The sequence below is a fragment of the Natator depressus genome, chromosome 13, assembly GCF_965152275.1.
Source record: "Natator depressus isolate rNatDep1 chromosome 13, rNatDep2.hap1, whole genome shotgun sequence".
NCBI lineage: Eukaryota > Metazoa > Chordata > Testudines > Cheloniidae > Natator > Natator depressus.
In genome coordinates, this window is record NC_134246.1 from 19236100 (window position 1) to 19517342 (window position 281243).

General features: G+C 46.2%; 6 protein-coding genes and 1 pseudogene across 11 annotated transcripts; 4 read left to right on the plus strand and 3 right to left on the minus strand.

The window, feature by feature from the left end:
• The first annotated feature begins 239 nt into the window (after positions 1-239).
• Positions 240-28029, plus strand: LOC141997658 (thyrotropin-releasing hormone receptor-like). The gene is made up of 2 exons (XM_074970088.1): positions 240-1136; positions 22608-28029. The coding sequence occupies exons 1-2, from the start codon at positions 330-332 to the stop codon at positions 22986-22988; spliced, it is 1188 nt and encodes a 395-aa protein (XP_074826189.1). The 5' UTR covers positions 240-329; the 3' UTR covers positions 22989-28029.
• Positions 28030-71272: 43243 nt separating this feature from the next.
• On the minus strand, positions 71273-134506 carry JPH2 (junctophilin 2). Of its 2 annotated transcripts, none has more exons than XM_074970096.1 (6): positions 133626-134506; positions 119469-120252; positions 92133-92251; positions 77696-78618; positions 74864-74961; positions 71273-73688 (listed from the first exon to the last, which is right to left on the minus strand). In XM_074970096.1, the coding sequence occupies exons 1-5, from the start codon at positions 134002-134004 to the stop codon at positions 74881-74883; spliced, it is 2286 nt and encodes a 761-aa protein (XP_074826197.1). In that variant the 5' UTR covers positions 134005-134506; the 3' UTR covers positions 71273-73688; positions 74864-74880. The 2 variants fall into 2 exon arrangements, with proteins under 2 accessions (XP_074826197.1, XP_074826196.1); XM_074970095.1 differs by having other exon boundaries at positions 71274-73683.
• A 1210-nt stretch (positions 134507-135716) lies between these two features.
• Positions 135717-152540, minus strand: OSER1 (oxidative stress responsive serine rich 1). Of its 5 annotated transcripts, none has more exons than XM_074970100.1 (4): positions 152420-152540; positions 148898-149003; positions 142843-142956; positions 135717-141285 (listed from the first exon to the last, which is right to left on the minus strand). In XM_074970100.1, exons 2-4 carry the CDS (start codon positions 148972-148974, stop codon positions 140592-140594), a joined length of 885 nt encoding a protein of 294 aa, XP_074826201.1. In that variant the 5' UTR covers positions 148975-149003; positions 152420-152540; the 3' UTR covers positions 135717-140591. The 5 variants fall into 5 exon arrangements, with proteins under 5 accessions (XP_074826201.1, XP_074826202.1, XP_074826205.1 ...); XM_074970101.1 differs by lacking the exon at positions 152420-152540 and adding an exon at positions 151640-151746; XM_074970104.1 differs by lacking the exon at positions 152420-152540 and adding an exon at positions 151690-151708.
• A 63-nt stretch (positions 152541-152603) lies between these two features.
• Positions 152604-161474, plus strand: LOC141997666 (oxidative stress-responsive serine-rich protein 1-like; annotated as a pseudogene).
• A 6537-nt stretch (positions 161475-168011) lies between these two features.
• Positions 168012-202258, plus strand: GDAP1L1 (ganglioside induced differentiation associated protein 1 like 1). The gene is made up of 6 exons (XM_074970099.1): positions 168012-168250; positions 175975-176167; positions 181569-181742; positions 191523-191620; positions 192451-192565; positions 199759-202258. Exons 1-6 carry the CDS (start codon positions 168071-168073, stop codon positions 200100-200102), a joined length of 1104 nt encoding a protein of 367 aa, XP_074826200.1. The 5' UTR covers positions 168012-168070; the 3' UTR covers positions 200103-202258.
• A 9034-nt stretch (positions 202259-211292) lies between these two features.
• On the minus strand, positions 211293-218179 carry FITM2 (fat storage inducing transmembrane protein 2). Its single transcript, XM_074970098.1, has 2 exons — positions 217894-218179; positions 211293-215567 (listed from the first exon to the last, which is right to left on the minus strand). The coding sequence occupies exons 1-2, from the start codon at positions 218064-218066 to the stop codon at positions 214952-214954; spliced, it is 789 nt and encodes a 262-aa protein (XP_074826199.1). The 5' UTR covers positions 218067-218179; the 3' UTR covers positions 211293-214951.
• Positions 218180-254745: 36566 nt separating this feature from the next.
• Positions 254746-267216, plus strand: R3HDML (R3H domain containing like). Its single transcript, XM_074970105.1, has 5 exons — positions 254746-255006; positions 261462-261580; positions 262861-262993; positions 265025-265140; positions 266475-267216. The coding sequence occupies exons 1-5, from the start codon at positions 254746-254748 to the stop codon at positions 266605-266607; spliced, it is 762 nt and encodes a 253-aa protein (XP_074826206.1). The 3' UTR covers positions 266608-267216.
• The last annotated feature ends 14027 nt before the right edge of the window (positions 267217-281243 follow it).

The following is a 281243-nucleotide window of genomic DNA, read 5'->3' on the forward strand; positions in this document are numbered from 1 at the left end:
CAGGGTGTGTGTGTGAGGGGAGTGCTGGGGGGGGTGCATGTGTGTGTGCTGGGGCTTGGAGGACCTTTACATGTAAAACAAACCCCTTCCTAACTCTTGAGCAGTGCAATCAAAGGGCCCCTGGTGTTTTGGGGGAAGACGCCGGAAGGAACTGGGAGGAGGGGTGATTGCCTGATGGGGAGTGCAAGGGAGAGATCAGGGCGGTTCCTTTGAACCAACCGACTTTCCCTGTCTCTCCTTGCTCAGGACTCCTGAAGTGCAGCCAGGGAGCTGGTGAGAGCATCTGGGGAGCCCGGGGGACCAGCTGGAGATCTCCCAAGCAAGGCCACATGGAGAATGAGACCTTGGCCTTTGGACCCCCTCTGGGCAACAGCAGGGTCAACCAGACCCTAGGGAAGATGCCCCAGCACCCTCTGGAGCTGCAGGTGGTGACCATCCTGCTGGTGCTGCTGATCTGTGGGGTGGGCATCGCGGGGAACATCATGGTGGTACTGGTGGTGCTGCGCACCAAGCACATGGTGACCCCCACCAACTGCTACCTGGTGAGCCTGGCCGTGGCAGACCTGATTGTGCTGCTGGCGGCAGGGCTGCCCAACATATCGGAGGTGGTGGCCTCTTGGGTGTACGGCTACGCCGGCTGCCTGTGCATCACCTACCTGCAGTACCTGGGCATCAACATCTCAGCATGCTCCATCACCGCCTTCACGGTGGAGCGCTACATCGCCATCTGCCACTCCATCAAAGCACAGCTGCTCTGCACCGTGGCCCGGGCCAAGCGCATCATTGCTTGTGTCTGGCTCTTCACCTCCCTCTACTGCATGATGTGGTTCTTCCTGGTGGACACTGCCCAGGCGACCTTCTCAGACGGGGTGCAGGTCAGCTGTGGCTACAGGGTCTCCAGGAACCTATACCTGCCCATCTATTTCCTGGACTTCACTGTCTTCTATGTCATCCCACTGGGGCTGGCCACTGTCCTGTATGGCCTCATTGCCCGCATCCTCTTCATGAGCCCCCTGCCTGCCAGCCCCCAGGACTCCGGCAGGCTCAGCTTCATGCACCAGGGCAAGCCGCCCAGCTCCAGCTCAATGAAGCTCTCCTGCCAGGGCAACAACAGGGCTCTGAGCTCCAGGAAACAGGTACATCCTGAAAGCCGGTGTGCTGCCCCCCTCCTGCTGCACCTGAGAGAGGGTGGCATTGGGAGGATGGGGGGGCATGAGACAGGTGGGGTGGGGCAGGGACTGGAGGTATGAGAGAGGTGGTGTTCCTGTGTTCCTAAAGAAGTCTTCACTCTTTGTCTCTCACGTGTTATAAAGACTCTGGGAACTGGTCTGAATGGCATTTTTTTCTCGGTGTTTCCAGGTGACAACCTGGAAAGGGTGTAGGCGACTTAGTGCATTACCCCCGTTATGGTCAGGATGCATTAAAGGAACCCGTTTGGTGGCTGCTTAGAAAGTCATCATCTCTCTAAACAGACAAGCCTGCGGAGTTGCCTTACTTTGAGGGTTGGCAGCAAAGGCCTTCTCTGTGGGGCAAAATCTTTTAGAACTGTGACTCTGATCCCTGACTTGGCAGGGGCCCTGGAACGCCATCTAATCAATTACACCTGATGGGTGCTTAGGGATCCTTTTCTCCTGGAACACCCCCCAAAGCTGGCAGGTTTCCCAACAGAGCCCAGAGCTTCTTGGATTTAAAAGAGTGATCGCCCCACTCACAGAAGACAGCGAGGTTGTGTGGGGGGAATGGGGCTGAGCAGAGGAATAATGCTATTGCCTTTATTGCTATTTCCGGGTTTTCTTTCCCTTCCCTGTGTAATGAAATCGTCAGGGGTAAGAGGAGAAAAGGAGTGAAAGCTGATAAAAGGCTGAATTCTTTTAAAAGGCCCCTGACTACACAGGGCATTGGTTCCCCACAGTCCCTGTCTCAGCAGAGAAGGCAGAGAAACGACTGCCTTGTGCTACACACACCACAAGAAAGGGAAGCATTCTGCAGGAATGGAGCAGTCCTGGCTAGAGGCGGATATTGTTGCAGGCTAGCTATTAATTCGCTCCATGATTAGTAAGGTGTTCGATTACCATAATGTAACCTGAGCTTCACTCCCAAACTGGAATCATGATTAATTAACCCTTCCAGTTTAAAATCGCCAAGGAAGAGGAGATCTGATGAGACACACCTCAGACAGGAGCACCATTACCCAAACTCCCATCCCTTCCCTCTGAACTCCTTTCTGAGCCAATAGCATATGAATTAATTCTAGGGAGCAAACTCGCCTTGGGTAAAAAGAGGAGCTGTCCTCCAGCAGGGGGAGACGTTTCCCTTTTCTTTGCTGGTTAGTCCGTGTTTGGCTGGTTCGTTCCTGTTAGCGTTCATCATTCTGTCTGGATGTGATTTCATCCTTTGCCTAACCCACACTTTAGCTGGACAATAACTATCTGAAACCTTATTATCCTCCTTTCCTTAGCAGACAATCACAGTGTCCAGATGTGGGACCTCTATTTTTACATCTGCACTTTTACTTTATTGTGTATTAGTCAACTTTTCCATTGGTGCAGGGAGGCAGGAGAGGTGCCATTTCTAGAGCTGCTTGGCGAATTCAAGCAAGGAGCGAGTCATTACATCTCAGTGAGGAGAAAATTTTGAAATACCAGGTGCAATAGAATAGAGCTCTGTTCTTGGATCTCTTAAGCTGTCCGTGTGTGTGTGTGTTTCTAGTCTTTCTCCTTTAACTCTTGGTCTCTTCTCTTCCCATGGAAAGGTTTAGATCACATACTGAATCCTTGTAAAATAACTGGGTGAAATGTTAGCATTTGAAATAAAGGAACTGGAGTGGTTTAGACGTGTAAATAATAGGCAAATGAGGCCCTTTGGGATTATGCTTGATAATTTACAGCAGAAATGGACAGGCAGAGGATTTAGATGTGGATTTGGAGACTGCAGTTTGCAAGGCCAGTTCTAGCCTGGTGTAAGTGGGTGCAACTCCCTTGACTTTAAGGGCTTAAACCTGGGCTGACTTTGGCCCTTAGTGTCTACAAATTGTAAGGATCATATACTCTTGAGGCATGGATGCACTGATACTGATAAGTGCTGTGTAAAGGCTGGTTGGGAAATGGGACTCTCTTTTCGTGTCCCCTTTTTTCCATCAGAAAATTTCAAAATTTGAACTTTTTCAACCAGTTCTAGTGCTGTGTGTGTAGGGAGGGAAGGTATACGACTTGGCATGCTGCAGACAGCCTATTGTATCTTCAAAGCCCTGGGCTGACATTAACTAGTTCTCCCATCACCCTTGTAAGAAAGAGGAATATGATCAACATTTCACGCCAGCTCAGCATTTAAGGGTTTTTAGAACTGTGTATGTGCACACAGTTTACACACCCAGGCTAAAACTCTTATTGGCTTCACTGGAGCCAAGATTTCACCCCTCATTTCCTGACTGCAATCACAGAAACTCCCCCGTCACTCATAGCCTGTTCTAATGGGCACTTAGACATCTAACCATCATCCACACACACTTACCACAATCACACACTCAGGGTACATCCACAAATACACACACCTCATTTTGAAAATCCCAGGCTAAGTGACTTACCTACAGCCAGTCAGTGGTAGATGTAGGATTGTAACACAGGCATTCCTGGCTTGCAGCCCCGTGCTTTTTCCTCTATACTACGCTGCCTTTGATAGTTTAGGATATGGCTCTTGGTCTGTAAGGCATCCAGCCACATTGGAACTGTATTCTGGTGGTTGGAGAGTCCAGAAAATGTTTTTCAAAGAACAATTGCTACACAAGTTGCCCCTTTATGGGGTGCCTCCCCTGACTGATGGCCATCATTGCCTGAAGTAGGCTGTCTGCTCTTCAGCACAATTGCCTTGTCTTTTGTGGAGCATTGCATAGCACCATATAACACTTTCAACTCTCCTTAGCAACAATTGTCGACTTTGTAGGCCCAGCAGAGGCCTGTTGATTCTGCTCTTGCAGACAAGCAGATGCAGGATACTTACCATAGGAACACACTGTCTCCTTTTGGTCACACCAGAATGTGTTGTTTGTAAGAAGGCACAACCCATAGCATTCTGGGACTTCTCAGCATGCAGTGGCTCTCTGGTTTGCCTCAGGTTTCTTATGGCCTTTCTGATCTGCTGCTGCCTGAGAGTCCCTGGATGAGGCTGAGAGATGAACAATAATATAATAATATAATTAATATAATATTTCCACCTGTAGCTCTTAAAGCATTTTAAAAAGGTGGCTCAGTATCATTATCCCCCAACACAAATGAGGAAACAGAGGCACAGAGAGATGAAGAGTAGGGCCCAAGGTCACATGGCAAGTCAGTGACAGAAGCAGGAAAAGAACATGCATCTCCTGGTTCCCAGCCCTGTCTGGGTTGTACTGCCTCTCTCGGGATCCATCTGAATTATGAAGCTGCATGAACTATCAAGTGAGTCAACTTGGTGAGACCCAGGGACCCCAGAAACATTATGGTGGGAAATAAACTTTGGAAATATTGGTCTCTCTGTCTCCAGAGAGAGATGGGCTCCTGGGAGACAGTGAGCAGGAAGGTACCTTCCAAATAGTCACAGGGCAGTGAAGCCTGAGCTGTGACAGCCAGAATGTCCTGTTCAGGTTTACTGCATGGTCCAAAGATCACTTTAAAGGTCTTTCCTCATTCTTTGCCTCCCTAGAAGAAACCACTGTCAGCAGAGCCAGGGCAAGCTTTGGAGGCAGTAGGATAACTGCAGCTACAGGGGAAACCCCACAAAATGCAATTTGGAAGGACCAAGTGGGAGAATACGTGAGATCTGCAGCCATATTAGGGGGACATCAGCAAGAGGATAATAAGATGTGGGAAGGAGATAATAAGATGTGGTGTGTGTCCCTCTCACACACACACAGCTCCAGTGCATGCATCTTTTTGCAGTTCATTAGCTGCTGCAGCTGAAAATGTCTCTCTTCCTTTGCTGACTCTAGTTCCATTTTCAGAAAATTGTAAATGTGAAAGAATTTGAAAACCTGCTTTTTTCTTCTTCTAACTTTTCTGTCATCATCTTGTTAAATTTTACAGGGGCCATTGTCATATGTTAAAATCCAGGCTGCTGTGAAGGCTGGAGAGAACTATAGGGTCTCGCTTCTCCTCTCACTTCTAGTGTTGTAAATTGGGAGCAGCTACACAGAAGTCAAGCAGAATGAGAAGTGAATCAGGCCCATAGGGTAACATGGTTTATCAGCTACCAGGAGACGGGCTGGCCCATCTCAAATGGAATATCCAAGTCATTTATGTCAATGCCAAACTTTGCCTTAAATGTAGTCATGCTTCTTGCTCCCACTACTTTCCCCTCATTAGATTCTTCCATTATTCAATGAGTCTCTGTAGTAGAAAGCCTTCCCGTTAATATTTAGCTGAGAGCCATCCAGTTTTTAACAGCAAATTGCCTAGAGCTTAATACATTTATTACAGTTCACAGAGAGCAGCGGAGAGGAAACAGAGACAGATGAGTTTATCAGGCCAGAGTCAGCAAGCTAAATATTGTTTCATGGTATTATCCTCCAGCTTTTCTTTTCTTTTTTTTTTTGGATACATTTGAGAGTCTCCAATGGGTGTGAATCATTTACCTGGCAGACAGTAAATCTGTTTAATGCACACATACTATTGTGAGCCTCTCAACAAGGATGACAGGATTATTAGCATGTCTGATTGCATCCAGCATAATATTTGGAACCGTTACAGCTTCCCATTCAATGGGCTTTGGAGGATTTCAGAAGACAATGGGCTAACATGCATATTATTATTAACATTTATATTGCAGTAGCATCTAGAGGCCCGAATCATGTTAGAATCCCACTGTGCTAGGTGCTGTACAAATATCATAAATGACAGCCCTTTCCCTAAAGAGCTTACCAGCTATTATAAAGGTTACTGCCAAGTGGATGGGGAGAAACTGAAGACATGATATGCCTTGTTTTCAGTAAGGCTTTTGACGCAGTCCTGCATGACATTCTCAAAAGCAAACTGGGGAAATGTGGTGTAGATTGTATTACGATAAGGTGGGTGTACAACTGGCTGAAAGAGCATTCTCAAAGAGAAGTTATTAATGGTTCACAGTCGAGTCACATGACTTGGATGTGACTCAGTCCAGTCACATGACTTGGATAATGGAGCAGAGAGTATGCTTTTAAAATTTGCAAGGAGACCAAGCTGGGAAGGGTTGCAAGCATTTTGGAGGACAGGATTAGAGTTCAAAACAACCTTGACAAATTAGAGAATTGTCTGAAATCAACAAGATGAAATTCAAAAAAGACAAATGCAAAGTACGACACTTAGGAAGGAAAAAAATTGAATGCACAGCTATAAAATGGGGAACGATTGGCTAGATGGTAGTACTGCTGAAAAGGATATGTGAGTTATAGTGGATGACAAATTGAGTATGAGTCCACAGTGTGATGCAGTGCAAAAAAGGCTAATGTAATTCTGGGGTGTATTAACAGGAATGTCATATATAAGACACAGGAGGTAATTGTTCCACTCTGCTCAATACTGGTGAGGCCTCAGCTGGAGTACGGTGTTCAATTCTGGGTGCCACACTTTAGGAAAGATGGGGCATGCTGGATATAGTTCAGAGGAGAGCAACAAAAATGATAAAAGGTTTAGAAAACTTGATCTTTGAGGAAAGGTTAAAAAAACAGGGCATGTTTAGTCTTGAGAAAAGAAGACCGAGTGGGGACGTGATAACAGTCTTCAAATATGTTAAGGGCTGTTATAAAGAGGACTGGGATCAATTCTTCTCCATCATGTCCACTGAAGGTAGGGCAAGAAGTAATGGGCTTAATCTGCAGCAAGGAAGATTTGGTAAATTATTAGGAAAAACTTCCTATCTATAAGGGTAGTGAAGCTCTGGAATAGGCTTCTAAGGAAGGTTGTGGAATCCCCATCATTGGAAGCTTTTAAGAACAGGCTGGACAAACACCTGCCAGGGATGGTCTAAGTTTCCTTGGTCCTGCCTCAGTGCAGAGGGCTGAACTAGATGACCTCTTAAAGTCCCTTCCAGCCCAACATTTCTATGATGCTATAAATACCAACTTAAATACCTTAGAGGAAAAATACTGACTGGAAAGACATACCAGAAACCCCCATTTCAAGGTTCTGTATGTGAACTGTGTTCAATATATCGGAACCCCAAATACTTATGTTCTCTATATCACATTGACTAGGAGTTCCTGCCATCACACCACCTAGGTTGTGATCTTACAATTAAGTAGAGTCAGTACAAGGATGAGAGATTTCCGTGGCTGACTCCAGTCCCTAGGAAAAGTGAGGTTTGTAAGTAAACAGTAAAGCTAATACTGTACAGGTGCCCCAGTGGCAAAGCCTTCCTTATGGAAGGGACTACTGAGAAGATGGGCTATATAGCCCTGTAAGGGTGAAAAACATTTGGTGGGGAGGCAGTGGAAATGCCTCTTCTGTATCTGAAAGTTTGGTACAGGCAAGAATATATAACATAGCTGGCCTCTGATTGTTCTGCTAATCTCTCTCTGTCCTGCATTGCATAAGGGCACATCTCAGGAGTGAGAAAGGATGCAGGTTTTGTGATAATTTATTTCCAGATGCTCATTTGTGTAAAGGACACAATCAACCTCAGAATGTTTTCTGTGCCATTTTCTCACAGATGATTCTGTTTTTCATAGAAAAGGAGAGAGGACAGATATATGCAGGAGGCTCTTTATCTGGAAATATTTTCTTATGCCATGGCTTGCCGAACATTGTATTTCATGTGGATTCCTGATGCACTTTGTTAGATGTGTCCTGCTGAGTCCAGACAAACAGCATTTGAAAGGGATCTGTTTAATGAGACACTGATGGAGAGGAAGCAGGCTAGCTACACTATTAGCTCAGTTATCAAACAACTGTCTGACAAGCCTTCTAGTTAGGCACTCCAGGCTCATTAATGCCTGCTTCAGAAATTTATTAGTAACCACAGTCTTAAGGGTGAGACATAAAGCCAAAGCTTATGGTCATTAAACATCCCCTTTCATCAGAATAAGGGTGCTAATCTGAATGTCATGGCTGAGTTTCCACTCTCTTCATTGCCCAGGCAATTTCAGCTGGATCCAGAATTCTTCTTAATTTCCTGATCCAAACACTTGTATTGTTGTGCACCGTTAACCAGTTGCTATGTTCCACCCCAAAGGTGGTTGCACTTCAGTAGTAGGGTAAGTAAGCCCAATTTCTCCGAAAAAACCTTCACTGATTTTTAGGACTAAACTCAGATGGAACCATTAAGGTTTTGAGGTGATACTTTTGTGTTTTCTGCTTCCCAGATAGGGTCAGAATTATCAAAGGCAAGGCTATTCTCACAGTAGTTTCATGTGTGGACAGAAGTGCCCTCAAATCTCATGCAAAATCTTGCTCACCCAAGCTTGCCAACCCAGGTCTGCAGACCCACATGGTACAGAGAGTACTGAGAAGTGCACACATTTCTGGAGACTTATCTGCACCAGACTTGAACTTAACAATTTTTGAGGTCCATTCAGCACTCAGAAAATGAGTCTAGCATAAATACTCATCAACATTCTGAGTTCAATCAGTAGGACAAGAAATTATGCCTCTAGGCTTAATTGATATGCAACTTCCCACTTCATAGGAATATACATAGGAAATGCCATACTGGATTAGAGCAGTGGTCCACCTAGTCCAGTATCATGATTTTAACAGTTGTTGGCACGCAAGCTTAAGAGGAAAGTGCAAGAAACCCTACTCTAGGCAGTCATGGAATAACTTCCTCCCAGAGGAAGTGTCGTCTTAACCTCCACTAGTTAGCTTTGCTTATGCCCTGAAGCATGTGTGTTTATGTCCCTAATTCACTTAGGTCCTGATCCTGCACCACTGAAATGAATGGGAGTTTCATCATTAGCTTCAATGGAAAGAGGATCAGGTCCCTATATCAGAAACAAAGTAACCGTCTCCTGTCTGGAAAGCAATGATCTTTATGGGGTTCCAGGGAACAGGCTGCCATGTAATTTGAATGTAAGTGCTGCTTAGTATGTGTTTCACATTGTACTTGGTGGTATTGAGACAAGTGATATGAGGTGAAACTAAATGGGCAGTCAGCTTTTCCTTGAATTGCAGCATATGTTTTCAAGTACCGGTTTTTCTTCTATAACAATGAAGGAATCAAAATGCCACTGCCTTTTTCCTATCTATTTTTATACTCCTCATCCAAAGATCTCAAAGTGCTCTAACTACTTGAAATAAGTGTCACAAACCCACGTGATGTATGAAAGGATCATCACACCCATTTTATGTATGGCTGATTTGAGTCACAGAGAAGCTTAAATGGCTTGCCCAGTTTCACATACCGAGTGAAAAAAAAGAGCCAAGAACAGAACCCAAGAGTTCAACTCCCTGTCCTTTACTCTACCCAGTAGAGTCATTGTGAAGCTATTTAACTGTGTGCTGTTATCCTTAACAGTAAATTATCTGTGCACCAAAATCACGCCAGATAAATCACATAGCTATTTTGATGCAGCTGCGGAAGGAATAAACAGAAAGAGTGCTCTGAGTATCATAAATCTTGGCTTTAGTAGAGCATCTAACAATGCCATCTGAAAGCTAACTGGATAAATTTGATCTAGATGGAAATTCTGTGAACTGGATTGAAGAACAGCTAATAGATCATTCATAAACTGTGGTGATTCATGATGCTCCATCCACTTGTGAGGTGTCATAAACATACAGCTAAGGGTAGCATAAAATCCCTCCTTTACCTGTAAAGGGTTAATCAGTTCCATTAACCTAGTTGGCACCTGACCAGAAGGACCAATGGGGAAAGAAGATACTTTCAAATTGGTGGGGGGGGTGGGAGGGGGAAGGTTTTTGTTTGTGCTTTTGTTGTTCTCTCTGGAGACAAAGAGAGAGACCAAGCAAGTAATCCAGCTCCTACTGAATGATACATCTAAAATTACAGAAATAGTAAATAATAGCAAGGACATGCGTTCGAGTATCTTTTGTTTTAGCTTGTGAATTTTCCCTATGCTAAGAGGAAGGTTTATTCCTGTTTTTTTGTAACTTTAAAGTTTTGCCTAGAGGGGAATCCTCTGTGTTTTAAATCTTATTACCCCTGTAAAATTATCTTCCATCATGATTTTACATAGGTGTTTCTTTTACTTTCTTTTTCTTTATAATAAAAGTTCTGTTTTTAAGAATCTGATCGGGGTTTTTAGTGTCCTAAAAACCCAAGGGTCTGGTCTGTGCTACCTTTTTTACTCTCAAGCCTCCCCAGGAAAGGTGGTGAAGGGGCTTGGGGGGATATTTTGGGGAAACAGGAACTCCAAGTGGTCCTTTTCCTAAATCTTTGTCTAACTCACTTGGTGGTGGCGGCGATAGTGTTCCAGGGACAAGGAAGAATTTGTGCCTTGGGGAAGTTTTTAACCTAAGAAATGGGGGCATGAAACGGTATAAAAGAAAATGCAAGCTAGACTGCAGGAACAGGTAGTTGCATTGGTCTGTGGGAAACTCTCCCAAGGAACATCAGAGAAGCTCCCACTACTGGAGTTCTTCAAACTGAGGCTGGATTTGCCCCTTTGGGTAGTGCAGTAAAGGCTGATCTTGCCCAGGGCAGTACTGGAATACTCCACCCAACAGGTCTGTTCCATCCCTAATAATTGTGCTACCATCAAGTAGTGACTGCACTAGCATGACAGCCTTGGCTTTGCCTCAAGAACCCAGTCTCCAGGCCCCCTTTCTGTGGAATAAGTTGAATCACTAGCACTGAGAGATGTCAGGTGACATTCCATCTCTTTCCAACCACAAGACAACCCAGATGGCTTTAGGAGCATTCATCTCTTGAATAGCACCATAGAATGCTGCTTCACAAGTGATACTGGTTCAAAACCTGTGACAGGCTCATTTGCTTATGAATCATTTGTTGTTGGTATGGATTATTTGCCTTCTGCCATTCATGCTTTCCATAGGCTGGCCAGAAGCACTGGCAGCTTTTTGAAAATGTCACAGAAAATATTCCTGGTGGCCTTCAGAAAGCTACCTTGTCATTTGTGTCAGAAACTTTGAATAGCACCAGAAGCTGTATTATAATTAAAAAATCATAGAATCATAGAATATCAGGGTTGGAAGGGACCTCAGGAGGTCATCTAGTCCAACCCCCTGCTCAAAGCAGGACCAATCCCCAACTAAATCATCCCAGCCAGGGCTTTGTCAAGCCTGACCTTAAAAATATCTAAGGAAGAAGATTCCACCACCTCCCTAGGTAACGCATTCCAGTGTTTCTCCACCCTCCTAGTGAAAAAGTTTTTCCTAATATCCAACCTAAACCTCCCCCACTGCAACTTGAGACCGTTTCTCCTTGTTCTGTCATCAGCTACCACTGAGAACAGTCTAGATCCATCCTCTTTGGAACCCCCTTTCAGGTAGTTGAAAGCAGCTATCAAATCCCCACTCATTCTTCTCTTCCGCAGACTAAACAATCCCAGTTCCCTCAGCCTCTCCTCATAAGTCATATGTTCCAGTCCCCTAATCATTTTTGTTGCCCTCCGCTGGACGTTTTTCAATTTTTCCACATCCTTCTTATAGTGTGGGGCCCAAAACTGGACACAGTACTCCAGATGAGGCCTCACCAATGTTGAATAGAGGGGAATGATCACAACCCTCGATCTGCTGGCAATGCCCCTACGTATACATCCCAAAATGCCATTGGCCTTCTTGGCAACAAGGCCACACTGTTGACTCATATCCAGCTTCTCATCCACTGTAACCCCTAGGTCCTTTTCTGCAGAACTGCTGCCGAGCCATTCGGTCCCTAGTCTGTAGCGGTGCATGGGATTCTTCCATCCTAAGTGCAGGACTCTGCACTTGTCCTTGTTGAACCTCATCAGATTTCTTTTGGCCCAATCCTCTAATTTGTCTAGGTCCCTCTGTATCCTATCCCTACCCTCCAGCGTATCTACCTCTCCTCCCAGTTTAGTGTCATCTGCAAACTTGCTGAGGGTGCAATCCACACCATCCTCCAGATCATTTATGAAGATATTGAACAAAACCGGCCCGAGGACCAACCCTTGGGGCACTCTGCTTGATACTGGCTGCCAACTAGACATGGAGCCATTGATCACTACCTGTTGAGCCTGACAATCTAGCCAACTTTCTATCCACCTTATAGTCCATTCATCCAGCCCATACTTCTTTAACTTGCTGGCAAGAATACTGTGGGAGACCGTGTCAAAAGCTTTGCTAAAGTCAAGGAACAACACATCCACCGCTTTCGCCTCATCCACAGAGCCAGTTATCTCGTCATATGGGGAGAGGTGTCTTATCTGGAATGGTAAATACTAGGATAACCTCCCCCCCCCCGCCCCCTCCGTAGACATGCTAATAATGAGACTTCTCTGCGTCAATACAGGAGCTTGTTTAAAAGCACAATTGCCAAGTAGGTACAAACACAAGGGAGGCACCTAGAAATCAGCAGATTTTCTAATACAAATGTGCTTCTGCAGGTGCTAACATAGCAATAAATATTATTATATTTGTTATCTCCTACTGTTCGCAGGTATGCTGGGCATCTCACAGGAAACAAATAGAAGGCAGATCCCTGCTCTGAGGAGCTTACACATTCTAAGACCTGGATCCTGCAAACACTCATGGATGTTTGAATTAAAGAACATAGGAATGGCCATACTGGGTCAGACCAAAGGTCCATCTAGTCCAGTATCCTGTCTTCTGATGGCAGCCAATGCGAGGTGCCCCAGAGGGAATGAACAGAATAGGCAATCACCAAGTGATCCATTCCCTGCACCCACTCCCAGCCTCTGGCAAACAGAGGCTAGGGACACCATTCCTGCCCTTCTTGGCTAATAGTCATTGATGGACCTATCCTCCATGAATTTATCTATTTAGTCTATGGGCCTACTCATGTGTGTAAGCATTTTCAGGATTAGGGCCTATGTGACTAACATGACAGACAGGAGCGGATACAACATGCCCCAGCTATTTGATCTTGCAGCGGTCCAGTGGATGGAAACTGAAGTGAGACAGATTCAGACCAGAAATAAGGTACACCTTTGCATCAGAGATCTGGCAGTAAATATAAAATCACTGCTGATAAAACTTTCAGATGACACATGGATATGCACAGTAGTAAACGATGAGGACAAGGCAATCACACAGAGCAATCTGTACAGTAACCTGGGCCCATTCAAACAAAATGTGTTTTAATACAGCCAAATGCAGTTATACCTGTAGGAACAAGGAATGCAGACCATACCTACAGAATGGGGACTGTATGCTAGAAAGTAGTGACTCTGAGAAGGGCTTAGGGGTGATAGTGCACAAGCAACTTAGCATGAGCTGCCAGTGTGATGCTGTGGCCAAGGGTGCTCATGCGATCCTTGGAAGCACAAACAGCGGGGTAATGAACAAAAGTAGGGAGATGATTTTACCTCTATGTATGGCTCTGGTGAGACTGATCCTGGAATACTGCATCCAGTTTTGGCGTCCATATTTTAAAAAGGATGTTGAAAAAGTGGGGAGTGTGCAGAAAAGAGCCACAAAAATGATTTGAGGGCTGGAGAAAATGCCTGACAGTGAGAGACTTAAAGAGCTCAATTTGTTTAGCTTTTCAAAAAGAAGATTAATCAGTGACTTGATTATAGTCTATAAGTATCTTCACAGGGAGAAAATACCAGGTACTAAAGATAAAGCCAGACAAAATCAAATTAGAAATTAGGCACAAGTTTTTAACAGTGAGAGTGATTAACCATTGGAACAAACTACCAAAAGAAGTGGTGGGTTCTCCATCTCATAATGTCTTCAAGTCAGGACTGGGTGCTTTTCTGGAAGATATGCTTCAGCAAAACACAAGTAATGTGTTAGTCAAACAAGTTATTGGGCTCCATACAGCAGTTATGGCCAATTTAATGGCCTGTGATGTACAGGAGGTCATACTAGATGATCTAATGGTCTTGTCTGCCCTTAAACGCTATGAATCTATGAATTATTAATAAGTTAAAAAACCATTTGGAGCATACTTAGGGAAACTTGAAATCTTTAAATCAAGACTTGATATCTTTCTGAAAGAGATGTCGCTCATACAGAAATTTTGGACTTGATGCAGAAATTATGGGGTGAGATCCCCAGGCCACCTTTAAACAGGAGCGCAGATAAAATTATCATAATGGTCCCTTCTGGCTTTAAAATCTATGAATCTATGAAACCTGGGAGGGGAGGGGCAAGAGAGGATATGTGTTACAGCCAGTTTCTCCAGCCAGTTTAGGCTGCACATATCTGAGTAGTTCAAGCGGTGCAATTGGTTAGTTTTTCAAATGTAATGTGTGAACAAGCTCATTTACCTAAGATGATCTGTGTGAATTCCACAGACACAGAGCAGGGATTAGTGTGACTTTCATAAGGGAGGCTATTTTGCAAGGTTTATGTTGGAAACAATGTGCTTAGGGATAATTGCCTGATAAATAAAAATGTTACATGATTTTATCTGATAATAAATAACCACCAGTGGGCAGCAGAGATGTTCTTTAAACCACTGTGGCCAGGACTAAGAGGCTACAGGGATGGCCACATGAAGTGGGGCTGAAGGTGTGTTGGAATGGTAGGACAAAAATAAGGCAGGGGAGAAGGTGTGCAAGGGGAAGGGAGAGGGTGTGGAAACTGGAGAACAGCAGCAGGGACTCAAAAGCAGCTGCCTAAAGTGAGACTGTAGCAGATGGAAGGGGTGATAGAAAGCATACAGCCTAAGGAACTCACTAAGGCCAGATGTAAGAAGCAGGGATGGAGATACTGAGTGGGACTGCAAAACAGCAGCCCTCTCCTAAATGACTAAAATGAGCTGGGAGGACTGTAACTCCAGTAAGCTCTGTACAGTGGGAGCGGTGAACTCAGACACAGTGGAAATGCATTCACAGTGATGGAGGATGAAAGCCCCCCAAAAATGTATTGCAACACAAGGTGCCACTCTCATCACGAGGTCTTGGCTTAGAGTGAAGTTGTTCTGTGGATTAAAACTGACTTCACTCCCATAGCTTTTGAGTGTAACTCATTCCGTCCCCCTTCCCACGGCACAGTGTTCAAAGAGATGCTTGTGGAGGTGATTGTGCTCATTACAGCAAACAGCTCTCATTGCTCCAAAAAGTTAGAGTTAGCAGTTATGGCTGGTGTGTTTAACTGCTTTGAAAGACTTCCCTTTGCTGAGTTTGTGCTTTAGTGAGAGACTTGTGGGTTGGTTCCATTTTGTGACTTTTCCGTGTGGAGCTGTGTGGAATGAAACGAGCGCGTCACACGGAGAAAAACCTTGTTAGGGGAATAGGATGAAGACAGAGTTGCAGAAGGCATTTGTTGAGAGAGATTTTTGAGAAGAAAGCTGCTTCCCACACACATGCAGTCACACGCCCTGGCATAATCATTAGCAGCCAGCAGGGATTTACTAAGAACAAATCATGCAAACCAACTAGATTTCCTTCTTTGATAGGGTAATGGATTTGGTGGATAAGGGGAATGCAGTGGACATTACCCTGAACTTCAGCAAGACTTTTGACACAGTCCCACATGGCATTCTGTTAAGTAAGCTGGAGAAATGTGGGCTTGGCAGAGCTACAATTAAATGGATACATAATTGGTTAAACAACTGCAAACAAAGAGTAACTATTAATGGAATAATGTCAGATTGGAGGGAGGTCTCAAGTGGGGTTCCACAGGCATTCTGGGTCTGGCGTTTTTTAACATCTTTATTAATGGCCTGGATGTCAGAACAGAGATCATGCTGATCAGATTTGCAGATGAGATAAAGCTAGGGGGGATTAGCATAGAGCTAAAATTCAGAGGGATCTTGATAAACTGGAGAACTGGGCTATAGACAACAAAATGAGATTCAGCAATACAAATGTAAGGTGCTACACTTAGGGAAGAAAAACCAAATCCACAAATACAGAATGGGGGACAACTGGCTTGGCAGCAGTACTGCTGAGAAGATTCTGGGAGTTGCGGTGGATCACAACCTCAACATGAGTCAGCAATGTGATGCTGTTGGAAAAAAAGCAAATGCAATTGTAGGTTGTATTAACAGAGGTATAGCATGCAAGTCACAGGAGGTGATAGTACCACTCTACTCAACACTGGCTAGGCTTCAGCTGGAGTACTGTGCCCAATTTTGGTCACCAGTGTATAGAAAGGATGTAGAAAAACTGGAAAGGATCCAGAGGCAATTGACAAAGATGATCAAAGGGATGGAATGCAAGCCATATGAGCAAAGGCTGGAGGAACTGAGTATGTTTAGTTTGGAAAAGAGATTAAGGGGAGACATTATAGTGGTCTTCAAATACTTGAAAGGCTGCCATAAAAAAAGATGGAGAAAAGTTGTTCTCTCTTGCCACAGAGGGCAGGACAAGAGGCAATGGGTTCAAACTACAGCATAGCAGATTTAGATTAAATCTCAGGAAAAACTTCCTAACTATAAGAAAATTAGGACAATGGGACAGACCCCTAGGGACGTTGTGGTAGCTCCTTCACTGGAGGTTTTCAAAAGGAGACTGGATAGCCATCTGTCTTGGATGGTTAGACACAACAAATCCTGCAACCTGGCAGGGGGCTAGACTAGAAGATGAAGCTTGCGGTCCCTTCTAGCCCTATGATTCTATGATCAGGCTCAGTAAGTTGAGCGCTTGGAGACAACTATAAGTATTTGTTCCCATTTCTGAGGCCCTTTACATTTCTCCTCAACACTTTTAAATGGCTTTGCATGCTCAATTATTTCGCTAATGCAAAGTGTATGAAACCTGTAAGCAGCTGTAAGATAAATCACAGAGTGTGCCAGGGAGGTGACTATACTGGAATTAGACACCTGTGGCTGGCTGGCTCATGCCAGCTGACTCGGGCTCGCGGGGCTCAGGCAAAGGGGCTGTTTAACTGTGGTGTAGGCATTCAGGCTTGGGTTGGAGCATGAGCTCTGAGGCCCCAGGGTCCTAGAGTCCAGGCTCCAGCCCAGGACAAGGAGCTGATACTGTAACTGAGATTCTTCCCCTCGGGGGCAGGGAGATGACTTTCATCTGAATTTCTTCTTTTGAGCAGTTATAACTTACGCTACGAGCTATCATTATGAATGAGCAGGTGGGATCAGAAGGATGACATGCAAACAAACCCTGAACTGTTCATTTCTCTCTCTCTCAGCTCTAGCTTTTAATCGCCCAGCATCTTTTATTCTTGAAATAATAAAACAAAAACCAAGATGCCAGCGAATGCCTAAGATCTGTGAGGGAAAGGTGCTTGGACAGAAATCTTTATCCACAAAGCTTAGTGCCTTTGGCTTTAGCCGGATGTTTAGTGGAGTGTCTGGAAGCCATGGATTATTTCAGCCAAGCTGGTTGAATAAAAAAGGCCCTAACTCATCAGACGTTTTATTTGATCTCTCCCTCCTTGTCTGTCCCTGACTCACTCTTTCCACTTTATCTGAGATCTGACACAATAATCGTTTTGCAAGACTTTTGAAGCTGCTGCTAGCCCAGGTCCCTAGAAACCCCTGCTGATCTCGCTGCTTGCATTGCTATGGCTCCCCAGCCTTCACCTTCCAGGGCAGGGGGAAAGCACCTTTGCTGGGGAGAGGCTGTAACAAGGAACAGCTTTTATACCGAGATTCCTCAGTGTCCTTCAGAACGCTCTCTCTTTAGCCGATACCAACAGCTGTCTCCCCAGGGGGATAATGTCCCCATAAATGTTTTAGTTTCTCGCTTTTAAGTTGCGTGTGTTTTAAATATCGTGTAGGGCCCTCAAGTGGGGATGAATTTTTACAAACATGCCCCCAGGACCACATATACACACCCACCCCACATAGCTCCTTGGGCTAGTTTTTCATTGAAATACAGTGAGGAGCCTTTAGAAGGCTAGAAAGCCTTCGGGGGTGCTGATGTCACTTCTCACTTTGCCATGTCTTCTTGTACTTGGCAGGGTAGCTCATTTACTACAGTCTTGTACTTTGTAGTCACTGTAGGAACAGATTCTCTCTTCCCCTGTTAGTCTGGAAAAGTGGGTAACTTTGACATCCTCTCTGATGTTTCCACTGGTGTCACCCCAGCCCCCCCCCCCTTTTTATTATTAAGCAGTGAACTAGTGATTCTTTGTAGTCTAGTTTTTCCTCAGGAGGATGGATGAGGGAGCAGCCTAAGTAAGTGCTTTGCTTCTTTGTGGATAGGCAGGAGACCAACATGGTTCTCTGTTACCCTGCACCTCTAGGTCACCTAAAGGCCGTGCAAAGCATTGCAAAATGCTATCAGATCAGAAGAGTAGCATCTGAGACCCGCTTTGCACTGGTGCAAATGACACAGGCAGTCAGTGAAGTGTGGAATCAGGCCCCACAGTACCAGGCAGAGCTGCACATCCACCAAAACAGACAGGTGTTGTAACCGGAATCTTCAAACAGCAAATGTCTGGTCCACAATGGAATAGAATTATTTTTAGCAACTGGAGATGGTTATAGCTGGGATGAAACATGCTCAAAGTCACTGAGGACATTTGTCACTAAAACCATTCAGATAACCCTTGCTACTCATGACATATTATTTATGATATACTTAACCTTCATAAATTCTCTCTTGCTTAACAATTCTACTTTGATGTCCTGTAAGTACTGCATGGTGGGTAAGGTGGTTAAATGGGGAATCTATTATTTAATTAAAGTCAGAAAGAAAGGATGATACCTCATGCTGACCTGGTGAAGAGTGACTACAGAACACAGTGAGTGAAATCATTGCCTTGTGAGACCTATAGTATCCAACAGAAGAGGACAGCAAAAGATTCCTGTCAGTCATGCACTGCTATGACGTAGGACCTTTTTACTCTCAGTGATGCTGGAATGGAAGTGGGCTTGAGAGAGACCTGGAATAAATGATATTGCAGTGAAAGGAGATATGTATTCCATTAGATGCAGCTTTGCTTAGGTCTCCATCTGTGAGATCGTGATCAGTACAGATTGACTAAGGACATTTACATCTTAGAGAGCGTATTTCAGAACTGCTGCCTGACAGAGATCAGTGTGCTCAGTGTATGGGAAAAGTCACACAAAAAGTGATTTAATAAAGGTAATACAATTCTTCTCAAGGTTAAATCAGTGCTGGCTTTATGTGATGGGAAAAAGGTAAAATTACAGAACTTGACCAAAAATTGAGGAAGGGTAGATTCAGGCTTGAGATCAGGAAGAGGCTTTTTGATCAGAGAGTTATTGTGACATGGAATCAGGTACTGGGGGAATGAGCTGAAGCTGTGAATGTTAAGTCAGGTAAAAATAGAGTGAATGAGTACTGAGGATTCCTAGCATTTCTATAAGCACCTGCTGAAAAAGGGGTGGGGGGTTGTTCTGGTAAAAAGACAACTGGACCAATGGTTCCTTCCATCCTAATTTCCTACGGCTTGAGAAACCATCGGTAACCAGATGTTAATTTCCCTCATATTGGGAACATTCCCTCTTTATTAGTGACTGGTACTGTTACTCTTGAATGAACAGGTCACCCTTCACAAACATGATAGTGCTTCAAACCAAAGAAGAAGAGAATGACAAATAAAGAAAAAAAGTCATCTTAGATGTTTAAATGAAACTCCGGTCCCCCAGCGGGAAGTAAAGTCCACCAGAGAGCACAGCTAAACATGCCAAAGTTTGTATTCAGAGTATGTACATGAAAGGGATTATTGTATGCCATTCGGAATCTGATAACTCTCATCACTTTAGGAAGGAATGTCTGTGCTCAATGCCCAGTCTGCCTAGGCTGTCTAGCGAAGGTTTCTAGGTCACACTTTCAGACGGCTATCTTGCATAGGCCCAATCCAAAGCCCACTAAGCCAATGGAAAGTGTCCCATTAATTTCAGCAGTTTTTGGACTAAGCCCCAAATCTCTAATACTGAATTTTCGGCTTATCCCAGAGGATAGCCAGGGCCTTAATGGAGTTCGTGTTCAGACAGGACAAGGATGCTTGCAGCCTGTGTAAACCAAATGAATATACAGCCAAGTCTGCGTCAACCACCCAGGAGACCAAGCTAAATAAATTGTTTAGTAGAGGTGAACTAAAGGTTGAATGAATTTGTACTCAGGGTCACTTAAGACAGGCACTTGGTTTCAATTGATTGTTACAGCTTTGTCCAAGGTGAACACATTCCAAGTTCTCTTACAGAATCAAACCTCAGCAGTATGAGGTAAATGTGCAGTGACTCAGGGGGAAGTGTTTGGACCTTACAGATGTACAGAGAGACGATTGCTAGACATTCCAGGTCAGATCCTTGGCATAGCTCCATTTACTTGGAGCAACACCACTTTACACCAGCTGAGGATCTGGCCCTCTCTCTTCCTAAAAGGATACAAGTGTCTCCTTGTGAGCTCTCCCTCTCGACTGAGTCTCTCTAATGACTTTGTTCTGTGCACAAAACTGGCTGATATCTGTGCTGACCACTACTTTTCCAGGTGGTGTGTTGGCCTCCATCATGTTGAGCAGTTTTTCTCAGTTAATTGCTATAACAATATTTCTTATGTTCATATATAATTTTTTTTTGTATCCATTACAAATCTTTAGAATCAGGTTGATCGCCTTCATTGTCATTATCAATAGCAACATCCCAGTTGGCACCTGCAAAGCTTAACCATCAAGGTTACCATCTTCATCCTTTGGAACAGTGTAAAACCCATCCTCATCTTCAAGTCCTCATACATCTTCCGTCTCCAGCCGTGGTAAATAGAAAAATATTTTGGACAACTGTCTTTCAATTTTATTGACCTTAATAGATTAGTTGAATGTTATATTACTAACATATAACAGCTGTATATAGTCACGCTGATGTACTGCATTGTAAGTACCACATGTGGGGGGTTGGTAAGGAAATCTATCCTTTACTGTGCTGGTTTGACAAAAAATCCTACCAACCCAGATCACTGACAGCACAGATTGCAGCAATGTGGGACTCCATCATAATGCCCCGTGAATGTGCCTCAGCACTGACATGAATACACACCCTTTATTGAGCAGAAGATAGTTCAGTCTCCGTGGTCACTCCTAATCCTTTTAACTGAGACAGTGGTACCAGTTATGACAGTTGGTTATACCTGGAACTGGACGGAACCCAGTGGATTTCATGTGGAGCACCAAGCCAACCGTCATACTATAATGACTGCTGGTCACTACCAATCTATTTCTGAGTATTTCTAAAAATTACCCATAAGCATGGGATTTGGTGCTAGATGGGATAGATTGGAACCAGAAATCTATATATGACTCTACTATCCCCTGAGCCATCCCGTTCCTTGTAAGTAACGATTTCCATGGTAGAACTGTCAGATATTGTTAACGTCACACCTACTGCAATCCTTCATGTGTATTTCCCAGAAGGAGTAAGACACAATAATTGGTCCATTGGGTTCTTAGCTGTGACACAGTAACTCATAGCATCATCCCACTATCTCATGCTGGGATGTTCCCTGTGTCACCACTGTACTGTACTCTGGCTTCCAGGCTTGGTAGTAATCCCTTTCTTGTTTCAGGCATTACATTGCGACATGTCACCATTCTCAGCTCCCGCAGAGAGCATTCTACAGGGTATGGCACCCTGTAACCAACTGAAAACCATACTTCAAGAGAACCAGGGTGTCAGATCTTGACAAAAATATCTATCTTCCTGCAGAAAAGCATAATTACTGAACTACCCCCTTTTGGGCATTTAGGGGTGCCTATCCCCTTAATATGCATGTCGTACTCTCACTAACATATACAGAGCATTCTGAAGAGCATGTGTATTCAATAAATATGTGCTGACAGGAATATAATCACTCATAGAAATGGCTGTTTGCAACTGCCTGATTCAGATTATTGTAGAAAATCAATATAAGAGAAATGCATTTTTTAAAAAATTCTGGAGTACAGCAGAGAGGAACCGCAGCTCATTTCTGAATTCTCATCACGTCCTTTTTCCTAATGTGCCAATACAGAACTTTGCAGATGCTTCGGATTTTAAAAATATTCTCTAGCTACTCTGCAAAAAAAAATTGCTCTGGGAACAGATCTGGAATTCATGCTGGAGTCTGGTGCTCTAATACCAGTAACTGGCAGAATCACTTGGATCTGAAATGTTTAAATTGAGTGGAAAGTCAACAGAGTCCAAAAGAATCAGTTAAATATCTGAGAAGTAATTTGAATGCTTCCTGCATCAAGTGCTGTTTGGGATTCTGCCCTAGCATACAGGATAGTTCCCCCCTTCATTTTTGTTGTTGTCACAAGCAATTTTCAAAATTGCATCCAGTCAGAAATTCTGACCTCTTCAGTCCTTTCTATCCAGCTCATCTCACAGCCAATGAATGATTGTTTCCAATGGGGTTTTAAGTGTCTTCAATGATGACGGGAGACCTGTTATGTAAGTGTGTTGTTTATATAAAATGTACTCACAGGAGTGAAATTGGCCCCTCCAGAGGGGTTGCCCAAGATCTATGCCCCACTTAGCCTAATTTTGAAGACTTAAATGGGAGTTAAGTGATGCACAGACCCTGAGCTGGCCCTCTGCAGTTTCAAAAGTGGGAAGGTCCTGTTGGAAGAAGTGTAACATCAGCTATTTATTTTTTGTCCCTCCCAATTCAACAGGTGATCAAGATGTTGGCTGTGGTAGTGATCCTCTTTGCCCTGCTGTGGATGCCATATCGCACATTGGTGGTAGTGAACTCCTTCCTGGACCCTCCGTACCTCAACATCTGGTTCCTCCTCTTCTGTAGGATGTGCATTTACCTGAATAGTGCCATCAATCCCATCATTTACAACCTGATGTCTCAGAAATTTAGAGCAGCTTTCAAAAAGTTATGCAAATGTGAACAGAAAAGGACTGAGAACCCCACCCCGTACAATGTTCCGGTGTACTATAGCGTCATGAAGGACTATTCCCATGACAGCTCCGATCATGATGTCACAGAACAAGAAGATCTAAATGGTTTCTCCGCAACAGTGAAGAAAAGTAAACTTTACAGATAAACATGGTGACCATGAAACAACATAGACTTTGGGAAGTACGTGGTTGTATTTTACACTGTCTGGAATGTCCTATTGAAAATTGTTTCTGCCATATGCGGAGAGCACACAACAAGATTAATTTAAGAGCTGTCTAGGGCATTTAACAAAATAGATTCGTAGAGGGCAAATTAATTTTCTTTTCCTGAATGCTAATTTATTCACAATTAGATTGTGTGTTAGACATTTTGCATGGTATGTAGTTAATGTGGTGGTGCAATTACATTTCCTGTTATGCACAAATATTTTTATTTGTTGGGCCTAGTCAGGGTTTGCATAGGAAACCTAAGAAAATCCAGGTGCTGCAGGGGGTTGTACAGGGTCTTCAGTAGGATATCTTTTCTCTGAACCAATGCCTCCCAAACAGTAGTAAGGGGCACTGTATTGCTGAAGTGTCATCTTTCTGGTGGGACATAGAACCAAGACCCAGGCCACTTGAAGTCATTTAATGAAGATCTCATAGGGCTTTCAATAATAGGAGAGGTGTCAGCTCCATTGTCCTGGCCAAATTCCAATTTGGAAAAATTTATTCTTCCTACTTAAAGTCTCTCCAGCATCTACAATTGCATACAGTACTCTTCCTTTTCTGTTCTGCTGTAACTTATAGTGTGATGTTGCTGTGTACTGTTGAACAGCTGCCACACGCTATCCCAGAGGTGGCTGCATTTCAGTGGCAAGCAAAATGATTGTGTTAGATACCTTAAATAATTTGTAAAAGTTTGTAAAGTGTCATGGGGCCCTTTGTGATGAATGGTTCTATGTAAATGTGTAATATTATTGTTTCTAATTGTGGTTACACTCTAAGAAGAGAAATGGATATTCAGAATTGTACAGTTCAGTGAAACCATCCAGTGGAGCATGTCCCATACCTGCAAGTTATTATTTGGACTAGATCAAAAGCATAGAAGATTGCACATGATTAAAAGGAACATTCTGAATCCTGGGAATTCCTAGGGAAGATTTTGCTCCATAAAACAAATGGCAGCCATTGGTAATCCTGGTGAGCGACAGAGACTTTCTGTGAGACTCTCACCATGCATTGGAGATTCTTTCGTCACTGTGTGGCATCTTACAGCTCCATATCCTCAAATTAGAAAGGGACAGTACAGTATGTCTAGAGCACAAATGTGCAGCTATCCAGCTGTACATCTACAGAAGAGAACTGTTCTGAGAACCGAACCTGCACTTCATTCTGACCTATCTGAGGACTATACAGCATATATTTGGTTTTGGTGTGATATGTGGCTGTATGTGTGTGTATATATATTATACTGTCTTTTATTTAACTATCTGGTCCAAAATAATTTTAAGGCAAAGAAAATGTTTAAAAAATGCAAATTGTTGTTTCAGATGCATACTATAGGAATGTTCGGGAATTTATGAACAGATGTGCTTCATGTGCTAACAGCTGGCCTGTCATTAATGTATGTGAGTCTTTAGGAACCAACTATTGTGGTTATCACTGGGAGTTCTGCTCACTGATTTTAAATCACAGCTTCAATTGGATTCTACAAAGAGAACTGGATAGAATTACCAGGGCTACAGCATTGGAAAATTGTACCAAAGGAGCAAGTAAAAGACACAGCTTACAGGACACAATTTTTCTTTTATCTTAATATTTTGTGGCACTAAGTAGAGGTTACTAATAAGATTAACATGCAGCTCAGAGCAGAACAGATGCCACCACACAAAATCATCAAGTGTAAAGGTCTCAAAAACAGTGGTAGGCACACGCAAGGTATAATAGAAACTTGGAAAGCTGCTGTATACATCAAAATGTGCCATGATTAATGACCTCACATTAAAAGTAGCCCAAGTGCCACTCCAGAAATTCAAGACACAATAATTCCAGCTGGTTTCCTATTCTATAATGAGACAATCTGTCATGCAACTCTGCAGGTAAACAAGTTTCATTTGTATGTATGATCATGGTGAATAGGGAAGTATTGTGATTATGGCTATTTATTTGTATTACAGTAGCATCTAAGGCCCTTGATACAGATCAGGGCCCCTCTACATTCATACATGTAATGAACAGACCGTCACTGTCCCAAAGAGCTTACCGCGCCTAGCTATGTTGTACAGAGTATACTGAAGTGTGCACCAGGGATGATGGAGAGGGGGTCCCCAGGTACTCAGCGAATGGATACCTTAGACATTAATAAATACACTGAAGAACTGTGCATAATGAAAGACCAGTACAAGCCTTCACTGGCTGAGCTGGGGTTTGCTTGAAAATTTGTTTAGAATGTTTGCTATGTCAAATCCTGTATTTCTATACAGCAAAAGAGCACTATTGACCTGGATGGGACTTTTCAGCCTTTCCCCTACCCCAGCCACCTCTTTTAATTGATAAAAAGCAGATATAATCTAGAGATGAATTCAAACCAAACTCCTGAATCCAAACACTACTGAAATCTTAGCCCTGATCTGCACCCTAATCTTATGGCTGGTCCATATATCTATAACAAGCCAAACCAGACAGCAGAGCCACCTCTCATGGGATTCAGTGCCTGCTACTGAATTTTCAATTCTGTGTAACCTCGGGTCTTATTCTCCCATTTGTGGCTGATCCACAAACTAGAATGATCCTGGTGCCTGGCAGAATGGACATAGAGAACAATTGCAGTTTAGCAGGATAGGAGGTAGGTATATACAGTAGTTTCAATTTGTGAGAGCAATAAACCCAAATATTAATAGGCCTCCAGTCCTAATGAGCCAATAGGTTCCAATGGACATATTCAGCATCAAAATGATAGCAACTGCATCTACATTCAGTAACTAGTGGGCCATTCATCCACTGGTTTGTGATGTTATTTCTCCCCTGGCATGGGGTATAATACCCCCAGAAATACCCTCGTAACAAATTGCTCGGTGCCAGTGAGGCGGTGGATGGAGTTTGATGAACAAGAAGCAGTACACACATTATCAGAATAAGTTTGGGATTGTTGAACAGCTGTAGTTAGGCATTTTACCTGACATTGGTGGATATGATGAGTGAAATCTAGATCACAGTGACCCTTGTTAACAACCCACAGAGGCGATGCTTAAGGTATTAAGGTAGTGACTTTAAACAGGTTTATACCCCAAACTGGATCAGCTCTGCCAATTTCAATAATAAAGCAGAATTACCAGTAACTCCCTCTGCCTCCTCTCAAGACCTCAAAGAAGTGCTTGAACCCAATAGGTGGGCAGTGGGCATCGGATGTAGGTTAAACTCGACTTAGACAAAAATGGCTGATACACACCAAGAAATGAGCCTGAAAATTCAGATATCTAGCTAGCCTTTAGAAACACATTAGTTTCCTTTTGAGCTACTACAATCCATCGGTGATCTTCCTGAAAACACCATCCTAGCCACTATGAATGTAGAAGCCCTCTACACCAACATTCCACACAAAGATGGACTACAAGCCGTTAGGAACAGTATCCCCAATAAGGTCATGGCAAACCTGGTGGCTGAACTTTGTGACTTTATCCTCACCCATAACTATTTCACATTTGGGGACAATGTATACGTTCAAATCAGCGGCACTGCTATGGGTACCCGCATGGCCCCACAGTATGCCAACATTTTTATGGCGGACTTAGAACAACGCTTCCTCAGCTCTCGTCCCCTAATGCCCCTACTCTACTTGCACTACATTGATGACATCTTCATCATCTGGACCCATGGAAAAGAAGTCCTTGAGGAATTCCACCATGATTTCAACAATTTCCATCCCATCATCAACCGCAGCCTGGACCAGTCCACACAAGAGATCCACTTCCTGGACACTATGGTGCTAATAAGCAATGGTCACATAAACACCACCCTATACCAGAAACCTACTGACCACTATGCCTACCTACATGCCTCCAGCTTTCATCCAGACCACACCACACGATCCATTGTCTACAGCCAAGCTCTACGATACAACCGCATTTGCTCCAACCCCTCAGACAGAGACAAACACCTACAAGATCTCCATCAAGCGTTCTTACAACTATAGTACCCACCTGCTGAAGTGAAGAAACAGATTGACAGAGCCAGAAGTTACCTACTACAGGACAGGCCTAACAAAGAAAAAAACAGAACGCCACTAGCCATCACCTTCAGCCCCCAACTAAAACCTCTCCAACGCATCATCAAGGATCTACAACCTATCCTGAAGGATGACCCATCACTCTCACAGATCTTGGGAGACAGGCCAGTCCTTGCTTACAGACAGCCCCCCAATCTGAAGCAAATACTCACCAGCAACCACACACCACACAACAGAACCACTAACCCAGGAACCTATCCTTGCAACAAAGCCTGTTGCCAACTGTGTCCACATATCTATTCAGGGGACACCATCATAGGGCCTAATCACATCAGCCACACTATCAAAGGCTCGTTCACCTGCACATCTACCAATGTGATATATGCCATCATGTGCCAGCAATGCCCCTCTGCCATGTACATTGGCCAAACTGGACAGTCTCTACATAAAAGAATAAATGGACACAAATCAGATGTCAAGAATTATAACATTCAAAAACCAGTCGGAGAACACTTCAGTCTCTCTGGTCACTCGATTACAGACCTAAAAGTGGCAATTCTTCAACAAAAAAACTTCAAAAACAGACTCCAAGGAGAGACTGCTGAATTGGAATGAATTTGCAAACTGGATACAATTAACTTAGGCTTGAATAAAGACTGGGAATGGATGGGTCATTACACAAAGTAAAACTATTTCTCCATGTTTATTTCCCCCCCACCCCAACTGTTCCTCATACGTTCTTGTCAAGTGCTGGAAATGGCTCACCTTGATTATCACTACAAAAGGCTTTTTTTCTCTCCTGCTAGTAATAGCTCACCTTACCTAATCACTCTTGTTACAGTGTGCATGGTAACACCCATTGTTTCATGTTCTCTGTGTATATAAATCTCCCCACTGTATTTTCCACTGAATGCATCCGATGAAGTGAGCTGTAGTTCACGAAAGCTTATGCTCAAATAAATTCGTTAGTCTCTAAGGTGCCACAAGTCCTCCTTTTCTTTTTGCGGATACAGACTAACACGGCTGCTACTCTGAAACCTTTTGAGCTCAGACTCTGAGCCTTTCAGTTCTGTATGAATAAGTAATGGTAACTTCTAACAAGTCTCTGTGAATGTAACAATTTTGTTTCAGGTTTTATTTATTTACCATTTTCTTTTGATGATCAGAATGCTCGTCGGATACTAGAATCCCTGGGAAATGAGACTTGGTGGGCCAGCTTGTATCAATCAGCATAGCTCCAATTGAGATTGACAGAGCTATGCTGAGTTACACCAGCTAAAGATCTGGCCTTACATTGAATCATACCTCAGTAATTAGCAGAAAATAGTGATAAGGATCTAATACACACCATCTTAATCAGAGCAGGTGTTACACAGGAATCATAATTCCCAGGATGGGACTGAAGTATTAGAACTCTATACAAAGAATTTTGCCCCTTGGCCACTCATTTTAGAATAGCCAGTGCTCCTTCCTTGAACCCTCTTAAATTATAATGGCCTATGCATTTAGGTCACCAAAGTCTAGGGGCTATCTTGAACTTGAAACTGCATGGCTCACATAAATTCTTTACAAACATTGCTAGCCACAATCAATATCCTGCGTCTATTTAATCTTGTTTCCAGTCAATCTCATTTCAGCCAAGAATTTCTTTCAATTACTGCTCGGTTTATTTTATTTTAAACAATTCCTTATTCTGAATTGTTTAGAGGGAAATTGTTGATGAATTGAGAAGCACGGATTGCATCTGGTGTGTTACTGACTTAGCCAGTTCTCTTAGGACCTTTTACAAATGTCTATTCAATCGGATTACACTGAGTGCACTACTTCAAAGTACTGGGAGACTATATTGGAAGTAGCATAGTGTATCATGTACAGGTGTATGAAGAATGGAGAACAGAGCTTCTGCCAACATTTATTAGAATACCACTGTCTCTTCTCTGAATGAAGGAGAGCTTCTAGGGGCACAACTGGACTTATCTATCCCCTTAGGTGTTTCAGTGAACCAGGGATCCAGCTTTTACTAGACAAAATGATTCAACTTCCTTCTGTTTTCTGTAGCTTAATTCCCAGGCTGAGGTAGATTGCCACAGCTCAGACATCCCTCATAGGTGAGTGCTGTCTGTTCAAGGTCTCTCATTGGTCACCCAGCCAAGCTACAGCCCACAGCCCACAGTCTACAGTTAACAAACCAATGTGATTAGGAAGGGACATGCAGTTGAGGATGGAGGGAGGAAGAACTAAGGGAATCGCCCACTGTTGGAGAGAAGCTACTGAACTAGATGAACGAGGGGTCTGATCCAGTTTGGCAATGTCTCCTTTACAGTAAAATGAACACATGATAACTGCTGTGACCCAAGAACCCCTTACTGCCAACCGGCAAGGGGGTTACAGGAATATCTTGATTCTGGGATGTACATTCTGGTTCACCAAGGAACATTATGTGAAGTCTTAAATGAAAGCTGGGGTCACTCTGGTCACTCATATCATTGTGAAATGTATGTACCAATACTGTGTAAGGAATTATCTTTACCTCTGGGCAATATGGTTTTAAAGTCTATGTCAAGGCAGGGGTGACAATCAGGTTGTCCTCCAAAAAGGAGGTAAGAAAAGTGTAAAATATAAATTAAGCATAGTAAGCTCACACAATGGATGTCAGTTTACATACAAAGTCAGAAGTTAGCAAAGAGATGTGAAGTCAACAGCGAAGGAGCACCCAGGAAAAACAAACCACAGGTGGTTGTCCTGGTTGTGTGCAAAAATAATAAGGTTTGGGGATATATCTATGACGCAAAGAAGACACCCCATCATCCCACATCTGGGAAGTAAACAGGAAGTGCATTTACAGTCATGAAAACAGGATCTTAGCCAACCTGGACTGAAAAGCTGCAGAAGAAAGATAGTGAGTCTGTGAGAAAAAAACTTTAGACAGGAGGTTAAGTTTTGTCTCTAGAAAGTGTGTTATGATTTTGTTGCATGCGTAACCATTTGTTTCCAATATTCTTACTCATTATCAATTGAATCTTTGATAATAAACTTCTTATTGGTTTTCACTATAACGATATCTAAGTGCTGTGATATTAATCAAAGTGCTGATCCTGAGTTGAATCATACAACTTGGTGCGTACACTGCTCCTTTGGGGACAACAGACCTAGGATTTTTGTGAGTGTTCAGTGGATAAGGGGACTGGACTCTACATGGGAATGCTTCAAAGGGACTCAGGGACAGGGGTGCATCTATTGTTAACCTGCAAGGCAAAGTAAGGACTGGCTGGAATGCTTTGGGTGTCCCTAAACCGCTGATTGCCAGAAGCTGGAACTAGACAACAGGGGATGGATCACTCGATAATTGTCCTGTTCTGTTCATTTCCTCCAAAGCATCAGGCACTGCCCACTGTCAGAAGGCAGGATACTGAGCTAGTTGGACCATTGGTCTGGCCCAGTATGGCAGTTCTTATGTTCTGTTAAGAAAGAATGGACTGTTCATTATTTTAAGGTGCAACTGGCAAATAAATTGTTTTGGCAGCAAAAGACATCCACAGGGAGGCTGGTAAACTAGTCAGAAGATTAGATGGTCTGTAGTTGAGGTGTCCTCCTAAAATGAGACATTGTGTTATGCAAGACAGATCTGAAATATCAGAGTCCAGTGCAGGATCTGCTGCATCACATTTAAACCTCGGCTGGGCAAAACTCTGGAGAACATACTCACAGGAATAATTCAGCATTGGGTGATGGGATGGATGACATGGGACAAGATAGGTATTCATCATTTACTCCTATGATTCACCAACAGCAGAAAGCTAGTGAGTCCAAGTTTGGATATGGTACATTCCTGCAGTACCAGCTGCAAAATACAGTTCCACCAGCTGCCATGGGTTATTTTCCCTTAAGGCAAAGCTTGCAGGGCATTAACTCTGTATTTCGTGGTGGCATTTAGACAGTTTTAATTTGCGTGGGAAAGGAAGTTGGTGACCTTTAGCTCACAAAAGAGTATGTTGGTAAAGGGCACCTGTCTGTGGTCAAAATATAAATTATTAGCAGGATAGAATTAAAACAATTGCGATGCAGGAGGCTATTGATAGTGACTCACAAAGATTTCACTGGCAAATAGAATATCCCAAGCATCTCCAGCCAGAGTAAATGGATGTAATTTTACACCAGGCAGACAGGGCTGGAGACCTGTCACACTGGTTGACAATTTCACATAATCACCATCATGTCAACTATCAATGAAAATCTAAAAACAATTCAGCTTTGACTTGACATTGCATAAGTCAGTGGGAGGATTCTGAGTGGATTCTGTTGCTGGCTAAATTGAATACCACTCACAGCTGGCCCAAGCTGTCAATCTAGCATCCCCTTTCTTTGTTTTTAGGGGTTTGTTCTTTTCGATACAAGAAAGTATAAAATAAATGTGTAAAAAGAAATGTTTTAAGAATACTGATAATGAGCCAAGAAACATAGCAAAGGGAACCCCCTTTCTGGAAAGGCCCTGGCTTGGTAAAGGTGGCTGCTCTCCCTTGTCTCGCTACCATCTCTAAATGCCACATAATCTACAGTAGGCATTTAGAGTACCTGTAACCATACTTTCTGCTCCCTTCTCTCTTTCTTCATTGGTCCTTTCCCTTTTTTCCCTAGTGACCCTCATTATCCTTCCCCAGAATTTAAGCAAGAGCTATTCAAGAGAAACACAAAAGAGGGCCTGGTGGCTGGTGTTGAAAACACAAATCCTGCATGGCTAAGTGCTCGTAAATTCTAAAACCCACAGCCCACCTGTGTGTACATCCTGTCTTGGATTGCATTGCATTGCATTGGCTTCTCCCCTTAGGCTGTAAGCCCTGTGGGACAGGGGCACACTATCAGGTATGTCTGAGTTGCTATGGTACAGCAGCACACACACTTATAATTATCACTCTTTTGAAAGGCTATTGCTCCCAGCGATCAGATTATACCCATGTAGGTGAAAGGCAAAATGTCATCTGGTGGCTTCGTAAGAGGCAATTAGCTGGGATAACTGTACAAGACTGAAATTCCCAGCCACGTTCCTGAGCTCCATAGAGTTACTCCATTGCTGTTCAGCTTTTATTAAATCCAGCATGCTAGGCATTAAAGCACATGCTAAAAAGGGAGGTTTCTATCAGTCTGGGGCAGCAATTGCCTCATGCTGCCATCACGGCAAGGGGAAATGACAAGAAAGAGCTGAAATGCATTTGAAATGCTCTTCCTTTCTGTTTGCTAGTTACATTCGCCACCATCTGACTGTGCTACAGTTCTCTTCGCTGACACACCAGGAACATAGTGCCAGGAGAAGTCTTCCTATAGAGTCTGCCCCCTATCAATTAGCAGTGAACTTCACATCCCTCTTGATTTCCTTTATAAGGGCAGAGATCTGACATCAGCTCCTCCTATGACTGTCCTCGCCAACCCTTTGATTTCTTAACCCCAGGGCTGGCCCACAACATTTTGGCACCTGAGGCAGGAAGCTCAAATGATGCCCCCATGCCCCCTCGCTTGGGCCAAAACTTTGAAAGCTCTCAATTATGTCTTCTTCCAGTTCTACTCCTCTCATGGTACTGCTCTGCTACCTACCCCAATAAAGGAGAACTAACAACTTAAAATGCCTTGTTCAAAAATTTTAAGTAAAACTTAACTTTCAAACACCTGAACAGCAAATGTAACTTTTCTTGTCTGCATAGTAAACACTGGCATTTTTATCTGTTTGAATAATCAAAGTGGTGCTTTCTGTGCCTTCTTGGTTGCAAAGATTTGAACTGCTTCCTGAAAGTCCACAGTCTGGGCCAGCTCAAGCTCTATTGAGATGGTTGCAAGGTCAACCAGCCTCTCCTGTGTCATTGTGGAGCGTAGATGTGTTTTTATTAACTTCAGATTGGAGAAGCTGCATTCTTCACTGGCAACTGTTACAGGAAGTGTTAGAAGTATGCACAGAGCAACAAATGCATTTGCAAAGAGGGTGGTCATCTTATTTGTGCACATATATTCCAGAACAGCCTTTGGAGTTGATCCTGCTGAAATGTATCTTGAAAGTGCTTTCAGTTCATCACCTAAATCACTTGCATCAATATCGCGCATGTCATCATGTGTCAACACTGTTTCTAGTGCCCTGCATTGCTGCTGTAGGTCTTCTTCAGGTATAGTGAGGAGTTTTGGAATATCATACAACATCCCAAATATACTGCTGTGTTCCTTGAGCTGCATGAAACGTTCTTCAACTGACTGTATTGCACAATCTAGCACCTGGTTAAAGAATTCAACTTTGAATTGTTGTTTGGGGTCTCTTATGGGATTATCCCATGCCTCGTAATCAAAATGTCTTCTTCGGTGGCTCTTGTATACTTGAGTGGGTGGGAAAATAGCTTCAGTGTGAAGTTCCTCTGCCAACTTCTGTGCACTCTTCAGAACGTTTTGAAATCCCTCTTCTGACTGGTAAGACTGTAGGTATGATTTTGCTTTGTCCAGTTGTTCCATTGCTCCAGATATATCAAGGTCAACACCTTGGAATCTCTTGCGTACAACATTTATTTCAAACAGTATGTCATGCCACAACACTAAGCCACACAGAAATGTGAAGTTATGTATGTTTCTGGTGATTCCATTTCCCTCTGCCACTGTTCTCCCACGAACAGTTCCTGTCCTAGCATTATCCTCCATAATGGCAATTATGGCATCATCTATCGTCCCAGTCTGCTGTTTGATAGGCTTTATCACCTCCACTCGACTTTCCCATCATGTGGCACTCAGTGGTTTCAGTGTCAGAGAGGATGTTCCCAGATGTTGCTTCAAAATTTGCCATCGATGAGTTGATGCAGAGAAAAATACATAGATGCTTTGAATTGCATTAAAAAATTCAGCAGCCTCACTAGAAGCTGATGCTGCATCACTGACCACCAAGTTCAATGAACGAGAACTGCGTGGGACAAAAAAAGCTGAAGGGTTTAACTCTCAGATCCGTGTCTGCACTCCTCTGTTCTTTCCTCTCATGTTGGCACCATTATCGTAGCACTGATCTCTCGTGTCAGCTATCGCAATTCCCGTATCTTCCAGGTTTTTAAGAAGCACATTTGTCATACCAGCTTCTGCAGTATCATCAGTGTCAATAAATTCTAGAAAATGCTCTCTGACAGTCACCATTGCAGGGACATTTTCACTAGTTTCTGTTGTTGTTACAAAACACACCATTAAAGTCATTTGTTCCATATGGCTGATGTCAGGTGTGCAGTCCAGAATCACAGAGTAATATCTTGCTGACTTCAGATCTGCCACAATCTTCTGTTTGACTTTTGTTGCCAGTAACTGTCTGATCTCATTTTGAATGGTTTTTCCAAGGTAGTGGTGTTTCTACATTTCTTGGGTGGCGATTCTTAGATGCTCCTGGAGTACAGCATCAAACTCAGCCATCAGCTCCACAATTTTAAGGAAGTTTCCATTGTTTGGCACATACAGCTGATCTGAAGTGCCACGCAGTGCTAAGTTTTGGGTAGCAAGCATTCTCACAATGGCAAAGAGCCTTTTCAGAATATTTTGCCAGTAAAGAGACTCTGATACAATCTTCTCTTGATGCTGATCATCTATGGTGGCCTTTACCCTTAGTCTCATCTCAAGCTCTTTCCACCTATGGAATGCTCTCTGGTGATTTGCTGCCTTCTCATGGCATGCCAGATTTCTAACCAGATTTTTCCAGCCCTTTGTTCCTGTAGAACCCAATGTGGCTGGAACATTAGATTGGAAGAGTTTGCAACAAAAATAGTGTGCACATTCTGGATTTTTGAATACATAAGCCATAGCCTCTCCACTTTGTCACCACTGGGGATTTCACGCCAGTAATGTGTTGGATGGAAACTTCTATTTTCATTGTCTTTGGGGAACATGAAGTTTTTCACTTGCTGTGGCCCATGCAGTACAAGGAAGTCCCTCAGGCTACTGCTCAAGTGGGTCCACAGTCCTGGATCATCTTGACTTAAGGAACTAAACTCAGCAGCAGCTGTTTCTTGCGCCTCCACCACACTCTTCTCTGATCTACACTTTTCTTCAGGAATGTGCATGGTTACATCCATTTGAGATGGAGATATGGATGCTGCAGTAGCTGCCAGGTCACCTGCACTCCGACTAACTGGAAGATCAGGCATCTCCTCACCACTCACATCCTCACTGGGGCCGGAAGGCTCACCGTGAACATTTGTGACTATGTATCTCAGGAGAGCTCCATCCTGCTTAGATAGAAAAGCTTCCTTTGCTTTCTTTCTTTTTCTGAATGCTGCCCCAGAGGGGCCTTTTCTTCTTTCACTCATGACTGCTGTTTTGTGCCAGCTATAGTGGCTCTCAACACTCAGTTGAAGGGGACAAATAAGCAGGCTGGTAGCAGGGCCTGAGTGAGGGAAGATATCAGCATCTTAAGGGCCTAACTGGCTCCTACTACCTCAGTTGACTGCCTGTTCTCCTCAGGTGGGTTCAGGGAAGCAGCAGGAAACAGAAAGCTCTCTGAGAAGCTGGTGTTAATCAGTCCAGGCTCCTGGGGGTGCTAGAGAGGTACATAAGAGGCTCCTCCTCCTCTCTCTCTCTGCTTTCTGTTATTCCCTCTCACCTTTTCTCCTGTCTTCCTGTTATGTCTCTTGTGCCCTCCTTCCTCCAGCCCAGCACTCCACCATCTCTGTGCATCTAGAGCAGAGAGAATACATATGCACCAGCAGAAGACACAATTTTCTACACTCTAGGTCCTAGTGGCACCCCTCGCTGCCCCAGTCTGGCACCTGAGGCGGCCGCCTCAGTTCGCCTCATGGTAAGGCCAGCCCTGATGAGCAGCCCTGGTCTGGCTGCAGGTTTGCCTCACCGTTTCAATTTTCTAATCATACACTCCTGCACCATGTGTATGACTGTCTGCATTGCTACCACGCAGTCAACAGGGGTGAATGAGGTTACATCGATCCATGTCTACGAGCCTCCATCCAGCAATACAAATAATTAATAATAAATTAACAGCTGCAAGGAGCTGCATTAAATAATGAGAGGCTGTGAAGTAACCATCATCTTCTTAGGGTGTGGAAAGGTCCTGGGGACTGGCAGCACTTGTAATGTCCAGATACTTCCAGTGAGCCTCTCCCTGGGACACATTCCTCCCAAAGACTCATCAGCGAGACCAATGAAGGAAGCTAAGGAATGGCCTAATATAGGCACTTCACCAAGCAGGCAGAAGTGTCAGAATGGCAACAGTTGCAGAATAAAAGGAGACAAACCGACAGGACTCCATCATTACCAAGATTATCTGAACCGTGCCAAAGGCAGCGCATCGGGACTTCACAATATGCAACTGAACGCGTGAGGCCAGTGTGGGAATTCAGATATTAGACGTAAAGTGCTCCCAACTGGCACTGGAACTGGGAATCCTGTCTTTGATAGAAATGACTCAGGCAGCATTTAGTCACAACTCAGGCACGGCTACTGTGGAGATAGGAGCCATAGAAGTGGACAAATTGAATTACCTTGTGTTGACCCTAACACCCCTCCTTTTTAAAACAGCTGCTCCACTGGACACTGATCCTAAGTATTTCTGTATTTTATCAGCACTGAGCTCAGATTGATGTTCTGTGGTGCAGGGTCTGTTTTCTCTTTATCTGTACAGAGCACAGCTCACCTCTAATGCTCTAAAAATGAATAAAATAATCCTAGGGGTTCTCTTTTTCTTCTCTAGGGGAGAAACAGATATTTGCACCCTCTGATCCCTGTTCGCAAAGCAAATAGAAAAGCATCCAAAAGGCAAAGGTTGCAGGAGATGGAAAGGTCCACAGATTTAAGGCCAGAAAGGACCATGCCAATCACCTAGTCTGACCTTGTGCACAACACAGCCACTGAACCTCACCAGTCACTTCCGCATCAAACCCGTAAGTTCTCTCTGAGCTACAGCATGACTTTTAGAAAGATACCATGTCTTGCTCTAAAGAAAGATGAGACTAGGCCTTTTAGAAGTTTAGAAGTTGAGGGGAGGGATAGCTCAGTGGTTTGAGTATTGGCCTGCTAAACCCAGGGCTGTGAGTTCAATCCTTGAGGGGGCCATTTAGGGATTTGGGGCAAAAATTGGGGATTGGTTCTGTACTAGATGACCTCCTGAGGTCCCTTCCAACCCTGATATTCTACGATAAGTTGCATTTAGGAGAAGGCAGAATCTCTAGGAGACTAATACCAAAAGGCATGTACCAATATGCACAAGCAGGCTGGAGCAAAATCCTCTGTATGAAATTACATTGCAGAGAGCAGGAAAGCAACCTGTCTTGCTAAACCAGGGGTGCTTCGACCACAGACTGTTAGTGTTTTGTACCCAGAATCTGGAACTCGCTTTTACATAAACATGCATCCCCCCACCCTATAGTGGCTGTTTGGGAGAAAGGTGTTTCCTGGACAACCATTACACTCTAAAGTACTAATGTGCCCCAGGGTAGTCCTTACAGCAGTGTTTTCTTGCAGCAGCAGCTTTTGGGTCTAAATAGGCAGGCCTTGGAACAGGCCCAACAAAGGACCAGCAGCCTCGCCCACAGACTCAAGTTGGGTGGCTTGGTAATATTTGAGAACTCTTAATGCAGAACGTGGAGGGAAAAGGCTCTCTGCAGCCAACACCCAAACAAATGAGAGAGGAGCAAATTCCTTCTTCCTAATTCCAGCCACATTCCATCCACCAGGCTTGGGACATTCAGCACAAATGTTAGTTGAGTCATGTGACCAGGAGCAAAGTAACAGACAGAGGGAGAGAAATGAGATGCAAAGTTGATCAAGAGCAAACTACTAAGGGAGAGGAATATTCTAGTGTTAATACCCCAGATAATGGGTACCCCTGATGCCAGCCTAACTTTCAGGGAACTCCTCTATGCATCCGATGAAGTGAGCTGTAGCTCACGAAAGCTTATGCTCAAATAAATTGGTTAGTCTCTAAGGTGCCACAAGTACTCCTTTTCTTTTTCCTCTTCACCTGATACTCAGTACAAGTTTCCCTTTAATGACAGGAAAACACGTACTCTGGTATTTTCCCTCTTTAAATTCATAGGCTTAAGTGACAGGAGAAAGCTTTTTCTGTAGCTGCTTTTGTAAACCTCAAAAAAGAGGCTTGATGGGGGAGGGTGTTTGCAAAAGCTCAGCCTCCCCAATCTCATTGTCCCTGCAACCACACTCCACCACAGACAACACCCCCTACCTAACTCCAGTAGCTTCTAGTCACAGCCCCCAGCTCTGGTTTATATTTCCTCTTGGAGAAGATGGAGCTAATTCACACTCCTGTCTGGCCACCCTGCAGCTGAGCAATTAACATTGATTAGTAGTAGATTGCAGCAGCCAGGTGGCTTCATTCTCCTGCAATTCTGGAAGCTTTTTCAAGGCACTTGTTTGGAGAAGGGTTTTAACCCCAACCCTGCCGGAGCCTGCAGAGGGTCCATTCATTCTATTATAGCAAACTGGGGTTTGCGAAATGTTACAGGGGGTTCTCGGGAAAAAAGTCCTAATGGCGGACAGAGCTGTCCCTAGGACAGCTAGGAAGCCCCTGGACTTCCAAGAGCTAAGCAGATCAAAGCAAGCATATCTATCACACTGAGGTGATTTAAACTTCAAGACTCCTTATAAGAAATGGAAAGGGAGGTGGACATTTTTTTGCTGTTTTTAAAATTAAATAGGCAGCTAGTATTGTTTTTAAAATTATTATGAAGAACAAGTTTAAGCTTTGTTGTAACATGTGTTGTTCGCCTGGACTGCTCAAGACCTGAATGCTTGTGTTCACCTGCACATCTACCAACATGATATATGCCATCATGTGCCAGCAATGCCCCTCTGCCATTTACATTGGCCAAACCGGACAGTCTCTATGCAAAAGAATAAATGGACACAAATCTGACATCAGGAATTATAATATTCAAAAACCAGTTGGAGAACACTTCAACCTCTCTGGTCACTCAGTAACAGACTTAAAGGTGGCAATTTTGCTACAGAAAGGCTTCAAAAACAGACTCCAACAAGAAACTGCTGAACTGGAATTAATTTGCAAACTAGATACCATTAATTTGGGCTTGAATAGAGACTGGGAGTGTCTGGGTCGTTACACAAATTGAATCTATTTCCCCATGTTAAGTATCCTCACATCTTCTTGTCAACTGTCTGAAATGGGCCATCTTGATTATCACTACAAAAGTTTTTTTTTCTTCTGCTGGTAATAGCTCATCTTAATTAATTAGCCTCTTAGAGTTGGTATGGCAACTTCCTCATTCTCTGTATGTATATATCTATTTTCTTACTATTTGTTCCATTCTATGCATCTGATGAAGTGGGCTGTAGCTCACGAAAGCTTATGCTCAAATAAATTTGTTAGTCTCTAAGGTGCCACAAGTACTCCTGTTCTTTTTGTGTAGGAGGAACTCTTTGAGTTGGCTTCTTAAATACCTTCATGCTGTTTCACATCTGATACTCCTTGGTGAAACATAGGAGCCTTGTCTTCTAACAGGCTTAATCAAACTGATACAAGTTACGAAAGTGAGACCTTGGAAGAGTGTTGCCATTTTCATAATGTAATAAAAATACTGTAATGATTAATAATTCATAATAAATAGTGTGTAATAAGCATGTCATAAAAACAAATTGTATATTTCCAAGATCACTGCTTTTATGAATTATACTCAGGTAAAGGAGAAAATCCTGGGAAATTTTCATTTTTAGGAGGAGGTTCGCGGGACAACATTTTAGTTAAAGAGGTTCACTGATTGTTAAAGTTTGGAAACTATTGTACTATAGGGAGCTTTTCAAAATGGGGCTTTCATACTCTGGGGAGAAGTTCACTGCTGTGCACTACGGAGCTGTGGGGCATGCAGTGGATCTGGACATAGTCTATTCTCATTCAGGCATTAAAGAAAACTCTGAAGGCAGATCGGGGAGGAACATGTAATCCAAATCTATACATGTGGTTGAGAAGGGGATAAGAAGAAAAGAAACAGGGGCAGATAGTTACTTATCCAGTTATATCCAAGGGCCCTAGAGTAGTTAGGAGATGTGCAAATGGCAGGATCATGCCCAAAGATGCCATGTGAAATACTGTTAAAGTCAATTTGGCCATAACCTGGATGTGGAACCAATGCTTAGGGATTCCAATCCTTCAGCAGCAGGCTTCCCCTTTCATATTGCTCATTCCTGCAGTGGTTCTCATCAGTGGATCCTCTTTTGCACATTTCCCTTACACTTCCCTTTAAAAAAGATCTGCTTGTGTGTGCAAATACTAGCAATCTCCTCATTTACCAGGACAGGCTCTCAAATTTACATGACAAGAGGTAAGCCTAGCAGTGCTCACCGCAACTATCTAAAATAATAACAATATTGAGTTCTCATCAGTAGAGCTCAAAAAAAGTGCTTTACAAAGGAAAGCAAGCATCATTAACCCCATTTTACAGATAGGAAGACTGAGGTACATAGCGGTTAAGTGACTTAGCCAAGGTCACCCAGCAGGCCAGTGGCACAATCAAGAATAGAACATGGTACTCCTGCATCCCAGGCCAGTGCTCTATCTACTAGATAACACTGCCTCTTGCTTTACCTGCTGTATGACTTGGCTTGTAGATTTTGCAGGGGAAATTTGAATTGTCTCAGGACAAAACTTGACATTTGCATCAAGAGAAGTCCTGCTAACTCATCCGAGGAGTTGCCTGAATTTCTCTCTACCCAGGCAGGCTCCTCATTTAAGGTTTATTAGTTCTTTCTGAACCCTGCTTTGAAATAGTTACAGCCTCTCATCAAACTCTACGGTCTCTGATCGCTGCTGTAAAGTGGACCAGAGACGGTTCGACATCTGTTTTGCAGCACCTACCTGTGCATGTGTCAAATAGTGTCCACTGCCCTACACACTCCCCGTTACTGATCTAAGGCCTGGATCTACAGAGTTATGGAGGCACCTAAGTCCCATGTTTACTCGGGTAAAATTCTCACTGAAGTCAGTAAGCGTTCTGCCTGTGTAAGGTCTATGTGAAGACTGGAGTGTGTGGCCCCAAAGTAGCTTTGATGGGCACCAATTCCTTCTGAAAATAGCTACTGGTGGTACTTCTTACCATCAAGGTAATTACCTCCCCGGTGTCTCAGGCTGGCAGGCGAGGAGAATGTCCTCCGTTCTAAATATCTAGTTTAAAAATGTCCAGTACTTGGCTTTGCTAATGCATGAGCCAGCAATGTTATTGCTCTCTAGCTACAGAACAGCCAGCCAGCCAAGACAGTAAACGTTAAATAAGCAGCTGTAAGAAAAATACTGGTGAAGATGCAATTGAGATGAGAAACTGAGAAGGCAAGGATGGATCAGTGTTTGTCAAGTAGGTACAACTGAGCCAGTAGGGGGCGTGTTTTATTAAAGCATCGGGCGGGGCAGAGGTAGTTATCAGAAAACATGGAAGCTAAAATAAATTCATAAAACTATGCTTAAACTGTTGGCCGTTTCCCTTTCAGTGGGAGGGAGGAAGAGCTCTGGGGACTAACCATTCTCCCTGCAATAGGAACAGACCATCACAGCTCTTGTTTAACTCTACGGTGGAGGCATCTGCTTTGGGTGTTCAGGGCTCATCCTGGCAAACCTTTCCTCCCACAAGAAGCTCGTCGCCCTGGACCTTGCCCCACTGACCATACTGGGGCTGCTCGCTTGCGGCAACCTTGGCAGGACTGGGCAGTTAGTAACTTCAAGAGGAATCGATAACAGAATTGAGTCAGAGTTATTCAGGGTTCAAAGCTGGTGTGTTTTTTAACCTTCCCTCCAGCAGGTAAAGATCCCAAGATCAATCTGCCTAAGAAATGAAGCCGGTAATCATGATACATTTTAACTATTGGATTAACTTTTTGGTCCCCTCAGCTATTCCATGTTCACAGTACTTCTTGGAAATGGGTCAGGAACATTCCTTCTCTCTTGTGTAACAGATAGGACATTCCCTCACCATTTTTTGCTCTCCCCATAAAGCTCTGCCTTCATTCTCTGTTAATTGTTACACTCTACAACAATAATACATTTATCTTAGAGCTCGATCCTACAAATCCTTCTCCATGTGATTACTTGCCATTGTTTCATACACCTGCAGCCAAATCATCCCATCTTTATTCATGTCAAGCTGTCTAGTGAGTGAGAATTAAAGGCCTGATCCAATGCCCACTGATGTCAGTCAAAAGATTCCCATTGACCTCAGAGAGCATTGGATCACTCCCTGAGTTAGCTAGGATGAATTTGGCCACTGGTGCCTATAACCTTAATAGAGACTCCAAACCCCTGACATCCAGGATCTGCAGGCAGATAGCCGAGAGGCAAATACTGCTGAGATCCTCTTTGTGGGACTCAGACTGCAGATTTAAAAGCTCTCCTTGGTCCATTTGAAATCCCATTAAAATAGACGTCATTACCAGAGACATAGCCACAAATCAGGAACAAACACCCTCATAAAGAGGAGGGAGCACATTATTAAAAATAAGTAACAATACAGTTCAATTATAATGCTCAGGCTCCATAAGGCTGTGCTGGAGATCTGAATAACTGGACAGCCACTAAGTTTTGTAATGGGGGAAGAGTGGATGCACCTCAAGTTCAATAATAAAGTAAAATATGGCTCATTTGAAATTATCTGGTCCCAGATTGCTTCTCTGAGCTAATTAGTTTAGAGACACAATCTGGGAGCAAACCAAATAGCTGCAGTTTAAGGAGCAGCCATTAAGCTTGGGAGGCGTATACCTGGTGAGAGGAGATGGTCCCAGCCCTATTCATGTAATCAATCAAACATTATTTATTTAATTTGCAATCCCGGTTTTGAAAGGACTCCCGGAGAGCTTTCAATCAGCATATACACCTTGGCATCCTCGTCCTTTGATTTTGAGTGCTCAGCGGTAGCTCTTCAGCATATTTTTTAATCAAGGCATTCAATTTCACAAGTATATTTAAACATGCCGTGCGTCAAACCATGTGTATATATAGGAGCCCTTCTAATACAGAGTAATTTAATAAAGGAGCTGAATACTTTTTCTGAGCACTCCAGCTGCGTGAGCAACACTCCCCGACACTAAGCTCAAGAGGCACTTTTTACTCTGGTGCACTGGTAAGGTTCAGGCTGGCTGATCTGTCTGAGCAATGGCTGGTTACATAGACCCCCAATTGGAGAATCTAGGAGAACCTAGGAGTGCTGCCGAGGGAGGATGTCACAGCATCAGCCTCCCTTGCAGCTGTGTTGCTGTCTCACTGCACAAGCAAGTGGCTGCCCTGGGTCTCGAGCCCCCACCCCAGGGAGTGTGTGCATGTTGTACCCCCATCAGAGTAGGAAGCACACTCCCTCAGGACACCTGAGCATTGTGCCACCTTGATGTTACCTGGCCACACCTTCGCTGTGTCACTGAGATGGCAGGAGTGAGTATTTAGTAGCCACTGTTTGCTCTGGCAATACTCCCATGAAAATCTCGTTTCTATGGGTCTGAGCTGGAGCCCACTGATGTCAGTGTGTGTCTTTCCGTTAGCTTTAAAGGGCTTTGGACCAGCCATATATGGACTGGTCTGATGCAGCCTGTATACCATGCATTGCGGCAGAGCAGCTGAATTTCTGACTGCCTCTGGGGTTGACTTAGCTCCTGACTTTAAGACTGCATCATTGTTGTGCAGTTTGTTTCCTGGACAGGATTGTTTCCCTGGCAGCTTAAAGGCAGCTAGAGAAGCAGAATCCATGGCGCTTGTATTGCTCCCACCATCACAATATCTGAACGTCTCTTCCCACCTCCTTTCCAGAGGGAGGAAGCGCTTATCTCTAGCCACAGATATCAGCCAGGGCTCGGCTCCTGCTCACCGACATTTCCCTGAGTCGTGTGCACACATGGTGCCCTGTTCCTTGTGTTAGCTAGTTCGGAAATGGAAGCATGAGGTGACGCTTTAAAGAAATGAACCCCCACCTCATGGCAATCTCTCCCCTCTGCTCTTTTCTTTCTATCCCTTGGGCCACTGACTCCCTTTCCTTGCTGCCTTTGGGCCCGGTTCTCCCCCTTGTATGTTGAGTAGCACCTTACCTTGGGAGTAGTCCCATTCATTCATAACCCACACTCTTATGGAATCTGTAGGGTGACCTCCACAGTCAGGTGAGTACTACTCAGTGTAAATTACAGTGGCAGAATCAGGTCCTTTGAGTCTCAGTGGGGCTGAGCTGGACAGTTAGGAACATAGGAACTGCCAGACTGCCAAGGTCCATTCAACCTAGTGTCCTGCCTGCGACAGTGGCCAACACCACCTGTTTCAGAGGAAGGCGTGAGCAGGGCCGGCTCTAGGTTTTTTGCCGCCCCAAGCAAAAATATTTTTGGCCGGAATGCCACCCCTGGAAATGTGCCGCCCCTGGAAATAGGCGCCGACTCTGTGGGTGCTCCGGGGCTGGAGCACCCCCAAGGAAACATTGGTGGGTGCTCTGCACCCACCAGCAGCTCCCCACCCCACCCCCCTGCCCCAGCTCACCACCGCTCCACCTCCGCCTCCTCCCGCTGCTCCGCTTCTCCCCCCTCCCTCCCAGGCTTGCCACTCAAAACAGCTGTTTCGTGTGGCAAGCCTGGGAGGGAGGAGGGGAAATGTGGCGCGCCCGGAGGAGGAGTAGGGGCCAGGGGTCTGGGGAAGGGGTTGGAATGGGGGCGGGGAAGGGGAGGAGTTGGGGCCAGGGGCAGGTGGGGGGGGCACGAGCATCCACCGGCGCCGGGTAAAGTCGGCGCCTATGAATGTGCCACCCCTGGAAATGTGCCACCCCAAGCATGTGCTTGCTTTGCTGGTGCCTAGAGCCGGTCCTGGGTGTGAGAATCCCACAGTGCACAGATATGGACTAATTAAAGTTGACACTGGTAGAGGCCGAGGAGGGAGGATCTCCACCAGTCCAGGTCTGCACCCAAGTTTAGAGGGCTGAATCACATGAGGGGTTGTTATGGATACGAGCATCTCTTGTCAACACTGTTTGATATACAGGCAAGGATAGAAAAGCAGTTGTAGGATGCCCTGAATTGTCTTACATCAGCGGCATGTTCACAGGTGTTTTTATTGACCCTCTGGATGGAAACTCCACCTCAAAGTAGCAGCTCCCTGGTGCCTCTGGCCAGCGCACCATGTTAACAAGGCTTCCCTCTTATAGCTGTTTTTCTAAGTTCACAATTTCTTTTAATACCCACTCCACAAGTTGTGCACCGACTGTGCTGTTGCTATAGAGACAGGGGAAAGGACAAACACTTTACCGCATCTCATTATTTCTCTGAAAGGGAAGGGAAGTTGCCATTAGCAGTGAAGCACTTCAGACGGAGTAATAGGTTCTCCAAGCATCTCAAAGCAATACTTTGAAAGGAAGTTTTATGTTCCGTTTTGTAGTGGAATAAACGCTTACACCCTGACTTTCTATTGTACTCTTGCTATTAGCCCTGCTTCTACCCAGCAACAGTTCCCAATTTCTTGACAACAAACAGGATTTTCAAACGGTGAGCTGTGCATGAATACCCAGCAGCCTGAATAAATAGCTGTGTCAGAGCCTGAGTCTTTAAACTGCGTAGGAAGCTGTCAGTGTCTGGAAAAGTTGCTCCAGTAAAAGATATAACTTAACCCAGCTTGTCTCTGGAAAAAAGAATCCGTTCAGGAGATGTCTGTCCATCTGTCTGTCTTTGCAGACATGAGGCAGAGGCAGTTCCAAAGAAATAAAATAAGGGCAACTCCATCCACCTCTGCCAGGGACTCCAAACACCTCTAAAATCCTCATGGTCAATGGCATCAAAAGCTGCTGTCAGATGTAAAAGCATCAACATGGGCTGTCTCCATCCCCCATTAGCAAGAGATCAGCAACCAAAGCAGGCAGTGATGTCTCAGATCACTCAGTACCCAGGCCTGAAAACCTGATTGACTGAAGTCAAGGAACTTTAGCTGAGGTGCAGCCAGGCTCTCGGGAACGGTATCGCCACTGGGCATAGAGGAGGAGGGGGAAGGGGAAGAGAAGTGATTGGGATTCTAGGCCTAGACCAACCTCAGGGTTCAGTGGATGCGAGGATGTGGGACACCCAGCAAGGCAAACACTCGCCGACTGATACCATCCGTTATTTAAAATAAAAAGTGTTTATCTCAGACAGGCAGTGGCAGGGATTTGCTACACTTCTCAGACACAGAAATAGATCGAATTCAGACAGCTGCTCTCCGTGCCAAGCCTCTTCCGAATGCCTCATAAGTTCTAGCCTGCAGCTAGTCCTTAGTCTATCAAAGGAATTAATCTGTCAGCCCAGGGCATGTGTGAGGGGTTTTGCTCACGCTGGAATGCACATATTTGCACGTCACCCATGGCTGCTGTTTGTAGTGCAGAGATGAGATGGGGGCGGGAGCTGTCAAACTGAAGGAGGTTCGCTCTTTAACCAGCCATAGCAAGGCAGCAGGTATCACCACAAGGAGCACCGCCCTTCCCCCCACCACATGGGCCCCGGAGGATAAGCCTGAAAGAGCAAAGCAATCCATCCATTTCATATTTACTGTTATTCTTTGTGTTATGGTGGCATTGAAAGGTCCCAGCTGAGATGGAGGCCCCTCTGTGCTAAGCACTGTATATACACATGGTAAGAGACAGTCCCTGCTCCAGAGCTTACAAACCCACCAGGCCTGATGCTGCATTTCTCTGCAAGGGAAAGCTAACAAGGGAATAAACTGTACCTAGATTTGAATGTATGGTTCTGTGGAGCCTAGGTTTTCTGAAACTGATACATAGGCCACAAAGCTATCCCCTCTGCAACCTGGCTCTCCAGCTGGCTGCCTGATTCTAGCAGGCCTGACCGTATCACTGCACACTGGCCCTCTCTGATCTTGCTGCAGTCACACTCGTTCCCCTGCAGATGGACTGCTAGCATGCTGGCAGCCCTGCACTGGCGACTGGAGGGTTGGCACCTCCAGAGTAAGTTGATGTCAAGCCAGGACTCCCTTGGTGGCTGATTATTGTGTTGTAGCATCCATGGGATCATCTGTTCCCAACCCCAGTCTGCAGCAGAGGGTGTGAGAAGCAACGTTTGCTATTTCTCTCTTCTCCTTGTGGCTGCAATCCTCACCCCTCCCACCCCGTTGCATTTGCAGGAATTTGATGCATGCTCCAGTTGGCTCCTCTTGCTTCTCCCGCTCCCTACTCCCTCACACAGCAGCGGGAGTTCTGTTGTTCCAGCTAGTTGCTCTTGCTGTGGATCTCTGAGTGTATGCCTGACGCCAGGCAGTCAGCTCTGAAGGTCTCCAAGAGCTCCTTATAAAGTCATTATATGGGGCCAGAAATAGCTTATTCTGTTTATAAGTTAAATCCCGGAGAAGAAAACCCTTAGATAAACGTGCACTGAGTTGCCAAATGGAACAAGGACCATGATGGACTCTCAGGGCTGAATCGTGCTCTGTGCTGGGCAGGTGGGAGAGGTGGGAGCCCTCTTCCCTTTTCCCCCTCCACACTAGTGAAGCAGCAGGGCAGGTGCCATACCTCATCCACAAGAGAGTGCTAGGAAGGGAAGCTGGCTCTCTGGCCCCCTGAAGCACCATGGCCTTGTGAGGGAGTAGGGAGCGGGAGTGGCCTGTTGGCTAGATGGCATGGCCAGGCCCTTGGCTGGCCAATGCTCATATTGTAGCTGGCAGCACATTAGCAAGGGAGGCATCCTGCTCCTTTACAAAACAAGTGCAACATGCACTTCTCCTACTCCCTTGCCAGCCTGCCCTGGGCCAGCAGGCTGCATGGGCAGGGCCATTCAGTTATTTTGTGTCAGGCAATGCTGCCGGTCAGGGTAATAAGGCACAGCTAGCCTGCACTGTTCTCTCCTCCCCGTCTCTCATGGTAATCACCTCCCTGCACAAAAGTATGTCCCTGGGAACATTCAAAGACAAAGAAACAAAAACACGCTCCATCTCCTGCCTTATTTTCATTCCATCCCTCCACCCCCCTGGCCTGTCCGCATCCTCTTGCATGAGATTTCTCTGGACACAGTGAGCTGAGCTGTGTGCTGACTCCCTATCTCTGAGCAAGTGGTTCCCTGGCGCCTAGCAGAGATGGGTGAAATGCTTCAGTTTCCCTTACATGGATTTGTACAAATTATTCTCTGTGAGTTTGTTCCACCTGGGTTTGCAGCGGGATTCTCTTTTTCTCCCCCTATGGTCTCATCACCCATCCCTGGCTCATGTCCTCTGAAGTTTTACACTGTGTCACAGACCCAAAAAAATCAATCAAAACTGCCAAGATTCCCCAGGATTCATGTAGCAGCCAGAAATGGGTAGGATGAAGAATTCCACCAGGTTTGGTGGGGATGTGAAACTAGCAATCAGCCCCAAACACCAATCTTTGACAAACCCTGCCTGGTCTGTATTAAAATTTATAACAGGACAGGAAATTAGGTGGGGTTCACATAATTTTATTATAAACATTCCATAGAAACAAAGAGACAATCGGCCCAATAGGCCATCTAGTCGGTAACCTCTCTCTGACAGGGGCCATTGCCAGATGCTTCAGAGGAAGATACAAGAAGCCCCGATGGGGATGTTTATGGAATAACTTGCCCATGTGGGTGAACAGCTCCAGGGCTTAAGCTCAAGAGAAAGGACTGTACACCTGTGACTGAACGACGCTCAGTTCAGTTTGTTTGCAGAGGTCAGTGTTCCAAGAGCTGAGGTTCCATGGAGCACACTGAACAGCCATTGCCTGCATTGCTCAGTGTGTGGAAGGAGCCCTGGCTTCCATGTGCTGGCTGATCCCTAGGTTGCTGCTGTGATTGAAAATTCAGGGCAAGTCTGCACTACAAAATTAAACAGACCTAAGTTACATTGACGTCCAGCCACTGCAGTAATTACATCGCTTTTGCATGTCCACACTGCACTCCTTGTGTCAGCAGTGCACGGCCTCACCGGGAGCGCCTGCATGGATGCAACTGTCAGGGTGGCGCATGGTGGGATGGCCTCTGAAAGGCAGCGACAGTTGATGTAAGCAGCGCAGTGTCTGCACTGGCACTGCGTCGACCTAGCTACACCGACCTAAGCACTGCGCCTCTCGCTGAGGTGCAGTTAGTAAGTCGGTGTCGTGGGCGAGTAACATCGGTGGGAGCGACATTTTAGGGTTGACGCTTACCGAGTTAGGTTGACACAGGCTACCTTATATCGACCTAACTCTGTAGCATAGACCAGGCCTGAGAAATCAAGATGGCAAATCTCTCTCTCTCTCCACGGTCTATCTCCTTAGTAAGTATTTTAAACTTTTTAAACAGTGGAGCTCATCACTTGTGCCCAGTTATATAGCTCTGCCGCACTGAGCTGTCTGGCTGGCACAATCAACCCTATTTCCATGCCTACAGGCTCTGCAGCTGGCAGCTTCTTTACCTGCAGCATTTCAGGTGGAACTAGGCAAGGGTCACTTTACAGCTTCAGAGCCCTTCGTTATCTGTCAGGACTACTCACCATCACCTTGACTTTGCAAGCCAGAAGGCGTTTCAGAGGCTCTTGGGAACATCCTCACTGGAAGGGCAGGGCATCAGGATATCTCCTCTGTGCAGTGCAGCCTTAAAGCTTTGATTTTTAGCTGAAAGAAAATCAGTACAGTGGCTCAGCTAGTACCTACAGAGAATATGATAGCTGGGCCCAATCCTGCCCTACTCAGACAAAACAGCCCAGTGACTTCAATGAATCAGCGCAGTTTAGTGGAGAGAATTTGGCCTCTTGTAAATGGAGGTGTTTGTCCGCAAGGAGCAGCCCTTGCTGTTTTGCTGGCCAGGGCATAAAATGTTTCTGGCACCCCCCAGTTTCAAAAGTAGCCAAAAACCCCAAAACAAACAAACAAACAAAAAGACTGGGTGGTACAGTACCCCCTGCCCCTGGAAGTTTCTGTGTGGTACAGTGGCCCCTCTGTTCACCTGCCCCTAGGACTTGTTTGTATGCAAGGTTGCATGTGTTACTGTCGGGGGTAGTGGTGTTTGTGCTTGCATCTGTGTGTGCACCAAGAGCATTGCAGAATAGGGGATTGATTCTCCACTGTCTGGCGCCTTGGGTAAAAAAATCAGAAGCATCTAAGTGACTTAGGTGCCAAAGTCCAACGTTTAAAGGTCACTCAGGCACTGAGCAGAAGATTTTTAAAGGGATTTAGGCACCCAAAGAGGCAGATAGGTGGGGAGTGAGCTTTTCAAAAGCAACCTGAGCAAGTTATGCACCTAACATGTACCTCTCTCTAAGCAACCGCTGTGTGAGTTTTGTTGATACCAGGGCTGGGTAAGTACTGAACAAAGTGTTTCACCTGAAATATGTCAATACCCTTTTTTAGCTTTCTTTCTTTCCTGGGTGTTCTGTTGAGGTTGAGGTTGTTGACAGGCACATGCATGGAAGTAGCAACTCTTATGTGAATACCACAGAACATTCATAGAATACAAATTCCTACTTGCAAGTGCTCCAACTGGAAACCGGATTCTATGAATTATATTAATCAAGTCAGGGAGCAGAGACAGGTCATGTGACCTACTTGTCCAATCATAACATTAATCTGCCAGTGGTAAACAACTACTGGCTGTTAGTCTATTGGTGAATAAGTGAAGTACTAGAGCATGTCGAAAAATGGAATTTTTGTCCTGTGGGAAATTCCGAGATTTTAAAATTTGGTTTCATCCCAAATTGGGACAAATGTCAAAATCTGGAAATATTTTGCTAAACAAAATATTCTAAACTGTTTTGGTTCAACCTTATCAAAATGTTTCATTTTGACGTTATCATCTAGAATATTATACTATATTATATTATAGGTGTTTTGATAACTTCCTACCCAAAGTTTCAATGAAATCAATACATTCCCACTAAATGTTTCAATTTCATCAAATCAGCATTTTCCGACAGGGGGTTGATTTCGGCCAGCTCAATAAAGTACTCTACCTTGCTCTGATTTTCTATATTGTCTGCTGCCTATGGAGGGCACTAACTCCATGTTTATTCCCTCATTCCCTTTATTGTCCCCCCTGAGTAAAGAGCTCATTTGCAGAATAAGAATTGTTTGCATTTCAGGTAGACAGAAGAAGTTGGTTGATTTAGACATGCATGTTGGAGGAGAAGGCAATGGCCTGTGGCTGCTGAAGCTCAAATGCAGCTAGAAATTCCGCTAAAGAACTGATTCAATAAAACAAGTAGAGATGGAAACATGGCAGGGAAAAGGCCTTTTCTGTGAGCTTTAGGCATGTTCAGAATCTCTTGCCATGCAGCCCCAAGCCATACAAAGCTTAGAGCCAGAGGTGAGCATTGCCAAAGTTCCCTTGACTCTGCAGGAAGTTGCTGAAAGCCCTGCTTAATGAAGCCATCAGCACCAAATGACACCACCACCATTCCCAACACTGTCACCTCAAGTCTGGGTGGAACTGTGAGGCTGGGAAGTGACTTTTCCCCAGGAAGTTCCAGTCATGTGAGCAGAAGACAAATTCCCAGCCAATTACAGGATCACTAGCCTCGTCAGCTAGGGCAGCCACCAACCAGTTGATCAGACTTTTGGTCTCAAGCAGCTCAAGGTGAAAGGCAAAGTCCCAAGGATTGTGGCCCATCACTCAGTCCTGCAGGGTCACTGCTCAATGAAGGATAAGGCTGAGTAAAATCAAAGGTGGGGAGAGTTGCCCCTGAGATGGCTGGCAACTTAAACCACTTCCTGGCAGAGAGACCTTTCCAAACTGGGACGGGCGGGAGAGGAGGGGTGGGGGGGTGTAGCTGGTTTGGGATAGAGAATTAGTAGCATTTGGGATAAAAGGACTGAAGGCAAGCAAGAAAAAGAAAAAAAGAAAAACCTGCCAGAGGCAATATTGCCACAGGAAATAAGAAGCCCCACGGTAATGTGTACATGGGGTGTGTGCCTCTAGCCAGGGACTAAGTGCTGGATGGAATTGGGTGTGTGGAATAGAAGGTGGCTTCCTCTGGCTATACCTACACGTGGAGGCATGCCCGAGCTAGCTTTGCTCAAGGTAGTTCAGGTGCTGGAGTAGTGAAGCCATGGCAGTGCACGTTTCAGGCCTTGTCTACATTACAGGGAAAAGTCGATCTAAGCTACCCAATTTGAGTTATGTGAGTTATGTGAATAGCGTAACTCAAGCCAACGATGGTCACATAAACACCACCCTATACCGGAAACCTACTGACCACTATGCCTACCTACATGCTTCCAGCTTTCATCCAGACCTCACCACACGATCCATTGTCTACAGCCAAGCTCTACGATACAACCGCATTTGCTCCAACCCCTCAGACAGAGACAAACACCTACAAGATCTCTATCAAGCATTCTTACAACTACAACACCCACCTGCTGAAGTGAAGAAACAGATTGAAAGAGCCAGAAAAGTACCCAGAAGTCACCAACTACAGGACAGGCCCACCAAAGAAAATAACGGAACGCCACTAGCCGTCACCTTCAGCCCCCAACTAAAACCTCTCCAACGCATCATCAAGGATCTACAACCTATCCTGAAGGACGACCCATCATTCTCACAGATCTTGGGAGACAGGCCAGTCCTTGTTTACAGACAGCCCCCAAACCTGAAGCAAATACTCACCAGCAACCACACACCACACAACAGAACCACTAACCCAGGAACCTATACTTGCAACAAAGCCCGTTGCCAACTGTGTCCACATATCTATTCAGGGGACACCATCATAGGGCCTAATCACATCAGCTACACTATCAGAGGCTCGTTCACCTGCACATCTACCAATGTGATATATGCCATCATGTGCCAGCAATGCCCCTCTGCCATGTACATTGGCCAAACTGGACAGTCTCTACGTAAAAGAATAAATGGACACAAATCAGATGTCAAGAATTATAACATTCAAAAACCAGTCGGAGAACACTTCAATCTCTCTGGTCACTCGGTTACAGACCTAAAAGTGGCAATTCTTCAACAAAAAAACTTCAAAAACAGACTCCAAGGAGAGACTGCTGAATTGGAATGAATTTGCAAACTGGATACAATTAACTTAGGCTTGAATAAAGACTGGGAGTGGATGGGTCATTACGCAAAGTAAAACTATTACCCATGTTTATTCCCTCCCCCCCGGCCCCCACTGTTCCCCAGACCTTCTTGTCAACTGCTGAAATGGCTCACCTTGATTATCACTAAAAAAGGCTTTTTTTCTCTCCTGCTAGTAATAGCTCACCTTACCTAATCACTCTCATTACAGTGTGTATGGTAACACCCATTGTTTCATGTTCTCTGTGTATATAAATCTCCCCACTGTATTTTCCACTGAATGCATCCGATGAAGTGAGCTGTAGCTCACGAAAGCTTATGCTCAAATAAATTTGTTAGTCTCTAAGGTGCCACAGTACTTCTTTTCTTTTTATAATATACAAAGTTTATAAGTTTTCAAGTTTTTAAGCTAATTGTAGTGTAATTTTTGATAAGGGCTGCAGAGTGCTGGGCCCAGGCCAGGAGCAGAGCTCTGGGCTGGCTGCCAGTACCCCAAACTGGCAGGAGGGTTGAGCAGGGCTGGAGGCCCGGACCACAGCTGGCACGGGGCCGGGCGGCTGGAACCCCAGACCATCATCGAGGTGAGCGGGGACAGCGACTGGTATCCCAGGCCAGCAGCAGGCTGAGCGGGGCAGATGGCCGGGATCCCGGCTGGCAAGGGGCCGACGGCCGGAACCCCAGACTGTCGGCGGACTGAGCTGGGTGGCGGACAGAACCTGGGGGTTCCGCTGGCTCCTGTCAGCGAGGGTCCCGGCTGCCGGCTGGGGGTGCCATTCACTCAGGCCGGCAGCAGGCTGAGTGGGACCAATGGCCAAGATCCCGGCTGGCAAGGGGCCGGAACTCCAGACCGTCAGCGGGCTGAGCGGCTCAGCCCCCTGCTGGTCTGGGATTCCGTCTGCCAGCTCCTGCCAGCCGGGGTCCTGGCTGCCTGCCCCGCTCAGCCCGCTGCCGGCCCGGGGTTCTGTTCACCCAAGCAGGCAGCAGGCTGAGTGGGGCCGGTGGCCGGGACCCCGGCTGGCAGCAGTGTGCCAGTAAAAATCGGCTCACATGCCGCAGGTTGCCGACCCCTGAGAGAGGGCCTGAGCCAGCTCCCAGAGAAGTCAATGGGAGTATTTCCATTGGCTTCACTGGGAGCTGGGCCAGGCTCTTCGATAGCCATCTGGACCATATTATCCTGTTCTCCAGAGAACTGGCCTGCAGTTCACTGCAGCATGGAAGCCAAGGGGATTGATTTTTCCCTGCACTAATGCCCGTTTATGCCACTCTGGTGGCAGGCCCGTTCCTTGGAGAAATACCCTCTGCGTAAGGGACCTCTCCCCTGGCACCGAGCTGCCAGAGTAGCCCTACATCAGCCCAGCCCAAGCCCATGGTGTAAGAAGCATGTCGGGGAGGGAGGGGGCAGGTTTAATAAGATAAATAATAAATATTCATTGTTTCCCATGGCCTTTATGCCACAGCTCTACTGACGTGAAGGACCAAGTCTGCCCCAGCTCCATTCCTGTGCTTAGTGCAGGGAGTAAGAGACCGAGACTGAGGGACAAGGAGTGAATATTACTATGTAAGCCGCTCAGTGGATTGGGCCCAAGAGAGACCAGCTGACCTCCGTACGCAGTCATGACAGCTGAGGTCAGCTGTTGCATTCCCTAGGGTGGCTGCTCAGAGCAGGGCATTCTCAGAGGACAGCAGCTCTGACATTCACCCCACCTGGTCTGAGCCTGAGGCTGTTGACCTTCAGGGCTAATCTGTTTTTCCAGGCTCTCACTTGCTGAACTCCTTGCTCGCCTTCTCTCAGAGGTGGCACAGTGGCACAAAGCAGCATAGGTGAGCTTGCCCTGCAGCCCTCAGCTTCCAGGGCTAGAACCCAGCACTGTTTTCCAGCATGAAAGTCACAATTTTTATTTTTTAATTATGAGTAATTGCATAGCAATTTTTCACTGCTTTAGTAGCAAGCCCAGTCCCCGCTCCCCTCCCAACCCCATGCCCTGCCTTGATCATGGGGAACAGGAGCAGCTCCATTCACCAGCATGTGATTTATTAGGTGCAACCCAACTCATATTACTGAGCCCCGCCCCCCAACCCTTCTCACATGGTGTGGATGAATGAGAGATGCTCTGTTTCTTCAGGGCAAATGCTCCTGAGCAGGAGAGAGAACCGATAGTTTCGTGAAGTGTGAATGATTTCCTCTCCTCTCAATCTTAATTAGAACATCCATCCCCCCACCAGACCTCTCCCCCAGTCCCCCCAAGGCTGTCTGAAAGCTGCATGTGCACCTCCCTCCCTGCACGAGCTGAGCCTGTGTCCTTAAAATCACTCTGCATGGTTACTCTGTCTCGACTGGCTGGTATCCGTGTCGAACACTTCAGAAATAGAACATGAATCTGAGGTTCCAGCTACTCTGGATTCCTCCCCTGCTGTTAGCTGATCAGCCCCTGCTGGGCTCAGGAAGGCGGAGCTAAGCATTGCTCTCCTGTCCTCACCCATAAATCTTCCCGCCATCTTCATGTTGATGTCACTGTTGCCTGGAGGGTTAGCAAACAGTTCACAGCCCGGGGGTTGTTTGGCAGATTGGTGTAAAAACCATCTTCCCAAGAGGAACTGATATAGCGGCGGGTGTGGTGCACTGCATGGACTCCCAGATTCATCACTGATTTGGAGATGCCTAGTAAGAGCAACGGTGATATCCTGTTGATTATTAACAGTGCAGATTTGCCACTGGACTGAAGCCAAAACCCCAGGTCCAAATGCTCGGGACGAGGGTATGAATTCGAGTAGCTCTTCTTGCTGCAGCTCAGTTCCATCTCTGTTTGTGGAGAGAGCCATGTCGGTCCCCTGGGCTCACAGCACTGCACTCACTCACCCCACCTTTCCCTGCGATTTCACCCAGAGCTTCCTATGCTGCTCCTTGAATCTGTCTGTTCGGTGGCCCCTGGTGTATATGATCAATGTCTGCCTAGCAGGTTTGGGCTGTGTCTAACTGGACTAGGTGGAACACCTTGAGAAGTTGGCATGACCTGGACATACATCACTGAGTTGCATGCCACTGGCTGAGGGTGGAAAAGCAGAAAAAACACCTGGTTGCTAGGACCCAATGCAAGACTGGGCAGGGAAAGGGAAGAAGCAGCTTATCTGCTGCCCCTCCCAGTTGCTGGTAGAATCTAGGCACCGCTACTCAGTGATTAGAGCAGGGACTGGAAATCAGGGTTCCTGGGTTAAATTTCCAGCTTTTCCACTGATTTGGACACCTTACTCTCTCTGTGTCTCAGTTTCCCCATCTGTAAAAGGCCAGGATAAGGCTCAAGGGTGGGCATCTTGCACTCAATCAGACTCCTGTCCTGTGGCTGCTGGGGATGCTATGGCCCTAGGGCAGGTTGTCCTAAATTGAAGACTGTCCTAAATTGTGTCCTGGTTGTCACAGCCTCTGTGGGCCTTAGAGCAGCTGGGGAATTGGTGGGGCGTAGGAATCTCCTGATCAGGCCTCCTACAGCCCATAATCTGCCCCCAATTCTCCCTCACCCCCAAGCCAGTCCCTGCACAGACATATACCCTGGGACAGAGGTGTGATGCCAGCTCATGCCAAGTCCCCAGGCCTCACTGAACACTGACAAATGCATAGCTGGAACCAGTCTGGCTCACCTGTGGGTTAGTATAGTTACAATAGATATTAGTTTTATAAGAATGTGTTCAGACTTTATGAAATGCCTGTAGGTTGCTGCAGGTATTAAACCTACTTATAATATCTGTATCCCATGGTACAAGGTAATATTTAAATGTTTGCTCTGTAACTTTAAAAATGTTTGCTAAGACTGCAAATCCCCCACCGTCAGGGGAGAAGCATTTCCAAGCGTGAAATACTAATTTACCACAAGAGGTGTCATCTCCTCCCCAATAAGAGAAGGTCTACAGACATCAGACAAGCCATTGTGGACCTAAGACTTTGTTGATTGCTTCCCCCACATACCTGAAGAGGGTACATGCACAAACCCTCATCCCCTCACAGCCTGAACACTAGGGGGAGAGAATAAAAATACCTGTTAAGGAGAAATTGCTATTCTTATGCTGCTTGAACTCTCAGGGGTGAAGATTTCTAAGCATAAGCAAGGGGTCTCCACCTATTAAGCTTGGGTTAGCCCTGAAGGGCACATATAAAGCTTGCATATTATAGCAGCTACTATCATCTTTTGTTACTTAAGACTATATCTCATTTGAGTGTGTATGTTTACCTGATTTAATCTTGGAGATACCTTATTTCTTTTACCTAGTTAATACATCTTTAGTTAGTTTGTTACAGGACTGGCTACAAGTGTTGTCTTTGGTTTGAGATCCGCGTACAACTGACCTGGGGTAAGTGACTGGTCCCTTGAGACTAGGAGTAACCTGAATATTGTTGTGCTTTTTGGTGTAAGGGACCATCTATCACAGAGACAAGCTTGCCAGGGTGGCAAGATAGACCAAAGTGCCCAAGAACAGTGTCTGTGACTCCATGGTAAGGCTGTTAGCATGCTTTAGGAGTTCACACTTGATACTTGGTTGGTGAAATCTAATTATAGAACATAAAGCCAGTTTGGGTTTGTGCCCTGTTCCTGGACAGTCTGCCCTGAGGTTGGCACTAGTGCTCCTAAACCACTCCAGACAATGTGACAAGAGGGTGGAGAGGCAGTCTTACAGCTGCTTTGTGGCTCCTTTGTGCTCACATAGCCTTCACAAAGGTGCCACAGGTCACCAAGGACCCAAGCCGTAGCACTTACTGAGCACTTTACACTTTCTCACAGCACCATACCAATAATCACTAATTCATGCTCACAATCCCCCGGAGAGGTACCACAGTACGATTAATCCCGTTTTACAGATGGAAAAACTGATCCTAGAGAGGTGAAGTGACTTGCCCAGGATCACACAGAGAGTCTATGGCTGGGCCAAGAACAGAATCCAGACATTCCCACTACACCTACTGCCTCCCTCGCATATTTGCAAAGCACGGAGGGATGCTTGCACTACAGACACCCATGCAAAATGGTATTATACGTGTGTGTTTCTTGGGAAATTTGCTTCACAGCATGTACAGCTATGAACATGTACAGCATGTACAGCTAAATGTTCAGGTGGGAACATTTGCTTAATGACTAGAGTGCATGGTGTTTGGGTTGCTAATGCATCCTAAATCCTTGCCGCTAACTTGCTGTTGTTTGTAATTGCCATTGCAGTGGAGGTAATTAAAGCAGTGGGTTCAGATGCTAACGTTTACTCCAATACTTTTAGAATAAATTTGTTGTTTTCTCTCCGTCTCTCTCCTTTGTTCTTTTACATTTCAAAGTCTATCCCCTGCATTTGCTGCTCAGGTTCCCTCTTTCACAAGCTTCCCCAGTGCCCCGCTGTGTGACTACCTGTCTGGGAAAGAGAGAAAGCCAAGCAACCATGAGGAACCCAAACTGCCAGTTTTTTCTTAGTAACAGTTACATGAAACATTCCAACTCTTTCCTCTGCATTTCTGATCTCTTGGATGGTGCCGAGATACCAAGGAGATAGGTACCTTAATACTCTAGACAGAAAGGTTAGGCAGACCATAGATGCAAGTTAATTATCCATGAGAAAGAGGGTGGGTTGGTTTGTACCGGTGCCCTGATTTCCCCTCATTTGAACAATGTCTGTTAAAGCTGAATGAGGAAGAACTTTAGGTACATTTTTAACATAGTGAATAATATTCAAATAAAATGCTAACAGTATTTTGCCCTTCTACAGCACCTTGATTCAGAGGCTTGCAGACTTAATACTCCCAGCACACGCACTCATTAACTTGAGGCAATTAATGAATAAATTTCAGAGCTCCCCTGTGAAGTAGGCACGCTTTATACCCATTTTAAAGAGGGGGAAACTGAATCATGCGGCAGGTAAGGCTCCCATTTTCATAAGTGGCCACTGATTTTGGCACCTCCATTTCTGAGTGGCTAACTTGAGACACCTACAGCCTGATTCTCAGAGGTGCTAAGCACCCGCGGCTGGAATTGGCTTCAATACAAACAAAATCATTGCCTGAAATACCTTTAGTGACTAATTGGTGCCTGAAATCTGGCTTTGGTGTCTTTAAGGAAGCACAGCTCCCACCTACTGTGGGGGGCTAATTCCAGGACAGCTCATTAGTATGGGAGGGGGTGGGGCCTGTTGTGTGGTGGTAATGTTGACTACCTGAGGAACCAAAAGTAGGTGGCAGTTAAGGGTCGCTCTTGGCAAAATAACCTGTTTTCACTTGATGAATACATGCATGGTAAAAATGACCATTTCCCTCCTGGGGAAACTGCCTGCCACTTTCACCAAACCATTCAAAGTAAAGACAAGAAACATTTTGCTTTTATGCAAACGTTTGTCTCACCTAATCAATTCCCTGCCGTTGCAGGAGCACGGTGTTGTTGGCATCTCTGCCTGTGGCACACAACAACATTTTATTCTCCTCCTGAGGATTAGAAAGCTTTGGTTTAACTGAAGTAATTGGGCCCAACATGGTCTGTGCTCTACAGGTGGTCAGATTAGGTGCTCTAATTGTCCCTTCTGGGGCCTCAAACTCATGAAACTATGACTCCCCGGAACATTTGATAATAAATGATTATTTCTGTGCAGATCTAGCTAGGTGGGCTGGTTGCATGTAATGTGTAATGTACCATCTTACCCTTCAGCCTGGGTGAAAACTCAGAACCTACAGAAAGAACAGCATGAAGGGGAAAGATTATTCAAAAGAATGAGCCTAGAGGGAACCCAAAACACACACACACACAGAGCGTCTTGCATCCCACTAATTTACCACCTGCACACTTGAAAATCTTGCATACAAGAAAAGCAGCAACTAATTGCTGGTCTTAAGTTAGGAGTGTACGTGGTTACTCCTCTTGGTGCACAATGCCTAAGTGCATAACACGGCACATTCCACTGGCTCCGAACTGCTGTGAAAGCACCAGAGGAGGGGGTGAGAGCATTGGCTTTTTCAGCTGTGCTGGCTGAACACCCCATGCAGAGTGGCAAGAACAGGCCAACATGAACATGAGAGTTTCTGAACAACTGGGCATATCATCCCCCAAAGGTTTTTCCAACGGGGTGACTTCTTCATATTGAGCTTGTAAGTCCATCTGCTCATTCCATCGTGTCTGGTATTGATTAATGAAAAGCCCTGTGTCACTGCTGGGGTTCTGTCCTGATAAACGTGATTATAATAGGTTTCAGAGTGGTAGCCATGTTAGTCTGAATCAGCAAAAAGAACAAGGAGTACTTGTGGCACCTTAGAGACTAACAAATTTATTTGAGCATAAGTGGGCTAAAACCCACTTCATCAGATGTATGCAGTGGAAAATACAGTAGGAAGATCTATATATATATACAGAGAACACGAAAAAATGGGGGTTGCCATACCAACTCGAACGAGACTTTGTTGCAAGGATAGCTTCCTGGGTTAGTGTTTTTGTTGTGTGGTGTGTGGTTGTTGGTGAGTATTTGCTTCAGGTTGGGGGGCTGTCTGTAAGTAAGGACTGGCCTGTCTCTCAAGATCTCCTGTTGCCAACTTTGTCCACATATCTATTCAAGAGACACCATCATAGGACCTAATCACATCAGCCACACTATCAGGGGCTCGTTCACCTACACATCTACCAATGTAATATATGCCATCATGTGCCAGCAATGCCCCTCTGCCATGTACATTGGCCAAACCGGACAGTCTCTATGCAAAAGAATAAATGGACACAAATCAGACGTCAAGAATTATAACATTCAAAAACCAGTCGGAGAACACTTCAACCTCCCTGGACATTCAATTAGGGACCTAAACGTCGCAATTCTTCAACAAAAAAACTTCAAAAACAGACTCCAACTAGAAACTGCAGAACTGGAATTATTTTGCAAACTGGACACCATTAACTTAGGCTTGAATAAAGCCTGGGAGTGGATGGGTCATTACACAAAGTAAAAACTATTTCCCCGTGCTAATTTTTTTCTCCCTTACTGTTACTCACACCTTCTTGTCAACTGTTTGAAATGGGCCATCCTGATTATCACTACAAAAGTTTTTTTTCTCCTGCTGATAATAGCCCATCTTTATCGATTAGTCTCGTTTGAGTTGGTATGGCAACCCCCATTTTTTCATGTTCTCTGTATATATATATATCTTCCTACTGTATTTTCCACTGCATACATCTGATGAAGTGGGTTTTAGCCCATGAAAGCTTATGCTCAAATAAATTTGTCTCTAAGGTGCCACAAGTACTCCTCATTCTTTTTGATGATTATAATAGAGAGACAAGGTGGGTGAGGGAATATTTTTTATTGAACCAACTTCTGTTGGTGGAAGGCACAAGCTTTTGAGCTTTGCAGAGCTCTCCTTTAGCCCCCCAGACCAGAAGAAGAGCTCCGTGAAGTTTGAAATCTTGTCCCAGCCACCAGTAGAAATTGGTCCAGTAAAAGATATTACCTTGCCTACCTTGTTTCTCTAATAGCCTGGGACCAACATTGAGACAACACCACTGCAAACGGCATGATTATAATAGGTAGATCTGCTTCGATTATACTGGTAATTAATTGAGAAGAGTAATAAGCACACAACACTAAATACATCAAGGGCTGGTCTACACTGGGAACTTACACTGACATAGCTATGTCTCTCAGAGGTGTGAAAAATCCACACCCCTGAGAGATGCTATGCCGACATAACCCTCAGTGTAGACAGTATTAAGTCAATGGAATAATTCTTCCATCAACCTGGTTGCCACCCCTTGGGAAGGTGAATTAACTACAGCAATGGGAGAACCCTTCCCATTGCTGTAGTGAGTGTCTTCACTGAAGCTCTACAGTGGTACAGCTGCAGCTGTGCGGTTGTAGCTTTTTCAGTGCAGACATACCCTGAATTGAACACACCAGCCTTTTGTCTTGTAAAACAGATGACCATGGATTGCAACTCTAGGCCTAGTCAATCTAGCAGCTGAGCAGGGGTTTGCCATGAACTGGTCTATTCACCACTGGGAGTGCAGGTGTGGATTCCAATAAGCTCTTTCAGAAAAGCATCTAGATAGTTCATTTTTCTTCTCATTCATTCCCCAGTTGTTTTACCCAATGTTTAATCAGTTCCCTGAGTCATTAGTTTTAAGACAGGGCTATACACCATTTCCAGATGCAATTCAGCAAGGAAGTAGCAGAAAAAATGTTATTAACCCATTGACAGCTCTGGAGTCTCTTCAGTCTGTATATCACAGAGACTCCCTCCTCTTCCTTTGTAACCTAGGAAACAAAAGGATTCAGTGTATGAATACCCTTTGTGTTGCACACAAGGTCCAGTTTCCCTTTGGTGAACACTCACATTTCCACCAGTACTTTGCAGGTATATAACATATGCTTCTGTGCATTAACATCTGTTTGTGCACCGTAGTCTAATCTTGCAAATGTGCAAGTGTTAGAATTGAAGGGGATGGCTTTGCAGATGCAAGTGCTAATATTTCTGTGTTTGCAGATGCTGGGTTGTAGATGTTTAGCAACAAGTATGTCTGCATACAAAATTGGGCTGTGATATGGAGTACAGGTAGGGCCCTCACTGAAAATCGACCTCTCTGTCTGTCTTTCATATGAGATGCAAGACTGAGACGCTTTTCATGAAATGAGAGATGTGAGCAAGGCTAAATTCTAACCAGGTAATTACATTCTGCTCGCTTGCTTTCTGCCTGATTGAAACTATCAAGGAAATTATTTTCCATTTCCTCTTGTAGCAACAACTGTGTGGTGAATTCTTGCTATATTCCACTCCAGAGGATTGTGAATTTCAATGGTGAGTGAATAGTCCCTATCTATATTTTGTGTAAAGCACGTTGTGATCTTTAGAATGAAAGGTGCTATACAAGAAAATATATAAACTGCTATAATTTTAAATTGCAAGTACTGCAAGTGAAATGCAGCCAGAGCATGTGCTTTCACTAACAAGTCTTGAATTAAATTCTAAACTAATATCAAATCTCTGTTCCTTTCTGAGTTTGACCAGTACAGCTGCCTAGTTGGTTGTCAGTACTGTAGGGTATTGACTACATCACAAAGCCCTTAAATCAACCCACAAACTGGCTTTAAGGCAGTTGTTCAGAGAGAGAGAGAAAGAAAATTACTGTGCCGCTTTATCTTTTTTCTGTAAATCCAGAGAGATTATGGAGATGAAGGAGTAAGCTGAGAGCCAATGGTAAATTCCAGTGTAATAGAAACCAAAGCACAAAACTGTCTCAGGAAGCCAGGGAGCAAGATACTCAGGAAACTGGTTTATCAGCTTTGGGATTGTTCAGTCCCCGGCTCTGGGGTGCAAAAAGGGATTGCTGCTCTATTTAGGGCATTCTTCAGTCACTGTCCCAGAACTATACATACGTGCCTTTGGCCCACGTTTATTCCTCCCAATTCAGCAAAGCACTTAAGCATAAGTTTACATCCTATAAAAGCCACTGAGACTTAAGCACATGTATAAGTGGTTTGCTGAATGGAGTCTAGGAGCCCAGTAGCGGTGAATATGAGTACCAAGTTTAGATGTCAACTCCCACCCGTTCTGCCAATGGTACCAGCCTTCATTGCCCACTTAAAACATTTTTAAACTGGCTCTTTCATGCTTTCTTGCATGCTGCCCGTCACGTCTCCCTATGAACATGTGCAAAGCCACCTCATTGTGCTCATAAAACCCTCCTAAAAGCTCTCCCGTGCAGGGATACCTACAAAAACTTGGTAATGGTTAGACAGCTGGTGTGCGGAGACCACTGCCTTTCTCCTGACCAGTATTGTCTGTTTCCTTGTGCTCTCCTGTCTATATGCACCTGCTGTCTCTTACTTTATACTTAGACTGTAAGCTCTTTGGGGGCAGGAACCATCATTTTGTTGTGTTTGTACAGTGCCTAGCACAATGGCTCCTTGGTCCATGACTGAGAGTCCTAGGTGCTACCATAATACAAATCCTCTTCTTTCGTCTGTGTCGTAAGTCGCTATCTAGACTGATCCAGCAGTCAGATGGCTGAACATCGAGAGTGGCACGAGAGTGCAGTCCACCCTCTGTCAGGTTCTGCGTGTTCAGAATAGGTACCAACGGTTGAAACTGGATGTAGTATCAGGACCGGGCCAAGGGCTGTGCTGAAACTGAGGCCAGGGGACAGGCTGTGGGTCAGAACCAGGGTCACCATCGATAGACAAGCCAAATCAGGATCATAGTTTGGAGTCCAGATGGAGGCCAAAGGTCAAAACCAGGTTGGAGTCCGTCCAAGGGTGTCAGGGTCAAGAGGTGGGTGCCGGGCTGGAGGGGTTCAGGAGCAGGGCTGGAGCGAGTTGGAACAGGGCATGGATAAGGCTGAAGCAGGCTGGAACAAGAGTGAGGCAGGATCAGGGACAGGACTGAGGGCAGGCTGGAAACCTAGGAAGTTTGTAACACCACAAGGCAGCAGGAGGGTTCCTAGCTGAGTGGTGCTATTGCAGAGACTAACTCATGGCTCTGGTGGTGAGAATGAAATAAATGTGCCTGGGGGGGTCATCTGACCCAGGCCCTGCCCAGGGATAGGCTGCTTCCGCAGCATGTCTGAGGGATGAGCCACTGCAGGCTCTGATGGAGGAGGGGTGAGTCACTGAAGCTGAGTGAGCAGCCCTGGTCTGGCTGCAAGTTTGCCTCACACCTTCACTCTTCTAATCGTACACTTCTCCACCACATGTATGACTGTCTGCATTGCTACCATGCAGTCCACAGGGGTGAATGAACTTCCGTCGATCAATGTCTGCGCTGTGTCCAGCACTACAAATAATGAATAATAAATTAACAGCAGCAAGGAGCTGCATTAAATAATGAGAGGCTGTGAAGTAACCATCATCTTCTTAGGGTGTGGAAAGGTCCTGGGGACTGGCAGCACTTGTAATGTCCAGATACTTCCAGTGAGCCTCTCCCTGGGACACATTCCTCCCAAAGACTCATCAGCGAGACCAATGAAGGAAGCTAAGGAATGGCCTAATACAGGCACTTCACCAAGCAGGCAGAAGTGACAGAATGGCAACAGTTGCAGAATAAAAGGAGACAAACCGACAGGACTCCATCATTACCAAGATTATCTGAACCGTGCCAAAGGCAGCGCATCGGGACCTCACAATATGCAACTGAACGTGTGAGGCCAGTGTGGGAACCTTTTGTAGTGACAATCAAGGTGGGCCATTTCCAGCAGTTGACAAGAAGGTCTGAGGAACAGTGGGGGGTGGGGGAATAAACATGGAGAAATAGTTTTACTTTGTGTAATGACCCATCCACTCCCAGTCTTTATTCAAGCCTAAGTTAATTGTATCCAGTTTGCAAATTAATTCCAATTCTCTCGTTAGAGTCTGTTTTTGAAGTTTTTTTGTTGAAGAATTGCAACTTTTAGGTCTGTAATCGAGTGACCTAAGAGATTGAAGTGTTCTCCGACTGGTTTTTGAATGTTATAATTCTTGACATTTGATTTGTGTCCATTTATTCTTTTACGTAGAGACTGTCCAGTTTGACCAATGTATTGGGGCATTGCTGGCATGGCTGAAATATTCCTGTTATGATGGAGGAGGGGAAGTGAGAATGACATAGCTGAAGAGAAAGATGTATATGGTAAAGCTGATGAGAAAAACTTCAAAGGTGCCATCAAAACTAGAATGGTTCATGAAATTGTGTCAACTTAGCTGAAATTTTTTTTTTGGAAAAAAAATTGGGGAAAAAAAAGAGTTCTGAAGGATATTTCAATATTTCATTTTAAAATGACTTTTTGTTTCTTTTTTCATTTTGTACGATACTATATATTATTATAACATTTCAGTTGACCCAAAACAATGTAAAAATAAACCCCTTTTGCTTTGCAGAGAATTTTCAGGTTTTGTTCTGATTTGGAATGAAGCCAAATTTTGAAACGTCAGAATCCTTCATGAGATGGAATTACCATCCTCTGCACAGCTCTAGTACATCTGTATCCAGAATTACAGCAAATGAGTCTGAATGTGGGTGGTTGTGGCTATGCACACACAGCACGATATAATATTTCCACTCTGTGTATTATTGCTGTCAAATATATATATACACATGTACACAGATTTGTGAGTGTGACACCGCACCCCATATTCTTCACAGTGATATTATTATATGATATGATTATGGCATAATTCTGATGTATTTTAAGCAAGATAGGCCATGTGAGATATCATTGGAAAGGTTATGATTTATTGGACATGGATTTGTATGCATGTATCATTTTTGTATCTGAAGTTAGGAAGATTGACTATATAGCTGTATTACAAATGTGTTTACACCTGGGGAATGCCCACTAGGCAAAAGACTCTCTGGTCTTGTCTGCACTGCCACTTACAGCACTGAAACTTTCTTTGCTCAGGGTGTGAAAAACCACCCCCCTGAGCGATGCACATTTCAGCGCAGTAAAGTGGCAGTGTAGACAGTGCTACAGCGCTGGTAGCTATTCCCCTCGCGGAGGTGGTTTTATTATAGCCGTAGCAGTGCTTTAACGTCAGCTATGTAGACATACCCTCAATCTAGATGGCTGGCTGGGAAGGGCCCATTCAGGATAATGAGCCATTAGGAAAACAATAGGCCTTAGAAGAAGCTTATCTTTCTGAACCTGGGGAGTCTTCCTGAGGATGCTGCAAACAGCCTCCAACTCATGGCCGCTGTGACACTACCAGATCAACTGGTGCCGGACTCCATCTTGGGATACCAGTGTTTTTCCACTGACTGGCATGGGAACCAAGCTTTGAAACAAAGGGTTCTCGCCATATGCAAAAGCTGTATAGGCAGGGGAGTGACATCATCGAGGTTCTTCACTGACTCCCCACCCAAAAAGACTCTTGAAAACACCTAAGGAACAGAGAGACTGAACTGGGGGAAGTGCTGGACTCAGGCTAAAGGGATTTTTAGCCTGTGAATGGAACACCTGGGGATTTTAAGCTGTAAATTAGTGCAGCTTGCCCCTTAAGAATCAGGAGCCTGCTGGTATCATCACTTAGGGTGAGAATCTGCTATTCATATCCAATCTCTTTAGTATGTTAAACTTAGTTTGCGGGTTTTATTTGCTAGGTAATCTGCGTTGATCAGTTTGCTATCCCTTATAATCACTTAAAATCTATCTTTTGTAGTTAATAAACTTGTTTTTGCTTTGTCTAAAACCAGCGTGTGGGGAAATCATAACTCGGGGCAGAAAGCTGTTGTATATATCCTCTCCACATTGAGGGAGGGGGTGAATTTCATGAGCTCACGCTGTACAGTTCCCTGTGCAGTGTAAGATGGTATAATTTTGGGTTTACACTCTAGAGGGGGGTGCGTGCCTGAGTAGCTGGGAGGTTTCTTAGCTGAAGCTTCCCCATGCAGAGCTGATTACAGCATCTGTATGTAACTGCAGCTGGGTGTGTCCCTACTTGTATGTGTGCTGATAAAAGTGCAGGCTGGAGCCTGGGAGAGGACGTGGCAGGCTGGTCCCAGCAGTACAGTGTAAAGGGAGCCCAGGCTGGTGGGTCAGGGGGGCTAAGTGGTACCCCACTTACGTGTGCAGATCAGCCACATGGGCATGTGGTGGGTGATTAGACCTTTAAACTGTTTGCATTTGCATGTCGCCTATGAAAAAAGGCACATGGACCTTGGGTCTCATTTTACATTCATAGTGAAGGAGAGAGAAGGGAAAGAATGGAGGTAAGAGTTAGAATGAGCTTTACAGAAATGCACAGTGGACAAGTAATAAAGTCAATTAACTGTAACAGGGAATGGGATTAATGACCTAATTACAGGCCTGTTTCAGAGCAAAATACCCTGGGTCAAGGGAGAGCTGTAAGTTTACCCTGTCTTGAGGCTATGGTGAGCTCGTCCCAGGGAGGTGTTGCTAAGATTCTGATTCCACCTAGGCATTTGGGTTGGAGAATGTACATACACAGTCACAACTGCTGCTGAGAGCAAGCCACAGGGCAAACATGCTTACTCCGAAACATGAGGGGCTGCTGCCCAGACACCTGTAGGTTAGAATCAGCTGTAAGAAACCGAGGGTCTGTACATTGGAGAGTGCTGTCTGTGCACATCTTGGCAGCAAAACATCCTTTGTGCCACCCTGTGGCAAGGAAGAAGAAGAATCCAGCTTTCAGACCAACGATTTTAAAAGTCAAGCAGTGAGCACAGGGTTCGACCTGAAAGGCTGGAGCCGCCAGCAGCCAGTGTGTGTATGGGCCGAAGAGGGGTCACCTTTTCAGGGAGTTAAGGATGGAAGGTCAGCCTCAAAAGTCACCATCCAGTTGCACCTTTAACATTACCCTGTGGTGTCCTGTTTGTGGTTGTATGGGGTGATTTTTCAAAAGGCCTGAAGCCTGACCACCTCCCGTTATGGGGGTGCAATGAATTCACACTCATCTTCTTCTGCCTACAAAATGAATTGTGGGTGCCAATCAGACCACCTGCACTGTACAGTATTTATAGCCTCTTTCGATTTAATTTAAAAGCCTCTAGGCAAGCCCTGGGCATCAGGATAATGTGCAAAATTCCTAGGCCAGTTGGAATGATCACCCAGCAATATAGCAGCCGTCCCATCGAATAAAGCAAATTAATCTCACTGGAAATGATGTCGTGAAAGGAGCAAGTGCCCAGATTTGTTCCTTTAGGTACAAAAATGTGGGCCCCAATTACACCCACAAGAAGGGAGGCGGCGCATCAGCTCTTCTGAAACTTTGGTCCTACAAATAAGTATCAGAGAAGCTTCTATGTGTGTCTATGTGTGTATGTTAGATATTAGGAGAAACTCCAAGGACAGTTCTGCACTGGAATAGGTTACCCAAGGAGGCTGTGGGATCCATGCCCCTGGAGAATTTTAAGAACAAGTTAGACAAACACCTGTCAGTGATGGACTAGGTTTACTTTATTCTGCCTCAGCATGGCGGGCAGGACTAGAGGACTTCTTGAGATTCCCTTCTAGCCCTACATTTCTATGATTCTGTGCAGTGTGTGTGTGTGTGTGTGACATATTTGCACAATTGTGTGTCTGTACACCCATTGTCTGTATCTCTCAATGCAAAGGACAGGTTTGCATCTATGAGTGAATGTCTTGTGCTCACCACTGTAAAGTTGAACTTCATTGCATTTCCACACCGCAGTATATGACTGTTCTAATTATATTTACTGGCTCTATTCTTATTTAGTCACTACTGTATTTCCCATTCTAAATGTAGGAGAACACTGAGCTATAGCACATCTCACTGTGTGGCAGTTGTTGGTAAATGCTGACTTCTCAATGGTGACCACTTTATGTGTCACGACTGTCGAAACATATGCATATGTACGTGGGTGCGTCTCTATGTATGGATGCATAAGACTAGCAACTAGTGGCCAGGATTTGGAGAGCAGATAACTTGTTCTCCCATTGTGCACATTATGTGGATAGCCAGGACTTGTAAGGAATCCAGAAAAGGCAGCAGGAGGGGCTAGTGAAATCATCTGAGAGAGGCGAGGCACCAGAACCCAGGTATGGAGTCTACCAAGGTGCCAGCTCACAGCCTCCTCCCAGGGCTGCTGCACTATCATCTGTCACCTTGACTAGGCATAGAAGCTGATGGCCAGGTTTTCAAAAGTGTGCAGGTCCCCGTCCCCCATCTGAGAATGGTGGGAGCTGCTGCCTACTGAGCGCTGTTCAAAATCTGGCTGTAGGGTTTTAATCCCACTCACCCACTCTTTCCAGGATCAGTTCCCATTACCGGTGACCTCACCATTTCCATTAGAATTCTGTATAGCGAAACCACACCTAAAGCCATAGTCACACCCTGCTCTCGTCTCAGTGTACATCCATTGTCTGTGTGTGTTATCGCACTCGAGTCTGTAATGGCATCACTTTTCCAGCAGAGGGTTCTAGAGCCCCAAAAATAAGGGAATAGGGAAGACAACTGCTGCGCTTTCTGCCCGGGGGGCGTTATTTTACAGCCTCTCCATTCTATACTGCAGCTGGTATTTCTGGGCTGGAATCTCTGTGGGGTATTAGGTTTGGAATCTTTCCCTTGCAGTAACATGCATATCGTCTCACAGCTTTCAGATATGCCTTGATGAGGGTGAGAGTCCCCTTTATTTCTCCAAAACTGTCCCCCTCCCAAACCAACAACCCACGCTAGGCTGAACCAACCCTTCAACTGAGGAAGGCAGCAAGTGTTCTGCAGCCCGGGAATAACACTGCAGGGGAAACTGACGGGCTTGTGTGGGCCAAAGGGCAGAGTAGGCTGCCACTGTAGTGCTCCCACGCCATCCACCCCGTCCCCAGCCCTTCGAGTGACATTGCTGTTCTGGACTGTAGTCAAAGTTGCCCACTTTCTGAAAAGTTCTTCCTTGAAAGTAAAATCAGTTCAAGAAGTAGAATGACTTCGCCTCTACTGTACCTGTAGGTGTTCATAAATTGGTTTCTGTAGGTTGCTCATGAGCACAGATCTGCACACACTAGCTCGTTATTTATTGAAGGGTCTCTTCCCTGAGTGCTGAAATGTTGTACTCTGATTTGTTACAGTGTTGTGGAGTCACTCATGAACAATGGGCAGCATGCCCTGCTTAGTTATTGTAAGGTCTCCCCCGTAATGCTGAATTGCGTGCACTGATTTGTTACAGTGTTGTAGGATCACTCGTGAGCAGTGGGCAGCATGCATGGTTTTTTATTGTAGGGGTCTAAAAGGGAACTGGGCTGCTGGTATCAAAATTTTTAAAAACCAGAACTGACACGTGTTTTGAAAAAGCATTCCTTAAAAAAGCTATGAATTTTGCACACAGATGTAAGGGAACAAAGCTAGGTGTTATAAGTCAAATTCTGGGGCACACAATCCTAAGCATTCCTTTAAAAAATGAGGTAAGGATGCCATGTTACCATGTCCTAAATACACACCCCCCGGCCTTTGACTCTAAAAATACACAATAAATTTGTGAGCAGATAACTGTTTATTATTGCACGTAATCCAGCAGAACTGACTTAAAATTCTGGCCGGTATTACACCGATCATGGACAGTACACATCTTGCAAAACCTGTGAAGAAGGCAGTCCTTGTGAAGAATGAAATGTATCTCTGTCTTTGTAAGACCTGAAAAGTTTATCAAAATATCCTAGTCATTTTTGAAGGCATGCAGTTTGAGGTAAATCTGTTACTTTGCATCTAAAGAAACAAAAGCCCTAAGAGGTGATTGATATATATATATGCATGATATATATATATATATATATATATATATATATATATATATATATATATATATATATATATATGCATGCAGCCCCTTTAGGGCTTTTGTTTATAAAAGCAAATCTACCGACTTTTCTCAGAACATTACTGGGAACAAAGCACATTACTGAGTGTACATCACATGCATACAAACTGGGAGAGAAATCACCTTAGCATTTTTTAAAAGATCCGGTTTTGTGCTTAGAGATAAATAAAGATCTCTTCGATCTCTCAATCATATATGTGGTTAAAAAAAGCAACAGGCATATTGAAACTGTACAGCTGGCAACGAAGTGCCAGCAAATGGGTCATACAATTTCAAAGCAACTGAGCCTGGTGTTTACAATACATTTATATTTAGAAAAAGAAGACAGGTTCAAAAAAGATGAATTGCTAGTACCCTATGCTCTGTGAAAGTTCCTAAGAGATACTTCTCTGCTTTCTCAGGGCTGGAACAGCCACATGGTTTCCAGACAGGGATCAAATTAATTTCTCCTCCCACAATTAATACCATGTAAGTGCTACTGTGGCAACATTCCTGAGCTAAATATAGTCACAAAATAAACATGGTTGGGGGGGAAAAAAGAAAAGAACTATCACTCCTGTTTATCTGAATTTTATCTTCAACAACTGATAAATTATACCTAAACTGCACAGAGGATTTACCCCTGTGTTTCAAATCCCTGCACATTTGCCACATTGTATCTGAAATCCTTACAGATTGGCATTTGGAACTGTTTTGTTTTGTTTTTTCCTTTAACCATCAGTTTTCTGCCATTCTTTTCTCTCTCTCATTTTCTCCCAGCTGGTACTGTGCTGTGGGACTTCAGGGTACATGAGGTGCATGATCCACTGTAAATACATTTTAAAAATACCTTAGAAATTGATACAAAATACATATTGATTTTAAAAAGAAAGAACTGTCCAAGCACTCAGTCTCACACTAAACTGTAACTTCATCTGTGCCACCTTTATATGCTTGTATTGCTAAGAGTCAGAACATATCGTGAAGGAAGTATCTCATTACAAAAGCACAGCTGGACTGTCAGTTTGAAGTTCTTTGTAAGGATTATTGCATATCACTAAGGCCTTTATGTCTAGAACACCAGAACAATGCCTAGAATTATCCCCTCTTTATATTATTGCTGGTTAAAGCCTATGTGCTGTGTCTTTTTCAGCCGGAGGCCCAGGTACACTGGAGTCTGTGGAGTCTGTCTGGATCCCTTATTTTGTTTTCTCACCAAAAAAACCTGACCTGTTTCATTTTAATGATGCTGCATACGTATGTTTGAAAAATCCATTCCCTTTTGTTGGACCAACAAGGTCAGAAGGCCATGCCTGCAGCCCAAGGATGAAAGAGAGAAGACACTGGAGATGCGCAATAATGGCATCTCTGTATTTGGAAGTTAGTTGCCTAGTTTAATAGCAGCTTACATCAGGTTCTGATTGCAACATTTTAACTGTGTGTGTGTGTGTGTGTGTGTGTGTGTGTGTGTGTTTAAAAAAAAAGGAATTCTGGCCAAATATTTCTTTAAAAATCACAGCTGTGGAGTAATTTGCTGCAAAATGATCCTATCTAACTGCTGGTGACGTGGACAACTCTCAGCAACAAGACCCAGTGTGTCGGTGCTGCGTAATCCTTAAGCGGACATGGTCTCCATCTGCTAGTATTTGCCCATTCAAGTGAAACAGCCTCTGATTAGCCATTCTGTCAAGTATATACAACGCAATGCAACCTGCCTACTGGTTCTTCAGCAGCAGCATGTGTGATCCAGCTATCTGGTCTGAGGCTGCTTGCTTGCTTTACACTCTGCCCAATTTCAGTTGCCCCTTAGCAGGAAATTACTACGGGAGCCAGGAGAGGAAATGCTTTTGGTTTCTTCACCTTGGATGATATTAGATTCACTGAATTCCAAGTATGGGTTCCCTCAAGGCTATGCCTTGTTATAAATAATCTAACTCCATTTCAGTAGCAGCAGGGGAAGCAGCCTAAGGCTTTTGCTCACAGTGGATTGATAATACTCTTGGACTTAGTGGAGTGTTCCTGGCTAACGTGTGAATTGGATTATCTCATTGTGTTTATTGACATTCTCTGGGAAAATCACTGAAACAGAGTCAGTCAAGGGAGCCAAAGAACACAGGGCACTTAAGTGTACATGCTTCTACAACTACAGATAAATCCCTCTTCCCTGGCACAATCAGTGACTTTGGTGAGAACACTTTAAGGCAACGGCTAGTTCCTACAAAGGAAAGAACGAGGAAGGGTCACAAAAATCCAGGCTTCTTTTTGTTGGACTGGAGAGTCACCCACCGACTGGGAGCAGTGATGCTCATCAGATAATCAGAAAGCTTTATTTTAAGGTTCATGTTTGTTGTGCAACTTTAGGTTCTAACATCCTCCTCTTTGATGTTTCCATATGTCCAAGAGTTTAATCCCTGCCAAGGTCCATGGTCTACATCAATGGTAACACCTGTTCTGGGCAAAGATCAATGGAAGGGTTAGTGAAGAGCAATATGTACAACCATTCCTAGATATGTTGTAGGAGAGCATGAGGAGCTTCTGGTCAGAGGGAGTGTGCAAGGATGGCATCTCCCTTTCTGCCTGGATCCTTTATAATGGAGGAAGCTAGGCTCAGTCCTTGAGACCGAAACACACGCTTCACATTCTGCAAGTTGTCTGTGGGCAGATTTGGAATGAACTTGAATCGCCCACTTTCAAAGACATCTCTCTCCAGTAAACAAAAGGCTCGAGAGTCTTTTACCAAACCTGGCCGCTAAGAGCTGCTGTTTATCCTACTGCAAAAGGCAGTAAAGGCTATTAATGTATTTCCCCCCACAGGTTTCATTCACACCGTTGGAATAATGATGAATACATTAAGCTAAATAAAGCAGAGTTTAGCTGAGCTGTTTTAGCTACTGGTCATCCCAACAGAACAGGAGCATGAATCAGGCTTTGAATGGGCATGGGTCTGTGAGCATTTGGTTCAGGTTTGAGGCCAAGTCAGGACTAAGGTTAGGATGCAGATTCAATAGTTTTCTTGCACATTTTCAGCCCAAGACGATAGAAAGCTTCTGTGAACTTATGAGAGATTTACCGTTTGGGCCTGTAGCCTCACAGGGACTGTGTGCAAGATTTTAATGCAACCAAGCCTAAGCTAAACCTTCATCCCCATTCAGTGTCCAGACCAGTCTCTGAACCCCAGTTTAACCCTAATCTGAACCAGGCTAGCTCAACTACAGCTGGAAATCTTACTCTGTAAGTCATGCTCATCTAACTGGGGTGGGGGAGGGAGGTTAAAAGTATATCATGTGATTTACTCTTAATCAAAACAGTTCAGATTTGAATGTTGAAAAACGAAGTCCCACCCCCATGAAAAAACAACTGACCAAGAATTCTTCAACTAATACTTTTGATAATGAATACATTTGAGAATCCCTATCAGTTTGCAAACTAATTGCAAACACAAAAAGAGGCAACACTTACTGAATAAATTATTGGCTGTGAATTATTGGCCCAGCTGGCAAAGTTGGCCATTTAAAAAAGGAAGACGTTGGAGTCTTTCTTTAGGGAAATATTCAAAACAGGAGCAGGGAATTTTCTCCCACTGAACTCATTTCACTGTTTCATTTCCATGCATTTGTCAATCTTACCTTGACTGAGGGGCACATCATGTCAGAAAATGTACAAATAAGATGGCCAGACCAATATTCAATAAGATGACCATGCAGATCATGATTGTGTTAGGTCCCTAAGGGAAAAAAGCCAAAGCAAAGTATTAACCACCATGATTCAAATGCAGACATAGACACAGTTCTCTGAGCTACCACCCAATTCAAAAGACACTTTTAAACCAATTTCTTTCAAAAATGGGTGCCTAAATCTAGACACCTAAATAACTGGCCTGATTTTCAAAAAAGTGCTGAGTATCCAGCAGCTCTCACTCTTGTCCTTTGGTTAAATCTTCTTCGCTATCTGACCAGGCTGAAAAGACCACGGCAGCCTCTCTGGGCTTGTGCAAACAACTAGTACATTTCATTTCAAGTTGTTCTCAAAATTCCATTGCCTCTGCTGCAAATTGCCCATGTTTGCAATGTTGCTGTTTTTAAGAAGAAAAACTTACTTTATTTTTGTTAGGTTGTCTTAATTTGGGACTAGAAGAGAAAATAGCATGTTGAGAAAAGAAAAGCCATTTTCTTGTGATATTGATTTTCCGTCGTTGTTGTTTTATTGTATTATTTGATGTTCCAACACTGCCATGGGGCTGGGAGAAAACAATTTTAATTTCCTCAAAGGTGGAGAGATAGATGAAGCACGGGGTTATTTTACACACCAACATCTGATGTATGAAAACTATTCCAGGAAAAGAGAGCGACAAAGGGACATTTTAAATACAACGTTGGACAAAAATTTTCTGTATGACAATTTATTTTTCATCCAGAGGCAGGACTGGTTGAGAAAGTTACTTTAGGAATAAAAAAAAACAAACCCCTCTTACAAATGGCTATGGGATCCAAAAGGGAACTGGATGCATGTAAATGATTACATTGCACAAAAGCCAGAAGTTGTGGATCAATTTTGGTCCCTTTTGTGTCATGTGTGTGAATTGCATAGCTAGACTGCAGCAGCAGTTGGGGTTACAATGACCGGGGAAAGGAAGGCCATTACCTGAACTGGGGCAGGAGAAATGAGCTGCTAACAAAAGTCTTCAAACTGAATGCATATTACTTTCAGGCTGAAAAGTAACTGGATTCCTTCTCAGGGGGCCACTTTTATACAGTAACCTGAGGCTGTAACGATCAGTCACCTTCACATGCTTGTCATCAGGGCTGCCTCAGACTGGATCAGAATAACTTCTAAACAGAATTTTGCCTTCAAGCCATGAGCCCAAACCACAACCCCAGATTCAACTGCCCCCAGGACTTGGGATCCTGATCTGCTGGCCAGCCCCTTCCTCTCTAGTGGGCAAACTTAAACCTGGCATCAGAACACAACCAGGAGCTTCAGGGAACATTCAGATCCCAATTTCAGGGCAGGGGCCTGTCCCACTATCAGGGAGGAATGACAGTCCAGTGGTTAGAGTGGTAGCCTGGGGCACAGGAAACCTGCATTCAATTCCCCACTCTGCCACAGACTTCCTGTGTCACCGTGGCCAAGTCACTTAGGCCAAGATTTTCAAAAGCAACTAATGATGCTGAAAGAAAAGGAGTACTTGTGGCACCTTAGAGACTAACAAATTTATTTGAGCATAAGCTTTCGTGAGCTACAGCTCACTTCATCGGATGCTGAGTGTCTAAAATTTGGGGAGCCTAGCTTGAGATACCGGAAATAGGCCTGATTTTCAGAGGATGGGTGTTCAGCTCTTTCTGACAACGAGGGCCCTTTACAGTGTCTCAGGTTGCGGCACCCCAAATTGAAGCACGTGAAATCACCCGTTACTTCTGAAACTCACAGTTGGTCTCTCTGTGCCTCAGCTCCCCATCTGTAAAAACACAGAGACATTGTGGGGTTCAATATAGTAAAAAGGTTGTGAGGCGCTCAGGTACTATGGCAACGGGGGCCATAAAAGTACCTTAGATAGATTATGTGCACAGGGGCTTTGTGATGTGGGCATCCGTCCACTAGGCCACTATGCTGGCTTTAGACCACTGGTTCACTTGATACAGGCCACCATCCCTTCTGGTGGTAACAAGGGCTTTTAATTAGGAAGAGGTAAGCCAATGAGGATAAAATAAGAACCCACCTTATCAAACACCCAAACCTTGAGGCAGAAAGTCAAACCCAAACTTCATATGACAGTCAAAACAATTAATATTTGTAACAAAAGATTCCAAGCACCTCTTTCACCTGAGACTGGAAGCAGAACTATCTTTAAATAAGATGAGAAACACCATCTTTGTGGTATTACCGGTCCAGCTTAACCCAGCAGACACTGGGAAAGCCACTTCTTATGAGGATTCCAGCCTAATTTCTAGGCCATAAAGGTTTGAAGAAGCCTCTGAAATTCTAAGTATCTAAACCTTCAGACCCTTTTGAGGTTCACCTATTAATATTCACTGCCCAGCTGTTCCAGATACAAACCAGTGAACTTGAGGTGAAAGGTCAATTCCCAATCTCCTGAGCTATCCTGTCGCTAGCAGGAAACCCTGCACTAGGCATGGATAAAACTATCCCAGAGATCTTTCATAGTTTCATAGATTTTAAGGCCAGAAGAAACCTTGGAGCATCTGGTCTCACCTAAAGTTATATTAAGTTCAAATTACCTTCAATTAACCAAGATCCTGGCAAGATGTTTCACTAGAAGTTGAACTCTGAAACAAGCCTTCCAAAGTGCATGTGCAGATTTTGTACCCACACTTGCACATGCAAATTGGTGAGAGATGTGCAACCACCCCAAGTGAACGCACAATTTCAAAGGCTGCTTTGAAAATCTGGCCCCACACGCATACAATTCCTATTCTAATGAGGCTACCATGCAACATCACCTCTTCAAATTCATCCACTTCCTGTGTCACTTCTTCAGGCGAAGGCTCCTTCTTAGCTACCACTGTAGGTTCGGGTTTAACCAGAGCCTTGATCTCAGTCTTTTGCTCAGGCTTGGCTTCAGTTGCAGCTTCTGTTTTCACAGCAGCCTTGTGCTCGGCTGTATGGTGTTGCTTCAGCTCTTGTTTATGTTTGGGCTCTGGCGTGGGCTGCTCTGGTTTAGATTCTGCTTTGGGCACTGGTTTCTCTTCAAGTGCTGGTTCCTGCTGAGTGATGGGTGTACCTCCCCTCCTCTGAAGTTCTGCTTTGTGTTCAATAGCCCTCATGTCAGTTTTTGGCTCTGGGGAGACCGACTTGGCAGGTGATTTGGGGACAGGGAATGGTTCTTCCTCAAAGTCCAAGGGGGGAGTGATTGGGGAGGTCCTCACTGCGTAGCTGTGATAGCCTTGGTATAATTCAACATCAGGTTCTTGCACTATCCTCTGAAGGGGCTTGATCTCCATCTGGTCTGCTGAAGTCCTGGTATTGCTGAGCCGAATGGAGTTCTGTGAGGCAGGTCTGCTACTGGCTGCTGCCTTCTCCCCGTGTGCCAACAGTGGATTGGATGGTGTGCTGGGCCTACTTCCTGTGAGGCTCCCGTCTCTGCTGTGATCCCCGTTCCAGTTGCCAGGGCTGAGGAAGCCATCCCTCTGTGAACTCTGCTTTGCCCGCTTTGCCTCCGGCGGCGTTCCAGCGGGACTCGGAGATGGCATTCGGGCTGGATTTTCCTTGCAGGGGGCAGAGTCTTTCTCATGGAGCTGAGGGCTTTCGGGAGGGGTTGACGGTGGTGGTGCTTTGGTTGGCAGAGCTACTGCTTCCATGTTCCCCACATTCTCTACATTCTCAATGATCTCCTGGAGCAACTTCCTCTTCTGGTACTCAGGGCCTGGAGGAGAGGAAAGGAAGAGATGTTCAGCATCCTCTGTGAGTAGCTGGTCACCCTCTGCCTGCCTCTTAGTTCTCATGAGCTAAAGGGTCTGAGTGAACACATGCTCAAGGGCCCCTTACGATCCTTGTTACCATGTGAGAAGACAAGGAACCTACTTTTCTGGTGCCCCATGACCTGACAACTGGTTTTGAGGGTGCAAGTGTATGGCTGCAAAAAACTGCACCTACATTTTTGTGTCTGCACTTCACTGCAGGTGCAAATACTGCACATCAAATGACTTGATTTGTAGTTACAAGCAGGAAGTTAGACCCTCTCTAGTAATATGCATCCAATGGCGTATTATCGCCTAGGCCGACAAGGCCCTAGGCCTAGGGTGGCAAATTTGCAGGGGCGGCAAATTTATAATAGCAGCGCTTTTGTAATCGCGGCATTTTTGCAGAAGCCCAGTGCCTGTCGGACGCCTGTATCATCGTTTATTCCTACTGTAGCTGCGCACCAAACTGGAGCATCAGTGACGCCGCGATTCCACTAACCAGAGCACGTACTGAAACCACCAATGACGGCGCAATGCCATTTAGTAAACGTACTCACGACAATCCTAAACGTTAATAATCTGACCGGAAGGAAGAAATTAAGCGGTTCTCAGCTTTAAAAAAATGCTATACAAAAGAAAGAAAGGGGGTGGCAATTATTTCAGGGCCTAAGGGCGGCAAAATCATTAGTCTGCCACCGTATGCATCACAGACCCAACTTTGCACCTCCAGAACTAAATATCTGAAAATCAGGAACAAGGTGTTTTCAGAATCATAGACACTATAGATGGGAAAGATCCTGTAGCCTAGTTGGATTGGCCAGGATTGTTCCCTTCAGTTAGAAGCAGGACCTGCTCACAGACTGTAATGTCTACATTGTCACTTTGCCAAGATCCTAGCCTAGGATAAGGTAAATGAGAGGGACAAAGTGGGTGAGGTAATATCTTTTATTGGACCAACTGATGTTGGTGGAAGAGACAAGCTTTTGAACTACACAGAGCTCTTCTTCAGGTCAAGGTAACTCTCTCTGCGTGTGCTCGCCGGTTCCTGCTGGCCTCCTGCCTGAACTCGGCCATGCCAGCTCTGTGCTGTTTCTGACATGGACTCTATATAAAGCACCTGGTTCAAGTAACTAAGCCTTTACCTTAAAATATACTGAAGCCCACGTATGGGGACTGTCTAATTCCACGGGAGACTGTCTAGGTCAATAGCTTGGATGTGACCCAGCAGGAAGACTGTGTACCACCCATACTATATTTTAAGAACAAGCCCTGATTTTATGGGTTCATCCTGTGCTCTGCAAGGCCAGTCTGATACAGGCACCAGTCGGTGATTCAACACATTCCTATCTGAAACTGGACCCTGCAGGGTTCCACTGAAAAAACATATAATATGCAGAAAGAAAAGAAGGTTCTTCCCACTCCCCGTCACTCCCCACCTCTCTCACTCTCCAGCATTTGCTCAGCCTGTGCCTTGTCACCTGCCTCTGAGTGCATTCAAGTTCCTCCCAAACCGGCCTTTTGTTGCATTTCCCAGCAGCTAAACAGTCCTGCTGCATTTCTCCGAGTGACTTAACTAGCTGGGACTTTTGCTGAAGATAACACCCTGGTCCGGGTTAAAGGATACACTGAAAAACCCAAGAGAAGATTCTCTCCCTCTTCGTTAATAAACCTGTCAACTAAAGAAAAATCCTTGCTATTCTAGCAGGGAGCGGGAAATAAAAATTCTCCCATATATCTTTGTAGCTCCTTTCACCCAAGGAGCAGAATATGCTTTACAAACAACCAGTATCACAATCGCAGCTCAGTCGAAACACAGCGAGGTAGCTGCTGTTCTCTCCATTACGCAGATGGAGAAGCTGAGGCATAGAGACACAAGGTGGTGTTCCCAGGTCACCCAGTCAGTCATGTAAAGAGCTGCAATAGGATCTTGGAATCCTGACTGTGCGGAGTACATACCCACTGGTTTGTACTTGACACGGCTTAGCTGTGCCTTGACTGCCGTTACTAGCATGATGACAGCAAGTGCGAGTATGTGTTCTGGCGCAGGAAAATCAGTGTAGACATAGCCTCACTCTCACCTTCCTGTCTCTCTCCACATTCCTTCGCTCCCCTCCTTCTGACACAAATGTGAATGTCTCTCACTCTTATATTCTCTGTTCTAGTCACTTGCCCTAGAAATTTGCTCCATGCGTTGATTTCCCTTTGCCTGAAGAAAGGACTTTCTAAACATCTCATGTGAAAAGAGCCAAGTTGGATTTTCCGCAGTACATCTAAACTCTTAAAATCACAGTATGTTTTCAGAAGAGATTCACCACACATTGGAAATAGACGCTTATTTCTATCTCTGACACAGCCCTTCAAACAGGCAGCTAAGGGAAAACTGAGACAAGGAGCTATAGGTCAGAATAAAAAGTCACTCCTTGATTGGATTTCCCTGCACCTGTATGGGGAAAGCCAGATGAGTCATCCAGGCAAAAGGGCCTGTTGTGACAGCCAAGTGCGTAGATGAAGCCTGACTATAAGCAGCTCCACAGACCTGTGCAATGTCCAGCTAAGTGACCTCTGGCATGGAGATCCTGTTCAGAACAGCAGAGCAAAGACCCATTCCAATTCCACAAGGTGACTCCAGGATTTAGATTTCACTCTGATGTCTGACCTCATCTGACTTGCTGTGTCAACACAGCTTAGATCATTGTTTTCCTGTCAGTAAATCTTTGCTTCTGGGTAACCTTGCACAAAGACTGCATGGCAAATCCCCACCAAACAAACCTGCTTACATTTTGAAGTACAGTAGTACAATCTGGCCTCTTTAAAACAATCCACAAAACCCTACCAACCCAACATGCCCTGCACATGCTTCTCCCTGTGGGGAGATGATGAAAAAACAAACAACAAATAGATGTGTGGTCACATCGCTTAAAGTACTGCTGGAAGGAGCAATACCAGGGGGGCGAGTGCAGGAATCAGAACAGAATAGGATAGAGTCATTGGCCTATGCCGGTTGTCAAAGGGCAGTAGGCAAAGGTGAGGATGCAGGGATGGAACTTTGGCCCCTGGTCTACAGAAGGGTGGTTATTGTTATTGATATTACAGTGGTGCCTAGAGGCCACAACTGAGACCAGGGCCACATTGTGCTAGGTGCTGTACATACACATTGTAAGAGATAGCCACTGCCCAAAGCACTTACAGTCTAAATAGACAAGACAGACGAAGGGTGGGAAAGGTCACAGAGGCACAGAGAGAGGAAGTGATTTGCCCAAGGTCACATAGCATTTCAGTGGCAGAGCCCTAGTGCCCTATGTAGGAGACCATGTCATGTTCCCACTGGTTGCAGTACAGCTTCCTTCCACTCCACTTGGTCCCAATCCAACACCCCTGCTAAGAATCCTTCTGAGAGGTGGTGGAGAAGATGGAGTCTGTTTTGTCTAGTACAATTGCCAAAAAATCCTGCCTACACTAGAGCAAACAACCCGAATTTAAATTAGAGGTGGGTGCCTAAGAGAAACATGTCTGTGGCTATTCATTTGAGTAAAAGACTCTATTCAGTCTGAGTTCACGCCCCTTTTGTGGTCACTTTCTGCCAGTATTTCAGCAAACAAGTGTGCTGGCAGAGACAGTGAATTTTTAGAGACTATTCAAGCATATCATTCATGTAAAGCAAATATTACATTTGTAATCCTGACTATTCAGACCAGAAACCTGATTCCAAAAGCTCTGCTTAGCTGGTCAGGAAACAGAAATACACCAGGTGTCCAGTTTGTGTTTTGAACATTGAATGCAACGTGCTGTCTGTGACTGATCAGCAGAGCAAGAACCACTGGCAGGAGTTACTTGGCGAATCATTTTGAAAAATGAGTTTGTCCAGTGTTTGTCCAGCAACGAGCACAAGGGGGTCCTAGTCCACAACAGGAGCTCCGCAGGTGCTACAGTAATACAAATGATAAATAATAATTTGAGCCAATCTTAAAGTGCAGTCTGGGAACAGACCGAGGCATCACACATTAAACATTTGCTCTGAATTATGCTTTTGGCTCCTGTTCAAGCCATGCCACCTACAACTGTCTTTGGAAACAGCATCCCCTGTATGGTTCTGCTGAACCTGAGAGCTTCTGGGGAACACAGATGAATGTAGCCAAGTATGTGCTACAAAGGGAACAGGGCCTTTAAGTCTCCCTGCAGTGGACTATGTAGCCGTTCAATCTCTTTTTCTCCCCTCCCCCAAGTATTAACTGAGGTTTTGCACCTGGCCTGGAAGTTGGACTTTGATGATCTACTCCTGCTAAAAAATCAATGGTGTGAGCAGTATGCTGCTAACACTGGCCTGTATAGGGTAACTCCTACCAAAGGTGGGGGTAGGGGAGAGGTATAGGATTTATTTTAGCCACCCTGCCCTGCCTGCACACTCCTGTCAATCATAAAGAGACCCATTCAGGGCCATTTATTTCTGGCTGCAACTAGATTATTTGGAGGCCATTTCACCAGTTGTTCAGTCTCCTCAAAATAGCACCCAGCACCTCCCCACCCGCCTTGGGTTCCTTGCCTCTCAGCTGGTGCCGTCTTCTCCCTCTGAATAATTCACACAAGAAAAATCAATCTCACAAACATGCCGTCACTCCCCACCTCTCTCAGTCTCCGGCGTTTGTTCAGCCTGTGCCTTGTCGCCTGCCTCTAAGTGCAACATTTCAGTGAGGCCCTTTCTCTGCAGGATTTTTGCCCGTTTGTTACACTGTGATACTGGCTGGGACAGTGTGCAGAATGCTTACTAAAGGGCTGGTGTGATTTGCACTGGCAACGTAGGCACTATTTTTGCACCCGTCTAAATGAACTGCAGGTGCAAATATGAGCCCTTGGTATTTCTAACTACTTGAGTGGCAACCACAAAAGAGGGGCAGCCCTCTTGGGGTATGTCTTTACTGCACAGTTACCAAGGCCCCTATCTGGGTTTTAGCCCAACCCCCCCCCCGCCCCAACCGTCCACACAAATAAACCTCTGACCTGCATTTGGAGGTGCTTTAAGTCTGGGCTGGTTGGCCCAGCTGAGCGTGTGGGTTAGAACCTGGGTGCTTCACTCAAGCTGGAAACTGCTCACTTTGTAGCGAGGATGCAGGCAAAACCACTCAAGTAATGACAGTCCTCCAATGCCTTCCCACGATTCCACCCAGGGGGTAGACAAGTTCTCACACAATTGACACAATTAACTGGGAATGACTCCTAGAGCCTCTCAGCACAAAGGAAAAAAGGTTACCTGCCTTTCGTAACTGTTGTTCTTCGAGATGTGTTGCTCATGTCCATTCCATTCTAGGTGTGCGCACCCCCACACGCATGGGCATCAGAGACTTCTGCCTTAGCGGTACCCGTAAGGCCGGCTGTAGCGCCCTCTAGAGTGCCGCGCTCACGCCGCAGTATATCAGGTGCTGCCGGCCCTGTGCCCTCTCAGTTCCTTCTTGCCGAGAACTCCGACCAAGGGGCAGGAGGGCGGGTGATGGAATGGACATAAGCAACACATCTCAAAGAACAACAGTTACGAAAGGTAGGTAATCGGGTTTTTTTCTTCGAGTGCTTGCTTATGTCAATTCCATTCTAGGTGATTCACAAGCAGGATCAATGGAGGGGGGCTCGGAGTTCACCATTGTGCAGCTTGCAGTACAGCGCTGCCAAAGCCGGCGTCGTCTTGCGCCTGGCTGGGTCAGCGTGTAGTGCGATGCGAACGTATGGACTGACGACCAGGTGGCGGCCCGACAGATCTCTTGGATTGGCACCTGTGCCAGGAAGGCCACTGAAGACGCCTGTGCTCTAGTGGAATGAGCTGGCGGGGGCACTTTCGCCAGCTCGTAGCACTGGCAGATGCAGGCCGTGATCCAAGATGAAATTCTCTGGGCTGACACCAGGCAGCCCTTCATCCTGTCCGCGACAGCAACGAACAACTGCTTTGACTTGTGGAACGGCCGCACTCTATCGATGTAGAAGGCCAGCGCCCGTCTGACATCCAGCGTATGCAACCTGCACCCCTCATCCGATGCGTGAGGCTTTGGACAGAGGACCGGTAAGTAAATGTCCTGGCCTGTGTGGATCTGGGAAACAACCTTGGGCAGAAAAGCCAGATGTGGGTGCAGCTGGACCTTGTCCTTGTAGAAGACCGTATAAGGTGGCTCTGATGTGAGCGCCCTGATCTCGGACACCCACCATGCCGACGTTATAGTGACCAAGAAGGACACCTTCCAGGAAAGGAGCAGGAAGCTAGGGGTTAAAAAGGAGGGCCCATGAGCTTCAAGAGCACCAGATTCAGGTCCCAAGGGGAACCGGGTCTTGGACGTGCAGGTACAGGTGCTCTAGACCTTTCAGGAATTGCGCTGTCATGGGATGGCCGAAGACAGATCTGCCCTGAAGCAGAGGATGGAACGCAGAAATGGCTGTTAGGTGCACCCTGACTGAAGACAGCAACAAGCCCTGGAGCTTTAGATGCAGCAGACAGTCCAGGATGTCCTGCAACAGGGCCTCCTCAGGACAAACGCGCTTGTCCAAGGTCCAACATGCAAAGTGCTTCCACTTGGCCACATAGGCAGCCGTGGTAGAAGGCTTCCTGCTGCCCAGCAGGACCTGTTGGACTGCCACGGAGCACTCTTGTTCGTCCTTGCTTAGCCACAGAGCAGCCACGCCATCAGGTGCAGCCACGCCAGGTTCGGGTGCAGCAGATTGCCGTGGTTCTGGGATCGCAGATTGGACGGAGAGGTATCTGCAGCAGGTTGGCCACCGAAAGACTCAGCAGCATGCTGAACCAGTGCTGATGAGGCCACTCCGGGGCAATGAGAATGACGCACACTCTGTCTTGCTTCACCTTTAGCAGGACTCTGTGGCACGGGCAGAGAGGCATACATCCATGCTCCCCACCATGGGATCAGGAAGGTGTCCAACAGGGAACCCTTGTTCCCACCGTATAGGAAGCAGAACACATGGCACTTGCTGTTCTACCTGGACACAAACAGCTCCACCTGGGGAGTACCCCACCGTCGGAAGATCAGGCTGACCACCTCCGGATGGGGTGACCACTTGTGGTGAGAGGAGAAGGTCCTGTTGAGGTGATCTGCCAGGATGTTCCTGGTTCCAGATAAGTGAGCGGCCACCAGGTGGATGGCGTTCTGCACACAAAGGTCCCAGAGGCTGAGCTCCTCTTGACACAGGGCCGAGGACCTGGCTCCGCCCTGCCTGTTGATGTAATACATCGTGGACGTGTTGTCCGTGAGGACCTGCACCACCTTGCCTTTCAGGTGGGTCAAAAACACCTGAGAGGCCAGGCACACCGCCTTGACCTCCCTGACGTTGATATGAAGAGCTAAGTCATGCTGCATCCAGTGACCCTGGGTGCTGAGCTTGCCCAGGTGGGCTCCCCAGCCCAGATTTGACATGTCTGAGACCAGGATGAGCAACAGTGATGGGGACATAAAGGGAACACCTTCCCCCCCACCCTCCCCCGCAGCACTGACTTGGGGTCTAGCCACCAGTTCAAGAGCGAGAGGGCACAGTCCAGCACAGTGACAGCTCAGTCTAGGGGGTGCCTGCTAGGAACGTAGACCGTTGCTAGCCATGTTTGCAGGGGTCGCAGATGAAGCCAGGCGTGCCTGACCATGTACATGCACACTGCCATGTGGCCCACCAGACACAGGCAAGTGTGGGCCGTGGTGATCAGATGTCTCCTCACGTGGGCAATGATATCCACCATGGCCTGAAAGCATGTTTCCAGAAGGAAGGCCCTGGCTCGCGTGGAATCGAGAACCACTCTGATAAACTCTATGCGCTGGACCAGCGTTAACAAGGACTTTTCTGTTTTTATCAACAGGCCCAGGTTGCTGCAGGTGGAGCGCACCAGATCGAGGCTTCTCTACACCTGTCCCAGAGACCTGCCCTTAATGAGCCAGTCATCGGGGTACAGAAAGATCTGGTAAGAATGAGGTAACCTGCGACCAGGCCGAGTGGTAGGGAGAAAGGTGGTTGAGGAAAGGATGGGCAGGATCTGGCCAGCTGATTGTGGCGTTGCTCTCGAGCACACCCTCAAAACAATCGCTTTTGGCCCCCCGGGTGCTTAGCAGGTCCGGGCTGGGCTAGCGAGTGAAAGGAGGAAGGGCGGCGATGGCTAAACCCAGTGTCCCTTCTCCTTGCATGCCCAATGAGCGAAGGGTAGCCTTAGTGTCCTTCAACCCATGTAGCCTGGTGTCCATTTGATCAGAGAAGAGCCCAACTCCATCAAAGGGGAGGTCCTGAATTGATGCCTGCATCTCCTGGGAAAGGCCTGCCGTTTGGAACCAGGAGCTGCGTTGCATACCCACCACCAATGTGACAACCCTTGCTGCCAAGTCTGCCGCATCCCATGCCATATGCGGGGAGCATCTGGCTACAGCAATCCCTTCCTCTACCAGGCTACCAAACTCCTGAGCCTGACCCTGAGGAAGGGAGTCCTGGAACTTCTGGAAGCTGTCCCTAAGGTTAAAATTGTATCGGCCCGGCAGGCCCTGATGGTTCACCACTCGGAATTGTAAGCTGTCTGTTGAATAAATTTTTCTGCCAAATAAATCAAGTTTCTTTGCTTCTTTGTTCTTGGGGATAGAGGGGGTGGGGACCTGCTTGTCCTTCTTGTTGGCCACTGACACTATCAGTGAGCCCTGGGGAGGGTGGGTATACAACTACTCTAAATCTTTGGCTGGCACAAAGTACTTTTTCTCAGCCCGTTTCGAGGTGGGTGGGATAGAGGATGGGGTCTGCCACAGAGCCTTAGCAATCTTGAGGACCCGATCATGTACAGATAGGGCAATCCGGGCAGACATAGCGGCTGAGAAGACATTGAAAAGGGTGTCCTCCTGCTCCACCATCTCCTGCACTTCCAGCCCCAAGTTCTCAGCCACCACCTCAGAAGGGCTTGGTGTTCTTTAAAGTCATCTGGGGGCCTGGCCCTGGAAGGTCCCACGACCTCCTCGTCCGGAGAAGACAAGGAGGCCCTGGCCACCAGTGGAGGCGCTGAGGGCTCGGCAGCCACTGGAGAGGGAGGTTTGGGGGTGGGCACTGGATCCTCCACCTCCGGCCCCCACCTCCACCAGTGGGGCCGTCAATCTTTGCTCCACTGATGCGTGCTGTGAAGGGGGCATTGTCATCAACAGAACTCCCCATGCTCCCCAATACGGCCACTATGTTGGCCACTGGCCTTGCTGCCACTGCGGTGCCGGGGATGGCAGAACATTTTCTGGTGCCCAATCCCATCGTGGAGACCGAGGCAATGGGCTGAACTGGGCCTCTGCACCAGAGGAACCACTCTCCAGTGACCAGGGAGGAGCCGTCAACTCCTGGGTCTGCTTGCTGGTTGTGGCTACCGGTGAGCGCTGACCAGGCGTAAGTGACTGATGGCTATACTGGGGAGAACTGGCGTTGGGGAGAACGGTGCTGCGGACACAGGTAACACGAGGGGGAATGGTCCCATGGTGCCGGTGACCAAGACCAACGTCTAGACATGGATCGGCAAGAGGGTGAACGTGTCGGTCATAATATGGGGAGCCCTGGACTGTGGAAGAATGTCTCGGCACCCGGGGGGAGAGTTTGGGCGATTGGCGGTGCAGTTACGACCTGCCACGGGATTGCTTGTCCAGTGACCTACGGCGCGCTCCCCTGCCCCCGGAGGGGACTTAACAGCTGGCTTGCATTCTCGGGGAGCCTTAGCCTGGTCCTGTGGCACCGGAGATGCCATATGAGCAGGTGGAGACCTGTGCTCTCTCTGTGCCTGGGTTTGGGATGATGATGGTGCCGGCAGGATGGTGGGTCCCATACTGCTCACCAGAGGCAGAGGGCTAAGAGCCCCAGCCACGGAGGCACGCTTGTGCTGCTCCAGAGAAGGTTGGCAGACAGGCCTGGTCTCTCTACTGGATGACCTCTGGGCCTTCTTGCTTGGCACTGGCGGGCGCTTCCTTGCCTTCTTCTTCGGCACCGGCGACGGTGAACGGTGCTGAGAGGAGCTGGGCGCTGGTGGCGCACTGCACACAGAGGCCGAAGTACTCAGTGTAGCCTGTGCAGAGGGCTGAGAAGCTGGGCAGAGAGCGGACTCCATCAGATGAGCGAATGTCCCTCTCCTTCTGGGTGCGAGATGGAAAGTTCTTACAGATCCGGCAATGCTCCTTGATGTGTGATTCCCCCAAGCACTTAAGGCAGCTGTCGGGGGGGAGGGGAGTCACTCACAGGCATAGGCCTGCCACAGACCTGGGAGCTCAGGGCAGGCCCCGCTTGGGGCGAAGTCCCCGCTGGGACCTACTATGCACTTAACAACTACTTAACACTAACTACAATCGAACAAAGACCCGAAGGCATGAAGTCTAATCGGAGAAACCGCTAGCTCTTGACGAGCAAGAGAGGCGCTCCAGCTGACCTCCCTGGGTGGTAAGAAGGAACTGAGAGGGTGCAGGCAGGTAATGCCTGATAACCATGGCATGAGCGTGGCATTCTAGAGGGCACTACAGCCGGTCCTACAGGTACTGCTAAGGCAAAAATCTCCAAAGGCCACGAACATGGGCATGCACACACCTAGAATGGAATCGACATGAGCAAGCACCCAAAGAAGAACCACAGGATATGCCCCCAGGGATGCATGGTCAAGTGCAGAACCAGTGAGGACACAGTAACATAGGTGTAGCTTTGCTGTGGGGATACTAATAGCCAGGCTAGGCTAGTCTGGGTGCTAAGACTTGCGTTCCAGTCCCCCAGGCTAACTCTGCAGTGAAGACATACCCTTGGGAACTTAGCTGTGTAAGTACAGGACTCCTCTCACAAGAGCTGGGCAATTAATGGACTTTTCAGTTCACCGGCAGTTCCGAAAAATCAGGACAATTGTTTCAAGCCTAGCCAAAAATGAAATTTTTGGAGTTTTCAGTGAAGCAAAAAGTAAAAAAAAATCATTTTGGCTTGAAAGAAATATTTTGGTTGACCCAAAATGAAACATTTGGTTTCAAATCTGAGCAGTGTTTGTACCTTTTTGCATTTTTTAAAAAATAAGACAGAAATGTTGGAATAAAAACTCATTTTGACCCCAAAAAATCAAAACATATCATTTTGAAAAAGTTGACATAAAGTGTTTCGACTTTTTCAGATTTTTTTGCATCTGAACCAAACTGACAAAACTGATATGAATTTGTGAAACTTTTCCTGTTGCCAAAATGTTTCATCCAAAAAATTTTACCCAGCTCTACTTTGCACCCATAACAGAGGGAGAAGGACGCATCTGTGATGAGACATCACACTGCCAGATGTGTGCAACCAGTCGTGGCCTGAATCTGGAGGAGACAGCACTGTGAATAGAAAAGACTGATGTGTCACGTGATGAGAAATCACGGGAGTTACTGCCATGGGTTGAAACCACGCAAAAGAGAATAAATGACATTTATTTTCTCTTTTGTGTACCTGTGATTTCTGGGTCTTTATTTGATCCCCATAAACTCAAGTCTGCAGATAAACTGGAGGTTGTTGCGTTATTTAAAAATCACGTACTTAAAATAAAATTCAGTAAAAGAGAGAGGAACATCCTGACATAAGAAAGATTGACATGAAGGAATTCCATTTGTACAACACTTGGTTGGAATTTGATTGCTAGGGGGCCAGATTCTCAGTTAGGCTATGTTTACGGCCTTTTAAACTGGCAGAGTGGTATAAAGGGATTTGAGTGTACATGAAGATTCAGGCCATTATAGTTTTCTTTACAGATGCATGTTTTCCTGGTATTGTTGTATCATTTTGCTTTTCTGTCCTCCACTCTCTCAATAAAACATGGTTTGCATTAAAAAGAGAGTAAAAGAAGGAAAACAGGAATGCTAATAAAATAGTAGAAGATGGAAGAATCTGATGTGACTCTAAATTCAAAAGGCATTCAGATGATTCAAGCATTTGAGGCTTGAAACAGGAATGACAGGCTGTTTCAGCCTGGAGGGCCATTTTGCAAAGGCTGCACAAATTACATTATGGAACCACCACAGATGCAAAAAAAATCTAAATATATACTTTAAACCCCCCCCCACCCCGCCCCCCACTGGGAATTCCAATTTCCTCTTACATGCATGCTATAAATACCCTGGTGTGTGCTGGGTGAATTGTGGAACACAAGTGACAGCTGACAGTCCCATGCTGGGATCAAATGAGCTATTGTTAACTGAAGCGTCACATGTTGGCTCACACACATGCCAACATGTGATGGTGCTTCCCAGCTTAAAGCCAGCTCATGCTTTGGGTACCCAGGAAGTCCTCCCACAGAGTGATGTATCTCGGCTATTAGAGCCAGGGACAACAGAAGTCTGCAAGGAATTTGGCCAATATCTGCGGGGATTTTTCTCCTTCAACCTGCAGAATTTCTCTCTGGGTTGGAGAGGAGCAATTTTTCTTTCCTACTGTGTGTCCTGTTTTCATATGTTAATACCAGAGATCACTGTAATCCGTAACATATTCAAATCAAAAGAGAAGTAAACATCACAGCCTACTGTTTAATGAAGGGGATTGGGCGTCTGGACACTTGGGTTCTATTCCCACCTCTGCTACTGATTTCCTGTATTACTTTAGGCAAATCACCGAGCCTCTTTGTAAATTCAGGCACTGAGAGATGGAGTGACTTGCTTGAGGTAACAAAACAAGTCAGGAGAAAGATGTCAGAGTTAGGACTGCATGTTGTCTGCATTAGCCACTAGATCTGCCCCCCTGCTTGAGAAAGTCAGGTTTACAAAACTTAGAAGAATGCATTTCCAGTGGGCTGTAGTTAGGGAAAGTTTGTGGCATTTATGATCAGGTTCTAGTACTAAACATCACATCTATGAACTCCCTAATGCTGGATCTCAAGAAATAGCCTCCCAAGTATTTTCCTAATAATCAGCATCCATGGGAAGAAATTAAATAGTAACTAATAATAATATTTTGCAGTAGTAAATTTCTCACAGCATTTTACAGGCATTAATTAGCTAAACCTGACAACCCCCATGTCCAGTGTGGACACACATAAAACTATGTATTCCTCTGGCAAAGCTGGACCAACAAAAATCAAGGTAAAGCTCTTCAAAAGTGCAGGCCTGCACATAATGATCTGCTACAACCCCGATTCACAAGCAGGGGATTATGGGAACACAACTGGGGCCCAGGCAAATCTGCAGCTGGACCTATAGAAAGGGGGGAATAGAGGAGGGGGGGGTGCGAACGCCAATTTATTTAATTATTTATTTGCTTCTTTTCCTCCAAGTTGTTTCTAGCCCTTGCTGACCTGGGGAGCAAAAAGCTTTTGGGAAAGTGCCTTGGGTCAGTATCACTGAGCAAACTGGCCAACCCACATTGTACCAATGGGCTGCGTTCGACCCATTGGGAACTCGCAAAACACTCCTCTGCTCTTCTCACCCTCTGTTCCTCTTGCACCCTCCTGCTCCCTGCTGATTGGGGCACAGCAGCTGAGGATTAAGTAGAAGCTGCTCCCACATCTTACCTGGCTGATAGAAGTCTGGAGATAGTTCCCTGGCCATAGTCCTGGCTACGCTCGATTCATTGTTAGCTGCCTGAGCTGCTTGCTCAGCTCCATCTGCCTTGGCTTTGGCATGGGAGGTCCTGTGAAGAGAACACCATCATGACATTAAGTACCTTCCGAAGCTATGATCAGCATTGCCCAAGCACATGGCATTGGCTACACAGAGAACACTGAAGAATTAAAAATCTGGCACCTCATTTCCCAATAATCCCTTTGACAAGTGGGCTGAAGGAGCAGTGAAAAGTTTAGCCTATCCACCTGCCAACTAGTAATTTTCCTCGCATGTTTACTGCCACCCCTACTGCCATAGACCTGGGCACCATGACGTAGTTAAAAACAGACACGATTATTGCCATCGACAGGTGGCAAACTAGCACTACACTAAGCTAACCCCGCCAGCCAGCAAACAGAAGCCACCCAATGGAAATTAAAATCCACAGCCTATGGACAGCCAAGCAAAAAGGGACAGACTGGCAAATAAGTTAGGTGCACAACTGCTTGAGCATAGTGTGTGTTCACGTGCATAAGAATAGGATAACTGTGCTTGCAAATGTGCCTAATTAGCCAGTAATTATGCTAACAAATGGCACAGCTCTATTGCATGGCTTCCACACATTCAACCTTGGGGACTTGCAGCAGGAGTGCCCCAGCCAATCACACCTGCTGTAAGTGGGACATGGAGGGAAAGGCTCCCTCCAAGATGTGGCATCCTTGCATTTTGTAGGGCGGGATTCCATTTCCATAGCCAGGGAACATCCAGGAACACTCCTTTCCCCCACCTTTTGTCTGTTTGTATTTAAAATTGTAAAGGCAGGGACTGTGCCCTTATATGTGTCTTGCACAGTTTGGGCATTTATACAATGTACATGACAACAACATTATGGCCTAAGTGCAGCGTCAAAAGTCTCGAGTGTGCTACACAGCCAGCTTCATCTTTCCTGCATAGGAGCGCCTATGGAACTGCAGATCCCAGCATACAACAGTGGGCAAAGTTTGGCAAGTTCTGTCCTCAGTGCCTCTCAAGTGACCATAAAAGAAACAAGAGTCCAGTTTTCCAGGCAGATTCCCCTATCCATACCAACCTCCAGAGCTGCCCTTGTAATATGAAAACCACCAGCGGTGGCCTCCTCTTGCATACCTTGGCTTCTTGAGTCCTGTAGAGAAACGTCTCCTGCTTGCTTCATAAGGGGAACTAAGTTATCTGTCTGTGTGTGACATTGCTAAGATACCTAGCATTTTGGTTCCTATGATTTTTACATGAGAAGTTAAGCTAGCTTTGGAACAAAGATCCTTGTTTAGTATGACACTGACTTCAACAGTGAAATTGAACCTTCAAAACAGAAGAGACCAATTCTGTGCACACACAAGCCACCCTGTTCCATCCAAGGCTAAGAATACTTGTTTTCCTAACACTGTCATCAAGATCAGATTTTCAGCAGCTTCCAGAATCATGCCAATCCATATTTGTGGATATGTAAATGTGCATATGCAAAACCACACACATTTGTATGCAGATGGACAGTTAGATGTATGATTATCGATCTGCACGTGTAAACTCGAATACTATTAATTACAAGCATTAATTCAGCCTTGCAATAATCTGTGAGCTAGTTAAGTGACATCCAGTGATCCTTTTCCCCCACACTGATACACAGATCCCTTTGGGGTGAAACACGGATGCTGTATGATGGCACACAATGGTACAGCAACATCTTAGAACTGGAACTGAGGAAAGATACTGTATTCCATAGAGACTGCAAAGGGAATTTTAGATAGAATGTAATGACCCGAGTTTCAATTTAGCCAGGACACCAGAATGAATTCTCTTGCACCAAATACCCACTTACATATGCTTGAGGGGGGAGGGTGTTGGCGCATGCAAATATTGCAGATGCAATAAAAGAGGCTGCTGAAATTTTGCCCCCAAGTTTCTTTACGGTGAAAAGCGACAGAAACTTTCATGATTCTTGGTTACAAAGATTATGGAAAAGAATTAAATGGCTAGCAATTTCCCAAATCTTCATGCTCAGCAATGCTGTAAAATACCTGTGAACTGGAAGGGCATTCTGACTCTTAACATGCAAACAACCACAATACACATCCCCCCTGTACTTCAGAATTCCTATATCTGGAATGATCTCCCTTTATGTTGGAAACAGGAGTCAGCCTATTGCTAACATTTACTCATCATCTTCCGTCTTAGCTTGCAAGCTGAGATGTCTCGGATAGTCTTCTACAATTTTTGTTTTTCTGTCCAATATTGTTAGAGCTCCTGAAACATCCAGAGACACTAGCTGATGAGACAGAAGTCTGCAATTTTAAACCTCGACTGCATGCAGGAGATCACGGGAAGCTGTAAACAGAGAAAGTGTCTCCTTTTTTGGTAGCATATAATCAGTGTGATTAATTCCACTACAATTTGGGGAGGGGCTGGTGGCATATTTATGTGCTTTTCGTGCCTGGGGAATCTCTGTGGATTCCCAGTACTCAGCGCAGAGCCTGAAAGCAGCCTTCACCTTGCGGAGAGGTGTTCCTTTTAACTCTCTAAAGCAATGCTCCAAGAAGGAGTGCAGCTTGACAGACACTGACAATGCCGCTCTCGCACTTGGATCCCGGAGGGGGCAATCCAGAGAAAGAAGCCCAGGCTTTAGCTACTAAATTAGGGTGGGAATCTCAGAATCTGCCCTACAGTGTCTGAGGACGTTGTCTGTCCCACTGATCAAGTGATTGAAGTTGCACGCTTGGGGCTAGAACGGGCCACCCTTGTGCGCGTTGGTGAGCACTCACTCCCTTGTAGTCCCATTGAAGAGGATGAGCCAGATCCTCTGTTCCTCCAGCACAGGGACAGAGGGGCTTTAAGCCACCATTGCAACTCCTGCATTCCTGAACTTCTCTTGGTCCTTGTTTTAAGTCAGAGCTGCCTCAAGGCCACCTTAACTTATACTCATCATGCTGTGGCCATGTCCCCTTCCTCCTGCAACGCATCCTCTATGCTGGGGGCTGTGATAGAGGCAGTGTAGAGCCATTCTGACATACTGTGATCCCCAGGGGCCGTCTGCAGGGTTTACTGCTGGTGGAGTGGCATGAAGAGGCTGGAGCAGAGCACAGACTCTGGCCCAGTGGGACCACTTGCAGGAGCACATGCTTGCCATAGCCAGGAAGGGATGCACAGATCCAGCCCTTGTTGTGGTATCTGGCTGCTAAACCAAAGCCCAGGGTTTGTGAAGAATGGGGTATTGGGATGTTCAGTAGCAGAATGTCCAAGGGAGAGACATATGATAGAATAAGAAACATTCCCAGACTGGGAGACATCAGGCAGGCACATTCCTATTTGCAGCCACCTTAACTTGCCATTCTGGGGGCTAAATTGGATGGAGGGTCACCTCCCTATCAGCATCAGCCTGTTTGCTTTTAGTATATTGCAGTTTTGGCTAACATGATAGTGGGGCTTCGCTCTAAGGTGATTAACTTGAATGGACTTTTAGAGAACTAAAACTAGGAACCAACTCTGGATGTATTAGGGCTTGTCTACACATGGACATTGAGGATAATTAATCCAAATTAACTAAAGATCTGAATTTGAAGTGGATTAGTTAAACTGCATTAAAACCCTGTGTGAACACCCTCATTTAAAATTAAAGTAGCCTTAATTCAGTTTAGTTTAATTCACTTCCCAAGTGAATTATGCTAAATCGAATTAAGGCCACTTTAATTCTGAATAACTGCATCCACACAGGGATTCAATGCAGTTTAATAAATCCACTTCAAATTCACACTGTTAGTTAATTCAGATTAATTTTCCTGGATGTCCCTGTGTAGACATGACCTCAGTCTCTCCCTGAAGGGCAAAGAGAGGAAGTGATTTGCCATGTGAGGAGATACTTTCTTATCCCCTTTCTAGAGTCTGCAAATTGACAAGGCCTGAGACACAGTTGCCATCAGTCATGTCACATACTGATTTATGGTGAGGTGTGGAAGGTCAGAGTTTTTGGAGCTCCTGTCTCGCTCAGGCTTGGTCAGCAGAGACATGCCAAGTAGGGCATTGCATGGCTCAGTTATTACAACAAGCTACTCAAGCAGAGGATGGTGAGGGACTTGGAGCGGGTACCTATGGCTCTCTAGTGGGCACCTGGTGCCATGCTGATACACAGAAAGTGGGCTTCCCTCCTCACTGGTGCGTGAGGAATGCACACGCTAACATGTTAGCAACGGCCAGTACAGATAGCCCAGCTCATTCCTTAATGTTCCAGGATGAAACACAGCTTCGGCATGGCCTGGGGGTTACACCAGACAAGACAACTCCTGATTACTCTAATCCCGTGGCAGTCCCGGTTTGGTACACAGAGGCTTCCCTTCCTCCTAAGAGGCTGTTATATCTTGTGCTTATCAGGCTGCTGCATGGGGCTCTAGTGATGGGACAAGCAGGCTGCTTCCTCTGAAGTAATACAGTTCCTACAGGCCCAGACCCAGGCCAGGCAAGAACAGTACAGTAAAGTAAGCATGAACCACGTGACCTGGGGCAATGATTCTGTCAGTCCTCCCAAGCTAAGCACGGCTGAGTTCTGTGCTTGGATGAGGAAGGCTGCAGGGCCTGGTGATGGCGATCCTGACCTAACCCAAGCATAAGTGGGTGCAACTCCTCTGAAGTCAATGGAGCAACTCCGGAGTTACACTGGCGCGAGATGAGAGCCTAGCTCCTTCCTCCCGGGGAACTGCACAGGAGTTCAGGGCTGGAAGAGAAGGAGCGCACACTACACAACTGAAGGGGCAGCAGTAGGGTGACCAGATGACAAGAACAAAATATGGAGACACATGGGGGGTCAGCCACAGGCTCACCCCCACACCAGGGCCGGCTCTAGGTTTTTTGCCGCCCCAAGCAAAAAAAAAAAAAAAAAAAAGAATGCCACTGAAGCAAAAAACAAACAAACAAACAAACCAGAGTGCCACCGAAGCAAAATATCGGGACAAATGGCATCCCAACCATACATCAGTCGAGACACGGGACAAACAACTAAATATCGGGACAGTCCTGATTTTATCGAGACATCTGGTCACCCTAGGCAGCAGGTCTGTAGCAGCCTGTAGTCGCCACACTGGGATGTGGGCGGGGCCAATCCTGACCTCAGTTATTGCAGATGATGGAGTGAGTCTGGATTCTCACCACCATAACTGATGGTGATCTGCCCCCCCAGGACATGGTCTGAATTTGGGGTCCTCCTAGTGCTGTGTAAATAAGAGATATTGTTATGATGGCAGCTGATTCCCCTCACTTTGTGAGGCTGGCCTTTGCCTCACTCCCACTGATGTAGCATTTTCCTGCAATTCTTCTAACACCATGAACTTGGGGCCTACGGCTACAACAGCTGCTGCATGCTCTGGAGCCGCTGCTTAGAAACTGGCACCTTACTCGCATCATGTGTTGGGATCTACCAGGCGCTGGGAGCCTGAGCAGCTGAGTCAGCTCTCAAACCTGTGCTCTCTTCCCCACGGGCATTTGTCAACCGGTTCAATGTCTGATTGCCCCACACAAACCCTGACTCCCTGGGCTTGTGTGCTACCGTGATTTAGATAACTTATTATAGCACAGGTTGCCACTGTTCATTACCATCTGAGGGGGACCGCTAAGGATTTATTAACATGCTGGACTGGGGTCTGGGGGGAGATAAGGCACAACTCTACAGCAGAGGAGCTTGTATTCAGCCAGCTGCACTAGGATAGGAACAGGCATGCAACCATAGTGTTTGTTGGCCAGTCAGATGCTGATTAGTGATTCTGAATAATAACAAATCCTAGGTCTCACAGAGCCCTTCTGAAATTATGAATTATTTGTATTACCATAATGCCTAGGAGCCCCAGACATGACCAGACCTCATTGCGCTAGAGGCTGTACAAACACAGAACAAAAAGATAAAGTAAGTATAAGACAAAAGGCAACAAGTGGAGAGACAGAGAGACAGGGAAGCACCGGGAAATGACCAGACAATACTGCTCATTCAGCATGACGGGCAATGGACTCAGCACACCAGCCGCCTAACCATCACTCCTTTTTTTGTAGGCATCACAGCCAAGGAGAGTTTTAAGGAGGGATTTGAAGGAGGACAAAGAAGTAGCTTTTCAGCCTTAGACCTCGAAGTGCTTAAGAGTCAGCAATTTCCCCCAAGGCTAGAGCTGGTAAAAAACAGGAACACTTTTTGCAAAAATTTTTAGAAATTTGAATTTTTTCAGCCAGCTCTTTAGCTGGTCAAAAACAGGGTGAATTTTTGCTACCAGCTCTACGCAAACATCTAGCACCACACCAAGGAGCAATTCAACAGGCAGACAAGCAGGGCAGAATCTTTGCGTGGGAAGGAAGGTGCTGCAGGGACTGGCGCCTTTGAAAATTCCACTCTAAACTTACTGGTGGCGGAAGTCAATAGCTCTTCTTCAGAACAGAACTACACAATACACAATCCAAATCTCATGTGTAACAGTAAATGGAAAGGAAGGAAAAGGCCCCTTAAAAATCATGACAGAACTCTCTGTCCCAACTAGGAAGGCAGTGATCTAGCAATGTGCTCCCAGGGACAGCCAGCAGCAACCTACACATTAGGGAGCACAGACTTCAGGTTGTTGCAGTGGAGAAGTTCTCTTCCTAATTTCAGCTCCCCAGTCAGCTCGGTTAAAAATAGGTTGCATGAATTCTTTGGAAGGGGAGCACTCGTCTAAAGCGGAGGTCAGGAGGAGATGTGCAGATGATGCACACTGCATGCTGCCCATTGCCTCTGGAGTGCATTGCCCTGTGTTTTAGTTCCCCTTTATGGTGCTCTGGGGAGCTGGCATCCTGCTATTGATCCAGAATCACCCCTTCCCGTATGGTGATGCTTTTTGCTGCTCTTGAGCCACCAGCATGGCTTACGATTTAGCTAGCACTCAACTGGAGAGAGTAGAAAAGCTCTAATGCTGTAATAGTTTTTGTATAAGGGCAGGGATACAGCACCATTCCTCTCTTTTCTGGCTGACTCCCAGTAGTGCTGCTGCCCAATCCATTCCTCTGATTGCTACTAAAATCCTCTGAGGGTATCAGAGCCAAAGTTGGGCCCGCTCACTAACAGGTGAGCCCATAAGCCAAGCCAATAAACCTGTCTTCTTGGACTGTTCTTGTGTTTTGCGCATCCACATTTCGTTGGACTGTAGATGAGATTAGAATGAGCAGAGAATACTGCAAATGCCAGGCACAGCCTGAGAGCCACTTACAATCTACAGGTACTGAGTTGACCTTGTAGCCAGAAATAGTAGAATAACTCAGATGCCTGCCCCAACTATTTCACGTTCGGTAGAGAGTGTTATTCTGTGCAGGGTCCAGGAAGTACAGCCCATTCATCACAGCTCTTACCACTCAGTGTTTTGCCTTATCAGACTGAGTCAGAGACCCCCATCAGGAATGACTAACTGAGCCCCTTTTTTCTGATATTCAAATTACCACTGGTTCAAAAATGTTACATGAATTTTCACTAATTAACATGTTAAATGAAAGGCAACTTGGCTTCTCTAATAAACCCTGTTTGTTCTTTTGTTACAGTCTATTCCCGACCCACACCTACCCCGTTTGTTTCATCAGCTTGTTGTGTCCTGTCTCGTGAACAGCCTGGGGCAGGTCTGTCTTCTTAGTTACTAGTTTGTACGGTGCCTAGCACAATGGACCCTGGTCCTCTCTGGGATTCCTAAGTGCTACCATAATACAAATAATAATACAATTGCCTGTATATTACATGCTTTAATCTGAGAGGTCAGATAGCCCTACATATCATGCATATAACATGTTTGTTGGCTTTAGGTTTTCAGAAAAGTCGTATATGCAAAATGAAGACAGAATTGCACATCTAACCGAATGCACAATTGCTGCACTTGCAAGTCCAGACTCAATAACTGTGTATACAAATGGCTGATAATGTTCATTTTTGAGTGTGCAAATACCTGATTTTGCATGTACAATCACTCTAATTTCACCTGCAAAGTGCACATCTAACTCTTCTAAAAGTCCGGGTCTTGATGGCTGCTGTCCATTTAATCAATAAATGCCATACTTGGTACTTACTCTACTCCTGCAATGTATGGAGGGGAGGGGGAAGATATTGTATATTTCAAATATGAAGTCTATTGCATTTTGTCCTTCCTGGGAAATTTAAGATATAATAGTTTGGTTCAGTGATAACATTTACAACACTGAAAAAAACAGGGAATATTCCATGCACATTTTTGCCTAAGGGAAAATCAGAACTTTCATATTGGTACCAGAAAGATGCCAACTCTTGGGGAGGTGCGGGTGGAGGGTCGATATGTGTAAAGTACAGACGCTTTTGACTGCTTCTCCATTTTCAGTTCTATGCTTGGAGCCTTCTCTTCTCATGTGTTAAGCCACCTTCCATCTCTTCAAAGCCTACATCTTTTGCCTTACATCACAGATCACCCATAACTCTACTGTAACATTCTGCTCTATCTCCTCCCTTTTAGTCATCTCTTCTCCTCCTTCCCCTGCCCATACTTCTATTCAGATTTGTCCAGGGGTGAAAGTAAGTCGAGTGACTTACAGGTACGCTGGTGCCAGCTCTGGCCCCCAGAAGGGGCAGGGCCTAGGGCGGAAGGGGCGGGGCTGAGGGGGGTCAGAGACAGGGTGGACTGGGGCTGGAAGGTAAGTGCCCCCCTCCTCCTCTTCCTCCCCCACCGGGGTAGCAGCAGCAGCCCAGGGCTCCAGGGGCTATTTAAAGGGCCCGGGGCTCCCCTGCTTCTACTGCCCCGGTCCTTTAATTAGCCATCGGAGCCCTGGGGAAGCGGCAGGGCTCCAGTGGCTATTTAAAGGACCGGGGCGGCAGAGGCAGCTGGAGCCCCAGTCCTTTAAATAGCGCCTGGAGCCCCCGCTACCCCAGGGCTCTGGGGGCTATATAAAGGGCCCGTGGCTCCCCTGCTTCTACCGCCCCGGCCCTCCAGAGCAGTGGGGCTCTGGAGGCAATTTAAAGGGCCTGGGGCTCCAGCCACTGCTGGGAGCCCCAGGCCCTTTAAATTGCCCCCTGGGAAAGCCGGGCTGCCAGTACGGTGCACCGGCTCTTGCTGGTACGCCGTACCAGGGTGTACCGGCTTACTTTCACCTCTGGATCTATCCCATCCGTCTCCATCTCCCAACCCTTCACCCCTCTACAAACAGAAGTGACTGCTCTAGAGGCTAGATGGAGGCCTCACTACCCGCTCCTCCTTTGCATATCAACCTTGTGTGTTTCGTATCCATCCAATTTAGACTGCAAGCTCCTTAGGGCAGGGTTTTTACTGATAGTTGTTAATGCCCATGTACACCAAGGGTGCTGTGTAAGTCATAAACACAATACAAACAAACAATCTAGCAACTACTTAATGCAGGAAATATACTTACTGTTCTACAGCATGTCACTGTATTTTAAAAAAAAGATAAAACATAATAACCTTGAAATTACTTTCATTTCCAGTCTCCTTTCTCAAACAACCCATTTGTGAGATGCACTGGGATTTTCACTCTGTTGTACCGGCACTCAGCTACTGAAGTGATTGGCACTGTGTAAATACCTATGCTAGCTAGCTAGCAAAACAGTACCTTCTCTCCTTCCTTCTGGCATAAAGGGTAATGCCCAGACCATCTTGTCTTGGAAAAAAGTATCGTTTTTTTAGGGAATGCTTTAGGAGCAAGGAATTGTTGTCAAAGTTCACTGAAACTAACAAGCTCAGTGAGCATTAGTCTTTATGATTACCCGGCGAATTTTTAAAATACTAAAATATTATCCTCAGCCCTAAATAGCTCAAAGCCATTTGTATCCTTCAGTGAATGATACTTCCCCACAGAACAGTTAAAGCGATATTAATCTTACAGCAGACGAATCGGCAGCTATCTTCCTCAAGACATCTACCAAAGGATCCCCATTCTGAGCAAGGGAAACTGGTTAGCTAAACATTCTAAGGTTTTCTAATTCTCAGTGTTGCTTTCTTGCTGCTTCATTAATATACCATGTTCTTTAATACTGGAGCTCTGGCCCCCATTGACCTAGATGAGAGGCCAACACGAGCAACTGGCTGGGAGTCAGCTGCCGTTCTCTTTCTTAGGAAGATGCCGCTAATGCAGATTGCAGGTCCCAACATGCAGTGCCCAGAGACAGCTCAGGATGGAACGCTGCCTACTGGGACTTGCAGTCTCCATAGGCGGCACCTATCAGAGATAAAGCAGGCTGTATTAAACAACTACATGGGCCTTGTTTGCCCTGCAAGAGTGGAGGGCCTCAGAGATATCAGTGTAAGGAATGTAACAAATGCTTTAACTCTTACTGCTGTCATCTCCTGCTCCAGGAAGAACACAGAGCCCTGAACTAGAGTTTCAGCTGATGAAAAGCTTTTCCATTCACCCTCCAACCTGGCTGGAAAGTATGTCATGACAAAGTCAGTGCAGTTCTCTGCAGACAGAAGGGTAGATTCAGTCTCTCGCTATTAGAGGCTACACTTCCTTTCGCCCGTTTTCTTGGCCTGCTCCCAGGCTTCTGTCTGCTGCTTTGCCTGTTAGCAGGAGGGTGAGCATGAGTATATAACTTCTTCCAGTCAGAGTGCACAGCCTAGCAGCCCTACGATAACAAATCAGTCTGTGCAGCCCAGTGCCTGCGATCAGCCCCACAGTAATACGCCAAGGCACACTGCCCTCATGCTGTGAACAATCACTGCCAATGCTAGTGATTTAGATTTATAAACTATATAAAAAACAGCTCATCTCATGCTCAGGACACCCTTTTTATAATTAACTTTCACAGTAAGGTCAAACTGGATGATGCATTCCACGGACAAATACATTAAAGACAATAACCCCTTTACAGAAGTCACAGCAATCAAGCTCTTCCAATCTTCAGCCCACTCCCTCCCCGTTATGCATTTGGGCCTAACAGCATGCACCTTAGGTTGACAAATGTGGACTATTCCATACCAAATGCATACATGCATGCATGCATGCATGTGTGTGTGTGTGTGAACGGGGGTGGGAGGAAATCAATTCCAAAGTCAAGGATCCCACATGGAGAAACCCTGCCGGCAGCCTCCTCTTGCTCATTTCAAGTGGAGTGGTGTCACAGGACTAAATATAGATTCCATGAATGATGAAGGGAGCAAATTTCTCAGTGGCACCAAGATTCAATATGTTGCATTTATTAGTAAAGGTATGTTTTTCTGACTGACAGCCCTGCAAACTACTTGGGCTAAAGAGCTGATCAGTAATGGGTATGTTTCCCTGAGGAAAATGTTGATTTTTCATTAAAAAAAAAACAAAAACCCCACCACATATTGGTCAGTTTTTGGCAACGATAAACCAAAAATATTTTTGGCCTAAAACGGTAAAAATGAAAATATTTTCAGTATGGGTTTTTTCTATTTTCCAACAAACAGAAAAAATTGGAAATTTTCAAGGAAAACAAAAAGTTTTGGCGAAAAATGTTCCATTAAAGCAAAAAGCCAATTATTCATTGCAAATAAGCTTTAACACAAAATTTTCCTACCAGCCCTTTTGGCCTCAAGAGTCAAAATTCACAGATTTTAAGTCCAGAAGGGACCATTATGATCGTCTAGTCCGACCTCCTGCATAACACAGACTGTGGAATTTCGTGCCGTTCTGGGTTATCTCCCTTACAGTATCACCACCAGTCAGAAAGGTTGTGCAGTAAATATAGCCCCTCAGTGACACCTCTGCCCCGCATTGTCTTCTGTGGGTTTGCCCAAGAGTCACTGATTGAAACTCAGTACACAATTCTGTTGACAGTGCACGTGAAGGAATAGAATCCAGCTCCCTGTCTTGTGTGTAGAGGCTCGGCAGGGCTAACTGGAATAAAAAAAGAAAAATCTCATGTTTGTCAGAAGCGCAGTGGCTGTGGCTGTGCACACATACATAGCAGTTCTGTTCATCAAGCAGCTGACATTTTTACAGTCACTTTTCAGAGTGAAGCCACACTTTGATTTCCCTGTATTTTTTCTCTTGAGATGAGGGATCTGGAAAACTGACAGGGCTGTGTGCAAATGCCTTTGGAAGATGAAATCCTTCGCAGTTTAAAAATGTGCTAGGCCAAAAATATATCAGCACCTGTGGCTTTGATTCTACAGAAGCAGCGGCTAGTCTGTGTTTTAGATAAAGCCTCAGTTCTGGGGAAGATCTGAAAAAGGCAATTTGTATCAAGTGTCTTACATGCATTTCTCTGGTGTTCATGATTATAGTATCTTCTCACATGTCAAACATTAATGAACGAAGCCTCACACAACCCCTGTATTATCAGCCCCATTTTACACATGGGAAAACTGAGGCACACAGGAACTATGCAGCAGACCTAGCAGTAGAACCCAGTTCTCCTGACCCCCAGTCCTGTACCCTAACCCCAAGACCATCTGTCCTTCGGCTCACAGTGTAGGCGCATTGGAAAGCATGGTTAGGTTAACCCAAATTCTACCCTTTTATTCCCAGAATAACTGTCAGTGAAAATAACCAAAGGGAATCTCACTTCTCTGCTAGGTTACCAAAGGAAAAGGAAAACAGGTGAGAGCAGCAAGGACTTTTTGTTATTCCATTTCCTTAGAATTAAAAGACAAGTCAAGTCATTCCAGGACGACCTCTATGAGAACCCAGTTGGAGGAGAAGCCCCACTGACATGGTGAACCTGCAGTAGAATACAAGGGATTCAGTGAAAATGGTTCTACAGGCCCTGGGCTACAATAGAACAGAGAAGGGCAGGGATGGGAAGATACGACACTGGGTCTTCCTTTCTGAACGCACCCACCCACATCAAACGTCTGAAATCAGAGGAGCCTGGAAACCTCAGCTTCCCTCCCAGTCCACCCAGAACATCAAAGCTCTTCTATGAATATTTACTACTGCCACCAAGAGCAATGAACTCCACACACTGGGAGTCAGGACTGTGCTCATTAGGCACCAGGAAGGCAAAGTCTGGGAGCCCAGGGATGAGCACTCAGAAACTGTTGACACAAATGGAAAGTGTTTTAGCTGCACCGGTGGCAAAATAGCACCCAGCCAAACTGCAAGGAACAAAATCCCCTTCAGCTACAGTCAGGTGCATAATGTTCGCCCCCTGCCCACGTTAGAGAACCTGCATAAGGTCAGCTTAAGCTAGTGGCGTAAAATAGCAGCAAACACAGCAGTAACCACCCTCACCCCAGGCAACCCTACTTTCTGCACAAACAGTACTAGTGCACCAGGTGAAGCTTATATGAGCCTGCAGAGTCCACAAACGAGGTGAATGTGATTTCCTTAAAGAGGCTGCTCTCCATTCACCAGGCTCCCTGCAGCATCATTTACCACACACCCAGAAGGGAGTTAGCATCATGCAGCCATCCTTCCTTCCAACCCTGAATCAGAGGCATTCTACAGGTGAGACCATAGCTACCTCAACTATCTGAGAGCAACTGGCACCTTCCAGAAACACTGCAGTCCCTTATGGCCAGACTGTTAAAGGCACTGAAGTGCCTAAAGGTACAGACAGGCATCTGGTGGGATTTACAACACTGCCTAGGTGCCCAACTCCCATTGATTTCAATGGGAATTAGGTACCTAGGTGCTTTAGAAAATCCCACTGGGCACCTATCTACATCTATTGATGCCTAAATACTTTTAAACTCTTCACCCCTACCAATACAAGCGAGATTCAAAAAGGAGAATAGAAACCCATGATGGTCTCAGTCCCTCCTTACAAAACCTCATTCAAAAGAAAGAAGCAGACGCTACTGTAACCTGACTAAAACATTCTGCCCTTCTTCAGAGCCGCACTGAATAACCCTTCGGTAATGACTAGGAAAGTGCACTCAGTTGAGAAAAAAGGAGGACTTGTGGCACCTTAGAGACTAACCAATTTATTTGAGCATAAGCTTTCGTGAGCTACAGCTCACTTCATCGGACGCATGCCATGAAGTGAGCTGTAGCTCACGAAAGCTTATGCTCAAATAAATTGGTTAGTCTCTAAGGTGCCACAAGTCCTCCTTTTCTTTTTGTGGATACAGACTAACACGGCTGCTACTCTGAAACCTGTCAGTTGAGAGAGGAGACAAACACTGCCGACTTCTAATCTCATCTTTGACACTGAATCCCTCTGACACCTGTGGGCTCAGTCTCCCTTGGGATCCTGACACCTCCTTCACAGTGAGGGGATGAGGAGAGAGCAGTTGAAGTTTACAGAGTGCTTTGACACAGGGGGAGCGTTTTATAAGGGCTCGGTATTGGTGTTTGGGAGCGGTACTGCCAAATACCAAAGTATTTCTTGTCATTTTTTCTTGAAGAAATACAACCTTCTTCTGATTTAATTTTCAGCATGTAGTGATAACTGCCCTGCGCCGTCTCTGCAAACACAAGAATTGTTTCCCTGGGGTTCTTGGTGAGGTGGAGGGCCACGCTCTTTGGTTTAAAAAAAAAAAAAAAAAGCCCAAACCAGCCCCTATAATTCAGGCTCATGAAGCTCAAGTGACCAGCTGAGTAGCTCCAGGACACGAACTGTGTCATAAGGGCCACTAGATTGCTGATCTGCCACTTTGGGGGAGTAGAACTGGGGTAGGGTGTTCAACAGATCCTATCCGAAATATTCTTCCTTCTCTAGTAATCCTGAATGACGCATCCAAATCTTAACTCATGATGGCCTTGCAAAGTCTTTTTCCTAGTCGATTTGAGGCAAACTGTGGCCCAAACTCTAGGAGAAATGTCACTTCAGGGAGGGGAGATAGAAAAGTAGACGTGAGAGGAAGCACCAGAGAAAAGCAGCCCAGCAGCATGTACAGCCTAGCAGTGCAGCCTGCGCTGTCCCGATGCCAGCAAGGTTGACCTCAGCCGAGAGTGTGACATTCACATCCATTCAGCAACACAACAGCGGGGAAAAACAGAGGCAGGAGCTTTCTGCAGCCATCACATACGAGAGGTAAGGACTACACCCACTCCAGCCAACGCGGCTATTGTCCCAGCAGCACCAGAAAATTTCAGACCACACCGTCCGTGTGTGTGTCTGTACCATCGCCCACACTCCCCCCAGAGCTAAAAACTACAGCCTAGTGTGTCTCAGGGCCAGTTCTGTCACAGGCAGTGACAGGACAGGCTTCCCCTGCACTCCTCCCCACCAATGCTCTTCGGCCCCGGCCTGGGGGAACGACCTGTGAGGCAGGGTGAGAAAGGAGCTGAGTCTCCCTGGCCTATTCAGTGCTTGGCCTCTCTGCTGAGCTTTCTAAAGAAAGGGACCAATTACTACAGATAGCTGTGAAGGAAGTGGTGGAAAATGTTTCTTCAATGCACATCAAAGGTCATCAGATCACATTAATCTATGTCAAAACATCCAAGGTGGCCTGGCTACTCCACCCATGACCACCGCAGCCATTCTTGTTTCCCAGCTCTAGTGACCAAACCAGTGAGCTGATTCCTCTAGGCGTTCCCGTGCTTGGCACCAGGCTCCGTCCATGCTAGCAGGCTAATGGACTTTCCTCGTGTTTTGCAGACAGACCCATTTTATGTGCATACATGAGTCAGTCTGGAAAGGAAGTTATGATACGTGAGAATCTGAGGCAAGGAAAGCAAACAGGAGCGTGGAAATGCTCTCTTCCTCCAAAATAGACACTGTGAACTACAATAACCCACTACGGTGCAGGCAGTAGATTCTGTGAAAGCCTCTGAGGACTCTCTTGTCAGGTGATTCCCCAGCCAAAGGTTCCCTCAGGCTATATGTTATAGGAGGCTGGTGATGGGTCAATAAGCTCAGTGCTGTGGCTGTTGAATAGGGTTGCCAACCCTCCGGGACTGTCCTGGAGTCTGCAGGCATTAAAGATTAATCTTTAATTAAAGATTATGTCATGTGATGAAACCTCCAGGAATATGTCCAACCAAAATCGGCAGCCCGACTGTTGAAGCCCAAATTTTCAGCAAGCCTCCCTTTTGTGCTTGTGCTCCCTCCTTTATATGCATAGAGCTTGAGTTTGCACTGGCAAACAGCACAGATAGGATCACGTGTGCTCAGCAGCCCAGCTCATGCAGACAAATAGCGTCATGCACAGTGAAGGGCTCCACAGATGCAAAAGGAAGAGCATTACTCGTTTTGCTTCATGTGAGAGAAACAAACATTTCTGGGGCTAGTGCAGCTGTAGCATGCCTATAAAAAGCCACAAACCAATGTATTAAGGCCCCAGACTTCAGCTGGTGCTAAAATAACGGCAGGTGGTTTAGGGATCTATGACTTTATGATGAATTAACAGGCTTTATTTAGTGTCACACCCTTTTCAAATACATGGAATTTTAATGGTGTGGGAGCTGTCTCATGGTACATTGATACTTCAGGCTGGAGGTGTAATCTCCAATGTGAGGAGACTTACCTAAAAATAAAGTGTAGCCGTGGAGTGAGACCAGTTAGCTGCCCTGGGTACATACCTAGAGCCTCAGACAGGATCGTCCTTTGGGCAGCTAGCCTCTGCCACCCCTTGTGCTGCTGCAGCCTTGCTGCTATTTTAGCTCGAGCACAATTAGCACAGGTATGTTTCCTCAAGCTGGAAATTACACCTCTAGCTCGACGCGTAGACACACGCCCACGTGGGAAAGAGAACAAGCAGCTTCCCTTAACCGCTGCATTCATGATCCCAGAGTCCTGGGGAGTAGCACACAGGCTACAGGCGTGTGGGTCATGGGTATGTTCATATCTCCCTGCCCATATGTACAGTAACTCCCATGTGTTTGTGTCTACTGAGCAGGTGAGATGTTCATTCATATGATTCCAGATCAAAGGACGCGTGGACAGCCTGGCTGATTAGTGGAGGCTGAACATGCTGCTGCGCGAGGGATTTGAGTTTGGCTCCACGGTTCAGTCGCTTACTCCCCCGCACAGCATGAGACTTTAGGTAAGTCTCCTCACATTTTGCAGACCTGGAGTGACTCCCCCTCTTACTAATTCATAGACTTCAAAGCCAGAAGCAACCATTATGATTATCGAGTCTGACCTCCCTATGTAGCACAGGCCAGGGAATTCCACCAAGTGATTCCTGCATCAAGCCCAATGACTTCTGGCTGAGCCAGCTGATATCTTTTAGAAAACGTAAAGCTTCAAGTGATGGATACTCAGGGAAGCTTTAATGGGCTCTAGCGGGGATTGTGCATAACCCAACTTGGCAAGGAGAAGGGTTCTTCAATGGAGCAAAGTAAAGGACCGGGAATGATCTCTCCCTCCTGCCTTCTCAATGTTTCTTTGCTCATACCGTGGAAAGGGACTGGAATGAGAGCGTGCGCTGTGACATGACCTGTGTCTCCTCTCATGGGAGCAGCGGGGACCGGTGAGCACTGACTGTGGAACTGTAACTGGCAACAGAACTTTATTTTGGTCGACTCTTTTTTTTTTTAAGGGGTCTGATCACGTTACTATGTAAATGCTGTTCCCAACTATTCTAGCTCCCTTGCAACCCTATCTGGGAGGGGTACTTTAGCAACTCAGCATGGGATTCTGTAGCACTCCACATGGGATTCTCTCCTTAGTAAGCAGGCTCACTTTAGTTCCTCCATATTGTCTGCTTGTTACATGGATAGACCGCAATTCTATTCATTACACATCCATCATGTGGTACCAAGCTGGGAGCGAGCATTAATCAGAACAAAAATCAGAACAGTGCAGAAGGGCCTGGAGCCTTGTCTAAACTTGGGGAAACCTCCCTAGTACTGATGGGCCTGAACCACACTCCAGCATTGCCAACTCTTGCAATTTTATTCTTAGACTCACAATGTTTGGGTTTTTTTTTCTCAAAGCCCCAGCTCATGCAGCTTTGTGAATAGATAACTATGTGAATACTTAGCTGTCATCAGTAATAATCAAAAAGAATGTTTCTACCCCTCATGGTTGTGGAGAAGAGCTTACACCATGACCTGATTGCATGCTAAACACCCACAAACCAGAAGGGAAAGAAAATGAACCCCAAATGTACTGTTATTAAAAATCTCATTATTTTAAAGCCAAATCTCACAATATTGAAGCCCACCTAGTAAGTTTTGAATGCTTGGGGGCTGGCAATACTGAACCTCCCAGATCCACATGCTCCCCAGCTTTGGGGAAGTTTACATACAGGTACAGACTTTGCAGTTATCAGCTGCCTATATCATAGACTGAATTGGAAGTCCATACTCCAGGACTAGGCATCAGTTTGGCTCCAAACGTCACAGGTGGGGGTTCAGCTCTTTCAAAGATATTCTGAACATTATGTATGGAGTTGCTTTGTGAAAGGCTGTGAGCCATTCCTTTTGCTGTTTGATTTCTCTAGTGGCTGGTGTAACCCTTTCAAATACCCCAGGACAGAATGGATGGTGGCTCTTGGATGCGGCTTAAGCAAGTCTTGACAGTTCAAGTACTTTATTACTGGAACCATACAGCTAAGGTCCACCTGAGTGGGCTCAAGTTTTATTGGCTAAGAGTCACAGGCTTTGGCTCTCAGCTGTTGCATTCTCCTGTAGCTCTGATAAACCATTGCTGTGCATTCCCTTATTTAGTCAGGGACTCTCTGCTGACTCCAGTGTTTTCAGTGCGTCATTTACACCATACATCACGGTCCCTTAAGGAGATGCTCATTCCTGCCTAGGTAATGTAAGTTTGAAAGGCTGAGCACAGGGAGATATAAGTAACATTGCTTAAGAATGTGAATGGGCAGAATAGTTCAGAAAAATGATAGGAGAGTTTCAGTTCACGTCTCAGCAGACAAGTGCCTCTGTTAGTCGAAGGGAGAGCTCAGAAGTGCCCCACAGAACACAGACAGCAAGGCTATTTAGAATTCAAAACCTTGGAGTAAACCATTTATCTGGCAAGAAGAGAGTCTCACACACAATTTTAATTGAGGCCAGCCTTTGGGAAAGAAAGTCCCAGAGTGTTTTCCTGTACCCGCAACTTCATCCCATTTCTGTTATGCTATTTATACACTGCCTGGCCTCTCCTTAAATTATTTCAGTGTATTCTTGAGAGTTTTTCCATTATGTATTAAAAGGACGATGTGGAAGCACTTTGAATCTATGTTATAAAGCCGTGGAAAAATGTATGTTCAAATAGCAGATACCCTACTGATTTTAGATGTTGTATAGCCCAACCATAAACCTGTGCTAATTTTGATTTGTGTTTGTCTCCAGTAAAAAATCCTGGTGCTTAGATACCTCCACGTGAGGCTATGGATAAATCAGTAAAGTGTGGCAGTGATTTCTTCCTGCTGTCACATACGTGGCTTTCCTGGTGATAATAAATACTATATGTCACATGACAGATATATTCCAGAGGATATTTGTTAACACAATATACAACTTTCAAGGTGTTCAAAAGACAGGGCCAAAGCTACAGTGTACACATTACAGAACACATGGAAGTGTCCCTTTAAAAAACACTGCTTTCATTCCAGTTGGCTAAGAAGTGCTAGGATTTCATTTGGCACAGATACCAAATTGCAGAGACTTGACGGGGTCACGAAGAGCTGAGCGTGACCCAGAGTGAGAAGGGTTTGCTGAATTTTCATTGTAGATCTGGCCCTTTTAAAAGTCTTTTTAGGCAAAGAAGGAAATTCACTCTCGTTAGCAACTGTAAGGACTGCTTTGTAGCTAATGACTTGAGGGGGTCTCAGGCCTCCAGAAAACCAATCAAGCTGAATCACTCAAGTCTTACCTAGATCCAGGCTCGGGCCCTCAAAAAGCAGCCAGGCCCTGTGCCTCATCTTGGATTTTTATTTTTAAGGAGATGAAAGCTGTCCCTCAGTTGCCTGTTTTCGAAGGGATCACTTACCCTCTGCTTGACAAGTTAGCACATAGCCTGCATTCTAGCACAGATGCCGTCAGGTAACCGCACAGACACCAGCCTTCCTAATTGCACAGCTCTCAGTAGCTCTGAGTTGTTTCTGCTGACCAGAAACAACAGGAGCTTCTCAGGGAAGCAGAATGCCAGCCTGACACACAAGCCATGTCAGCAGCTGCTCGACGTCTCGTGTATTTGGGGGCCTCCACCGCACAGACTCAACAAGTCTCAGGCTGGCCTAAGGGGAGATTTCCAATTGCAACCTAGCAGCCTGGAGAGCACCTTTCACTAGGGTCACCCCAAACTGAAATACTGGCCTTAGATGCATGTGTAACATAGTTATTTCTCTCGCCTTAGTACTATGCCCCATACAGAGGATCTCACTCTGCCAGTTCACAGGGGAACATACCCACAGAACAAAGAACGGAAAATCAAAGGCCACTCTTTAGAATGAGCAACATTCCCTGGCACTGTGATTCCCTCTTGAATGAAACATCCCAATACAGCTTCTTGCCATGTAGGACCGTGCCTTCTTGGTTGTTATACAACCTGGTCATTTGCCTCTACAAGGTATTTTCTTTTCACTCCCCCTAACATGATGCTTGTCCTATAGCAAACCATTGTACACTGGTAACTGACAAATAACTTCCCATGTGGTATCTCAAGACCTCATTTGTCGTCTTTCCTTAGCCACATTACCTGCACTGCATCATACATTTTCACTTAACGAGCCCCCCAGACTAGAGTAACTGATGAATGACGAGGGCCGGTTTGTGCACAGCAATTAGTGAATTCATACTGTGCCTCACTGCACCAAACATCTGGGTTGCAAGCCAGCTTGACGGGCAATCTAGTTTGCACTTGACACTCGGCAACATCACAAACACATTAACTGGGCTTAACTGAGAGCCTCTGCTCATTAGACTGGCTGTTGTAGGTCTTGAACGAGATACACTGGCAGAGCTGTGTGGCAGATCCCAGACTGGAACAGCCGGGGTTGCAGCCAGATGGGAGGGCAGTGTCCTGACAAAGCTGCAAGAGGGAACCCTGCAAACAGCCTGCCCACACTTGGCCAGTACATTCAGGGTTACATGAACATAACCGCTACAATTTTTCAATAAAATCATGAAAAGGAAAATCAAAATTTCTGAATGTGAGGTGACATAACAGGGAATGCTTCTGGATTTCTAATACAGAAAGGTTTCAGAGTAACAGCCATGTTAGTCTGTATTCGCAAAAAGAAAAGGAGTACTTGTGGCACCTTAGCGTCTAACCAATTTATTTGAGCATGAGCTTTCGTGAGCTACAGCTCACTTCATCGGATGCATCCGATGAAGTGAGCTGTAGCTCACGAAAGCTTATGCTCAAATAAATTGGTTAGTCTCTAAGGTGCCACAAGTACTCCTTTTCTTAATACAGAAAGAACTATAATGGGACCTGTCAGGGCCAAAACAATACAGTTCTGGAAGGAAAACACACTCAACTGTGCCATATTCTGGCTGGAGATGCTCAGAGACACGAGAAAATCCACAGCCAGCAGGGGGCTGCTCCCAGTTGCTGCTCCCTTTGAAACACTGCACAGATGCTGCTCCATTTCACAGCAAGAGACGTGGAAGAGGTGTGACCCAGGGGTAAAGTGGTCTATTACATGTATGTCCCCTGATCTGTCAGTGCTTGTTCCATGTAGATTGTCATGTTCCAAACAAAGGCTTGGGTTTTGGTCAGAATGTGGAAGCACATTTGTGCACAGACTGTGCAGCATAGGTGGGGGTTTCTCTTTCTTCACACCTCTGCAGCTTGCCTGAGCCGCCAAAGCTGCAAAGAGCTGGGGTTTGGGCAGGTTTTAGCATTTTGGGTTTATTTCTCACTGGTTTTAGCATGCCTCAAGGAACCTTTTACGGGGCCAAAAAAAAAGTGAGCACTGGTCTTCTTGTGATATTTCCCTTTCTGAATGGTGGAAATGCCGAGAGGAGGCCAGAACTCGATCCTTAAATGGCTCCCTGAGGTATAAAAAGCCAGTGAAAAATCATGATCACGTACAAGTACGCAGATGCTCAGATTTCCTGCAGCATCTGACTGCTTGGCCTGAGTAACCAGACCCTAACAATACCCTTGCATTCCCATATAAAGAGGAGCACTATCCTCTAAATGGAGGAGTCATGTAGCCTTACCATGCAGCTAAAGACATTTCCATAGGGACCAAAAAGCCAAGACACTTTTCATCAATTGGAACCAGGGTTTTATGCTGTTAAATTCTGCCCTGGGGTAAGCAAGGCCGTTCCATTGACTTCAGTGCACTTTCATATTGTGATTCAAGAGGCTCATTCTGTATTTTGATCCCCCAGCTTCACTACCCTAGAATTTGTGCATTAAAGAAACTATTTTACCACCCTGAAGCCACCTTCCCATTTCTGCTAAATTCCAATGTCGCTTCCTTCATAGTCCACAAATTTCAACCCTTAATTTGCAGAGCCATATGTTCCCCCTTCATAACATCAGCACATTTACCCAGGCTTACCCCAGTTTGCCTCACTGGCAAATGCCCTGCTATACACCCAGATGAGGTGGCTGCTGGTGGTTCCTTCCCTATACAGGCAAGGGGCCAACTCCTGTTTCATCACACGCAGCTTTGTTGTCAGTGCAGCTATCCTGATAGAGTCATGAGAATGTTCTTCTCCCAGGACATGCCAAGGTCTCCTACTTCAGCAGGTGGTCACAGTAGGCATTAGGATGGAGGATTTTGGTCAGGGTGTTATAGGTCACTACTGGCTGTATAGGGAGGTTTCCCCAGGGACCGAGAGTCTCTGGGTAGCTCTGATTGGAGATGAGGGATTGGAAATTCTCTTAATACTGAAAACAATTCCTGTCTCTAGAATGGTTTAGGGATGCACTCCAGGAGGGGATTGTCTAGGTCACCCAAACACTGCATAAGGTCCCTGCAGTGGTGTGGAGTCACTAGTGGGACACGGAAAGGGAAAGGGAGTTGGGACAGGGCTGTAGCAAGAAGCCAGCACTAGCCCTGGCCCTGACAGGTCTCCAAGTGAGGGAGGATAGTCCAGTTGATAGGGAGCTAGCCTAGAACTTGGCAGACCTGCATTCAAGTCCCTGCTCCCACAGACTTCCTGGGTGACTTTGGGCAAGTCACTTAGTCTCTCTGGGCCCCAGTTCCCCATCTGTAAAATGGGGATCATAGCACTGCCATGCCTCACAGGAGTGCTGTGAAAATAAACACATTAGGAATTATGAGGTGCTCAGCTGCTGTGGTGATGGGGGCCACATAGGCTATGTTTACACTGCAATTAAAAACCCATAGCGGGCCTGTGCCAGGTGACTGGAGCTTGGACTAAGAGGCTGTGTAACTGTCGTGTAGACATTCGGACTCAGGCTCTTGAACCCTGCGAGGTGGGAGGGTCCCAGAGCTCAGGCTGCAACCTGAGCCCACGTTTCTGAACGTCTACATCAGTTAAACAGCCCTTTAGCCCAAGCCCTGCGAACTTGAGTCAGCTAGCATGGGCCAGCCATGGGTGTCAAACTGCAGCGTAGACATACCCATAAATACCTTAGCTAGAGAGATAGCTCCAGCTGCGAGAGTGCCCAGAAGCCCCGTAGCAAAACTGATGAGAGGGAAAACACTCTATGGTTAGAAGAAAGTGAATGATTATCTAGCACTTTATAAATATTAGTCGCCTAGTTCTCACGCCCTCAGAAAGATATTAGACTCATTTTACAGGTGGGGAGACTGAGGCAGGGAGCAAGTGGCTTGCCCAATGTCACAGAGAAAGTCAGTGGCAGGGCTAGAGCTCAAGAGTTTCTCCAGTCAACACTCTGAGCATTAGATTTACTCTAGTCCTCAGAGCTGAGATTAAAGGAGGGGGAAGGGACACATTAACAAAAAAGACACTGTGAGTAAGGATGCTAGCCCCTTACGAAGCAAAGGCAGCAATTATGGCCCCAAAGGTAAAAATTCACTGAAACTGTAACTTGATTGTGAAGTGAACAGAAGACAAAGCTCTGCTCACCCCTTTCCTAAGTCACTACCCCCTCCTCGTCTGCACCCCCACATCCTGGCTGGATCACCTGCAAGACCAGTCCTCCCCTTGCAGCCACTCGAACACAAATTTGCAAACAGAACTCATTGCAGGCAGGCGTTGGAAGCCAGAGCAGCGCTCTCAGTATCGGGTCAGGCTCCCTGAGCTAACTGTCACAAGGGCAAACCTAGGCACTGCAGGAGTGAGGCTGGCACTGCCTGCCACAGACTACGGCAGCACACGAACCTCGATATACATTTGGTTTTAGATAGGCACCCAGGTGGAGAACCAGTTAAGCATGCTCAGAGATAATCTATCCACTGTCTCACAATGTACGAGAGGGGAGGACTCATTAAGGAAAAGGGTTGTAATGCCTTATTTCCTCTGACTCAAAAGTTCCCTTAATAGGAAATGGTTTCCAAGCTGTACTAGAGAGGACGCCGGCCCCTGTGAGAGCAGTGGACGCATTCCAACCCCTGATGGAAAACACTACAGAGTCTCCTTTGGATTTGAAGTGTAAATCGTGTCTACTAAAAAGGGCCTTATATAAACTGACCAGTGCTTGGGGATCAGCTTTGCTTCTCTAACAGCATTATTTATGGCCTTGCTGCTCTTTGAATATGCCTTTTCCAGTACATTACAAAGTCACGCAGGAACAAAGAGAGCACCAGGCCCGTCCAGATGATGTAACAGGGAGCGCCTTGTGCCAAGATGAACATGGCCCAGTGCCGCTCGCGAGCTCAGGCAGCAGCACGGATCTGTTATTTTGATCATCGCCGTCTCCACCAAGACACTCTATTGAAACTTGCAGATATTCTTCTGACAGCCTCTGCACTAACCGAGCTCGCTAAAAGCAGCCAAACTCAACATTCGCTCAGGAGCCTTGGTTCAAAACTTTGAGCTGAAATAGTATCGGGCAAAGTATCTGCCTGTTTTCCAAGGGATTTTGATGGTTTTTAAATGGAGGCACCATGCTGTATTTCACCAGGCGGATGGTATTCCCCGCACCTGCCTGGCAATGAGGCAAAGTCTTCAAAAAATCATCTCCTGAGAAGCTGAACAAAGTTAAAAGGGACAAGTCAAGAAAGAACCACAAGCCACATCCAGGCCGAACTCCCATTGACTTCAATAGCCGTTTGCCTGGGTAAGGAGTAAGTGCAAATCTAGTGCCAGATCCTGCCACCCACACTCACACTGAATAGTACATTACTCATGCCACTGAAATCAAACTGGTAACATACAAAAGGAACAGCTTGGGTTTTTTAAATATATAAGGCCAAATCCTTTGGTCCTTATTCATGGCTAGATTCCATCACCATTACTCACGCTGAAATCAGTGGGACACCTCCAAAGTAAGCTACTACTTAGCATAAGGGTGGCAGAAAACTATCCCTCAGTAAAGACCTAAGCACCTGGCCCTGTATATTTTAATAAAAACCTCCTATTCTACATTGCCAATAACTCTTTTGATCATTAAAGCTGAACAAACTTTCAAAAATCTAAATGCACTTTTTCACCACTGCTGCAGGCTCCCTTGCACTTCACTCTGCTTGTCAGGTGAAACTAGATGGGTCAATTCCATCTTCTGTTTATAGCCCATTTCACTTTGCATCTCTTCTCTGCCTTTGGTGGCATCCTGTTATGTTTGGGTCTCTAACAGTACAGGAAGAAAGATCAATTAAAAAAAACCCAGTTATTTTAAATGTGTGCCAATATTTCTATTCTCTGAGGTTTTGCAAGCCCCATCGTTTTCTTTTTTAATACAAACCTAAATTTACGACCTGAGCTACTAGCCAGTGTTGCTTTAAGCAAAGAGTCAGAAGCATTTACGTACAACCTGCAGCCATTTGACAAAATATTCTTAGTGCATAGGCAAAGCAGAGAGAACCTAACCAAAGTATTTCATATCATTACTTTCCAGAGTATCTTAAAGCAGTCCGAGCTGAGAGAACAGTTTCCAAGCTGTCAGTAGCAGAGTTTAGCTGACTTCTGCCTCGTGGCACATGAATCCTGGTAAATCATTCAGAAACCTGGGTGAATGCAAATAGATCACTGGAGCAGGTCCCCGGTCTCTGGAGTGATACACGGACAACAATGGAACTCATTGCACCAATCTGCCACCTCCCACTATTCAGTGTGGTTCCCAACTCAGGGACCTGCCTCCTGAGTGATGAAATCCAGGCAGAACCTGGCTTTAGCCCTTGACATTGTTTTGCTTGCTAAAATTAGGTTATGACAATAACCTTGTTCCCCCAAATCACTACATGCCCTGAACCCTTGTGGCACTGTGTGAGGGGAAGGAGTGGAAACCAGGGTACAGCACACACTTCTCAGGAAATGCTGAGATGTTCTGTTTGTAGCCCAGTGTGACCAAGATGTGACTATGCGCCCAACAGATGGAAAGCCCTCATGAGAAGACCAACAGCAGCTGCTGCACTATTGTTCATTATAGACCCCACATCCTGCAGTGACTCTACTGTAAGATGGAATGTTTCTGTAGTGGTGGTTTTGTTGTTGGGTTTTTCTCTTAATAAAGGAGGTGTCACCCAGATGCCAAACTGTCCCTGTGCAGAAGGCTGTCCTGATTTATTGTAGCCAAAACAGACTACTTTTCATTCTGCCCTAGTAATAAAAAATCCACCTGCTCCAATGTGTTTCACTGGGGACTAAAGGTGCCTCCCTACGTTGTTATCTCCAAACATTTCTATAAATGCTTAAGAGTATTGGCATCTATTAAGGTGTTGATGTTTCACACAGTGGACCAGATTCTCAGCTGGCATTGTCCCACTGGATGTCAACAGAGCCATGCGAATTTACACCAGCTAAAGAGCTGGCCCAGCCACCCCATCCTTTCCTGTCCTGTTGAGGTTAGTGTTAATGGCTTGGTAGCCTTCCCCAACCCCCTAGGTCTGGCCTCTGTTAGATTTTGGGGGGGGGGAACAGAGAAACCTGAAAGGCTCACAGGACCTAAGTAATTGAGCTGCGAGATGCTCAGACCATGGCCAATCTTTCTTCCTCACCCCCCAAGTCTGTCCCATCAGCTGCAAGGGTTTTAACTGATCAGTGCAAGCAACTCTATGCAGCAGAGAAGAAGCATGGTTCAGCGGTTAGAGCATTAGTCCAAGACCCTGGAGATATGGGTTCAAGTCCCTCCTGTACCACAGACTTTCCTGTGTGACCTTGGGCAAGCCACTTAGTGTCTCAACTCTTCATCTGTGAAATGGGGATAACAGCGGTCCCCTAACCCACAGGGGTGTAGTGAAGATACCCAGATAGCGAGGTGCTAGATGCTACAGTAATGGGAGCCAAACAGACGCTGAAGATAGCTTGGCTGCATGCTCCAACATATCGCTCAGCTGCAGGGAGCTCTGCTCTGTGAAAAGCAGGATTCCTAGCTACTCTTCTATAAAACTGCAAACAAACAACACAATCAGTAATGAAACCTGGTGTGCCTTTGTTAGAGCTGGAGCTCCTACCTGGAGGCTGCAATCTCAGCCTTCTGCCGGGCGATGGCTGCGGCCCTCTGAGCCCCTTCCACGCTCCTGTCCACTTTCTGCCTGATCTTGGAGCTCTTCAGTGGTATCACCCTCTTCTTCATGCCTTTGATCAGGACGTTCTGCCGGTATTTGCCTTCCTCCTTCTTGCCATCTGGCAGGGTGGTGCAGCCATAGCCATGCCGCACGTTGTCCAGCCACTCGCCCTCGTACTTCAGGCCGCTTGACCTCTCGCTCACCCCGAAGCCCGAGCGCTTGTCGTTCTTCCACTCGCCCATGTAGGACTCCGTGGTGGTGGCATCGATGTCAGACTCAAAGGGTGGGAACTCCTCCCCTTCCGCCCCTTCGCCCAAGCTGACGGTGGAGGTGGCGTCGCTGGCAGCAGAGCTGATGCCGCTCTCGCTCTTGAGGAAGCTGACTCGGCTCTTCTGGCTGGCCAGGGAGGTTTTGGACTCCGATTTCTTTAGCTTCCCCAGCAGAGAGCCCCGTCTGAAGAGGCCCCCTTTCTTCGGCTTGCTGGCTCCAGCATTCGCATACAGACTGAGGGCAAAGCCTCCCCGAGTGATAGTGGGTGACATGAGGATGCTTTCTGGGCTGCCCGCCGGCGAGTCCTGCTGTGGCAAGGTGCCGTTGCTGTGCTCACTACGGAGGGAAGACAGAGAGGTTCGGAGAGGGGAGCGGACCACAGATGCCATGCCGTATGGGACACTCTGACGGACGCCGTATCCATGGCGCATGCCATTGGTGAACTGGCCCTGGTACGTTCCTAAAGGCAAGAACAGGGACCTCGTTAAGCACGGCACTTATTTTTCAAACCGATGCCTCAATACAAAGAACAAGCACAGCAAATCAAACCACCGCATGACATAACGGCTGCCCTCGTGCCTGCGCACCAGCTGCTGCCCTCTGCTGGGAGGGAAAGGTCAGAGCTGCACAAGTGATTATCAGTTTGCAAATGTCACAGCCCCTAGAGGCAGGCGGCCTGGAGAACAGATGCAAGCCATATTCCCTGCCCTGACACACAGCGGGTGTTCTCCATTAGCTCACCTAATTCTGCTCTAATTACACCAGTTGTAAACCCAAAATCACTCTAATGCACACACTCTGGATTTACATGAGCGTGACTGGGAACAGAATCTGGCCCCAACATTTCTGGAATTTTAGGTTGTGTGTTCTACACCTGATGGCTGATTGCCATGGTATTTGTTCTCTGTGTGTGCACAGTCAGCGATGTAAACAGTTCTTCTCTAGCATCATGACAGCCCCTTCCAGTCCACTTCCTTGCTCCGCTCTTGGAGATTCACATTATTGTCCACCACTAATACTGCATATGGTGAAAATGGCTAATGTTGTATACAGTGAACGTGATCTCCCCAGGGACCAGCCACACATTGGGCTACCTAGCAGAGATGGGAAGTTAACTGAAGATTGGGAAGAAGGATGATCTTGTGGCCTGTTTTCGGCTCTTCCTGTGAGTCCCTGGGCAAGTCACTCAGCCTGAGTTCCTCATCTGAATAACAGAGATAACGACACCCTCCTACTTCACAGGGGTGTTGAGGGGCTAAATACATTAAAAGATTGTGAGGTGCTCAGATACTAATATGGCTGGGCCCAAAGAAGCACCTAGATAGACCAAAGCTGTCCTCAAAATGCTGGGGAGACTCTAGGAGACAAGTCTAAAAGCATCTGTCTTGGAGAGCAATTCCTGCAGCCCTTGAATACGCTGCCCTTCACTGTTCCCAGAACAAAGCCCATAACCTATTGTTTTGACGGATAAAGCGCCTAGCTTTAGGGATAGGTAGAAAAGAGAGGCAGCCACACCTCAGAGGCCCTCCAGCACTGACCCAAAGTTGGGATGTTTGCAGGACACCCTCTCCTTTCCCCTCACCCCTTTGAAGGATTTGCATTACACTAAGCTTCCCTCTGACTGAGGAGAGCTGAGGGTCACCCCCTCAGCATCCCCATGTGGAAGGGGACAGAACGGGGCTCATCAAAAGTTACACCAAGGAATGCCTTCCCAGTCAGGAGTGAGCAGGCTGCCTCCCTAGCACTCCCAGCTTCTACTGGCCTGGGAGGCCAGCTTCCCAAAAGCAGCTCTCTGCTTGGCAGTGCCAGGTGATTAGAGGCCTGACCCAAAGCCTATTGAAATCAGACTCCCATTAGTTTCAGTGGGCTTTGGATCAAGTTGCTAGGAGCTCTTACTGGACAACCATGGAGGCCCTTACTTGTGGTCACTTCATTTACAAAGGTCTGGATACATTCAACCCAAAATGATTCCGCTGGGGAGTTAAAATGTCCCTCCTGCCAGCCAGTTTGCCTCCAGCCATTTGAAAAGATGCCCTCTGCTGTGCAGAGTTCAAAAGGCTGCCGTGAGCCACCCATTCAGAGCAGAACTGACTTAGCAATTCATCAGCAGGTGGGTCTGCGGTGGTGGGAACACAGTGTGGACTGCAGCCGCCCCTCACTCATTACCTCAGTGTGGAGTCAAACGGCCCCTTGGGTAAGCTACTGTCATCGAATCATAGAAATGTAGGGCTGGAAGTGATCTCAAGAGATCACTAGTTCATCCCTCCACACTGAGGTAGGGTATACCTAGCCCCTCGTTGGCAGGTGTTTGTCTAACCTGTTCTTCAAAACCTCCAGGGATGGGGATTCCACAGCCTAGGTATCCTGTTCCAGAGCTTGCCTATCCTTATAGTTAGAACGTTTTTCTAACGTCCAACCTAAATCACCCTTGCAGCGAACTAAGCCAATTTACTTCTCGGGCTGCCCTCGGCAGATATGAAGAACAACTGATCACCATCCTCTTTGAAATGACCTTTTCTATATCTGAAGACTGTTACGTCCCCCAGTCAACCTTCTCTTCTCTAGACTTTGGGGAAGTCTCTTCAGCTCCTGTGCCACAGTTCCCCAGGATGTGAGTGAAGCTTAATTTCCTAATGTCAAGATCCACCCTCGGAAGGGCACTAGAGAAGGGTAGCATGGGCTACAGGGAAAACCTTTGCTTTTTGTGTTGGGGCAGGAATATCATTGTGAAGCCTCAATACAGAGCGATCGGAAAGAAGCAGTTTCACTGCTGTGGCTGCTTTGGAGGTTTCCCAAGGGGGAGCCTGTTTCCTGCCCGATCAATACCCCAGAATGCTAATTCTACTCACACCAGAATCCCTCTCTCCCTGGATTTCCCTTACTCTGTTGATACGGTTGCCTCAGTAACTGGCAAACCACCAAAAACAAAAGCAGCATTCAGCTCTGCCTCCAGCCATCGCTGAGAGTCCGGAATGGGCCATCCCCTTCTGAAATCTGCAAACCACAGCGCAGAACACGGTCCCCTGCCCTCGGTCAGCCGATGAAAGGTGCTAGTGCAGTGCCGATGTTAAATACCATTGCAAAACATGACCACTCGCCCCTCCTAAGGGCTCAGTTTCTCACGGGCAAATGGCCAGCTGTGCAGGGGACATTTTTATGGGCATCTGTTCTAAATGGGCTGCTTTCTATTAAATTGGGACAAGATACAGTGTCAGTGATTTACTGGCAGGTAGCAGAGTACGGTCACCCTTAGAGAAGCAAACCCTATGCAGAGAAGGACACAGAAAGCATCCTCCCTGCCACAACGTCAGTTACTGCATGATCCTCTGCAGACCGTGGAACCAGTGCTTAACTAACTAGCATCAGGTGAGGCTGGTGACAGCATGTGTGTCAATTCCATTAACTTTCCCTCCCTCCCCTCTCCAGCTCTCACCCAAAGGGAAGGATCAGCCGAGTTCCAAGAAATTAAATTCCACAATCTATTAGTCAAACCCAAGATGGTCCTGCCCAGGAGATGGTTTCTGATTCCTTCTTTGGCAATAATGGGAGTGAACATTTTACAGTCTCCCTGGCCAGTTCTGCCAAATAATCTTTACTCCCAAGATGCTGGTTTCATTGAAATCCTCTTTGAACCTGTCAGCAGGGTGTCAACTTACACACTCCAACAGGGAACAGAAGACGTGCCCAGGTGCAGCAGCAGCCACGAATCCCTCCCCACCATGTGCCTCTCTCCAGCTATCTATGTTCTCACATTGTACTCCTCAGCACAGTGCCTGAACACCTCAACCCTGAGCTAGGAGAACTACAGATGGTGGGAAAAGGGGAATCTAATCTTCACTTAGCATTCGCTTTCTCTGTTGAGGCAGCTAAACAAAGGGTTCAGTTAGAACTAAGAGTTGGGGTGTGAAGTGGCCACCTGCCGAATGGAAACAACCTACCATGGCAAAATTCTCTTCATGCTGTTTTCTAGCATGGTTTGGAGAAACTGCTTTAGAAAAGAGACAGCATGGTCTAGTGGGTACGGCATGGATTGGGAGTCAAGAGACCTGGTTTCCATTCCCTGCTTGGCCACTCACCAGCTGCAGGGCTTGGGCACATAACTTGACCCCTTCTCTGACCCTCTGTAAAATGGTGACAATGATCCTTTATCAAGTTTTATTACTCATCTATAAATAAGTTCACATTCTGTGTATGGATGGCCCTGGAACTCAACTGCTTTGTCTCTGCTTGTGCTGGGGTTGCAGCCTAAAAGCAGAGCTGACACATAATATGGAATGACATTAGAGACCTTTCTGTAGGACATTAGTGACCTTCAGCCTCTTTCAATGCCTTAAGGATAGAAGACTCCATTCAATATTGGTTCAATATTAACGAGCTTAAAACTGAATTCTAGCAAGTCTCTGAGGCCCACAGAGTTTAAGCGACTCACCCAAGGTCACACAGTGAGTCTGTGGCAGAGGCAGAACATGAACACCACTGACGAGAGCCCCTGATGTCTACAACTGTGCTCTGACCACTAGGCAATGCCACCTCCCAGCCATGTTCCGTAAGCACCTGTCCACACTGGAGGGGCGAGATTTTTAAGCGCCCAATTAGGTGCCCATCTCCTACCGACTGTCAATGTGTGCCTAACTCCTATAGGCACTTTTGAAAATCCCACTCTGGGTCTTTAAGTGTGTTCACTGAATCACTTTAGAGCTGGTTTAGAATGATTCAGCCCGCTCAATTTACATATAGATCGGCCGGCCAGTGATTCTACAGTCAGTTTAAGCTGGTTTTGACACTGACCACTCTTCCCAGCCCACTCTTGTTAAAAACGAATTTGTTTCAAACAGTTAAGCTCACGTGGCTAAATGCCCCATGTAGACGGGGCCTGAGCACAAACCCCAGACCGAGCACGCAGAGAAGATGAGGCACTGAAAGCCCTTGACTGAGCTCACAGCACGTTTCTGGACAAACAGGGATTCCCTGTAAAGTGCCCGGACTCAGCTTTGTGTTTTTCCATGTCACTTCCCAAGCCATGATTTATAGCCTCTCTCAGAGCTTTCACCCTCTTACCCAGCAAAAGCCATAAAACAAACTCCAGGGCCTGGCTGGGCAGCTGCTGAGAGGAGTTAGAAAGCCTGAGGTGGCCACCGCTGTGTAGCATTGAATAATGAAGTCAGTGAGCAGCAGAAAGACAACTTATTCCTGCACCAGCCTGCCTGTCACACAGCAAAGGACAGCATATGGAAACAGTCAAGGAGACAGGGATGCCCCTAGCCCCTTCCTAGCAAGATCCCCGATCAGTGCAAGGGGAGCAAGGAGGGGCAGGGAAAAAGCCAGGGGCGGGGGGCGTTGACCAGATGGAATCAATGTTAGTGTCAACCTTTACTCACAGCTCACTAACCTGCTCAGAGACACAATTCTCCTCGCACTTACAGTAGTGATTTCATTGTAGTCAATGGAATGGTGCATCCGATGAAGTGAGCTGTAGCTCACAAAAGCTTATGCTCTAATAAATTTGTTAGTCTCTAAGGTGCCACAAGTCCTCCTTTTCTTTTTAATGGAATTACAGTGGCATAAAAGCAATGTCATAGGAGGAGGATGCCCAGCAGTTAGCCCAGGGCACACAGAAAAGGAGATGCGGTCAACCATGAGTAGGGGTGAAAGGGATACAGCACTGAGTCACCTAGCGACCTTGTTACTTACCTCGCTGTAAATAACCACCTTTGGGTCTGTGAAGACAAAGCCAACATGGACCTACCTAACACCTATGTAAAGGCCAGTCTGGGTATTCGCCAAATGTGTGTTCCAGGCTAACGTTAGGGTCAGCCTATGGTAAAAGCCACAAACACCTGGAGCCTGGCAATCAATTAACAAGGTATAAAACTATAGTGAAGACAAGCCCTAAAAAAGAGGCAATGTCTGAACTAGGGGGGAAAAGTTTGTAATTTGAACCCATGATAACCAGCATGGAAAAATCTTAGTGTAGACAAGATAAGTATAGTTTTAACATATGTTAGTGGGGCTCCTCTTTAGGGTTTACGCTGACAAGCTAATGTGCCAGAACTACAACTGCCTTGTCAACATTAGGATTTTAACACATATAAGCTACTCTGGGTTAAAAATGCACCCACCTTTTATTTTCCTAGTGTAGACATGTGCAGAGTGTGCAGACAGGGTTTTGTCCTCGTTTAACTAAATTGGTTTAAAAACACACCTTGCACTAAATTGCAGCAAATTTGTACAGAGCCAAGCCCTTAGCTAATTAGTATGTGTAAAGCCTTTTAAATTCCCTGGATAAAAGGAGCTGTAAAATGGAAATGTGTAACTATTTATTCTGCATCATTAATATATGTGGGATTAGAACCATGTGCAAATCAGCCATCTTCCACTTTGTGAAGATCAAAGCTGGTTGCAGACTTTTTAAAAGTTTAAAAAATTAACTCCAAATATGGGTGGGTTGGAGGTGGGGGTGCGGAAAATGTGTGTACATTTTTTCCTAGATATTTTCCCCCTATTCTGGCCAGCTTTAGTGAACATCCACATTCAGAAATAGCAATATGTCTGCACTCCCCACAGCAACACCTTTCCTCCGAGGAAATCACAATATGACCCCCCTGCCTGGGCTCAGGCTGAGCCGATCAGGTTAGACATTTTAATGGGAAAACTTCCTCTCCTCTTCCTTCACCTTGCAAAAAAATAATCAAATACACTTCTTTTTTTTTTATGGTCACAACAACAGGTCCCGGCCTCTGAAATCTCCCAGTTGCTTTCCCCCCAAATCAGAGGCAATAGAAGAAAACTGCAGCAGTTTGGAGACCCCTGAAAATGTGACTCTTGTCCCTGATGGGGCAAACGCCTTGAGTAATCTCATTAAAGTCAGAAGCTTGGTGCTGGTAACCAGGGATGTAGAGTCGGCAACAGCTCAAAAAACCCTAAAAGTCTTCAAAGCAGTTTTGAAAAATTCTGCTTAATGGCACAATCTTCTTGGTATGAAAAATTGTCCAGAGTTGGAACAGTAGATTCTTCAGGGGCAGAGGGGAAAGGAACAGAGACCTGAGCTGGAAATCACATCTGAATAAAGGCACAGCCCTGATGCAGTCAGCCTGGCCTCTTTCCTCAGATCCACAGAGCTAGGATAATTCGCACCCATTTGTGTGAATGTGGTTTGTCTCATTCCACAGCACAGAATGGGCATTCCTCTCTCCACTACTCCCTTGAGAAATACAACTGTTCACAGGACCAAGGGTGGCCGCAGGAGAGGGGCAATTAAAGGAGACACACAGCTGTGTTCTGTCCAGCCTGGCTAAAAACACCCACTCAACACTGAGCTGGAGAGAGAGCAACGGCCCTCTCCTGCCAAGGCCCATCAGGACAAGCCCAATGATGCAAAGCAGGGAAAGGAATGTACAGAGGCAAGTGGGAGTGGGTAAACAGAATCATATTTTCTTTAGTTCTTCTTAAAAGCTTGTATAATTTTGTGAACTTAAATAAGGGTACTGGGCAGAATGAGAGCTGGTGTGGACAGCTACTGAAGTCTCCACCAGCAGAGCTTCACCAATGCATCTTAGCCCTGACATACAGTAACTCCTGCTACTCCAATCGTGAGCCCCACACAGAACCATCCTGACCCACAGTTACCCCAGGTACTGCAGCCCTGGGCCCCAAAATCTCAGCCAACATGCAGTGTGTTTTGTGATGTGGAAAACCCTGTATTTAGGACTAGGATGGACCACCGCCTCGCTTTCCCCCACGACTTAAGTCAAAGCTGGAACACACAGATTGGCAGAGGTGAAAGGCCAAAATGTTAATTTGCAGAGTCACTCAATTGTTAGCAGGGCCAGGGCAGAGGGCTGATAGATGAAGTAACAGGGTGGATGGGGAGATGTGTAGATTGGAAAGAAAAACAACAAAAAGCCAAAAATGCCCCTTTATGTCATCATCAGTGGAAAGCTTTGCTGTTTTTTTTAATGACAAGAAATCCTATGAAATGCCCCCTCCTCTCTTACCCAAAAGATACCATACCTGGCTCTTAGTAACACCTGTTAGACACATATGGGAGTCTGGCTGGTTTCTGTGTTTTTGCTGTGATTTCTAGAGATTTCTGGATCTGCTCCTAAATGGAGCTGACCCTTTCTATTTATATACACACACAAGATGGGAAGGATCAAGTTGCAGAGCAGATTAATCATTGTCTCTGAAGATTCACAAATGGATTGTGTGTGCCCTCTGCTTAGGTCAGATAATATATCACATCTTCCATAAGTAGCTGTGGTCAATTTAGTACAGAGACAGTATGATCCACAGGTCATTGAATGGGCTCAAAGGCCAGCGCTGAAATTTGAGTGTCACATAGTGTATCTCACTTCATGAACCAGGGTCCATTCTTCAGGAAACACCACCCTCTTCCCTTTCCACACTGGGCATAAGGTGTAAGATAAAAAAACTCTCACTGTAGTTTTAAAAGCTTACTTGCCAGCTTACTGGCAACAGCCAAAATAGTATCCCTAATTCTTACAGTCGTAAAGTTTCATGCACAGATACCATGATGATGGACATATTGGAAGTACTTAGTGTCATGGACAGACAGATTAAATAGACACACAAGTAAAACAAACTAATGAAAACTTAGTGCTTGCTGTTAGAACAAAAGTCACCTGAGTGAGGTTTGATTTAAGACAGTGCATAACTAAAAAGCATCAATGTTAGGGCCAAATTCAGCCTTGGTAAAGCTCCACTGGAAAGACAACATGGGCTAGTGGACAGGAAATTGGACCCTGAATTGAGAGACTGGGAGTCTGTTCCCACCTCTGCTACTGACTTGCTGCATGACCCTGGGTGAATCACTTATCCTCAGTTAAATGGTGATGCTTTCTTTGTAAAGCACTTTAAGATGTATGGAGCAACTGTACTTTATAAGCGCTGTTATTGTTATTTTTGGGGTCAATGAAGTTACACTAGGGCTGAGTTTTGCCCAAACTTCCAAGTCCCTTAGCTGTCTCTGAGGACTGCAGCTCAGAATCAGTAGGAAGTGTGAAGAATTCCATATACATTTGCTATCTGTTGTCTGCACTTGGCAATAGGCAGAACTAGCAGAAAAATCATGGTTACTGCCTCAGCTCCAGCTCTACAGAAATCCTCCTCTAAGCTTCAGTCCCCTCTCAGCTTGATTATTGCTGCTAATTCCCTCTTTGATGGCTTCTGCATGGCTCAGGTGCTCAGACTCCAGAATATGCACAGCCCCGCTGCTGCTCACCATCTGGTACACACAAACAAGCATGGCTTCATCGCTCCTCTCCTTGGTTCCCTTTCCAGGTTCCAGAAAATTGCCTTCTCTGTTTTTAAAACTCTGCACAGACTCACCTTGGCCAACCCCATGGACCTGCTCTCTTTCCTTCTCCAGCCTCCTCCCATCACTCCTCTAAGCGCACTATTTCACCACTGTTGGTGCAAGAACCTTCTTCTCTGCAGCTCCTATCAGCTGCAACAGCCTTTCTGTACCTCTTCACCTCACTTGAGTCTTCAGCTCATTTCACAGCTCACCTGAAACTCGCCTCATTGTTTCTTTTCACCTCTCCCCCTGATCTTATGACAACTGAATTTAATTATTTCCCCATGAGATGAATTTACACCAGTGCTTTCTCCCAGCTCCCCAAAAACAGTCCCGCGCTATTTAACACTGTTTTCAGGCCACAGCTTGAACACAAGACATTTTTAAAAGTTATACAATCATTGTATTGCAAAACAGGGGTTGAAGACCAGATGTTTACATTACAGCTACTTCTGTGTGGTTTAGTATGATCAAACAAACACCCAGAGCCCCTCCAGACACCCCCCATGTCTTTCTTGCACAAAAAATGATGCGTTTTGCAAATAAGGTCAGAGACTGAAGCTCAAGCAATCATTTACGCAATCCTGTAACGTGCTTACCTCATTCACACACGGGGCATTCCCAATCCTAGATCACCTTCTCCTTTACCTAAATGCACTATTCTCTTAAAGGGCTCCAGTCGCACACTTTGTCAACAGAACTATATCATGATGCTTTGAGTTAACCACGTTTAAAAAAACCCAAACATACATGTTCTAATGTGTTACAGTACATTAGGTGGCATGGTCCCTAATGAGTCTGGGTTCTGTTTTAATGTTGAACCAGACCCAATGAGTGTAAGTGACACTACTCCTGGGGAAATTCTGTGCTACTGTGCACACACAGAATTCATGTCCCCCGCAGGTCTTTTCACTGCAGAAAATGGATTCTGCTGGGGAGGCACTGCAATTACACCTTTCATTTACCAGGGGCTGCTGTGGCACCAGAAGAGAGGGCAATTGGCTCAGGTCTGGAGCAGCCAGCTACAGAGAGGGAGGGGTCAGAGGCTGTGTGCCTCAAAGCACCCTGCCCATGGGCCCAGGTGAGGAGGCACAAATATGGGGGGAATGGGCAGAATGGGTTGCACAGAGATCCTGGGGAGTCACACAGACTGGGGTTCAGAAGGGCTACTGGGGGGAGACTGGTGTGGGGACACAAGATCTAATGGGGTGATAGCATTGACCCCGGGGCTGAATAGGTGTGGGGGTGCAGGACCACATGGGGACAGGGAGGAGGAGGTGGCTGAGTGCGGATGCAGGGATACACAGGGATGGGAGCAGATGTGCCTGACTGAATGGGAGACGCTAGGGGGTCAGCCAGGATCTGCATGGGAGAGGCTCCCCACCAACTCCCTAACAATCCCTTTGCCTCCCTCCCCTCCCCCAAAAAACCCTGTTCCACACTTCTCCCACCCATACCCAACAACCCTCCAGGTTCACTCCCAGGATCCTTCCCAGCAATTACTTGCCTCTCCCTCCGCTCCTCCATTACCCCTGACTCCCCCAAGCCTTTGAACTGCTTCTGAGGGGAAATCCATTTCTGTATTGTAGTGTACATGAATTATTACTCAAAGTTCTGTATTAATATGCCCAGTAAGGGATCTATTTGTCAAAAAACATTTCCTGAATCTTTTTTGTTGTCTGTACTGTTACAGACATACTTGCTGACAGGTATTTTGAAATAAATAACCAAAATAATTGAAACTGGCATGATTACATTGTGTTATTTTGACAAATAAAATATGCAGAATTTTAAAATATTGTGCTCAGAATTAATTTTTTGGCTCAGAACTCCCCCAGGAGTAAAAGTGAGCACTATTGCCAACAGAGGTGCCATAGTTTAGATGACACATAACATTCAAGTTCTGACTCATGGCAGAGGAAACCACTATAGTGGTGGATTTTTGTTTTGTTTTGGGGGCAGAAGTGGGGAAGTGTTCACCCTGGGGCAGTTAAACTCCAATTTTTGTGCCAATATTTTGCCTGCCCAGATGTCCTTCTTCTGTAGTGCTAATGTGTGCTATTGAATATCTGCACCATCACATCCCAAAGGTAGCTGCATTTTACTGGTGGATCAAGCAATCGCTGCATATGGTTTAAGACAGTATGACATCCTTCAGAATTAAAGGTGTTATATAAATGAAAGATATTAGCTGGATAACAGCTGTATGAGTGTGTCATAACACTAAACATATACATACCTTACAAATGACCTAAAGATCCTCATGTCAAACACATAGTTTAGCCCCTACCCTCTATTATCACGGTATAGTAAACTGCATTGGATTATTTAACAAATCACACAGCCTGAAGATAGAAGAAGAATGAAGTTTAAAGAACTGGACAAATGAAATTGGTCATCTCTAATCTGCAACTTTAACTGCAACTTTATGTGCCATAAGTGTAAGAACCTCAGCACTTGCTTAAAGTTAGGCATGTGCTTAAGTAACTTGCTGAATAAGGGCACATTAAAGCAAAGCCCCGGAAAGCCAATACTGTAGCTTGAACTCTCCTATTATTTGAAGGGGTTCTCGCAACAAAATTTTTTTCTCACCAACAAAACTCTTGCTGGTGGCCACTCTGACAAATTTTCCTAAAATGCTTAATTAACTTTAGGAAAAACAAATAAATATGCACATATATGTGTCCAAATAATTGTAATTTATTTATGTAGGGTTTTTTGCAGACTCAATAATAAAAATAATGGACACTTGTCTCTAGTCTTTACTGGACTGAAACAGAATAGAAACTCAAATAAGGTGCTTTGCATGTTTTGCTTTTTGGTTGATTTTTTTTTTTTAGACTTGCTAGCTAGTAAGTCTGCTAGTGTGAAAAGTAATATTTGTAAATAGTATTTTCACAGCAGACTTACTTAGCCCCAGCAAGCTGGGAGACAAATTAAGCCCAGGATGGGAAGGTGGGGAGGGAGACGAGGGGTGATGTGGGGGCTAGAGGTGGCAGCTGGGGTTGGGGCAATGGAGTGAGCCCAGAACCTGGGGTCCCGCTGCATGGCTGGAGACTGGAAGAGGCAGGAGGGGCCAGAGTGACATGTGGGGGGTGAGCCTGGGACCGGATCTCCGGGGCCGGAACCCGAAGCCCTGTGGCTGGGGGCCGGAGTCTTATGCCGCACGACCAGAGACTACCACCCACCACGCCAGGGCTGAAGCTCAAGCAGCATCACCCCGGGAAGATGGAGAACTCACACTGGTTACCTGATCCTACAGTGGTTGTGGCTTCAGAAGGGGGCATGGACCAGCACCTGCTGGCAACACTGGGGGAGGGATTGCTGCTTTGCCGCTCCCCCAGTCAGCACCCAGGAGGCTGTGGCCGCAGTTGAGAAACGCTGTAAATGTGATATGCTTTTTTATTATGAAGAGATACATTTCTCAAATTATTTTTCTTCGTAAATAATTGGCATTGTGGGTCCTGAATAATAATAAAGTGCAATCCTCAGGAATATATCCGCGAATACTCCCTTCCCCGCAAATCACCCACTTGATTAGCCATACAAAACATGGCAGCACACACTGTTACACTATTGAAGAGTTGCAGAATTACTTGCACAGGATTCCTGTGATGTTGCATTACGATTATTTATTAGTTTCAGACGCTTCCCACCTCGTCTAATTAAATTTTTTCTTTACCGTTCAGAGCTTTTGCAAAATGTCTGACGAATACTTGTATACTGAGTGCCTCTGTGCATGAACATGGGCTGAGATTTTCAAAGTAGTCTAGGGGATTTATACTAGTGGAAGATAGGTGACTCAATTCTCCAGATAGCTTTGATAAACATTCAGGTTGAGTTTTAGTCATACACAAGTTCAGTGCATTCATGCAATTTGGTATTTAGTAAATAGACACAGAGCATTAAAATGCTGTAGATTATACAGTGATGTATAAGGCAAAAACAAGCACAACTTTCTTTGCCCAATGAGAATTAATTCTTATCACTTTATAGTTTGCTGTAGCCATGGGCCCATAATTCTTCAATCAGAGGTCCCATAATATAATCCAGTCTTTCACTAGCCTCAAGCTATAGAAAATAAAGTTTGGAGGAAACATCTATAATCAAGACATTTGAGGATGTTTTTTCACATAGAAAGCATAGTCATTCAGAAGCTTTACAATTATTTGAGGTCTCTCTCACTTTTCTGGTGTACGGAAAAGGAAATGCATGTAGATACTGAATGTTGCAATTTTCCAAGGGGCAGCCAGACAGCAGAAATTAGGACCTAACTGCAAGTAGATAAAAAGGTGTCACACACAAAGCTCGCTCACACACAGAAGTGTATAAAACTATATGGTAGAGGTAGAATGTTCGAGTAAAGTGCCTTGATTTCTCCGCCCCAGCTTTTGCTGTTGGTAATCTGAATTGAACTCCCTCGCTCCTGGGATGATTTACAGCCTCTGGATTTACAGGTCAAATATCATGTTGCTCACTGACCTGACCCCAACTGGCCCCTCCGGTGTCACCCTTACCTCCATCTGCGTAAGTCTCGGTGCCATAACCATCCTGCAGCCCATTATTCCAGGTGCCTTCATACTTTGCTCCACTGCTCATGCTCTGCCTTGTCCCATACCGTCCCTTAAAGCCATGGGTCCATTCGCCTTTGTAAAGCCACCGTCCTTTAGTCTCGATCCCCAAACCGTGCCTCTTGCCTTGAGACCAGTAGCCTTCATAGGTGTTGCCACTGGGCCACGTGTATATGCCCACCACTTCAAAACCATAGTTCCACGAGCCCGAGTACTCCCCTTGGCCCTTGGGACCAGTGCAGATGCCATGGCCATGGGCTTTCCCCCCTTCCCAGCCCCCACAATATGCTCCTCCATCATCAAAATCAAACCTTCCTCCACTCATGGTGCCATCCAAGCTCAGCAAGCCAGGATCTCCACTTTACTCCTTCGTTCCTCTCTTTCTTTCTCTTTCCTTTCTACTTAGCCGGACTGTTTTTCATAAGCAAAAGTTTGGGGAGTTTAAAATGTTGCCACATTTCCAAATTAAAAATGCTCAAAGCAAGGTGCTGACCCAAGGAGATGATTGCCTTGTGCTGCCCAGCCAGAGGATAGAGGGAGGGAGGGATTTGGGAAGGGATCCTGTCTTGGAGAAGGATCGGGGTGAGGACACTGCAAATTGCACTGTGAACACCACAGGGACCTCTCTGCAACCCAGCACCCACCTGCCACCTAGGGGACCGGACAATCAAGCAAGGGCCATGCTGTGGGACTGGGGCAGATTGGGAGGGGAGGGATAAAACTCAGTTGCAAGATCTGACTCGTATCTCTGCAACCTTTGCATTGCCCTGACAGTGCATTGGGGAAGCGTCTGGCCCCTTTAAGAGGCTCTCCAGGAAAGGGCGGGGGGGCCCCGGGCTTCTCTGGGGGGGTCCCCCTTGCCTGATCATACCCGCCCCACGGCTCCTGCTGCTGCTCCGGCTGCCTGCAGAGTCCCTCCCTCCTCAGAGTCCCATTATGTGTGTGTGTCTCTCTCCTCTGCTGCCCCTTCCCTCTCTCCTCCTCCTGCGGTAGAAAGGTCAGCGCTGCCCTAACAAGGCCATCGGATCCCAGGAGCTGCTCCCAAAATAAATCCCCACAGGCCCAGCCCCTGCTCCAGGGGCCTTTTATGAAGGAGGAACGAGACACCCCCCTGCCTGGGCAGGATTCCAGAAAAAGACGAGGGGAGGGGAGAAGCTGGGAAAGTAAGTAAGTGCCTGCTTAAAAATAGACCCTGGGAAGCAGCTAGGGGAGGTGTGCTTGTGAGGGGGGAGAGCTTCTCCTGCTCAGTTACTTTGGCATTTTTCCTCCATTGCACAGAGATCTGCTCAGTGGCTGGGGCATGTTTCCTGATGGGGGGGGGGAGCGGAGGGGAGAGTGGGGGGAACCAGAGGCAGGAAGTGGACGGATGACTGGGGGTTTGCTCTCAGAACACAATCATTCCACAACAATGGCTAGGACCAGAGGTGGGGGAGCAAAGGGTGAATGGCAAAAGGGCCAAGATGTCCCCCCAAAAGTCAGTTCTGAGTTCCCAGCTGCTGTTGTCCTGCTTCCAGCCTTATGAGGAGCAGAAACGACCCAGCCAAGGCAAAAAGCTCATATAAAGCTAATGTTTCTAAGGCAACGCCATCCCGCCCCCCAACATGCATCTGCAAACTGCTCCCACGCCTTCCCCGCTCACTGAAGCGAAAGGATAACAGCTTTCTAAGTATCCACTTCCCTCCACTACGTCTTTCCCAGCACAGTTAGAGAGCAAGACCGAGACTCAGACCAGTCCCACAAGCCTTAGGATAAAAGGCAGCCTTACTCGACTTCTGGCTGCCTCTCCTGCTAAGCTGGACACAATAGGACCTTTCCCATCCGCAGGGACGTGGCTCAGGTCTCTGTTACCTGACAATTTCACCCATCCGCAAAATCTTTGTTCCCTAGTAACACCATTCCTTTCACCAAAATTTCTGACCGTTACATGAATGCAGCAGAGGCCACATTGACCAGGCAGTTTAGTGTTTAGGTGACAAAAACTTTTGGGAATAAGATGAAGTATGCTGCATGAAGCACTAAAATTTTAAATTAAAGCCCATTTATTCACTCACAGGCAGTATCAAGGACAGGGGGGCAAGAGGAAGACAAGAATATACACATTAAAGTGAAACCCCAAGAAAGGTTTTGAGTTACAAACATTATTTGAAATCATGCTCATCTCCATCACTCCTGCCAAGAGGAATCAGTTGCCCTGCTGAAAATTCAGGGTCTTGTCACCAATAGTACAGGTGTAATTGAGCACTGCCCTTTCCCATTTTCATGCTGTGATGTGTAGTATGAGCCAGGCTTATCTTAAGCCTGGTCTGCATTGAATCAATCTAGTTTATTCAAGCCACTAGCGTAGATGTGTTTAAACCAGTTTTGCTTATTTCTGTAAATTACACATGTAAACTAAACAGATTTAAGCAAAGTTTAAAGCAATTGAGGTGGATCTAGACTGGGAGGGTTTGCATATTTTTAGATCAATTTTAAATCGCTTTAGCTAGCCACTACATGTTTTCAAATATAGACAAGCCCTCAATGAACAAGCAACTGTAAATGCATGTGAAGCATCCGCTGAAATCCACTTCCCAGGTCAGCTGAGACCAAGTTTGCACAGAAGATGCATTCATCTCCAAAGAGAGGTTGCTGGCTGCTTCAATGTTCCCTGTCTACTTCAGATGGGCCACAGGACCTACTTTAAAAAAAAAAAAAAAATCTCTGGAGGTATTTCACCTTAGGGTCTGCTTTTATTTATTTATTTTTATAGTCAGTCAACATGTTTGCTACTCCAAAAGATTTACAGGCAGTGGCTCTGCCTAGTAGGTGGTGTGAGCACTGCTTATTTGCATTGTGCTTGGAAAAGACAGAACTAAACTACAGAGCCACATACAGATGCTGTGGTACTGGCACGTAACTCCCACCTTCAAATACAAGACTGGTGAGTACACAGGAAAGAGAGGGGGAACGTTACCCCAGCATGTCCCACTGATCCAAATCTTTCCCTCCTTCAACCTGTCCCATACTCTAAGACGACGCTTAGCAAGGCTATAAAAGTATGATGTGCTATTTAGTGACCACCATATTACTAGGAGCAGGTGCTTATCCCAAAGGAAACAATGGCAGCTATGGAGCTAACCTGTGTTACTGCTGGCACGTTATGCACCCCTAGTAAGAGGTAAAGTATTGAGATAGGAACTCCAGAGTTCCTAGTCCAGCTCTGCCACTGATTTGTTGTATGGGTCCAGGCATGCTGCAAAATCTTTTCTCATCTGTAAAATTAAGACAACCCGTTGCATGGTTGTACAGGGCTTTACAACTGATGCTATCATTAGGGGCTTCAGTTTTTAGAACTGCAAAAGTACATGCTACATGGTGCCTAAATGGAGCTCCACATGCAAATACACCTACCCATTGGGCATGCACGCATGACAAAGTTAAGCCCAACAGTCACTTAGGCTAACCTTGTTCTTCCCTTACCCAGCCACTCAGGTTCTCAGAGAGGTCATTCAAACAAAAAGGGAACTAGCGACAAAATTCTGTTCTACATAGTTTCTTATATTGCACTTATCACCATAGTATCTAAGCATCATATCTGAGGCTCAGAAATGCCAGGTGCAGAACTGTCAACCCCAAGCATTCAAACATCATGAGTTAGACCTCAAGTTATAAGATTGGCTTAAAAAGAAGATTCTAAAATAGTTAAGTGTTGGGATCTTTCACTATCTTCTGGTTTGAGCCCTTAGGGTACAGACAGGTCACATTCTCAACTCACTCTGCTCTGAGGGGTAGATTTTTTTATTTTTATTTTTTAAATGAGAACTGAGAATTTCATGTAGTCACTTTACTCAAGGTGCTGGGACTTTAAAACAATATTGCAAGACTTGTGATAAAATTGAAGAGATATTAACACTGAAGTGTCTTCAAGTACATCTCATGCTGTTCTAGAAGACAGGAATAATAAACTCTGATCTGGTTTACCACCACCAACGATGTTAATGTCTTAAAAACAGGCCAAGTTCAAGACCACGAAAGTTATTACAAACTGCAGCACTGTTCCACAACAAAACTGTAATGAAAATTATGTTCAAATGTATATTTTAAGCACCACTTGGCTATAGGACTCCTAAATGACTGAACTGATGCACTACTTAGAAAGTTTAAGGTAAGTATCAGTCAGCCAGTGGGTCTATATTGTCAGGGACATGGAGTAAAGGTGACATCTAGCGGCCAGACATGGATTACCAACTTGTTTGGATGCTTCTCCTTCCCTAACCATCAACAGTACATACCCAAGTATTGTACAGTTTTCCTTTAGGGTCCCTACAAGATATTGACTTGTACTCCAGGATTCACTCTTCGTAAAATTCAGGACAAAGTAATTGACTGTACCAAGTCCACCACACTGCACTTCATGTATTGCAAAACAGGGCAATCAAAATATAAATTCTTACCACTAAGTCTATGGGACTCCCATGAGAAAACAAAATAGTGGAATGGTAACTAGGCCCTCCTCCCTATGAAAGGTATTACTCCCATTCCCCAGATGTAATATCTACTGTATGAATTAGAAGTGAGCAATGCAATGAGTTGGTACTGGCTATATATATATTTACACACACACACACACACAGGCATATTTTATATATATATTAGGAAAAAATCCAAAAGAGTGAGCAATTGGGGGATAAAATGAAATTTCAGAGTTTACAATTCTAGTTCTGTTCCTGTAGCAGACAACCACACACAAGGAAATGGAGCTACTTCACATTCAGATACATGTGACTAATCTTATTAAGTTATCGGAATGCAGGGAAATTGAAGGGGAAAATGGACCCAGCACAGCCTGCCTATTTAGGACTTCTGACATTAAGAAATGCTAGGTAGTTTGGGGTCATCAATTTGGTCTTAATTGTGAGGCCACTTCATTAGGATAGATTATAACACTGATAGACAATGCCATTATTGCCACAATATCCTGTGCCATTAAGCCATATCAAGCTGCAGATAATGGAGCAGGGATGACATTCTTAATCACCAGAGGTGCCAATGGAATTTAGCACGGAAGTGTTTCTCCTAAATTATTCTGGTCTCTCACACAAGGCACAAAACTGTAAAAGCATCAGCACATAATAACACTGGTTCATACCCCTCCCCCCAAGGGGTAGTTTCAGTACCTGGCAGTATACTCCCTTGTACCTCTCCACTGCTAAACCTAGGACAGGAGACAGCTGTTGGTGCTGCTTTGATGTGATCACATGCAGATTTGAGCTGCAGCTGCTCTTCTGTGCAGGGAGATATGCACTACAGGCAGTGGAAAACCGTACATGTATCCATCAGCACTCTGCCTCACAACAAGACAAGGATCACACTACCAATATTTTTATGTTTTAGTAAATGGATTGCCAGAAGGGAGGGAAAAGGAGAACACATGGATGCAGTAGGAAGGCCCAAGATGTCCCAGCTTGGCAATTGACCAAGCATTAATTAAATTGAGACATAATAGACCTGCAGGCTTAAACTATGTCAAAACTATGTCTCAAACAGCTGGTCTACACTGCCACTTAAGTCGAAGTAAGTTACGTTGCTCAGGGGTGTGTAAAAAAAAAAAATCACCCCCAAATGACACAGCTTACATTGACCTAACGTGGTGTCTACACCACACTATGTTGGTGGGAGATGCTCTCCCGCCAACTTACCTTCCGCCTCTTGGAAAGTGGAGTATTGAAGTAGACAGGAGAGCGCTCTGCCATTGATTTATTGTGTCTTTACCAAATCTGCTAAATGTACACTGCTGCATCAATCACAGCAGCGCCTATTTAGCATACCAGTGTAGACAAGCCCTCAGAAATGAGCAATTGCAGGGAGGACAAATTTGGGTATTTTTGTCTAACTACAATCAGGATTACAGTGGGGGAAGGATGTACAGACAAAAGCACACTGAAGAAGTTGGCAAATGCTGTTTGGTCTTTTGATGTATTTTTATAAAAAACAAACTGCAAAGGAGTCAACTCACCTCATCAACTGTTTTTCCTTTGGCTATTAATGAGGAACAATTACATTCAAGATACAAAGCCATCTATTTCTGCTGCAGCAGACAAAGACAAAGGTAGAAGATCTGATTACCTGAATTATTTCTCTGATTAGGGAGCCTAATGTGATAATACCTCTTGCAAGGTTAATACTAGAATCTGATAGTATACTAACTTGGAGAATAGGAGAGCTGTGAAGAAAGGAAAAGGGAAGAAAAGGTCAGAGTCTGAAGAAAGTTTATCCTACGAGAAACAAAGCTGCTCTTTAATCATAAACAAGCAACATTGATTGCACCTCCCACCCCCCACAGAAAAGCAGATTCAGACATCTGGAAATAATTAGAGCAATGGATGTAAAGATAAAGGAAAAAAATAGGGCATGACCCCCACTTTTAAAGTGTTCCCATAATTTGGTGCTATACCTCCCCACTTGACAAGTTTCCAAAACTAACCCTGAATCCATAACTGCCTGTTTATGAGTTGCAATTGAACATCAAAGAGAGACCTCAGATGAGCTAAGATACAGCATCAGACTTCCCAAATAAAGAGGTCTGATCTCATACAGCGCTTTCTATGGACTGGTCTCTGCAATAACCCAGAACTGCAGGATTTTTTTTTTTTTAAATAAGATCTTTAATCAATGTAGAATTTCCCAAGTTATTAGTTCCATAAGCAGATATGGGAAGAGACTGTTCTCTAACCAAATCAACCACCATTCTAGGGTTAGAGCTGTCACGTTTCTACATTAAGGTGTTTTGTCTGGTTTAAATAACAAAAGTTAGCTGAGATGCAATGAAGTGTTTTTATTGCAAGCACGGTGAGCAGGGAGTGGATTGCTTCTCATGTAGAGTATGACTGAGGGCAGATTTCAATCAAACCCTTTCTCTAAAGCCCATTGATGTCAGGTGTACATCATTTCTGCCATGTGAGACATTTTCTTGGGAATATATAAGTAATATTCCATGTATCCTGAAAGGTCTTCAATAGTCACATCATCCACATAGGCCCTTGCTTGCTCAGAGCAAGATCGTGGAGAACTTGAGGGAGTTCTTGATGGCAAAGGCTGGGAGTGGTCCTCAGCAACTGTTCTTTCTGGTGACAATGGGATGGTGTTCTGCAAGCCGGAGAATTTGTACACTTCCATGTCTTGCCACCGCTTACACTGACAGGCCTTGTCCATGCATGCACATGGCTTACTCTTGTTTTGTTTGGACACCGACTGGAAGTCAGAAAGATCTGTTGTCTTCAGACTTGCTTTGGACATCAGAGAAACAGCAACAGAAGAGTTTTCCTGTTTGTTCTCTGGCACTGGCTCTGCAACAGAAGCACCCGAACGCTCAGCAACAACTCCCTTGTGGCCAGCGCCATCTAGAACAGGACTGGAATGTTCATTTGCACAGAATTCCTTTGGGACTGGCACCCCTAGCCCGGTGCTGTTGTCTGGAGTGTCAACCTGGCTCTTGTGTACCAGATGGCTGCACACAGAAGGCGTTTTTGAACTGCAGTGGATAAACTTAGGAGGATGAAGGATTGGAGACTTAGAACGCCTCCGACGCTGGGTTCTCACTGCCCCTCTTGAAGGTTTCCTCATAGACCTAGCAGCAGAAGATACACAAGTGAGTGTTTACTCTATAACCAGATGCAAGTAGTATTTTCTTTCTGTGAATCACAGTAGGAAAAGTATTTAAAAAGCAACCTCCTCCACTGTACAGTAGAAGCTCCGAGTTACAAAATTCTCAGGAACGGAAGTTGTTTGTAATTCTGAAATGTTTGTAATTCTGAACAAAACGTTATGGTGGCTCTTTCAAAAGTTTACAACTGAACATTGACTTAATACGTCTTTAAAACTTTACTATGCAGAAGAAAAATGCTGCTATTAACCATCTTAATTTAAATGAAAAACAGTTTCCTTACCTTGTCAACTCTTAAAAACTTTCCTTTTTTTTTTTTTTTTAGTAGTTTATGTTTAATACACTACTGTACTGTATTTGCTTTTTTTTGGTCTCTGCTGCTACCTGATTGTGTACTTCTGGTTCCAAATGAGGTGTGTGGTTGACCGGTCAGTTCATAACTCTGAGGTTCTACTGTATTTATATTACATTTTAATGAGTGCAGTAGCATCCACAGAGCTTTACAGAACAGGTGTACAAAATTGTATGAATTAACTCAGACAGACATGATACCAGTTCTGGTAAACAAAGGTGTGGAACTAGCACCTGAGAGATCAATGTAAGAGAATGAATAAAGGTGGTTTTAAGGAGGAATCTGAAAGAGGCGAGGCAGGGTACTTAGCACATGGGATGAAAGAACAATAAAGGGGCCACATGAAAATAGTAAAAAGAAAAGGAGTACCTGTGGCACCTTAGAGACTAACCAATTTATTTGAGCATAAGCTTTCATGAGCTACAGCTGTATAATCCACTAAATGTAAAAATGGATGAGTTTTCTACAGAGAGGTTTTTAGTATGGAGAATCTCAAAGCACTTTACAGATTGGTTGATCCACAATCAACTACCAAGGTGAAATGCAGCAGCTCTCAAATGGCGTACAATACTACTATGCTCAAATAAATTGGTTAGTCTCTAAGGTGCCACAAGTACTCCTTTTCTTTTTGCGAATACAGACTAACTACTCTGAAACATGAAAATAGTAGTGATTCTAGACTGTTTCAACAGTCATTTGAAAATGTAAAGTGCTGCATAAGCATTAAGCATTCAGGAAACAAAAGGCAAAAGATTCAGAGATAGAGGTGCCTTAGAGGCACCTACTACTCTACTGTATGATGCCAAATGATCCTGCAAGAAAGGATTCATGACTTAAAATGACTCATTTGCAAGTACAGCAGCTTGCTGGATATGTTTACTCTGCTCCTGTTCCTAATGCTGGTGCGGCTGTAGCATTCAAAACTTCACCCACAGCTCAGAGGTGTTTCACTTTGTAAATTTAGAAACAGAACACAAATGGCATGGGAATGAGGGGGAAGGGATGACAGGCATGTTTTAAAAGGGAAACTAAAAATGTAAAATTTTTGTAAATAAGTCCGTTTAGAATCCAAAACCAGTAACAGAATTGGGTAATTAGAGTTAAAATAATTCCAGTTCATTTACATTTAAAAAACCAGGTCAGTCAGTCCCAGGCTGCCCTCTGCTTACCCATGCCAGGCTTCTTTAGATGTGCACACATTCTTAGGTTTGGTTTCATCTGTAGCTGTTCTAACCAGTGCTCTTGGAATTGTACCCTCACCCACAGGAAGAGAAGCAGTGGACCTGAAAGAAGAACATAAATACACTGCCATTAACTGAAGAGAATGCGAAAGATGTGTCAAAATACTGTGGAGAGGCTATGAATTTTCTTTCCCAAAAACCACATTAATCGGTCATCAGAAATGCCTTAAGCAAACTGTTTGCAAACAAACAGTCTCCTAAAAGCTTCACTGAAGCACCAAACCAGGAAAGACACACAGTGTGCTAGTTTATAACTGAAGTGTTAAAAATTCATAGTGAATTTTCATAGTGAACCACCAATATGTAACATACATAAATTAAGCAAGCATATGATGTTATTGTAGTAACCTGTGTCCTTCCTCACCCTACTATTTGTTACGCTCATCTGTTATATCACATTATGTTTAATTTTGAAGTCTAAGCTTTGCCGGGCATGGATCATGGTTTTTCATTTGTCCTGTAATGTTCTTAACACACCTTTTGGCACTAAAATAAATAAATATGAAATAAGATTATAACAGTTCCAGTCAGCCTTATTTACCAAATCATACCTTGTTGCAAGCTGTTAGCCAAAACGATACCTGCAATTACGCATTAACGGGGCAAGAAAATACCAACAAATATGCAATAGGAAATGACGTATATGAGCCAGTAAGTCTTTTCTATAGCTACATTCTATAATGCTCAGATATCACACAGTTATAAAATGGGTTAAGTATGGGCAAACAGCATTACAACTATGTTCAGGCAGGTTTGAAAACTGTTTTAAAAGCAAATTACTAGCAGTGGAATGGACAGAGGCTTATAGAATCCAGTTTCTGTCTGAAGACTGTGTGTTGCTGCTCATTGCTGAAGACCAGAAGGAAGTAAAAGTTAGATTTAACCAAAGCATACCTCCCATGACCAATGAATGAATGCTTAAAACCCATGTTTTCTGAATCCACTAAATGTGAAAATGGATGAGTTTTCTACAGAGAGGTTTTTAGTATGGAGAATCTCAAGGCACTTTACAGATTGGTTGATCCACAAACTACCACCAAGGTGAAATGCAGCAGCTCTCAAATGGCGTACAACACTACTATACTAGTAGGAGACATGAGAAAACTTACATCAGTCTGTGAGCTTTTACTAACTCAAGTCTTCTTCAGCACCATTACTTGCATATTACTAAAATACTTAGGCCCCTAATGCAAGAATGTGAGTTTCTTTAAGCACAGGGAAAAATCTCCCCACAAAGTAAAATTTGAAGACTCTGTATGATTTGGAATACACCTCTACCCCGATAGAATGTGGTCCTTGGGAGCCAAAAAATCTTACTGTGTTAAATCGAACTTGCTTTGGCCTCGAGCATTTCCGTTAATACAGTATTTGACATAAGAAGTTTTATTCTTGGTGTTGTTTTAGAAAAGACGCATCTGATGTCATCCTTCACATCAAGCCCGGGGTCGGGGCTCGCAGCTGCGCAGCTCCACACAGGGGTCGAGGCTCGCAGCTATGCATCGCGGTCGGGGTCACAGCCCAGTGCAGTGGTCGGGGCTCGCAACCCCCACAGGGTCATGACCCCCAGTTTGAGAACCAATGTTGTAGATGAGACAGAAAACCATTTTTGCTTTACCGAGTTATATCTGAATTCGTGTTATATTGGATCGCTTTATATCAGGGTAGAGGTGTATATGAAAATATTAAGTCTACTCCATTACCCTTTCTTGCTGGATGACTTCCACTTGATACTCTACAAAAGCAGAGCCAACTGCTGAAAAAACATATCCAACAGAACTTGATGTAGAGTCCAGAATAGGAAAGCCAAGTGTACTTCAAAAAATTTAAGTATGGAAGTCCAATATGATTAGCAAAAACACCAAACAAGATATTTAGAAGCAATAAATCTTTAGTCATTATATGGAGCAGGTCCTGGAAAAATAGGACCAATGCACATTTGAACAGCTTTCAATGAAAGTGCCTGCATAGAATATTCAAACTAAAATGGACTGAGAGCAAGTAAAGAACAGGTCCCAGAATAGGCACAACCACCTACAAGTAATACAGACAGAAGATGTCTCAGATATGTCAATTTCAAGAATGCCCTAAAATAGCATTTCTAAGGGCAAGAGACACAGAGGCATGTTCCATAGCACGATAGTGGCTGAAGAAGCATGATTACATCTGAATATAAAAAATCTGGCTAAACAAGTCCAGGATAGGGATGACGGGCTGTTTGACTTCTGCGTTATGAACTTGATGGTGTGGGAAGAATGATGAATATAACTGAACTAAATCTTAAGTTAGAAAAAAATCAACCTGCGTAACAGGGTAGAAAGAAGACTCTGTAGCTGAAAGGACAAAAACTGCTGGTGTCAATTACACTTAGGTGAAAATTGGGGTGGGGGAGTGAGGAAAGGATGTCCATGGAGTTTCTCTGAATTTTGATTAAATGCTCAGGAGCATTATACGGATACAATTTTTAACAAATAATTAGAATGGCAGCTGTTTAAACACTAGCTTTTAAATTAGACCTTCACACTGCAACTCTAAGCTATACACAACAGCCTTAAATGGAATTTTTCCCAGAGAAACAGACTCCAGAAAATGCCTCAATTTTTAGAGCCACAAAAAAAACAAAAAACCCAACACCACTCAAGTCTTAAAGCCAGTCTTTCCTAAATATAAACAGACTGTTTAACTGGAACACACTAGTCCCGGTGTACAGGAAGAATGTTTGCTACAAGAAACTCTTCTCCCTATTGTAGGTTTGGCCAACAGAGCTGAAAGGTTACAGTACATTACACTTTCAGAGCCTTGGCTTAAATAGAATTTGAAGATTTACTGGGCCCCCAAGTCCACATTTTTAAAGCTGCCCACTGTCTGTACACAACTACAATTGTGTATGCAGTTACTCAAAGGGCAAGTGAAAATTAGGCTTGAAATTCTGAAAGTTTAGGCCCATGTCTATCGACCTTCTGGAAAGTCCTGACAAGACAGGTCAGGAAAGCATACTCCCTCCTCTCCCACTAACTCAAAAGACTGTTTATACAGTTTCATACTGAGTTGCTCATACAACTCTCATGACAGAAACCTGGAAGAGAAAATGGGCAGTAACAGACAAGGAGGGGAAGGTGAAGCATGAGGTCAGGTAAGAGTATAGCAGTGGGGAAAACAAATGACAGTGCAATAGCTGAAGGCAGTGAAGAGATGGGTTTTGAACTGCATTTTAAAAGGGAGCAGGGAATCACAGTGAAGCTGAAGGACCAGGGCACACCCAAGTAGTCAGTGGAGGGGCAGTAAGGCATTAGAAGAAGAAAAAATGGTTCATTTAACGTAAAGACCAGTAGGACCTGAACTAAAACTGCTTTAAGACGAAGATTACATATTGGCAACCTAAACTATTTAGCTCACTTGACAGATGTAAGGCAGCTCTGAGCTGCTGCCATGACATTTGAGACTAGTAGGAATTTATGATGTAGTAACCTCCACTTAGTCACAGCAGTGAATCACCCTTCCCATTCCCGTGTCATTCATCACTACTGTGTCCTCCAGTTTCCATATATCCAATCCATGGATCATTCATCTTTACTCATAAGGCACTTCGGTAGAAAGTCCAAGTATTATACAGCAACCAGCTGCAAGCAGCAGTATTTATACAAGGACGTTGATATTTTAAGTTTACCAAAGTGGCCTTACTGTAATATCCTTACGTATTTTGGTCCTCTCCCAAACATGGGAAATAAGAATACTAGCTATGTTTTACTGTATTGCACCTGCAAAGAACACTCTGTGTGGACATGATGTTTGTAAACTATTGTTATAATACTTCACTCCTAAGTGCTTTGAAATGAGGGTAATACCAACATTTGTACAGACAGAAAAACTTGGGTACGGAGAGCTGAAGTGAATCAGATGGGGAATACAGTGAGTGTCACGGTCAGGACTGGAATGCAAGATAAGAATATTTAGATGTGTGACATTTCTCATAGGATTATTTTCAGGCTCTTTAGTCAGTTGCAACGTTTGATCTTTGATATTAGGAATCATTGAATCTAATTAACAAAGCCAGCACCCAACTTCAGATTTTAAATGCGATAGAACAAAATAGTTAAAAATCAAATCAGAGATCATTGGATTAAATATGTTTGTTATGTGCAGGGTGTTCATTTATTTATGATGCTCCTTAACTGTCAAAGTAGGACATCACAAATCCATCCCAAACCCCCATTTTCAGGGAGTTGTAATAGTTCAGAGTATCCTTTCAGGTTGACACTTTGGATTTCAGCCAAACAGGGAATTATTTTGCAACACTTGCACTAAATTGGTTCAGATTGGAGGTGGAGGTTTCCTGTTAAATGAAATTCAGTCCTTATTCCCTGTCCTGGGCTCAGGACAGTTGACATGCAGAAAAGACCAAGATATTAATATTCAGAAAGAAGCTCCTCTTTCTGCTGTAAACACAGACCAATCGACTGGAGACTGAAGGTGGGAAGAGATCATATCAGTTCTTTGAGCTCTCTTTACTGGAAAAGAGTTGAAGCATATTGGAGATAGGGGCATGTGCAGGGAAGGGGGGTGTCACAGATTTCCAGTGAGCCTGGTCAATTGTACTGAAAGACCCTGAATATACTGGGGCTCTGCGAGGCTTCCAGTGGCACCCTAACCAGCTTGAAACTGAGGCCTTGTCTATACTTGGATTGTAACCACCTGTTCAGTTGCTTTGGTGCAAATAGCTTATACAGGAGTTATTTACATGAGCCCAGTTTACATTGTTTCATAGATATTTAGGTCAGAAGGGACCATTATGATCTAGTCTGACCTCCTGCACAACGCAGGCCACAGAATTTCACCCACCACTCCTGCGAAAAACCTCTCTCCTATGTCTGAGCTATTTAAGTCCTCAAATCGTGGTTTAAAGACTTCAAGGAGCAGAGAATCCTCCAGCAAGTGACCCGTGCCCCATACTACAGAGGAAGGCGAAAAACCTCCAGGGCCTCTTCCAATCTGCCCTGGAGGAAAATTCCTTCCTGACCCCAAATATGGCGATCAGCTAAATCCTGAGCATATGGGTAAGATTCACCAGCCAGATACTACAGAAAATTCTTCCCTGGGTTTTCAAACCAAGGAATGCTGCATCACTGCAAATCATGCTGCTCTGGTATAAACTGTACCTACATTAGGAGTTTGCACTGGTGCAGCTACACCAGTGGCTGAAATTCCAATGTAGGCCAGGTTTGAGAGTTAAGACTTGATAATTGTATTGAGTGTTCTTTTATTAAGTAGGAAAGGGTTGCCATTCTGAGTATTAAAAGTGAGATGGACAGCTTCTTTGTGCTCTAGTATCATGGAGCAGTAAGTCAAGTACTGCATATCATGTCTCCCAAGTAAGGAGAAGATCTACACAACATCCTCCCTTTCAGTGGTTTTGTTAAAGAAATTGTCATTCCTGGAGACTAGAGTCCAAAGGTGGCAATACTGGATTCCTACATGACCTCACCAGTATCTTCAATACTGATGTGGCAAGACCACCTAACTCGAAGGGGTAAGAAGGGAATCCATCTCCCTGGTTCAATTCAGTGGTTGGCCTTGCTGCTGGTATTGCCAATAAATACTAGTTACATTAGCAGCGTTCTAATAATGTGTACGTCCTCTGATAACCAGGGCTCAGCCCAAATTCATTTAATATGGGCAGCCAAATGACAGCTATCAAATAGTAACCATTTTTGGTCACTGTTAGCCCAGGTTGGACTTGAACCAGCCATTTAGATGGGAATTTATCTGTATCCCATTTACTAATCCCCATAGCTAAACAGCCCTCTGATTACAAACTTTTTTTTTTTTTTTTTTTTTTTTTTAAAGACTTCAATTTGTTGTGCTACAGTTAAGCCTTCCACTACCTAATCCTTTGGTATCTACCTCAATCGCTTCAGATTTGTAGAGTGGTTCCCTAGCAATTCACTGGTCATATAGTTCCTCAATACATCATTATATGCTTGCTTACCCTGCTGCATCAACTCTTAGCTTTTTGAAAGCTGTCTGAAGACTTTCCTCTTCTCCATCCTTAGCTTCTGTTTTCATCCTTGGCACTGTGGGTGCTGACAGTTACCCTATGGTGTTGAAAGCAGAAAGTGAGTTGTTTGAAAATTAAATGGAGACAACCAGCACTGTGTTCAAAACTTTACTATAGTTTCCCATCATCATCATAACTCAAGAAATAAATTCTGAGCAGCAAATTGTAGCATACACATACCCCGGTCACTGTATTAAGACACTTCTGTGAGAGGATTCAGAAAGAGGAGCAGAAAGATATGCAAGAATGATAAAGTCATCATCATGTGTAACAGCTTAGGCAAATAAAAACCTTTACAGTAAAATAATTTGGTGTCAGTTCTGAGCCAAGTGGGGGCAAGGGATGGGATAGATCTCTTCAATGCAGGAGTTTTCTATAGATTCCTACACTTAGTTCCACTGTAACCAAAACTCCACTCCAGAAGCAGTAGAGCAAACAAGGAGGGCCAGCACCACAACACCAATCAACTTCCTGTAGGTCACTGTTAGTACAGTTTGAGAACCTCTGCCCTACAGTACAGTCTTTGGGGCTTTGTCCTGTTTTATAAAAGTAAAGTGATATGGTTTCCACTATTTCCTTTGAAGACTACTCCACAAACCAGGGGTATGTCTACATTACAGCAACAAAGCCATGGGGCTACAGCTGTGCCAGTGTAGCACTATAACAAAAATGCTTCCTACACCCAATGGAAGGCAGTTTTCCATTTATGTAGTAAATAATCCCTCAGAGACAGTAGCTAGGTTGACGATATAATTTTTCCATTGACCAAGCTGCATCTACACTGGGGGTTAGGTCAACCTAACTACAGTGCCCAGGGCACAAAACTTTTCACAGCCCTGTGCAACAGACAGGTTGATCTAATTTTTAAGTGTAGACCAGGCCTAGATCCCAGCCTCAAAAAGTTCTATCAGGTTTTCAGCCCAAATTTATCCTCTCTTAATTTCAGTTTTTTGACCTTTGTTATATTAAGCATTTCATACGAATTCTCCCCTCTTGGATGTTTAAGGCCCAAAAACTATTTCTAGACTTGTGTCCCTTACTGCTCGTGCAACTAGCAGTCAGTTGGCCTAGCTGGACAGCAATCCTTACAGTCTCTCAATTATTTTAACAAGCTCCTCCCAATTTGTCAATATTTTACTGGTAATCAGTTGCCCAAAATCAAATTAGTAATTGTTCTAGAGTGATTAAAGTACTAGAACAAGTTTTTAACACCCGGTGTTTAAACTGAAGTTGTCTTGATTGATAAAGGAGTACTAGACTACTATGGTTAAAGTGATTCTTTTAATTTGTAAAAACTCCATATACTCCCGCAGGCAAGTCCTCATACACAGACACTGTCTCTCAACTCCTTATGAAGCTGCTCTTTTGATATGACAGATATAAATGGAATATTACTGACTACAGAGTTGAGTTCTCAAGTCACGAGATAGATGCCTAAGAGCAACAGATATCAACTACCATAATGAAGGCTAATTAATAAGGGCTATTAAATCAAGCTACCAGTACAATACTACTTATATTGGTATTTGAATAATACACTTGCTAAATTAATTCTAACTCTTTGATATGCTGGAAGAGAGAATAAATTTAGATGAAAGAGCTGCAGCTAAATAGTCACACAGATTCTCAAAAGACAAAATGAAACAAGTAAATATGAAGGGTAAATTCTCTACCTGAGAATCTCATTTCTACCTGGCCCCCCTCAGATCTCCCAGCTGGTATGTCTGCTACTTGCTCTGCAATGACTTCACTCAGATGTATTCCTTAGCCACTAGTTGGGTGCCATTATGACACATCCAGAAAGATGGATGTGTCATAATGTGTTTGACGCACATACTATGAACTGAAGCAGCAAATAAACACAAGGGGAAGTGGTTGAATACAATACTGGTCACTGTGATGTTCATCTGAGCAGACAAATGAGCAAAGATTAACAAAACAGCCTGGCTTAGGGTACACTCTTAATTGGGTACTGGTACCACTTTACATTAATGTTTGGGTGAAAATTTCTATCATAAATCCAGTGTGGGGTCTAGCCTCAATAAAATTATTCTTCTCTGCCCCAAAGAAAAGTTATCCTTAAAAACAGCTTATACTTTGCCAATTTTAGACTGATACCAAGTTAAACTTGAAGCTTTATGCCAGAACACTTCCTATCATAGCAGCCTGAAAAGCACAGCAGCAGTTGACTGTAGCAAGGGAATGGAGCAAAAATGTTTTAAAAATCTTAGTAAAAGATGTTTAATACAGTGACAGTTTTAGTTTGGATGGAATTTTTACATGATATGTGGTCCTGTTACTTTTATTCACTGGCAAAACTAAACTGATTGTGAACTTATGCATTTTATGATAAACTGGTAGGATGAATTTAAATCCTTCTGAGTGATCTTCAATAATCTGGGTAGCTTCTGAAGACTAATCATGAGAAGAAAGTTTTGGAGATTTAAAACTAGTTGATGCCGGCCAAAATTATGTTCTTATTTTACCTGCCTTCATACTATATAATCTCAATCCATTTCTATTCTATTGCCTTCAGAAAGAGACTGTTAAATATTTTTAAGAACCTACTTCTTTTGCAAATAGCAATCACAGGGAACTCCCCACCGGGCAAAAGGCTGGGCTGTATGAACATCACTGTGCAAACACATTCATTCTATTTCAGTGGTTTCTGACCCTTTTTCATTTGCGGATCCCTACAAAATTTCAAATGGAGCTGCGGGGACCTCTTTGGGAAGCTTCGGCATAGTCTGTGGCCCCAAGGGTCCGCGCGCCAGAGGTTGAAAATCACTGTTCTGTTTCATGTGGAGACCAGTCTCTGAGAAGCCTCGAGGGGACACTGGAGGCGGAAAGGTAAGGCGCTTGTAAGTGAATAAAACGGAAACGAGACATCAGTTCGTCCGTCCCCGGAGGTACGGAGTCTAGCCCGGCCTGAAGGAGGCTCAGGCACTTAGGAACATCAGCGATACCTATAGGGCCAGGAGCTGCCAAGAGAGTCCAGCGGGAATTTTTAATTTAGCGCTTTTGAAACCGGACTCGTTCACCGCCCTTGGCCAGCAGCACCCGACGGGAGCTCGGTGATTGAGTTCCCAGCCACCCCCCCAGCTCCGGCCTCGCCCTGGGCTCCCAGCCCGGAGCGATGCGTCGCCCCCCGCAGCGGGGACCGGGCTGCCCGGCCGGGGTGACTCAGCACCAAGAGCCGCGGTCACCGCGAGGAAGCCGAGAGCTGGGGCCAGTCGGGGTCCCCGCTCGGTCAGGGCGGGGAGGAACCGCGCGAGGGCGGCTCCCGGCTGGCCGGGGACTGGGCTGTCCTGTCGCACGGACACAGCGCGCTGGCCGGGAGTCGCAGCGGGCGCTGGCCCGGGGGAAGGGGCAGAGCAGCCGCCGAGAAGGGGGCACCCAGGGGGGAGGACGGGCCAGACAAAGCGGGGGGGGGTTTCCGCCCAACGCACTTACCGCGCTCAACCCGGCGGGGAAGGAGCCCGCCGCCGCCCCGAGACCCAGCGGCTTCTTCCGGGGCGGGCGGGAGCGGTGGAGTAACCCGGATGGGAAAACCCTTAGCGCCAGAAAGGGGACGGTGGCTGGCTGGTTGCACGCATGCGCCTTCCGGGGGCGCTGGGGGCAGAAACGCAAAGGGCGCATGTGCGGCCCCCGCACGATCGTTCTGCATGGGGCGCGGCTGCGCGCGCGTGTCTCGGCAATCCTGCTCCTCGCGTGCGCTGTCGTCAGTTCCTGTTGTTTTTATCCCCTTTCGGAGAGCGAGTCGGAGGCCCTCTGGTGAGTGACGCAGCCGGGCGGGGAGGGCCTGTCTCACTCCCCCCTCCCCCTCTCCGGTCTCCGTGCCCCTTCTCGTGGAAGAAGGATCGGGGCCGCGCGCGGGGGTCTGGGGCGGGCAACCCCAGAAGCCCGGGAGGTGACGCAGCGGGGGCTCGTCCGGAGCATGGGGCCGCGCTGGCTGTGAGGGGAGCCCGCCTGAGCGCCGCCGCCGCTCAGGGTCTCCCAGCCGGCAAGCATCGCACGCGTGAGGGATCGGGGAACGGTGCCCCCTCGGCTGCGGGCGGCAGGGAGCGTCCACAGCTCCTGTGGCCTGCCTGGATTGGCCGAGCCAGGGCCCGGGCTCCCGTGTGCTCGGCGCTGTGGGCACACCACTACACGGCGACCGCCCGCTGCCGCGGAGAGCGGCTCTGCCCTTCGGTTTGCGCAGTGAGCCTGGCAGCAGCAGCGCGCTCTGTGCCCACCCGCGCCCCCTCCCGAGCCAGGTCCCTCTGGGGCCTGTGCGGCTCATTCCTCTCCAGCGTAAGGAGGGACAAATGCAGAGAACAAGGGGAGCGGGGAGCTGCTGCTCTTCATGCCGCACCGGGCCAGGAGCGAAGGGTCTGTGCAAGTGAGGCCTGAGCGACACACAGGGGTTTTGCAGCATAACCCTCGGTCAGGGCTCTGGCTTTCCGTGAAAATAGTTATGTGGGTACAAGCCCTAGTGTAGACAAAGCTATACCGGTATAATGGTAGCTGATACCGGTACAGGTTATTCCGTTTCATATATGTGACTAAGCTATACCACTGTAAGCACATTTGTACAGATATAACTGTGTCCGCAGGAAGGATTGTACTACTTCACCTATACTGGCTTTGTTAAACCGGTACCACTTTTGTGTGTAGCAAGGCCTGAGTCAAATTTGAAACAAAACTTGTATGTGTAGGTGGGTGGGAAATAAAATCACACTTTTCAGAGAAGGCTGTGTGGAAGAGTCATTGTGGGGTTCGATGTTTGTGTCTCAATGACTCCAAGTCACGTGTGGCCTTTTGTACTTGTAAACTGAGTGTTGGGGTGGATGTTTCCTATGTGCCAGTGCCAGAAACTCATCCAAGACTGAGTCAAATCAGATTGCAGGTTATGGAGATTAAATTATGCCTTCACAGGCATCAGTATAGCATCATTACCTTGAGTTGTCTTCCATGGTTTTTACATGCCCTGAAGACAGAAATTGAGCAAGCAATGGGAATGTGGTTAACAATTTGTTGATGCAGAAGCTCCCAGAATAGAATCTTATTTCCCTCCCAGAGCTGTGCAGAACTAACTGAAGTAAACAGAAATAAAAATGTGGTTTTGATAGAAAACGACGTGTGACTGAATACACGCAGATCTATAGGGTAAGAAAATGGCATTTTATAGAGTTATAGTTTAGAGAAGAATCACACTTCACATTGTGTTATTTTCTTTTTGGCTATGAATATTTTTATCACACCTTTCTACTTTGCAGATGTCTACGTCATGATACCATGGTGCTCAGATACCATGGTGATTAAACTGTAAAAAACCTAGATAGATACAATGGAAACCCAGCAACACAACAGGTGCACATGCTGAGAACGCTCCCCTTGAATACATTGGGGATGGCATGCTGAAGGACAGCACAGCTGCCCAAAAAGCATGGTCGTTAGCATTGTATGGCATGCAAGGTTTTATTGCATCTGTTAAATGTAATACATTTACAACTGCTTATTAAATTAAAATAGTTGAGCTTCCACTACAGAAAGTGTCAGGTTGTTGTCACCTACCTTCCTGTTTAGTCCCAGATCTGAAGGTACATTGCACACCTTTATACTTACCCACTTAAATAGCCTTTGGAATGCTGTTGAATCAGGGCAGAGAGTGGTAGCACCTTGCTCCAAGACAGGAATTCTTAAGCAGAGAGTACAACTAAGGCATTTTTGTCCTGTCTGAGTGACTGATTTTATCTTTCTACTTCCACCCTGATTTGTTGTCTCTCCTTTTTCCTGCATGTCTTGTTGCCACGTTAAGCCAGTTCTGTATGTGCACTATGGATTAGAGAGGGAAATGTACTCAAGTAATTTGTAAGTTTCACTTTGCAGCCTATGATGCACATAGAGCAGCGTTTCCCAAATGGTGGGTCCCAACAAAGCTCTAAATGGGTTGTGAACCTGGTGCAGAGGTTGGAAAGTGAACCCCCACCATGCACTCACCCCAAAGCTGTCCCCCAGGGCTAGGCCCAGGTCCTTGCTCCAGGCGTTGTGACCTGATGTATGGGGTCACATTGCCACTCAGGTGGCTGGGCCAAACCTGAGTGGCACTGGAATCCCATGCACCCAGAGTGGGTAACTGGGCCATGCCCATGGGACTGGAGCAGTTGTGAGTGCAGGGTGGGCTTGCTCTCCAACCTCCTGTCTCCAGGCCTCCCCTCCACACTAGGCCAAGATTCGAGTTGTGGTGCCAAGGCAGAGGGTGCTGGTGTGGGTGGTTGGTGCCCACCAGCGGGGTGCAGAGGCCTCTCATTTTGCGCCCCCCCCCCATATGACCCCTGAGTTGGTTGCAGAAAAAAAAAAGACCAAAGGTAGTTGCTGGGTCACCTGAGTAAAAAGTTTGGGAACCACTGACATAGTGCATGAAAGAATAGACTATTGGAGAACACTGCTGATGTCTGAGGACCCAGATCAAGGTGCTGGTCCTTCTGCTGTAGTAGAAGGAAGTGATCCCTTAATATTAGCTCTCAGACCTATAGGAGAGTTCTTCAGTTGCAGTGGGGAAGTATACAGAAGAGAAAATCTACCTAGAACAACAGATAGCAATGAATTCTTAATAGCAAGCATTATGATCAGCCAGTTTCTCAATAGTGAGTACTATGCTCAGCCACTTCTTTAAGATTCAGACAGGAAAATGCTTTCATTTGTTCTGTGTAATCTTTATAGCCCAGGACCAATTGGATACATGTGCACAGAGGACTTTCTTCCAATGTGGGCTTTATTGTCTTCTGCTTCTAGTCCAAGCTAGGTGTGGCAGGGAGGAAAACTGCCTTGAAGTCAGGATCAAATTGCAAGAGCAATATACAGCACTACTAACTGTTTAATGGTAAATATTCTACATTCTGTCCTATATAATTATGCTATTTATGCCCAACACTTCAGTTCCTATTATTAAGGCCCAATCAGTTTCACAGCCATGGAAAACATGTCACGGACCGTGAAATAAGCCCTTCCCCATGAAATCTGATTTCCCCAAAATAAGCCGGGCTGGGGCGGAACAAGGCTTGTCCTTCCCCTGCATGGCTGTTATCAGAGGGAGGTCAGACCCACCTCCACAGGCAGTGCAGAAGTGAGTGCCACCCTCACTTCTGCACTGCAGCAGCCCCAGAGCTGGACTCCAGGCTTCCACCCCCTGCGGCTCTTTCCGGGGCTCGGGGTGCCCGGACTGAGGGCTGCCGCCCCCCCACGGTTCCTGCCAGTGCTCAGGGCACCCAGGCTGGGGGCTGCCGCCCCCTGCGACTCCTGCCCAGGCTTGAGGTAGCTGAGCTGAGGGCTGCTCTGGGCTGCTGCACCCCCCACCCCCACCCCTGCGGCTCCTGCTGGGGCTACCCGGGCTCCAGCCAGGGCTCGAGGCTTTGACCCCCTGTGGTTCTTGCCTGGGCTCAGTGACCTGGGCTGGGGGCTGCCACCCCCGGACAGCTCCAGTCCAGCTTAGGGCTGTCCTCCTCTCCATCGCTCCTGCCCAGGCTCTATGTGCTCAAGCTCGGGGGTGCTGTCCCGCCCAGTGGCTCCTGCCGGGGCTGGGGGCACCCAGGTTCCAGCTGGGAATCGGGCTTCCACCCCCTGCAGTTCCAGCCCCTGCAGCTCCTGTCAGGGCTGCCTCCGCTCCCCTTCCCCTCTCCCTCCCCCCCATGGCTGCTCCCTGGGCTCAGGGACCTGGGATGGGGTCTGCCACCCCTGCGGCTCCAGCTGGGACTTGGAGCTTTTGCCCTCCCAGCTCCTGCCTGAGCTCCAGGCTTCAGCCTCCCCACCTGCTGGCTCCTGCCTGGGCTCGGGGCTGTTGCCCTCTCCCCCGCCCCTAGTGGCTCCAGCTTGGGCTCAGGGTGCCCAGGCTCAAGGCTGCTGCCCTCCCCCCCAGCTCCTGCCCGGGCTTAGGGCTGCATCACCTGCTGGGGCTCCAGGCTTCTGCCCTGTGGCTCCTGCCAGGGCTGGGGCACCCATTTTTCAAATTGTCTGGGGCCCATGCATTAATTCATCAGTAGCCTTGACTAGAAGCACCCGTTTGGGGAGCTCCCAGCAGCACTGGGGAGATCAGACCCACCACCACGTCTGGGAGCCTCCTCCAGCTGCAGGAAACTCCACAGCACAGAAGTGAGAATGGCAATCCTGTAACCCCTCTACAGCAGGATTCCCCCCACCCCCCCGGTCCCCTTTTGGATCAGGACCCCCAGGGTTACAACACTGAAATTTCGGATGTAAACATCTGAAATCATGAAATTGACCGATTTTAAGACCCTGTGGCCGTGAAATTGACCTAAGTGAAGCGTAAATTTGGTAGGACCCTACCTATTATTTGTATCCCCTTGTCTAGGCTAGGTGTGGCCTATCTAAAGTAACAGGTTACAAAAGCAGTACAACTCAATTAACTGTTTAATCTCTAAATTCTACACTCCTGTTTGTGGTGTAGCCCTATCGGCTAAAATTAACTCTTCTCTATATGATTTCAAGCAGATAATATATATACTTTTCATAGGCTTCACTTTTCTTACTCTTTCTCGGTGCAGTTCTCTTTACCTTATTGACACAAAAGTTCCTCAGTGTGTGTTGGTTCAGTGTGCTGACCAGAAACTACTCAGTAGGGCTGATTGAGGTCAGTGTCCCTTCTGTCAGTGACAAGTGCCTAAGTGAAATTGAAATGCCAGTATTACTGTTCTGTAAACTAATACCAACTGCCAAAGTACATCTTGTGTTAAAACAGTGTGTAGGGACATGGCAAGACTTAGATTGTAATTCCTCAGGGCAGAGGTTGTCTTCCTCTGCACTGTGAACAACGCTGAGTACACAGTTCCTAGTGAACAAATAATATTAATGGAATGGTTCCAATCTGAAGGCAAGGGACTGACACTAGAGGAATGAAACACAACATGGTGGCTCATTTCAGTTGTGTGGAGTTTTATTTGGAGACCAGTAAGTCTTCAGTTCCCAATATCAAATCACAATTTGTATATTTTTCAGTGCACACTTCCATGGCACAATCGGTGTTACTCTGACAGCTCATCAATGGACTCAGAAGATAAAGACAGAGAGGAAGAGAGTCTGCAGACAGCTTTCAAAAAGCTAAGAGTAGATGCAGCAGGGTAAGTGAGCTTGTAGAAAAGTAGCTCAGTTTGTCAAGTTTTAATAAAATGAAAAACACTTTGTACTTCCATTGTTCGATGCTTTAGAGGCATTACCTAAGCCTCCAATTTCCCCTCAGGTAAGTAAGGAACATAAAGGAGTCATTTCAGTGACCACTGCAATGTAGTTACCTATGGGGTGGAAACACGTTTAATCACAGGGGTTGTATGTATAGATGGCTCATTAGACTTCTGACTGGCTATTTGCATTTACTGCAGTTGAGAGAGTTAGGCAAACAAGGCATTTCTGATAATGCAGTTGTATGCTTGCAATTCTGAAAAACAGGGCCTAGAGTCCTATACAGGAATTGCCTTGCATTTCATTTCTGTCTGAGAGGAATAATGGATAGGTAGCCTCTTCACTTCTGTTCCCACATCTCCTTTCCTTCCCACTGGCTCCTTGATCTGCTGCTGTAGACATCCTGTCATCCTGTTTTCAGTGAAACCATAAGTCTCTGGTTAGCAATGAATCTGTGACAACAGAAATTTAACATGGATTTACATTCTATTACCATTAAAGTAGCCTTCTGAGAGGGGTAGGGCACAACATCAATGTGGAGACACTTTGAAACATATGTTGCAGAACTATCTTAACGTAGCATTTTTCCTCTCACTCAGATCTACCGCATCTCTGTCTGTGGATGAGGGAACAAGTCTGAGAGCACCGATAAGAACAGCTATGGACGGAACCAAACCTCAACCTGTCTGTGCCAAAGAGACTTGGCATGGGTAAAACGCATTGTTAACTGAACTGTATATTTATTCCTTGTTAATTAGAGATGATGAAAACATGCATAACATCATTTCAAACAGGGATTGCTTGTTTAATTAAGCAGCTGAGCCACATTATTTTTCCCCTTTTGTGTTTATAGAAACCTTAACTTAGAGTTCATCTTGATTCTTTTTAATAGCCTTTTAACAAAGCCTTGTTTGTCTCCCTTCAAGAGATACTAGTATCCGTATGTGTCACAGTTACTGGGCTAACTTCACCTCTGATCACTCCTGATGTTTTTGAGTATATCTTCCTTCAGCTCTCAGGCCACTAGCTGCTACCTGGCTCTGAATGGAACTGTTTGATTCTTCCATTCTCAGACCAGGCTTTGGGTATCAGTCCCCTGGTACTAACTGATTACCTCAGCAGATCTGATTTATTTCCAGACCCTGGAATTCTGTTCCCTCTGGGGCAATGACAGAAGTAAGCAGTGACCAAACAGCCTCGTGAAAGCAAAGTATTAGTTATTTAGCACAAAAGCGTTTAATAGAAAACAATAGGACAGACTGTTTAATAGAAGACAATCTTAAAAACAATAGAACAGACTGTACGTATATCTAGCTCTGCCCCTTAAGGCTTACCACCTCTTAGATCCGGGAAGGACCAGTTCCTTCATACTCCTCCACAGAGCTTGTCCATGCCAGCCTGTTTCCTTAAACAGCTGCTGACCAGAGACACTCCTTCCCATCTTCGCAGGAATCAAAATACTTCCTGTTTGTAGCCCTTTGATCTGGGAGGTTTGAAACTTGATGGAAACAGAGGAGACAGGATCCCTGATCCTAACACCATTGTCTTTCAAGTATGTACCTAGATGTTCTTATCTGGGAAGCCATTGTTTTGCTTCCCTGTTTGTTCTTCCTACAGCCCCTATTGAATCCAAGCACTATGGTGTGCAATAAACATTCCACTATCCCAGTAAAAGTGTATACTCTCTCAATAACTAGGTTACACATCAATACATTCCTGCTCCTACAGTATTTATAACAATATTCCATATCAGCTCCTCTTCTGTCATGATATCAATTACATCCTCCTGTGTATCAGTATCTGTGACAATTGTCATCTCAGTCCTTTCCTCTCCTTTCTTCCACCCAGATCCTTAGGTGTCCTGGATGATCATTTTGTAATTTAGTGTAAATGAAATAAAACTCAGCATCAGTTCCTTTCTCCTGAGTCTGTTGCTACTTCCCTCAACAGCAACTTCAAAACTTCCTCAGTTTGGTGTATTCAATTACAAAAACCATCCTACAGCAGGAAAGCATCCTTCCTTTGGGGTCTCAACTCCCTCACAATCCTTCTTATAATCCTCTCTAGATGCTACTCTCCCACTTTCTTCTGCTTCTAGCATAATCTAGGGTGAAGGAAAGGTCAGTTCTCTCTCCCCGTCCCCTTTTATTTAAAGACACGAGTTTAATCACCAACACTGGTATTTATAGCTATTGTGAATGTGCATTCAGAATATCTCTTGTCAATTTTTTTCTGTGACTTGGTCTGCTGAGGGTTTCAGATACCAGTGGAGTGCTGGTATTTTCTATAGCTGTATAGATAATCATTGTTCAGATCTGATACTTGACACTGTCTTGCTTTAAATGAGGTCCTGTTTTGGAAAGCATTAGGCTCCAGAATTGAGTTCTGAGTAACCTAATTGTTCATCTTTTGTTCACTAACAGGTGTGTGAGGAAGCCCTCCAGGGGGTCATCAAGAACCCAGCGTCGTAGGCGTTCCAAGTCTCCTGTCCTGCATCCTCCCAAGTTTACCTACTGCAGTATGAAAGCATCTTCTGCCCGCAACCAGTTGAAACACAAAAGCCAGCCAGACACTGCAAAGAGTAATATCAGCTCAGACATTTGTGTTGCAGAAGAACCGTGTACAGGGGACAAGTGTGATTCCTGCTTTGATGCCAATGATTGTAGAAGAGCCAGACATGAACCTTTGGGAGCTTCCACAACTGAACAGCCTTTGGAGAATTCAAGAGAGAATTCTGCTGCTGTTTCGTCGTCCTTTGAAACCAGCCTGCATTCTAGACAGTCTTCAGATTTCCAGTCATTATCTGTGCTTAGCGATAGCAAGCAGTGTCCTTGCGTGGACAAGGAATGCCAGTGCAAACAGTGGCAAGACGTGGAAGTGTACTCTTTTTCTGGCTTGCGGAATGTCCTGTCAGAATGTGAAAAGGCAGTGCTAGAAGTCCATTCCCAGTCTCTGCAGAACAAATCACCCTCTGGTATGGCTTCATCAGGTTCTCCCCGATCTTGTTCTGAGCAAGCTCGAGCCTTCGTGGACGATGTGACAATTGAAGATCTTTCCGGATACATGGAATATTACTTATATATTCCCAAGAAAATGTCCCACATGGCAGAAATGATGTACACTTGACTACAAGGAATCCATGGAGAATCATGGGCTGGAAATTCAGTAGTAATGAGTGGATGAAGTGCTTCCCTCAGAGCCATGAGTGGGAATTTGGCCATTCTCATTGCTGTGTATTTGATCAAATGTTTCTTTGCACCATACAGTGTAGTTTTTTAATAAAGTGAAAAACAGATAGTAGCCTCTGAGCTTAGTGTTTTAAAAGAATGCATTAAACTCTGCAAAGCTCAAAGAATTCATTGTAGATCAAATAAACTCCCTCTGTTCTTTGGTCTGTGCTGTGGACATTTGAGCTGCCTGTACTGCTTTCACTATATGTCTTAGAAGAATGGCCTTTTATGATTGAATCTGGGGATTTGTGGTATTTGGGAGATCCTTTCTCTTTTTAACTGCAAAATACTTAAGACAAAGTAAGGCCCAGTAACTTAAAGAAACAATATGTAGTTAGGGATCTGTCTTAAACCAGCCCACTTGTGTGGGAAGGATAAGTAAATATTCTGTGTTTTGGGCAGGGTGTCTTTCATTGTTGAATCTGAGTATTGCATAGATGGTTCCACTTGAAGCAAATTTTGAAGGCTTCTTCCTCACAGCTATGTTTAGAAGTGCAGACTGTCGTAGAGCATGTTTCTGCACCCTATATAATAATAATATAATATTAGCTCTTTCATAGCACTGTTCATCTGTACATGTCAAAGCGCTTTGCAAAGGAGGTAAGTATTGTGTATTTTATAGATGGGGAAATTGAGGCAGAGAAAAGTGAAGTGCCTTGCTCAAGGTCACAACACAGGCCCATAGCAGAGCTGGCAATAACTCAGATCTGAATCCCAGTCCAGTGCCCCATCCACTAGGCCACACTGCGTTTGTAGGAAAAAATCAGCTCCTTTATACATCAACTTATGGGTTTTTCCTCATTGGTTGTTTCTGGGCCAATGTTGCCATAGGCAGAGAGTCTGGAATGGGGCAGAGAGACTATATACACATCATACAAGCTAGATGGTATAGGGCAATAACACTGGCGCTGGATGAAAATTTTCTGTCAAAACATTCTGTTGGCAGAAACTGGCACTTTGACTAAACTGAAATTTTCACCAAAAAACACACTTGTAAAAACACACACTGACCCGTCACTTTTCATTTGTCAAAAATCAAAAACTTGGGTTTTTTTTAAATCCCCCCCCCCTTCCATTTTCATTTACTTTTTTTCACATCTGGAGTTCAGGTTGAGTATAGATCAGTAATTTATGGGTAAATATATTACAGGGATATTTGTAATTATCCCCAAAAAAAGCATTACAAATCCAGGAAGTTCAGAGTTAAGCTTTTAAAAGAAATCCAAACATGCTGAAGTCTGGAAACACAGCTAAGGCACCTAAAGAACCATAACTTTCCCTGTAGTACTTTATTTTATTTAGCGTGTGTATAGTCGTCTAGCCAAGCGATGGCATCTTCAGTGGCATGATGCAGTTCTTCTAGGCCACCGCTGAACCTAGTTAGCAGGCATTCATCAACAACGTGCATCGTCGTCTGTGTTGCTCACATCTGTGTTGTGCCGCAGCTCCGAGCGTCAGCTGGAACCGACAGGTTCTACCGCTAATGATGCCATGTAATAACTATACGACTATTATTAATGCGTAATAGTGTTTGTAGTCCCAGATTAGATTTAACTGATTTTTAGACACACTAATTTTGTTGTCTTTTCTCCCTCATCACGCCGCTAGAAGGCACAGTTAAGGTTATTTGGGTACCTTTCCTGTGCATTCCATACCTTAACACAGTTTGGATTTCTTTTAAGTTTAGCCTTAACTCTGAATCTCTTGGGCTTGTAATGCTTGTTTCTGATAATTACAAAATCCCTATAATGTTGTTACCTTTTAATTCCAGCTCAATGTTTTTATGTGGGAATTATTAATAGCAATACAAAGGAAGTTTCATACATGAACACTCAAGAAATGCAAAGAGAATGATACCATGTAATATTTCTAATGGTCTGAAGATATCTAATATCAGCATTAAAAGAAAAAAAGATTTAACGTTTAGGTCCAGAGTCCAGCAGTAGGCTGTCTCTGTTTTTACCCTTCTCTGGAGCAGCACAAACCAGCCAGAGCGTATTGGGCACTTTCACCCAGCTCCTGGCCTCCATGTTCCCCTGTACACTCACCCAAGTTTCCCTCATGTCCCGTGTATTTCTCTGCGCATACTCACGCCCATTTTCTCACTCTCTCCCTCCCACATCCCCCTGCAAGCCAAACTACTCAATTTCCCCTTCCTGTGGCTTTCTCCTAATCACACACACACAGTGCCTGCCCCCTCATACCCTCCCCAATCTGTCCTTTCTTTCCTTCCTTTTGAGTAAATCTGTCACAAGTGGTAGTTTTTTAAAACAGATTTTTAGGATTAATGATTTTTAACCCATTCTTCAAAAAAGAACATTTCTTCTCAGCAGGGGGTCAATGGATAATGTTCATCTGCAGAGAATTCCATGAAGAAATGCCCTCTGCCATTTCCTATTCTCAAGGGGAGTAAGACTACAGCGCTGCCCTTAGCAAAGATACCCTCTTACAAAATGGTGACTGCCTGCCATTGAGAGGGGTGCCCAAGATGTTAACAAATCCATATTATAAAGCATCCATGTGATGTGTTTTTGCTTCTAGGCTATGCCAGTATTCCACTTGAAACTGGTATTCATTATCTGTGACCCACAGCAAACATAAAACAAAACCCAACTTTCCATGTACCGGCAGGAGCACTGAAAACTGGCCCAGCCATTCCACATTCCCTGAAAATGAGATCTCCATTGTTACTGTGTTTGGTGAAAGGGACTCCCAGGTCACCATGGGGCAGTGGCTCCTGCTAAGCACTGCAGTGGTGCTTGTATCTTACCAACTACAATTGAGCAATGACCTTGCTGCTGTGAAAGATGTACAGGAAATGGGGGGAGCCGGGGCCAACAGGCTGATACTATGATCATTTGGCATCAAGCTCAAATGTTGTAAATGCATCAGATGGCACCAATCATGTAGCAGATTTCTCAGCACAGAGCATGGATCAAGTCCTGGTGCTATTTGATTCGGGCTGGGGGAGAAACGTAGGAAAGAGTGGAACTCAAACCATTCCAAGAAACACCCTAAAGTACTAGGACTTTCTTGGCGTCTCATTTGAACTATGGAACTTAGCTCTGCAAAACAGGTGGAAATAGCACGAAAGCAGGTTCTCCAATGAAGTTTCCAGTGTGCCCTGAGTTAGATGGAAGTGTTCACAGCTTGACTATTTCAGCCTGGCTCACCTCAAGTCCATCCAGAATACTACTGCTAAGATCATCGTCATAGCTTGCCTCTCTGATCACATCAGTCCCTTCATTGGCTCCCTCTTCATCTCAGCCTAAATAATAACTCATGGTGGTGTCAACTGCTGACTTCGATCTGCCAGCATCTCTGGCTTCCTTACCCAACATTCAACTTCTTCATTAAACACCATCCTGCTTTCTTCCATGCTACCTGGGGAAAACTCTTGGGTAAAATTAATAAGCCTCACCTCAACCGTAGTGCCTACAAAACCATGTTGGTTGGTTGTGGCTAGGCAAGGCAAGTGAGGAGTTGTGATGGCCCCTCTTCCCCTTCTTTCTCTTTTGTGCTCCCTTATTCTTATGAGCTCCTCCATTCCTGCTGCTCCTCACTCTTCCTCTAGCCATAGCTCAAAATCATTACAAAACAAGGAGTTAACAAAGCTGGGCCAATTCTTCACCGTGTTCATTTGTTTCATGTTACTTTCACAGAACTTAGAGCGCTGCGAGACAAAGACATCAAATAAGTTAACTCTTGCCAGCCTCAGAAATGGCTCCGTTTGAGTGTGGGGAAGCTAGGTTTACTGAATTATTTTTCTCCTCAAAGGGGCATGGACGAATTCCACTCTCAGAATAGGTTAGATAACATCTGGCAGGTATAGTTAATCCTGTCCTGGCCTGGGGGTCATGGACTTCACTGGACAACCTCCTGAGCCCTATGTTTATGACTCTATAGGATACATGTTGGCACTCCCTGGCTTCAGGCCAGCTGGAAAAACCAAAGCAGCGGATACTCACCAATTCTTTTTAAGTTGGGCCACGTTTCTGTGTTTCTGAAGTCCTGGATTCAACCTTTCAGCCACTTTTCAATCTTACTCCTAATCTCCTAGCTAGCAAGCCCACAGTACTTTAACCCTTAGCATGCCTTCAGTTTGATGCTTTCCATATCTCTAGTCAGCAACTTTTAAACACTAACAAATTCACTTCACAATAGCTGGTAGGGGAGATCAGTCTCACCCCCATTTTTACAGATGGGGAAACTGATGACAGGAGAGGGAGGGAAAAGAACTTTCACAAGGTCACACAATGTTAGCGTCAGAGCCAGGAATAGAACCTAGCAATCCTGCCTCTCAATCCTTTGCTTGGTTTATTAGGTCACACCCTGTCTGACTGCCAGCCAAGTACACACTCCCAAAGGATGTGAATATCTGCAGGATTCAGAAAGATACAGAGACTGTCATTTCTATTCCTGACTGTACAATATATAGTATAAAATCAAATAGTCCACTAGATGGTGCTTGGTGGACAATGATCTCGTCTGATAGGTTAATACTGAGTGTCTCTCCTCTTGTTCTAAGCCCAAAACAGCGGCACCATTTGATTATGTACGTTGTCAGTGAGAGTTATTAATATAAAGGGATCTGGAAAGATGCTTTATAGGCAATGAAAACACCTCTTATTCTTGTGCCTGGAGAATAGAAAATGCTAAATTCAAGACTAGGATGAGCTGAGGAAGGTGGCATTGCCTTTCTTTGCACTTCATACTGTGCTTCTGTGTAAGCTGCAGATCAGGAGCGCACAAAGTTTGTGACAAAGAGGGCCACATCAGCAACTTGCCAGCCCCCTAAAGGCAGGCCCACGTTTGCACTTATATACCTGTAATACAGTGTGCACAGCCTCAAGGCTGTGAGCTGGATCTCTCTTGGCAGTTGAGTAGCAATTGTCTGCTGCTTGAGTTCCCCTGTCATAAACGCTGGAGATGAACAGCTGTTTCTGTTAAGTCTTCACAGGCTGCACTGAGGCCCCCGGCTGCACTTTGCAAGCCCTTGCTATAGACAGTGAATCTCTTCCATGGTTGTTTCATGAGACTGAAGAGGAGAAAGGAGTAAGGGCAGCAATAGCCCTTCCTAACCCCCAGCTCTTCCCTCTGCCATTACTTTTCCCTGCTTGAGGGACACAATGCACTGGGAAATGATGATTCGTTTTAACTCTTTTGTCCCGCCCCCCCCGCCCCCAAATGGTTTTGAAAGGAAATCTGGCTCATTTAAAAATCTATTTGTGGAGGTCAGACCCGCCTTGCACGTCACCCCATAGACAATGCCTGTGGGGAATGAATGAGGTGGGGAGCTCCTGTTAAATGGTCTAAAACAGGGGCACATTTCACCAAACGTCTCAGTCCCCCTCCAGCCACCCCTCACCCCACAGGGTTAGTTCTACATCTGTAGCATGAGGGGCAAAGTCAGGGGATCAGAAGAAGCTGGAGATGGGAAAGACCCATAGGGACCAGCCCTTGTGCACACAAACCAGCAGCTAGACACGATCTGTCACAAAGTTTTCACGGGTGCAAACGTGCCCCAGCACATTTTGCACGTGCATCTTGTGTGGGCACAAATTTAGTTCCCCTCAGTGACGGAGCTCATCCTCCCAGCCCATACAGGATTAATTTTATTTTCCCAGACTTGAATCAGTCTCATCTTAAGTGGTGCTTCTAGCACTTTTCTAGCACTTTTCAGTGGTACAGATGACAGAGCACACTGTCAAGAAACGTTGCCAGAGATGAAGCCAAATGGTGAGGCAGCGAGGCCCTGATTTCCAGACCTCTGTGTTCGTTATCATGTGGCCAAAAATATGTGTGAATATGCACAACCAATCTGTACCTCCACATCCTGTGAATGTAATCAGAGTCAAAATATTTGCACCTACAGAAGGCCCTTAGATGTCTAGCCAGCCATTTACCTGAGCACTGACTCTGGCTGCATGCACAGTTACAATAATTGCATATGAAAGGCATGTTCCCAATTCTGGAAATTTGAGCCATCAATTCTGTAAATAAAATAATTGTAACCCACATTTGTGAGCTCTTTGGGGCAGGGACTGTCATTTTGTTCTGTGCTGGTACAACACCCTAGCACAATGGGATCCTGGTCCGTGACTGGGACCCCCTAGGTATTACCGCAATACAAACAAATCAAAATAATTAATTAATAGTTCATCGGAACATACAGAAACATGAGAACATTTGAAGAGTCCTTGCTTCTTTGTTCCATACAGGGCTGTAGGTAGGAAAGCACCTGCGGGACGTTTTACAGACAGCATTTATTTCTGAATCAGTTTATCCAATATCTATCAAATATAAAGTGATCCAAATGTTAGTATCAATTGCAAAAACATTCCTGATGAGATGTGGACTCTGGAGTTGCATGTGGACTCCTGTGTTGGTAGCACCGGTAGCAGAGACTGTTTCTGATCTGTTCCAATGAAACAATGCATGCCCAGTGTAGTATGTTTCAGTGGGAGCCCTGACATGAGTGTAAACGGGTTCTGATTTAACACACACAATCCCCTTCTTTTGTAAAATCAGACCTGATTCTGATTCTGCTCCCCTGCGTTCCCCACCTAATACCGAGGGTGTAATGAAATTCAGTCCACTTGCTTGAGTAATGATGCTGTTTCCATGAGCCCATGTGATGCTTGGATAGTGCAGCTGCTGCTGCTCTCTCCTTCCCCCGTTCTTCCAATCTCAGGCTGTCATGGCGACTCCCAACAATGCTACTCCCACCAACTGCAGCTGGTGGCCCATTTCAGCTCTTGAGAACGATGCAGGGAAATCTGCGGAGGTTGAGGACAGCCAGGACCCAACAGACCCCGCTCTCAGATCCAAGGATAGGCTGGTTTTGTATCACTGGACCCAGTCTTTCAGCTCACAAAAGGTAAATGCTGTGCTGGATTCCCAGGGAAGAATCACCTCCAAAATCCAGGGCATATCCCTGCCTTGGGAGAACGGCTTGGATGGGTGCTTTGTAGGATGAGTAGATTGACTATTCCTCAGAGGTGAATAGGGGTGCAGCTAGCAACCAAAATATTTAAATAGCAGTGTGTTTTGTGCCTGTATTTCTGCATTTTTGACGGAATCTGTCTGGGGTGGCGGTGGGGGGGTTTCTTTGTAATTCTGCCTTTGCTTTGGAGTCAGATTTTGTGCTGGGAGATGTTTCTGATTTATGATTCTGCTCCATCTAACACCTGCATCTTACCTGACAGGGAGAAGTGTAGACAAAGACAATTGCATTGAAATACTGGCTAGCTAGGACTGTCCTGGTGTTGGGGGAGGGGACAGTAGTCATACGTACAATGGTCACCATTAGTTCCTATACATCCTGGCTCAGCACTGTGCCAAACAATGTATTTGCTCCTGATGCTGCAGCAATGCTATTGAAATCCTGTTCCCTCAACTCTCTGAGTCAGTTCAGAGCTGCCATGCATGGATTTTGGTAACAAATAACAATCAGTCATATCCTCCAGTCAATAGTAAATGTTCTTTTCTGCAGCTCAGGATAGCAGCCAGTGTTCAACAAACCTGACCTTATTTTCATAGTCACCAACAGCCCCAGTTGTTCTCCTTACATTCATTAAATATGTGAGCTGAATTATTCATAGTGGAGAAGGTGAACATAAAGTTTTCAAGCTGCAAGGGCTCTGGGTTTCCATGAGAGCAGAATGGTCTCCCTTCACCCCAAGCACATTCCGGGAGGCTGTGGGGGTGGGGGGAGGCAGGGGGAGGACAGGCTTCTGTGTGTGCACAGAGAAATCCTAGGGCACACAGTGCAGCCGGATGTCTACAAATGTTGAGTCCTTTCTTCGCACTCTTCTAACTAAGGTGCTTATTCTGCATTAGCAGAGCTGAGTCTTTAGGGTAAACAATCTGACTCCCATCTTTCCTTCCTTCCCTGCATTGCAATGTCCCTTTTGGGAGGTTGCTATTTGCATCCTTATCTATTGCTTTTCTCATTTGTCTCCCAGCACTGGGAGGGAAACAGTTAACCAGCCACTCACACAGGATTTTCTACAACCAATCCAGGCCTAGCCCTACCTCTGCCAGAACCACTCCATGAACACTATAGGGCACATTTAAAGTCACAGTGCACAATTTCATATTATTTATTGAAATCCCAATTTGATTTTTTTAAAGTCACTTGCAAAGAAATAACACCCTGAAACATGTTCCCTGTAACTAGGGATTAACTAGCAAGACAACCTGTACATGTAAGTGTAATGGACACAGCCTGCTGGAGAAAGCAGATCTATGCCAGGTATTGAAATATCCTTCAAAGCCTCTTTCTGATAGGAAATTCCCTTATGTTAGAAGTGTTGTTAAAAGTCCTCTAGGAGTAAAGCTGTTTCCAAGCCCCTGTCTCCCTGACTAATTGCACAGATCCATCATCTTGCTGCCAAAGTTATTGAATATTGACTAATTGGGTGGGATTCCAGGGGCAAACCCTAAGACGTGGGGATCATCTGCTGAACCCCTGATTTGGCCCTCACAGCTGCGAAATAGGCTTTTAATTTGAAAAGGTTTCTTCTTTCAATCAAGGTGTCTGGCACAATAAAAGCTTCACATTTCTGGGCAGATGCCTGATGACAGAAGTACCTTGAAGTGCTACGCACAGCCAGGCCACCTGATCTAGCCACCCTGCAAAAAATATCTGGGGTTCCTTTTTCTAGGTTTGGGCCCAGCCTCCCCATTCAGCACCATGGCCAGAGCATAAGATGGTCTCCTATAGCCTGCCAGAAACAAGCTGGGGGAGACGGAGAGGGAAGCAGGGTTACCTGCACAAGCCAAAGAACCAGATTCATTCCTGTATAACCCAGTTGGGTTAGTTACCCTAGGTATAAATTTGGCCCAGTGTTTCTAAACCAGGCCTTGGACCTTCTTCCATTAATTGATGGTCCCCCTCAGACCTCGGGGGTGAGTTTGTGGCCTACTGATGTCAATGGCAAAGCTCCCCTGGACTTCAGTGGAGCCAGGATTTCACCTTAGGTCTCTGGGATTCAGATGTATTGTCAGTGGCTCTCATACAGCTGTGCATATCTGGAACCCAGACCAGTGATTTTTTTGTAAAGAAATAGTCTAGCTAAGCAAGGTCGCTGGATCTGGTGGCAGAATCCCTTGCAGTCTATTACCAGAGGTTTCTCAGAGGCTGACATGGAGATTCAGGGGATTGCTTTGATTAGTGAGCACTTCACAGCTTGGTTATCAGTTCGAATGCAGCCCAGGTCAGTTGTGACCCAAAGTAATTACCTTCCGGCAGCTCTTTGGTGTCTCTTGTATGAAATGAGTTGGTGGGTCTTAGTCCAGTTCCTAGTAGATCAGCTTTCTATGTGATAAAAATTGCCATAGCAATTGGTCTGAACACCCTCCTTCTTGGCAGCTTCAAATGAGAGTTCAAGAAGTGAATAAGCCTGATAGAATGAATTCTTCTCTTAGCCTAGATGCAGTTCCTGACCTGTAGTCAGGGTGGAACTACACTGATGGAGGGTGCTGTGTGTGGGAAGGCTTCCCCGCTACTGTGCTTGCTGTACGTGTTCTGTGACTAGAGGAGATCCGTCTCCAGGGCTGTCAAGCTTGCTGCTTCCATCAGAACCAAAATGCACCAAAGGTTATTTTGTAGAGAGAGGCTTGTCCCGGCATGCCAGTGCTTATTATCATAAGAATCCTCTTCTACTCCAGGCTCTGAAATGGAGTCTGAGCTCAAGGTGGCTCTCTCTTAGCTTGAGTGGAAGCCTCTTCCACATCCAGGGAGGAAGCATGGTCTAGTGGTTAAAGGACAACTCCAGGAGGAGAACCCTTAGAGTCCATTTGTGGTTTTGGCATTTATTCACTGTGTGACCTTGGGCAAGTCACTTCCCCATTCCATGCCTCAATTCCCCACCTGCAAAACGAGGATAATCGCACCCACCGACCTACCTCACAGTGGGGCTGTGAGATTTCATTTCTTAATGTTAGGAAGATGCTGTGAGAGGTTGGGATGGGAGGTGCTACAGAAACACAAAGCACCTGATGACTATTGTCAGGCAATGTGGGTAGCAAATTGCTGTGCCAGGGATGCAGTGGGCACAACTGACACCGTACCATGCTGTACCTGCTGGACACGTGTGGTGACCCCTGCTGCAAGCTCTGCTTCTCGTGTCAGTTCTAGAACAGGCCACTGGCTCCTTAATGGCTCACTGATTAGAAAAGGGGAATGGGGCAATCGTCCTCAGTGGCAGGATCAGTTATCCCAGCACTGTCCCTTCTGGGATTTAATTCCCTTTCAGCAACACAGGGGCAGAAAGAGAGGAGTCTGAAAACAAGGGGCACAGGCTTTTACTTGCTTTATGTTAAAAGGAAAAAATAAATTGTCGAGCCTATAAATAATGAATTGCTAGTTCTGCAAACTCTTTGTTTGGAGGCTCTAATAAAAAAAATGCTTATTTTTTAAAGTTTTATTTTTAGCAAATTCTAGTTGTAAGAAAACAATTGCTTGTTTGTTTTTAATTCAGAAGTTATGTGTTAGGCACCTGTTAGGTGTCACACCAATGTTTTTGTTTTTAGTCGTGTGCCCTACTTAAGTGATAGTGGTGAACATTTTCAAAACCTATATGTCTAAAATTAGACTCCTAAGTTCACATTATGGATTCTAAATTAAGTGGCCTGATTTTTAGAGGTGCTGAGCACCCACAGCTCTTCTAGAAGTCAATGGGATTTGTGACTGTTCAGCACCTTTGAAAATCAGAACCTTAAATATGGGCTTGGTGGTCTAATATTGAACATGTGGGTTGAAAATGTTGGCCAATGCATTTTATACACTTTATACTTTGCACTTCTCTAACGTTTTCCATGTGAGGATCTGGAAGCACTTTGTAAGTGTTACTAATTCTATCTCAAATCCTCCTGCCCTGTGTGGTTGCTACCATTGTTCCAATTTTACAGACGGGGAAATTGAGGCACGGAGGTTTAGTTATTTACCCAAGTTCACATGGAAAGTCTGTCTCAGAGTCAGGGACAGAACTCACAACTCCCAGTCCCATGTCACAGCACACCTGTCACTCCTGGAGTTATTTTTATTTAGAACAAGTAGAAAACAAACATCCTGGTATTAATACCATCCATCAGGACAATTTGTTGAGTGTCTGGAAAATATAACTGGTTCATGTTCCATGTGCCTAGGAAGATCTGACAAATAACAACAAAAATCAAAGCTCGGTGCAATTTTGTACGTGAGGGTGCAAATGAAACAGGACTGGGTGCCTCTAAAAGAGCTGGATGGGCAGTGTGATGGGCCACGCTTTTGTGGTTGGTACTCCAGGCTCCCTGACTGTTCCTTACCCTAAGGATGAGGCCCTCACTGCCTGCCTCCCATTCAGCTGTGCACAGTTCAACCTGCCTGATTCATGTGCTGCTCACTGCATTGGGAGTCAATTTTGTAGCAGCCCAACCCCTCTGGCAGGTTAGAGTGCACACAGCTGAATGGGAGGCAAGGGGTATTACTGGTACTGCCAAGGGCCTAGACTGGAAAATTGGCACAGCTGCCCAAAGAAGCTGGGACACTCACTGATCTAAACCCCTGACCTCCCTGACTCAGAAGAAGAAGCCAAGCCTGGTGCCCAAAAGCCATGTAAAGGGTGGGATACAGATATAAAGGAGGCATATACAGAACAGCTCAGGACAGGGAGTGCAAAGGTGCTTTAAGCCACCTATGTGTCTCCATAGTCCTCCTGGGTCAGGTGTGTTCTGGGATAGACCCTTTGGCTGATCCCTGTACCACTTGCCAATGGCCTCATGGGGGTGATGTAGCATTTGGGGGTCACTCACACACAGGTGGCATTGGCTGTTTCCCTTTTTCCAGGCCACACCTCCTCCATTGGCAGAAAGGCAGGATTTGGCATAGGAGCTATTAAGCCAGCTCAGAGGTGTCAGAGGATGACTCTAAACTGCACTGATCCTCCTAAGGCTTTGTATTCATGCAGAAGGACTCCATAGTTAGGGCACTGGCTTAGGACTCAGAAGAGCTGGGTTCTGTTCCCTGGTCTGCTGGGCTTCTTTCTGCCTCAGTTTCCACATCTGTAAAATGGGGATAATGATTCTGCCTTTCCTTTCTAAGGTGACTTCGGATCTCTGGCTGAAAAGTGCTGTGTAAGACCTAGGTGATATTATTTTTTATGATGCTGGGTTTAGAGCTGCTCAGCTCATGAAACTGGGAACAGGGGTCATACAGCAAGAATTTGGGAGCCTCCCTAAATGAGATCCAGTGTGTGGCCAATAGCTCTGTATGTGCACCAGCTGGGCAGATGAGAGCAATATGATGCCTACCATCATCCTAAAACAGCCGTTTGAACTGTACTAGGTATGGCAGTTTTTTCTCTCTGGCAGCTTTAGGAAGATTTCTAGAGGTGACTATCTGTAGATACACATAAGGAGCAGCGAAAGATGGAGAAGCCGGACAAAGTGCCTGAGTCGTGCTCCCCACGAGTGAAACTGCTGAGTAGTGAAACTGTGGGTGGTGTAGAAATGCACAGTATGTCTTCCTGTCTCAGCAGATGCCCGTTTTGGAAGGGAGTGGGGACTAGATTGGCAGATCAAAACACCACTCTCACAATGCGACTGATAATCGGGTGATAAAACCATAAATCCAATCACACAGAAGCTTAAGGGCTTTATAAGCATTCACTGGCCTTTACCAGCTGACAGTGATAAGTCAGGGGACAGCCTGAGCTAAAGCACAGAGATCTGGTTAGTCCAAACCTTTTGGTCCAAGAAGGAGTGCAAGCAGTGCATGGCTGTACCTTCAGCAGGATGCTTTGCTTTAACACACACGGTATCTGCCATCCTCACAGAGAAGCACACAGAAATGTGCACACTCACAGAGACAAGCCCTGTTACACGGATACACACACAAGCACACTAATTGCCACACTCACAAACACCCACAAATGCACAGCATTTTGATTAAAAAACTAGAATATAAAATTAACATGGCACACAATAAATGGATTAAAAACTGGCTAACTGATAGGTCTCAAAATATAATTGTAAACAGGGAATTGTAATGAAGCAGGTGTGTTTCCAGTGAGGTTCCACAGGGGTCGGGTTTTGGCCCTACTCTATTTAACATTTTTATCAATGACCTGGAAGAAAACGTAAAATCATCGGAACTCAGTACTCTTGGCTCCCAGTTCCCTGCTCTAACCATGCAGCAGGAGCATTCAAGAAGCCAGACCCTTCTATAATATCAAATGTCTCCAGCAACAAGGGCCAGGAAAAAGGAAAGAGAGAAGCACAGGCAACGAGGGACCTTTATGTACAGCATCTTCATCCAAAGTATATCACCCCAAATCTTTCACAGGGATAAACAACAGGAGCCAGGGAGCGAACAGAGGCAAAGGAGGAAAGAGATGCAAGGTGGAGGGATGGATGGAGACTGTCTCACAGAGCAGGAGCTGTGGGGTATAAGGCTGTCTGACCGCATGGAGGGACAGAGAGAAAAGCTAGTGCTAGGAAAACAAAGGGAAAGGGGAGGGGATTGCAATACGTGGCAGGATTCTCCCTATTGGACATTTGCATTCTCCTCTCACCATGACACTCCCCTCTGCTTTTGGAACCAGAAATGTTCCCAAGGGAGCACTGACTGGCCAGAGCGAGGAAAACAGCGAGCCTTCCCCTGCTATGGCAATGATACTCCATGTATAAGTGCCGTCAGCCACTTCGGCATGTAAGGGAGGGGCCCAATAATCACCTGATGCTATCCTGTCCTAGATTTGCAACGTGTGTATCATAGAGTGTCATTGTGTCTCAAGGATATCGCGTTCGGAGGCGCCATTGTGATGAAACATAATGGCACAAGAGGAGGACAGCATGCTGAGATTATGTCTGTCTCTGATCAGCCTGTGACACCACCTGCCATCACTAACTTGTTAAATTTTCAAACGAGCACCTTCGCACTTTCTCCCAAGCTGCCTCTCATGCCTGGGAGAAGCTTCCCATAAACATCCACAAACCCAACTTATTATCCACCTTCAAAACCCTCCTTACAGCTCTCCTTCACTGCCAGGCCTACAAAACACTTAACTGCTGGTGTGCAGAGACCACTGCCTATCATGCTGGTCAATATGGTCTCATTGTTTCCTTGTATTCCCCTATTGATCTGTATTCATCTGTTGTCTGGTCTTATATTTAGGTTGTAAGCTCTTTGAGGAAGGGGCTGTCTGTTCTGTGTTGTGCAGCACCTAGAACAACATGATGGCTGGTCCTAGAAATTATAATATAAATAAGAAGTTTCTATGATTCTCTGAGACTGGGTAACAAAATATCACCTCTGCCTTCTACCTCCTTCTTGGCTTCTGGGAGAGATGCCAGAGACTCTGGTATGTTGGGGTCAGGGCTCCTCCTGATGTCCTACTCCATAGTACGTGTCAGGTGGCATGAGGAATAATCCTAGGATGGGCACTCTACTGAATGCCCACTAGGAAGAGGAGCTCCAATCAGCCCTGTGCAGCACTGGGCCCCAAGGAGCCACAAGTGGCTGAGCATCACTGTCCTGTGAACTTTGTGGGTATGGGAGACCATAATCAGAGCCTGGTGGGCAGCAATCAGACTTCTCTGCCCTGCTTCCTGCTGTAGGTCCGCCTGGTCATCGCAGAGAAGGGGCTGCCGTGCGAGGAGCGGGATGTCAGCATGCCCCTGACTGAGCACAAAGAGCCCTGGTTCATGCGTCTCAACCTCGGGGAGGAGGTGCCCGTGATTATCCATGGAGACAACATCATCAGTGACTACAACCAGATCATCGACTACATGGAGAAGAACTTCACAGGAGGTAAGGAAGGGTGGGTCAAAATTCATCATCAAAATGGGGTTTTGGTGGAAAATTGGGTTTCAGCTCAAGGAAGCTGTTGGTGAAAAGTGTCTGCTCTTCAAGGAAAATTTCAGCTTTTCTTTGACAACGAAACATTCCAAAACCAAAACATTTTCAGCCAAAACTGAAAACTTTCAGCTGAAAACCAAACATTTCAATTTGGAAATGTCACCACAGTGCCTCATGGGAGTTGTAGTTCATGCCCTTCGTGTCCCCATTCTCCTTTATGAGTCAGGCTCCCCAGCAGGAGTACTGTTTTTGTCTTTGGTTTGAGTTCTGGGCTATGTTCCCGGCCACTTCACCAATCCCCAGCTGTGACAACTCTATTCTTTCTATGCATCATCATTATGAGAGTTCATGTGCAGAGATGGGGTGAAACTGGAACCACTTCTTCAACTCTCCACCTCTACAACCTTTATGAGTTTGTATAAAATGAGGCCTAGCTCTGAACCAGCCAGGGCCAGTGAGATTTGGCAAAATCAGTGCCGGTTGTGGTTTTTGCTCAACCTCTGCTTAGACCTAATAGTTCTGCAGGGTTTTGCCCCCTAGCAGGATGTCACATTGTCTGACGTGAAGCTTTCATAGCCTGCCAAAAGCAGCTTGCTCTGGCATCCTGGCCAGTAGCACCGGGCTCTGACATTCCTCTCCCTTACCTGTGCCCGGGAAGGGTTTTGCTTGTGCTTTTAGTGCATTGGGGCTGAGCTGGTGAGTGACTGCAGTCGGAGGGCAGGTTGGTATATTGCCAGTTGGGAGGAAATGAAAGGGGTGGCAGACGTTAAGGAGGGCTGGAGGGGAGATGTTTACATTTGGTGTTACGTGAATGTAGTGCTAGTGAGCGGCACAGAATTGCCATCCCTGGGGAGTGAATCCCATTATTTATCCAGAGCAAATGCAGCCTGGTTAGTGGCAGGGCGAGCTCCCCCACACTGCTCTGCCCTGGTGCTTCACCCTACGGGTGCACAGAAAGAGCGCCCGGGTCTCTCTGCTGAGGCAATGACTCACCAGTGCTTTCCTGAGTTCCCTTCATTTGCCAGAGCAGAGCTGGCCAGTTCAGGGCTGTCAGACTGGGATGAGCAAGCCGGGAGACTTCAAAGGCTTAGGAGGGAGGTTTTAACTCAGTCATCACGACGCTCATCACAAAGCCTGTCACCTTAGGAATGGAGAGACTTTAAAAACCATCTTAAAATCGATTCCGAACACAAGGGAGCCTTGGCAGATCAGCGGTTGCCCTCCTCTCCTCGACTCCAGCACTCCCTTCTCACACGGCTCAGAGAAGGCATTGAGTGAAAGCAGGAAGTTTCCCCACCCAATTGGAGGCTTTTTTTAGGTTTAGTTGAACTGGCTGGTCTCTGCTGAATGCCCAAAGTTTCAACAAATGCATCTTAAACAAAGCAAAGGACCATTTGTCACCAACCCTCCCAGCTTCCCAGAGGTTCCTGCTTATGGACCAGGCCAGGACCCAGATTTTGTTCAGCCTGAAAGTCTCTTCTCAGACACTTGGCTCAGCGGGCCATATTCTGCTTTATTAATGCAACCCCACTAATTTCTAATCCCCAGTGAGCTCCCCCTTACAGATGTGACTTTACATTGTCTCCGTTAGGGTTGCACACATCTAAATGAGGGCAGAAGTTGCACATGTGGTAGCATCCTGTCACCAGCAGAAGGCATTGACCTAGCCAGTGACATGGAACAGCTCCTAGAGTGAAAGATAATTACAGATCTGCCATGGTGCTGGGGCAGGGGATGGGAAGGGGAAAAAAGTGCTCTGACCCTGGTTAGCAGTTCTATTAGCCATATTAACAAGCTCTGGAATCACGTCCAGCCCATTCTGGCTTTGCCTGCAATGCCAGTCTGTAGAGGCTGATGCTGGCGAGACAAATCACTCACCCCATAAAAATGTTTCAGTCCTGGAAGTGCTCTTTATACTAAGGATAGATATCTGCAAGGCTTCATTTTGTCGCAGGCTTGAAGCAGAGCCTAGCTCTGTTAGTTACCAGCAATACCCTGTGGAGTCACATATAACAGGGCATCAGCAGCAATCGGCCCAATATGTGGAGTTTGTTCAGTAACCAACAGGGAGAACCGGTGCCATTCCGGTGAGCTAATGCCTCCGACACCAGCTAAAGGGAGTGGGTCTACAGCCGGAGCTGTTGCGTTTCAGTGTGGTTACTGAATAGCCTTGCTTGAAGGGCTGGCTATTCTGAATGCGCTGGGTTCCAACCCGGGAAACCTCGGCATGAACTGGTACGATGCTGGCTGGGAGCCAGCGGAAGGCACATGCGCACTGGGGATTCTGTAGTAGTGTTATTTAATTCCACTGGTGGTTGGTCTCAAATGAAAAGTCCCCATTTGTGGCTGGGATCTTGGCTCTTGTACTTGGTCCAGGGGCAGCATGAAGGTGAACGGCAAACTAGCAGCCCCATGAAGGACTTTGGCTCAACCACATCATGTTTAGAAGCTGTGAAAATCTCTCAGTCTGAAAAATTCAGTGGGAAAGGGTTTAATTTGATAGAATCCCCAAAACTAACAATGGAGACGCCTCACTTGGTCCCATCCAGTTCATCCCTGGGGGCCAGGCCAGGAATGTTCCCGATAGTGCATTTACTAGTACTTTATAGACTCTAGATTTATATTATCCTAGGGAATAGTCAGCTCACTTATCTCTCGGGACAAGCCCTTCCCATTGCTGCGGACAGCACTTACTTACCCACCTCAGAGGGAGGTGATGAGGTTTAATTAGGGTTTAAACAGGGCTTGAAGATGCAGAGCACTACATACCAGCTACCAGGGATTATTGCCCTCCCAAGTCTGATATGCTTTTCAGTGTGAGGATGTACCACGGCTATAGCTATAACCCAAATCTTGGGGCTCATGCTCAAACACCCATAGAAGTCAGTGAGAGTTTGCCAGAGTACAGGCTGAGTAAAACTGGAATGAGGACCTCCTGGTTTGACTCTGTGCTTGGTGCAAGGAAATGGAAGTCCTGGGACCAGTGGAAGATTTCAACCAATCACAGCTGAGAAGAAATCAGATGTTCTCCAGGAACTGTTTAAATCCTCAGTGATTTTTTGGGGCCACATTTTCACTGGGTTTCCAGGAAGCACCTGCAAAATCCCCTGGCATGTACAAAACCCTGTATTGGTGGTACAAAGCCATTCAGATGCCATAACCAGCTTTCGGCGAGAAAAGGCAGGCACAATCCCAGACCTTTATTTAGCTATTGAAGATCCCTGAAGCAGGACTATTAAGGTTTGCAACACAAAAACCAGCACTGTCGATTTGCATATGTCTAAATGAAGCCTTACTCTGTGAGTATTGGCAGCTGCTATGTGGTCTGTACCTGAACTGACTGGCAAACTGTACATCTGCAGTGAAAACACAGATCAGGTCTGATTCTGCAGCATGCCAGTGAGTAAGTCCTACTGACTTCAGAGGAGGCTGCATGCCATTGGAAGGGCTATCAGCTCAGGTCCTTAATTAAGACGCAATGCAAGCCAACATCTACAAAATGTCTCCCTAGAACTTTAATTTCTTTATCCCAGATCAAGAGCCAGGCCCCTTGAAACTCAGGAAGAGAGCACTGCACTGCAGAGAGCAGAGAGGCAGTATGGCTAACTGAGCCCCCGTGGTAAATTTACTTCACTGGCCATTAAAAGCGATCTATAAAATCCATAAAAATGGCCCAGAAAAATAATGTTTCCCTCATTCCAGTGTCATCCCCTCTGTATTTTCAGCAGTGAGTCTAATAAAAAGCATGCTACCAACTGGCCCCTATAGCTCATACTACCAGTGTGAAGCGAACCAGGCAAAATAAGCCTAGAAACAGCAAAGCCATAAAACATTGAAAGTTACAGAAGCTGAATGATTCAAAACAGACTGAGAAACTACATGTCCCGACTAGAGAAGAGAGGTGATCTTGTGGGTAATGCATTGAATTGGGCCTCAACAGAGCTGGACTCAATTCCTCGCACCCCCCCAGGCCTTCTGTGGGACCTCGGACCAGTCACTTAGGCTGAGATTTTCAAAGACGTCCGAGGGAATTAGGTACCCAACCCCCACTGATTCAAGAGGTGCCTAACTCCACTAAGCTCTTTTTGGAAATCCCAGCCTTAATCGCTCTGTGTCTCAATTCAGGAATATTTCCTACCTCGTAGGGATACGAAGATGAACGTTCACAGTTGTGAGGTGCTCTGGTGCTGAACTCAAACAGAAAGAAGCTTTCAGACATCGTGAGCCTCCTTTCTTAGAAACCCCGCAGCCAAGGGCTGTTGCCAAAGATGTATGTGCCACAGTGTGCCTAATTTGTGTGCATAATTACTGAGACTGCTTGAAGATGATCAGAAGGGTCCGTTTGCATGTGATTTGCATGTGAACTCACAGTAATTACATGGATATATTAGACTTGCCATTGTAAACAACCCTGGTGGGCTGTGGCTTTGAAAATCAGGCCACTAACTCACACTTTTTGGCAAGAAGAGAAAGAACTGAATGTTGTTAGCCAGGAAGAGAAAGCTCTCACACAAATGTGATTGTGTCAGTGAGTGTGGGCTGATGACGCGCTGCGTAACGCAGCCAGGGTTGACCTTGCGGTAGTTAATATTAGAGCAGAACTATGAAGATGTAAAGTGCCATATAAGTACTAAAGTATTGCTGTTATTATTGTGTGTTATGATTGTGGGTGCTTGGCAGTGCCCCAGTTGGCATCCAGGAATTAGCATACAGCTAAAGCAGACGCGGTGGATCTGGTTTATAGAGAGTTGCTGTGGCTGTGCACTGATTGGCCAAGAGACTGCACTTGGAATAAAGAGTATCATAAAATAGTTCTGTTGCCCTAGAACTCCATACACAGGGCATTTAGAAAATGTCATCAATCCCGGATACAGAGGATTGGTGCCAGTTTGCTTTCCTGGGAACAGAACTCAGCACCTGATGTTTAGAGATGCAGAGAATTTGCAACCACCACTAAATTCAATAGGAGCTGCAGATACGCACTGACTGTGAGACCCAGGTCCTGAACATTTACGCTCAATGGGTGCGGGGGGAGGGCATACTGTACATGATCAACCTAATCAACCAGTGCACAGGAGGGACCTGTCTAACCGAACCAGGAAGGCTTAGCTCCAGGGTTAACTTCACTTGAGCCCCCAACATTCTAGGAAGGTGTTTCAATTAATGGTTTGATTCCATCTCTAATCAGAACTAGCACAAGCTAAACACAAACCAGTGTCGCAAAAGAGGAAGTAATGAGCCACCCTAAATCAATCTCTGATCATCCCAGTGGCCTGGGGATAGTCAAGTCACATGGGAACAAGTTGACGTATGGTAGTTGTAACCAATGCCAACTTTTTGTTCCACGTTTCAGAAAACGTCACCCAGCTGATCCCCGATGCCGGGAGCATTCTTCATATGAGAGTGGTGCAGTACAGAGAGCTCCTGGACTCACTGCCCATGGACGCCTACACTCACGGCTGCATCCTCCATCCCGAGCTCACCACTGACTCCATGATTCCAAAGTACGCTACAGCTGAAATCCGCAGTAAGTTGCCTCCTTAGCAGGGCTGCCTACCGCTAGTGAACAGTGGGATGGTGGGGGATGTTTATTTCTTTCTATCTTGGCCCTATGCAAACTCCACGCCGACAGGTGCTGTTGACATACCTTTCAAAACACAAGGGCATAGGAGATGCAGCGTAAGCAGCATCACTTCTTTCCCCTGTGCTACTGCACATCATTTGGGCATGTGACTACATTTCACCTTCCGTGACTTTAGCCCTCCGTCGGGGCCTGCTCAAACAGATGGGCTCAGCAGGGTGCCCAGGAGACAGAGCAGAACTCTTCCTTGAAGAGCAGGAGACAGTCCAGTGGCTTTCTGACCCAATACGCTGGCTTCTCTGGAAGCAAACGTCAGGTGTCACTCAGACTCCTGTATGCTCTTTACTTCAGTTGCCTTCTCCGGGAGCTTCACTCCAGATGTTTATTCTCTCTGATTCAAAGCCATTCCGCACGAGTTCCCCATTTACTCCAAGTCACTCACCTTTTACACCGTGCCCCTCCCCAGGGTGGAAAATAGACCTGAAACAATGGAAATCCTGCCACTTTGAAAATCTCAGTCTCCTTTTCTCATGGTGGATCAACCCTTAACCATTCCCCAGAGCTTACAGCTACAGCTGGTAGAAACATTTTGGACAGAAAGTTTTTCCATTGGAAAATGCCATTTAGTTGAACCCGCTATTTTCCGGGGGGGATCATGTCAAAATTTTGTTTCGATAATGTTGGAACATTCCATTCTGGCATTTTTTAAATGGAACGTTGGGATTTTTCATTTCACAAAATGGAAATTCTGGTTCCCTCACAACTCCCTCAGTCAACTGCTGAGTGGCAAGGAGCATCCCTGGGTCCCTGTGAGACAGTGAGGTAGAGCCTCCAGACATAGTATCACCCTTGCTTCCTTCTGGGTCCCCTTCTCTAGGACAATAATCTTCCTGCAGGGTGTTGCCCAGGGCACTGCTCACAGGATCCCAGATGGGGCTTATCATCCTCTCCAAGACGATTGTCTCTTTCCTGTTGGATATTTGTACCCTGTGACCAGAGAGGCAGATGGGGATTGTGAACCTGCTACAATAGGAGCTGCAGAACTGCTCTCATGACCAGGCACTGAGCATGCAATGGGGTGCAATGTCAGCATCAAGAAGAGCTGCTGTCAAAGCCTTGTCATCATAATAGATACAGACATAAAAACCCAGAGGGCCAGCTCCAGCCCTGGCACAAGCAGGTGCCAGTCCGTTGGGCTTCAGTGGAGTTGCATTATTTTAAGTCAGAACTGAACCTGACCCAGAGTGGCTAACATCCGGGCGCTACGTTCTGCCAGTTAGTCATGACTAAGATGCTCAGCCAGTGAGTAGCCTCTTTACGGCTTTCTATGGCATTGTAATTCACTTAAGAGAATTATGGCTTGGTGGTTCTGATTCCAAACAACTAAGGTAGCAGACGGTCTGGAAAGGAGACAGAGAAATCGACTGCAGCCTTTGGGGCAGAGGGTAGGAGTCCATCTAGTCATGGTTCAGAAGGATCAGCCTCCATGCAACCAGGACCAACATTATCGCTCTCAGTTACTGGGCCCTTTGCAGATGTTTTATTCATACATGCAGGTGGAGGACATGCTGCACCCTTCATTATTTTATAAAGCATATTGCATTTGGATGCATTAGCTGTTATTGCTGAGGGGGCGCTGGTAGGAGAGATTGTTGTCCTGCACATTACAGCTCAGAGACTGCGTCAAACAGGGCACGTGCTGCATACGCTTAGGGCCCAGGTTTACGTGATTGCCGAGCGCATTCCATTCTGACATGTGCTGTCGGTTCATGAGGACTGAGAAAGCCCTCTGAACCACTGACGCCCCAGTGGGGCTGTGCATTTTGGCGAGTACAGACTTTGGAGTCCTGGCCACAAAGGGGTTATCTACCCCCTTCACACCATGGAGGGGGATCCACACCAGTACTAAACAGGCCAGCATGGGTGCAGGGCTGTGCGTGGAAGAGGCCTGTGTGGATCCAGTGGCCCGCAAGGCCCAGGTAGGTGGAGTAGCAGCCATGGGTATGTGAGTGAGGTGGTGGAGGATATATTAGCCCTGTGGCCTGCCTGTGGGTTGGGGGATGGACTCTACCCCCAAAGACTGCCAAGTGCCTCCCCTGAAACCCAAGTACTTTTGTTTTGAGCAGGAGGAGGAACATCACAATGGACCACATCAAGTGTCCAAATCACAGCCTCTCTTTCCTCCCTCTCCTTGTCTCTCTTTTTCTCCATCTCTTTCATGCATGCTTTCTCCTTGCTGCTCTGCTCTTTTTCATGTGTGCTCTCTCCTGCTCTCCTTCTTCCTCACCTTCCCCACACCTCCAGTGGGTTATTTCATTATTATTTTCAATAATTTAAAGGTCATACAGGGGAGACTGCACAGGGATTCAATTACAGACACTGGATGAAGCGACGTAAGACTGTGTACTTGACCTTCAAGCATTCATGAAACATTGACAATCCTTAATATAACTCAGCTGCAAGGACTACTCTTAAAGCACTGTTCTCCTCCGGAAAGTGACATTGTCAAAATGACACTGGAGGGCCCCACCGTTATTGCCTCTCAAGGACTCTGGATCAGAATGGCTCATGGATCACAGTTTACAAGTACAAAGATTTTTTACCTTTGACAAGCCCATCCTAGGACCTGGAATTCAAGCTCGGCTCATGCATCACAGACAATCAAACTTCTACTGTTGATAAGGTCCTTCTCTGCCAGATTTTCTTCAGGGTCTTTTGCTGTTTCATTTTCTCTTTCCCCATTTTACTTATCCTCTCCCTATGTACCTCAGGTTAAGCACCACCTCCCTTTCTATCTCATTCCCTTCTCAAGTCTTCCTATTGGTCAGTGCGTATGGTGGGCTCTTTCTTGACATCAGTAGGTTTCTTATGTCGAGATGGTTGCACTCCATCACATGTATGTGTGTCTATGTGCACACGTACACTATTGCTTTCTAATGGGTGGAAGCAGATCTGCTCATATGGATAGTAGTCCCTTCTACTGGTGAAGTTAGTGCCACTACTTCAATTTACTGAGTACCACCTTGAGGTTTTGGAGCACAGTGATGATTATCAGTATCTATTTATATTGCGGTAGCCCCTAGGAGCTAGGCACTGGACAAACACAGACTACAAAGACAGTCCTTGCTCCAAAGAGCGTACTGTCTAAGCAAGCATAAGAGTGTGGGTTCTTTTCCCTATGCTGCATGTCCATGAAGACTTGATGACAAAGCTGTTGTGAAGTAAAAGGCTTCAAGCTGTATGCCTAAAAGAAGTTCTCTAGGGTCAGGATTATGCCAGTCCATTGGATCAGTGGAACCAAGAAGCCAGGGTGCATTTCGGACTGGAGCTGCTGGGCAGCCACCTTGTCAGAGGTGGGTGAGAGATGCAGAACAGAGAGAGAGGGACGTAGGATGAAAGAACATACCATTAAAGCCATTTATTATTTACTGTTGTAATTCTGAACTCCTCAGCTCCTGGGACGGCACATTCATTAGAGGGAGAAAGTGCCCTGGCAGGACTGACTGAGTACTCCTTGCTTGGGAGGTAAACTTTGGGATGCTTTCTCGGGGTGACCAGAGCTCCAGCTGACCTTGTTACCCATTTGCCTTAGCAAAAGAGAGATTTGTGGGTGTCACCCCAGGTTGCTAGCTAGCCAACCAAGTTCCCTAGGACTCTGCCAGCCCTCTTTGCCTGGCAGGTAACGCTTGATACACCCTAGTCCCCAACCCCCCCGCCCTCCCCCCCAGAAGTGCATTCCTCTGCAGTGTCCAGCCCCTGCCACTGGACACTCCCAGAGATTACCAAGTCTGCTGTCTCCAAGACAGTATACACACCAGCCTGTTGGCTCGGCAGAAGTTTCGCACTTTACGTAACCACACTGCACTGGGATGAACTTATAGTAAAATGAATAACAGGTTTATTAATAGTGAACAGAGATCTAAGTGATAATGGGCAAGGATAATAGGAACAAACTGGTTACAAATAAAACAAAAGTATAATGAGCTTTTGAGTGACTAAATTTGGCAGGCTACAAACCTTGTCTTAAGGCAGTTTTCTCACCTACCACTACTTCTTAGCATCACCAACCCACATGGTGGGGAATCCAGAGTTCATGGATGCAAAGAGCACTGACCTCTTTGTTCCCTCAGTGGTGGATTACCAAAATTTCTTTTTGCTTCTCCTTATATTCCCGCCAAGTTTATTGTCTGTGTCACCACTGTCATGATGAACCCCTGACATTCAGACTCCAGCATCTTCCCATGCTGAGTTCACATCCTCATGTTAATTTGTTCCTCCTGTTTACCTCTGATGCAAATGAACTGCCTGTTGTCTCTGGCATCACCCTGCTCAATTTACATTAGAGACAGGTAGATAACTATCCTGCCTCTTGTCTGGAAGAAAACCTGTTTCTCTCCCTTTCTCTGGTCACAGACTTTAAAGCATAATATCGGTAGTTCCTCATACAGTGTTAATACGTACACTTCAAAGTGATATTAATGACTAGTATGTCACTGACTTTCATTTGATATCTCACACAACATTCTTTGTGATAAATATCATGACAGCAATGTGTTAGGTGTAGTGAGTTTGTCAGGCTTGATAGGAGTTGCTGTTACATAAGAGTGGCATTGAAGGGCTCGTAGGGGAACAGATATACAGAATTTCAAAGGTAGAGTTTGTAATTAATAAACCATTTGCTCAGCTCTTATAAAGGTCCCAGCAATGTCTATTTTGTATGCACAAGGCAAATGAGAGTTAAAAGAACACAACACAAACTGCTGATCTGATGGGGATAAAGCTGCAGGCACCAAGGTATGCAACAGCAAGTGTTCAGGAAAGCTTTAAAAAGTACATATGCTGGCAGCTCTAATAGGAATCCAGAAGAGGAAATGAAGAGCTGAAAATCATTTGAACCCCACTGGGGTTGGGATGAACCTGCTGGGGGATGACATGGCATTTAGCTTTTATTATTATAGTGGGACTGTGCCACCACTATTGTTAAGGTTGAGACCAGCTTACTGTTTACCAGCTGGTAAGTGCTTGAAATATACTGCAAGTATGTTTCAGCAAGGGCTGCCCTTGGGCTGCAGGTAAGAGGCATGACTTGGTGAATGTGGCATTTTCTGCAGTGTGTTGTGTCCCACAGAATTGCATTCTCTCATTCTTTGGTATGCACTCCAGCTGCCCTGCACTGTGTTAGGGACAGTGTATTGCCTGGTGCAAGGACTGCTTGCAGCAGGTTGCTCTGTGATATTAGGAGAGGTGCATCTGAATCCAGAGAGATCACAGACTCCTTAATTCTGGGCTGAGTCATGGTGGTTGTTCAGGAGGAGCAAAATGGTCTATTCTTGCCATGGGGATTTGTACAGTGTAAGAACATAAGAACGGCCATACTGGGCAGACCAATAGAATCCTGTCTTCAGACAGTGGCCAGTGCCAGATGCTTCAGAGAGAATGAACATAAAAGGGCAATTATCAAGAGATCTATCCCTTGTCATCCAGTCTCAGCTTCTGGCAGTTGGAAGTGTCGGGACACCTAGAGCATGAGGTTGCATCCCTGACCATGTTGGCTTATACCCATTGTTGGACCTATCCTCCATGAATTCCTCTAGTTCTTTTTTGAACCAAGTTATACTTTTGACTTTCACAACATCCCTGGCAACAAGTTCCACAGGTTGATTGTGCATTGTGGGAAGAAATACTTCCTTTTGTTTGTTTTAAATCTGCTGCCTATTGATTTCATTGGGTGATCCTAGTTCTTTTGTTGCGTGAAGGGGTAAATAACACTTCTTTGTTCTTTTTCTCCACACCATTCATGATTTTATAGACCTCTATCATATTTCCCCTTAGTTGTCTCTTTTCTAAAATGAACAGTCCCAGTGTTCTTGATCTCCTTGTATGGAAGCTGCTCTGTACCCCTTGTCATTTTTGTTGCCCTTCTCTGCACCTTTTACAATTCTAATAGATCTTCTTGGAGATATGGTGACCAGACCTGATGCACTATTCAATGTCTGAGAGTACCATGGATTTACATAGTGGCATTATGATATTTTCAGTTGTCTTATCTATCCCTTTCCTAATGGTTCCTAACAGTCTGTTTGATTTTTTGATTGCCACTGCACTTTGAGTAGATGTTTTCAGAGAACTATCCACAATGACTCCAATATCTCTTTCTGGAGCTAATTTAGATCCCATCATTTTGTATGTATATTTAAGATAATTTTTTCCATTTCATCTGCCATTCTGTTGCCCCATCACCCAGTTTAGTGAGATCCTTTTGTAACTCTTTGCAGTCAGCTTTGGACTTGACTATCTTGAGTAATTTTTATCATCTGCACATTTTGCCACCTCACTGTTCACCCTCTTTTCCAGATCATTTATGAATATGTTGAACAGCTCTGGTCCCTGTACAGATTCTTGGGGGACCCTGTTATTTACTTCTCTCAGTTGTGAAAACTAGCCATTTATTCCTACGCTTTGCTTCCTCTCTTTTAACCAGTTACTGACCATGAGAGGACCTTCCCTCTTATCCCATGACTGATTAATTTTCTTAAGAGCCTTGTGAGGAACCTTTTCAAAAGCTTTTTGAAAGTCCAATACACTGAATCGACTGGATCACCCTTGTCCAAATGCTTGTTGACACCCTCAAAGAATTCTAACAGATTGGTGAGGCATGGTTTCCCTTTACAAAAGCAGTGTTGACTCTTCCCAACCTTTCATGTTTATCTATGTGTCTGATAATTTTGTTCTTTACTATAGTTTCAGCCAATCTGCCTGGTATTGAAATTAAGCTTACCAGCCTGTAATTGCCAGGATTACCTCTGGAGCCTTTTAAAAAATTGATATTACATTACCTACTCTCCAGTCATCTGGTACAGAGGCCGATTTAAGCAATAGGTTACATACCAGTTAGTAGTTCTGTAATTTTGCATTTGAGTCCCTTCAGAACTCTTGGGTGAATAACATCTGGTCCTGGAGATGTATTATTGTTTAACTTATCAATATGTTCCAAAACGTCCTCTACTGACATCTCCATCTAGGACATTTCCTCAGATTTGTCACCAAAAAAGAATGGCTTGGGTGTGGGGATCTCCCCCACATTCTCTCAGTGAAGCCTGAGGCAAGGAATTCATTTAGCTTTTCCACACTGTCCTTGTCTTCCTAGAGTGCTCCTTTAGCACCTCGATTGTCTAGTGGTCGCACTGACTGTTTGGCATCTTTCCTGCTTTTGGCATACTCACAAAAATATTTGCTGTTAGTTTTTGTGTCTTTAGTTAGTTGCTCTTTAGATTCTTCTGATAGCAAACATAACCATATGGGCAGGGATAAATGTAGGTGATGTCCTAGAGAGAATCCTTAGGACAAGTGACAAACGGTAGAAACATCTGGCATCTCTGGGATGGTTTGTGCAGAGCAGGTGAAGTGGTTTGGTCTAGGCCAGGTAGAGACAGTTGGTGATCACTAAGCCCACCTTAAATGTGACTTTTGCCTTAGCACGGACATGGACTGACAGTTTTTGTCTCGTGCTCCATGTCGTTCCCACAGTGCTCCATATTATCCAGAAGGATAGTGAGCTATGATGTCTGCCAGGGGCGCTTTATGGCATCCCTTATAGAGGGCAGAGTTAAGATTCCGGGGGCGGGACTGGCATGCACCTTAACTCTGCATTTCCTGGTTTTCAGAGGTTTAAGTCTAAGTGCACTCAACTTTCATGCACTCACGAAACCCTGACGGTCAACCTGGACTCTCGTTAAAGAAGTTTTGGGTGATGAATGAAGAACTCTCTTTCTCTGAGTTGTTTATGATCCACAGTAGGATGCATGTTTAAATCACAGAGTAAAAGAACGGAACTGAGCCAGGTATAGGGGAAATGTGGGGCAGACTCCATCCCTATCTTCCCCAATCCCCAAGGCAACAGAGTTAGAGAGAAGGAGGATGGGGGGCTTTACTGATCATCTCAATCCTGACCCACAGCATGCACCGCTATTCTGGGTCCTAGGCTCCGCAGACACAGCTCTGCCCATGCCCCAAAGCTGCCTGCAACTCACTCTGTATTCCACTGCTGGGTTCTTCTTGCACAGAAACTACTGACTCTACCAAACGGCATAACTATTCTTTAAAATCAACAATCAAATTTCCTTATCCACCTCGCTCACTCTGCTGCAAGTGAAAGTTGGACCTGGATAAACAGCCAGGTCCAACTTTCACTTGCAGCAGAGTGAGCGGGGTGGATAAGGAAATATCTGTATCATACTCGCAACCCTCTCCCCAACCCCAGGCCGCTATGCCAGGTACACCTCGCCCCTCTCAAGGAGATGAGCAGTGGGCTGGCTGTGATACTGTACAGACATTAATCACTCTGGCTGTGCTGGGGAATGAAGGGAAAGCCAGAGGCGGATTTATAGTCTAGCTCTGCATCTTGCTGAGCCACTGATGTTGTCATAATTACCAGTGATCATTTAAGGGAGGCACAGGAAAGCGAGGGGGAAGAGAGTCGTTACTGGGCTATCTTATCCATTGAAGAGTCTGCAGAGGTGTCTGTTTCTAATCTAGTAACCTGTTCACCGCTTCATCTGCTACCAAAAGCGAAGTGTCCTGGATAGGTGATTCTCAGAGGAAGGGTGAATGTGCACTGCATACCTTGCTGTACATCTATCTATACTTAAGGTGTTGTTATTATAGGCCAAGTCCTGCATTCCTGCCACATCCCCAAATCCCAGTAACTTCACTGGGAGTTTGGGATCCCAAAGAAATGCAGGGTCAGGCTTAGGCCATAGAAGTGCGCAGGGAGGCTATTCGTACTGCTTGTTGCTGGGGTAGTATGTATCTTCCTGGTATAATGGCGCTAGCCATGCCTCTTGCTCACAGTGGAAAGTGTTCTCATCTCTAGCTTAAATCAGGCTGTTGCTTATTAATGATCAGTTATTATTATTAATAAACCAGATTCAGATCCCAGTTACACTTCTGTAAAATCTGGAGTAACTGCATTGAAACCACCAGTGGGACTGAGAACAGAATTTTGCTCGACATGGCGCAGATTGAGAAAAGCACCAGTTTCAATGGGATTTAAGCATATGCTGACGTGCTTTCTGGTACTGTAAGTTCTTGCATATTCAAGTAGCACTTTTTACACAAATGAACTGCACCTCAAGGTGATTTATAGATGAACGGCCTTGTTTTCAAACTGTTCTCTGGATGATGCTCACAAATCCCTATCAGTTACACTCTCCAAGGATAAACCTGCCAGAGCTGAACAAAATGGCTCGGTAAATATTTGCTGTGAAAGTTAATGGGTCAGATCCTTAGTTGGTGTACACTGATTTCAGGAGAACCTCACCAATTTACCTGGGGATCTACCTTCATGTTTTTACCAGGATTTGCACAATCACAAGGTCCATGGGCAGCTGCAGTTTTTGGCTGCAAGTAGATCTGGATTCTGCCCACCACCCAGGGGTAAAATATTGACTCATCCTGAGCTGGACGTGTACCATTTTCACAGAAGAATGGCTTCAAAAGGAAGTCACCAAGGCTTACACCAAGGCTGAATGAGGCCACTATGCAGACAGGTGTGCAGCAGAAACCACTTTTCCTGGCGTAATGAATGGGGGGAGAATGACAGTTTCGTAGCCAAGAGGCTCTTTTCACACAGTGCCAGGTGGGCATCACCACTGCTGAAACTAGCCTTCCATCTGCAGTGCGAGAGAATGCAACAGCTCCCCAAACTGTCCTTCTGTCTCCCCCCAGGACACTTAGCTAATGCCAGCACGGAGCTGATGAAGCTGGACTACGAAGGGGAGCCCCAACTGACCGAGCCATACCTTTCCAAACAGAAGAAACTCATGGTAAGACGTCTACAGCAACACCTGGGACTTTATTTCTAGGAGGGAGAGGGGGGATGGACCCCAAAGAACAGCCAAGGGAACCCACTGCTGGGGCCCTGATACTACTGAGAGCCCGGGGAAGCATTTGGGTCCATTCTAAAGTGCTGAATATTTCCTCCCAAGTCACCCTCATGCTGTGTCTGTACCACTTGGGGACCAGACTCCCAAGTGAGCTGAAACCACTAGTAGAGCCTTTCTTCCCCCCCACCCCTCTCAGGGGCTGGACTCCCTATGGGGCATCCTGAATTTTACTGCAGCTGGGATGCCAGCTGGGGCTTGTGTGGTCTCCAGGAAGCAGCTCCGTTATGTGAGCCCAAAGGGTGCCTCTCTCTGGCTGATCCAGTCGGATCTGTGCCGAGCTGCTCTTACCGGGGAGTTGCTTCCACTGGCCAAAGTGGCAAGAGCTCAGCTGTGCTCATCTCACCTGGGAGTCCTCCACCCCTTGCTGAGCCGTGAGCAGCTGTGCTGGTCTCGGCTGGAAGCCACCTTGGGCTAGGAGTTGCTTTCTCTTAGCCAAAGCTAGTAGGAACTGTGCTGAGCTGGGCTAAAATGGAAGTCGCCTCCCCATGGTTGAGTAGATCTCAGCAGGGAGTCACTTTTACATAGATGAATCTCCTCTCCAGAGTCTGGTGAACTCCTCCTGCGGCTGTTGAATAAGTAGAATGACGAAGGGGGTTAGAAGGTGCTGTGTACGTTCTGCATCGCACCCAGTCTAGTGCCAAGAGCACTTGTGCAAGGAACGTATGGTCTTAGGGCCACCCATTCAGGGTAAACCTTTGGCTTTTATTTAGGCCAAGATCCTGGAACACGACAATGTGAGCTATTTGAAGAAAATCCTTGGCGAGCTGGGAATGGTACTAGACCAGATTGAGGCCGAGCTGGAGAAGAGGAAACTCGAGTATCAAGGTAGGCAGCTTTGTGAGGTGTTTTGTAAGGCACTGCTGATGCACTGGCCCAGTACAGAGCAGTAGCTTTGCAGCACCACGACAGTCACACCCTCTCATCCAGTGGTTATTGTGAGGCATTTCCTTCTCTTTACCACAGTCACCCTTACCCCTGGGGTGACATTGTTTTGATGCCTTGGGAGGAACCACTTGGGAAGTAACACCTGTGTGGTGCAGCACACAAGGGGTTACGGGTTCCCTGCTGATCTCAGATGCTCAGGTTACATGGTTCCACACATCCCTCTCTCCCTGTTTTCACTCCCCTCTGCTGGCTGCATGATGACACCTCATAATGAGCCACCCAAGAAACCAGATGAAAGTTCAGAGGCAGAGGAGTAATTGCACTCAACTGCTATGGTGAAATGTCAGTGGTGTGACTTGTTATTCGCCATTCAGATCGACTGCTCCACCCGCCTCCCATCGAACATGCCTACTCGGGAAGCCAGGTTGTGGTGAGAGCTGCTTTGACATTGACCCCGGAAAACGTCAGAGCTGGGGTGGGGCAGAGGAACTTCCTCTGCTCCCGTTGTGGCCAAGTCCATTGCAAAGTAACAATAGTTTGTGTGTGAAGCCCAAGCAAGCTTGTGAGGAACTACAATCAGTAATGCAACTTCAGGGAGGCCAGGAGTATAACTGAAAACCTGGAATGGTCCCACTTCTCGTGCAGTAGGAGGGGAGCAAGGAATTCTGCTCAGATGCATTGAGTAGGGTTTGGAAATACACAGCTGCGTTAGAAAGAGCTAAATAAACCAGTGCTCGTGGGTTACACAGCAGGGCACTCTGTAGAGAGAGATTGAGCAGCCTTCACTGCTCAGGCAGTGGGGTGGATTAAAGACTGGCCTTTTCTGCATAAACATGACTTTTCTAATAAGTGGCCTTGTCAGTGCATTTTAGCACTGGCCTGTGCAGGCTTTGATTTATGGCTTTGTAAATCATCGGCGTTTGTTTAATTCGAGAAGCTTCTATTCACTCCCAGTGACTCATTTGTGAAATTCCTTGGGAATGGGGGAGTCATACAAAAGATCCAAAGTGATAGCATATTATAAGATAGTCAGGGCAAGTCAACACTACAAAATTAAGTTGACCTAAGTTACATCGACATACAGCGACCGCAGTAATTGAATCTCTTTTGCATGTCCACGCTGCACTCCTTGTGTCAGCGGTGCATGTCCTCATTGGGAGCGCTTGCGTCGATTTTTCAGTGTGGGGAATTGTGGGACAGCTTCTGAAAGGCAGCAACAGTCGAGGTAAGCAGCGCAGTGTCTACACTGACACTCCATCAACCTAACTACATCGATCTAAGCGCTACACCTCTTGCGGAGGTGGAGTTATTACGTCAGTGTAATGGGCAAGTTACACTGATGGGAGCTACATTTTAGTGTGGATGCTTACAGATCTAGGTCGACCTAAGCTGCCTTACATCGACCTAACTCTGTAGTGTGAACCAGGCCTCAGTGATTATGGATGCAAACTGCAAAAAAAATGTAGAAAAATATTCCCACTAACTGTGGTTTGTAACCTATCACTTAAATCAGCCTCTGTACCAATGAGTGGAGGGTAGCTAATGTAATGCCAATTTTTAAAAAAGGCTCCAGAGGCTATCCTCACAGTTACAGGCCTGTAAACCTAACTTCAGTACTGGACAAAATGGTTGAACTATAGAACAAAATGATCAGACATAGATAAACATGGTATGTCAGGGAAGAGTCAACTCCCTGTGTAAAGGGAAATCATGCTCACCAATCTATTAGAATTCTTTGAGAGGGTCAACAAGCCTGTGGAAAAGGGTGATCCAATGGATGTAATGTGCTTGGACGTTCAGAAAGCCTTTGACAAGATCCCTCACCAAAGGCTCTGGAGCAAACTAAGCAGTCATGGGATAAGAGGGAAGGTTCTTTCATGTATCAATAACTGGTTAAAAGGAAACAAAAGGTAGGAATAAAAGGTCAGTTTTCACAATGGAGAGAGGTAAATAGTGGGGTCCTCCAAGGATCTATACTGGGACCAGTTCTGTTCAACATATTGATAAATGATCTGGAAAAGAGGGTGAACAGTGAGGTGGCAAAATTTGCAGACGATACAAATTACTCAGGATAGTCAAGTCCAAAGCTGACTACAAAGAGTTACAAAATGATCTCACTAAACAGGGTGACTGGGCAGCAGAATGGCAGATGAAATACAGATACTGGATTAGATGGACCATTGGCTGACCCAGTGTGGCCGTTCTTCTGTTCTTAATGCATTTGCAATTGTACACCTAATACGCATGCAAAGTTTTTGTAAATGCACATTTATAACCTGGATTTTTGGGTGCACAATTGACCATTTATAAATCTCACTAATTATTTACATATACATATGGACAACTTTTGCATGCAGTCAAGGAAATTGATTGTGCAAATTAGGCCTGCAGTTGCTCACCGGTATTTCTGATCATCTATCACTGAACATTTAGGGCCAGGGAAAACAGATTGATGGGGTGACATTTCCATTAAGAATAACCCTAAATCTTTGTACTTCTCTAGCGCTTTCCATTTAAAGATCCTAAAGTGCTTCACAAATACCAATTGACTAAGGCTCATACTATCCCTTCCCCTGTCAGGTAGATCAGTATCCTTTTAGACAGGGACCCATGGAGAGATTAAGTGACTTTCCCAGAGTCATACAGCAAGTCAGTGTCAGAGCTGGGGCTAGAACTCAGGCCTCGTGATTGCATATCCCATGCTCTGACCATCAGAAAGTGCACATCACAATTCATATACATCACTGGTCACACTGCAATTCCTGTGCTTTCCTTCTCTTCCATTTTGTCATTCCTCTCCCCTTGTGTTCTATTATCGACGTAGCAGCCCAGTCTCCGGTGTCTGGGTTTCCGGAGGAGGCTGTGCTGATGCCTGTCATCAAGCATCAGCCTTCCTGAAAAGCAGGGTTATTCCCAAGGACATGACTGGTTCAGCTGTCCCTCAGTAAATGCTTTGTAATGCAGACACAGGCCACAGCAGGAACCACCAGCATCTGCCCAGCCCCAGAGACTTTGGGAATGGGGGTGTTATGGTCCCCCAGCTGTGCTGAAACCGACAGAAGTGTGAATGGAAAACCCAGAGTGTGTTTGTGCTGCTCATGGAGGGCAGGTATTTTATGGGTACTACATAAAATGCCTGCAGAAGCCTGAAAGATTCAATTAACTCCCAATTACAGAGAGTGAAAGCCTGATGAAAAGAAAGCTATCAATTACCAGACAAGAGCAAAGCAGCCCAACAGGGCTTCCGCCCCCCCACCCGCAGGAAGCCTGGCATGTGAGCAGAGAAAGATTCCATCTGGAACTGAGCTGCTGTACAACAGACAGGGAAACGGCTTGCCAGGAATATGGAAAGCCCCTGGGGATTGCTGCTCTGAACAGAGTCATCCCAAAGGCCAATGCTGCCAAAGAAAGGAACAGATCCTCACTGATACTTAATAAAGGATTCATAGGAATTGCCCTTCTCTTAATAACCTTTAATCTTTTGTTTCCTTGTCCTGCCCCCTTCATTCTGTTAGCCACCCTCTTTCATTGTCAGGAGTACAATGGAGGCTATAAGCTCTTTGGGGCAGGGACTGTCACTTCTGTGAAGCACCCAGCATGCTCTCAGGCACTATGCAATGAAAGTGGTTCTAAGCAGTGTGACAAGCAGGACTGAGGGGGCTTGAAAATCGTGGGTGGCAGGTTTGGAACAGATCTTGGAACTGGTTCGTCAAGCAACGATTCCTGCAGCCATCTGAGTGTGATGGGAGTTGTGTCATTCCCAGTCAAAAGCAACATGGGGACTTAATAGCTATCAAATTCAGTCCCAGCAAACCCCACAGGTGCGGGGATTATGGAAAGCCATGTAGTCACTGGAGTGAGTCTGTGCCTACACCTGCTAATCATGGCAGATAATACTCCCATTATCAGATACACTCACGCTTAGTACTAATTATGGTGCCCTCTGATGGGAGATTTCTGGGGCACGAAGCCAAGGGCCACCACTAAGGTCTCTCAAAGGCACTTTTTTTCCTTCCCACTTAGACAGGGCTGGTCCCTATCTCCCGCTTCATAGCAGGGGGTGCCCAAACTTTATCCAATTGGTGCCAACTATTGGACAACTGCCCGCAAGCTGCACTGCAGCAGCCCTCATCTTCAGTCCAGAGCTCCAGCCACTGAGGCTACAGGGCTTGAAGAACAGTGCTCCAGCTACCCGGCTGCTTGGAGCCAGAGGGGGCTTCATGGGCTGGGACCTGCCACCCTTTGGCCTGCCTCTCTAACAGAGGGCAGGGATGCATTGTAGAACAAACTGGGCGATGTGTGACTCACATGCTGGGCTACGGCCACCCTGCTTTGTACTAGAGATGGACCCGCATTGTGAAAAACCTCAATCTGAACTTCCGCGCTATCTAGGGGTGTTCAGGTTTGGCCCATTATAGACATGGGCCTGAGTCCTGGGGTGAGATTGTCTCCCCCGTGGTGGCCTACCAGTGCTGTAAAACCCCATCTGCCAGTAGGCACCGGTGCTGTCACCTGCTGTGTGTGTCTGGCAGTATTAGGACAGCTGCCAAGCCAATAAAAACCAGGCCTTGCCATTAACATTAGCTCCATTGCTGCAGCCTCTCAAAGCAGGCAGGCACCCCTTGTTTGCAGCTCCCCGCCTGGGCAGTGCCAAAAATTGTCTGTTTCTGCTCCACTTGCCTAATAATGAGCTTTCCAGAACAGGGACCGTGTCTTCCCTACTCTCCGTAAAGTGCATGGACATTTGCAAGGCTAGAGATTGGATTAATAATGCAATAACTAACAGCAATAATAAACGACAAGTAAGGTTTGATTCAGTGCATGCATGTTTTTACACTACAGCAGAGGGGGCAGCATCTTCATCCCCAGATAGGGGAGCATACGCCAGCGGAGGGGGACTTTCCCTTTCGTGGTTGGAACAAGGGGACAGGCTCAGGAAGGGTAAAGAGGGCAGAGATCAGGTTTCCTCAGAAGGGAAATGCTAGGCTTCCCTTTGGTCCACAGGAGTTCTCTCTCTGTCGTTAGTTCCACAGCTCTGATTTATTCGGAGGGTGGAATTGGGCTGAGAGCTGCCCCCATTTAAATGTTTACCACAGAATCAGGACAGTGCAGGAATAATTCAGGACACAGTCCTTGCCTGGAGTGCTGGCAGGGCAGGGAAGAACAAGCTGGGGGGAGGAGGGGTTCATGCCAAAGTAGGTTGGTTTTCTGACAAACAGAACTGTTTGTTAATGAGCAGATTGGACCTCACCCCATGCCACTGCCCTACATGAACCCAGAGCTCTAGGAATCCACCACTATCCCCCTGCAGGCCCCCAAACGTGGCCTGTTCGGGGTTGGGTCTGCTCTTCTACTTAGCCTTTCCCTTTCTCCTCTAGCTATTGTCAACCCTCTGATATCTCCTCAGATTAGTGAGGTGTCCTTCAGAGAAGGACATGTAGGGTTTGTGGTATTTCAGAGATGACTGAGGCAGGTTTTAGGATAACTTACTTATTTACCTAACAACAACAAATAGCTTGCAAGTCAACACAGCACAGATGCTGCTGTAATCTAGCCTGGCTTTATTCTCTTGTCTCCCTCTTCCTAAAAAAATCATCCCTGCGTCTGTGGGAGAGTCCGTAGGAAGTGTGGTCTAGCATCATATCCTGCAGGGTGTGTGACAACTTTTAACCTCATACTAAAGCCTAACCTTTTATAGCAGAGGGTAGCTCCCCACATTACAGGCTAGGCTCACTGGTCTGTCATTGCAGGTCTGTTCATGAGCACTCGCACCCTGCAAATCCTGGTTTGTTATTGTAGGGTTGCTCTTAAGTGCTCTGCTACACACACTAGTGTATTATTGTAGAGAGGCTCCCAGGCTCTGTACTGCACCCAATGGTTTATTATTGGAAAGTTACTCATGTCCCAGCACTCGGAAGCACTAGAGATTTTGCCTGTTTATTGATTTTAGAAAAATGTATGAAGGGCATTTAACTTCCAAACATTTTCTCCCATGGGTCAAACAATAAAGCTTCCTACAGCTACAGAACATAGCAAGGGATTCGGGGGTGGGGGGGGTTCTAAAATCCTAAAGGGAGAGACAGAAACCCTGCCTAGCCAGCCTGCCACCTCCTTCTCTCAGCTCTAATCCTTGCTCCGCTGTGAGTTTATGTAACCCCACTCTTAAGGGAATCAGCTGCTGTCACTAACAAGGCTCACCTGCTACTCTGCCGCTGCCCCTGCCGGTTAGCATGGTACAGGGATAGAAGGATGTTTGGGGAAGTGTTTTAACCCCCTCCTGGCCAGTGCCGATGCAGGAGTCCCTCCATCCCATCACAGACTCTCTTTGAGACCACTTCTCCTGTGACATTACGGCTTAGGGTAGCCTGTGACTGGGAGCCTTTAACCCTGTGGTATCTGTTCTCATAGCCCATGTCAGCATTAAATATTGCTTCCCCCTGCAATCTGATTCCCATCACAGAAGTGCTGATAATTCTGGTGTCTTGGAATAGAGTTTCCGCCAGAGGTCATGAGGGTGCTTGTTAGTGGCAGCAGGAAGAGCTGGAGGCGCGGGACCAGCAGCTATGCCGAGTCCCACACTCTGTAGGAAATTTATTGGATTCCCAAGTATTTCTAGCGTCCCTAATATAGAAAATGGGGAACAGTACTGGCCGAGACACTGGGGCCTCCTTCATTTCTGAAACACTGCACTATGTTCAACCAGCAGCCAAGGACAAAGGTAACTGCTCTCCCTGAGTGCATAGGACCGCTGTTCATTTGGCGCTGGGACACTTACTAGGTCCCACTGAAGCCAAAGGGTGTTTTGACGTTAACCTCACTGGAAGCAGGATAAGGAACCACAATCTATAATGAGCCCACAGAGGAGGTTCACAACTAGTTCTAAATTCAGCAAGTTCTCACAGCCCAGCTTTTTAAAACTCCCCAGGGCCCAATTCAACTCCTTAGGAACTCATTGCAGAAGACCAGCTCCTTCATGAGCTCGAACTCTGCAGCGGTACTTAGAGCCTAATCCAAAGCCTGCTGGAGTCAGTGGAAAGACTCCCCATTGCTTTCAATGGGCTTTGGACCAGGCCCCAATTTTCCAAACAGCAGCTTGTTCTCATCTTGTCTGTTTTTGTGGCTTAATTCTCCAGGGCAGAAGTGCGAACTCTGGCTCTGCGGATGCGTTTTTACCTTGGCCGACATCCTGCTGGGAGCCACCCTGCACCGCCTCAAGTTTCTAGGACTGTCTAAAAAATACTGGGAAGATGGCAGCAGACCTAACCTACGGTCCTTCTTTGACAGGGTACAAAACCGCTTTGCCTTCAGGAAAGTTTTGGGAGACATACACACCACCCTTCTCTCGGCCGTGGTACCCAATGCCTTCCGGCTTGTCAAACGGAAACCCCCCTCTTTCTTTGGAGCCTCCTTCCTTATGGGATCTTTGGGGGGAATGGGATATTTTGCTTATTGGTATTTAAAGAAAAAATACATCTAATGCTGGCTGTTTGGTGTTTAGTTTGGTGTCTCTGTGCTGTGTGAAATCACGATGAATCTTCAAAGTAACTGTAATGAAATTTAAAACAAGGTATGAATAATTATATTGTTGATGTAACATTCCCTAGTCTAGAAGTAGAAACTTGTACTGCAAGGAAATAAGACACAAAAATAAGTCAACTTATAAATGGCTTTTTTTAGGTTTAAGTATTAAACAGTAGCAACCGGTGAGTGTCATACTCGGGCACTTACTGGGCTTACACACCTGCCATGGAGTGAAACTGCCCCCGGAGCAGGCAAATTCCGGTGGAAGAGAGATGGCAACCCTGGAAAGTTTTCAAAACACCAGGTTACGCTGTGGGATTTGGATACTCTGTGCTGTACCTTTATGTTTTCAAAATGTACATTGGCTGCATCACACATTTCACAAGTGCAAGTAGAGGGGACGTTCTTCTTCTAGAAACGGTTACACTCTTCTGATCTGGGGTCTTTCCTGGAAGCAGAGAGGACACAGCCAGTTGGGAGGTACAGTAGCCAGTCAAGATCAAGGTGGAGTTGAATGATTTAATTATTCATTTTCTTAATTATTTCCATTAAATCAAATATTTTTAATGAGCTGCTCTTAGAATGTATCCACCTTCTACATCTGCTTTCTTTTTTTTTTAATGTTTAACATGTGTCTGTTACTAAGAGCCACATTTATTTCTCAGTGATATCATTTTGACTTCCAGGCTGAATTCTGTCAGACACAGGTTTTTTTTAGCCTCGCAGCTCTTTGCCTTGATTTTCCTTTCCTGGATTTGCAAAGCACCTTTCACCGACGGAGTTCTCGGGACTCTGAAAAATGCAAGCGTTCTCAGAACTTTTCTGCACTTGCCTGAAGATGCTTTTGTTTTCTCTTTTGTTGGGGGCTCTTCTCAGTAATTTTCTCCCTGTGTATTTTCTTAGAGACACTTTGCACAGAATCACGTTTATCACTTTCTTGTGCCTTTTGCATGTTGGAAAGAATAATGGGTGTCACTGCTACTCATGCTTAGAAAACTACGAGATCCGGAATAAACCAGATGGGAGGCGTAACTGCTTTACATTTCTAAATGTGTTTAACATCAGTTGACTCTTATTTCAAAGGGAATCCGTATTTGGAGGGACTGTCAGGTGATTTGTGCTGTTTCCTTGCACAGTAAGGATTGAAATAAAGCCCAAGTGGAAGCAATATACCCTCCTTTTCAATCAAATCTTTCTAGCGAGATCTGAGCCTGTTAGAATTTCCTCTACCTAGTTTTCAGAGCTCCAAGTGATCACTGGCAAATAGCATGGCATCTCTAGATTTGGTAGCTAACAATGAGCACTGCACAAGAGCTAGGAATCACATTGTGCCTCGCCTCTGATACAAAGAGGCAAAAGTAGTTTCTTTATGCATTTTTGAGACGTAGGATTTCACAGCAACATCCATGGTCCCCCACCCTGCGAGTCATGAAATTATGGAAAAATTCACCAGAAATAACATGAGGGACCAATGTGTACATTTTTGGACAAATGTGCAGGCAAAAATGCACAAACTTACTCCATATTTTCGCGATCAGTTACACATACAGTAGAGCATGCAGTCACTCAGTTTGAGTGTGCGATCATTTGCACACAGATGAGGTACCCAATTCATGCACACATTTTTCTTAGGACTTAGACCCATATTTTTCAAAATGTGGGTGTGTGCATGCACACATGCCTCCATTGGTACATGCAAAACCCTCAAACCAGTATTTGTATATGCAAACTGGGCAATTGTACATAAATGTCTATTTACATGACCAAATGGGTGCAATGTTACATGGATAAACGTATTCCCACAAATATTGTTGGTGTATTTGTGGAAACTTGGTGGTAATTTGGCCCGAAGTATCCAAAATAGGAGACACAGAATTTGGTACATTTTAAGGGGGGCGTGAGACTGAAGAGTCTCCCAATTTCCTCCCCTTGTTTAAAAGCTTGAAAGGAAAAGACTAATATAGAAATGTAGGGTTGCCACCCTAGAGCAGGCCAATGGTCCTTATAAAGCAGTGGCTCTCAACCTTTCCAGACTACTGTACCCCTTTTAGGAGTCTGATTTGTCTCGCGTAACCCCAAGTTCCACCTCACTTAAAAACTTCTTGCTTACAAAATCAGACATAAAATACAAAAATGTCACAGCACACTGTTGCTGAAAAATTGCTGACTTTCTCATTTTTACCATATAATTATAAAATAAATCAACTGGAATACAAATATTGTACTTACATTTCAGTGTATAGAATATAGAGTAGTATAACAAAGTCATTTTCGGCATGAAATTTTAGTTTGTACTGCCTTCGCTAGTGCTTTTTATGTAGCCTATTGTAAAACTAGGCAAATATCTAGATGAGTTGATGTACCCTCTGGAAGGTGGCTATGTAACCCCAGGGGTACGTGAGAACCACTGATCTAGAGCAATGGTCTATATCAGATACCTAGGAGGCAGCTGCAAAGACACTTCCAGGTGATATCCTTGCCCTGAAGTCATTGTAGTTTTGCCGTGGACTTCAATGGAGCCAGGATTTCACCCTCCGATGAACAATGAAAGGCACAAGCCAGATGCAGAATGTAGCCATTGCTGTTGGTGGAGCCGCAAGAGCAGAAGTCCCAGGAGTGACGGGAAGAACAAGACCCAACTGAATCTGCTTAGAGATGACAGTGAGCCCAGAGTTCCTAGGATTCTGGCTTGAGGTCTATGCAGAAGAAAGTCACTAGTGGGATGCTGGGAGGGCAGATAAGCAGGTGGCTGCTTTTTACCAACAGGAGAGTCAAATGACAGAGCAATTGAGAACTTTAAGTGACAGGGAAACCAGAATGTTCCTGTTGTTCTAGGACATGTTGTTTCAGTAAGAAGGTCCTATGGACACTGGACAAGAGACAAAGGAAAGGGCAGCCCAGTTCAGTTCAACAAATACGCGGAAGATGTGTGGTTGTATTGCTTAATGCACTGCTGGAGGCACCTAGGTACTGCGGTGATGATCACAGTGAAAGAACCTATCTGGACTAGAATAGAAGCATACCCGACAGCGAGCACTAGCTGGTAATGCTTACCAGAGGAGTCCTTTTCAGAGATTTTGATGTAGATTAAATAAACAATTCAGAAAAGGTGGAAGAGGCAAACAACCCTGGCATGTTTCCAGGGTTAGTGAGTCTGGTTTCCCTGGTAATTCGCTCAGCAATGAAATCAGCTGGAGACTCTGGCTAAAGTAAGCACTCCAGGGAAAGACCATGAGAGTAAAAAACAGCAATCAGAAGGACTGTTGTGGAGGTTAGGTGGTTAGCAAAGGCATTGCCGAAATGAACCACTGGATGAGCATTACCATTCTAACCAACCTATATTAATGCACACGCTTCATTACGGTGCAGTCCTGCTATAGTTAGAGGCAGTTATGATCAAATGTAATTCCAGATCCACGAGTTGGCCTTTATCTGCAAGCCTCTTCTATGCATTCAGGTGACAAATGGTTCTCTCCCTATCACTGTAACCTTAACGTGGAACCAGGCAACAGCTGCAACAGAACCCTCCTAGACAAGGGTTTCCCTACCTGAGGTGCTCTCGCTAGGCAGAACTGGTGACCCACTGCAGATGTGGCACCCCAGCCCTTACAGTTAGATGGGGACTTCAGGCACAGCCCTGAACAAGGGGTGGCACATAAGTTGCAACACCACATGAGTGCTGCTGGACAACGTGCTTGAGACATCAAGTGAATTCCCACTCTGCTTCTGGGCGTAGTAACTGACAGCTGTCCTAGGCAGCAGTAGTTGCTACCCCCACCATGCTGGCTTAGCTACAGAGGCTGGTAAGCCGGGGATGGGGGTTCATGCCAAGGATCTACCCATTTCCTGCCCCTGCCCATTTACAGGCTCCTGGGAGGGAGTAAGCAGACAAGTAGCCCCACTTACTCCTTTGAACTAAGGCCCCCATAAGTGTGTAAGGAGAATTCTTCTTCCCTTATATGGGGGCATAGTCTGAGCCACAATCTAGCCCTAAGTGTTTTAACTTTCATTTTAAAAGGGCCTCAACCTGGCTTTCGATTTTGCTCCTGCAGTCCCTCCCGCCCCGGATATATTTTCAGCATTTAAAAGTCTAACTACCTGATTTGAGGATGCAATCAAGTTTTTAGACATCTAAGTGCCTTCAAAAAAAAATTTTGCGCTTCAACACTGAACCTGCAATTATTTGGGGACAGAAAATCAGAGGCCACTTTCAAAACTTTTGGTCTTTTAGTATTGATCAGAGATCTATGTTTTCTGTGGCAACAAGTGAGCTGTGGATACATTGTGTCCTTTGGGTAATCAAGACTTTCACTTTCAGCTGGAGATTCCAGTCAATTTGATCTCTACTCCCAGCTACTGTTCCAGTTTAAATGGCTCCCACTGTTCAGATTTTTAAAAACACAACGGTTTTTAAATCTCTTTTTTTTCTGGGGGTTTTGTTTGAAAGCTTCAATAATGAAAAATGTAAGTACGTCATTTTATCTAGCAATTGATTTTGTCCTGTCACACCTTACTAGTCTCCTTCATTTTTCAAGGCAGAGCGGAAACTCCCCCATCAAAATGGCACATTCAGGAATAAAACTGATCAGATGATCAGCGGAGCGAGAACACGATACAAAGCCTTCCCTTTCTAGATTGTCAATAGGAGCCACGCTCAGGTTCGTAGCCTTCAAAGAACATTTGGTGACTGCTCGTGAAATTAGTGGCAGGATCATAGTCTGTTTCTGAACAGACAAGTGTCCACATGACACAATTGTTGGCAGCCTGAACAGCTCGGGTACGGAGTGCAGGGCCATGGAGCTAGAATTATCCTCTCAGATTGCTCATCTAAGGTCAGGCTTGGTCAAGGCCCATAGATGGGGCAGGGTGAGGGAAGCTTGCAGGGGCACTGCACGTGTTGTGCCTGTTTGAGACTAAATAGATACAGGACTTTGCATCCGGGACATCAATCAAAAGAAAAAAAAAACCATAGCAAATGATAGTGTTTGTGAAACTACTTAACATTAGGCCATGTTTTAAACTTATGCTAAAAGAAACTCTACAGCATTGGTCAACACCATCAAGAGTTAAGTCAAACCACTCCAGGTTGCTCCAAAATCCTGTTTTAGGACACTACAATAATGCACCAAATTTATCAGATATTACTAAAGGCCTTTAGATATTGAAAAGTCACTGAATGAATAATCCAAGGATAAGGAAACTGCTCTGAATATCAGAAATTAAATATCGCAGTTTTGCATCTGCAGGTATTCATAGGATAGTAGAGAATAAAGTTCTGACCCAACATTGAAGTCAATGACAAAAGCTTTCCTTGACTCAGTGAGGCAGAATTAAGCCCCGTAGCCCCATTTCAGCAAACCAGTGCTTTTGTTATCCAACAAGGCACTTAATCACATCCTTAACTTCAAGCACATGGTTAACTCCCATTGACTTTAATGGGGTGTAAACACATGCATAAGCATTTGTGTGAACAGGGTTAGACCTCAGCATGTGCTTAAGGGTTTAGCTGAATTGGGGCCTAAATGACCAAGAACTAGGGAATCCAGACCAATCCATTTCCAGTACTGAATAAAACTAAGGCCAGGTTTTTAGCTGGTTGAGGCCAAAAATGATGGATCTTTTGTTCAGTCTGAAATAAATACATTACAGCCATGAGTGCATTTCACATCCTTTGTTCTTACTTTGGTTTCCTAGCATGTCCAGGTAACTTTACTTTTTGCTAGTATATTGTCCTTTATCATACAGAGACATTTACAAGAGTTTCCCATCCTTCACTATGAAGAACTACACATTATGAACACAGTCTGTCGGTTTTTTAAAATGACTTGTATATTGGAAATATTATAATCTTGTTTTAAGAAAATAAAATAGATGGGTAATTGGTTCATCACAGATTTATTTTTGTAGATTTCTTTACCACTTATTGCACTTAGCAAGAATATCAAGGAACTCAATCTGTAGCAACCAGGGAAAGTGGAAGTGAATGGAAGCCAGAGCCTGGACCTTGTCTGTACACTGATGTTTAGCATTGTAGGTACATACAGCTTTGGTTGTAGCTCTCAAACACTCTAAAACGGATTGCTTTGCCTTCCATTTCACCTTAACACTGACCAATTCTTGTTTCCTAGACAGCAGCGTCAATATAAACAATAAACTAAACTACTTGTCGGTTCATGTTTTGGCTGAGAATGAAATGCTCCTGCATTTGTCAGAATAGCAGACTCATGGTTTAGTGTATGCGGAGTGGAACTGGGTTCTGGCCCTGGGAGACCTTTGGCAAATCATTTTACTTCTCCGTGCCTCAGTTTACCCATCTGTAGCTTGGGGAGAAGAACCCTCAGCTACCTCACAGGGCTATAGGGACTGTCCAAATAATGTAATTTATTGGGTGGGAAGTGCCACATAGTTTCAAGAAACACTTGTTCCTTTAGCCCCATGCTGCACCAAGGGCCAAATCCTCCCTTGAGGTAACCACTGAAATCAATTAGAGGAACATCAGGGATACAATTGGCTCAAAGATTCAGTTCTGTCTTGATAACCCAGGGCCATACACTGGTGTGATCAGCCAACTTGGATAAAGTCATGTGAACAAGGAAAGATGAGTGTAGCTTGATGAATGAAGAGTTAAATCACTTTCAGGATTTCAACGCTAGAGAAAAGCGCTAGGTTTACAGGTGAGACTAAGAAAGCTGCCTGCGAATGAGAGATGGGATCATCCTGAGCGCTCTCCAGAGACCCATCGTGCTTCTCAGGGCATAAGATCAAAGCTCAACAGTATTATTTACCCAGGCCCAAGCGACATATATAATGGGAAGTGAGTAAAGACATACTAAAGCTATTTCACATGCAGATACAGCCCAGGACTGTAGCAGCAGCTATAGCCTTACGTGATCTCTTACATGGGGCTTTTGCCAGTGGATCCATGCACAGTAGTTTGTAGATGCACCGGCTACATGTCCACTCTTCCCCTGGCCTGCTCACACACGCCAGTTCCTTGGCATGATTCTGCACCCCTTCTTATCTGCCAGGGGCAGGTATACTTGGTCCTGCCTCCCCACAAGGGACTGGCCTAAATGATCCTTTGTGGGCCCTTTCAGCCCTACATTTCTATGATTCCATGACAGAATCAAAAAAGCCTGATGCCCAAAGTATATTTAGTTTAAAAGGTGGGCCTGTCGTGAGCTGCTAGTGCCACTTGGCATCACAGACACTAGAGAGAAAAGTCCCTTCACTCCCCAGCCATCTAATCTATATCCTGCTGCCCCAGTCCTTTAACTAGCGCAGGATTATTCCCTGCGGTTTATTCTCCAGTCCTTTACACACCATAGGGGACAGTCAGCTGTGGTCTTTATCACGAACCTCTTCTTCTGTCCTGCTTTTTATTAAAGATGTTCCTAAGAGTTGCAGGAGATCGTACTGGGACCCATGTCAAGATCTACACAGAGCTTCACAGCATTGTGTCTCTCCTACGACAGGGGATTTCAAACACTGCTTTGAGAAACCAGGGAGTAGAGACTAGCTCACTCCAGAAACAGGTAACATTTTTGAAAGTGTCATCCTAATTCCATGTGTATAAGTCCCCACCTCTAGGAAAATACATCCCCTAGCCTGTACCACTGGCAGAGTGAAAACACTTGGACTCAAATAAGAGGTCACTATTTTGGAGGCGATCCAGTGTCTGCAGAGTTGTTTTCTGGTAGCTACCGCTTTGCCTATTCTTTCCCTTTCCTCACTGGATAGTAGAAAGAGTCACCAAGACAATAACAGGCAGATTTTTACCTGAGTGACAATAGTTATATTTAAACAAATGATCTCATAGGCATTTTATTGTTCTCAGCAGCTCACCATTAGTGGATTTATCCTCACAATACGCCTGCGTTGCGGGGAAATACTGTCATCCCCAGTTTGATGGGTGACAAACACGAAGCGTGATATTCTGGCTCTAGTGAACGAAGCCAATGGGAATTTTGCCATTGCTTGCAACAGGGCCAGAGCTTCACCCTAACTGACTTGCCTAAAATCAGTTGGGAAATCTGTGACAGAGCCAGGAACTGAAGCAAGATCTGCCGAGGCTCAGGCCACGGCCTTAAATCTAAGGCCAGCCTTGTCAGCTGTTGCAATAAAAGGAAACTGTTACACGTAACTTGTGCTAATATTTCACATGCTTTGAATCGGTTTACAATAACCAGATTTTTGCAATATGTCAAGCTACTAACCTTTACAAAAGTACCAGCAGGGAGGAACCTTGCCCCTAAAACACTTCCGCCCCTCCCCCCTTTATACCATTGGAACTACCTATAATCTTAAAAAATGAGATCAATTTGATTAGATAAAAAATAGCATTCCACACTGCTCCACAAACCAAACCAGAAAGAACAGGCTCTGACCACAGGCTGCTGGGAGCCCGGAATGCAGGAGACTTTGGAGAGCCACTGTCTATAAATACAAACTAAACTAAACTACCAACAAATGTGAAACATGAACAAACAGGTGCTTGTTTCTGTGATCTATAAGTAGAGACCATCCCAAAATGTGGAGGCTGCACTTTGAGTATCACTCCAAAGTAACAGAGTGCATAAGACTATTGCAGGTGAAACAGACCACAAATTTGGGGTCAGAGCAGGGGGCCCAAGGGGAAATGAGCTTATTTGAAAACAAGGCTGGAGCTTATTTGAAAACAAAAAGACAGCAAGTTTCATGGATTCAGTCTCACCTCTTTCTAAGATGAATCTGGTGCAGAGCTCAGCCGAGCCCCACACCAGGAAGACAAGTTTCAAAGCACTGTCCTTTCTATAGTTCCATGGTTTCCTCTTTAATGATGTAGCTAACCCCAGACACATCCCACACGTTCTAAGACATGGTCTGCTGAGCCCATCACAGGCACCCTCACATCACCTGCAATTCTCGTAAATGTATCCTCTCTCTTGAAAGGTGGGAATACTTCAGGGGAAGGCTGTACAGACATGTAGCAGCATGAGGTTCAGGTAGGTTTGACTTCAACATGACAAACATTATGGAATAGGGATTAAATCTATAGCTGGTGTAAACAGTCATCGCTCCATTGAATTCCACAGAACTATGACAGTTTACCCCAGCTAAGAATCTGCCCTCTGATCTCTAAAATTCATTACATTGTAGGACATGGTTTGAAACACGCCCCCTATACATGCAGAGATGCACCTAGATTGGACATCTAAATAGAGGGTCTTAGATTGTTATTCATATTTACCTTCTCTTGTTTAACAGTTCAAGGCTCTTTCCAGACATCAGAGAGGTATACAGTACAAGTGGGGTCTCACCTCATATTATGGCTCAATATCCATAAGGTTGCAGTGACCCTTAAACATTACATGTTTTTCTGTACATTTTTTATCCTGGATATTCAATCCTCCGTTCCCCAACTTTTATCCCATTGTATCCTTGTTGTGCATTCAGTTTTAGCTCCAAAACATCCTTCCTGGGTCTAAGCAGCAACTAAATTTCCTGCTGAGCCTGTCACCAATGCCCCTTTTTATGCCAGTTACTGCAGCGTACAATGCCCATTCTCCAAGACAACCACAGCGTCAGCTTCATCTAGTCCACCAAGAGACACTAGGTTTACCAATGAGTACAGGGATCAGCCTAACAGAACACACAGCTGTGCAGGGGTGCTGGAACAATTTGTATAGCATGGGTGCTGAGAGCCACTGAACCAAACTGTAAACCCTGTATATTATGGAAACCACTTTAAGCTAGGGGTGCGGTAGCACCCCCAGCACCTATGCAGCTGTGTGACCACGATAGGGGCCATCTCCAAGTGACATTCACCCTTTCTGCCAGGAACCCAGTGCATTTGTGGTACAGCTCTGCACAGTGCAGAACAGACCCATGGAATATCAGTACATTTCCATCACATGCTAGCCCTGGGGTATTTTAGTCCAACTTTACAATTGCTACCCCAGCTGTTCATAAGGAGGACTGTCATCATAGTTCAGAGCTGCAGAGGCTTTTCACAAATGCTAACAAACTTCCACCTGATAGGCTGACGAAATGCTTTAAGAATATGAACAGAAAAAACAACCACCCTTTTTTAATAAATGGAGCTCTAAGAGGTCAGGAGAAGCTATAAAAAGAGGAAGAGGCGTGTGAGTGAACAGAGACTGACTAGGTAACTGATGGCAAAAAATTGAAAAAAAGATGACCTCAGACAAGGTACAGGAACACCATCACCTGCTGCTGCACAGTCAGAAGCCACATATTTCACTGAAAACGCTCACACCCAACTGGTTTTTAACAGGAATGGCCTCAGTTTTCCAGAAAAGTTGGATGCACCCAGTTTGCCCATAAAAATGCACCCGAGGTCACAATCTGGCATCACCATGAATTGTAATGCAGACGAATTACACCCGAGGTACGATTCTGTTATCACAGCCTCACTCCAGAAATAGAGGTGGACTCAAAACGTTCAGCAGTTTGAGAGAGGAGGTGTCCTAACTGCACTACTCTTACACAGACATCACTAAAAGGTTTTACGGTTGTGGTATCAATAAATGGTCAAATCAAAAGTAGGGTGTAAACCCCAGCGTGTGAGGCCAGAGAGCAAAGTTTAATTTACGGGCGGAAATGAGACTTAGGGGAAAAAAGAGAAAGCATCGAAACCCAGGCAGTTTCAGTTTTGTTTAAAACCTGACCTTTCGCCCTATTCTTATGAAAGACCTAAACTCTCCTCTGCCCCATGCTGGGATTCTGTTCCTACCCATTAGGATATAAATAGATACAACATGTTATAGGAAATGGTAATATGAAGTTAAATTAATCCCAAATCTTTTAAAACTTCCTACTTTGCTATTCCTCTTGTCCCTCCGTTCCTTAACAGGCCCTTGGCTAGGTGAAAGCTCTGAGATCTGGAATGCCAAAAAATCCGAAGTTGTTTCTTTTAATGGCGTCATTATATAGAACCCCCAAAAATAAGCCACAACCTTAAATATACAGAGCGAGGAATAAGCAAAAAGCTACTTTTAAAAATGTATTTTGTTTACTTTATTTGTGTATTGTAGTGGGATGATGATGAAAAAAATTCCCTAAATAATTTCAAAGACACCGGAGACACAATACTGAACGTAGGCAAGAGACTTTAATTCAGGAAGTCAAACAAGGCTGTTATGAGTTATAATTTCATGATTACAATTGCTTCATATCACCATCCACTGCAAGATTTGAATATTGTCCTCTCAAATACTTTTTCCAGGTTTTAGTTTCTAAAACTCATGCAAATTCCAGATGTATTTCCAGCAAGTTCAAAGAAAAGATCTGTCCACTTGGCAACAATCCACATCAAATCCAGCTGTTTAGAGTGGAGTTTTCTTCTCTGCTGCAAATTTAACCTTGATGTGGAGGGACTGGATTTTCATTCCAGTGGTAAATATAAACTACCCACCCCCCCAAAATAAAGAGAAAAAAAAATACACATGGAGAGAAGATTTCCTGCCATTGAATTCCACAGACAGCTATTAGATTAACATTGAAAACGAAAAGGACGAGATCATCTGCCTGTGGTAGGATCAAAAGGCACAAAAGTTCCAATGTCTGAACGCAGCAAGCGAACTCTCCGAGTCAATGGTAAACGTGTGGCCTCTGTTCTGAGGCTGGACACCTACCCCCGAGATTTTCAAACACATTAAGAACGAAATCCAGGCCACACAGTGGGAGTTTTGCCATTGACTTCAATGGGGCAAAGTTTTCACTCTAGGAGCACAAAGCGCAGGTGTATTACTAAGATAGTTTGCTCAGATGGGTATTTACGTGTAGACAATTACACAGTCAGTCTGCACAGTGGACACATGTTAGAACACTCGTTTTGCTCATACACTTTCGTGCCTCATATTTTCGAAAATTTGGGCCCTACTGATGTGTCCAAATACCATAGGAATTCTCAATGACAAACTTAAAAGTCTTATCCTGCAATACTTACTCACCAGAGTAGTCTTTACTCATGAAAGTAGTCCCATTAACTACATGGGCACAAGTAGCAGCAGCAGGCCCTTAATTTATCTTTAGAGGCTCCAGAAATTGAACCTCAACCACACAACCCCTTGTAAGTCCTCTAGGTGAATTTGATCAGTTACATTTGTCTAACATACTAGCATTGAGGTTACAGTAAAGTTTCAAGCATTTTCATATCCTATGCTATTAATTTTAATAATCATAATAAACAGTTACTATGACACACTGGTTAGGTGAACGGAAGTATTTGTAAACAGATTGCACAAAAACAGTGTTTTCCAGAGGGGAAGCTAATTTTCACTTAAGCTTTAAAAGCCTGTCAGTTTAACTGCACAGTTTTTAATAATACTGGGGTTCTACTCAGGCCTTTTCTACATGGGAACGTGGCACCGACATAATTTAAACAGATACAGTAAAACTGATATAACCTGTGTGTGGCCTCTCATGTCAATATAAAGGAGTATAAATATCAGTTCAGGAAAGAGTGGGATCTTGGGGTGTCTGCGCCCAGGAGTCTGGGCTTTTAGCAGTTTTGTTTAAATCTACTGGGAACAGGTTTAAGCTAAACCAAAATAAGAGTGTCCACATATAGTTAAACTAATGTGAAACCCTATCAGTTTAAATGCTGATTTAAATTAAACTGATGCACCTTTCTCATGTAAACAAGGTGTCCAATAAAGCAGCTGAAAGGTGGTTTGACACAATGATCTGACTACAGTTCGAACTGGAGCTGTAATTTCCAGCTTGAAGAGATTATCTCAGATTGCCGTGTAGCTGTGGCAGCATGTTGAGCGAGCCACCTGAGTATGTTCTTAGAGAGGCTTGGACAGCATCATACTCAGGGTGGCTGCCACCTCCTGCCACCATGCCTACACTTTTTAGTGTGATAACTTGAACAGAGCTAGTGCAGGTATGTCTCCTTGAGCTGAACATTACACCTCTGGCTCAAAGCGTAGACATACCCAAAGAACCCAAAACACAAAGCTGTATTTTTCACCTACTCACAGGAATCTCATGAGACAGCCTGATCCTGAGATCTGCTTTGTGTCTTCTGGGACCTCCCGAGGACCCTCAACCATCACTTGATTCAATGGGAACAGAGGGAAGTCAGCATTTCAAAGGATCAGGCCCCAAATGAGAAATTAACCTGTTTGTATCTGCAGGACGGTCTCCCTCTCTGGCTAGGAAAGAAGTGTTAAGGTGGCAACATGAGCATATTAAGATCAGGGTATGGAACCCCTTGTCCTAAAGGCAGCAAAACACAACTCAAAATCAAGTGATGTAGAAAATTAGGTCCATCACTGTGCTACTAGAACTAGCTACAGTTTAGAAGACATACAGATGAGCTACCAAAAGCGTTTGATAGCCTGCTGGACTCACTAGTACTGTTGTGAAACTGATTTTGGTTTGTCTACTCATGACATGAATAAGGCTTTTGTAAAACAGATAAAATTTTTAAACTAAAAATTATGCTAAATGTCCATCTCACATGAAGGACAGAACATAGACATCCCAATTTGTACATCATAATAGGGTTTTACTGGCTACCACTTTTTGCCACAACCTAGTATGCAGTTAAAATAGCTTATTGATGCCAACAAAAAGATAAGAATAAGTATTTCTTTAAGCATATTGTTATAGTACCCTTGGCAGAAACGCTGTATTACATACAACCCCTAACAAACAGAATGATTCAAGATATAATGGGTCCAGCCAGTGCACTTGTTACATGAGGCCAGAAATCCGCTGGGCGTCCGTCTGAAAGGAACACATCAAACAGAGCTTTTTTATTGCAAATACAAAATTTGCAACTTATAACATCTGAAAAAAAAAATCTTTTAAATCATTAACATTTTTGTACAAGCCAATTAACAGAGAACTGGGAGGAGTCATCTTATTATTACATTTTAACAAAACATACCATCTTGCTATTTTTACAATTAGTGTTAAGAATAAAGGAGCAAATCGAATTTTTTATCATCATCTGAAGCAATAAAACTTATTTTTTAGGAATTTCATTTTCAAAGATTGAGAGGAGGAGTCAATTTAAAGCTGTGACCTAACATTAGGCTCTGGGTCGCAAAAAGCCTCTCTTCTTGCTGCTGAATATACAGATGGGTGAGGTGCTCCAGTTTCACAACCCAGCTACATTCTGCTTTAATAAGTGCATTTTGATTGCCAATTAAAAGTCTGCTGCAATAGTTAGCACCATTACACTGCCCCAGGCACATTTGTAAAGATCACAACTAGAGTATTCAAAAAGTCAGAAATTAAAACCGAGCACAAGGTTTGGACCATGTGAAATATTTTATCTTAAAAAAAGATGATGGGGGTGGGAAAGAGAATGATGAATTTCAGATCAGTGAAAGGTGTTGGGTTGACAGCCCTAAAGACTGAAGATCTCTGCCAATCCTGGCTCCTCTGTTTATCGACAGAACAGGTAGAGAGAGCATAGGTAGTAGCAGTGCAGGCTTTCTTTACATCACCTTGCCAATGGGCCTCAAGCTTGCCCCAGCAGGACCCCCGGAAAGGGAGAAGAGAATTCAGTCTCCAGGCTGGATCCAACCCTTGGCCTCTTTGCTCAGATTTCAGTTAGGTAGCCAATTACACCCAATCAGGGTAGGCAGTTCTGTGATATCAACATTTGCTCACCAGGAACTGGACCATAGCCACAAGCCAGGCATCAGACTGTAAAGACTATTGGCCTTTCTTCCCATCCCCTTAAATATGCTCTTTTCAAAAAAAAAAAAAAAAAAAAAAAAAAGGAGCATTGGACAAACTAATATTCCTGTATTTAAAACAAAATCTGAATTACAGAAATTTTTATCTGCTACAATTAGGCTTCTTTGAACTCAAGCTAGCGTTTTGGGGAGGAAGTCCTGGAGAAAAGGATTTCAAGTACCAGAACCTGTATGTTCCATACCAGGCTGACAGACCCACTAGGGTGCCGAACAATTTTTGGGAGAAGTCATGGAAATATACAGCAGTGCAAAAAAACATCCAGACCCAGATCAGGGTCAGAAAGCTCAAGGCAACGAACAGGGCATTGACCACTGCATGTAATCTTGGGCTCCGGTCAGTGTTCAGGACGTGCAGCACAGCCATCTCCTCCACAATCATCAGGGCACAGTATGTTAGGAGGAAGGAGTGCCCTGAGATGTCGAAGCCATTCCAGAAGCCACCACCCTGGCGGCATTGCCACTTGCTGGGGTGCTCCTGGAACAGCACATCAAGTGCTGGCGATTTGTAGCAGTTGCCAGTGAAATCCTCTATGCGCAAGAAGAGACTAGTGCAGATGTACCAGACCACGGTGCCCACCAGCAAGGTGCCGAGACGCCGCAGCACCCCCAGGACATTTCGGCTGAGATAGTAGTTGGTGATGGCAATGAAGGGTAGCAGTAGCCAGAACGTCCAGGCCCAGGCCAATTTGACAAAATAGCTGCCAGGGAGAAGCCAAAGGAAACGTATAAATATATTAACCTTCGAGACAGCAAGGAAGGGGTAGGGATTAGGGGTGTATATGGAAGAGGTTTCTAAATTACATCACTCACAACTGTTTACCTTAGTTATTTACACAGCACCCAACACCACAGCATCTAATCTAGAAACCTGGAGAACAGGGGTTCTTAAGCTTTCAAGTGACCGCCAAATAGATTGTCTTGTGGACACATCCCTCCCTCTTCATGAATGTCTGGAGTATCTGGGCTACAATTGGTAACATGAAAAAGTAATATCAACATCATGGAAATGGGGGTGGGGAAATGTTGCACACTTTGCCGCTGCTGTAGGCTCTGCTCATTTGCATACACCAGAGGCTCTTTGCATCCTTCCATTCTCCCCTACAAGTTCCCTCTCAACTCCAGGGATTCTCTGCAACCTCCCACGCTCATGTTGGGGCTTCTCTGTGCCTCCCGCTCCTCACTTCCCCCCTGGGTTTGTGTGATTCCCCATTCCTCCCAAACCGAGAGCTCTGTTTACCCCCCCTTCCCCTCATCCCAGGGGCTGCCCACTATCATTATTTCATTTCTTTCTGTCTGGAGAAAAATCATTCAGGGTGTCAACACATTATATGAACAGAGATAACACAGGGGTATTGTTATGCTGGAAGGTATTAATTGTTGCCATCAACCAGTTCTTTGATCTACTGACAATTGCAGAGGTACTTGAAAGTACGGCAGGGGCTTCAAGTGTCCTCCAATTTTCCAACATTCAAAAGTTACTGCATTATACCAGGGGTCTCAAACACGCAGCTCGTGGGCCGCATGTTATTTTCTGGACACCCCCCCCCCCCAACGTTTACCTAGAGCGGCTCCAGTCTGGTGCGCACCGGGGGCAGGGCAGGCTCCCTCCCTACCTGCCTGCCCTGGCACTGCTCCGGGAAGCAGCCAGGACCTGGCGGGTGCAAAGGGGTCTGTGTGTTGCCCTGGTCGCTCCTCTAGGTACCTCCCCCGAAGCTCCCATTGGCCATGGTTCCCAGTTCCCGACCAATGGGAACTTCGAGGGAGGTACCGGAAGGCACGGCCAGGGCAACACACAGACCCCTGTGCCCCTCCCCCAGGTCCCGGTCGCCTCCCGGAGCGGCGCGGGGGCAGGGTAGGCAGGCAGCCTGTCCTGCCCCCAGTGTGCGCCGGGCCGGACCCGCCCCCCGAACCCCTCCTGCAGCCAAACCCCCTGCCCTAAGCCCCGTGCCGCACCCCACACCCCTCCTGCACCCCAACCCCCTGCCCTGAGTCCCCTGCACCCCTCTTGCACCCCCGAGGGCATGGAGGAGGCAGAGCTGGGGTGGGGGTTTTGGGGAAGAGGCGGGGCAGGGGTGGGGCCTCATGAAAGGGGTGGAGTGGGGGCAGGGCCGGGACAGCGGGTCGGGGGGTGGTCAGTGGTGCGGCCCTCGGGCCAATGTACTAGTCCTCATGTGGCCCTCATGGTCATTTGAGTTTGAGACCCCTGCATTATACAGTATAACCAGACATATGACATCAAACTGAGCGCAAGACCTTACAAGCTTGGCCAAATATTTAATGTGTTTTAGGAGCTAGAAGAAAGAAAGAGTCAGCATCATCTGATCTAATCGCTCTTAGATCCTGTCCCCAAGTCTCCCTGCCAATTTCTGGGGCTTTACAACTACATTTTTCGATTTAAAAAAATAGGCCTCCCTGTTTCTGAGTGGAAGATCCAAACAGACAAAACTGATTTACTACACAGACGAAAGACTAACAGAGCAACAAAATGACTGCACACAAAAGGCTGCCAGATGCACAATGTAAAACTACTGTATCTCTCATCTCTGTCTTTCGCAGGAACCTCAGGGATCACAGGAACACGAGCCGGGACAGCACAGGCAGGCTGGTGCAGGATTGTCAGGTTCACAGGCCCCTTGAATGCTGCTGCTCACAGACGGAAGGTGCTAGCCAGCCACCTGCATTGGGCTCCCCTGCCCCTCCGTGTCCTACAAGCAACCAGGCCCAGCCGCAGGAGCGTGGCACGGGTGTCCTGACTCTCTAGGCTCCTTCCGCAGCCCTGCATGGAGGGAGGCACGTACGCACTGCTGGGGCGCCAGCTGGTGCTGGATCACAACAGTGCCGGCAGCTGCTGCTGCTGCTGGGGCCCCTTGGATCAGGGCTCACACAGCCACACACCACCCAGCAGGGTCACTCACACCCCCAGCACGGTCCTCCTCGACCACCCTCCCCCGCCCCCACCGGCTCAGGCCCCACCCCCACCCCCGCCCCCGCCCCCGCCCCCGCGGCCCCGGCCCCGCCCCTCACATGTTGAGCAGGTTGCGCTTGCTGCTCAGGTAGGAGTCGGGCAGCGGCGCCAGCGCCTTCAGGAGGGAGCCGCCCAGCATGAGGCCCAGCAGGACCCAGGGCAGCCACAGCCGCATCGAGCTCCGCACCAGGACGGTGCGCAGCGGCCGGGCGCAGCGATCCAGCGGCTCCATCCCGGGTGCGGTCAAGCCCAAAGTCACTCCCACCGGACGAGACGATCACGCTGCCCCGGCGGCGCCTGCCTGCCGGCCGCCGTTCTGCGTCACCGCACGTGCGTGCGTCACGACGCACCGCTCCCACGGGAGTCCAAGGGCACCGGCGCCCTCTAGCGGCCGCCGAGAGCCAGGCCCGGCTGGCCCGGGGGAAGCGCCGGTCGCCGCGGACTGCTTGTTCGGGGCCTTGTTTTTGAAAGGCGGGGTCGCGTTTGTATTTCGTGAGACTGGGCAATTCTGCCAGGCGGGTCTGCTCAGGATCCGCGCGCGCCCCCTGCAGGGCCGGAGCGGGGCGGGCCGCGCCGGGGCGAGTCTCTGGGGTTGCCCCCGCCCGCCGGACCGGCTCCCATCGGTAGGCCTCAGGGCGAACAGGCCGGGCTCTGGCGGGCGGCTGGCTGCGGCTCCCGGCCCGGCGGGCGGGGCCGCGCGTCCCGTCCGTCAGGCCCAGGGAGGCGCCGTTATCTTCGTCGCAGGGCAGACTGGGCTGCCGGAGGCGGCTGCCAGAGCCAAGCGGTGGCTGGGCCCCACCCGGTCCGGCCCCCCTGCGGCTCCAGCCCGGGCACCGCCACCCGCCAGGGGAGCCCAGCCCAGCCCCCCGGGCGCCTTCCCGAGGCTGCCCGGCAGCGCCCTCCGCCGGTGGGGGCGAGCAAGTCCCTGCAAGGCCTGGGGGCAAAGGCTCTGGGCAGCCCCGCAGGCAGAGCGGAGCGGTAGCACCTGCCTCGGGAACGGGGCTGTTCAAAGCCAGCGTGAGCCCTGCTCCCCCTTCGCTAGCGCCGGCCCTGGCTCCTTTGCTGATATAATTCAGTAAACTCGGAGTTTTTTTCACAGCTTTCCACTAAGTGGCACCACATGCCTGAGGAAAGGAAGGAACCGGGCTACTCCTGCCAGCCATGGGATAGCACCAGATCCTGAGGGTTGGGGCGTGTTTGCATCAGTTTACCTGCTTCATTTCTGCTTATCCCTCTGAAATGCTCCATGTGGCCTCAAGTGACTAGACCCCTGGGCCCACATCCCCAAAGAGATTTAGACACCACTGCCCTGCTCCGATCTGGTGCCATCTAACTCCCCAGGCCAGGGCCTAAACTCACTTGCCACCTATTTTTGCTCTAAAAGTTCTTTACCCACCTAAATTTCTGCCTCTTTGTTATTCCCACTGCTGCCTAACTCCAGATACAGTAGTCCCTCTGCTCTCCCACCTCCCAGGTGGGTTGCCTAACCACCATGCTATGGAGTCATTCTCACTGGCCCCAAAAACAGCCTCAATAGAGGAGATTCAGGGACACCCACTCGGAACATCCCATAGCCCAGTGGGTAGGGCATTCTCAGGAGAGGTGGGAGTCTGTTCAAATTCTTTTTCCCCATCAGGCTGAGTGGGGAATTGAGTCTGGGTCTCCAGCATCCCAGGTGAGTGTGCTAACCTCTGGGCTAAAAGTTACAGGGGTAGTAGTACCACATCACCACCTTCTCTTCTAGCCATTTTGTTTCAAATTAGGCAGGTGCCTAACTCCGTCCCAAGAACCATCTTAAGCGCCTAAGGTGCCTTACTCCAGGAAGGTGGTCCTGGCTATGGATCACAAACAAAAGGGTACCTGCCTTCAGCCTGTACGTAGGTGCCTACCTCTGCGAGGGGGGTGGGGCTTAGGATACACCCTCGGGTTGGCATCTCCTACTGGCTAACTTAGGCAGCTCTCCATCTAGCATGCAGGCTTTTGTGGATCCCATTTTTAGGTGCCTCTCTCTCCTCCTGCACTGCATATGGAGCCTAGGTGCCTATTGTTATTGTAGGACCCAGGACACCATTGTGCTAGGTGCTATACAAACAGAGCAAAAAGACAGACTGTAAGATCTTTGGGACAGGGACTAAGTACATGCTTAGGAATCTCAAGTTCTCGGGAGGGTATTTTTGGCTGAGAAGTGCTTGATAGGTCCCTTTCAGGGTCCATCAATGCTACTCTTCTTTGGGACACACAAAGTACTGTAGAGCAACAAGGCACCATGTTCCCCCATGTGCTAGTGGCTAAATAGTTTTTTGTTTTTTAATTCTGCCAGACACCAGTGGCTCCTGGCACTGGAGACCAGGTTTGGTTAATGAAGCTGGGTCTGTCACAGTGGTTTGGGGAGTATGGCTTGCTACAAGGTAACCGCACAGAAAGCCTCTTCTCCCTTCCTTTGTCCAAGTAATTTATAACTCTTAGCTACAGACCCATACAGAGGTTTGTCCTACTGCTGAGAACTGTATGGCAGAACCTCATTTGGTAAACACATCAGCTGCTACAGCTGAGTAAATCTCTGGACACCCCCCTCAAATTTAAGGAATTGCTCTGCCAAGTATAATCATATTATGTGGCTGTCAGAGGCCCCACTCTGAGGAGAGCGTTTCCAGTGTCAGACGAGAACCATTTGTCAACGGGTTGAACAATTCCTCTGTCTCCTTGGAAACCGTCTTAGATACGCAAAAGGTTAATTGGAAAAAGAAAAAACAGCCCACCCAACCCAAACATCTATGTGTTTGTCTCTGTCTGCCTTTCCATCCAATATTAAAGTGATTGATTGTTTTACACTGGGGAACACACAGCTTTTGTGTGAGCTGACCAGATGTAGGGGAGTTCAGGACTGACTCTTACTGAAACAATTAGGGAGAGTCCACAGTCTGAGAATCAGAGAATTCAGGTACCCTGCAGGAATTTGTATCATATTATTGATTGTCCTGTGTTGATCAGGAGGCCCACACCAACCCTGTTAAAGCGGATGAAGGACTCCTATGGAGACAGTTCTGTAAGCTGCCACAGAAACCTCTCACCTGCTATATTAAGACTGGTAAATAGGATATGGTAGAAATGGCTGCAATCGCTACTCCCGCAATAGAAAAAGATACCCTTCAGCTGGTGAAGGGTATGGTCGCAAACTTGGAGATTTACAAAGAAAGAATAAAAAGCGAATTATATCTTGATGGATTATATAATGACGGGGGGGGACATGATAAGAATCCACAGATATCTGAAAAGTATGTGCAAACCGCAAAGCTGTAGAAGAACTGTAGAAAGTAGCAAAAGAGGCAGCTGGGCTGATTGATTGAGTAGGCCTTTTTCCATTTCTAATTTATCTGATTTAATGAAGGCCCAGAGATGAATCCGGCTGGGTCCAACTGAGGAAATACAAATCATTCCCAGATCTTTCATCATCATCCAAATGAATATGAACTTTTCTTGATATTCCTACACTGGAAAAAGTGACAAATAATAATATGCATCACTGTCCAGATGTTTGGAAAAATCCTCCATTGTGTATACAAATGCAGAGAAATGGAGCAGAATGGTATTGCACACCTGGGAATTGCAGCTTTGAATCCAGCCTCATTTAGAAAAATGAATTGCTCCATAGATTGTTTCTGTCTCACTAGTTAGCAGACCTATGTGGGGCTTTAATAATGAACCAGAAACTGGGCACAAAATTCACCTGCTCTGGGGTTTTATTACAGACCCAAAGCTTACCCGACTCTTACTAAGCTTCAGGAATCTTTCAGTGTACCTGGGTCAAGTTGCAAGCAAGAACATGTGAATCATGTTTTGAATAAACCCCAGGAACTTTTGTGGTTTTGAATGGAAACCAGATAAAACTTGATGGCTTTGACTGAGGTTTGAGGTTTTGGGTTCAAATTCAGAACTCAGAGGGAAGGGTGGTGAACTTAACATAGGCCAGAAACTTTACAAAGTTTTTATAGTCCCCCGTCATCATGCTTCTCGCCTCCAGACCACTTCCCTGAGTCTGGGTGTGGTGTTGCAGGGCTTTTTTCAGCCTGGTGCCCTCCTGTAGTCATTCTGGTGTCACAACATCTATCTTTATACGTAGCCTAGCCCTCCAGCCAGGTCACTGCCCAGTCTGTTCCTCTTCCAGGTTAACAGAAAAGTCCCAGATAGGAAACCCCAAAGTCTGAGGGCTTCTGAGCTCAGTCCTCAACCTGCATCTGGGGCCCACAATACTTGACCTCTTCTCTTTCTGATGCCCTTATCATTCCCCAGACCAAGAGGGAAGGGAACCCAGGCCCCCCCTCTACTTTGGGTTCCAGCCCCAGGACCTTGTTTAGGTAGCCAAGGACTGTTCCTTCAATCCCTCTGCCATTTTCCTGGGCTGCTCCTATCTTTTACTTATCTTGTCAACATCTTTCCCCACGTCTCCGGATTCTAATATCCCTACTTGGGATCTGTGGTTCCTCACCACTATCTCTACAGCTTTACCCCTTCAAGGTTACTCCCAGCAGCTGGGAGATGACAAGTAACTCCTAGCTCTTTAGCTTAGATGAGCCAATCCTACCCTCACCTGAGTAGAAGGTCCCTGTCCGTCCTCTGTCTGGAGCTAGGGTTCTCTCCCAGGCCTCTTTGCCTTAGGTTAATCACTCCTACCCTCCCTTAAGCAGGGATTACCTCCCCAGCCCTTTTCCTGGAGCTGTGATTGTGACTTAAATTCCCAGTTTCCTTTAGCTGAACATCCTTACCAATTAGCCTTCCACTCTGGAGCGTTCTGCAGGGTAGCCTTCTGTCAGGGTCTGCCTGCTCTGAAGGCGGAGGCAGCCTTTATGCTGCTCCCAAGGTCCCAACTCCTTCCCAGTTGTTTGGGTGAGAGGGGTGCAGGGTCCAGATTCTTTCCTCAAGTACCATTAATTCCATGGAGCCTTAGGTCTCATATATATGTATATATATGTCTGTTGGACCCTCTGAAGCCTTAAAGGGCCATGCCGGGGGGTAGGGTGGGCTAACTCTGTGCTACCATCCTCAATAGTAGACTGCCTTGGCACACTCCACACAAACGGAAACTGCTGTATCACACAGCTCTGTCACTGAGCCCCTGAGATATATTAAGGTAGCAGAATATAGTAGGTGGTAGTGTGACAAATACGTTTCCTTTGGCTTGATCTAGATAGGAACTTCTTGAGAATCTCAGAGGCCAGATCTACCAGGCCTGCAGTGATGGACACGTCTGGCTGAGTCTGACCACAGAGCTGAGCTCTTTTCTCAACAGCAGAGCCAAAGAGGCAGTCCCAGAACACCCCATTTGCTAGCCTTTTCAAGGTCTCTTCATTTTTTATGTGGTGATATAGAAGTGAATTGGCAATTAATTCTAGTGAAATGCCATGTTTCCTAGGGCTAGGAAAGGCTGTCCAGCTGCACTCTGTAGACAGAAGGAGCCTGAATACTAGACCTGTGTGGAGTTTGAAAAGGCAAAGTCTTTAATAAAAATAAACATTTTGTCCTAAGATCCTTATGTAGGTCTACGTCCATTGTAATCTCCAAAGTTTGAGATTTCCTTGTCTTGTTCACCTCTTCATGTAGTACTCTGCACTTGGGAATATCAGGAGCTGCTAGCAGGATCTAAGACCTGTCCACACATCTTCTGATAGTCATAGTATCTCTGGTCAGCCTTGGGTTAGTAGTTCATGTCCTGGGCAGATGGCATGTATAATGCTGTTTGTACAGAGTTTTTGTTTGGTTTCAGAGGGGATCACACACTGGGACACTCCATTGAAATACAGTGGGCTCCTTGATGTACATCAAATAATAAAGTGCATTGTACATCAAAAAACTCTTGTCTACCTCAGCTTCATAATCTAACCTGTTAAACTGACAAAGATGACTCTTTCACTTCTCTAACCAGTCAGAGAGGTCCTATTAGAATGCAAAATAGATTACTAGTCACCTCAAAAACAAAAACCAAGAGTGAGACTAAGAGATATATTATGCAACCATTAGCATGAATTCAATGGAATTCCACCAGTAATGAATTTGGCCCCCTGTGATTTTATCCTATTTATGAGCGATTTAATTTGTCAAACAGCTGTTGTGGAAGTAATTTCAAATCAAATTTTTTTAAATTAAAAAGCAGCATGGAGCAGAGATACTGCTATGGAACAAACATCTTGGTTTTCAAACAAATGTCCTTAGTAATAAAAACAAGGGGGGGAGGGGACAACACCCAGTATGAGACAGAAGGAGAAAGGGTTTCTCATCAAGGCATTTTTCAAAGTCATCACCAGCAGATCTGTGACATTGTGCAGTCTGAAAGAAGAGACGGATACATTGGAGTTCACTTACATTGCAGAGACATTCTTCATTTGGTACTGAGAATTTCAGCTAAGAAGGCAATCCAGGATAATGGCATTTGACAATTAATTATCTGTTGTTTCTGGAAATACTTCCATGACCTTGTCTAGCGTTACTAGCCACAGCATCATATCCCTGGATTAAAAAAAGACAGCTGCACTCACGCAAATGATTGAGGATAATAGGAGCTGGGAATGGGTTTCACAGAGTTAAGTATTGTCTGCTTAAACCCCGTATGCTAGGGCACAGCTGTCTTTGAAACTTTTCCTTCTTTGCTTCCCAGATTTGTAGTGCTGTCTTCAGATTGTTTTTCAAAGAGGTGCACTGTAAGCTGAAGTTCACTGGTGGCTTGATTGGTTGCTAATGGAACATATTGTGGCATCTGAATAGACTTTCATAAGGTTGGCACTAGTTTTAGATGAGTGGAGCTGATGTCACGGGCTCGAGATCTCTTATCTTCACTCCAAATTGAAACACGAGAATTATCTCTGAGGTCATGAGTGCTAGAATGTTCAGTGAGAAAAATCTGATGGTTTCCAGGGATGCAGATTTGGAGCAATTCCCCCTCCTTATTTAGAGTCCTTTTGTAGATGGGGTATTCCACGTCTCACCTGTGTCTGCTGCCAGGGGCCAGCAGCTCATGCCAATACTCCTTTAGAAGAACCAATCACTGTTCCTTTATAGGGACTCAGAGAGGAGGTTTCAGTTTAGCTAAACATGGAGAAATCTGATTTTGCATCTGAGAAGGCCACGTCGTTTGCTCTATGGGGATTGCCTATGGAAGATTTGTAAGGGAAGAGTTCCCGCACAGCTGGTGGAACTGTGACAGACAAAATCCATATTTATGTTAATTGATTTTGGGGGGAAAGCAGATATAGCCTACTGCTCTTCCTTCCTTTGTATATTTTAACATGCATCCTCCTTGTGTTTGCAGAGGGGAGCCAGATTTTGCACTGTACTGCAGTGCCATTGATTTCAAGGGTATAAATCTGTAGAGAATTTGGCCCATGGACTGTAAAATAAAAACCTGGGAAGCATCTTGACTCTGTGGAAAATAAAATGCATTGTATTGTAATGAGGAAAGTTACTGTGTCAAAGAATGTGCTTGTTACACTGTATTTGGCCTGTTAACCGCTTTGGGACTCTATTGGATTCTCAGTAAGCGTCAGTATCTCTGCTGCTGCTCCTATATGCGCATACGGTGCAGGTATACTCTAAGTCGGGGGTGGGCAAACTTTTTGGCCCGAGGGCCACATCGGAGTTGCGAAACGGTATGGAGGGTCGGGTAGGGAACCGCAAACAGCCTGGCCCCTGCTCCCTATCCGCCCCCTCCCACTTGCCGCCCCCTGATTGCCCCCGTCAGAACCCCTGACCCATCCAACCCCCCCTGCTCCTTGTCCCCTGATCGCCCCCTCCCAGGACCAACTGCCCCAACGGGACCTCAACCCCTGTCCAACTCCCCCTGCTCCCTGTCCCCTGACTACTCCACCCCCTATCCACACCCCTGCCCCCTGACAGGCCCCCTGAGACCCCAACCCATCCAACCCCCCCACCCACTCCTTGTCCCCTGACCACCCTCTCCCAGGACCCCCATCCCTAACTGCCCCCCCAGGACCCCACCCCCATCCAACCGCCCCTGTCCCCTGACTGCCCCCCGGGACCTCTTGCCCCTTATCTACCCCCCTCCCCCTTACCATGCCACTCAGAGCAGCAGGACAGGCTTATTGGAAAGCCTGGGAGGAGGGCGGGCGCAAGCCATGGTGACCTGGTGGTGGTGTGAATGTGGGGAAGGGGGGACAGCAGGGGCGGGGCCGGGGGCTAGCCTCCCCGACCAGGAGCTCAGGGGCCGGGCAGGACAGTCCCGCAGGCCAGATGTGGCCTGCAGGCCATAGTTTGCCCACCTCTGCTCTAAGTGGTCATGGTTATGCAGAAAGTTTCTCACTGCTTCTTTACCTGCTGTGCTTCTCTAGCATTTGCTTCTTTGACTCTGAACTAGAAGTCAGAAAAACATATGAAGTCAGGATTGGCAATCTGGTTCAGATAAAATAGGATCCCCATCATGCAAGCCTTCATCTATTATTAGAACCAGTGTTGGTTCTAGTTTGATTTGAGTTTGGGGGAAAGGTACAGGCTGATTCTTATTGTTTCCAAGCACAGTCTATCCATAGTTTTCACACCATGTACAAAGGCTTGGAAGGACTAGATTTTTAATCACTAAAGGTTGGTAAATGTCAGTTTCACCATACATACAGAAGCCGATGAAAAAACATTTCCATCTGTAATAATCAAAATTTTCAAAGGCAAAGTAAGAAAACTGCTGCTTGAGAACTTTGATTTAGGGATATTTACTTTCTATATTTTGACATGTGATATTGACAACGTGGGTTTTAATGTTTACAGATCTTTAAATTTTTGAATCTCAACATCTACCGTCATTAAATAATTGTCTGATTCTCCCATAATTTCCTGCAATTGTGAAAATTTAATAGAAAATGCTTAAGACCCATAATTTTGCACAATTGAAAATTTACATGGATAAAAATTTAAAACAGCTTAAAAATAAATATCAATATTATTCATCAATTATTTTAAAAATAAGTTTTGCCAAGTCTACATATATCCTATCCTTGTTTAGACTTCTGTTCAAGTCACCTGTGAAATGTTCTATTGTTTCTCTCCCCAGTTTGCAGATCTTTCCCAGAAGGACACCTGCAACCCAGATGGATCTGCTTATCACTCATTATCTGCCAGCTCCTTCCCCTGGGGAGGTTCTCCATGGGTGCTTCTCTTCATCCCCCCCCCCAGTGTTTTTAAAATGATAATCATTTGGACATCATGTGCTTTTAGTGGCTGAGCTGCTTGTACTGGGAATTCATTCTTGCAGGAGCTTGGCCAAGTCCTTCTTGCTCTTTGTTTTCCTTAGTTCACGCTGCTTACATCTCGGTGATTGATTCTGTTTGATTTTGATTGTTAAGTGTGCTGGGATGTTTGCATAAGAGGTGCTACATAAGCATAATTTGCACAGTATTTTCTTTGCTTAATGGGAGCTTATGCCTGAAGTTCTGGGGTACTGGACCTTCCCTGGGACACTGCCTTTGATTTCCAGTGCCTCAAGCAATGTACCATGCCCCACTCACCATAAGCTTGGCAGAGTGTGTTTAGCTGGACAGTTGTGATCACTTTTGAGTCTCTCAGGGCTTTAAACTTCTGTCTGGGGAGGGATGTGACAATCTTTCCATGTCACAGGACCAGGTGTTTTGCCTGTCCCTTGTTACAACAGATGCTTTTAGATCCTGATTTGCCTCTGTACCATGCGGACCTATGGATCTCACTTCTGTGAGTGGATGGTACATTATGTACAGCAGAAATACTGAATCAAGTAACTGAGGTGACAGAAAATGCTATTTCACAACCAGAGTCGCTGTTCAAACAAGTGGTAGGCTTTCTCCACTCCGTAAACCAAGAATTTTGGAACCAAGTGTGGAAACTTACCCCAGATAATTTGTACAAACTGAACTATCTCTGTTCTCCGCATCAAACCCTCTGCAGCTCATACATTTCCCTGGCAGACTGTTCAAATGAATAAAAAGGATACGATTCTGGCTAAAGGGAATTTTCAGCAAATTTGGTGGTTATATCCAAAGATCAAAATAATGTGGGATATGGGGCAGCTACAGATTCAAAGAGTAATAAAGAGACCAATTCATTTTTCAGTGGCAACAAAACAACAAATTAATACCGAAGGCCACAAAACATTTAGACTTCTTGTTCTGTAAAGCCAGACTTCAGCAGTGTAGCCCAATGGCAGATTTTAATTTTAAAAGGAGAATGGTATTGCGGTTAGGTCACGGGACTGGGATTCAGAGGATCTGGGTTCAATTTGAGGCTCTGCCGCAGAGTTCCATTGTGACCTTGGGAAGCGTCACAGATCGGGTCGGTCTCCCCCTGCCCTCCAGTCACTCACTGGACTGCTGTGAGGAGGTCCAGACAGTGAATCCCCCAAGTGCTGCAAGCTTCCCTGAGTCTCAGCAGGCTGTAGCACTGCTGCTTTCCTTGGCCTCTCCTGAACATTTCTTGGGCACCAACTCGATCTGTCACCCCTTCAGAGAGATGGATCCCTGCAGCCCACCTGCCCTTAGACACCCAGGACCAGCACATACCCCTTTGCTTAGAACACACCCTCCTCCAGAACTCCAGCTGAAAGTGTGAATCTTCTGCTCTACCTCTTCAAGGATCACAAGATAAGGTATAACACATAAAAGGTGCACACACTTTTCACGGGAGCCTACAGCACTATTGCTCTTTACTTAATTGCCTGAGACATACAGATTGTGTAGAAAAACATCAAACCTCCTCAGAGTAATACCCCTCACTCTAGCTCCCCGTTCTCCGTGGGAGACCATCTGAATTCAGGTAGCCAGAGTTTCCCCTGCCTCATCAGGCTCCTGCAGCAGCTTCCTTCATTGTGAGCAGGTGAAAATGGCCAAAGACACTGAATGGATCAGCTCCTGCCCTCTTATAAACTTCCTGCCCCTGTCAGATGACTCCCAGGTCAGCCTCTTCAGGTAATCTTAGACCCTTAGCAGGCAAACTCTCCCTTGATAAAACAGTTCTCCTAGGTGGGAGCTGACCTATTGGTTTTTAGAACAATTCCATTTCCGTGAGAGCCATTAAATCAATGGCCCTCTATTGTCAGTCCTTTACCACCAGCCTTTGGAATTGCAGTCCGACATAGAGGTAACAGGAGAACAAAGAAGGTAAAGAACCCCCCCATCCACAATGGAGTCCTTAGTCTGATAAAGATACAGAGAGTTCATACTCTCACACAGAATTCATAAATTGTCCAGACAGACAGATTCCCCCAATGGTCACAGCAAATCACTTAATCTCTCAGTTACCTCAATAGCCTATCTGTAAAATGGGGATAGCAAGACTTCTCTATCTCACTGCAGTCTTTCAAGAGTAAAGTCATTATTGTTCATGAGGTGCTCAGATAGAATGGTGATACAGTCCAGAAAAGCCTAAACATAAAAGTATTTATCCCAAATACAAAGCTGTGAGCAAGTCTCATTATAGAGCAAATTACCTCTAAAAAATATGACTGCGCCTTATTTTTAAATAAAATAGGCATGCAACTTAATATAAAAATGGACACCTAATTTGCATGCATAGTGTGGGAGAAAATATTGCTGACCTGACTGCGGCATTCTGATCATTCTGCGGCAAGACCTATGCACTTCATGAACATAGGCAAGAGCGGTAATGCAAGAGGCCTACAGGCCTGCATCCTGTAAGATTTAGCTTAAGCTAAGCATTTGCTTATGCTGGGCTGTGGCATTTGACCCAGATAACGGACTAGGCCAACCTCTAGCTAGAAAAGAGCTAAAGGGGCAAAAGTCCCTAGCTGTCCATTATATGCAACCCCCCCCCACCCCCAACCCTGCAAAAGTCCCTAAACAAAAATGCTGTCACAAGCAAACCACAGATCTTGATAATAACAAAATGTGTCAGCACAGTACTAGTTATGAAACAGTTTTGTTTTATCTCCTTATAAGGCTTTACTAACAATGCTTGATAAAAATGTGAGATAAAATAAGGAAATGTATCATTTGGCTTGGATTTGTAACCTATATAAGACTGGTATTATAGGGGCAGGTCAGAGGGAGACCAGGGTGGCACCTGCGTATGACCATCTCTGTCTCCCTCTCCCTGCATGCTTGTATTCAATAAAAGACCTCAGACTGTTTGAACCAAACAGATGGTGTGACTCGTTTTCCACAACAATAGTCATTATTGTTGCCAGCTCTGAATTCAGGTCGCGGCAGGTAAATGAAGGAAAAGCTTATTTTGAAACACCTTATTGGATCACATGCTTTTCTATAATATTTACCTCTGGGCAGGAATTTCATTACTGATTTGGGATAATAAATAATGCAAAAATAATGTGAACTCTGCTGTTCTCTTAAGGGGCAAGAGTTTATAGGTACAGCCATAATAACCCACCATCAGCAATAAGAACAGAACATGAGTCCTGATATGGGGCATTTCAGCCACATGCAGATTGCTCCAGCTCCATGAAAGCTGGTTTACCAAAATATAGACTAAACTACAGGGATTTATTTAGTTTCACACAATTACCTCAGAGTCTCCCTCATATAACGAATGTTTTCCAGCTGCCTACTGAGTCTCCCTCCTCCTCCTTGCAAGGTGGGTCAATGTCTGTTCCCTCTGCTGTCAATAGCTGTCAGGAAATATTTTACCAACAATTCTCAGGGGAACAGGAGCTTGCTGTCCGAGTACAGCCCTGGGGGAGCTTGCATGAGCCAAGACCTAACAAAGCTCAGAGGAGCTGAAACCAAGCTCAGGACACAGAGTGGTGAGCTCCTGAGAGCAGATTCATTACACTATGGGACTATATTGTGATGGTGCAGTATCCAAAATAAATCAAGGATTCTGGGTGTGAGCATAGGCTTTTTGGCTAGACTTGGGACCCAGGATTCTGGGGTTCTGTTCCCAGCTCTGGAAAGGTTTGTGGGCTAGTGGTTAGAGTAGGGATCTGAGAGTTCTGTTACTTATATTTTTCCCTGATACTTCTCTAGCAACTTTCCTTTTGCACAGTCCTAAAGCACTTTACTTATGTTATAACAGCAGTATTTATCTCCATCACCAATATGTAGCCACCTTGGGCACAGAACTCAGCAGTTATCCTGTCTGAAGGACGCTGCACTACTGGGCTTTTAGGAGAAGAACTGAATGCTTTTTCTGGATCTAAACTAATGGGGAAATTTTGATAGGCAGAACTTTAGGGGCTTGAGTTGGAATGTAGCTCAGATGCCAGGGAAAACAGTGACAGTTTGAAACCTTTCCCCAGACTCTGCTCTGGGGTACACTTCACTTTATCTGGTCTTGGTTCTTTTTATTCCCTGCCCCATCTTCTTCAGAAATAAATTGGCAGTATTTAGTTGGATTTTTAGCACTTTAGGTGACACTCAGCTGCCACCCTATCCCCCATACCTGGCACCTCCACTCCAGCTAATCCTTGTATTTTGGCATCGAACATTTTCCCCCTTCATTCACTGTTTAGCGAAAAAGATAGCAGCTACCAGTCAGAATGAGCAGTGCTGGGTCTGCTGCTAAAATTGAAATTCATGGCTTCCAGGAGCTCCTGGTGCCAGTGCCAACAGTGGCTGCATTTGGGTCAGGAGCAATGCCCAAACTCCAGCTGAGGAATCTCAGAGCTCTACCGGCTAGAAGCGAGTAACAAAATCATGACTGTTCAACTGAAAGAGGAGATAAATGATAAAGGTACATAGAATAGTTAATAGTGCACAGAAGGTTGTTGGGACACTGCTATTTACCCTCTCATAATACCACAAACACAGGGACGCTGAGTGAAGTTGGAAGGTAACGCATTTCAAACAGATAAAAAGAAATATTTTCACACTGCACAGCGTGAACCTGCAGAAATCACTGTTACACAATATAATGAAAGCCAAGAATTTAGCAATTTTTTTTTTTTTAAGAAAAAGGACTAGACATAGATAATGAGAACATTCATAATTACGCTAGATATGATACAAAACGTAAGGGACCAAACCCCTCAATATTTCAGGTAAAAGACAACTACTAACGTTAGGACTAAGTGTCCCCTATGAGCTAGTTATTCCAAAAGTATTTATTAAGGAGTTTCATGCAACTTCTTTTGAAGCATCAGGTGCTGCCCACTGTCAGAGACGAGAGACTGGACTAGACAGACCACTGGCCTGATATGGTTTGGCAATTCCCATGCACCACACTGACAAAATGGAGTAGACTTTGGCTACTTTTCAGGTTTGCTCTAGGCAAGGCCTCCCATTCTGCAAGGAATGCGGAGCCCCAGAATATGATGGTCCCTCTTGCTACACACAAGGTTAGGACTGAGATATGGAACCTTTCACCATTCAGTTAGCAATTTAAATCAAATCCAGACTACGCTGTGATTAGGTGACTGTTCAATGGCCTATGTGAAATAAGTAGTTGGGCCTCAGCCAAGATTCCTAGTGGACAGATGGACGTGGACCTGTATGCATAATATCTCTAGGATATGGCCTTTCTTATTCATCCACACAGCTAAACCTCTTCTCTAAGCTCTCCTCATCTCAGATACTGCAACAGCCTTCTCTCTGGCCTTGACAAAAGCAATCTTGTCTTGCTCACACCCATTCAGAATGCTGCTGTAAAGAGTTTTCCTAGTCACCACTCTTTGCATCCCTCCACTGGCTTCCCCTTGTCTAGCGCATCAAACATAAGCAGATTTTATTCACTTTCAAGGCCCTTCACAGTCAATCCCCACCCTATCCTTTCTCATTAGCTTGCTTGCTTCTGATCAGCCCATGATCCCAGCCTTCACTGCCCACTTATTAATGTTTCAAACAAGCACCTTTGTGTTTTCTCCCATGTTGCCCCACCTGCCTGGGGAGTGCTTCCCATAAACATCCATAAAGCTCCTCATTGTCCACCTTCAAATCCCTCCTCAAAACTCTCCTTTACATAAGGCCTACAAAAAACTTGATAACAGCTGGACAGCGGGTGTGCTGAGGTGTGCCTATCATGCTGGCCCGTATTGTCTCATTCTTCATTTGTACTCCCTCATCTGTCTTATTAGTTTATAAATCGCTTGGAGCAAGGGCCTGTCCTTTGGTCTGTGTTTGTACAGCACCTAGCACGGTGAGACCAAGGTCCATGACTAGGACTCCCAGGTGCTGTGGTAACACAAATAATAAAACCACCAAATTATAAGTGTCTCCTCTGATGGCAGCCTCAGCCTGAATGGACATGGAGATTCTCTGCCTGGATGAATCCAATTGGCAATATGGGGAGGGGCATAGGGAAAGCTCACATTGCTACGGCCTGGACTGTACCTGTTTTGAGAATAAACAGATTTCTAGGGCTGGAAACTTTCACCAACATTTAGCTCAGTAAAAAATATGAAGCCAAATCCTAGTGCTGGGATTAATCAGAGCATTAACCAGCTTCCCTAAGAGAAACAGGATTCTTTTCAGTTGTATTTGTCTGTACAATTTAAAAAAAAATAAAGCTATTTTATATGAATACACCACAGATGTGTGACTTGACCTAATCTCTGTTGACACAATTCAGACGTTAGGAAAAATACATGAGATGTATGGTCTGCTGAAAAAGGTCTTTCTTCAGTATGTTCCCTTAATGTAGGCCCCAAACAATTGGCAGGGCATTTCTAACTCCAGTGTGGGGAGATCAGCGGGACCCTGCGAAGGATAATGCAGGATTCCAGCACAATTGCTGATGCTTAGATGAGGAGAGTTGGTGGCTCTGTTCCCACCTTTGCAGAGTGGCATTTTTGTATGCCTGTGAGAGCTTGCTCCACCAGGGATCTCACAGGTGCTGGGCCTTTGAACTCCACTTCAAAGCTGGGGGCTAGAGCGAAGTTTTTCTAAACTCAAAAGAACATGTAAATATTTGCAGGCACCGATGAACCCTCCTCGTCATTTCAATGATCAACTGTATAAGATGGCTGGACAGAGAGTTCAGCAGGCTTTGAAGTGTATCCTGCTAGTTCACTGAACCCCTCCAAGAGCTGCAGAGATGGGTGCACACAAAATGCAATGACAGAGAGATTTATACCTGAACTGGAATTTTCCCCTCCTATATTCTCCATATAAACTCACGAGGACAAATCAACTTTTTGCTCAGCTTGATGCCTCGAACAGTAAGAAACGCCTTTTTCTGGGCAGGAATACGTGGTGAAAGTAAAGGGCTGAATTCTGATGTCATTGCCACTAGTATAAATCCAGAGTCACTCCAGTGAATCAGCAGGGTTATTCCAGAGTCACACCACTTGCTGTATTCCTTGAGAGCAGAATATGCCTTACAGCTGTTATTTTCAGACATGACTGATTATGGGTCTCCTGATCCTGGAGTTTTGGGGTGATCCATTATAAAGTCAGACCAATTGTTAAATCTAGATTCAGGTTTAGTTTCTATCCAGACCCACCCACCAAAGTTTAAAGGTCTTTGGACTGGAGAGTTGAGATTCAGGGGCCCATTCACGCCCCAGCCTTTATGCGGAGGCAGTCAGTCGAGGAGCTGATTAATGCCAGCTGTGTGCTGTTTTTTGCCATGTGGGCACTTGTTCACTAACAAGATGGACTTAGACCCACCAGCTAATTTCACCCATCATACCACCATCAGATGATCATGAACTTCATTTAACCTGAACTGGATTTGACCCAGTTTCCCAGGGGTGGAAGGTTTCCCCATTCCAATCTGCCTCCCCATCAGCTGGTGTCTTTAACATAAGGCTGCTGAAGCTTTTAAAACTATATTAAATATGAAGTTTAGTGTTTATTGGACCTTTTAGTCTAAGGCTATGTCCACACTGGGAGCATTTCACTGGTACCTCACCACCTTCTGCTTAAAGTGCAAAGTGCACTTCACCCTCCCTTCTCGAATATAAAAAGAACCACATTTACTTTTTTAAAAAAAAAACTTCAAAACCTAACAACCCCCGCTCATTGCGCATACAATTTCCCTCTGAGCAGAGGACAAGAAAAAGAATGACCCACGCATGACAGATGTTAGTCACATTTAGGGTGACCATGGCTCCCTTATTTTAAGGGACCACCCCTTGTTTCAGTGACCTGTCTCTTCTTTTAAGATATATTGAAATGTTTTACAATTGAGCATAGGTACCATTATAAACATCACATTGACGTTTATGATAATTGCATTGTTTGCTTGAGGGCAGAAGAAATGCACACTTTAAAGAAAAATATGCTAAGGGCAATGGTGTTTCCCTAAAATGTCCCTTAAAATAAAGCATTGTCCCTTATTTCCACCCAAGGAAGGTTGCTTAGTGCGCTAGTGAAAGGTGCTCAGGTTCTACTGCAGTGTGAGGACATGAACACAAAGAGCCAAGCTTTAAGCAGCAGTTAAAGAATTCCCTAATCAGGAAGTTCCCCGTTTATAAGTTCCCGGCTGCAACACATCCTGGTCATCTCTTGAGACAGTGGAGGACCTGGAACTCTATAACCACTCCACATCTCCCTTTCTTTATAACAATAGATTAAAACAAATTATAAAGCCATGTGTATATACACACACAACAGTGTGAAATAAACTTCAAATCCCTTAAAGCTATTTACAGTACTATGTTCCTGTAACCAAGTTCACTCTCCACTAGGCATCCCTTTGTGGCCAGGCATGGAGTCGCAGCTCTCTCAGTTGGCTAGCAGCCCCAGCCGATAGTTGGTCCAGCGCCGTGGTATGTCTCTGCCTGGTAACACAGCCCTCTGGCTGGCTCACCATCTTTAGTCCACCCCTGCCAGGGTCCCAACTGTCCCAAACTACATGTCCAAAAAACGTCTTTAACAGAAACAAAATCCTTCCACCCTCCCAGGGACTCTTCCTCACCCACTCTTCAGCTCAGTCTACAGCCCTGTGCTAGGCTCAATAACCCTTACAATGGGCTTGTACACCCCCTTCCTTGGGGCTGGTAGGGGAACCCAGTCCCACCCTCAGCTCTGGGTTCTGGCCCAGGGCCCTGTATTGAACAGCTAGGTCTGCTCCTTTACCTGTGGTGCAGTCTTCCCTCCTCCATTTCCTACTCAGCCTCTTAAGTTCCCCTCCATTCTCCCAGTCTCTTCCCTGGTTAGTCAGGGTTTCTCCCAGGCCTCCCTGCCTGGAGAGCTTTCCTTGATTGTCCAAGCTTCCTACCTAGCTCTCCCTCCGGCTCCTACCCCAACTGGGCTTTATCACCACTCAAGCCTGATTCTGCCTCCTTTAAAGCAGTCATTTTCTCTACTTTATGGGGAATTGCCTGATTCCCCTCAGATGAGGCTCAGGGTGGCTTAGCCCCAGGCTCTCCAGCCCATGGAGCAAGCCACCCTGCTACAGTCCCTTTTTCAATTTGCATTTAATTAGTCCTGAGGAGTATTCTAAAGATCAAGTCTTTGAGAGGGTCTGATCAATTCTTCCAGACTGTATTGAGTTTGTGTATAGCGTTCCCTGTGGAAAGGGCTCACTTCCTGACAAAGTACCAGCAGGTCCCAGATCCTCTTTTCATTGTGTTAGGAAATATTGAAGATAATCCCCATTCCTCCAGAGAAGTCTTTCTGGAGCCTCCACTAGGTAGGATCTGGGACTTTCTGTCAAAGGCTGAACACTTCAAAATGTCTGGGAGCTTCTAAGCCAAACATTTCCCCTAGTTTCAGTGCAGATAGTGTGCTTTTGTTTTGTGCTGAGCATTGACATTTTGTTGTTGCCAAAATTTTATTTCAGCATCCTGTTTGCAAAAATGCTTTCAGGTTGGACTGCTTAGGTTTAAGTTGTACCAGTACCCCAGGTAAAGCTGTCTTTAGTCGCCTTCCCATCGGAAGTTCTGATGGAGATAGTACAAACACAAGCGGTGTGGACCAATATGCCAGGAGTGCTTTATATTGGTCCACTGGTTTTTGCAAAAAGTCTTTTAAAAGTCTGTGCTGCTCTCTCCACCTCTCTGTTGCTCTGGGGGCGATGTGGACAAATAGTATGATGTTCAAAATCAAAGTCCTACACAAATGCTAGGAATGGCTCAGAGGTAAATTGAGGCCCATTATGAGACACGAGGACTTCAGAAACTCTGTATCTTGCAAATATTGACTTTAGTTTCTGGACGACCTGTGCCAATGAAATCAGTGTAAGTATAGCCAAGCCAATATCTCTGGAGAAGTAATTAGTTATAATAACGCGTGTGTGTCCCTTCCAGAAAAACAAATCTGTGGCTACCCACTGCCAAGATTTGTCAAGTAGTTTTGCACAGAATAATGGCTCTGGAGATGATTTTTTTGTTAATTTGTTACATATTTCGCAGTCCTCTTCTAAGGTCTGAATTTGTCACCTAAGACTGGGCCACTGTACAGAGTGTTGTGCTTGTGCCCTGCACTCATTTATATCTTGGTTTCCCTCATGATTTTGGAGAGTATCCTTTTCTGAAATACCATAGGGATGACAATGTGCTAACCTTTCAGAAGCAGGCCACTGACCACGTGAAAAGTCACTTTGTTCCTGCCAATATGTTAGTAGGTCTGTTGGAAGTTGACTCCATTGACCCCACCCTCTTTGGCAGAGCTAAATCCGTTTCTGGTGAGTCTGATCCGTTAGTTGTTCATCTCTAAGTGGCAGAAGTCAGTTGGCAGGTGCTGGAATTGCTGCCAGAAGGTCTGTGTAGATTTTGACATCTTTCTCTAAAGCCTTTTCTTCTTCCACTGGTGGCTGCTCAACTCTGGGGGTCTAGATAGTGTGTCTGCTGCTCTCAGTGCTGATCTTCGTATGTGTTCAATGTTGAAAGAAAATCACATCAGCCATATTTGAAATCTTTGAATCCTCGGCGGAAGGTCATCCACTGGTTTTGAACTCAATAATGCCACTAAAGCTTTTTGACCTGTTTCTATGATAAAATTCAAGCCAAACAGATATTCACTGAGCTATTCACAGGCCCGCCTGACTGCTACAGATTCCTTTTGAGCATACCGCTGCTCTATTTCTGTGAGGCTTCTTGATTAAAGCAACAGGTCTCTGGTCTCTTTCTGGATGCTTTTGTGTGAGCCCTGCTCCTAACTCATATAAAGATGAGTCTGCTGCTGTGGTTGTTGGACAGGTTATTGAATATTGTGCCAAAACAGGTGGAGATGTCAGTTATTTTATTAAATATATTTTGTTGTATGCTCCTCCAGATCCACATATTGTGACCATTCAGGAGAACTCTTAAGGGTTTTGTTAGACAAGCTAAATTTGGTAAGAGTTTCCCAAAATGATTTGTCATGCCCAGGAATCTTCTTAAACCTATCCTTAGGTTCAGATAAGGCAAGTAATGCCTTCAGTTTGTCTGAAGCCGGCTAAATTCCCTGTTTGCTAATTATGTGTACTACCCATTTTATCTGCTCCTTTCCAAATTCACATTTCTCATTCAGAGTGAGGCTGGCTTGTTGGAAGCATCTGAAAACTGCACGTAGTCACTCAGCATGTTCATTTTTATCTCTGCCTTATACCAACACATCATCGGCATGGCAAACAATGTCAGGCAAACTTGACACAATCTGGGAAATTCTCTTTTGGAAGTGGTCTGGTGCTGAAGATATGCTGAATGGAAGACAACTGAAACAGTGCCTTCCAAACGGGCTGATGAATGTAGTTAATGGTATAGATTCCTTAGCAAGGGGTATTTGCCAGAAGCCTGCTGTAGCATTTACTTTTGAGAAGACTTTGGCTTCTGATAACTGAACTAATGTCTGGTCAACTGTGGGAAGCATGTGTCTTTCTCTGTACATGCTTTTAGTAAGTTGTGTAAGGTCCACACAAATCCAGATTTTGCCACTGGATTTAGGAAAAAAACACTAGAAAAAAACAGGATTTTTAAACAACAGTCTACACACATCTTTCTTACCTAAAGTACTACCATCCCGTAATGGTGACCTTGGCAGGCCTCACTTCTCCAGACACCCCCAGCAGGTTCCGGTGCCTGAGTCTAATTCCCGTCTGGTTCCCCCTGCACTCCCCAAGACTGTGTCTTTTAAAATTCTGTCAAGTTCTTTGTCAGTCAACCTTGGCAGGTTTTTTTCTTCTCCTGGTTGAAGCACCCCATAGGCCTGGCAGGGGATTGAGCTAGAGTCGTCAGAGCTAATAGTCCTAGAATTGTCCCTTAGTAGCTCTTAAATGTCAACTGCTGGAGGACATGGCTCAAGATGCTCACCTTTCCTGCCTGACAGATCCTAGACAGCCCCCTAGTGAGAAGTACTTAAAATGACATACACATACAGAAACCAATAACCAGGCCAACATACAGTATTAATACTAAATTATTACAGAGCAGGTCCCTATTCATCACAGGCAGGCAGGAACAGAAACATTTCTTTTATCCCCATGGTAATGTTATTACAAGCTGAACAAACAAACATAAAGAATCTTTTCTGCAGCAAAACCATTTTGCAGCTAAAGAAAGCGAAACTTGCATCTTGCTGGGAAGGTCAAAAGGCAGATCCTGCTAACTGGGACCCCTTTTCATTGGCTGATTCCTAGCCACATGCTCAGCCAGGCTCAGGGACTCACAGTCGAGAGGGGAGCCTGCGTAGGTGTGAAGGGAAACCAAAAGAGAAACAATGATAACAAGAGCTTACTGTGAAGTGGTGAAAATCTGCCTGTGAACTGGTGCCAGCTGCTCAATTTCTATCTTAATTTTGGACTTGGAAAGAAAGTGAGCAAATTAAATACACAGGAACTACAGTGAAGCTGAGGCACACAGCCTCCAAGCAAGCAAATTACACATTACAGCTGCCAGGGTGTCCTGATTTCACTTCACCGGGTCTAGGTTTTACAGTCCTTGGTAGCCTTTGATCAGAAGCCCTCAGAACAGTGGCTGATCCTACGTTATCCCAACCCATAGGTGCTAGAACTAGGAGTGCTGGGGGTGTAGCCATACCCCCTGGCTTGAAGTGATTTCCATTATAGACAAGGTTTACAGTTTGGTTCAATGGCTCTCAGCACCCTCACTGTACAAATTGTTCCAGCACCCCTGTTTGAGCCAGAAATTTCAGCCCCCTTTCCTGACCAATGCACAGCTCCTGTGTAGGGGTATCGGTGTCAGAATCCCCGAGAATGATGATCTCATGTGTCCTCAGATATGAACTGGGGATATACACTGAATTCAAGTAAGTACTGACCACACATTTTTGCACACTGCAGAACTCTGTTCAGTGTTCATTATTGTGGAAACAACCGATAGTGTACTGGTGGCACCATGATAATCTAGAGATAGATTTTCACAAGAGCAGGTGGGCAATTGTTATTGTGGTGGGTGGCTTTCTGCATAGTCATGTTAAGAAACTAAATACAACAGGTGCCACAATGCTCACACATGCTAACCTGTTCCTTACTGCCATTGCCCTCCCTCTCAACACAAGAGTATCACAGTGGGACTGGAAACAATACAGTTAGCTACCAGAGGTGAAGCCCCCAGCAGAAAATTGAACATGGGAATGCAGGGCAATGGGAATGCACAAGAATGTTAGGTATTTCATCTTTGTGCCAGAGGTTTTGATACGTAAATTGAGGCAATGGCCATGGCAATAAGAAAATCTTATCCCCACGCAAAAGGATTAACTAATTTCATTCTGCAAAAGATGAAATGTTAAGTGCTTAGATGAGTGGTTCTCAACCTATTTACCATTGTGGGCCACATATGCAGCTCTCTATGTGTTATGTGGGTCGCATGCACATAATATATATACTCCCTGTATGGTCCTGAGGATGTCACATGGACCGCAGGTGTGTGCTGATTGGGCCACAAGCAGCCCCCAGGCCGCGGATTGAGAACCACTGACTTAGATGCTATAGGATGAGCATGCTAAAAATGCACAGACATAGATAGACTGACACGCTCTGTTTTTGAGGTTTGCATTTTCCATAAAACTTGAGGAAGGGGTGTGTGAGCATGTGTCTATGTGTGGCTTTTGGGTTTGCTATTATTTTGGGGGGGGGTATAATGAGGACTCTGTATAGCTGTGTGCTGTGGTTGTGATCTATAAGTATGTGTGCAGTAGTCATTGGAGTGTGGTGAATGTGAATCGCAGCTATGAGTGGTTTATAGGTGTCTGGTGTGTGTGCTGGTAGGGGAGAGGGATGGGTTACGAGTGAGTTCTCTCTGATTTCTAGAGTGATTTATGGCCTCGTGGATTCTTGTTTTCGTGTACCTGTTAGATTCTTCTTATGTTGGCCGAATGCACTGAGATCATCACAAATCAAAGTCACTGGGCTAAAAAAGTAAATTGTTAGCAAACAGTAAATGGACAATTGACTCTTATGACTTGTGTTGTGAGTAGCTCCCAGGTTATTTATGAAATGAATTCCTAAATGTAGTCTTGTTATCATAAAAAATATCTTTGAAGAAATTACAGTCCACGACATTCCACCCTCACAGACATTTATTTCTTGAAACCTCAGAAAAATTTCTCACTCTTCAAAGCTTCCAATTATATCTTAGTGCCTGGGTGGATACAATGTGCTCCACAGCCTCCTTAATATCAAAATATGGCTTATGGAGACTACAATACCCAGCACACTGTGCTTCCTCTTGATCTGATCCACATTGCCCAGAGCCAGAACATTGTGTGGAACCTGCTGTTTCCACAGACTAGCCCCTGTATTAAAGTCACTTCTAATACAGACATTACAACTAAGATTAATGCAGGCAGAAACTTACAAACATTACGTAAAGCAGATGCATCCCTGGGGATTCTGGCAGATTGGGAGTGTTGCCCTGAGATCAGCAATGTGTGGGCACTTCTGCTGCAGTAAGGATCCCAAACTCAGTGGTTGTTGCTTTATTCCACCAAGGCCCCAATTCTGCAAGGTGCTGAGCACCCTCAGCTGAAGTTCCACTGAGCTCAGTGGCAGTTGAGAGTACTCATCCCTTTACAGGCCAGAATCCAAGCCAGGAGCTGGTCTACTGCACAAGACCAAAGGAACAGAAGGAAACATTTTCAGTACTTGGGTGCCAGCTCTGCCTTTGAGAACGGCTTTAGTAGCCACGCTTTGTGCAAACACAAGAGAGCTCCAAAACCCCTTTGTGAAGTTCTCATCAAGCCCACCTCAGGTGGCCATAAACACACACACAGACTCACTGCAGAGTCCTCAATGGCAGCACTAACTATAAACCAGAAAAGGACTTTCTCACATTTATTTTGAGGTTTTCTCATGCTCTAGCAAATATGTGAGCAGAAATGACATGGTTACAGGAGAACGTTTTACCTGATCTTAGAGGCAATAGCAGTCTCCTGAGCTACTCCAAAGACATGTAAAAATGGCTCTAACAATGTAGGATTTGCCACACAAGATCAGACCATTTGGTCCCTCCAGTCCAATATCCTGCCTCTGGCACTGGCAACAATGCACAGCTCTGGTATCTGTTTTTATGGTAACAGCTATGGCCTGGGCTTTTGATATGGTAACATCATTAATTGCATTAGGTGTGGAGAGTCTTAGCTTGGAAACATTAGTAAATGCTTTCAAACCCTTAGATGAAGAGACAGCAGAGAATAGCAAAGTATTATTCATTTATTTACGTAATTACCCTCAGTTACTAGATACACTTGATCCTTTCTTCATTTAACAAAACCCCTTGAGGTTTGAGGAACACATTAGCCAAGGCCTTATCTAAACTAGGATTTGGAAGGTGCTAGCTAGCATGTATTAACTAACATGTGTTAACAGCCTAGTGGAGACAAGGCAGTGTACTTTTAATGTGTTAAACTGGTTCCATTAAAGCCTAGGCACCTCCTAGACAAGTCTAGACCAAGCTCAAGGCTATCCTCTCTTTTGCTGCCTGTTCAAGTCCCTGTGCTCCCGGTTAGTCAGTATCTCAGCTGTTTTCCTTGATTCTGAAGGAATCCTTTATTCTGAAAGCCACTCTGTTTCTACACCCCTCTGAGTATATCCCACAGAGGTGGGTGAAACCTTGGTGCCGAAGGTGCCTAAATAGATCACACCACTCACTATAACACACACACGTTCTTCAACGCCTATTTGGTCCAGTGAGAAGCATTCAGGGAAATAAGTAAATGCTGTACACCAAAATAAACACCCTCCATGGAATTGGCTTGGGTAGAGAATAAAGGATAATAAGCACTTTCAGGGCAGATGCCCTCATTCTGTGCCAGGACACCTGGAATTCAGCAGTGTAACTGAACTACCGCACTTGGCAGCAAGGTCAACACTGTGTCTCCCGGCGAGCATGAATTACTGACTGCCTCCAGTGCATGAAATGGTACCAGGAAGCAGACAGAGCTGGGAAGAGCATGACCATATAGGAGGGGATTTCAAATCGATCTCTGCTTTCAGTGCTGGAGCCAAGAGTGGGCTCAGATGGCAGAAAGAGCTCTTAGATTTTTTCCCCTCCGAGTGACTTTTGGGGAGGTGCCCCCAATTTTTTTCTAACGAACTAGCCATTGAGGTGGTGCTATGAGCCTTCTAGACATGTGAAGGTCAGGAGATGCCCTAGACATAATATTAATTAATTAAAAGCTGATAGGAGCCTGTTTATTAGTATTATTATCATTTATTTGTATGATCATAGTACCCAGGAACGTCTGTCATGAACCAGGAGCCCATTGTGCTACGCACTGTACAACCACTGTACAGCCACAGACCCACAAGACAGTCCCTGGGTCTTTGCAGCTCAGTTTCAAATACTGTTTCCAGAATTGTGTCCATTGCTGCTGGCATCTCAGGGGCGGTGCACTAACAAGGAGATAAACAAATAGGAGCCCTTTGGAAGAAGTGTTATTAAAACCTCAGGGGAAATTACCAAATGGAAAAGAATCAAATTGATGTGGAAAGAAAAATTAGCGCCAAGTTTCTCAGAAAATCATACAAGTAAGAGATGGGAATGACCCTGATTCAGGAACCTAAATCTCATTGCCAAAAGAAATGTAAGCACTTAGGAGCCTAAATCACATTAACTGTCAGTGGGGATTTGGTTCCTAAGAGCCTAAATCCCTTTTGACAATGAGATTTAGGCTTCTAAATCAGTTAGGCCTTGCAATACTGAGTGCTGCGACACCTTAATTCCTTTAAAAAGCTGGGCCTAAGTGACTCCCCTGAGGTCCCACCGGAAGTCTGTGGTATAGCACAGAGCTGACCGTGGGTCTTCCAAGTCCTAGATTAGTGCCCTAAACACTGGACCCACCCTTCTTTTTACTTGGTTCCAGGGTCCACTCAGAGGGTGCCTGAGAGCCTGAAAAAAATACAGAAAAAAAAGAATACAGGCCATTTCCCAGGCAGGCCTCTATTGTTCCCTCATAGGGAAAGCTGATGCTGGTCATGAGTGGAGAGTATCATAGGCTGGGGAGGGTTGTGCCTCCCCAAACAGCCAGGCATGGCTCTGCCCACATGCCACCCCCAAACCTCTTGCTTCTGCTCTGCAGCCTGGCTCCAGGGTCTGGGGTGACGCCGGCTGCCCTCATGGCACTCTGGGGCTAGGGGCAGTGCTGCCCTCCCTCACGGCTTTCCAGGGCTGGAGGGACTGCGGTGGGGAGGTCGAAGGAGCAGGCCCTCAGGCGGAAGGGGTGGGGCTGGGGGCTAGCCTCCCCCAGCTGGCGGTTCACACGCTGCCCATGACATTGGTAAACAAAGTGCCAGCTCTTGCCAGGGCTGCAGGCATTAGCTGAGAACTGAAAAACTCATAGCTGGAGACCAGGCCATTTCTCTTATGTTACTGTTGCTCAAAATAGGTATTAGTCTTATAAGAATGTAGTTAATGTTTAGGCTCTACAGAATGTTTGTAAGTTTCTGCCTGCATTAATCTTAGTTGTAATGTCTGTATTCCATGCTGTAAGGAAATATGTAAGTTTTGCTTTATAACTTGAAAAATGTTTGCTCTAAACTTGTGAACTCATATTGTTGGTGTCCCCCTCCTACACCCTCCCCCCCGTTCAGAAGAACTATCAAATCAGATGGGCCTTCAAAGGGACATCATAGACCCAATACAAAGGATTGGTGAATGACCCTGTCACACTTTGGAAATGCTATGTGCAAGAAAGATGGTCCTATAGACTTGGAGGCTGAATGAAGGAAATAAAAACAAAGACACAGGAAAATATGTCATCTCTTTGCTCTCTGAACTTGCATAGGGTCAGAGATTCTAAATTGAGGCAGAGATCTCCAGGGATTACCCCGGGTCTGCTCTGAAAGACATCTTGAATTGACAGATTCCCACATCTCTGTCTTCTTTAGAAAGCATAGATGGTAACTCATTTGTGTGTATATATCTGCTTGCTTTAACCTGTAAATAACTCTCATGTCTTTTTCCTAGTTAATAAACCCATGGACAGTTTATTACAAGACTTGCTACACATGTTGTCTTTGGTGTAAAATCCAGGGTAACAATTGATCTGGGGTAAGTGACTGGTCTCTTGGGACTGGAAGCAACCTGAATATTTTGTGGGTTTTTTTGGTATAAGTGACCATTTGTCACTAAGTCCAGCTTGTCTGGGCGGCAAGATACACTGTGGAGCCTAAGGGGACTGTCTGTGACTCCATGATAAGACTATTACAGTGATCCAGGAGTTCACATTTGTCACTGGCTTGGTGCAATCTAATTATAGAACACACCGCCAGCTTGGGGTGTCTGCCCTGCTTTTGACAGCCTGCCCTGAGGTATCAGAGTAGCTGCCGTGTTAGTCTGTATTCGCAAAAAGAAAAGGAGTACTTGTGGCACCTTAGAGACTAACCAATTTATTTGAGCATAAGCTTTCGTGAGCTACAGCTCACTTCATCGGTAGGCATTCATGGTCATGAGCCACTCCAGACAGTGTGACACAGCTGTAGAGAGGCTTTCTTAGAGCTGTAATATGGGGAGGCCATAGGGTTGCCAGGTGTCCGGTTTTCGACCAGAACGCTCGGTTGAAAAGGGACCCTGGCGGCTCCGGTCAGTACTGCTGACTGGGCCATTAAAAGTCTGGTTGGGAGCATAGGCAGGCTCCCTACCCAGCTCTGTGCGACTCCTGGGAAGCTGCCAGCATGTTCCTTCGGCTTCTAGGCAGAGGGATGGCCACGGGGGCTCTGCACACTGCCCCCGCCCCCAGCGCCAGCTCAGCAGCTCCCATTGGCCAGGAACTGCAGCTAATGAGAGCTGAGGGGGAGGTGCCTGCAGGCAGTGTGCAGAGCCATGTGGTCGTGCCTCCACCTAGGAGCCAGAGGGAGATACCGGCAGCTTCCCAGGAGTCACCTGAGGTAAGCATCGCCCAGAGCCTGCACCCAAAACCCCTCCCACACCCCAACCCCCTGCCCCAGCCCGGATCCCTCTCCTTCACCCCAAACCCCTCATTCCTGGCCCCACCCCAGAGCCTGCACCCCCAGCTGGAGCCTTCTCTCCCTCCCGCACCCAACCCCTTGCCCCAGCCTGGTGAAAATGAGGGAGTGAGCAAGAGTGGGGGAGAGCGAGTGATGGAGGGAGGGGGGAATGGAGTGAGTTGGGGCATGATCTGGGGGGGGGCAGGTGCATGAGAGACAGGGAGCCGGGACTCTGTACTGGGAGAAGACATGCATCTGTGACCTGCGACCCAGCCAGTTTGCCCTATTTACTGCAAACCTTTCTCTTCTGTCTAGTGACTGCCTGGGCATGGTGCTAAATAGAATAACCTAGTGATAGCCCTGCCTTCCGTTCTGTGAGTCGGACCGTGAATCTAGGAGGGGCTTTCTCAAAATCTATGGCTGGCGTTGGGCACCATGCTGTGGCTTGCGTGATATATGGCTTAGTTTGGTGTGGTAGCCCCTTTGTCTGGAACGTGGTGTCCCAGACTTGATTCTCTCTGACAGCATAGCATATGTCCCATAAACCTTCCTCACTAGCCTGGCCAAGGTCTGACATTCTTCGCTCCCCAACCTCCAGGAGTTACAGACACCGCAGAGGTGAAATGTTCACTCCCCAACGGTCTGGTAGCACACAACCAGACCCTCATCGGTCTCTGCCAGCTGGCTATGAGCAGCAGAAACGTCAGCCAGGAGACATAATTCCTGTCCGAATGGGTGAGGAGGCAGTGACCACTAACAGGCTTTGGAATGTGGTGAGGGGTCCGAAAATTCAGTGCAAATCAATAAATGAATCCTGAATAAATAATCCTGCAAGCTCTGGCAAACCAGCTCAAGACATCTTGGCTCACACTCACTCCAAAGACTCCAGGAAAGTCTGGAGTGTCTCAGTTTATGACACAGTCACCAATTGTTGCAGGAGAGACTGGCCTCAGTCTGTGAGACCTTCGTTTGTACTTTAACAATTTGTCCCACCAGCCTGCATCCCCAGGACATTTATTTATGTGTGAAAGGATTGAAGTGATTTGATTTTACTCAAAGGTATTTCACAGAAAACTCTTGGAAACTAAGGAGGAAATGTGTTCAAAAGAAAAATCCACATAAACAGGACAGGGCATCAAATGATGACCCCATAAGAAACTTTAGGGGACAACAAGATACAAGATCGCTTACTCGTTAGTCTGAGCCAGTTTTTTCTATAGCTCATAAGCACTTCAAGGCAGGGACTCTTGTATCTGTATGGCATGTTTTACCTATTGCCCTATACTGCACATATTGATGATTCTGTGGTAATAATAATAAGTGTTATAACTATATACAAAGTTAGCCAATGAAATTTGAGAATGGTAGATTTGGAAGCAGAATTAACAAACATGTATTACTTATTTTTAATATTTTAGGCAAAATTTCAAACCAGCATCTAAAATCTGAATAGTCACTTGTTTGCACATGCCAAATTTCCACATGTAAAGCAAGCAGCTAGACATGCAAATAACCATTTACATGAATCAATATGTATTTCTGTATGTGTAAAATATATAGACTCAGTTTCAGAGGGAAATATCACTGTATCATACCAGTGTATGATTTCATACTTTGGTTAAAACATTATTGGCTGTTGCCTCTCCAGCATAAGCTTTGGCCTGGGTTTTTTACACCACTTCCTTTAGACCAAGATTGGAAAAAGGGATTGGACATTGATGGGGATATCAAGAATATTCAGAGTTTTCCAAATTAACAAGTTTGGAAGGGCTATTTAACCTCAAGCTTCAGGGCCTAACACAATCTCTAATCATTGGAGATCAGGATGAGACCTAACAGGGGAGGCAGATCATCCCTTACCCATGTCTATGGGGGTTCTTAACCATTCTTCTGAAGCATCCGGTGCTGACCACTGTCATTAGACAGGACACAGGAATAGATGGATCTGGGGTCTGTTCCTGTCTAGCAATTCCTGTGTCCTGTGTTATATCCTTGAATCATTAAGGGTAACATCCTGTCTCTGCCAAAGTAAATTGGAGTTTTGCAATTGACTTAATTACAGCCGGGTTTCACCCTAGGTGTTACCCGTAGTCAGCAGTACCCAATGTTTTCCATTTCTAATTTCAGTGATTTGGGGTGAAATATGTACAGTGAGATGTATCCAGGGCCACACCTGCAAAAGAAGGTCATCTAATGGAAACTGCATTTTAGCCAAATGTTGAACAAACTTTGGGGGTACTTTAAAGGAGCCACTTAAGACAGGTGATTACATATAGGAGCTCGCTGGATTTCAATATAACTGTGTGTGTTTTACTCCAGAACTGTTCAAACTTAACTTTAAATTAGTTAAATCTAAGTGACCTCACATTACAGAACTCTGGTAATTGCTGGCATTTACAGAGATTTTGCCCCACTGTCAGAAAACATCCCTGGTGTTCTGAGAAAAGAACCCTGCTTTAATCCATTGCTTTTGAAATTTTAGACCACTGGAGGGTTCTAGATGGAAAAAAACTCTTCAGAATCAAATAAACCCTTTTTTTCCTTCCTTCATTTCACAGGAGCTGGAGTTAATATCAGCATTCACATCAAAATGAACCATTTTTCCAGTTGGCAGGATTTTTATAGAGACACCCAATTTTAACACTTTCTGGACAAAGAGGTCTAATAAAGAAAGGGTATATTGTTTTACCCAACCAGAAAGAAATATTCCCTCTCCCTCACCTCTCCCCTTTGTCTCACAATAAACAGAAGACATCTGCTGATTACTGAAATCTCTTCTTTCCTGTCACTGGGGCTTCTCATGAAGGTCTGAAATCAGCAGAACTAGGAGCAGTGGTGTAGAAGTGACAAAGGGGAGCCTGAGATGTGAGAGCGAAAAGGAAACATGTCAGAGACGTTACGTAGGTAAGGCTGCTCCAGGATCTGATCCAAAGCCCATTGAATTAAATAGAAGTCCATCTCATCTACTCCAATGGGAGTTTTGTCTCAGCCGCCAGTTGTATCCTGTCTGACATGCAGATTGTGAGCTCTCGAGGTCAGGTACTGTTGCCTTTGTTATTTGTCTGTGCAGTGCCTAGCACCATGGGACCTGGGTTCCTTGATTAGTGTTCTTCAGTTCTCCATAATCCAAACAAAGACTAATAATAATTTCCATTGATTTGATTGGGCGTTAGATCAGGTTCCCAGTAATGGTCTCTCGAGCTTTCCAGCTGCCACAGGGCAGCACTTAAACAAATGTGCATGGAACTGCCCACTTAGAAGACGTACCCCAGAAATTCTGGAGGAACAAGCCTAGTCCAGAGTGGTAGTGACTGGAAGATGCTCTGACCTGGTGGTTGCTTAGTGACCTGCCTGAAATGAGTGGGTGAGTCTCCGTCATCTGGTTCCTAGTGAGACAGGAAGCAACATCTCAGAACTCAGAAATCCTCTGTACTCGTGTTGGCAGAGCAGAGCTATGAAGTGAATGGCCTTGGAGCCCAAGTTCCCTCCATTGCCCTAGGAGCACATTAGTGGGGGAAGCTGGAGGTGCTGTGGCTGAGGTTTTACATGCTTTGGAGATATACATTTTCTAGAACTGGCACCGGTGCCTTTCACTGGCAGCACTTCACTTTGAGGAGAAGGGCCAAATTCAGCACTGGTGTGGGCAGATCAATTCCACTGACCTCATCCTCTTACACCAGGGCAGTTTTGATCTATGAGGATGCCCAAGACGGAGCCTCCCTGGCAATCCCACAGAGCAAGGATAAGCATTGCACAGTGCCATGTAGTAGCATGGGGATCAGTGGCTCATAAAGTCATTAGACAACTGGATGGAGAGAGAAAGAAAGAGAGAGAGAAAATCTTCAGACTCCATTGTGTATTATTATGTAGCGAGTTGCTATGTGTGTCAGCATTTAAACCATTGGTGCACATCTTGTCTGAGACAATGCTGTTAACCCAGTGATTTATCTCCTCCCTTTCTTTCCCTCCATGCTCATTAAACTGAGAATTCATTGGCGTGGCTGCTGAATCCAGTTGAATGCATGTGCCTTTTGGCTCTCCGTGAGGTCCTCTCTGCAGATACCGTATGCTTTGGCAGACAGGACAGTGTAGGCTGCAGGATATTACGCCTGGCAGAGACACAAAACCCTACCAGTTCCTGGAATTTAAATTGTCTATCAGAGTGCTGATTAAGCAGCACTTTCAATCTGCACCCAAGAAAAAACCTGTAACTGTCTCTGAGCATAGGATTCTTTCACCGTTAGCTCACTTTATGGTAGTGGGAGCTGCAGCTGGTACACTCTCTCCAACCCATTCAATCTGTCAAATGTCAAACTGGGAGACACAAAACTATTTTCTCAAATGCAAAAGTTTGCCTTTCACAGTGTTAGATGGGTGTTTGCTCCATAGGTGGGGGGAGGGGGAGCTTTTTAAAGAAAACACTAATACCCCCACTCAACTATGTATCAGTATTTTCTCTGTATGCCGAAGCTACTTACGAATACTCTGGTGGCTGCTTCTGCCAGTCTGCCCAGTCCATGTCCCCGGCTTGCCCAATTCATGCCTCCAATCTGTTCACTTCTTGCCTCACTGTTGCTCATGTTGAGGGGTCACTGTCCCTCATTTCAGAAACCGGGGGCTGAAAAATATGGTCTCAGCAACAAACAGCAGCACCACCAATGCCCAAGGATGGCGCTGGCTATTTCATATTACCAAACAGGCAGCTCCAATCTAGAGCTGGCCATACTGAAGCAAAATAGCCACTGCAATTCCTGTTCCTAGAGTGCGCACAGACAGGCCACCCTCTCCTCCTGTCATCAAGATGGTTCTAATCAAGCTGGATGCAGCATTGTTTCCCTGCTCACAGCTCTCATCCACGTGGGATTTCAAAGGAGAGCAGGAGTCGTGCCCAAACATTGGCTGGGGGCTAAGGCTTAATTGCGACTGTGTGTTTACATACCCATTTATCATCAAAAGTAAATATGCCAAGCACAGTCTTTGCTGGGACTTGCATCTTCCTGCTGCATGAGATCACCAGCAAGGAAAAGCCTGCAGCCGATTAGCCTTAATCTCACCCGGTGTTTGCAGCGACTGAGTGCTTCAGGCTGCATTATACAGGGCTTGTGGGCTGTGTTTGCCTCTCTGGCCACACGCTGAACACTCCTGGTCTAGATACTAAACTCAACTGCAAGGAGGTTTCCAGAGCCATTTCCTTTGTGTCTGGAGCTGATTTGCAGGATGCATTTGAAATATGACATTAGTCCCGAGGAGAAGCTCATGGGGGAAGGTTTTTTTGCTGCCTCACTGGCTACCTCTTTATTCCATCCACTGTGCAAGGAGCAAACAGGAGTGTGTGGTGTCGGTGGCCCATCCACCACACATCAGTGGTGCTCTCCATCCACCCCCAGGAGCGCCAGGCAGCTGGATTCACTTTTTCACCAGAGCAGATGCCAGGAAAAGTCTCAGGGGATGATTTCATTAGACAGAGTCACACAGGAGGATTTGGGGGGCTGGAAAGGAGGACTGCATTTCCTTCACACATCAGACCCACTTTTGGGGCATCATTAGGCTCCATGTCCCATGCCCCTTCCTCCTGGCTGCTGTTTAACTTAAGTGGGGCTGTGGGTTTGTTAGGGGCCCCCTTCCCCACTTAATTTCTGTTGCTGTTCTCACTCCAGTCCAATCTCAGCCATTTACCACCATCTTCCTCTAGACTAGCTGGCTCCAGTCCAAGCAGAGATGTCATCATTGATTCTGGTAGGCTCAGATCATCCTATACTGCCGGGGTGCTTCAACTTTGCCCAGTGTCTGGTTGCACCCAATGGTCTCTTACCCGGAACCCAACATGTGCAGAATGAAGCTGCCCTCATCTTTCGTTCTGAGATGCGGGCCATCGAAGGCTACAGGTGAGATCAAGATAGAGTAGTGATGCTGGGAAATGTGGGCTACATGGGCCACATCTTCCATGGAGAAGCCAAGCGTGTGAGGTGCATTGTAAAGTTCTGTGGGACACATGTAGCTGCAGGCTGCACTTCAGCTACCCCTGCCATATTGAAAGGCCTGTATTATTACCCATGACTTGGGGGTATGTGATATTGCATAGCCTTCGAGATCAACTATGGGGGCTGGAGACAGCCTCCTTGGATGGCCCACTGCAGTGAGATTCACTTCTGCTGCTAGAGACCTGGTGCCATCTATAGGGCGACAGCCAGCTTTCTGTGTGTGCCTTTGCTTAAATGGGTTTCTGAAACCTCTGCACCAATATCCACCTATACCTGTTCCCTTCTCAAGCTATTGTGATTCTGGCTGATTGGAGGAAGGGGAGGATGTAGCTCCTTCTATGAGATTTTGAAGCATTGTTAATTTATGCAATGCACCCCTGGTCCATTGTTTGAATCATTAGCTTCCCCAGCTTGGGCCAGGTACTGATGGAGTGTGACATGAACACTGATCCATGCCCCCCCGAGGAAGCACTATTGGGGTCCATCTAGCCTACCCCAGGGGACAGTATGCTCTCATGTGCATGCCTGAGTCCAGTCTTCAATGTCTCAAGCAACAGAGCTTCTACAGATCCCATTTCCCCCTGCACAGAATGGGCCAAATTTTCAGTCCCAGCTTCTGTTTTGCACACCCATGTCTGCATATGCACCTGCAAATCTGGGCACTCCCTCCTGTGCTGTTTGTGTGCACGGACCTGTACGTGTGTGCACATCATAGCTGTGCAAATGCCAAGGCTATGCAATAAAACGGGCTGCATGTCTAGTTCGGCGGGCCTATTCAACTATGTGCAAAGCTGGCTGAACGTGGAGTCCCCATACAATATGTACTGCACTGTCTGATAAAGCCAACGTTGTGTGAAATAATAGCAACAAATCTCAACACAGTTCAAAAAATACAGCCTGATTCTGTATAAAGAGAAGAGGAAGAAAGCATGTCAAACTTTCCTGGCCTGTAGTAATTCATTCAGTCCCAGGGAACTGTTACCATTCACTCTGTTATAGGAAAGCATGTGTGAGGCTCTCAGACCTGATTTATACAGTGGTTTCATCTAACTGAGATGGAGATCTAAACTTCTGTTAAGCTGGATGAATGTCAGGGTTCTGCAGAAAAAAGCCCTTTCCCTTCCACCTGGGACACCGTGATTAGGCCATTATCACTGGCATGGATTCATTTCCATCCTACCTCAAATCTATAATACACTCTGATCAGTACCTGGGAAGCAGCTGCTCGGAACACCAGGGTGGCCAGAGAACAGCCCAGGAAAAGTGCTCTCCAACATGGCCCTGTCACTCATAGGGAGAGGTGGTTTGCCAAGGTGGCAGATTGGGATGCCCATTTGCTCAATACAAGATAGAGTGCTGCAGACTGGAACTCACGGTCTCTTCTGGGCACCCTTCCACAGGAGTGAGGACAGAATGCTGCATTCTGCTCTATTTCACACCAGTTACGGGGAGCCCTCAGATTCCCAGAGAGCTGCCAACAGGGTCGACTCACCAGGGCAAAATATGTGCCCCTCTACCCCTTTCAAAATTAAGACAAATTTACTACCATAGTCCTTTGGAGGGAGGTGAGGTCTCTGGAAATGTCTATTATTAGATGTCTCACAAGCACAGTACAAGGGTCCCACATGCATATTGCAGCTAAAGAGAAGCCGTGTTTGACTCTGATAAAATAGGCCCCAGGATATTAATTTTATACTGTTTGCTGCCTTACCGGGTTCATAATACACACCACTCACAACAAGCAGAGAACTCGGCAGAGCTGGGCTGTGTGTACACAGGGAAAAGGCCATAAATTGCCTAGCAGAGCACTTTTCAAACTGTAGGACATTCCCCGGAGGAAGAGTTAAGAAGTAGATTTTGCGTCAGATGCTATCAAAGGCTCCTAGAACTTGGCTAGGTTAAATCTCTCTGCCACATGTGCCTGAGCAGGTTGTTTGCAAAGGTCAAGCTCCCAGTCTGTTGCTGCAGCAGCGAACATTTCTCAGCTGTTCTTGGCTCAGTCCTCAAGGTATGTAGTCTGGGAAATGTCCTCTCAGCTCCTTTGGGGAATGTCTTTCACTGATGGTAGAAGGTGCATTGATTAAAAAAAAGAAAGAGATTTTTTTAAATCTTGGTTTTGAAGTGGTTGATTTTGCTTCCCCAAAGAAAAAGATTATTTAGACTCTCTCACTGATCCTTTTAGAACTTGCCGTTTGTTTCTTTGTCTGAGTAAGATTTCAGGTTTTTTGAGGGATTTGCTCAACGTACCAAAAGCCTGTGAAATCAGAGGGGCTGGAACCTTAAGCTAACGTAGCATCATGTAATTCATTAGCCTGGGTTTGTGAAAAGCGAAAAATTTGGGGAAGTTTTTTCACTCAAATTAAAAAAAAAAAACCAACAACTTTCTGCAGATTTCACAGCTGGTCCCAGGGAATTCGCTCTTATATATGAGCAGGAAATCCAGCTTATGAAAGAGACTTTCTTTTTAAATGTAGTTTGCTTGTGGAAAAGCATCTGTCAGTGTTTTATTTTTGTTTTGTTTTTCAACCTGGAAAAACTATTTCCATGATCTTTGGGGAGGTGGAATTTTCATGTGAAATGCAAAAGTAAACGGTGCCTCTATTGTCTCCTTTTTTAGATACACAATCAAAAAGAAGAAGATTTGCCTTATTTTTTCATTTCTTTTTGTTTTGTTTCATTTGACAGTAGACAGTTGCAAAAAAAAAAAAAAACCAACAACCTAAAATGACTTTATTGCACATGCACCTGTATTTCACTGGCTTGGTCTTCTGGATTATACCAAAATCGAGCTCTTTTGTGCTGCCCAATGCCACCGAGCTCCTGTACCCCTCCAGCCACACACAGGCTGGCTTGGTGTCTGGCCTCGGGGTGCCAAGGAGTCGCCGAAAGCGATACATCTCTCCGCGGGACATGAGCGCTCTTTTGGACTACCACAACCAAGTGCGGGCACAGGTGTCTCCATCAGCTGCCAACATGGAGTATATGGTGAGTTTTTGCCATGCTTCCTGAAGGGAGAAGGAATGATAGTGGGGTCAAGGGCAGGTTTAATGCCTTAGCACCATCTGCTGAGGAAGTGGGTACAAAGCAAAAACTGCAGAGCTGCAGAATGGAGCCCGTTACACCAGCACAGCGGATGCCATGCTCAAGCACTGGCAATGGTATTATTGTGATCTATTATTTCTCAGCAACAAGCTGTGTGCTAAGCACTGCACAGCAGCGTGCAGAGTCACAGCCCCGGTCCCAATGCGCTTCCTACCCAAAGTCAAACCTGACACAAGCAAGGGTCATAAAGAGCCTAACCAGGTGTGGGGAGGGGAGAGGGTGCAGGGAAGTTAAACCCACACTGGGTGCTATTAAGTTGGGCTTCTTTTGTTTTCTACGATTACTTCTTGTGAGACAGCAGAGTATCTAGGAGGGACCTGAATGAGGAAAGGGAAGGGGAATGTAAAGCCCTTTAATGAATACAGAGCTTGCCTGTCACATGTTACGCCCAGCCAGGCAGTGCCCATCGGTTCAGTACAGTGTATGCCAGCATTAGCCCCCAGGACTAGCAGTGCCCTCTGGATCAGTTTGTTAATCGAAGCTCCAGCTCTTGGTATATTTCTCCCTCTGGTCTACACACAATGTTGCACCCACTTAACTAAGGGTGTGATGCTAAAGCGATTCAGCTCTGTGTGTAAACACTATGACATTGGCTTATATCAGTTCAGTTTATGTCTGTAAGGTAACAGGTACAAATCAAACCAGCACAGGCCAGGTTCACGCAGAGTTATGCCAGGTCAGCATCCTCCTTTTAGTTAAACCAATGCAACCTCTGTGTTAGACAAGCCCTAATTAGTCAGCTGTTTCCACAGACTGTGGGCACCTGGAAGGGGGCGGGGGGGCTAGACCTGCAGACAGGGAGGGGCCCACTTGGTATAGAGCTTATTTCACAAAGGAAAAAGTGAAGAGCTAAGGGAGGGATCCTTATGTGAGCGGCTGAGCGCTGCATCAGCCGGTACCATGCAGCCTGCAGGGCCCTGTGGAGACAGCCTTTCTGAACTCAGTGAGCTCTTTGTTCATGATAATTGTAGTAGCTGCTTTTTGCTGTCAGCAGAGAAGATGAAAGGCTGCCACATCACATTGACTTCCCCAGCTAGCAGCTCTGAGTGCAGCGGTTGGGGCCGGGGAGGTGGTGAGTCCAATGAAGGTAACTGATATTTCACAGCATCTTCCGGGAAGCCCTGGCTTGCTTTCCTTATGCAATTCCTGGCACGCTGATTGCTAACTCAGTAGCTAATGCTAACCGCTGAGTCTGTTGGTTTTGTGCCCTTTCTTTTCTTACTCATGTGTCCAAAAAAGGTCAGAGTAGAAACCTGCAGTAACTAAAAAGCATGAATAAAAAATAACCAGGGTTCTGATCCAAAGCCCATTGAAGTCTGTCCAGTGGGTGTCTGTCCACTGACTTCAGCGGGCTTTGGATTAGGCCCTTGAGGAGAAAAGTGCAGCTGTGTTTGCTTGAGAAACTCCAGCTGCTGACAGATACTCTGTAGGGAAAGCACTAAGCTCTAGGTTCCATTCAATGCTCTGGAGATGGGCACTGGGGATCTGCTGGAAAATCGTCAACAACAGACAGAAAAGAGACCTCCGATGGGCTTGATTCTGCAGAGCGCTGGCATCTTTAACCCTCTGAAGTCAGTGGGAGTCAGCACCTCTCATGACCAGGCCTGTGCTTGGTTCCACTCTAGAATCCTGGCAAAACCAAACGTCGTCTGCTGCAAACCAGGAACAGACATACCCCCTAAAATGCAAAGAGAAGCCCTGTTTGTGTGCACCTTGGGAGATCTGCCCCAGTCCACTTCCACCAGTGCTGCCCAAACAACAACGCTATCTGCTGGGGTTATCTGCCCCATGTGGAAATGTACCATCCTTTCCCCGGGGGCCTGGCAAAGCAATTGTTGGTCATTTCTACTCCTGCTCGGCTTTGCTATTGTTAATGTTTGTTAAGTGCTAACAGCATGATTGGTGCTGTACATACACAGAAGAAGACCTGTCCTCAGCCTCCAGGGGCTTGCAGTCTAATTCACACACCATCCATACAGGTCTGACCCAGCAAGTGATGCCTGGAGATAACTAGAGGCCTAATTTGCAGAGGTGCTGAAGCACCTCCAGCTCCCATTGATATCAGCACTTCTGAGAATTAGGCCCCATTTTCTGAAGGTACAATAGGAGTCAGAGTTACAGAGATAAAAGGCACCTCACACCCAGCTCCAGAGCTAGAGCTTCCTGCTGTAGGTGTGTAACAGCATCCATCAGCTAAGTACCAGTATCACAGCCACAGTCCCTTCGTTATCAACGGCTTAGAGCAGCTGTTTCCTTTGTCCTCACTCACCTTGAGCTGCTTTGGAGACAAGCCCCAGTCATGCCTGGGAGAGAAAAGGAAAGGCACTGGTCTAATTTTGGAAGCTACTAGTTTAGGCCAAGCATGTGTGAAGCACAGACCCCCACACAGGCAAGTTTGATCCAATCTGAGAACCACACAAGCAGAACTATCGTGTATCCCTTATGTATCAACATCTAGAGGCCACCCATAATGCACCCTTCCTGTTGGAGCCAACTTATGTCCTTTATCCACTGGCACTGAGAGCTGACCCTTTGTGTGTCACCCACCTAGTGACACCCAGAATCAACCCACGGTATCCCCTACCCAGTGAAATCCAGAATTGGCCTATTGGGAATCTGTTGCCCAGTGGTGGCCAAAATTGGCTCACTCTGTAGCCTCTGCCCTGTGATCCTGATGGTGATTCTGAGATGTCTGAGGACAATGGGTGATACAGGAGCCTTCCCTTCTGTTGTCTATCACAAGCTACAAGTTCAGTATTTCCTGTCACTCCCATCTTTTCTCCCTTTGGGGTTGGCTTCCTGCTTCCGGGCAGGAGGAACAATGTGCCCTAACTTGTAAGCCCCCTGCACTGGGTCCTGGATTTTCAGCTGTCCACACGTGTTATGGAGGCAATGACAGAAAAGGAAGCTGGAACCATTGCTGCAGCCTGCATCGCAGAGCAGAGAGGAGAGCAGGGGTTCAGCTGTTAAAATCTCTGAGTCTCCGTTCAGTGCCCACCCAGCAAATGGCCATGCATGTCACTGCAATGGGGGAGGGGAGCTTTCATGGGCTTATTGCCTCTGAATTAGTGAAATGTTCGTAATGGTGTCAGAAACCAGCTGAATTTCCCCTGGTCCAAATTACAAGTGTGAGATGTATTGGGCTGTGGCATGTCTCCCTGGTACTCTTAAAAGTTGGCTGGACAAAGCACTGGAAAACGGTCTATAGGGCAGAACCCATGAGAAAGACTGCATGAGCTATATACCAGCTGGCTGGAGTCTCTGGGTATGTCTACACTGCAGTGTAACCCCGAGTAAATACAACTTGAGGTAACAGACCCTGGGTTTGTTAACCAAGTTCTTGAGCATCTACACCAGGGGTCAGCAACTTTTCAGAAGTGGTGTGCCAAGTCTTCATTTATTCACTTTAATTTAAGGTTTCGCATGCCAGTAATACATTTTAACATTTTTTAGAAGGTCTCTTTCTATAAGTCTATATATTATATAACTAAACTATTGTCGTATGTAAAGTAAACAAGGTTTTTCAAAATGTTTAAGAAGCTTCATTTAAAACTAAATTAAAATGCTGATCTTACGCGGCCAGCCTGCTCAGCCCACTGCCGGTCTGGGGTTCCGTTCACCTAGGCTGGCAGCGGGCTGAGTGGGGCCTGTGGCCGGGACCCCGGCTGGCAAGGGCCTGGCAGCTGGGACCCCAGACCGGCAGTGGGCTGAGCGGGGCCATCAGCCGGGACCCCAGACTGGCAGTGGGCTGAGCGGGGCCGTCAGCCGGGACCCCAGACCGGCAGTGGGCTGAGCGGCTCAGCCCGCTGCCACTCAGCCCGTTGCTGGTCTGGGATTCCATCCGCCGGCTCCTGCCAGCCAAGGTCCCAGCTGCCGGCCCCACTCAGCCCGCTGCCAGTCTGGGATCCCGGCCCTGCCCACATAGAGTGGGTACCTACAGTCTCCCTGGTTCTAGCCCATTCTCTTCCTCTCTCTCTGCACTGAGATGAGGGTGGGAGTGCACTGAGTACAGGACTGGGGGTGAAGGAGCAGCTGGGGGTGGGGTGTAGGGTCTGGCCAGGAGCTAGAATGAGGGAGGGGGCTCAGGGTTAGGGCAGGAGGTTTGGGTGTGGAGTGATTACCTGGGTTGCTCCCATTTGGTGCGAGGGGTGCAGGTGGGAATGTGGGGTGGGGGTGTAGGAGCTCCCGTTTGGTGCTCAAGGTGGGGGTGGGAATGTGGGGGGTGCAAGAGTTAGGGTATGGGGCGTGTGGGGGCTGCGGGTGTGTGTGGGGTGCAGGAGTCAGGGCAGGGGGCTAGGGGCATGTGAGGAGGGTGCAGGAGTCAGGGCATGGGGTGTGGGGGGGCTGGGTATGTGTGGGGGATGCTGGAGTCAGGGCTGCAGTCGTGGGGGGTGCAGGGGTCAGGGCAGGGGGCTGGGGTGTGTGGGGGCTGCAGGGATCAGGGCAGAGGGCTGGGTGTGTGTGAGGGGGGTGCGGGGGTCAGGGCAGAGGGCTGGGGGGGTGGGCTAGGGTTGTGGGGGTGCTCACAGAGCGACTCACAGCAGGGGGCTGGAGGGGATATGCCCTGATTCCACCCCCACTCCCCAAAGCCCTGTCCCCACCTCCTCTCCGCCTCCTCCCCGGAGCAGTGAGCGCTGCGGCTCCGCTTCTCCCCCTCCCTCGCAAGGGCCATCAGCTGATGGGCGGCAGGGAGGGAGAGGAGGAGGGGCAGGAACCCAGCATGCTGCGGGAAGAGGCAGGGGAGGGGGAACTTGCCTGCACTGCAGCAGCAGCCGGCAGAACCAAGCTTCTTCACCCTGCCCCCATTGGGGGGGGGGCAGGCAGGATTTTTAATGACACGCTGTTGACTGCCAAGGTCCCGGCTGCCAGCCCCACTCAGCCCGCTGCCAGCCTGGGTTCAGCAGCAGGCTGAGCCAGGCCGGCGGCTGGGACCTGGCAGGCAGCAGCATGCCATTAAAAATCAGCTTGTGTGCCATCTTTGGCAGCCTGCCATAGGTTGCCGACCCTTGATCTACACTCATTTGTAACCCCAGGTTAGGAACAGTTGAATTCTGGGTCCCAACCTGGGCCCAAGTCCAACCACCCACATCCCAGACTTCCAAGTGCCTCCCAAAATAAGGCTGTTCTAGCCCTTTGCTCATGGTGTAATGTGGGAAAACTTGACTGTCCAGAGGACAAAGAAAGTCAGCCAGCGGGATTGTGGAATATGATTGGCCGGCTTCCAGCGCATGAGTCCAGTGCGGCTGCGTCTTCACTGCAAAGCAATGGGAATTGAACCCTAGGTCCTGGCTTGACTAATGCTCGGACCCTCCACGGGTGGGGGGTCCCAGGACCCTGATCTGAGACCTGGGTTAGTGAGATTTGTGTGTAGACAGAAGGGGGTCGGGTTTGAGCCTGAGTTTGAACCCTGGCCTTACATTGCAGTGTAGACACACCCAATGACTCTCTGACCAGCTGGTTTTGAGAAAACCTCCATCCTTTGGTTTTGCCCAAAGCTGAACATCAGGCAGGGTTTGCTGAAAAGTACCACAGACCAGGCCCATTATTTAGAAACACAGGTGAAATTCAGGGGCTTCAATCCCAAAGCTCAATCAGGGGGAGGGGACCTGGCCTCCTGACACATATGCCACAGAGCCCGGCAGAGCTAAAGGGTCACCAGACCTCCACATCAGGCCTGACACAGACACTGCTTAGGCTGTATTTCATGCTCTCAGATAAGACGGGGTACCTGACACTTTGTGATGGATGCTAGGAAACATTTTCAATCTGTGAGGGTGATTAGGCCTTAGGAGAGACAATAAAGGAGGTGGCTGAAGCAGCAACGCCGGGAGAGATGGTGATGATAACAATATAAAGATAATTCTTTGCCTTTCTATAGTGACATCCATTTGAGGATCTCAAGGCAACTTCCAAACACCAGGGAGTTTAGTCTCACAGTTGCCCTGCTCAGTATCTCCAGACCCATTCAACAGATAAAGCAAGTGAGGCACAGAGCAGGAAGTGACTCACTCAGTGTCACCCGGTGTGTCAATGGCAGAGCAGAGGACAGAGGACAGGCCTCCTGATGCCTAGTCCTGGGCTTTAGCCGCAAGCCCACAGCTCCTCTCCGAACGAGTACAAACATGAGTAGGAATGATGGAGGGAAGTGCCCTGCATAATGCAGTAACCTAAGGGTCCTTTCCAAGCCAGCTTTCTTGGATTCTAAGGTGGTTCCCCTGTACATATGTCATGGTTAAATGGTTCTCTTTCATTTTTCAGGGAATGAGTCACTCTTTCCTGCTCTGGGCCATAGCCTAATGACATAAGTTGTTGCACCATTTCTTTTTTCCCTCACTTAGGTGTGGGACGAGAGACTAGCCAAGTCTGCTGAAGCCTGGGCCGTACAGTGCATATGGGACCATGGGCCGCCACAGCTGATGAGATACATTGGTCAGAACCTCTCCATTCACTCTGGCCGGTAAGTGATCCACAGCCGTGCTCTGATCATGCATGTTGCATCAAATGAGGTCAAAGTCCTCATTCTCTGCAGACACAGAAGGAACTGGGGAGTCTCGTTAGAACCCTGCCTAGAACAAAATTTGATCTATTTCTATGGACATCATTATTAGCAGCTTTGTTATTTAGGACCCGGTTGTCACCCCTAATTCACACTCAGTAGCACCTTGCTCCACTGAGAGCTAAATGAAAGAAAGCAGCAGGGGGAGTGAGGTGCAGTTCCAAGGGAGCAAGGGACAAGCCCAGGACAGACAAAACGAGTCTGGGCCAAGTTCACTGTTGCTCTCAGGAGGTGCAGCTGAATCCATGAATCTGAGTCTGAGTCACAGCCTAGAGAAAACGCTCCACCTTTGTTTGGGGAGGAGTGTGACTTACCACAGAATGGAATCTGAAGGGCACGTCTCAGCTTGATCTGCAGACCTTGAGCCACTCAGCTGTCGGTAGCAGAAAGAGTCCATTGATATTCAGAGAAACCCACTGGACCAGAGCCATGTTCCTGTTGGCGTTAGTGAAGAGATTTGTATTTAGAGCCTCTGCAGGATGCAACTGGAGCAGGGGATGGGCCGTGAAGGAGAAAAGCTCTGGTTCAAAAACAAAACACTTTGGGTAAATTAACGAATGTGGCAAGAAATGGAGATGAAAGCATCCGGAGATAAATGAGTCGATGTGTGAGTTGGATCAGTTGAGAAGTTTTCTCCTTGCTGGTTAAAGTCCCCCCTTTTTTTTGCACTGACAACACGCAGCGGGGTTTAATGGGAGTAAGGAGTGATTTAATGCAGCCAGAGAGGGCCAGATTTTTAGAGTCACTGTTGTACATGCCCCTGGCATGCACGCACACAGCTCACAATGCAGGAGAGCAAAATTATGCTGCCCCAGAGTCCTTAGCACCTGGAGAGACCCGGGGGAACTTGCACTCACATTTCAAACCCCTGTCCCTCTTGCTCTGTTCCCCATTTCACTCACTATGAGCACAAAGGGGCCTCCTCCTCCTCCACTCTCTGATGTCGCCTCCCAGCCCCTTGGGAACTCAGTTCCATTCTTGGTCCTTGAGGGAGCAAGGCGAGCACCTGCTCACATGGCTCCAACACAGCTAAGGCTAAGCACCTCTCTAGCAAACATACATGAGTGCACCTAGGGGCAAGTCTCTGACAGGCCTGCCCTGGCAGGTCTCCTTGGGGTTTGCTTCCTTGGCCTGGGTAGCGTGGAGGAATAACAGGGGATAACATGTGTGATCTTCCACAGGTACCGGTCAGTTGTGGATCTTGTGAAATCTTGGTATTATGAGAAACAGCATTACTCCTTCCCCTACCCTCGTGAATGCAACCCCAGCTGCCCCTCCAAATGCAGTGGTTCTGTCTGCAGCCATTACACCCAGGTACGAAGCCAGAGTCATGTGGGGCAGAGTAGTGGTATTACTAAGTATGCTGACATGCCCAAACGAGGAGCTAGATGGTAATGTACCAGGATCAGATTGCTTTCCATTGCACTGTGGGAGGTCTGGGCAATCCTCTTTTGTGTTGGCGGGATAGAATGCCCTGCAACTCTGTGTTTGTACGGCGCCTGACACAATGGGGTCCTGGCCCACAACGAGGACTCCTAGCCGCTACAATTTAGCAAAAAATCCCGGCAGACTTCCTGGGAAGCCAGTCCTTTTGACTGAACAAGGTTTGTGTTTTGTGGCAGAGGATGAGAGGCCTGGGGAAGGCAGGTTCAGACATTGCTGAGCCTTCTGTAACACATCTGGACGGGGACTCAGTGGGCATCAGTGGCATTATCCTGCTGCTGCAGCTTCTTAGAGCAATGAGCCATATCACCTAAAGACACCAGCAGAGCCCCTTGATCTGTCCCTTGCCAGGGCTGTCAGTCTGGCCCCCTTTGCTAGCGCTACATTCATTGCAAACAAGCACATTAAAAAAGCACCGTCTAAACACCAGCTCTTTTCCTAGCAGCAGTGCCTGCATTTTCCACTGCTCCGTCTGCCGGCCGGGGAGATGTTGTCTGTCGCGGCTGAGCTAGCTGGGTGGAAGGAGGAGGACCAACTCCGGGAGGCTGTCTGGTTTAAATCATAAAGACAAGGCCAAAGGAAGGCAGGAGTTAGCATTCCTGACAGGCTGCCTGCCCTCAGCAGTATTGTCCTGGGATACCTTGCAGAGCATTTGCCAGCATGAGAGGCAGCTATTCACGGCGTTGTACGCCCAGCACTGCTGCCCTGTGACACACACATTGCTTTGAGGTGGATCGGTTTGTTTACATCAAAGAGCTGTGGCTGTATCTGCAGAGAGGTTTCTCGCCACGTTCTGGAGCACAGACAGGAGATTTTGGCCAATGGGCTGGAATGCTCCTTTTTGATTTGGCCTCAGCTTCCCCTCTTTACACCAGTAGCACCTCGAAGTCTCCAAAAGGGGGCGGGGGGAAGCCCCTTCCTGCCTTGCTGATCATGAATCAGCTCCTTCACAACAGAGTGGCTATTTAGTGTGCAGAAATGTCTGGCTGCTCATGAAATACGGCTCCCTCATCCCCCAGAGCACATCCAGGAGGAGCGCCGCCAGCACAAGGTGGAAAATGTTCCTTTACTTCCATGGTTTGTGGCAAAGCATTTCTACTCTTTAATTAACAGTGCGCTGTATGGCTCCACTGCTCTTCTCAGTCTGCTTGGCCCCTGGCAATCCCCAGGCCAGTATTTCCATGGGTGTCTGCCACTTACATAGACTTTTCATCCCTTTTCCTCCTGACTTGTCTGAGAGCTTGAATATGGCTCAGTCCCCGTGCAGCTGTTGTTATTGTTGTGACTTAAGCACCGTCTGGATAGTGGCTTTAGGGAATCTGGGAGTGAACTCGAAAAATAACAACTGCTTTTTATGAAGAGTTCAATTCAATGACCTGAGCAAGTTGGATGGTTTTCCTAGTTCTGATCAGTGTGTGAAGACGTCCATGCACCAGGCTCTCCCAACGGGATGCATATTCAAAAGGGCTGAGGCTGTACCCCTTTTTTGTGGGTACAATCCTGCAGTGTGGGCATTGCCAAGTCCTTGCTCTTCTGTTTGATGTGTACCTGTAATTAGGGAAGCAAATACTCAGATTTGAGCAGCTCATTTCAACCTAAGGTGTGACAAGGCAGGTGTCAATATTGCAGGCATGAATTGTGCCCACAGAAGGGAAGTCATTTGGCTGGAAAACTGGCCTTACAACCATTTGGCTGGAAAATTGTGCCTTACAAAGCACAAGGCAGACGCAGCAGTAGGCATCCACCAAGACAATCAAGTGGGGGTGTTTTTATTCTCTGTAGAATAAACAGAGGTCCATTTGCCTCTGCTTGGCAGGCTCCATGGTTCTCCACCTCTGATGCTTCTGCTTTGGTGTAGGCCGCACAATCCTGATAGCTTCTGTTTGACTGTCTCTGATGCAGATGGTGTGGGCCTCCTCCAACAGAATTGGCTGTGCCATCAACACCTGCACCAACATGAACGTGTGGGGCACCACGTGGCGGCAGGCGGTGTATTTAGTGTGCAACTATGCCATCAAGTAAGTGAGCTAAGGAAAGGTTCTCCCTGACCACAGGCAACTTCAGAGAGAGGATGGGAGTTGGGGGTTAGTGAGCGCTGCCTCCCCTCTCCCAACACACCTGCCTGATTTTGCCGTTCACATAACGAACTTGCCCTGTGGATCAGGTTCCATCTCAACCTGCTCTTGGTTTGCCTGAGGGACCCCTGCAGGAGGGGAGGCAAAATGGGAGCTGGGAATTCTCTCAGCCTTACCGGTGTGCTCACAAACACAGTGCCCCACTGTGTGTTGAGCATCCTGGCTCGGCAGCAAATGAGTTGCCCCAGCCCAGCCAGGAGATAGTGTAACCCACACCCTTATTGCTCTCAGCCTTTGCTCAGTCTGGGCTCTCCTCTGGTGCCTGGATTAGCCCTAGAGAGTGTTTTCTTTTGCCTCAAAGGGGCTTAGGAAATACATTCATACAGAGTCCCTCTGGGGAAAGCCAGAGCTGCAAGCACTGACCATGATGCAAAACATTCTTGCTAATCAGCCTCAGGTAACTTTTTCCCAATGCAGCTGTGACTCCCTGGGCACCAGCAGGGCTGGACATGAGCCATCCTACACTGGTATGCTGCTGGGACAGTGGAGGTACCTTAGCAATTTGAGCGTGAGTTAGACTCAGTGTGTGTCCAGCTTCACCTTAGCCCAATGATCCAGAGTTGAAACTCCTTCACCCCCCCATGTCAGTAAACAGATGCACACTCACACTGTTGCATGCACGCACGTGCAAACAGACCCAGAGACACACTGACCAGATTGCACGTGCACAGGGCATTGTGATGCTTGTTTAGGACTCTATTACAGAGAGAGCCAAGACAGTGCAACATTCTGGCTTTATTCCTTCCTCCATGTGTATTGTCCTCTCCCATCAAGCACTCCCTGAAAATGGAGTTACCCTCCAGACAAACGTTCGATCAGACTGTAGCGCCCCCAACTGGGAAGTTATCTATCATAACAAGTGCTATTTGCAGTCACTGGTTTTATCACATGCATCGCTAGCTGAACAGACTTCCTGGCTGCTCACTGGGGATACAGAGCCCAGGATTCTTCTGCTTCAAAAGTACAAACCTCTCCCATTTTGAGGTAAAGAAATCTCCCTGGGCTGCAATGGTATTACAGTTCATTGCACCTGCAGTCTACAGCACTAGAGGGCAACATGGTCAGACACTGTTGAACAGATGTGATTTTATCCAGTAGGGGGCAGTGGGGCCTGTGTGCACGCATGCGCGCACACACACACACACACACGTTCTCTGAGCACAAACAAGCACAATCCAAAGAGTGCTGCGACTCCCATGCCATGCCTTCCTTTCCAGGGGCAACTGGATAGGAGAAGCTCCTTACAAGGTGGGGAGACCGTGCTCGGCCTGCCCACCCAGTTACGGTGGCGTCTGCAGCAACAACATGTGCTTCACAGGACTCAAATCCAACAAAGTGAGCTGGTTCTGAGGCTCCGCGAGCTCTTCCCGGCGGCTGGAGAAGCGGAGCTGCAGCTGGCGACAGAAGAGCGTGGGAAATGCCGTGTACAATGTTGTGTAAACTAGGAGAATTATTTATAACAGTGACATTCCAGGCTGCTTCCCCTGAACCCCTCAGCTGCATTTAGGAAGCTTTAGTCAGTAACGGCTCTGAAGAGCTGGCAGTATCTTTCCCTATGGTTATTCTATTCTATCCCGGCTGTAGCCCATTCCCCTAATGCTGTGTAGGGAATGGCTGTGCTGTCACTTTGTCTCTGTGCTACACAGCTCCCGAGGGAGCGCGTGGGGTGGTGTTCCTCTGAGGGCAGTAGGTGCGGGTAGGTTCCCAGGGTAGCAGTCATAGTGGGATGTCTGTCCTTTTCCCAGCTCAGTGGTGCCCCCTTCCCCCAGCTCACAAGTAAGACGGATGATTGTTGTAAATAATGCTCAGGCTTTCCTCTGAGCGTCCCCCATAACTGAGGGTCCAGGGAAGAGCTGGGACTCGGGGCTGAGCAAGCAGTGGGGAGGACACTGCACACCCACGGCCTCCCTTGTCAGTGGCTCCACATTCATTCCCCCTGCCAACAATAAGCCTCTTTGTCAGAACTTTACAATAAAAGTCTTGGGCCCAAGGTGTTTGTGCCTGTCTCTGCTGCTGGGCCGTCACCAGAGAACGCGCCCTTGTAACACAGAGCAAACCCCCTAGGCTTCGTTTTCCTCTTTGGAGCGAGACGCCATTTATCGTAGCACAGATGGTGCTGGCAGCCCTGGCAGAGATACAGCTGTTCTTCCATGAGGGGAGGGCTGGGGGGGCCAGGGGCAGAGTATGTCCAGCCACACACATGCGGGGAAGCCAGCCACAAACCTGCAGCTGGGGCATTTCCTTTTGCTAACCCCCACCAGCTCTATTGCCAAAGGTGGCTGTTGCAGCTCCCATGTGGAAATGCTTGCGTAATTTGCTCTACCTTGTGGGGGAAGGGGGGTATTGCAGTGAGGTCAAATCACCAGTGCATCAAAAGTGAGATTCTTTCCTGAAGTCTCTCATTGGGCTACTACAGCTAGATGGGGGAGAGGATAAGGGGCTGCTTTGCTGGGAAGAGAGCCCAGGAAGTCCACACAGAGTAGGCATAGTTTCTTGCCAGTTGGCATACCTCCCTCTGCCCTGCCCATGAATTTATCTGACCCAAAGGCCCAAATGCGTGAATTGGCCAGTTTGCCCATTTGGTTGGGTCAGGCAGGCATAGGCACCGATGCTGTGGGTTCTCCGGGGCTGGAGCACCTATGGGGAAAAATTAGTGGGCGCTCTGCACCCACTGGCATCCAAGCTCCTTTTACCCCGTCCCACCTCCTCCTCCTCCTCCTCCTCCCCCTCCCCTGAGCACGCCATGTCCCCGCTCCTCCGCCTACCTCCCAGCGTTTCCCGCCTGGCCGCCACCAAACATCTGTTTGGCAGCGTTAGCATGCTCCGGGAGGGAGGAGGAGGAGCAGAAACGTGGCGCGCTCAGGGGAAGAGGCGGGACTGGGGCGCGGATTTGGGGAAGGAATTGGAGTGGGGATGGAAAGGGGCGGGGAAAGGGCAGAGCCTCATGGAAGGGGTGGAGTGGGGGGCAGGAGCAGGGGGGGGCGTCAAGCATCCACGGGAAAGAGGGGAAGTCGGCACCTAGGGAGGTTTCCTTGGTCTTCAGGTGGGACTCAAGCACAGCAGCAGGGGGTGCTGGGAGCGGCTGCAAGCACTTTGGGGGACAGGATTGGAATTCAAAACGACCGTGACAAATCGGAGAATTGGTCGGAAATCAACAAGATGAAATTTAATAAAGACAAGTGCAAAGTGCTGCAGTTAGGAAGGAAACATCAACTGCACAACTACGAACTGGGGGACAACTGGGCAGGTGGCAGCACTGCTGAGAAGGAGCTGGGGGTTACAGTGGATCACATACTGAATATGAGCCAACTCTGTGCTGCTGTAGCTGAAAAGGCGAATACCATTCTGGGGGTGTATTAATAGGCGTGCCGTATGTAAGACCTGGGAGGTAATTGTCCCTCTCTACTCGGCAGTGGTGAGATCTCAGCTGGAGCGCTGTGTCCAGTTCTGAGTGCCGCACTTTAGGAAAGATACGGACAAATTGGAGAGAGTCCATAGGAGAGCAACGAAAGTGATAAAAAGGTTTAAAAAACCTGACCTTTGAGGAAAGGTTAAAAAAACTGGGTATGTTTAGTCTTGAGGGCGTACTTAGACTGAGTGGGGACTTGATAACAATCTTCAGATATGTTAAGGGCTGTTATAAAGAGGACAGTGATCAATTGTTCTCTGTGGCTGCTGAAGGTAGGACAAGAAGTAATCTGCAGCAAGGGAGGTTTAGGTTAGGTATTAGGAAAAACTTTCTAACTAGTCAGGTTATTTAAGCTCTGGAACAGGCTTCCAAGGGAGGTTGTCGAATCCCCATCACTGGAAGTTTTTAAGAACAGGGTGGACAAACTCCTATCAGGGATGGTCTAGGCTTACTTGGTCCTGCCTCAGCACAGGAGGCTGGACTTGCTGATTTCTCAAGGTCCCTTCCAGCCCTGCATTTCTGTGATTCTGTGGGTGGGGGTGAGGTTAGCTGGAATAGTTCCCTTGACCCGGGACAAAGAATGGGCTCAAACATCTGAGATCTGGACACACGGAGGTGTGCTGTGCAGCATGGAGGACACAGCAGGGCAATGGTAGGAGGGAATCCAGTGGCACATTGCATGAACCCCCTGGCTTATCCACCTGGCAATGTGAGGGCAAATCCTAGGTCATCAGTGACATGAGTGTGGTGGGTCTCAGCCAGCTCAGATCAAGACCTCTCCTCTGCGAAGACACACCGCTGGTGGTGAGTGACTCTCCTCGAGTTGCTGCACAACTACTTCAGGCCTAAGGAAAAGTGTCTGGGCAGTGGCCACTGAAGGGCAGATAACGCTGATTCCCCCTGCTAAGCAGCAAACAAAGGGCAGTGCCTCTCTTATCTGCACTGACAATGGGAGGGTTCAGCCCAGCATTCAGTCTGGCTTACTCAGGAGGCTGTGGGGAAACCCTCCTATCTCAGCTCTCTGGTGAAAGACAGACAAGCCAGAAAGGAGCAGAGCATCTGGTTTTCCCCTCTCTCCACTGGACAGGGGAAGCCCAGCAGGAGCATTTTGGGCCACCAGCCCCCACTCCTGTCCCCCTCCCCATGCTGCCATCCTGAAGAAAGGGAAGGGGGACAATAATGCAAAGCAAAGAAGGTAAAAGAACTCGGAGTCGTTGTATCGACCCCGTCCCCCTAAACTGCAGCCCCACATCCTCCATATCACACCCCTAACCCCATATTGTGGGGGCGTGCACATCACACAGCCCAGCCCCAAGCTGCTGGAGATGCTCTATGCCAGCCCTGCCCAGAGGGTCTGGGTAGAATCCTCTCTCCCAATAGATGGAGCCACTTCACATCACCCACCCCTGCCTGCACCGGCCTCCACATGACACACATCCCTGCCCCAAACAGGGCCCATCAGTATCAGACACTCCTGCCTCAAACTCAGAGGCCCCTCTATCCTGCCCCCACCTCAGACACACCATCCCCCAAACTGGCGGTGTCTGCCCCTCTCCCACACCTTGCCCTAGGCTGCTCAGCCCCTTCTGTCATTCCCCTCCCAATGAGCTGGCGCTGGATGTGACTATGCTCAGAAAGTGAACAGCCTGAGTTTCCCCTCTCTGGCCCCTCCTCGTCTTGTGGCCCCCTGCAGAACTCTCCAGGTCATCACCATCGACCTGCTCAGAGGTGTGGCTACCAAAGCCTAGGAGCAGGAAACGAATCCCATGGTGACTCTTGGTGCCTGGCTCCTGGCACGGGGCGGCTGTGGGGCTGTAGCACACTGGACTGCAGGGGACGCACAGATGAGCAGAAAGATGCTGGCGGTAGGTACAGATCAGAGATCATGCTGTTGTTTTCTGCGGGGCAAGCACTTGTTATTCTGGCCTGCCATTTGACCCTTGGAGACTTGGGTGGTTATGGACTCAACCCTTTACTTGCAAGCTGATTGCTTTCTTAACCCAAGCCTGACCTCCCTATCTCCCCATCATCTCACCACTGCCACCAGCATCTACTATGCAGCAGCACCAAGCCTGGGTGTCTTTGTGCAGCGAACACAGCCCTGCCAGGGTGATGCATCCCTGCAAGATAACTTGGGTGCAGAACACTCAACTGCACCTTCCAAGGTGCAAAGTGAGGCGCTCCTGTGTGGAATGTATCCCAACAAGTCTGCTAGGAACCCACAGATACTGCACACAAGCCAGGTGACACAAGGTGCCCAGCAACTGGACACAAGGTGCCCAGCAACTGGTTACAAGGTGTAGCCCAAGGTCCAGTGTGCTTCAGCAGCAGCAGTGAGAACTACAAACTGCTGCAAGCTGGGTGAACTTCCTGGTCCCTGCAGGAATATACCCACTGCCCGCCCAGCAGAAAGTCTGAGCCTTGAAGCTGGGAGCAGGAGGCAAGGAAAGGGAAGGTGGCTCGTCTGGGGGGAAGGGACGGAGGTGAATACCCACAGGCGCCAACACAGAGCCCATGGAGGAACCCCCCAAGTTGTGTAAAAGCCACAAGGCGGGCTTACCTTATCTAGAACCACCCCATACCGGGATGATGATCAGTAGAGAGTGTCCCTCTGTCACACTGAGCGCACAGTCTCTCCTCTCTGGGGTTGAACTGGGATTTTTACCTTCAGTTTCCACCTCTAATTGGTGGTCACTGATTCTGTATTTGGGGATAGTCCGACTTAGAGTTGTACATTTCCCTGCCCTGAGGTAACCGGCTAATGGGATAGTTCTGTGGTAGATGTGATTTGATTTGCACACACCTGCCTATAAACACAGCCATGTTTAAACACACCCTCATACACAGTACACACATAGGACACACGTCTTGCACCCTCTCCCATAAATGCACTTATGTGCATATGCACATTCACCCCGGCACAAATGCAAACACACATTTACACACACATTGCATATGCACCCCCTGCCCCCACACACACATGCCTAGGGATGTGTCCCTGGGCACACATGCGTGTGGTGTGCACCGGTCTCACCCATGTACACAGACACAGAGCCTTTGTTTTCTCTCTTTGTTTGGCAATGGCAATAAAAAGGGCTGTATCTCAGAGGCTGGGTTGGTTCTCCCCTCCCTTCCCCTTTCAGCGCTCCCAGCCAGCAGGGCTCTGCCATCAGCCCACTTTTCCACCACTGCCCGGGAGAGTAATGAGAGAACGGCCCCTGGCCCTGGGCTCAGCCTGGCGTGAGTGGGAGCCCCAAAAGTGAGCAATAAAAGCCATGTTTGAGTTTCTAGCTTGGCAGCAGTTACTATAGCTACAACAGCAGCACCTTGCAGATTGGTTTCCATAAGAGCTTGGTTACTATTTAACATCTCCACCCACATTAGCCCTGATTAAGTGAATCAATAAGATAACAGGAGAGGCAGGTTTCCTCGCCCTCCCTCTCCACAACCCCTCCTGCCTTCACCTCGCTCCTTGTACATATATTTATTATTTTACGCATTCTGTTTTCTGGCCCGTGGTTCCTATAGAATTAGTCGACGAGACATGGTCAATGTAATCGCCCAGCTAAGCGCTAAGATGGAGGCTTTGTACGGTGAGTATGTGGGTTACCATCTTCCTTGCTGCGACTCTTGGCTCCGGGCAGTCGTTGCTCGTGGGAACAAATGTCAGGGAAGGTAGGAGGCTATGGGCTGGCAGTGTGTGTGGCAGTTACACTTCTGGGGCCCGATCCTTAGGGCCCTGCTCAGGCAAACTCCCACTGACTTGAAGAGGAGTTTTGCCTGAGTGAGGACCCCCAGGATTTGGGCCTTTATGGACAAGGATTTAGGGGGTAGGGGGAAGGTCTCCGAGCCTGGAAACTGGCATGGAGAAGAGAAGCAGGGTTCTTTCTGGAAATCTCTTCCCTCTGCTTTGCGTGAGGCAGGAGGAATCTGTGCTATTGTCGCGCTCGGAGCAGCGCAGTCCAGCCGGAGGTGTCCCCTCCCTCACAAAACGTCAGCGTGCTCGGGACAGGGCCTGGGTTTCTGTCTGCGGGCCCCGTTGATGTGCCATGTTCATTGCACCAGTGGGAGAACAAATCAAAATGAAAGCCGGGCCCTGCTGTGCGTCGGGCAGCGCTTGGGTGGCGTGCAGCAGGTCAGTAACAATGCAGGCTTTCGTCACAACAAGGCCTGGTTTCCCCAATAACAGGCAGAGACAGCTGACCATTGAGAGGGGCTGGTTTGTTAGTATTGCCTAGTGAGAGGATTATAGGCTGCAGGCTTAGCCCACAAGGAGAAAATGGCATGAACGAGGCACACACCAGGAGGTGTGTTATTGGTTAGGAACACCTGGGTTCCATAGGAGGAGCCAAGAAGGCCCTGCATGGCCGGGAGGGTGTGACCCTACTTGTGCACACAAAACAGTTAGGAATGAGCAATTCCACACTATCCCCAGCACCAGGAGACTGTTTTGCTTTGCCAGATGCTAAATGCCAGGAGCTTCACTGTAAATAGAGGGTGATGGTCACTTTCCTCCTTTGGATGCTGGTATCATTATTATTATTACTACCCCTTTTTGACCCAAGCGGTGTAGCTAAAATTCAGAGACCTGTGGATTGTTTCCATTAGGAGAAGAAATTGATGACAGAGTCAGATATTTCTTCAGTGCAGACCTGTTTATTTACAAAGAATGTACAACATTCTGTTACCCTGAACACAGCAGGAGCCAAACAACAGAGGACAGTTTCTTTACTCACAGTTCCAAGCCTCAGGTCCAAGCCCGCACTCTGCCCAAAAGCTCTTCTCTCTCTTAGCTGTTTCTCAGGATCCCGCTCCCAGGGCTTCTGTGGCTGATTGGATGTGGTTTTGGCTTTCAGCTCCTTCTCTCAGCTTCCCTGGTTTTTCTTGCTGCTTCTCTCACACATAGAGACACTCATAGCACTACCAATCAATATCCTGTGTTTGCTAAATTTTCTTTTCTGAGGCAACCCCTTGGGCCACATGGTTCAGCTTTTACTCAAGCCTTGTTTTGGGTGGAGGATCCTATTAGCTCAGCTCTCTACAAAGGAGGTCAATTGCTTTTTGACATTTATCCTGAATAAAAGACAGCTGTTACACCCACCAGCTTCCAGGAGGTTTAACATTATTCATTCTGCAGCAGGGCCTAAGGGACCCAGTGTTTCTTTGTCAAAGCTGCCCAGGCCAAGGAAGGTGAAACAACCAGTTTGACTGCCAGTTGAGCCTGCCCATCCAGCCATCCTGCTTATTCCTTGTGGTTGCATGCGTACAGAAGGAACAAGGCACTAATAGCTGGTCTCTGGCCTGGCACTGGCTGGACACTGGCTCTGTCACTCTTCGGTCTGTCCCTGTTCTGTGGAAAAACAGAAGCCTCCAGAGCTGTTCAGTCTGACATCTTGTGCCTGCCCTATAGTCACTATTAGGAACAAAGAGCCCGTGCACGCTGGCATGGGGTTGTTTAAGATGCCCATATGCCAACAAACACCTGGAAGCTATTTATCAAGGTGGGATTTTGATCACACTCTTTTGACCAGCCTGGAACTGGATGCAAAGATGATCACTTAAATATTCTCCAGATAGGTTTTCTCTAGACATGCACAGACCTCTCTCCAGGACCTTCTTATTGGACCTGGTCCTGAGTTGGTGCAAATCCATGTCACTCCATTTGCTTCATGGAGCTATGGCAGTTTACGTCAGCTGAGGATCTGGCCTATTGTTACACTGCTGCTAGGATAAGTTAAATACCCTCAGTGAGATTGGTGGACATCTCATAAAGTACGTTTAGGGGGTCTGGTCTGCTTGTCCGACTGTGAGTATCCTGTCTGGGCCTTGGTCTGCGTGGATGCAGTTTTCAATCGGTAAAAAGCCCAGCTGATTTCACAGAGCCGTAGAAGTCAGAGGCCAGAAAGGATCTCTTGGGTAAAAGTGAGCTCTAAATTGGGTGATCAGTTTTGCATGAACAGTATTTTGTTGGTTGGTAAGCCATGCTTTTGTGTGCCCAGTCCCGCTGCATAGGCAGATAGGGTCGCGGGATGTTCAGTGACCCAGTCTGTTCTGTGAGCAGCTCAAACAAATGCTTGGCACGTCCGAAAACAATGTGCACAAAGGGGCTGATCCTGCAAGGATTCTATTGATCTCAAGAGGGGAAGAGGGCACTGAGCACCCTGCAGGATCAGGCCCGAGCTCATGATGATTCTTGCTGGGCATACAGAACACTCAGTGCCCTCCAAACACCTCCGGAGACATGGCCCCTTCTCCCGAGGAGCTTCCACCCTGGCTCAGACACATGCAGAAGAGCTGGCCCCATATGGGGATGGCACAAGCCGGCGCCTGGGCTGGAATCTCAGAGGGATTATCATCGAAAGGCTTGACATGGCCGGTATGTTTGAGGAGGCAGGAGAGAAAGGTGCCCGGGGAGAAGCAGGGAGTTCCAGGCACAGGGGCAGCATGGGGGAAAGGTGCAAAGATGAGAGCAGCTGAAGGAAGCAAAAGGAATAGTTAGGAGTTGAGGGTGGATGGCACAAAGGAAACAAGGTGATAACGCATCCTTGGTCTGTCTTGTCTCTTTAAATCCTTTGGGCAGGGGCAGGTCTGTTACGATGCGCCCACCTCTAGGTCTTACTGCAGCAACAACAAGAAGCCGTAACGTATGGCCATCTCGTCGCCCACCCTCACCCCCCCAGCTAATGCACGATCGTTCTCCTGGTGCATCTGCCAATGCAGCTTTATCCAGGCTAGTTTTCAATGATTCAGGCAATTTTCTCCCGCCACCTGCTCCTCATGAATGAATCCCCCCATCTGTTTTATCCAGCAGGGATCAATCAATACCCTGATGTCTTGCTGCAGAACAGGAAGGATTAGAGTGATTCTCCCATGGGGCCCTGGCTAGGAAGCTTGGAGGTGCAAGACACCCCCTTTTTGGGTCTCCCTGCACTCAAAATGTTTATGACACACATTTGACTTGGGGTTCACAGCTCTCTCCCACCCCGTAATGAGCAGGTCTTTGCCTTCATCCCTGCTTGGCTGATAGTATTGCAAACGGCTGAATGAGCTGTTAAATCACTTATTGATAAAGTCACTGTGTCCCCTTGCATCTGGCTTTAACATGGGCAGCAGTTTGCCAGCCTCAACTTATAGAAGATTTACCGGAAACTTTTAATCAAGCTGAGTCAAATATTGCTGCAGCTAATTTTCTCCTAGAATCCAGCCCCGATCAAAAGCAAATGAGAGGCCGAGAAGAGCTGGCAGGTTGCGTGCAGGACACATGTGGGAGGAGAACGCTGCCATATCAGCTAGACTTAGGAAGAATTGCTCCACATCCCACCTGCAGGGTTGGTCTCCCCATCTGTTTCATGGATAAACAAAGGAGATCTCACAACAGACACTCGCTGTTTGAAAGTCTGTCACGGGAAAGACCTGCCAAGTCTAGCTGAGTCCAAGGCTTTTGAAAAAACAACAAAAAAGGAGCCTCCGAGACCACAGCAAGAGGAGCCAATGAATGCTGGCAGAAGAAGGGGAGCCCTCGTACACCGTTAGGTTAAAAAGTTATCCAAATACAAGCAGAGGAAGGTTTGGCTGAGAGCAGGGACCCAGGGAGTGTCTGGCATGAAATGGAGTTTGGGAAAAGGATTCTTTAGACGAAAGTTGGAATCTCAGTCCTGCATGGACACACTTCAAATGGAGCTTCAGGCTAGCCTTTATGATAGACAGATAGATAGATAGACAGATAGATAGATAGATAATGTTCAAGTGGTGCAAAGTGCACAGGAACTGGCCAGAAATAGCCACTGAAGAATTGCCCCTGGGCAGGGGAACTCCTTCCCACTATAAAGCTGGTGAAGGTGGCATAGGTGCCTCCTGGAACAGCCACCTCTTCTTGTCCCCAGCATTGGGGGTTGGGTGAGGAAATGGGCATGTTGGAGGGGGTGCAGCAGAACAGAGTGCGCTACACTGAGTCTATGCTGGCGCAACTTGGCCAGTGGCATAAGTTGCGGCTGTTCCTTATCAGGGTGGCGCAGGATCTGGGAGCCACAGCCAGCTTTCCGGCAGCCCACCCTCCATGTTGTCCTAGGGGAGTCTGCATGCAGTGGAGATCTGGAGATCTTTTTGGTGACATTTTCAGGCTGTTGAAAGGTGCCTCACCCACAGCCTTGATCCCGTTTGTCCCCCAAACAGAGGCAGCACCGACAGCAGCCACGTGCACCAATATGCGCCGAATTGCTCCCCACGTCTTGAAGCAATGTCCTGCAGGATGAGAGGTGGGGTCAGCCTCCATGTTAGTCCCTGTGCTCCCTTTCTTTTGTCAATTGCAATGGAATTGAGGAAAAATCCCAAAGCAAAGTGTTCCGATAACATCAAAACATCTGGTTCAATCTTCTCGAAATGGAGCGTTTTGATTTTTCATTTCAAAACCACTTGTCAGACCAAAATTCAGTTTTTTATATAAACCTTTTTTTAAAATGTTTTAAAAGGCCAAAACTGGAGCAAAATGTTTTCGTTTTACGTAAACTAAATGTTTCAATCAACCCCAAATTATTTTCCCCCCCAGAATTTCATTTCGTAGGAGAATTCGAAGGTTTGTTTGTTTGTTTCCTTTCCATTTTGCAATGGCAAAAAATTCGAAATCAGAAAATTTCCCGCAAAATGGAAAATCTAGTTTCTGCCCAGCTGTATTTAAAAGACCCCAATGATGCCTTGGCATGTCTATTTGGGGGCTGTTTGGTGGGCGGCTGGCAAGGCATCCCCTGACTTTTCACAGAGTAGGGCACACTAGTTTTCCACATTCCAACTCTTCCATTTTATAGGCCATTCCTCAGAAATGGGTGATGCAGAGTTGGAAGGATTTGTCCAGCAGGGCTGATGAGAGAGGGGAGGGCAGAACAATTGTACCAGGGACCTGAGCTCAATGGGCCCCCCCAGAATATCTGTATTGTCTGTGTAAATAAAGAGACATGGCAGGGGATTGGGCCCCAGGGAACATGATGTACCAGGGCCCCATATTTCTCTCGATGGGCCTGCCTGCACCTTCCTAACTGTAACTCAGGGGAAAGGGGTATGTGTTGAAAATACCTCTCCAGCATGGTGTCATCCTGCTGGCGCTGCTGAAGGTTTGTGGTAACAAGGAGGAATTGGAGGCTGTGGAGAGGGTAAGCAATGGAGAGATAGACTAAGAAGAGCGCTGGCTACCCTTGTAGACAACGTATAGGTCAGGGGTAGGGCAGAAGGCCCATCATTCTCTGGACAATGAAAAGGAGCCGGGGTCCTTACCGGTGCTCCATTACTAGGAGACGAGGGAGGAGCCAGACTAGTCCAGCCAAGGCCATTTCTTTGCATTTTTCCTCACATGGCAGTAACTGTTATCACAACATCTCTCTGTCCTGGGAGTCAGTGTGGGCTAGTGGTTAGAGCAGGGATCTGCAACAGAAGTCAGGAGGCCTGGAGTCTGTTACTGATATCGCCACTGCTGAACTTGGCCACATCCATCTGTAATCTGGGTGTAATGCTAAGTGAAAGGCTGGGAGACTCTTATGTGAGAGGTGCTAGAGACGTGCTAAGTATTAGTAGGATTGATAGTTGTGTCAAGGGTTTTCTTTTTCTTGTATCACGGGGGAGAGAGGAAGAACAAAGTGCTAATGATGTTGGCAATTACCCCATTTGCAGGTGCTGGCTCAATAACTGTGCACACAGATTAGGCAAACAATTGCACGTGAAGTTGGGAACATCTAAATTTTAAAAAATATGGCTACTCTGATTATGATTGATTGTTGAGTGCATGAGCGACATTATGGTAGTGCCCTGAGGTCATGATGAAGATGTGGACCATCAGGTGCTATACAAATATAGGGGTGGATATGCTTCCTGCCCCAGATTGCTTACGATCCGTTTCTTTTTTCATTCCAAAGAGTCAGCTGTCAAACTGGGAATGAGCACCCCAGGGTTTACATCTGTGACTGTCTGGGGCAGGATTTACCTGCCAGAAAACAGCTGAGCAAGGTGTCTTGCTACGTCAAGGAATAAGCAAAGCTACTTAAACACTAAACAAAGGATAGTCCTTTACTTTAGCTGCCCTGGACATAGCTACCGGGCTGTCCCTTGGAGCTCAGAGGCTCTTTATTCATGAAAACATCCACACCGTATAAGGAAATGCCTGGGCGATGGAGCTGAGAACATGCAGCGCCTCTGTACAGGGACACAAGGAGAACTCATTAACTGCATTTGTAGGGTGCGCGGAGACCTTGAGATGAAAGGTGGGTTGTGTGCAGTTTTGTAGCAATGCAGTTGACAATAGTGATACTGCCATGTTCTGAGCTAGTTCTACACAACTCCATGCCATTTTTATAAGGGGGTGAGAGAGCAAAGTATCCTGAGTCATAGACTATGACATTTACCCCTGTGCTGAGGGCCAGCCTGAGGCCTGTGCAGCATTTAAAGTCGCATTTCAGGCCTACTTTGAGGTCTTCTTGTCTACACTTACCGGGGGTTCGACTTGTGGCGATCAATGCAGCGGTGGTCGATTTAGCAAGTCGAGTGAAGACCCACTAAATCAACCGCAAATCACTCTCCCGTCGACTCCGGTACTCCACCAGAAGGAGAAGAGTAAGGGGAGTTGACAGGAGAGCGTCTCCCATTGACATCACGTAGTGTTGACCCCGCAGTAAGTAGATCTAAGCTACGTTGACTTAAGTTATGCTACTAACGTAACTCAAATTGCGTCGCTTAGATCAACTTTCCCACGTAGTGTAGTCAAAAGAGGATTTCACCCTGAATCAGAAGAAATATCTTTTACTCCAGCAGTGTCTGTTTTTAAGGGCAGGGCTGCACTACAGGGTTAAATCGACCTAAGTTACACAACTCCAGCTATGTGAATAATGTCGCTGGAGTTGACGTAGCTTAGGTCGACTTATTGCGGTGTCTATACCATGCTAGGTCGACGGGAGAAACTCTCCCATCGACTTACCCTTGTGCTTCTCATTCCGGTGGAGTACTGGAGTTGACAGGAGAGTGATCTGCAGTCGATTTAGCAGGTCTTCACTAGACCCACTAAAGTAACCCTTGTTAGATTGATTGCCGCAGCGATCCACGGTAAGTGTAGACAAGCCCTAAGTCTCAGTGAGTTTCATTTGGAAGCAACAGCACTAAGTGGGTGGACAACGTGGCATGCTGATGGAAGTCCTAGTCAAATAGCTCTTTAAATATAAACTTAATAGCACCCAGCGTCTTCCCGAATGGTGGTCCCTCGGTGCACTTTACAATCTATACACAGAAACGCAGCCCACCTCCGGGACACAAGACAGCATAAGGCACAACAGCAGAGCAGAAATTTGTATTGCAAATATTTTTGCCTCCTAACAATAGCATTTCCCTATCCCCTTGGTGACTGTCTGGCTCCCGCTGATAGGCCTTGCTTGGACTGTAAGGCCCTGTCTACACTAGGGAATTTCTCTACAAATGCCCCACCATTGGGGACACTGGCTCAGCACCATTCATGTTAGCAATGCTGGGACCTCTAGTACAGCTGGATCCCCAGTTGCCAGTTTCATGTAACCCTGTTCAGAGCAGGCCTTATCAACATGGTGCTAAATGCTGGCAGTAGCCAGCAGCTCATCTATTCTGGGACTCTCATCATTGCTGGCACTGGTGGGTGGGTGGATGGAACCCATCTATCCTGTTTCCCTCTGCCTTTAAATGATGGGTCACTAGTCTGCACTCGTATCCAGTACGCAGGAAAGTTCCTTCAGCCTCCATGTGTCCAGGCACTAATGGAGAACAGAATCACACTCTGTAAGCAAAGCTTACCCCTAAGTTATTAGGGAGTTTGGGTGGTTCGGGATATTGGGAATTGGGTACAAAGCTCTCCCCCATAGGTCACCAATATCAGTCCTGATCCAGCCAAGGCTGACAGTGATTGAAAGTCAATTCAGTAGCGTGTTTGAGATCAGCTGTCACCTGGAGCTCAAGTCCTGCCTCTAGGGGGCATGCGGCTGAAAAAAACCAACAATGCCAGCGACGGCACTTGTGGCCCTACTTGTCACACTAGCTGGCAGCTAGTCTGCTGCAAGGCCAAGGACTGAATGATCAGGGAGACAAAACTCTCCTCTGGTGGTCCCAGTGGGTCCTGGAAGGGGGCACATTCTCAGGGTGGCACAAAGGAAGCTCACATTGCTGCTGCTTAGCCCTGCTTATTTTGTGGCTAGACAGAGGACTTCAGGCTGCATTACTGGCAGCCCAGCTGTGGTCTCAGGTCTGTAAATAAAGCTCACCAGCTGGACCAGGATGTGCTGCTTGGTGCCCTGCCATATCTCCGCTGTCTTTGTGTTGGTGCTGTGAATACCCCGATAGGCACCTCTCAGTGTATGTCTCTGTCAACTGCTGCCACACTCAGAACTGGGCGAATACTAGGGAAAAAATAGTGAATATTTTTGTTCAGGCTCCTTTTGTGTTTGCTTTCCTCAGATATTCTAGCAAACAAGTTTCCTGGCAGGAATGTCTGTGGAAACAGTGAATGTTGCAGAATATTCACGGAAGGCAAATTTCAGGTTTATGATTGCACCAGAAACTTGATTCGAAACAATACCCTGTC

Bases quoted from the DNA above. Each gene is read 5' to 3' on its own strand.
- LOC141997658 (XM_074970088.1), top strand. From the start codon at position 330: ATGGAGAATGAGACCTTGGCCTTTGGACCCCCTCTGGGCAACAGCAGG. The intron at 1,137-22,607 runs GTACATCCTGAA...CCAATTCAACAG, and splicing joins CTCTGAGCTCCAGGAAACAG to GTGATCAAGATGTTGGCTGT.
- JPH2 (XM_074970096.1), bottom strand. From the start codon at position 134,004: ATGAGTGGAGGAAGGTTTGATTTTGATGATGGAGGAGCATATTGTGGG. The intron at 120,253-133,625 runs GTAAGGGTGACA...TCTTGCCTTTAG, and splicing joins CGAGACTTACGCAGATGGAG to GAACGTACCAGGGCCAGTTC. The intron at 92,252-119,468 runs GTAGGAGCTCCA...TTCTCTTCACAG, and splicing joins GCTGAGATTGCAGCCTCCAG to GACCTCCCATGCCAAAGCCA.
- OSER1 (XM_074970100.1), bottom strand. From the start codon at position 148,974: ATGAAAACAGAAGCTAAGGATGGAGAAGAGGAAAGTCTTCAGACAGCT. The intron at 142,957-148,897 runs GTAAGCAAGCAT...TTCTTCTTTCAG, and splicing joins CTAAGAGTTGATGCAGCAGG to GTCCACTGCTTCTCTTCCTG. The intron at 141,286-142,842 runs GTAAGCAGAGGG...TTCTGCTGCTAG, and splicing joins TCTAAAGAAGCCTGGCATGG to GTCTATGAGGAAACCTTCAA.
- GDAP1L1 (XM_074970099.1), top strand. From the start codon at position 168,071: ATGGCGACTCCCAACAATGCTACTCCCACCAACTGCAGCTGGTGGCCC. The intron at 168,251-175,974 runs GTAAATGCTGTG...TTCCTGCTGTAG, and splicing joins AGTCTTTCAGCTCACAAAAG to GTCCGCCTGGTCATCGCAGA. The intron at 176,168-181,568 runs GTAAGGAAGGGT...TCCACGTTTCAG, and splicing joins GGAGAAGAACTTCACAGGAG to AAAACGTCACCCAGCTGATC.
- FITM2 (XM_074970098.1), bottom strand. From the start codon at position 218,066: ATGGAGCCGCTGGATCGCTGCGCCCGGCCGCTGCGCACCGTCCTGGTG. The intron at 215,568-217,893 runs GTGAGGGGCGGG...TCTCCCTGGCAG, and splicing joins AAGCGCAACCTGCTCAACAT to CTATTTTGTCAAATTGGCCT.
- R3HDML (XM_074970105.1), top strand. From the start codon at position 254,746: ATGACTTTATTGCACATGCACCTGTATTTCACTGGCTTGGTCTTCTGG. The intron at 262,994-265,024 runs GTACGAAGCCAG...TCTCTGATGCAG, and splicing joins TCTGCAGCCATTACACCCAG to ATGGTGTGGGCCTCCTCCAA. The intron at 265,141-266,474 runs GTAAGTGAGCTA...CTTCCTTTCCAG, and splicing joins GTGTGCAACTATGCCATCAA to GGGCAACTGGATAGGAGAAG.